The sequence below is a fragment of the Anticarsia gemmatalis genome, chromosome 2 (genome assembly GCF_050436995.1).
Source record: "Anticarsia gemmatalis isolate Benzon Research Colony breed Stoneville strain chromosome 2, ilAntGemm2 primary, whole genome shotgun sequence".
NCBI lineage: Eukaryota > Metazoa > Arthropoda > Insecta > Lepidoptera > Erebidae > Anticarsia > Anticarsia gemmatalis.
Genome location: NC_134746.1, coordinates 10,957,497 through 11,219,108, shown reverse-complemented (window position 1 = coordinate 11,219,108; position 261,612 = coordinate 10,957,497). Strand labels below are relative to the sequence as shown.

Here is a 261,612-nt window from a genome sequence, read left to right as displayed (position 1 = left end):
CGTGTGATAAATATGTTTATAACAAACTCCGTGTCTAAAACTACAGTGAATTTATGTTTGGGTATAAATTAAAAGTTGTGAACAGTATAAAAACCTGAACACTGTTCTGCTCTTAGGGCAACAAATAATGTTTTCAACACTGACCAAGATAAAGTCTAGTCACAAGAACAATAGACTTAATTCTAGAACTAGTTGTATACATGTAAACATGAGAGCTTTCTAGGGTTTACGCATCCTTGAATAAGAGCGTTTTAGCATTCTAGGTCGTGTTTCACCAACGCCTTAGTACACTCGATTTCACTAAGAGAAATTATGTCAAACATCAGATGCTAAACCCAGATGTAAGACTGAGGTTATTATCTCTTAAGATAGTATGAAAGGCGCGGAGGCAGTACATTCGTCTTTTATGACAAGATTCATAGATTGTATGTTGGTTACCGCTAGCCTGACCCTCAGCGCGCCAGTTTATCTGTTCATTCAATACGGCTTGTGTAAATGTGGAAGCTCTGTTAATTATTACAATATTGCACTTTCGCCACACCTGGAAAAGGTTGGTCGTTCCCGCTGTGTGGATATAATTAAGGGAACCTGTTGTACCTAGGCCGGTTTTTTAGAAATATATTTTTTATTGTGATTTGACGTGCAGCACACATATCATATTTGCATATTTTGAAATGTCAATTATTTGGGTACTCACCAAAAAAATATCAGAAATGTATATTTAATATTTACATATTTTTTTTAAATTTTGAAAAAAATGGGAAATGTGGCCAAGGTACAACATACCCTATGTACCTAGGCCAGTAGTACGTTGTACCTAGGACACATTGAAATTTGGGGGTAATTTAAGCAAATTATCAAGTCTTGTTAACTAAAATCATTTTATTTGATTTATTACAGTACACAGTATTATTACAGTATACAGTATTTAACAAAACATTTTAAAAATTCTCAAATGATTAACATTTAGAAATGATCAAAATTAAAATAATATTCATAGCTATTTTTATGCTTTTCAAACAAAATATTTAAACAAAAACAACTAACTTTTTGCCACCGTTTCGTTACATCACATCGCTGCGCTTGCCAAACTCCATATGTGTATTTTGATGTTAAAAAAAAAATGAATCTTGTGTCCCAAATAAAAGAAAAAGTTTTCCAAAATCTCACAAAAGACACATGTGGAACTTGGCAGGCGCAGCGACGATATCACATAATATAATATAGCAAATCAATATACCTACATATATAGCATAGCAAATGGAAAACAAAATATTGAAACAATTATCTTTACCTATATATAAATTACTAGCTGACCCGCGCAACTTCGCTTGCGTCACATAAGAGATTGGGTCAAAATTTCCCCGTTTTTGTTACATTTTTTATTGCTTCTCTGCTCCTATTGGTCGTACCGTGATGATATATAGCCTATAACCTTCCTCGATAAATGGTCTATGTAACACTGAAATAATTTTTCAAATCGGACCCGTAGTTCCTGAGATTAGCGCGTTCAAACAAACAAACTCTTCAGCTTTATAATATTAGTATAGATTATTTCTCTCTTAAATTTTAATCAGTCATTTGGACTAGCTATTATAAAAACACTATCAATAATGTAGATATATTATTCAGCCTTAAGCATTTAGTAGAAATCCCAGTACTTCTGTATCTCTGGAACATAATAAATTTCTCTGTTCTTGTTAACTTTTTGCGGGGTTTTAATTTTTTCGACAATGTCACTCATCGGGTACAGATTTAAATCCTCTTTTTCAGGCCATTTCCAGTTTTTAAGTGATTTTTGCATCGATTTCTGAAATAATAAAGATATTTAGTTAGGAATATTATTACGTAAATGTGAAATAATTTAATAAAATATTCTCCTGGCCAAAGTACAGCATCCAGGTTGTACCTTGGCCACTGGCCAAGGTACAGCTGATCGACAGTGACCGAGGTACAACACTACTCCAACTTCACTAAAACGGTGGATTTTATATAGTTTAGAGTTAAGTATCTCGTTAGTTTTTTATTGTGTTGAGACTTGTAAAATCAAAGAACCGATAGCATATAACAGTTAAGTGACTATTAGAAAACTTTTAAAACTATTAGACTTCAAAATATATTAGAAATACTTACTTTTTCACACAAAAAAGTTTCAGCGTCGATAACACCAAACACCGGCTTAATGGCGGTATGCGACTAACTACACATTGAATAGTCTGTAGTGACGTATCGAATACCATAAACAGTAGAATTTAGTATCGCGCGAATATATGAAAACGAGCCCAGTGGCCTAGGTACACATAGTGCCAAGGTACAACAGGTTCCCCTATGTAATTAATTCTATTGAGGATGAAGACAATTTCGATCAAGAACTTTCGTTAATATTAGGCTCTAAGTTAATCACTTATAATGTGTACAAACGACGGAAAATTATACAATGATAATAAAATTTTAATAAGGAAAATTGTTAGTGAGCCATAATATAAATATGTTGTAAGTATGAAAGCCTTCCTTGACATGACCTTATTAGCGAACTGCATTATGACTAAGCTAACTATTATTATAATATTTTAATTATGTAGGCACAACAAATAATCTAGACAGCCTTTAGATTACGTTTCCTCGATTCTGAGAACATCTGTGTACAGATTAGTCGAGTGATTATATATGTCAGAACAGAAAATTAAAACGCAGGTTCTTTTCCACCGATGTGCAATGACGTCAGTTGTATAATTTACGATGTTATTAAAAGAACCATCTAGTACGTGCTATTGTTTTCAGTTCTCACGGATTTTAATGCCAGTTTAGTTTTTGTCAATGTTTCAATCAAAACAGGTGATCTGGCCTTTTGGTGTCTAAATTCTGACTGCGAAATCGTTTCAATTGTAGTTTTAAGAAATACATTATATCTGTTGTACCCGAAGATTTAGGCAGAGGTGTATACATTCGCCGTTAACACTGTTAGTTCCATGTAATAGGGGACGAGCCTATTACCATATAGGTACCGGGCACGTCACCAAATTCCGAGCTACTTTATAGAAATAGTCTAATGTAAATTATAAAAAAGACCAAGAGCACTTTTCCCCACCTTGGAATCCTCATAATCGGCAGTCGAATACACTACGGACTTGGCCACTGAGGCAGTTTTAAGAAAAACTGTATAGTCTACGAAACCAGAAATAAGACATGTCGCAAATTATTACCTAGAAGTAGTCAGATACGAGATAGGGAAATGTAAGTTGAGATGATATCGGGACTTGTTCACACATTTTATGCGTATGTTGCGTGTGCCTATTTGTTATGTAACTACTTGTACTATTCGATTATATGTAAAGATACTCTTAGTGTAGAGTACGCAAGATTTTCTTTCGAAAGTAACTAGTACAATTTTAGCACGCTAGATTTTTTTTCGAAAGCTAACTACTAACTAATGTTATTAAAAAAATATAGGTTGAAGGCTTTTCTGAACTCTACCCCATTACTGTAGTGCACTATTCTTACTTTAAGGATAGGATATAGATTAGGTATATTTTTATGTTCAAAACTACTTCAGTATGTAAAAAACTAGTTTTTACTAGTTACTATGTTATTAAAGTACCAGTTTCATTAATATGCATGTATTTTTTGCTGATCAATCATTGCGGATTTATTTATACTAATGTAAAAACCGCAAAACTTAAAAAAGATTTATAATATGATCTGTATCTATATTTGTTGCTTTTTCAAACAAAAACTACTGAATGGCACATTTTACATTTTTCTAGCGAAAACCACAGATAAACATACAGGATACCATCAAACTTTTATGACCCGAGAAGTATTTCTACGTGGACTAAATCGTTGCAGAAGCTGGTACATACACAAACTCATGATCATGCCTTGAATAGGTAATTTTGTTTACTTTCCCAGTGCATAAAAGTGCAGTCGTGTACAGATGGTAAGTTTCATATAGGTACGCTAAAGTCCGGTTATAATACTTTACGTGACTGGAATATTTAAGACGTCTTTATCATTTGATCGTTTAGTGTTCGTCGAGATGTTTATAAATACATATGCATTGTGAACATCAGGTTAAAAGTGAAGTGACTTTTGACTCTTTTAACTTTCTTTTTAGAGTTTTTATTTTATTTATTTTATTTATTTATTTATTTTAAACTTCATATACATGTGTATATAGGCGGACTTAATGCCAAAGGCATTAAGTCCGCCTATATTTTAGTGTGTTATGAAATCTTATCTAATCTTAATGTAAAGTAAAATAAGTAAAGTGTAGTCTTTTTATAATTTAAACGTGTTTTTTAAGTTTTGTATAACGTAATCAGTGCCCCATCGCTTTGGATGATAAAAGTACTACACTTATCATTTTACATAATATGTCCATTGTCCATACATACATTAAATCACTCCTTCTTCCCATAGGATAGACAGAGACCTGATAACTTATAATTTTATACAGATTAAATAAATTGAATGTGATCTAATCTGTAAAAATAACTTTCATAAATTAGATTGTCCAGCTTACAATTTAGGTACCTTTCTTTAAAAGCAAATCCAAAGTCTAGCCTACACAGCACGTCTTATGAACAACAATACAATGTCAAAGCATAAGATAATCTTAAATGTGTCATTATAAATGCAATAAAGCGTTTTTGGCGATCCCGTCATAATTCAACCCGCGTTCGTCAAACTCGTACTATGGTGGCTTGAAGCACATGCGGCCACGGCCGAGGCACAGGTCATAAGATATACTTCCTACTTGAGTTAGGTGCTTATCATATACGAATACAACCTGTTTTAAATTATCTATGAATAGCATAAAGGCTGTTTATTTTTGTATGTGACAGAGATAGGTTCATAACTGGTATTTGTGGAGATATGGCACAAAAGATGACGGGTAGTTCTAGAACAGTAGTGTTTAGGGCTAGGTAGTACATATAAGTGCTTTATTGCTAGAGAATGCTATAGTCATTTGATTTTTTATACAAGCACTGATGAAGTAAAAACTCTTATTAAAATAATTTCCATTCGCAAGTAAATTCGAAAAGAAGACAGCAATTCCATAAATTTTCATCAACACACACAGTGTCATGCTTTGTCTATAATATACCTACATATGAAATGCATTTAGTAGGTACATAGAGGTTATATCATATTTATTGTTATTATATACATTTATTACATAGATGTAGGTACCAATTGCTCATCATTTTCTAGGATTTCGATGATGAATCTGTTTGCATAAAATTGAAAATATAAATGACATTTCAAGTGCATTATTGAAACACGTTTCAAAGCTATACAGATATTGATATTCATTTATTAAAAAAAAAGTAGAAACGACTAGTTTCTCTCGCTTATATTTGAATTCGTGAAATAAAGAGCAGAAAAACTAAATTCTGTGTCATTTTCATCGGAAAATTGTTATAGGGAAAAAGAAGTCGACAATCGTGAAGGAATTTGCATAGAAACGTTTATTTAACAATTATGGTATCAAATTAACACTTCCTCCGATAAATTACACGTTGAGTGCGACATGTAATTTAATTTATGTTGTCTTTACAATTGAAACATGGAAATTATTGTAATTGATTCCAACTATGTAATTTATAGACAACATTATCATTACTGAGATATTGTTCATAATTTATTGTGTTTTGAGTTAATCATAGTTCTTATTATTTCTAAATCTAAGTTTTAAACCTTAATTCCTATCTTTGATATTAGTTATAATAAGTACTCATTTTTATAATCTAAATTACGTATGAAAAATATTATTCAACACAATGGTATTTCATTTTAAATTTTAACCTTTTTTAAATAAGTGCTACGGTTGCTGGCCACTCGTGGTGGATATAACAAGATGACGCCATAAAGTTTTTATTTTTTATGACATTTTTTATTGTTAATGGCATCTCTACGATTTTTTTGCAGGTGTAGGCCAGTTATCGTTCTAATAACAGAATACAACCTCTATAGATATTTTATGAACGTGGAAAATAAAAAACTACCAAGTTTTTAAACAGTAATAATTTCTACGTTTTAAATTTATTTTGATTGAAAATTACTTAATTGTTTCCGTGATATCTTGATTTACTTTAGAATAATTACAATTTACTTAAATTTTAGGACATATTTGTTGCTATTGAAAAAAGCACCGGCGGAACTAATCAAAAATATACTCTTCCATACTCTTCAGTTTGCCCATTTTCCTTGTTCCTCCCAAATATTTGTATTAAAGGTCGCGACCTAAGACTCCCATCTTTATGCACGCCATATTGTTCCTTAAATTCTTTCCTTCTACTAATTATATTGTTATTGATTGTCACCAGTCGTGGCACGTACACTAATAAGGAATGCCACGATGAATACGCAGGGTATATTTAATTTGCACTTTACCGTTTCGCCTTCTATACGAGGATAATCTGTTTATTTTATGTGCGAATATTTTCTAACAATGGGTACTTGAGTAATGCGTTCTAATAAATAATTATACATCATCTATTTTTAATTATTATTTATGAAAAAAATTACACATGCAATAATTATAATTTTCTGTACAAAAGCTTTTTACAGCGACTATACATTAAAGATGCAACGGGTTACTCTGCTATAATTTTACTAGCTTTACCCTGCAGATTATCTTGCATGTATAGGAAAATAAACTCTCTACACACCACACCTATTTTTAGGCAATTTATTAGATAGCCTTCCTAAACTAATGTGACTAATAGGCCATAATCATAAAAAAAGAACAAATCTGTGTAGCAGTTCCAAATATTACTTAGAATATATACAAAACTCTTAGGCTATAACATCTGCTGTATAATATAAGTTTAGTGCCACGCGAAGGATAAAACGTCAGTTTCATATGATTGACATGTTACTATAACATTATGTAGATCTGATGGACAACAGCGTTGACCCAACATTACAGGGTGGTCACCTTTTAGGTCAATGTGTTGGACGTCTCTCGGTCAGCCGACTGACCTTTAACAGGTCAATTTTATATGATAGCATCTTATGACTAGTTGCCATCCATTTTGATGTGTGAATCAAATAATTTTACACATATTCAGATGGTATTAAACGTGAATTAATTAATGAAAATCCGCTGTGAGTTAGTAAATTTCGAGAAACGACTGCTCACAGGAAATTTATATTCGTTCATATGAATTTTGGATATTTTATGAATGTGTAAAATACGTTAAAATCACTTATAAAGTTCAATGACAAAAATCCCCGATACAACATTTTGTGTCAGTTGGATCGACCCCAACTTTATTTTTTTAAAATTTTGGATATAGTTTACATAGCAATAGTTTAAAGAAGATCATAATCTATAATAATATTATCTTTATAATAGATTTATAGCCTGTCCTTTTAAAATTTTAAACTAAAGTGTATTACTAACTACTCCATTTATTTTGCATTATCCATGCTACATGCTACTAACTAGGTATAATTTTATGGATTTTGAACTTTCTTGGATTGCACTTGTAGGTAAAAATTTCTTAGACCGAAATGCGATAGTATTAATAAAAGTGTAAACAAATTTCGTCAGTCGTATCAGCTAATCCCGCTGTCAGTTTAAAAAGAAACTTTCCGCAATTCTGAATACAAACAAAATCAAATATGGATTACGAAAATGATGATGTTTCGTGATAAGAGAAAATATTTACTACACCTCATCAGTTAAAAGTCTTATTCACACATCATTTGTGACGTAGATAGATCTTTTATTGAATTGTCATCTTGGATTACAGTTAAGAATAATCTTGTATGTAGCACGATACTCTAAATAGTCTAAATCTACCTTTGACTATCGTACTTTGGTCGCAAAGCATAATATACTGTCAGACCATCGTGCTTAATACGTACCTATAATATAGTTCGATGTTACGTTTATCCTATGGTGCGAAAATCAATGTAGTCACGTATGATTTCACAGAATTACAGCAGAGACTTGTGTTGCAACGATAACTAGAAAACCTTTAACGAGTAAAGCAAAGAGATGTTTAATCATGCGTCATATTTTAATTATTAAGAGATTGTAGAAGAAACATTGTGTATATAACTCTTCTGTTAAGGGACTATATAGGGAAGTGGATGTTTCTCAAATCAAATATATTATTTGTTCAAATAAGTTGACATTTACATACATATATATTTTGCCACACGTGCAATTATAATATATATTAATACCTCGTGTAGTATAGTTTCTTCATATTAAATAATTAGTATAATTAGTTGATAACATTGATAACTAAGTTATTTTCTGCTCTATATTTCTTCCTGTACAATCAGTTTAAATCAAACCGAACAATAAACAGCGGTGACATGATAATGATGTTTAATAAGTCTTGCTGTTATTGTCATCAGTTTTTCTTTGATTTCGTAAAGTAGTTCAAGTACTTCTAGGCTCCTACTAAGGTCTCTTACGGAGGTTAGTAAGAACAGTTATTAAAAGGGACGATAGTTGATAAGTCGCCTTCGAATCCTGTATGTGTCAATTTTTTTTCATGATGATCACGATAACTTCCGACTAACTGTCGAAAGCGGCTGGAAGTCGTACTGCTGAGAATAAATTATACCCACGAGATAACATTGAACTTGGACTTGGTAATGTCGCATTTTATGATAAAATCAAATTAATAGTAAGGTATTAGTCACTAAATGATAAGAATTAGTTCAGAAGTACTTTCTTTTCTCTAAAAACACTTATTAATCAATTGTGACCACTGCTATTTTTCTTGTATTGTTTTCCTTCCGTGAATTACGGTATTTTTAATGTTTAAAGTAGAATTTCAATACCATTATGTAGAGTGAATAAAGAATTTAAAAAAGTAACTTCGCTTGGCCGGCAGCAAACTCGCTCTTTCATTTATTCAAACTTCCACAACAATTATTTTAGCTGACACCTAATATAGCAGAGGACAGTAATTAAGGAAATTGTTATAAACCAATTATTCTATTTGCGTCAGTGTCACGTGTGGAAGGATGGTGCCCTCGAATTCCGCCCCACTTTGAACACCATACCACCATGGCACCATGGCTTACAGTCTACTGATAATTATACTTTACCTGTACGCCTTGTCCCGTTTGTTTCATTTATTATTAGCTTTTCCTGTAGTTTTGAAGTTATTTGTCGGGTTTTCTGAATTGCAATAGTAGTATTTTCAAGTAATGAATTAAGTTTACTTTGAAAATAATGACCAATCACATTCATTTTATTTTCTTTCGCAACAGGTAGAGATACTGTGAGATACATATTGACAAACTAGTGCGACTGGTGTTCCAATAATTTTTTAATGGATTTCCTGAAATTAGAATACTAAAAAAATATTTATAAATAATAAGTATACGTTAATTAGGTTCATAAAAACACACAATCTAAGACATTTTTTCTTAAAATACGTAACACTACATAACATCATTATCCACAGAAGCCGAAGAGCAAAAAGCATATAATTTGCAGATTCACAACGCAAAGTTCCACCTGATTATCTATTACCTCGCGAATTCCTTCCTCGACCTTGCGTTGGAAAAACATCAGTTACTCAAACACACAGATAAGAGACGGCCGCTATGTACACATGACGTCATCGCCTTGTTATCTCTTATCACAATGTTATCACTTTCACCCCGTATCGTAGCGCCAACTCCCGCCTCTGATTTTAACGATGATCTGATAAGGTTGCTTGATAACGCGAGATTTTCAAGGTCCGTTGTAGCTTGTAGCTAAGGAAAGGATGGTTTTTGGACCATCTTAGTTCAAGCCTGTAGATCTATATACCTACAATGAAACTAAAAAATTACCGGCCTAATGAGCAATCAGGGTACGATTTTTAACAACAACACTTTTTTTGCACAAATGTAACATCGTACATAAAGCATCGATGGAATTTAACACAGTTCACCGTACAATAGTCAACACTTCGTGTTCGATACAATAACAATCAAATCATCAACTTTTGAAATCAATTAGGGAATACATCTTAAACGCATGACTGACATAACGTAGATGTGGCGAATCTGTCAAAAAGATAAAAGTAATCATCCATATCGAGTTAAAATTTGTACCAGACATTTCTTCTCAGATGATGAAATATAAAGATTTGGAACTTAAAATTATTACAGTTTTGAGAAGTGGGAAAATTCAGTCAAAAGTATTTTATGCGGCGAATGGTAAGAACTCAAATTTGGCTCCGTGTTTTGATATATGTGGCGTTAGATATACAGCCATATCCCACCATAGAATCAAAACAATCTTATTTTTATTATCTACTTAGTATTCACAAGCGTATCGCAGAACACGTTGACGAATCAATGTAACAAAACAATTTGTAGTATAATTACTTGCATCCGTACACTACGGTACATGGCACAACACGATACAAAGCATACAGGGACCGTACTTTAACATAATAGTGTACCAAGTTCTACACAAGAAAGAGACAGAGCTATACAGTAGGTATATCGTTGTCTCTTTTTTTGAAAAAATTGCATCGCCTTTTGTAATAAAGATGCTAAGCAGTGACATGACAGGAGAATTCTCCCGTTGTTCATATTGCGATAGAATCGCAGTGAAACGTCGGAAAACGTCCACAATGCTGTATTATTCTATTAATGTTCAGGTTAAGTATTTCCATTGTGTTGTTCAGAGCTGGTTGATGTGATGACGATTTTTATCTGTAACGGGCGTCTTGATGGATCTGATGAACTGTGAGTTCAACTTTGTAGAATGTTAGAAAAGTAGAGACTATGTTTGTCAACATAGTTGCTCAGAAATTGCTTGATTTTTGTTAATTTTAAGACACATTGATTAAAAAAAACAGGTTGTATTTGTTTCTGAAGTGGCCTTTCAGCTAGGTGGCTTTGGAAAGTAACTTTACTACTACTTATTACTACCAACATTCCCAGACAACATACAATATGAATCGCCAATAAGTCTAAAGACCTCTAGAACAGTGCTCACTCAATCATTGTAGCCTTAGCTTTATATTTATTAAGTTACCCTAGCCCCGCTAGTAAGTATAAACCTTTTTTAGAAATAACGTCATATTTTATAATAATTACAAATTGTTTATTTCGTAAAAATATTCATATAATAAGATTGTGATTTGAGCCTTCTCTTTATCTGAAAATAGCCTGTAGTAGAGATAAATAAGCACTCAGGTAATTAAAAAAATAGATACCAATCTTTGAACGTAAACAAACAACAAAATTAAAATGAAATACATATAACACAGATTACAAGTTAATACAACTACTATGTACAATAAATATACGATCTCATGTGATAATGGAGCTTTAATAAGTACCGTCGTAATCGGAGTCAACTGGTAGCATAATAATGGCGTGAAACCTTTATTGTATAACACTGGTAATGGCGCCGGCGACGCTTTACATAAGACGACACGGTACCGACTGTACACAAATCAAATTGATTTAAACTCCGAGGATAATAAGCTAGGCACGTATTTTGGGTAACTGAATTTAAGTGGATGATTTTTTATAGTTTTAAACAATATAAATAGCTAAAAGACTGTTAATGTATTACCTAATGTTCCTTGTATAATTGTAAGACTGTGGTATTACAAACGTTGTAGGTAGGTAGTTACAATAAGATGAATGCCGTCTAGTGTTTTTGGGAGATTTTATCAAAATGAATTGAATTATTATTCTTAAATTATGCCTTCAATACATTTTCGTCGTTAGTCTGTGTATCTCCCTATTGGATAAAGGCCTTTTAATAAGTGGGGTGTAGCTAAGAATAAAATTATAAGATGTCGTATCGTTTCCGTGTCGAGTGAATTTAAACGCTTAAAGATGCAACGATCCCATTCTTACTTAACAATGCATATATTATTTTAATAGCTTCACTAGAAATCAATTTAAAAATGATTTACTGACTTAAGGAATGGAGGAAAACCATAATGCTAATACAAGTATGTTGTAGCAGCATTATTTATGGAGTAATTATATTTTTATAAAAAAAAAATAGATGCAATGCTCCGACATGTTTAGAGTTATTGAACTGCCCATTTGCACATCAGATGATGCGATTTCAGTACTACGCGACAATCGGTACTTTAGTATGGCCAGATTGACAGCTGAAAATATAAGAAAAAAATAAATAAATAACAATTTTTTTTCGAATTTAACGAATTCCTTAATTAATTATTATTACAGATAATATCTTATCAAATCTAGCTCATAATCAGGCTCAAACTAACTTTGCTTATGAAAACCGATAGAAAATTAGCCTATAATTTCTTAAAGTTTCCCCCGATTTTCGAAGGATGTCATAATCAAATCCTGAGCTCATGTTTATTTGACCATTCTTAACGGATACAACCACTTTTACACAACAAAAGATGATATTAAGCTTTATTTTATGCACAGAATGATATTTGAACAAAACCGAATTAGTGCATTGAAAAGTAGCATTTTTGGGGTTGCGTTTTGTAAATGCAATATTATTTATTAAATATCCCCTACATATTAAAAAAATCAATTGCGTCCTTTTAAATATAATCGGGTCAATAGAAGCTTAAGTTAAAAATCGTGCCATCGCCACCCTTGCCCCCCGACCGCCATCTTAGAAAAGCGGTCGGGGCAACGCAAGCTGGATGGATGGATTTACTGTATTTTAACGCAGAAAACGCGACATTGTAGCGGTAGAAGCTACTGGTATTTACTAGTACTCCAATCAATTCAATAAGTTAATTACAAGTATTATCGTATGCAAAGCGTTTACTTCAACGTACAGTATCGACCATTAGAATAACGATATACGCGGGAGGATTTACAATTTGCCATTAGTATTTATTTATTTAAATTACGTTAAAGCAATATATTTACTTTGTTATTTCGTTGTAAAAATAGTAGATACATGCTTTGTTCTATTACTGTGTCGAATGTAGATTTTTGTTACTTTACGTCTAATATACGATTATTTTTACATAACTTATTTATTAAATTTAATTTGTATCTAATATTCCACTGAACTATAAACTGACGGCACTGACTCTGACTCTTCAGTGAAGTTTACATGAACACCAAAACGAAACGTCAAGAAAACTAACGGGAAATGTATCATTCGCATTAATACTGAAAATACTAGTAATTGAGCAGAGCTAAGGCTTAAAAAAAAATATATATATATATATATAAGTTGAAAATCGTCAGTTATTCATTTGAATGTGTGAAAGTAACTCTGTCCGTATCTTCTTCATGTCCTATCACGGAACCGATCAGGACGAAAATTTTGTACTAAGATAGATTGAGACCAGGTAACGGACATATTATACTTTTTAACCTGGAAATCCCACGAGAACGGGAACTATGCGGGTTCGGCATGTAACTATATGTATCTAGTCTACACAGAGTTTCTTGTAAGATCTAGAAGAATCATATCTTTTGGCGTTTGGACTAGGGTAAAAGGAAACAGTTGTTTTGATTTTTATAAACAAAATGTATTGTTGTTTGTGTTTCATCCCACGTCATATGTTTTGGGAAATACCTGACTTCACATCACGTACACGAAAACAATACGCTTGATTTTGTTTTGTATTTCATCTTTAATGCTTTATACTGTGTTTCAAACTATTTGATTCATGCTCTGTATACCTATATTAAAACAATTTATGTGTGTAAATTAGGTATTGAATTTACTAACCATTAACGCAAGAATAACCGTAGGTAGGTATAAATATAGGTGTATAAGGTATCACATATTTTCCTCTACTTCGAAATGGTATAAATAATAATATTGTTCTGTAGATGTTATTGTATTGTTATTTTAAAAAAATTAGTTCAGTTTGTTGACTTCGTCCACGATTTTCTACGAAATACCTGCGATTTCAAATAACTATGAGTCGATTTCTTTCAATTTCAACAATTTCTCTGGATCACAAAAAAACGCTGTGGTTGAATAAGTAGCTTTCATTCGAAATAATCGATAATAGTCTGAATCGATTAGATGATTTTTACGATTACATAATATGTACTTTCTTTGTAAACGGTGCATAACGGTGTTTAATTCTAAATGAATATACTATTCAGATCACTATTGACTCTCGTAGTATTGATTCGTAATAAACAGTCTACATTAAAATTCTTATTCCAGACTCGTGTGAATTATCTAGAATCACAGTGCGATATATCCTTATTTAGTAAGATATCGTCATCAGACATTCATTAACACGACGAACATTACATAAAACATTCCTCGTGGATTCATTTGTAAAGCTAATCGTAGGAAAGGAAGCTGTAACAACTCCATCGTATTTACCCGAAGGATAACAAAGTATGCGGTCACGAGCCACGTAGTTCATCTACTATTATGATATATTTTTCTGTGAAAAATGTATTCTTGATGCAGCATATATTTATTCGGCTATGAACTAACTGAGTCAGTCAGGCGCGGCACATGTTATAATTTTTTAAATATTTTCCTAGCATCATTTAGTTTTTCTCCATCTTTGATTTAAATGCCTTTGTTATATTCTTCTGGAACATGTGGTTCTACAAGCACTGTGTCTATCCGAACCTATTGGCAACTACCTTTGTATGAAACAAATAACTGCTTAATGTCGGAATGAACACTATGGTACTAGGGGCTATGGTACCTTTAGCATAACAAACGTCTCTCATGTTATAAATTATACACATATTTTAATACTGGTATTTCCGTAAATCCCTCTGTCTTACGTAGTACTATTATATCCATAGAACAATAGACATTACTAATACCTATATTAGGACAGGTACCTAAATATTTAGTAGTACTAGTAGGTGTATGTGAGTGGTTCCAGGATATGACTACATTGACCACGTTACTCCATCGACTCCTACGATATTTACAGGGAACGTACAATTGAATAATGCTTTATAAAAACTAATTTTAATATTAGGTCAACGGTTGACCTAAGGATGTAATGAGATTAAACTATTGTAAATTCTTCCTGGTGTGTTTGAATACATGTGAAATGCAATTGAAAAGTAGTGACCAATACCGTCTGCTCATGGGACAATTTTCTTTTGAGAATGGGTCAAACATCTATACATAACCTAGATACACACAATTGTTTTAGATCTGGGGGGCTATCACATATCTCAGTTAACAGCTATTTGAAAGCCACCATGCTGTACATTGCTTTCTACCTTAGATTATAGTAATTAACACCTTACGTCAAAGGAGCAATGTATTCTATAGTGATCATCATTTTGACATAAAACACCTGTCAACTGAGATACGTGATAAGCCCACTGGGCATAATAAGTGTTCAAAATTGAAGCTACATTTAATCACACTGGTCGCTATGTGATGCCTAAAAGTTGATTTACCAAACACAATATACACAAATCAATATCAGACAAAAATATACGTTTTGTGTGATAAAAAATGAATAACGGGTGCGCCTGTGACGACTGGAATGCACTGCCCAGATAAAACAAAGTAATTATTATTAATTATCTCTAATTTTCGAGTCATAGATTATTTTTCGCCAAAATACATGGCTGATAAGTTGCAACGATTGATCCGCTCTGATTACAAAGTCGTGTTTGATAACAAACAATGAACTATAAATACCAAACACTTTGATACCTAGAGTTTTCAGATAACATTCTCAAAATGCTATGAACTTGGAGTAATTAGTTAGCTTAAAATTGATTTCCATTGTTTTATGAAGAGATTACTGATTGTTGATTAACGATTTCTAGTTAATTAGTCGTATATTGAACTGTTAATTGTACGATAACAGTATCGGTTAGTTGTAAGTCACAGTCCTATGAGTAGATCCGAAAAAATCATTTTTGAAATATTTCGAAAAGAGGTCCGTAGACACTTGGTTTTGGACTTAAGTACGGCATAGAGCCTTAAATTGATGCTGACAAATAAATAATAAATGATGAACCCTGAAAAGTCCATGCCATGATGACACTGTTACGTTAACCGGTGTTGTAGAAGTCAAAATACTATAAAACTTTACTTACATCTTAATAGCGGTCGCGATTGACACTCTCACATAGATCTTTAAGCCACGATCTTCCTTCCTCACAAATGTGACGCCACTTGAATCATCTGCAATAGATAAAAACAAACGAATGATGATGATGATTTGCTTACATCTTATTGTCGTTTGTGTAAACATCTTCTTCAGCAGAATAGTAACAGCTGACAGCTTGCTGTTTTCGTAAAAGTTTGTAAAACATAATATAATTTTAATTTTACAGGTTTTCCCATTCACTTCTTTTGTTTTTTTTTTATATTTGGGAAAATCCGCAGCTACTTACTGACGCACTAATTATTTCAAAGTATAATCAGCTGTTGTATTTTAGTAGTTTGTAATACGATAAAAACTTAATTTGTATTCGTACGTCGATGACATGACTAACAACTTAAAATTGTACATGGCGTATAATTACCGTTTCCGTCCTTTATTTTGTTCTTTCGATTTTTTTGCAATAAAATGTAGTAAAAAACTGCAATACAATTCTTTAGAATAAAACTATTGCGTGAGTCATTGTTCCGAAAATCCAGTGACATTTTGTTTCATGCGAGTTGACAAAAAAGTTGAAAGTGACTAATTTAAACCTAGTTTTAGATTATTGCTGCAGTTAAAGAACATGTTGCGACCTTATCAGGCCGATTCCTTATGGCTTTATAAAATGCTTAATTTATTGAAGAGTTCATTGTCTGTCTTAGAAACTCAGGATAAGAAGAAAGATTTTTGCAAATCCGATGCCAAGAGAGGGTCATGCTCGGACGTACTCATATTATAAAAAATATATGAGGTCCTCTTTTTCTTGTCTTAAAGTCAGCGAAAACTTCATAAAACTGTTTTTTATGATATTATTCTTTTAAGGGGACACACATTAAACCATAAAGCATTATTTATGTTTAGCAGGTCCTCATTATATTTCGGGTAGTTAACCTCAGAACAACAAAACAAACTTATCAACAAAACGCCAGAGGCTTGCATTCGATTAGATCGTAATCGAAAACACTATGTTTGGTATTTTTATATTTTGATCGGCGCATCAAAGATTTCAACTGATTATTATAGAAAATGAACTGCAATTACTCATTAATTTGTTCGTCTGTGTTGGTTTAAGACGTTTAATAGTGAAATATTTGTGAAAAACATGGAGATTGGGTCCTACAATCTACACAACAAGTTTGTACCAGTGATTGGTGTGTATCTAGCCTAAGTTTGTTTTCATTCTACTATTTTTATGTTCGTGTGACCTTGGGTTATTGAGTCTAGTTTTTTAAACGTCGATGTAATGGAACAATGTGACGTAAGGCTATTGTTAATTGAAACTTTTTTGCTTTTAATTGTTGATTTTGGTCGATGACATCTGTGTTATAAAGATTAGTTAAGGTTTACAGAATTGCGTTTTTCTTATAGCAAGTCCCGAGACTTTTTTAGTTGCTGTCAATATTTCAATTAATTAACGTGCATACATAAAAATCACGCCCTTTTCATAGGGTTAGAGTGAGCAAAGACGATGAATTTGTCTATGTTTTACTATGTCTGACTGTGATTTAGATATCTATTAAAAGAAAAACCTGTATGCTACCGTTGCTGTCCTTTTTTGCTGTGCCTGTTCAATTGCGCAGTTTATTTTTGGTGCGATTCAAAGAAACAAAATATGGCGAAATGTTCCACAAACATTTAAAAGAAGCATTTTTTTTAATATTTCCATTTCGACGACAAAAGGTGAAAAACAAAGGTGAAAAGTGCAATAAACATCTTTGAAAACAAAAGGAGAGATCAGAGTCATCTGATTACGTATATTTTTAAGTTTCAAGAAATAAGATACCAAAAGGTTTTTATTCAAAACATCATGTTGAGCGTATCAAAGTAGAATGTCCGAATTGAATGGGAAATCCGAATTTGCGGCGCAAAAACTAACAGATTTTTTACCCGTGAATAATTCAGTCATAATAGTCGTTTATTTTTTGTCGAATGTAAAATAAAGTTCTGGAAATTTCTTCAAACAAATATGTTGATTCAACCTTCGTGTCATTGTTTTGTTTGAAATCGTGGTTTTATTCGAAACTGAAACAAAATACCACTAAAATCTAAAGTTTTGATAATGACTGAAACGACAAACTCCTAACATAATATTATCAGCGAAGATTTGTTGCTTCGTAAAATAGGAGTGGTAGAAAGTAATACACATTTATAAAATAAGGTCCCCTTGTCGTGCCTTTCTTTCTATTTGTACGAGATAAGCTCAAAATAATCCCAATGAGATTTCGTGTGGTTTCATACAATAATTAGAGCGATTCTCGAGAAAGGATTAAGTGTAAAATTTATTAAGGTACATTATGTTGTAAACAAAATAAGTATTCGGATTGAGTAGAGACAATGACAATATTATTAATTTGAAGTATTTTGAAACAATATGCATTTAGTTACAATAGTTTTACCTGTTTGTGACTAATTGTGACTGACATTGATATGCCCTCTCTAATTAATTTTGCAACCGATTTTCATTTCTGTAACATGATTCATGTTCTATATAAGGATGAAAGTTATTAATGAAAATCATACATACCACACAATATGTTTTTGGGAAATCTTTCCTTAATAAATAAACCTAACTTTATGTGTACTACACAATCTATACTAATATTATAAAGCTGAATAGTTTGTTTGTTTGTTTGAACGCGCTAATCTCAGGAACTAATGCTTCGAATTGAAAAAAATTGTGTTGAATAGACCATTTATCGAAGAAGGCTTTAGGCTATATAACATCACGCTACGGCCATTATGAGCTGAGTAGCAATGAAAAATGTTACAAAAACGGGGAAAATTAGTATGATTTTCTCTCTTATGTGACGCGAGCGAAGTTGTGCAGGTCAGCTAGTTAAATTATAAGACGTAAGTAAAGCATTGAATTTCTATTTTTTTTTAATACATTGATCGATTGAAAGTACCTAAACGAAAAATCTTGGCTCGGTTGGATCTTTGCTATCCTTGTTATGTGACATGATACATAGGGTGTAGAGCGTTTTTAAATTCATATTTGAAAGTCTTAAAACGATACGATAGTAGAGAACGGTCAGCTATATTATAAAACAGCCATTTGAACGATATGGCCCCGCTAACTACCGTTGATAACCAAAGAAAAAGTTTCCATACTCTAATAAGGAGTTTGTATAGAATAATAGGCAATACATTATAATCACTATATAAGAATTACTAAGTATTATCTTAACACATACGTATATCCTTTAATGATGTAGTTACATGAGTATTTAATTGCACATTAGTTGTGATGGCTTATTTATTCTATCGCAATTAATGTACATATACATTGAACTAATGTCACAAGATGGTGGAATGAGATCACAATACTAGTTCTACATTCATAATGATTGTAAAGACATGTAAAGAACAATATATTTCAACCTTCTATATAAATATATTTTCTGGAGTACAGAAATTCTGCAGTAGGGGTGATTTTGGTATAGGTTGTGGTTTATCACAAACTTATTTAATTTTTATATAGTCTTAGAAATAATACTGCCATGTTGGAATTTGGAAAAAGACTTATCATATTAAATAGCAAGAGATTAACCTTTATACTACTAATCATCGTACCATTATTTCGATCGATTCGATATTTTTCTTCTTTTCCCCCAACCTTTGAGTTTATAGTATTTTGAAGAGTAAAATTGCATTGTTGTATATATTTTTGCTAATTATTAAACCTTTCTTTAAACTTGTAATCTGGATGACAACGCGAACATAATAATTACTATGTTAAGTACATAATCCGTCGGCTAAATTTCATAAGAGCTAGTATTAATCACTTGAGATAGACAAATAACTTCTTTAGATAAAGTCTTACGTACACAAACGTTGTGACGTTTCATCAATATTGACTTATTGAGGTACGTTTAACTGTAGTTTATCTATTCAATAGCGTCAAAAATTATATAAAAAAACGCTATTGAATAGATAAACTACCGCTAAATGTACTCAGAAACCGGGGGTTAAACGATAATTTTGAGAGTTGTTGTTCTATGTATGTAGTCTTTCGATGGGTATTGAATTTGAAAGACGAAATTCTATCTTTTGTATTTTAGACTGAAGTGTTAAAATAAATTCGTGAAAAATTATTGAGTGAAAAAGAAAACGATAACGTCAAAAATACCAAGAATTAAAAATAAATTACAACAAATACGACTGACTGACACATTAGCTTGTCAATTTTCCGCAGTGCAGAAGAGAATAATTAAAAGATATTGGAATAAACATTATAATCTTGGAATAACGTAGTCATAGAATTTTCTTATCAAACACACAATTTAAATTGCGAAATCGTAACGCACAACCTGCGTATTTTACGCGGAACTTACGCAACAATTTTTGTTAGTAAATAACATATTTTATACGCGCACGTAAATAAATCATAGTACAATTTGTTGTGTATTGCGTTTAGATAAGATAATCATGTGTTATTTTATTTACCATACAATCTTGTACGTAAGCAATTTCTAGTACACATAGGTACTAGAATCACTCACATATAGAAAGAAAACTACTGTATTGTCATATAAGGCGTACTAACAATACCTACGTACCTTAGGCAATTTGCTTATGACGATTGGTATGCGTTCCTGAAAACAACAGCTACCTCTACATAAGCAAGTAGGTGGGTGTGTGTATAAAGGCTTATAAGCGTCGGATATTCCAGGCGATGAACTAAACGTGTCAGCTTGATCCATCACCATAAACGCGACATTGTTTATTCTACAATTTGCCACTTTATCACGACGAACCCTGCCAACAAAAACTGTCGGGAGCAGTATCATTCAAAGTCGGTTCTTCGTGCGGTACACACGTGCAACAATAACACAATTAATAGTAGAGCAACTTTCAGTGCGGTTAATATAAATAATAATCGTATTATTATTAGCTGCGTGCGAGTTTCGTAGCAAGCGTAGCAGTTGTCTACGGGCCGTCGCGTGCGTCGTTCAGTGTGCATCGAAATTTTAATTGTGTCAATTTTCCTTTTTTGAATCACAATGGCCAGCAAGAACGCAAACAGTAAGTATTATTTATAATATTATTTATTTATAATATTAAACAATCACTTTTATTTAAAAAAATATTCAAATCCAATCTTTAGGAAATTAAAAAAAAAACCTTTTTTTTATTCACATTTTTTTGTGGTAAACCAGTATACACAAACTCGGTTCTTAGTAATTATTTAATCGAATCCAGTGATAAAATTGAATTGATTAATTAATCTGTAACATTAAACCGTTGTTGTAACCTAATCAATTAGAACGATTACAATATTGAACACGGAGTAAATAAGTAAATACACCTTTTATTCTCAATTTACTGATTTTCCTTTAGTTTCCAAATGCTACGGAATTTTCATACCAAGCTACGAGACCTTATAGCTAAACTTAACGAAAATCACTCATGCGGTTTTTTTCATCCAAAAAAAATATTGTTTAATTCGAATACCTATTTAAATGGATATGATTTTGAGTTTTTGACAGTCTGGGCTTGTTCAGTCTGTTAATTCTGTGCATAAAATAATAGACCAGTTTTCCATCATCTACATACTCTTTTGTAGTATATCTAAGAAAATAAATTCAAAAGTATTGTGGTACTATATTTTACATTTTATCTGCACTTCTGCATGTTGATTAGGAAAACTCTTTTTTAAATTGAATTAGTTCAATTAAGTAAGTGTGTGCACTACAATTAGCAATGTACCTTGTATGTATATTTTATTTGCCCGTAGCAATTACAACCCTGTTTGTATTTGTACGTATCATAAAGACCTTAATAGAGTAATGGGTTTTTAAAGACAATTAGGGTTTAACGTATATTTGAACTTTGAACCAAACATTCGGTGCTTTTCTAAATCGTAGATCGTGCGAATTGAATCTTTTTTGAGGCCTCTCGGATTCTTTTTTCCATAGAAAGACTTTAATAATCTATACTCTTTTATATAAAAGATATCAAGACAAATATTCCAATGATTGTACAAACACCACGAGTTAGAAAATTCGAAGTAAATATTTTATCGCAGTCAAGTCCTGCTATGATTTTTTTTTTGTACAAACAATTGTTAAAATTTTTTCTTCTTTTACAATGCAATAAATCATAAAAATTATTATCACGTAACAATTATCGTGCACGGATAGGCTAATCCTATTAGCCGTTTATCATTATCATCGTTAATTATACTATTACATTTTTCTAGAAGTTTTCTTTGCGATAAATTATAAAAAGTTAGATCCATCGGTCTTTTGATGCAATTTAGAGAAACTCTATCGACATACTGTTGATATTTTTAAGGTCTATGTAGCGGCTTATAGATAAGTATTGAATAGCTTAACTGACAGTCTATATAACAGAAAAAAAAAAACAAAGAAAAAAAATACTGTTTAAATCCTCCCGTTACCCTAATCAGTATTTATCTTTTTATCGTCAAAACTTAATATAATTTCGGATTACATCTAAACACAATACTAGTATCTATTTACACCCAAAGGCACTTTCAATAAAATGTTATAGTCATATTGACGATGCATTCGCAGTAATTAAACAACAAATACTATTACGTATTAGTAGATAACGCTCAACAAGTATATATACCGGTAAAACGTGTGCAATTTCGATCGCATTCCGAGGTCTGGTATCACCTGAATTTTGTTACGTTTTTTTTATGGTACTCGATAATTATGCACTAGAGCGTCGATATTGGATAAGTTATGCGAAATAGCTTTTCCAGAATTCAGTGGCATTAAAACATTTTCTGTGATCTTCTTAGCAATAATTTTCACGAATAAGCAAATGGAATTTCGTGACCGTTATCTCATTTTTTTAACCAATTGCTGTGCCATTGCTAAGCAAGGGTCTCCTCCCGACTGAGGGAGGGGGTATGGCCTTGAATCCACCACACTGGCCAATTGAGGGTTGTGGAATTTTCATGCCTTCAGGGAGAGATATATTAATTTGTATGCGTTAAAATAATTTTAATTGTGAAGTAGTGTACATATATTGATGTATATAACGGTATGCGAATATATAGCCTATAGCCCCAAGCTAAAAGTCGATGGATTAATAATAATTATTTCTCAGACATTGACAAAACGGCTTGTGTAAATCCCAAAAGGAACAATAGAAATAATTTCCTTAACGAGTATATATTTAATGATATATTTATTTACCGTACATTGTTTGGCAATTATTTATCTTTACTTCGAAAGGAACTGTAAAATTGTACCTAATTGTTTATTGTTTTCCTTGAACTGTACTAATTGAGTAATAAATTGAAACGCGTTCATCAAACAATTTGGGTTAATCCTCGTTATCTTTGACACTAAAATATACTTAACGTGAAAGTGATATGTGTTTATTATATACGGTATAATAATCTTGCTTCAAGGGAACTCATTTTTCATAGTTGATTATTTTGATAAAAGTTGCAAAGAAATATAAACATCTATTATTAACATTCTGTCTCTTATCTCACAAACAACGGTCTGTCAAAGTGCAAATGTTTTATTTTTGTTCTACAGAGGATTTTGTAAAACAAAAATTACAGTTGGTACATATATGTAGTTCCTTTCTACAAGTTTATCGCAAATCGAAAAACAGAAGCATTAATATATCAAGTGCTATTCACGCCATCCATATATTATAGATTTTCCGATAATTCGACAACATATAATACTACTTAAAGCTTTCTCTTATCGCGCATTCCAAGCCCTAGATTTGATGAAAACTTAGAACTAACCTGTCTCCTTGATCTCTCAATTTATATTTTCAGTTTTTCTACAAGCTATGGTTATATAACTATAGTGTTTAGTCTACAGCAATAATGTAGTTTTAATTCTATAGTAGAGTCGGTAACACGGTGCAATGAACGCTTGTAATTCGGCGCCAAATATGTTTGCCAGCTATCACTCTGTAACAGTTCAAGCACCTGACTAATTGAGACATAGACGTATTTATAAAGACTTACATATCTTTTACGTTATTTAGACGTTTGACTCTTTATTTCACGAAGGTAATAACGCTAATCCTAAACGTGCTACTATCGAGTATACATTTAAAATTATTGTCAACAATTAGTTCTATCTGAATCCGCTAGGGATGCTCAACAGATTTTTATACATTCTTGCTAACTGCTACTACTACTACTTTTGCTGCTCATACCCAATAAAGTTTCGAAAAGCTTACTTAAATAAAATCTGACGTTCCGTACTAATATAAAAGACAATTCAGGGCGAGTGAACTATTTGTCCTGGCTCTGAATATAATAAGTGACAAATAATTCACAAATAAAATATCCTCACAAATACAGGTTATACTTAGTATTATTACTATACTTTTCCTTAAGACCTGTGTCTCCAGGAAAATTATATAACAATATGGGTCTTTAATACTAAAATTTATATGTAAAATTTAATTCAATTAATTTCAGTATTGATTTACGTCCTTACACAAACATATTAGTTCCAACTATACAACAATTAATTAATTAATTATCTTGTATATCATTAGTCATTTGATGATGACATTTAGTATCGTGATCTGTGTGATCGGAGAGACAATTATATACTTGTGTGACTGTAATGAATGCTATGTGCACTGTGCAGGCGCAGGACAATGGCTGTGGAAAATATTCTCTAGAAATAAATAAACACCTTTGACAACTCATTCGTTGAGTAGCTTGGATTAAAAGATGCATGTATAAGAATAATACTAGGATTGTTCTCTACTTAAGGATTGGTTTAGTATTCCATGCTGGTAATTTTCTTGTAAATTTACGTAAATTTTGGCTGTGTACCATAATATTGTCAGTGCCTAGGATCAGTAAAATTGTAGATTGGATTTAATAAGCGACGATATGATTTTTCACTTTTCTTAAGTAATAATCAAAAGGTTTAAATTAGGACTACTTTAATCCGCAAAATAAGTGTCATATTCATTAAATTAGGAATATTGTCGGTAGTCTTTATAGTGTTATAACAGTCGCGTTTTCAATTAGACTAGAAGCCGCCTCATATTGGGGTCAGTCTAAGATTAGTGAGGAAGAAGTAGGTAGAATATTCCTTTAAATGTTACATAAAAATAAATTGGTCCGTCATCTTTCTAGATAACACTAAATAGTAAGTACACACGCGTCACGAGAGCCAATGTTTGGTCAAACATTTATATCTTGGACAAACATCTGGACAGTTTGCTTATTAAGTTATCTTAAACTGACACGGGACAAGAAGTGCTTAAGTATTTCAAATAACATTCCCATGATATTAGATAATTTTCTTTACTTTAATTATTTTATGTAGAACTACCTCTTATTCAAGACCACTAGATACAATTTGTAAGTGAAAATAGTTGTGTAGGTTTTTTTTCTCACTAAATAGTTTTCAGCAAGGTTTAAATAAAACTAGTATGATTAGGAACCAAAAACTGGACTCGAATATAATATATAGCCTAGAATTTTAGTGTGCATAATTCGTAAAAATACGGATCTATGTACCTCTTCTTTTTATCTCTCATACTCATTCATTCATTACAATCTTTTGATATGGTTTTTCCTGAAAAAATCGAAAACAATCAGAGACAAAAACAAAAACTAAAAACGTGAATGACAACAAACATTTGGCACTGCATTTAAATATTAAATTCAGTGAGGACGTGACCTATATGCGCGTAAATTTAGATTTTCTTGATAATTTTCTCAAGAACGAACACAAACAGACACACATTATAAATATTTTTAAGATAGCAAAAACAAAAACAAATTATGCTATTTTTTCATTTTTTTCATATAATTGCAATACAATACATAATTTATATTGGTGCGTTCACAAATAACTTCGAAATCTTCATTTATCTTCAATCTGTACTGTCGAATATTTCATACAAATTTTGTCGATAACTAGCCGGTTGTCAATAGACGATAGAAAACAAATCACTCTTTTACCATGTAGTTGCTACAGCTATTGAGTTTATCTACTAAATTATTCAACGTCTCTAGAAAATGTCAAAGGGAATATTTAAAAAAGAGTCGAAATGTCAAACGCTCTACACCAAAAAACATCTAGTATCAAAGTTCGAGGTTGGAAATATTTCTGTGTGTATGTTTTTCAAATTGCGAAGATACATGTTAACATTAAGCGATGTTTCAAAATTATTATCGGTCTGATTCTCAGGTAGAATTTAGGCAGTTGTTTTCATACATAACCTATTTCTTAAACTAATAACAGATTTATAGTCTCCAATCAGAAATGTTTTAAGAACAGCTAATTACAAAAAACATGTATAACGATGTCCCGATATCATTTAGATAAAAAAAACAGCTGTAAATAAATGGATAAGATAAGGTACTGGAAGCAATTTAATTTTATTGTCTTTGTAACTTTCTATTATCGCGATAATCATATTATCGGCAAGTTATTGCCCATTGTGCATTTATTTATGAGAATTCACGCCATTGCTTTTAATAGAAAAACGTATGAGATGACGGAAATGTATTGGAGCACTCAAAACAATGTGCTTTATAGAATTATCACTCAATTTGATATCAAGAAAAGAAATGTAACACGTATATTAAAACGTATATATTTATTACGAAACAAAAATGACGTAGAGTGAGTAACTCGGTAGGTATACAATACAAACTTATGTAGACCATTTTTATAAGTTATTGAGAAGTCTACTTTATCAAGACTTGAACGTCAAAAAAATATGCGGGCAAAAATATAGTCTAAGAAATGTATGAAAAAAATCTGTCAAAATTTCGCTTGTTATTCTAATTGATACTTATCTACACGTGTTAAAACCGGCCGTAGTTTCTTTTATAATAATAGCAAGATGGAATATATACCTACATAATTATATTTAATAATATACCAGCCTCCAAAATTAGCCACGCACTGTTATATCACATGACATTGACTTCTACAAGTGTAAATAATTGGACATGTTGGTAAAAAACCTTTTATCTTAGTTAAAACAGTTCCATACATTTTCATACAATGTATGGCAGTGTATTGATGTTACGGCCGCTTGCCTTCAATAACTGAATGATGAGTGATGGACTGTGGCTAATGCGCTCTTGTATAATCGAAGATCACGAGAATAATGTGGTAAACAAGTTTTGTGGGTATACTAACCCCTTATGTGACTAGTAATGTGTGAAGCGACCAGCGATGCGTTAAAAGTTAGAAATATAGACATCAGAACTGAACTGAAATGGAACATAAACTGTTTTATATCTGCTTCTTTTTGTTTCCTCCCTTGATGAATGAAAAAGATGGAAAATGTTAGTGAATCTTCCATAGCATTCTAACCTTATCGTTATTATTAATATTGCTTTTGTGCAAATTTATGAAAAAGAAAACCACATGAATAGATAAGTTCGATACTAGCAATAAAATTGTAGGAAACAATTTGAAATGTCTGCAGCCAAAATATCTGATTGAAATTGCATAAAATCGCTACTACTAAAGTAAAGCGTTAAAGTTGGTTGTTAAAATACTGTTGTTTAAAAGCAAACACGGTCTAGATTTCCTATGTATTCAGGCAGGCACACAGCATTATCTTGTAGTAAACTACGCTCAACAAATATTGAATTACAGTACTTAAGTGGGCAACAAATTGAGGCTTATTTACTAGATTGAACTAGTATATACATATAATGTTTATTGAAATATCATATTTATTACAAGTAAATTACTGTGATCATAAATTGCAGTTTTTATGAACATAAACGTTGGACATTTTGTCAATGAAAAGCCGATTTCAATAAATTGTTAGGCTTGAAACACATTGAGGTAGATACATAATATTTATATTTGAAAAAACTTATACAAATTGTTAGTTTACAGTAAATTAAAGACACGTAAAGGATTTTTTTGTTAGCGTGCCCAATATACACTAATTGTTACTATGAAATAAAATATATCTTGTAAAGATTTTGCTTTTTTTACATGGACTAAACAGTTATATCTAGCAGCGGCCTTATATTGATACCAAACGATCTTGAAGTGCAAATATATTGGGATACAAATTGATTGAATGTCTTTCGATAATCAAGACTACATAAATGTTTTTCATACAATTGATATCTATGAAGGTCGTGTGCCCATTTTATTAAAAAAACACTTAATAACATACGTTAATATATCTTAGGAACGATTCTCTACTACTATCGAATATCGACAAGCGGCTAGTTATCGAGAACTTTGTTATAAGAACGCCTAAAAAAGCGCCTCTAGCGGGTACCCTAGGAACTAATACATAAGCCAGTACATTTTAAAAATGTCAAAATCTCGACACTCGATAGTACCGAGTAGAAAACATCGTGCTACTTATCTATTAGGGAATAAACATCGTTATGAACGATACTTTAAAGAAAGTAAGATTGAAAGCTGTTGTTTATCATGGACTTTCCAAAGTGTTGACGATTGATAACTAAGTGTTTCTGATATCTAATTAACTATTATCATTGCGTGACGTATATGTATTACGTAGTACATATTTATTAATATACTATCGAATTTAAATCACATTTTTTATTTATAGATGTTTTTTTCTATTCGTATATATCATAATTAATAAATCACGTCTATATGATAAATGTAACTGATTAGTTGCAAAACTATAATCTATGTGATCCATTAAATTAATCATGTTTCGACCATCGATCATTTAAAAATATTTAATCTTAGCGAAAAGGGCTTTCAGTAATCGCTCTAATTAGTGTCATAAATTATAAGTCATTGTGATTTGTGTTTTTACGGTACAAAGGTAAATAGGCAAAAGCAAAATACATAATAATATGTCGATCTTTAGAAAGATACTATCTATTTTGTAGAGCGATATCTCTGTTGCACCATACAATTAGAGTTTTTTGTCAAATAGGTACCTGATGGCCTATATTTCTTTTTCTATTTCATCATCCGTTATCATTAATTGAAGAATGATTTTGACTTTTTTGACTCATAATGTTTTGAAAATCTGACTGTTTTGAAAAATAAGTCATACTTATCTCTTGAATATTTTTGCCGGTTTCATTACGCTATCCGATCATTAAAGTGGTTGTAAATATTCGTTATCCTTTTACTAAGCTAACCGATGCCTATCTGAAGCTAGTAAAACAAGCCGTAAAACTTATTTAATTTATAGTAGCAATATTTTAGTCGTTGTAGTTTGACACTGAACTTTTGGTTAGATATTTAAATAGATTTTATAACAACTCCTAATAATTACGACCTGTCATTTATAACACTGGTAGAAGCCAAAATCTATTTAAGCTTACAACGAGATTTTGAGATAGTCGCGCGAATTTGATGCGTGGGACGGAGATAATAAGATAAGCTGTATTATCAAACATGTACAAATGTACGAACTATAATTATATTAACAAACAATCGCAGGTTTATAGAACCCTTTTTTATCAACTGCTGATTTTCCAAGAATTTGAAGGCAAAAACCTAAAATTACGCTCAAAATAAGTGAGTTTAGTTCCTTCAAAGTGTGACTTCAGCTGTAATTACTACAAAAATAATATAATAAGCGATATAATGATGTGTTTACGGGATTGTTCTTGGTAATGTTGGCTAATTAATGTTTGTTGGGAATCCCAGTGCACCGTGATCAGTGCTCACTGACCGCTGTCGAGATAATATCTTTTATTTTAAGATGATAGGTGTTTTTTGTAATTGCTCGCGGATTAAGAAAGGATTAACTACTTAATTAGACAAACAAAAAGTGCTGAATTGCTGTTTATCTAGTTCTATTTCTAGAAACGTCTGAAGTTATATAATTTTAAAGCTTTTGGAACTAAAATCTGATCATTTTATGCGTAGTATTTCGATTTCGAATTTGAAATTAGCTCATTGAAATTCGAGAACCATGTTTTCCTTATTAAAGGTACAAATATAGAGTACAATTATCTGAAATTGATTTACATTACAGCTATTAATACCTTGACCAATTATTAGTTTATTTTAGTACTAAATAATCGCAAGGCCCTACATTAATGGCTTCGCATTAACAAATGTTATTTGAAGTGGTATTCAATGCATCCCTCTTCATAGATAAAATAAATGTAGCACCGACTGTTACAGTTTAAATTGAAATAACTCATTTGAATTAGTTCAGTGATGATTGAAAACATTAGCTGATATCTATAATGGTGTGTGGTTATTGTTGTAATAATGAACAATATCTTATTGAAAATATTGATATTGGTAATGTGTCGGAAAAATCTGAACCCGTATTGAGTCAGGTTTATCGCAGTGTTGAAGGTAATTTATTTTATGAATATGTCTCAAACTTCTCGAGAGATTAGAGTACAACACCTTTATAGAGACCCTTGTATTTAAGGTTTACGAAGGTGGAGAAATACAAAATTCAGAAATTAGAATATAGTTGACCCACAGCCTCATGCAGCTGAGGTGGCCTGTTTGATATAGATTTTTTTGCAAATACTCTCAAATTCTTTATTATCTAGATAACATGTGCATGCCAAGACTCTCTACTAAGTTGGCAGACCACAGATATCCGTCATTGTATTTTTTTTCTATACTTTATGTCCAATAGTTTTCTCTATCGCAAACAATGATCATCAATTACGTATCAAAAGAAAGTCCAAGTCTATCATTAGACAGATACAAAGTCTTAGTAAAGTCTAGAATTTATTTTGACATGTCTACTTTCTCCGACCACAAAACTCTATAATAATAATTTAATAATCCAATGAGCGCGTGATTTCCGTGATTACATCCTGAATTTTAAAAGTATTAAGCATTGCAATTTAGTATAATTTAAAACTGGCACGATTTTTATGAAGACTATTTATTACTTTACCTACTTATTATAGAAATTATCGCTAAGCAATCATAATATATCAAATCTTATAATTTTAATTTCAATAAAAATCTCTTACCTTAATATAGAGCCGAGTACAAAAATGTAGTGTATTTACAGATCTAGAAAGCGCTGTGGTCGTTCCTCCAGAGGGCGAAGCTCCTGCGGCGGCTGCGCCTCCTCGCGCCAAGGGCCTCTTGGGTAAGCGTCATGCATGGCATGAGGGGCTTACACTGAGCACTATAATTACTATGTATTTTTTTTTACTGTGACGTCTATGGTTTCACGATACACTTTTTTCTATTATGGATGCCAAATGACGACTTTTCGAATTTGAAATTGGAATATGTTTTTTTTTTATTAGGTAAATGGCATGACAAACCCATTTTAAGCAGCATGGGTTAAATCACATTGGTACCTTTCATTCACAATATTAATTTTTGGTAAAACAAGGCTTTTCATGTCATGTCTGTCGCTTGCACGTCACTATGTTTATTTTATTTGGTATATTTTATATGTTATATTGTTGGCACAGATGGTGTATCGCACATCGTATTTAGATAAAATGTTTCTTGTATTTTTTAAATATGGTTTTATCATCACGTTGAAGGTAAAGGGTATGTGTAGTTGTGTATGTGGGAATTTATAAAATATCTTCAATTGTTTTTTACTTGATATTATTCTTGAATAGTTGAATCTTCTGATTTTAATTCGTCCTTAACTAGCTGATGATTATTATCCTTGTTTACCAAGTACAAAGTTAATTAAGTTCTAATCAAACAACAACATTTTATGGCAAAATTACTTAGAAATCTTCATAACACGCGAATATTGCTTTAATAATATGCATCGGTAATTTCCTATTCTAGACGATTACTACGAGATATTAATGAAACCATTTTACGCACGATATGAATTTTGCACATACCTGCATTAAAATAATTCATTCTCTTGCAAAATCCATCAAAAACGGTCTATCATATTCGTTTTCATTTTCACATTAAGATACTATGTTCATTGTTAAGGCATGTCGTAACTTACCATGGGTCGTTTTAACAATATATTATTAAGTTTCACTCACATATACTGACGGCATTCATCCGGTAAATGCAGTAGTAAGAGTTCAATCCTTACTTGACATATCGTGAGAAATAGTCCAATACTCGGCCCTAGAGTACATTGACCCCGTAGATCGGTCGTTATATTGACTTTACAAAAAAAATCATTGGTCGATCGTTATTTTGGACTAGTACGATGTTTCGTGTGAGATACAGCCTTGGCCAAAAGTATTAGGCACCCTAAAAATTACTGCATATTTCAAGATTACAGAGAAATAAAACTAATTGTAATGATTAAAGTACTTTATTTCCATTAGAACATTATAAAAACACCAATACTTTGTTGAGTCATCCTTTGATTTTATGACAGCAGCATCTCTGTGGTCATACTACGTACAAGTTTCGTACAATCCCCTGTTGAAAAAGCATCCCATTTTTGCACTAACGCGTTTTTTGAAGCAGTTTTTGATGTTTTCGAGTGTTCTGTTATTTTTTCTTCTTAAAATACGTCACAAATGCTTAATAGGGCTTAAGTCCAGGGACTGGACAAGCCATTCCAACGGATCAATACAATTATCAGTAAACAAGCGCAATGTGGTGGCTGACTTGTGATACAAAGCTTTGCCTTGATGGAATTTCACCATTTAGGTTAGTGTCACAAAAAAACCCCAAAGCGAAGGTACGAGAGCAGTTTCCAGGACATTAATGTACTTTTCGCTTTTTATGCGAGTTTTGCAATTGAACATTTGGCCGACTCCATCAGCAGCCATTCAACCCCAAATCATTACACTGTCTGCGCCGTGTTTTATGCGTGGGACTACGCAATCTAGGTGATAATCTTCACCTCTGCGTCGCCTCACGAACGCCACACCTGGTGTTTAAAATACCTGTAAATTAGAAAAAAAATCACACATTACAAACCCTTATAACATTTAAGATTGCAGACTAGCATTACATTGATCGTTGTTATTGTGTTATAGACTGAATTAGTAAAACTAACCTCAAGTTGGAATTCATCACACCACAGCACATTAGACCAATCCTCCTCCGTGAAATGTTGGTGTCTCAGAGCCCACTCAAGTCGTTTTCTTTTGTCGCCTCCTGAAAGCCACGGCTGCTTCCTGGCTTTGCAACCTTTTAAGCCTTCTTCTACCAGCCTCTGTCTTGCAGTTCGAGTGCTTATCGGGTTTCCAATCTCTTCAGTTAAAGCGGCAGCGAGCTTCAAAGAAGTTTTTTTTCTGTATTTTACAGACCCACAGATAAGTTTCCTTTTCTGACGGCTAGTAGGCACTCGTTTTCTGCCTGTTCTTGGTTTATTTGTGTGAATGCTAGTCTCAGCGAATCGTTTAATAGCTGATGGCACTGAACACCACGAACATTTCACCAACTGTGCGATATCTTTCTGATTCTTACCTTGCTCATGGAAAAGTTGAAATTAACACGATTTTTAAAACTAATTTCGTTTGTTTTTGGCATTTTCAAATACATTTCTTCTCGCTTTAATCACAAAACCACAAATATTCTAGCTTTAAGCTTAGACTTTCAAATGCAGACTGACAAAACATCAAAAACAAAGTAGTAAGAAATTATGATATTTTGTCATTGTTGCACCAGTTGTTAATCGACCACTAAAATTTGCCACTCATTGTTTTTTATAGTGATTTAAGACACCAAGATCAATTTTCAATAGAATATTTATTAATTATTAAAATAGCACAAGTGTGTAGTAACTTTATTGGGGGTGCCTAATACTTCTGGCCAAGGCTGTATAATGCAATTTGAACTGCAGGAATTAAGATGACCCGAAACACGCTAGCGAAGTGTGCACGCAAGACATGTGGATACGTGCATAACATAAAAAAATTTACCTATACATAGACATATGTATACAGAATTTAAGTTTTATCCAATTTATTATTATTTATAATGTTGTATGAAGAGAGATACTGTCCGACCCACCCGTAAAATGTGTTAATACCTACTTCCACAACGTTCTCGAAAAGAAAAACTGTGAAATTATCTATAGGTAGTCCTGTTTCTTCTCATTCACGTTTGAGGAAATTATAAATGTCCGCCACATTGTGGAATAATTGTATAGCAAAACTTGTCTTTATAAATGTCTATTGGAGGTATCTGTTATGATTTATACAAATGGCATGTAAAGATCGCATGCGGCTGCGCATTTAAAACAATGATATCACTGGGAATACACGATAATAATCAGATATGTTATTAAAATAAAGACAAACAGACTACCATAACTAGATATTTTCACTGTATCTCTCAATTCTCTCACTCTAGGTTTGTTTAATTCAGGCGCGGCGATGTCGAGCGGTATTTTTCCCGAACATTAATTTACATATTATATCCGATTTCACCGCACTGCTGGACCTATTTATGCCCATCCGAAAAAATGGAAACATCATATGCAAATAAAAAGTAATACTAAAACAGAGATTTTCAGAGACTTATCAACAAAAAGATTTACGAATAATATCTCTTTAGTGTTTTAATAGTGAATATTATATGCAATGCATATTAAAACAGTTTTCTTTTTAAATGTCAACTTTGTTTACATAACATTTAGCATTAAATAACAATATTATTCATGTGTAATTCTATAACATATTCCTAATATATGCGGTGCAGGTGGCTGTATAATGCAGTGTCTGCGTATGATTTAAGAGCTGCGCAGTAGATTTACACGCGATTCTCTTTGGGTTCATGCTAAATTAATTATTTAGATAGCGGATTAATAATTGTTGTTTAACAGATTATCTATACTAATATTATAAAGCTGGAGAGTTTGTTTGTTTGTTTGAACGCGCTAATCTCAGGAACTACGGGTTCGAATTGAAAAAATCTTTTTGTGTTGAATAGACCATTTATCGAGGAAGGCTTTAGGCTATATAAAATCACGCTACGGCCATTAGGAGCGGAGTAGCAACTCTTTGTTGTTTTCTCTCTTATGTGACGCAAGCGAAGTTGCGCGAGTCAGCTAGTTGATAATATAAAGAAGCTAGATAACATTTATGAGACTGGCGATTCATTTGTATTGTAAGTTTTATTATGATTTACAAGTTAGAAGGGAAAGTCATTTGAATAGGCTCGCCCCTTATTACGTGGGACTTGTATTGTATGAGAGTGCATTTCGCTAAACCTCGGGTATAACAAGTGCGATATATACAGGTTTTTACTCATAAAAAGGAAGTTTGTATAAAAGATTTCTAGAAATTGTGGCGCTTGCTTGCTTTGGCTTACGAAACCTAAAGTCTTAAAGTAATAGATGAAAACAATATTTAAATAGATCATTATAACTTATCCTATATTTAACGTGAGTAAGAAGGTGTTTTCTTTTGAGTCAAAGGTATGTCGGTACTCAAAGGGCTCAAGCTCTCAATCAGTGCATTCGACGTACTACTACTAAGTACGTATAAAAAACCTCTTCATAATTTGTAGTGTCGTACTTTACAGTATCTTTACCACACTCGTACTCTAAGTTGATCAACTACTGTTCCACTTCAAGTGATATAATCCAGCCACTTAAAAAAGTAATAAACACTTATTAATTTCTTCAAAACTACCTACAGATTACAATCGATTAGATTGTATCTACAGTTCAAGCGTTTTGCGAACAATTAAACTTTTAACATTCCTTTTTACGGAAGTATTGATCATTAATTTTTTAATAAGTTTCACGGCAGTTTAATTTAAGCTTTAAAATGTTATGATTACAGTTCAATTTGCTTTGTTACTCTATTTTTTATTTATGGGTTGAGTGAAAGGATGCGTCTGCTATGTAAGGCTCCCTTTTACTTGAATTATTATGTTACCTATGCCTTGTGTAATATCTTACGTCATAAGATATGGTTCAATGAAAAGGAATGTAGATGCAGTTTGTTTTGAAAACTAGACCATTTGTTTTAGTATTGTTCATTGGTGATCGATATTCGAAGAATTCCTTTGATTTGACGTTGGCATTATAACCGTAAAAGCAAAACAATTGTTTGACTTATTTATCTCAACATAAACTCAACATTTTTGTAGATAAATTTTTAGTGTTTGTTCCTTAATCAAATAATTCAGGCAATTCAATTGTAATCTCATTACTCAGCGACTTTTTTTATATCAATATAAACATCTTAATCACCCTTATCTTTAATGTATACACATTCCTCTGTCGTTTTATCTTTTTAAAGATCAAATTCTCTATTCCAGCTGTGACATCAAAGCCTAATTCTTACGCCATGACATAAGAGGCATCATCCACTTAAATTCACCCAGGAACAGACCGTTTATCCAAAACTATTTTTATTCTAAGAACATAATCATTGAATCAAGGCAATTGTCCTGCGGGTCACTGTTTATAAATAGCGAAGGAAACAGTGGGATCATACGCCTCCCACGGTGACAAACCCAATTGTGTTATACTGGTACATGTTAACCGAATTTAGTCCAGTACATCCTTGTAGACCACCCACGTTTGTTTTGTTTTCGTTTGTGAGTGTATCCTAGGATAAAGAATCCAGATATTTATGTACAGAAGACGAATTAGTAGACATAGTTAACGGCGTTAAAAACAAACACAAATATTTGTGAAAAAGTTACAAATTATGAAAAAAGATTTTAAAAAGTTATAATAAAAATATCAAAGACAATTGATGACATGTGAAATTCGAACGTTTTTAAAAAAGAATCCTCTAAAAGTCCTCAAAAGTGGCCAGTAGTTACACCGCGTGGATTATCGTTTCGTCACAGTATTTGGCACAAGTCGATGTGACAGGCATCTCTAAAGGTTACTGATTGAAGTCGTCGTTATGGCCCACGGTTTTAGATCAGTTATATTTAGTTGAACACAGTTAGATAATGTGTTTATGTCACATAACTACGGTTGGATCTTCATCGTTTCCGTCGCTTTGTTCCGTAAACATATCAAATGACTTTGAAGATTATGCCGTGTCGATTCCTTGTTTATGGTTTCTTAGACTCTATATTTGTAAAATAAAAAAGTATGTTATTCGTTCGGAAGCGTGGGAAAGTTTAAAGAACACGAAATGTTATACATAAAGAAATTTAAATAAATTGGACTGCAATTTGAAAGATTTTGCGAAGAAACGATTTACGAGCTTGAGTTTAAATATGCCTGAAGGCGATGGGTTTACGTGTCAATAATGATGTCCGACACTTTAAAATAAGGTATAATCATTAGTTGTTTCAGATATAATATGAATTGATTTAAACCCGACAAAAGGGTCTCTATAAATCTAACTATTTCCAATTCTTTATGTAGTTTTCTTGATTGAAGCATTTCTTTTGTTTTCTAAAACATCATGAATCATAACTAGAAACCTACACGCGTGTCTAAAAACATTATTCTTATACTTTATCAATCCAAGACGACATTAACTTGACAGACGTCATAACGGTAAATACTCGAAACATTTAATTACGAGTATTGAGAGTTGAATATAGTGGCACAGAGCACAAAAAAAAACAGACACACTGTCTTATTCTACTAATATTATAAATGCGCAAGTCCTTCTGTTTATCTGTCCCAAATTTAGGCAAAACTAGTGAAGCATTTTTGATGAAATTTAGCATAGAGATAGCTAAAGACCTAGGATTAATCATAGGCTACTTATTAATGTAAACATCATGCCGTAGGCTGTTGCATTGGGAGATGAAACAGAACACAAGAGAAAACCCGCGGGTCAGCCTGTCATATAAGTAAAAACACTTGACTTGATGTACAACAGTTCACAAATGTAGGACGATGCCCCGCCGTACATCGCTGTATGCGTAGGAGTTGCTTAAAGAGGATTTTTCTTGATCCTTTATTAGATATTCGGAGCTTGACAGCTTGTATCCTTTATGATTCGATACCCTACTTAAAAAAAAAGTATATTTTCAAATATTTTTAAACCCATTCTTTGTTCACAAACATGGATGTAACACGCGTAAAGGCGTTTTTGTACTACTATTATAGTTTTTGTAATAGGAAGAGTTTTGTTTGCATACTTTTTGCTGAAATTCTATAACTTACGTTCAATGACATTGCTTGATTTTCAATCGTAATCGCCAAGTTTTATGCTGTAAAAAAGTATTTTTATGAATAATAAATCCTTTAATGACCTATCTGAAAAGTCTAATCTTTTTATCCATTTATCTACAGCTTCTAAAATTATCATAATGCTCTACATAGATTAATTAATATTAGGTAAAGTACCTATACCTACTAGGTATATAGCTATTTTCTATAATATAAGAATCGTTGTGTAGATTTTGCAATGACAAGCAAAATTACGTGTAAACAGTCACAGTTTTAATTGTACTTTTATAAAAGTATCATATGTATAATTGTACTAATCAACAACAAATATACAGTTGATATAAAATTGCGTTGTTATTATAAAACTAGTCATTTAAACATTTTCATTAAAAAATGCTGTAGAATACGTGATATTTTTCTGCTTTTAACTTTACGAGAATCAAAACATAGAATTTTCCTCAGGTTTTCCCATACAAATGTAGCTCTAGTTTATTTTCACACAGTAGTCACAATCGTTAGTTTTTTCTCAGGCTATCATTTACTTATACAACGCGTCAATACGTTATAAACTAATTATAGTTTTTTTAAGTCGTTTAGGTGACTAATGAGAGCATTAGTTAGGCTATGTTTACATGATAAAATGTTGTAAATATACAGTTATTGTTAGATGATGTTTTTTATATAAGTTTCGGAAGTAACCTATGCCTTCGAACACTTACATACATTTAATAATGGTGAAGAAGTGCAAGTTCGAGGTGATAAGATAATATTCGTCTTTTAACTGTCCGATTTCGAACCCCATATTTTTAATTGAATATATTCTGATAACGCTTTCCCTCGCGACTGGGTAGACGGATTTCGCCGCAAATAGGACACATTTTGGAAATAACGGGGAACTAGAATAGTTAAAGGAGCAAGAGAAACGCTCGCTTATTTTAAGCTAAACGAAGCCTTAGTAAAAGGCAATAAAATAACCAGTTTGAACTTCACATCTAGATGTTTATGATATCTATATCTGCCGGAAAAGAAAGTCGTTTTAATTTTGTATGAAAAAAATATAAACATTCACTTACTCAATTAGCTATGTTAGTTCTTTAAGATGTTGACATTATTATTGATTTTTATTGATTCACAAAAGATTTATAATGACTTGCTAATGAATTACGACCGCTAATTTATGCCACAGAAGTATTCTTAGTTATATGTTTTACAATAATAAAGTTTTGTATATTTGTATTCGATTAAAATCAGGAAAAACTTGAACAACCACATTTAGATTTCTAATTTAGTTGTAGATTGTATCGGGAGTTAATTTTTACGTGTTAGATCGATAATGAAGTTATTGATAGATTGTTATCGAACAAATATAAGCGCATGTGCAATAAAATACAAAGAGACTTGTTTACAAAATTTCGAAAAGGGCGTAAGTCTTATGTCTTGTCATATAAGATACGTCTTTTCGAAATTTCATAGAACTCACATTAACAATGATTTTGATATGTCTCTTGTAAAGTTTAGTGATAATGTTCTGGAAGATTCCTAAACAAATTGTAGATAATTTTCTTAGTATTTTGGCATAACGTCACCCGTTTGTTAGTAGTCTTGAGACAAATTGTCTTCAGCACGAAATATCTGAGTTCTTGATATGATCTATGTTTAAACTTTCTTGAAAATCATTATAGAGACGATTGTCACCGTTTAGTGGAAGCCCATGTGGGCCATTGTTTGACCTTGTGACTCAAACACGTGGAAAGTACAACTCTGCCGTCTGCCAAGACTAATCGGACACTACGATCGAAAGGAAACAGAAACAACATTATATTGTCACTTGTTAAATTACATGCCGTGCTATTTTGAACTTTACCTATATAGCATTAGGGTGTGGTGGCCTGTGGTGAATTGTAAAGTTATCTTTGTAAGGTTTCAAAAATTTTCAACAGTTTTTGTTTCGTTTTGTGCGGAATAAACCGAACGGGTCGCATTCTTAGAAGTTATTTATTAAAAATAGTATGACGAGCAAATGTATTTTTTTTGGGGAAAATAAATGTAATATCTTGTTTATTTACGTCTTTAAGGAAAAATATCTAAACATGCCTAGAGTCTAAGTGATTCTCTAGGAAACTGTTTATATGTTTGATGACCCTAATAAGGTGCAGGAGACATTTCAATAAAGCTTATCCTTAAAGTGTACCTAGATTTTAAATAAAAATTCGCGGCGGAATTTTAAATAAAAATTCAGTTATTTATATGCCATCTTAATTATCAAACTCATCTTATTTTGAAAGTAGAGTAGGTATCAAAAAGCTATACCCCTATTAGTCACTGGTGCACCTAATAATAGTCGGACAACTAAGCACATTAAGATTCTCCGTTAATTTATAAACCTCCTGTACCAAATGATGAACAAAAACAACTACGCATCTTATACAGGATGCTACACCACAGTCTCAATAATTTGTCATTGTTTTAGTTTTTTAGAGGCTCTTTGTTCGGCCGGTATCGACTTCTGAATCGTAATGGCATGGTAATGAGAGGGTCAACGCCTGTTATTTGCCTCTCAGATGTTGCATTGTGTTATATAAATGTTGTCTCAAAATCTGAACATTGTATCTCTCTAATTTAGTTCGTGTTCAACTAATCATACGTTTTAGTTGCACCCACGCGATTATGTAACTTATTGCTTTTCTATTTTAAAAGTTAATTACAGAAACTCTAGTCTTTTATTGTCTTTTCAAGCAATTATCGCAGTTTGTTCAAATTATACGTTACTTCTCTTGTTTCTAAATACTAAGATTCTCTGGTCACACATTTAGTGAAGCGTATTTTCCTGTACGAATTCGCCGAACGTGCATCGAATCGGTGCCATTGAGATTCGCCATACACAACTTCCACGCCAAGTGTCAGGTATTATTATAACGCGTGGTAATTCACGGCGCATCCTGTCATATAAACAATATTTATAACAAATAAGCGGTTGACATGTAGATAATAGCTCAATTTTCCCCGCTGGGTGTATGCATACGTGTAGCCGGTACAGTAGGAAATTATCGTGTTGTTATTCCGCGCGTGTCGCGTTGCCGTTGTATACAGATGTACGACGGACGCCGAATGTTTCATTACACCGGCTGGTTTGAGTTATAGACGGTAGCGAGGATGAAAGCGGGAGAGGTAGCGAGCTTATAAGCGGTAGCGGGAGTTGAGAAAAAATTAAAAGTTAGGTGCAGCGCAGACGGCACACTTTTTGTGCGATCGAGTCTGTGTACTAATGTGGTAAAGTCTATTAGAAACTTAAACTTACCGTATTTTGTTTTTTCTTTAGACTCATGATGTCCAAACAGGAGCGGAATAAACAATACAGCACACTTCATCCCACATTTTTCTTTTTAAATGTCTTTCTATTTTCACAGACTAAAAAGTGCGTCACGGATAGTCTGTCGTCTGCGCTGCACCCTAGAATCTTGTTTTCTCTGTTTTATAGAAATATTCAACTATAATTAACGACATTTGCTATGCGAAAATAGGACTGGCGTTTCACTTGTTTTATAAAATTTTACATTGAAAGTTGTTCATAGGATTTCGATTGAAATGGAATAAAGCATCGCTCGTGTACAATAATAGTAGCTTAGTAAGGTATTACAATAAAAGAAAGTACACTAATAAGCAGGTTCGCATAATCTATAGACTTATGAAAGTCATAGTTTCCCATAAAGTCCAACTTTCCTTATAAGATAGTAGTAGGAAATAATATGTATTATATCATAATTTTTTGATTAACCATATGAATAGAAAAGAAAGGGTGTTTATTTTTTAACGTACGTATCTTCAAAAGTATTAAAAGTTAAGTACCAAGTCCTCCTAAACAAAATTATAATAAAATACCCGCTTTGAATATCTCTGTCGCTATTAACTTGCGCCAGCCGTCATACCCAAGGCTACGCAGCTTCGTTCGACACGCGCTGCCACTGCCAACCGTGAAGGTTTAGGTTACCAACACAACCTGCGCCGGTACTGCTGCTTCAACGATACTGCTAACTACCGATACCGCATGATTTATTGATATAAAGATGTAAGGCAAATTAGGAATATTCACGATTTAATTTATATAAATAAATAATAAAAAAACCTGAAATAAGATAAACTATCCTATTTATAGGACGAAATAGGAGAACTTGTGTAATCCAATGCAAAATTATAACGATTAGAGAAAACGGGGGTAACTTATTACATTCCGGGATAACTTCTATTTGTTCCTGGGAAAATCGAAACATTTCATTTTTCTTTACAATACTTATCTGTGGTTTCCTACCACTTACTTAAGTTTAGTACTAGGACTGTACTGTAGGTGCATCAAAATAATTGTCCAAATGTTATGTGGGATCAGCATTGTACGTGAGGTCTCCTCACATTACGAACTATTGACGTAATTACACGAACAAAACAACATCCGTATAATTGGACATATATTTTTATATACAGTAGCAACTATATTATATAATAAAGTATGTAAGTATGTATGTGCAAATTCGAATGGTTAGCGCACCGGAGCGCGGGCGCGTGCGCCGTTCATTGTCATGGTCGAGATGCTTCGACTGCGCACGATCAACGTTTATTTGTTACAAACAACTTTGTACAAAAATAAATACCTTAAAAAACAATTATGTATTTCTTATAATGTCACGGTTATTAAAAATAAATTGACAGTAAAACGAGTTTCGGTGAAGAAAGTTTCACCCGTTGAACGAACGGTAATCCTACCAGATAAGTGATTATAATTGAGATAGGATGTCTGTAATTATGATATTAGAAGTAGATTCTAGAAGTTTCTATGTTTAACATACTTGGCGTGGTTAGGAAGGAATTGGAAAGCGTGTGTTTATCATACCTGACGGACTGATCACTTACGATATATAGATAGCTGAGAATAAACGAGTTGTATCCTTTAAAAAATTGGCACGTAGCCTATTCACAGCCGTATACTTGAGGTTATTCATTAATCAAATAACCTCAGAAATATGAATTTCCTTCCTCATATTCCTGTCTCCATAAGCATCGTTTTCCTTGATTGCACTTCCTCAGTTTTCAAGATTATCATCTTATCCCCTAGCTAATTTATTTATTCATAAAATTATTATAAAGGAAAATGTCGATGTTTTACGTCAATAAGATTTTTTTATTTTGAAATAAAGATGATTATGATTATGTTGTAGCATACCTCGGTAAATAATAATGATCAGTCTAATCTGTAACTAAAAGTTCGATCCCAATTATTGGTATTATACAAGTCACCAAGTGCCTTTAACACAAGGTTAGCCAGTAATAAAAAAAAACTTAAAAAAAATAAACTTGTTACTCCTTATCTGATCTGCCAAGTACGCATTGAACTCGTTTTAGGGCTTATGTGGTTAGTTACAATTCGCGTAACGAATTTGGACAATATGTACTTATATTATACAAAATACATACATAAATGAAATCACGTTTTGTTCCCATAGGAGTGGACAGAAGCCAAAAAACCGCCAATACGATCCTTTGAAAGTTTCAAACTATACAAAAAAACCTATTCCTAGTAAGTTTTTTTTACATAGTCCCGGAAGTATTTTTATATTACAAGTTAATTTAATGTTAAAATGACGATTTAACAAGTAGTTAATTCCATCGGTTACAATTCACAGGCGTCTGACATTTAATTTGTCAAGTTAGCGTGTTCCCGCCAGTGTCATTGTCACGGTCGGCCATGTTTTCCTCACATTTATTTACACAATAATTTACAGCACTTATTTCAGCAGTATGACCGAATAATTTGTAACTAACGTGGAATTTCAGACGACGATAATAAGAAAAGGTGACTCTATTTTACTAGTGCCAAAATAAACACATAATCGTGACTTTTCAGTGGAATTTTCATTCAGTTTGTTTACAGGTCGTTAATGCGTTTTACTCATTCTTATTTCAAGATAAAAATACGCAGCTTTAATTAAAACAAGACTTGTTTTTATCTCTCGTTGCAATTTCATTAAGAAGAGAGAATATTTTCTTTGCCAGATAACCTGAATAGTCTAATCTTGTATGCATAATACGGTAGACATTAAAAACATTAGCACTTATCTGTCCGCTATAAAAACACAGGCATGGCGACAAAGCGACAATAAATTTTCTGATTTAAATTACATTATTCATATGACTTTTACGACTGACCATAAATTGTTACAATGCTTGTTTCACTATGATAACTTGATAAGTATACTATTAAGTATAGTAAATCAAAGCAATAAAAATGAGTATGTGTAATCTATAATTTAACTATAACAAGTGTGTGAGAGTCATTCTTGAAGGATAAGGCAGTTACACAAATTTATTTTATGAGTACGAGTAAGCAAAGCCATGGCTTCCAGCTGCAACGTGGATGCTCAGTAGTCAAATTATACTTCCCAAGAAACTATATTTTAATTTATATAAAAGTACATAAACACCTCAATTATTACTGCCAATTCTCCTTTAAAGTTATGCTGTGACGTATCTATTCTTAGAACGAACTGCTGTCTCTATTTGCATGTCATCCGATTAAGACACTTGCACACTACATTATTTTTAATTCTCAGGGAACAAGGAACACAGTCGGTCTGTTTTTAAATGTACAACTTGTAGGAAGTTTCATTCTATTGTGTTTTTTCTCTCACGTTGTAATATGAGAATTATGTACCTCCATATAGCTCGGTGTAGTGTGGGTGTACCTTATCAGTGTGTCCATAAAACGATTGATAACGCCAACCCTAATTTAGTACCATAATCATTAGCGAAGTTTGCACTCACAGATTGCCTGAACACTCCATGAGAGTGTCAAGTTCGTGTCCCGAAAAAAGATATTTAAGTAAATATTTAAATATCACGTTAGGAACATTAAATGCTTCATTTCATAACGATTAATATTGATCGATTGATAATATTATTAGAGGAGAACCAAAAACAAAAGTGCCCTATTTTACACACTTAACTTAACGACTTTTTTTAGCGAAAAGCCTCACAGAAAATCAAAGCTTTTTAAAGGTGTAAACTTATTGGGCCAATAGTTGACTAAAATAATTTGAATCACTATAGAACGGAAACAACATTGTAATCTTTATCAATTAATAACCAAACTACGGCTTATGCGCAGTATATGTAAATGTATTCCAACAATCTGTCAAAATCGTTAGCTTCATTGTTTGTGAATCAACTTTAACCTAAACATCGAAACTACCTCTATATATAATATCCTAATACATCAAATAAAGTATTATATAAAAAAGAATCACGCCAAATAGTAATGAAGCCATTAAAATAGAAGCATTTATCATTAGATCTTAATTAGATAAACAATAACTTAATAGCTTTTAACAAAAAATGTGTTTAATAAACACTTGCTTTAATTTTAATTTGACACGAATATCATATTGAGAGGTCAAAGGTCTCTTTTTTGCTGCAATTATTTTTATTTTTATCACATGCAAGATTTCCGTAGAACAATTTATGCTTTGGGAAACACAATAACTTGTAATTAAACCTAAGGTTGGACAAAAACAAGCGAAAAAAATAACAGAAGTAACGTCCAGTGTTTATTTTAAAATACACTGATCGGTGTTTAATGTACTTTTTGTTATATTTTCTGTCTAATCTAAGTTTAATGGCAAAAACAGATATTAAAATTGAAATTATAGTGTATTTATAAAAATGGAATGATCGTGAGTAATGATTGCAGATAAATGATTAGTCAGAGGTTTCTAGTGAAGTGAGTATAAGTTTATTCATAGTGGAATATATCTTGATCAAATTTTCCACTGCATATATCCGTAGGTAAATCCTAGCTTTCACTACTCGTTGTGAAATTAATTTCGCAATTATTTCCTTGTGGCTTTAGATACAACAACAACTGGAATGTACGTGTCTAAGAGACGAACACGCGGACATTAAATATCGGAACCACCAAAGATACAAACATAAATAAAATTTTTTTACAGCCTGAGCTTCGAAGAGCTCTTCAGATACGTCGTCAAAGACGTTGATCGTCTACTTACTGGCACATGACCGGTGTAACAGTCCTTAATTTCTTTAATAAATAAGAGGATTACTGAAAGCAAAATTTTGCAAACTATTTGCCATATTCGTATAGCATGCCAATTTTGTTTGTTTACGCGAAATACGTTAGATAGATACGCATGGGAACATGTCAGATTAATAGTCTGTCGATAAAAATACTACGAGCACGGAAGAGAACCTTTGAACATTACCGACTTTGATAATAGATGCGTATTTATTCAACATTATCTTTATTTATAATAAAAACCAAATCAGAATTTTATTGACAGGTTTTTTGGTATAATATAGCCTTTTTGTAACGTTTTATGTTAATATACCAGTTTTTCTCGGTAATTCAAGCCTATTCAAGATATCTTCTATACCTTATATATATATATTTGAATGCAACGCTAATATTGTGACCTGAACTGACCTCTATTGCAATTGCAAACTTTCAATAGTTTAATTTTGCTTAAATTGAATATTTTTTCGACATAATATGGTTTGCCTAACCCTCCCTGGTTTGGGAAGAGACTTGCTCTGCAGTGGGACAGGCAGGGTTAAAAAGAACCAAAGAAAATGTGTAAGAGTATCTCTTTAACGTTTTATTTAAAGATTTGATAGCGAAAAGTCGCAATGCTATAAAGCAGTCGAAAATTGAAAAAAAATATGTATCATAAAACAAGAGGCTTGAATAAAGGTTTTGAACCTTTCAACTTCCACCTCTTTATGACGTAGAAATCTTTTATGTCCCTATGCTAGTCATAGGGACATAAAAGATTTCTTCATAGGGACATAAAAGAACTTCACTACATTAACTTGGCATTAACAGTCGATGCTGTATAAAATTATGTTAATAATCTAATTAATCAATACACCGGCAGTGGCGACGTGTCGGGTAATACCGGTCCTACTCAGAACTGGCTTAGGTACTGATAGGGAACTAGGAGAGTTCATTCCTATTATAAGCCTACCACAATATAATTATAACTTTTGAGTACGGGAGTATAAATGACTTTATAAAGCATTTTGTATACTTTTTTAAACCCGTAACGGGCTTTTTGAACTCGTTACTGTTAACTGCTGGGCAAGGGTCTCCTTCCAAACAAGAAAAGGCCTTGAATCTGTATTTTGTATGCAAGTAATGAAAAATATAGATACTTAAATAATGTTATCTATCTTAAGTTCATAGTAAATGTGAAAATGCGGAGGCAATTGTTTTCGCATAAGTATTATAAATAAAAAAAGCTATTCGTGCTATTAGCACAGAGGAACCTTTTAATTGTTCATTGCAATTAAAACAATACAGGCTACTTCCTAAGAGCTGTCATAACAACACATTTAAGTACCAAACAATTGCATAAAAAGCGATAGGTATTTATTATTTTTATTAAAGTGTTTGTGCTCACGAAGGTAGCCCAGTTAAATGTTAAATAACTCACTCATAACATGAAAGTAAGGCAATGTAGTAATAGTAGTGCGTAGCTAATATGATTCGATAAAGTTCTTAAATTCATGTAACTATAAGTACTTATAAACATTAATTAATCTATCTTATGTTACTTTCAATCAAGGTCTAAACTATCTGAGAGTGAAAAAGACAATACAATATGTAACTAAACTGATCTAAGGTTACGATAATAGTTAGGTTATTATTCTCTAGAAGGTTTGAAACTCTCCTGCCTACTTTTTACATATGATTCAGATAATTATAACGTGTTAGATGACGTCTTAAAATAAGGATAAAACTATTTCGAACGGCGCCAGTCGGACCCAATGTAACTGTCAAAATTAGATGTGTCATAGTTTTTATTTCTTTCGTCCAAGATACAGTTGATACTGCCTATACATCTAGTACCTCTACCTACAACTTCGTCCGCTTGGATAGATATACACATAGTCATATATATAAAATTATGCTTTTTTACCAGAAACTTCACAATGCCACTTGCTACGATCCTTACTTATACAGGACAGTTACAAGTATTCTATTCCAAAAACTGTATCCAGTCGATTTTGCCTGAAAGACTAATAAACATACATACTCACAATTCGGCTATTGTATTATCAGATAATATAAAGGTCCTCTTACGTCACTAAGGTATCAACGTCACTAAGGTATCAAATCTAAAAAGAGGATTCTAAAATATACCCTTTGAATTCCATTTTCCTTATCCAAATTGTAACCTTGCAATAAAGAATGCATTCAACGGGAATACCCTAACATAAAAAAGACTGGTTCATTTTGTTGTTCATCGCGCGTTGTCATTGGGACGCTGTTTGAACTTTTCTCTTTGGAATATTGATGTCATGACGTAGTCTCGACTACAGTTTAATCAGCTGAGTAGCTTAGCTTAGCTGCTAGCAATTAAAAAAACGAGAAAGTGTGAGTCAGACTAGCGCCCGAAGGGTTCCGTACCATCAAAATAAAAAAAATGTGAAAAGAAAAACAAGTTTATTGGGATACATCATTTGCAAAAATATCAGCTTCCTAGCTATTTCGGTTTATGAGATACAGCCTGATATCAGACAGACAGACAGCGGAGGCTTAGTAATAGGGTTCCGTTTCTACCTTTTACGTACGGAATCCTAAAAACGTCATATAAATTCTCATTTCTTTGTAGTATCAACTTTATCTAGAAAAACGGTGGTATGCAAACTGTGCATGTTTTCTTAAGTGGCAAGAGTACGCGCACTTATCTTCAACACACATTGCAACTACTGAATTTTTAATGCTCCGATAACGTTACTATAAACATTACGTTTTATATCGTATCCTTATAAAATAGAAATTGAAAAATTGATTATCGTAACTAACTCTATGAAACTTTGACTTGAATAAACCTTGGTATAAATATCTGACGTGATGGTTTATAAAATGCTAACAGTTGGTAAATTCTAAATAACGTATTAGTCCATACAATGTTTAAGTATCTAAATCTGTATCAACTAGTCAAAAACTTATACGAAAACTCATAACATTAACAGTTTAACAGAAATCAATATTAAACAGAATAAATTCTATTTGTAAAGAAAACTTGCCACAATTTTCATCAGATGACCTAACTAATAAAAAGTGATAAGAATAATGAATATTCTCGGCAGCCAGTCGTGCACATATCGTAGTATCAGTACGATGAGTTTGCCTTGTCAGAGCCCCTGAAAAACATGTGTAACGTGAACAATGAACACTTGTCACAAGACAAATAATATATGTACTTCATACCTATTAATTCTGAATTTGAAATCAACATAGTTAGTTAAAGTATGACAAAATGGTGGGTTAACCACAGATTCTTAACTTATTGTAATGTAAACAAAGTTGCGAAATATTTGAAGCTTGGGACGCAATTGTTTCTAATTAGATATGCCGTGGAAGCTAGTAGAATTTGATTTTATTTAATACACAGCCTATATCATATTGTTGGTTATAATAACATAGTAAGTACATTAAACTTTTTGCTATAAGTATAACATGTGTATAATTTAATCTATAGATTCAGAATGCATAGAAGCTTTGAGTCAGCAAAAGTTTTCCGTTCACGAAAACCCTATTAATAATAAAACCTTTTTTATAATAAAGCACGATGAATAAGCGAGCTAATGGTCATAATTTAACCGGTCTCCTTATTCCGCACTTTTTTTATTTTCCGCATGCGTGACGTCAAACGCAAGCGGCCAATTCTGCAGTTAATTTGCAAACATCTCAGCGATACACGGTGGAATAAAAAGTGAGGTGCAGCCGCGGCCGGTGTCTGTACTCTGTACCTGTCATCCCGAGCGAGATCGCGCCACACTCGTGTATGTAGCGACAACGAAAGGTAGTCTCACACGCTCGCCTGACGTACCAAAGCCTCCACCACTCAACACTGACGAAAGACGTCGTCTTCGGAATTTTTCAATTACAAATCAAATTACACTTTCACGGTGCTATTTAATTCCAATTTCAAAACTGTGCGGTCTCGGTGAAGTTATAAGGGAACTGAACTCGAAAGTGTTTGAAAAGTTATTTTAACCCACAATATGAAAACGGATTACGCGATGGATGAGATGCAGAAGAGTAAGTTGAATTTTCTGTTATCAAACTATTTACTGAAATAGTGTAAGAACATTGCGGTCCACTGTTATCGTCATTTTATCGTTACGCTGCGCATGCGCATAATATAATACAAACACTTTTACGACTCTACATTTTCGAAATAGAAGTTTTGTACTTAATAATATTTCTTTACTATAATTTAGATTATCTTTATTTCTAATTAAATAGACGGTTATCTCAAGATTAAATTTAATATATCCTGATAATATGAAATACTTAGTAAATATTATGCAGTATTATAATACAAGTGCCGGCAACATCCGCGATCTACATATAACTGTAATAATATATTTTACGAGTATTTCATGACGCTCTACTTTATCCAACTGAACAGTAAACATACTTAATTTTATTACAGTTAATGCGTATAAAATCATTTTCAGATATTCCGTGCGTAGTATGTTTAAAAACAAAATTCATTGAAATACAGTAAAATTTCTCTGACTTTCAGCGCCATAATAAGGAAATAAGTGTTCAAAGTATTTTTCTATTCTTCTCAAATTAGTATATCTACTATTATCTAATTTAACTACATGATTTTTTGATCAATGACGGTTTTATAGAGAAAATATAAGTATACAACTGCAAATTCTTTCACGGAAATTATAATCCGATAACGCTAATAAGTGTACGTTTCTTATACTTTAAATAATCCTTCATTTTACTCAAGATAATCGTTAATTATGTACAAGGCCTACTAACACATATAATGGCAAATAAATCGCGCCATATTAATAACCCACATGATCTGTAGCTGATATATAAAAAGCATTTACGGCGTCCGTTATCACGACTGAGCGAACGCCTATATCATATTCAATCGTAATAATATATTCTGCTTCGGTGATTATTATGCGAAAGAATAAAACATCTGCTTAAAACTGGTTTTATAATGATAATCTAAGTTTTAATAATTAATAATTTCCTTATTATGTAGTTTTATAAATAGATTTGTATTTAGAAAATTCTTGTAAACGTTTTTGGATAATAATGTGAACTTTGACAAATGTAGCGGTGTTTTTATTATTTTTGCAAAACTGTATGTTTTCGTAGCCTTGGAAATGCCTAAATATAGAAGTATAACTAGATTATTTGCAGTAAAAAATAGCGTGGCTGCCTAATTCTTGCGTGCATATAATTTTAGTTTCATATTTCAAACAATCAATAGTGTATTTTCGGCCTAGTTTTCATAATAATATTAGGCACCCACGAAATAATAGGTGGAAAGATCTAGAAAATGAGTAATTTATATATATTAATCAAAGTTTGATTAAATTAATTTAGTCGATAATGGATATTTCGTGTTTACTACAAAATGTTAAATTTAGCAATTCCTGTTTACCGTATTTCGTTGAGATGTTAATTTTTCAATCGAAACTAGGAAACAATACATACAGTTAACTGATTATAATTAATTTCATTAGGGCGTAGATGAACAAGGAAATATGAATAACATATTTTCCTTCCGTCAAAAAATATACAGCTTGAATAATTTTATAGTTTCATTCAAATGTTTGGTGGAGATTCATCACTAGTTAAAGTGTTGTGTGAACATTTGTTTGCAAATAAAGCGCTACTGACAGTAAACTTAACAGCAATTGACAGCAGAGTTAACCTTTACGACTTTTGTAAAATATTTCGATGTATTTTTTTCATAATAAAAATCACCAGTAGACAAGTACCTAAAGAAATACAGTAACGACTTGTTGTTAAGTCTCGAAAGAACACAGTTGCGACCGCAAATTTATCGACACCTGACATTGCTTGAATTCCCAAGTAGTTTTATATTTATACAGCTTTGTTTTTTGTACCTAATGTATGTAGCAAGTAGGCTGTGTCATACATTTATTCGTACGAAACATTTTTTCTACGCCTAATTAATGTCCATTCACTTAATCTTACAGTCGTTGCCAAATCACCGATTCATTTGATACCATTGAGGTTTTTAGCGCATTTTTTCTTAAAAGAATTCTGTAAAAAAATGTACTTAGGTACTTGATACTATTTTGGGTGTTGACAAAAAAAAAATACGACACAAAAGGTTTGGAATTACGTAAAATATGTCAGTTAAGTTTTTCTTGTGAACAGCGTTCATTAGATTCGCAAGACTAGGCTGTATCGGGATTTCCTTTGCCTACGTTTTACTAGTCGTTGAAGCGCAAAATTATATTGAAACGTCATTGATACAGAGTAATCGATTAACCTACGCGCGCGTGAAAGAATGATAGAAAGATCCCGTTATGATTACTTTCTACATTTAATTTTGTTATTATTTTTACATTCCATTGTAATTGAGCGTTGCGTATGAGGTCTCATTTGTTGACTGTGAAATGTTATTAAGGTCTTTTACTACAGCGTAGCTAATATGCGATCTTTTTACATTAGACATCATTTGTTTACTATAAATTACGCTATAGATTATCTGTCATATGAGCTATCCCTAAAAAACTAATCTTAGGATCTAATAACTTCCTTTACCAATAAGAAATAATTAAATTATTTCTTGTTTCCCAGCTACGAGCTTCTAAGCCCAAGTCGATAAATAACTTTCATGATGTTGCCATGTTTTAAAATTACCCAGGAATATTGCGTTACGAGGTAATAAAGGATCGGTTTACTATAATGATGTTACCTGTGTAACCGGTTTCCGTATCTGAGTCCCGACCAAGCTTAAGTGTGGGTAATTTTTCAGTGTAATTGAACTTGTAATTTTCCTGCATCATTAATATTCCTCCGGGAATACCGAGGGACTAAGCATTAATAAAAATAAATTACTTGATACTTAACCCGATACACGAGAGCTTTTAAGAATATAGTACGTGACGATCAGTAACTTCACGTAGTTTCGACGCACTTAGCAATAGAGTATACCTTTTTCAAACAGTCCTCAAACGTCACCGTCACTTATCCCAAATCGAACAAAATTATAAAATCAAAACTTTCTGACGTTTGTCTAATTTTCCTTTTTTTCTTCTGCAGGGACCAGCTCCATCATCGGTCTGTCCGACGTGACTGAGAACAAGCTGCTATGGCGGCAGCTGGTCGCGGAGCTGGCGGGCACCTTCCTGCTCACCTCCATCGGTGTGGCGGCCTGCATCACCATCCACACCACCAGCGCGCCCGAGACCACCAGCATTGCCCTCGCCTTCGGTCTACTTGTCGGCTCTATTGTACAGGTCAGTGTCATACAATGCAAAAATATTATTTTCTTTTTTAGATAAAGTTGCCCTTTTCTTCTCTTAAGGAGTTTTTTAGGATCTTACTCTTTTTTAAGATTGGCTACGAGGAAAAAAGTCGTCGTAACATTTAAAATTTTCTTCGTATTTTAAACTTGTTTGAGGTGTCACGTGCGGATGCCGTGTTAGTTTGAAAACGTTAATAAAAGCAAAAGTTTTCGAAAATATAATAATACAGCTTTTGAATACACAATATTTAAACATACATACATTTTTAATCAAATCTCTCGAAAATCCTGTACATGGTAACAAAGGCTAAAATAAAATGTATTATAATAATTGTTTATAGTAGGTATGTCAAAATTTGCGATATCTGAAGCCTTGTATTTATATTTAGAAATTGCTTGTAGATATAAAAGAACGCCTATACAGTTAATTGTCGTGATGAGTACAAGTAATTACTACATTGGTCTCGGATATAAAACTTTATTGGAATTAAATGTTTTTTCTGTAGGTGTAGCTGTAGATATTCAAGAAATATTGTTGCTTTACTACAACTATTTTGATGAAACCGAATAATATTTTATTACATAGATATCCTACCAATATTTTACATACGAAACTTTATGAGGATGGATGTAAATGTATTGGTTATGGTGGATTTTGATGTTTGTACACTTCATAACAAAATTATCGAATCAACCAAAAGGACACTTGCGCCCGGAAAATCATTTCTCGCGGGCATAGCCGTGGGCAAAAGCTAGTAGATATTAAATACATTTCAAAGCGCGTCATAAGAGCATATATTTTTTACAATTCAGCTGCTATATTTAAGCTGTTACTGTTAATTAAATAATTAAAGCGCTTATATTATCCGGCCATATTTTCAGACGTTTTATGAAATAATTAAAGCAGTTGTTTTATACGGTTGTTAATCGTAAGTCGCGCGGAATTAAGAGAGTGTATCACCATTTTGAACATAAAATACGCTTGAGTTACCAGCGCAAATAAGTGAATTAATTAGACGCGATTCTAAAATACCTAAAATATAGCATAATGTAGAATAAAAAAATGTTTTTTTTAGTGTTAGTTAGTAACTTGAAAATTGGTGATATGGAACGACTCTATTTATTACTTCATAGAAATATATCAAAACAAGAATATATATTTATAACATATATATTTCATTTCGTGGAAATTTAATGTTAATTGAGCCAAAGTTAAACTCGTAAAATTATTCCACTGACACTGTCAATGAAATAATTGGAAGATAACGAAGTGTTATTGAATGAAATTGTGCCGCAATTGAATTATTTGCTGAATTCATTAACACATTACACGATATGAATAATTTGTTGTTACCAACGCGACAGAGGATAGTAGCTTTATATCACGGTTGTATAAAGAAAGTAGTTTTTCTACCAGATTTACCTCTAGTTTTTGAGGTTAATTTAGCGGTAGGTACGTTATCTATTTAATATAAAACTTACAGATATATTATAACACGAGCTACAGGTTAAATATGAAATGAAAGCAATCTACATTAAACTTTATAGATACATCTAATGTTTTACGCCGCAAATAGAGTACAGTGAAGTAGTTAGAGCTCAAAACATGAATGGGCTCATCAATGAAATACAGGCGTATATCTTTAACAAAACACAAGTACCGTACAGTACTCAGACTACTTACTCAGTACAATTTACGTGTCATTGTGCGTGGCCCTTTATACAAGGCACAACACACCATTGTGTCCAAGCTTTTGTTGAACGTCCGATACATGTATTAAAGTTAAAATGTATGTGTTCAAACCTACGAGTAGGTTGCGACCTCGATACCAAACGGAAGTTTCGATTACAATTTCTAAGTTGTAAAAGCTTGTAATGTTTTCTCTTGTCAAGGAGTTCTTGTTTTAGCGGTTTATTTCTAATAAAGTTTTCTTATTGATAAAGTATTAGGGTACTGTTGGGTCTATAGTTTAGAAAATGTTAACAATATCGTCTTGGATCTATTAAATTATATTAGGGTAAGATCACTATTATGTGTCCTAAATTTGGTTGCGGTTGCCTTTAGAGCCACGAACGAAAGTGCACTAATTCTACCTGACGCCATCTTAATCATCTCCAATAAATGAATACAATGATGATGAGGAGATGAACGAAAATGAGGTCATACTTCTTGAAATATACTCGTCCTTAATAAAACTCCATGAACAATGTTATAAATAAAACTAAATTTTTACGTATAGCTCATAAAAGATAACCAAAGTAAATAAGTGATAAAATAATATAAAAATGTGTCACACACTGTTCTTAAGCTCCTTGTCTTACAATGTCAAGCATATTTATACACTGAATTACAAGAGTAGCTATCTTAAACTAACAGCCTTAACACTTAATCTGTTTGTTCAAACAAAACCGAGATAATAAGCGATCACTTTGCGATAACAATACTATATTGCAATAACATACTGTAGCTAACAATAACATGAAATCGGACTATCTAAAGAACGGCCAAACTTTCCCACGCGGTCACCGCGAGCAGTAAAATGTATCACGCGTTATATACTCACGTTCAATATCGTTAAAAGGCCAATATGCAAAGCAGAAAAATAAATTAACCTTGACATACGAACTGGTTACCGAATGAGCAGCGACTTTTCATATCACTTTATCTCCGTAGGTACTTGTATCAAAATAAATATGACTTTTATTTTGTGTATACTTGATTTGCATTTCATGATGCATTGTCATAAATTAGATAAATTCAATATTCTTGTAGTTTTTTGCATAAATGTGTTGTTTCTATTATAATCACATTAATAATTAATTCAAATAATAATACAAAATGCATTCAGTAAATATTAGTATTAATAATATTATATGAAAAAAAACGGGCACCGGTACCCATGACCCATATGCCGTTATTTTTCTACTGTCACCATATATAGGTAGTTTAAACAAATTGAACGAGAGTGTAATTGACACAGCTAAAGTGGTCACGAAAACGGCATCTCAGCGTCACGCATTTGTAGACCCTCGGGCGTTTTAACAACTTATTGAAATGACACTGTAACGGTAACGTAGAGTATTTTCGTACCAACATTTTAATTAGCCTTAAACTTTGAACGATCATGTGCATATAAGTGTTCTAAGTACACGATAAAATCTTGTACAAACATATTGCCTTACTAATATTATAATAATGTATGATATTATAATATGATGTATTGTTGACCATGAAATGTACAAGTATGTATGATGTACCTGCCCATGCGCTTGATATAAGTAACATAAGTGATATGCAAATCTCAGTTGATCTGTACCTTACTGATATTTTGTTTTCACTGTTACAATGGTGTTGTAATAGTAGGCGCGTCGTACATGATGTGTTCTGTTTAATGTCTCTTCAGTCGTGTCAAGGTAAATCAAATGGTTATGCTTAAACGATTATTTGATAGGTACTAAAATATTTGAATTTATATATCTTGAAACAAAATTTGAAATATTTTGATGCAGTAAATTCAATTTATAATGACATAAATTTCGAAATACTACTGATTTTCGATTGCTAATCACGCGAGGTCGAGAGATAGATCTATAAAGGTGCATTAAATTATTCCGATCAATCGAACAAAAATGATAAATTAAGATATGTCACGCAACTCTTAGAGATGTTGATAACATTCAATTTGTTAATGATTAATTGTAACACGGTCGAGTACACTTGGTAGTCGTTGATATGTCGATATTATTGTGACAAATATTAACGATATACGTGATTGTGTGTATTAGTTCAAGGTGAATGTTTCTGCTACGATTGGGGCCTGTTAACACGTCTGAAGAATCTATAAAGATGCCTCGTAATCGAATGAAATTCGTTTGAAGATGTTGGTTCAATGTTCAGTATGAAACAATTGATGTTTTTGTCGAAGTAGGAGCAGGAAGCGACGAGATCAATTGATGACTATGACCATACAATATTATTTCAATAGTCATTCAATAAAATTGTATATATTAACACCGCATATATTATATTACACATATGATTTGTCTCTGATACGTCTTCTACATCTCACATTAACACTTTGTCATCTTTGAACAGTATCTGTGATATCATATGTCTTTTAAATATAATTTGGGCTGTGACAATACTTATTGTCGGAAGAACAAATTGGATAATATAACATAAATAGATATTACATAAATAGAAGCATCTCGACGTTTCCTCAAAATGCTAATTTAAGACAGTTCGATAACTTAGATGACGACTAAAATAAATAAATGAATTAAGTTATGTTAAATTATTTATATGAAATTAAATTATACTTTAACAAATTACATAAGCATCGGTTGTAATCATTTAAGAAAAGTTATATTAGAAGTTAAATGTCTGTACTTAAAATATAAATACAAATTTTCTTACATAGCCAAAGAAAATAAATAATTCACGCCAGCATTTTCACAACACCGATTTTATCAGAATCTTGTGTGGTCTATATTTCACGGGAACTCATGCATACACATCAAAAGCTACTGTCACACTATCGTGTAGGCAGTAAGGCACGATATGATCTAATTCCAGTAGACACTACGCCTTATTAAACAAGCTTTAGGCATCGTTGACAAGTTCCCGTTTGACCTTTGCAACCGCTCCAGTAAGTTTAAAAACTGGTTCAATTTGTTGCGTCAATCTTTGCGCTTGTACAGATGACGATCTGTCAATCGAGGCACCGGATTAACATCACAATAGAACAATGAGACCTATGCTTATAGCCTACAGGCTCCATGTGTGAGTTTAATAAGACGGGACGGGAATGCTAAGTTATGTAAATTATTATCAATCAAAATACAAGAGCATTTCTTCTTAGAACTATTGAATAATGTTATTATACTGATTGCTATATTAAAAGGCAAGAAAGATGTCTTACCTGTACGTTTTAATATCACCTACATTATGATCACACAAATTATGCAACCTTACTTGTCTTACCTGACTTTATTCAAAATATTTTTTTTCTTAAAAGCTTGCTTGCTATTCTCCTACAACCAATTTGTCGTAAGCGCCGTTGTCACCCAAACAATATCGCTTTGTATTTTGACAAGTTTATTGTGACTTTGAACCTACCACCTACGACGTTTTCATTCTAACCGACTGATTAATTATACGAACAGTTAGGTTTTAATGGATCGTCTCACACCGTTCTAATTCAAGAAGTAATTTACTTTTCAATTTGAAGTTTGCAAAATAAAGATTTAGAACGGATAAAACCATTATAAGTATAATTAAACTCTTAAGTTGTTGATCGAGATTAATCATTTCTACATGTAACTAATCAAATTAGATTACTGCTTGCAATACAGTTTAAAGTTCAATTATAATAGGGTGCGTTGATAACTACCAGTTAGATAATTAAATAATTACTAGAATTAATGTAATATCAATCATGTAGTGTGCGAATTAAATCAAAATTGAATTACGGAAGGGAGTTCTAATGGCGGCTACTAGTATTGTGTAATTAGTGAATTAAAGTAAAAATATACGGAACTTTGTAAGGATCGTCTCTGCTGTCTATCGGTCTCTACCTACTCCTCTGGGAAAAAGGTGTGATATTATGTATGTACAAATGAAAGTTATTCTAAAGCTTCTTGATCAATGTTCTTCTAGTACAAAACTATTTACTGTACAGCAACTGTTTACAACTACTAAATACTGCCACATTACTTCATAATACCATCCAAACAAGTAAAGTTTTATCATTAGTAGTATTGGCATAACATCATCCTGTCTACTCGTGCTATGCCATTTTGACCCTTATTTCCTAAGGTTCAAGGTAGTATTGACATATAGGTGTCGAAGCGTGTATTTGACATGTTACAATGTTTAAAAGGCTTTGTTTTACGACGTTGTTTTAGCAATTAAGGGCTTTAAACCTTTATTTGGGGTATATCTACATTGGCAACATATTGTCTATTATAAGTTGCTTCTATTGCGCATTTCGAACAAGAGCTTTTTTATTGTAAAACTAGCGCCCGCGATTTTATCCGCGTGAAAAGGTTTCCTATGGTAAAAAGTATTATCCTATGTGTTTATATTCTAGGTAATAAACTATCTATAAATTAAATTACATTAAATTCTGTTCAATAGATTTTTTTATGAAACAGTAACAAACACAAATCCATGCTCAAAAACGTACGCATGATCAGCAAAAAAATTATTTCGAACTTCATTAAAATTTTTAATTTGTATACATACAATGTGAATAATTGGTATAAAAATGTTTCAAAATGGTCAATTATCACCTAATAAAATTAGCAATAAAAAATTGTATGTTTGCAGATTCCCAATTTGCACAAAACACAGTGTTAGAGTTGACGGACATAGTAATACAAGTATACGAGTGTTCTATCAAGTGTTTACTAAATAATTGTTTGTACGTATCTATGGATGGAATTCATGTTTGCTGTTTGTAAGCATACGAGTCTACCGTGAGAAGTAAATAATCAGATGTGATGAAAGTTTGTAAACATCGTTTGTTTAATTCAATTTTGAAATAAATATCGACTAGATGGTTGCATTAGTAAACAGCGTACTTCTAGTACTGCAATGTGAATACCCTACAGGAACGCATACAAAAAAATTGGATTTGAAATTGAAACATTTTGAAAAGGACCATTTTTACTGAAATTTATTTTGGCTGAAAATAAAGTTCAGTTTCGACAATAAGGATTCACACTTGCATATAACAAATAATGTATTGCCATAATACTTTTAGGCCGGTTCCGTTCTCAATATTGAGGTGCTAGACCCGAACTTGTCAATGTTCGATCTATAATTAGTTTGCTCATTCAATCAACTAGAGATTCAATACGGAATGATATCTATAACATGACAGTAATGAGCTAGATCTTCACTTGTCATTTCAAATCTTGACAGGTCTAAAAATAAAAAATTAAATTTGAAATCGGAATCTTTCTAGAACATACTACGAAACTTGAAGGTACAAAAAACCACGTACTTGAGTTCGTTCGTCGTTTAAACGCTAGTATGTCTACTTATATTCTTTAGAATACGCTAAGTAACGGTACTGGTAACTATCAGCGGATAAATTGCAATTATTTTTTACCACGCATGATTGGCAGCCAGAGGACAATGATCTTGTAATATGTTGTAAAATTTACTCAAGTTTAAGTGATGTGCTTATAAGTATTTTATTTATTACTAAAATGAAATGAAGTTTGTAATAGCTTTGCGATTAGAATTATATTTCCGCCAAGTTCAGCACCCTGTTACTGGAATTGCAGTGTAAAGAAAAACTTATGCTGCATTATCAAAAGTCGCCTAGAAAATATGAAGCGCATTATGAAATATAAAATGTGTTCCAAAAGTCAAACTAAAGATTTTCGAAAAATCTAAGCGCGGGATAAAATATTCCGACTACTCTTGTAAGTATTTGATTAAAAAAGGTTCTGTAATAATTTAAAACATACGAAAACGAAACAAGTGTAAAAAGTTGTAGCCAGTCCTATAATCAGTCTCTCGAAGTTTCATAAAGTCCGACGCAAAAGTTTCTAATAATATCTTTTGTTATTTTTTACCACGTTATATTACAGCCATAATTATCTAGTCTTCCTTATGATCGGAACAACTGATTACAGTTATTTAGTTCAGCAATAAAATAATAACGTTTGTGACCCACGCGCAGGTGATTTAGGAATATACAAAAACTAACAAAGCCGGGTCAATAAATAATACAACAGGAAATAATATTTAACTACAATAAACAAACAAACCGTGTCAGTTTTTGTACAGGCATAACGGAGCTTGTGACCTTTGCCTATATTAGTCTATGAGTTTAAAAAGATGTATCTTAATATAAACTTTTTGCGATTTATGAATAAAAAATGTCTTGTGAGTACTGCGATTGATAAATGATACCTATTTATTGGTCTACCACAAACTATTTTTTCAAATAGATTAGTCAGAATAGTCTAACTCTAATAGGTTTTCATTTTACAGATCGGTAGGTATGGTACGATAAGTAAGTAAAGAGGCTTGTCTTGTACAATTTGTCTAGATCATAATGAACAATTATGTGTATTTCCAAAAAAAAAGCTGTATTAGCCAACTTCAGCTGCATAAGCTTTCACTGATAAATGCTGATTTTTGGACACCTCCGGCAGCCGCGAACCTTGTTTCGTATACAAGTAGAGGCTCTCTACTAAGTTATTGGACTATACAGTAAACTTACTTCATTCGACTCGTCATGATCCTAACATAAGTTGTCATACTACAGTATTAAATTCTATAATAACGTTGCACAGTTATGGGAAATACAGTCATCATGGAAATACGTAAATCAATCGATTATCAACACGATTGAATATTCAAATAGATGCAACAGTCTCGGAAGATTTCTATGTGGTATTGTGGTTAATGAAATACGCGGAAATTTATTGCTTAAAAGACTACAGTCGTTTAAAAATTATGTACTAGGAAACAATAGACGTAGAGCTAATGAGAATAAAAAATGCAATCGTGATCATTGGCTGAGAGAACTGAAGATGGACTTATTATATGCATGCATATCAAAACAATTATTTTCTAGCATGAAATCATAATATTTGGTCAGTTCTCTGGTCTCTGCACACAGATATTGAAAAGAAGCGCGAGTTTATGTATGTATGTAATTTAATATCTTCCTATATGGCGCGCTAATGCGGGTCGAGCCTGAGAAAATATAATTACCGATATTTTTTGTTATAATCCCTTCATTATAATTAATTCTCGAATATCAAAGCAAATATAGAGTACTAATAATCCAAAAGCTTCAACAATACACAAAATAAAAAACACTAGACAATTTAAAAGTATCAATTTTCCACTTACTACCAAATGAAGTACGAAAGCCCATCGATTAGGCATTGACGTCGGCATATGACCGCGAGTAAACATAATTACCATACAAGTGATATGACAGTCGTACTTACATTACCAGTGTTGCGACATATCCGGCCCTGGGGAATTAAAAGGAGAGTTCAATGTTACACTGTATACGACTGTGTAGTGTGCGATGAAAAATATACGGAGTATGATCGTGATTGTACGGTGTGCACTTACATGAAGTCATCTTTGCACTGTTGATTGTCTTGTATGTTTTTTAAACCCATTTCTGTCCAACTGCTGGGTAAGTATATCCTCCCGAACTAGGCCCCTCTCTGAATTTGGGAGTGTGATGTGAATTAGACGTTTTTCATCTTCTTAAATAAAGCCTAAAGTTGAGCATTGAGCGTATTATATACAGTATTTTTATCAATGTGGTCTATACCTACAAAGCTTTTTACGCAGATAGACGCTACAGTAACTCAAGGATTGATATTATCAATGCCCCAAGCTGCAACTTAGTAACATGTATTGACTGAATGATTTTGTAAATTAACGAACGCAATATTCTCGTAAATTGTTTTGCGTGTTGTGAAATGGAAACGTTTGCAAAGCTCATCTTTACAGTACTTATCTATTGGTCAATACGAGTGATATGCGGCCATCGGTGGATACTTCGCAATCAGAAACCTAGCTATTGTTTCATCATTTCGAAAGTGCCTACAATTGCAAGATATTGCCATACCTACTGTTAAACTCCATAAAATTCTTACTTGAGCTTTTAATAGACTCCTAAAATCTAATGTTTATATTAAACTAGCTATACAGTCTAATATAATGTCTTCAAAATATTATTGTTCGTTGCACATCAATAGTGCGTATGGCTATTATAGATCATTGATCGATACGCACCCGTAGATCACGACGACCTTGACTCTGATTGGCGATAACCTGTTCGCAGTTGATCGGAACACTTCGTGACTGTTCGTAGGTCATGAGAGCGTTGCCGATCATAATATTACGACAAAAAATATACTTTAGCTATATTAATGACTTTAATGGTTGTATTTTAATATTGAGTTCGAAAATAAAATAATTAGTATCACCATTTAAATATATGAAGCGTGAACGTAGAATTAACCGATGTTAATTATAACGCGTCGAATTTTCTTGAAGTAGCCAATTGTACACGAGGTACTGTCACCTTCAAAGTTCTGGATATTTACGCCAATGTCGACACTTGTACACACAATTTACTCTTAACATATTGATATAAAAATGTGTATTATATGGAATAATAAGTAGATATTAATGAAACGTATAAAATTTTCCTTATAAAGCCTTGTGACAGACTGCTTGGAGCCATTCGCTGTACATTGTGCAACGCACAGTGGTCAGCCCTACGCCCATATAGAATTACATTACGTTTTAATTAAGCATTTCATTGGACTTATAATTTGCATTCTGCTCGTACAGATATTTTAACCCGTCTATCAATCATGCGTTAATGTCAATAAAAATTATTATACTAATATACCCTGTGTGTTTGTAAAGATCAAATCAACGGATACATTAATTTAAAATACACATGAAATGTTAATAAATTGGTACGTTCTAAAACGCGGAATATAAATAGTCGATTATACAATCTTTCATCAATATATCTGATTTATGATGGGTCGATAATTGGTACATATATATTTTTATTGAAGGGCTCGTCGTGTGCCAGAGAAAATGCACTTCACATAAAATCGACCGTGACATTTTCCTTAAACTTACGTAAGGCCCATTCAAAAACGTGTAAATATCAAAAACACGAATTATTATTTGGAGCTCCGATTTCGTCAGTTTTCTTAATGGTCACCATTTTACGTTACTTTATATGAAACTCGTTTAATTAACGTGTCCTTTTTCTGAATTATTTATGACCTTTGCTTTATTAGGCCATCCACAAAATTAGATAAATAATTTCGCAATAAGACAAAATAGTAAAGTACTCGTAGAAAGGGTATCGACTATCAACCTAAGATTGCTTCATTGTATAGAAATTCAAAGTGCCAATCGAGATCGTTCCCGATTCCAAAACGTGTGCACGCACAATACATTTGCGTACAATTCTCATGCAATGACGAAATGCATAATATTGCAACGAGAGACGATGGTGTCAAAGTTACGTTATCTTATATGTTGTACCAGTTCCGACAGCTTCCGTACATGTGATCTATCTGACCGAGATCACCATTAACTGCTTTGTTTTCGTTGTTCAATCAATTTCACATTATACAATACAGTATAAACATTTCCTCGTTGCTAACACGGTTTTTAAATATTCGTCTAGACCTGCGAATAATAGCATAAATTACATTTCTCGTGAGAAGGATGCAACCAATTTTGTTTTTGCGATTCACGATTTTAAAAACCCGTTACCGAGTAGAATATTTTAAACTTTCGATAGACGCAGACAAAATAAGCTTAAAAATAAACTGTACATACACTTAACTGTATGATGCAACTGACAAGTGCCTATAACAAAACAACTTCAATTCACAAAAGGATAAACAAAACGCAAACCGTGTCAAAGTTCTACAGAAACGACGTTTGGCATATCTTATAGTTTAAGTAAAAGTATCTACCCGAACATTGAACCTGGGACCTCGTGTGGCTGACCCGTGCATCTATCAATCAACAAATTTAACGCTTCGTCGGCTACAAAACGATCGTTTATTCTTTATTGTCGGTTCATTTGACTCCAAATACAGCCCTGACTTTCAAGTGATTTCTATTAGTCTCTTATTATTGTGTTGTAGGCTTTTGTCGGACACAAAGAAGTTATTTATTGCTTTATGTATTACAAGATCATCATTTATCGTAGCAGTCTGCTTGCTCTTGACTTTGGATTCTTGGTAATTGTTTTGTTTGAGCAAGTTGAATGCCTGTTCGTAGAAGAGGAAAAAGATCACACTATGAACTACAAAACTATAAGAATGTGTCTTAAAAGTTAAGAAGGACGTCTAGAAATTTCTACACAACCATTTCGTAATGAGTATCATGAAGGTAATTCATCATGAATTTGAAACCTATAAGATTACAGTTTTGAACGGCTGATTCACCAGCGATTTGCGGTTACTACGATATTACTTGAGACGATCCCACACGTTTAATCAAAAGAGAATCTATACCTTTTCACAACCTTGTTCTCTGAATTGAATTCGGTTTTGAACGCTCCAGGCGATGGCATTACCGAGAACTACAAGTGCAATTGGTATGATTAAATATGGTAATTTGTTCTTATTGAGTGAGATGAATGGAGTTCTGTGCAGGTGTGTGAATTACACGGTTTATTAAGTAGCTTACATGTGTACAGATTTTGGCAATAATCCTTGCAGATAGAGCTCTGAATGGCGAAGTATTTTAACAGAATTTCTTAGCACCGGAGATACTAGTCAACAAGACATACCTAGCTCAGGGTTCTATTTATTTTATTATCAATTCCCCGTTTTCGAATATGAAGAACTATACATGGCTTATGTAGGTTATGTAAATGCAGCATTTGTAATACTTACTTATATGTGTGGGACCGCTATAAAATAGTACTTACGATCATGTGTGGGCAGCCTTCACTCGTAAAGTTGTGAGATCGAAATATAGGTAATAGGTATAACGTTTGAACATGATTTGATATTCACACATGAGATGATAGTGAAGCTATCTATAATACTAAACCTGTTATTCTGATGTGCTTTGAATAAATATGTCACGTTTTAGTCGTGTGTATAATTTTTATATTACTATATTTTCATCACGTGCAGCAATTTTAGTATTTTATTGGGTCTATGAATTTATAATTAATGAAGTATTAAATTAGTAGAAAAACTATCTCATCGACAACTGATAAATATCTACAATACTCTAATGACATGTCATTGGATACTTCACGATGTATCTTAGAGAATTTTCCTTCCATTTCCATATTTGTACTAAAGCACAGAATACAGATCATGACGTTATAAATAGCCAGTGTCTTCAAGATGTGTTGCAGTGAGAAGGTTTTCTGAATTAATTATTCTATTAATACCGACGATTGTAGAGAGAGCGTGATGTAACACCGTGCACTTGACACACTTGGAGACCGGACCGACTGACTTCGACCGGCCGACCCCAGCGGACACATGGACAAACACTTCCTACCTTCACCGCACTTTTTCGTGGGTCACTTGTACTAAATTATCCTACTAATATTATAAATGCGAAAGTTTGTGAGAATGTATGTATGTATGCATGTATGGATGTTTGTTACTCTTTCACGCAAATACTACTGAAACGATTACGATGAAATTTGGTATATAGGTAGCTGAATACCTAGAATAATACATAGGCTAGTTTTTATCCCGGAATTTAGACGGGAAGGGTTTTCGCGGACGAAGTTGCAGACGGCCTCTAGTACAATAATATAATTGAATAGATAGTCGGTCAAAGTGTACTTTCGATACCGATTGCTAAACGATACAGATCATTTAAGATACTCTGGTGAAGGGTCTGTCAATATTTATTTGTATAACCTCATCAATCTGCACTTACGTCAACTAACACATAAATGTAGATACAACAAAAAAACCTACACATCAGTAAAAGGGAGAACATCGTACGACTTTCACACGGCGAGAGTCCGCCTATGGTCCGAGTAATGCGAGTACAATAATTACAATCGGACAACAAACTAGTCTTGATGGACGAAAGTTACTATTAAAAACCTCAACTTTTTTTTAAAGATAGTGAAAGTAAATGCTGAACTGCGACACTTTCTCCGCGTCCATTTTGTAAATATAATCGATCGATTTGCTAATGTTTATTTTATTTTTATCTGTCAATGGCGGTACTAATTGACAGTTCTCGTAAAAGTGCAAGAACATTTTGATTTCACTGTTCAATTCAATCTATGTAAGTGCGGTAATTGATTGATTTGTTTTCAATTACGTTTGTAGCTAATTACTGTCTCATTGTAAAGTACAATTGTACTTACTTTACACGTTCTTTTTAATGTGCTAAGACTGATTATTTTTTATTATTATAAGCCGTTTCCGCAATAGAATTTTGACTGCTTTTTAAACTTAAACATAAAAATTGCATCTAGCTTTATAACTAGAAAGCCTCAGTCTCATTAAAAACAAACATTGAATATTAGTTTGCTTTTACGATTGACAGAATGATTGATAGTGAATCAAATGAGATTGTAGTTAGCAAATGTATCATGACTATTGACTTCAATATTTGTACAATATGTACTTAGCTCAGTCACGATGCCATGTTATCTAGCATCAGATATAATCTCTAGTCTAGTTCGATTAAATTTCTTAATCGACTAAAAATTAATAACGCGCCCCTTAATCGCCTATTTGTGGAGTCCACTCAGTGTCAGTTTAGTCACGATCGTTCTATCCCATGATATGTTTGTAGTGACGTGCATGTGAACCGATACAATCGATCATTAATCGACTATCATACGAAATGAATTGTTATTCGACAAACTGCTTGCGAATACACAATTGCATTGTTGAATCACAAGTTAAGCAATTGTATACCTTATTTAACCGTAGCTTAAGACGTTTTTAAGTGTATGAACTATATTACGCGTAAGTTAGTCGAGTAGTAGAGGTGGCCTCAGCAATTCGAGTCGATCGATTAACATGTAAATGGATATTAATCGGTGCTATTGTTTTAGGTGTCCGCAAGTATTATATTTTTCTCGATGAGTGATGTTGATCATCAATATTGTATCTGGTGTCCATTCATTTCGTTGTATATGTGAAGGTCGTTTCATTAAGGTCATTAATACGCAGACTTGGATTATTAACCTGTTTCATAATGGTTGTGACATTCTAGATTACTTCGTCTGAATATGAGGTTATAAACGATAAACCCATATTAAAGAGAGCAATATCTCTTTGTAAAGAAGATAAAGTTATCAAACAGACAGAATTTTATAGAAAATTTTGCTACAGATTCGAAATATTTTCATGCTCTATATTATAAAAGTTTTGCAGACACTTTTATATTATCATTTTTTATATCCAGCCAGGAGAAACGATGATCGCATATCTTAAAATATATTAACGCATTCTACTTGAATACATATTTATGTATTTATATTAGGTAACTTAAACCTAGTACATTATGTAATATGTTGAGGAAATAAGGCGTTGAGTAAAATGTTACTGTTAAACAGACCACAAAAGAAGGTAACATGAATAAAATAGTTTAATTTCATTCATTATAGCCCTTAAATACAATACCATAGGCTTCCGTGATCATTATTGTTCTAATGTGTTGAAATTATGTTATAATTTACTTCATAATCAGTTTTTTTGGCTCATGACCGACGTGTTTTATCTGTTGAATTTCCTAGTAGAATCTTTGCTTATGAAATGAGATTGCATTATGGATCGTGATACAAACAATTTGAAGTCAACTTATCAAAATTTCCTAGTAGAATTTTTGCTTATGAAATGAAATTGCATTATGGATCGTATGATACAAGCAACTTTGCAGTCAACCATTGTTCATTAATTTAATCTATGAACACCATGTTTGAGCAAACAAATTATTTGATTTGTGAAGTATGTTATACTTCTAACAATCAATACTCTAATTTTAAAGCTCTTTCTGTCGCTAATGTAGATGATTGTTGTCACATCTCTATTCCAATTAGGAGGATATATGTTCTCAATAGACGTTTGCTTAAAAGCGCCAACTTAATGGACAACCAAAATTACAGCACCCATCGTGAATGGAACTAATTTATCGCTAAATAACAGTTTATTAAACTCAAGATCGTTAACCTGTCTTCTGACATTGAATGTACCGTCATCACGATAAATTACGTAATGTACGTAATACTGTTTAAATAAATGTGTATTTGCATGATTTATGTTTCCCGAGCTTTAGGAAAGGTGTAATTCAAGTCAATAATATTGGCGTTTGCGATCTGTTCGTGTATTAAATTAAAGGGCATTATCTACTTGTGTTGAATGCATGCAATATATTCTGTAATCTTTAAAATACCTATTACAACATACTATAGATAGCTTTATTGAAACCGGGAGGTTCTGAATCTTTTAACTTGACTTCTCTAACAAGACTACGGTAATTCAAACATATTTTATATCAAACAATTTTACTTACATGTATTAATATTATATTTAATTAATGATAATATTTACTCTTAGACAACCTTACCAGTCTGGTTTTCTATCTATAAATATAGAAAGAAACATCGCACTTTAACAACTCACCTTACTTGTATACAGAAGTTGCTGCTTTGATATATCTACAATCTAGTCATCATTACACAAAGGCAAAAGACAGGAGGCATTAGTAACTTGTACTTAAAAGCAAATATACATTTCCTCCCTGAATACTGAGAAAAATAAATTGGAAAAGCAATTCTCAAGACTTTCAACGTTTTCTGAACTTCGTGACCATTTATGTATCATTTCAATACAGATACGATACCTTTGCTCACTCATTAGCGTTTCTATGTAAATATATGTGTGAAGTATATTGACATGTTTGTATGTAATTCACACTTTATAGCCAATAATTTGGTTGGAGACTAGTCATTCGTTATAATTGTAGCTAATAAGACAATTTAAGATACATTTTCAAATGTTTATTGTAGCGTCAAGAAGCGTCATTTTCTTCAGTTGACATTAAAGTGTTTTTCAAAATGAGTTCTTACGAAATTCACTTGAGTTACTGAGGGAGGATTTCTTACTACTGTTGACTACGAATCGATAGCTAGCTGGTTGAACTGGCTATCGGAAAAATCTATGAAAATCTGATCAGCGCCGTAGGAACTTTTAAAATTCTCGATATTTTATAGTACCGATTGTAAAGAATCGCGCTACAGATCAGAATTTCATACAAAATTTGTCGATAGTCAGGCGTGCTACTGGCTAACGATAGAGAATTGCAAAAAAAAGGAAATTTTGTTCGATATTCAAAGCGCGTCTTAATTTACAAAGTAAAGCAAGTAATGTTATTTCATTCAAGTAAACCAGTTTATACAACTGTTTCCAAAATGAGGTAAAAACAACTAGTTTATAAAAACATTTATTTCTATTCAGCAACTCACGTAGCAACTAGAATATGTATAAATGTTTCCGCACCTTATGTAAATACTATCTTATGTAGAGTAAAGGATACGGAAGGTTGTTCTTTCCCATGTTACCTAACATAGTTCAATGAGAATGCTAAATAGAGTGTGAACTATCACATAGAATATGTTAGGACAACTCAATATGCGTTACACGATGATACCGCTACTGACGCTACTTAGTAGATCGCTTATCAAAGTAATCTGGACTATATACTTTAGTGAAACATTGCTTACTAAGTAGAAATTATCGGAACGTTTTTTTCAACTAAAATTGAGTATGCAGAGTACAATACACTTTATGAAATAAATGAAACCTAATCTATTCACCTCCTTCTTAGTCTTGTCCTTATCCTTATTATTGTAGTCGACACAGAAAGTTTTATTTCTCAAAAATGTACTGTCAAAGTATTTGGCTGATGTTTTTACAACCAGCTACATGACTGACGCCAACCCTTTTTGGGAACTTATGTTTCCAATATGTACCCGTCTTACAGCAGTCTAAAAATACCACTATTAACAAGCTTCACAAGCGTGCTTTATTCAATTATTCATACAAAGATGCTCTACATAAATTGAAATAACGTTTTATATTCCCGCCGTTGCGTATAACTTGTGCCATGAACAGAAAGCTCGTAGCACTTAGCGCTAATTTATTGGCGCCGTGCGTGCGCGCAGGTTTTATACAAACTTTGTAGCGACGCGACAGGCGACAACTGACGGATTTATTCGTACGGTACTGTTACTCGAGGCGATCTTATAAGTAGGCTGAATACGAGCAATTTGTGGGTATAATTATCTTGATGTATCGATTGACAAATGACCATTGACGATTGCTATTGATTCAAAGAGTAACGTGTGGCAAATAAGGAGTACAATATTAGGTGAAACTTTTAACTTGATAGTTTATATCAATTCCACTTTGAGCTTGTCTGAATGACTCTTTTGACATCTTTCATTATGACTTGTTCCCATAGCAATAATATTTTGACATTGACAAGCTAATTAAATGACATATAATTTACAAGACCTGTCAAGAGTCTACAATAAAGTTATTCAACGCTATTAACATTTTAAGTGCAATGAGATTGCCTTCTTCGGAACGATCGATTACATAGAGCAATAAAATTGAGATTGTTCTTGAAACGTATGCAAATACTTGGCAAATAGGTGGCAAACGATTTGTGAACGTGATAATTAGCATTCGTAGACTCAATTGCTTTTAATACGAATGTTAGGCGACTAGCCGACTGGTAAGATCGCAATCTTACTACGTCCAATTAGTTTAACTAGAATTTGGAATGAAATAATTACTCTACGTCGGTACTCAGTTATTATTTATGACTAAATACTAAATAATTAAAGATAGTAATCCCTGGGCGATGTCCTAGTAAAGTAATAAATTCTATGAAATCGTCATAAATTACCCGCAATTTAGGTGTGTTTTTTCATCAGGGAATAAGGTGACACGTTCTGTTATGACTTATTAAAAAGCCATCAGACTCTATTGGGACTACTATCAATTAAACATATTTAGTACGCTACAGTATTATTGTTACCTTACAAAATGTAACTAGAAGCATAACAAGATTACTTTCAAATGGTTTCTTCCATAATCCGTTCAACTATGGCTCATGCATCACACTTACATTTCCCTAAGACCCTAAATTATATTATAACGTGAAGGTATAACATGAGAAGGTCGTAAAAGAGACCATATCTCTACGCTTAGATGATGCCTGGTGAGATTACATGTAATTTACATTTGTTGGACGTAAATATGTGAAGGAATGCAGTACTCTCGCATCGGAGAAATGCATAACGATAATGGGGAATCGTAAACTTAAGATATATAGCTATTAAGTAAGCTCATGCATATTTATATCGTTAAGGATTAAATAACTTGGATGTCGCACGCAACATAGGAATTCATTAGACGCGTTCAGATACTGTAGTTTGTCGATAACAAATTGATTTATGAAAGGTAATTAAAACAAACACTTCATGTTTGTTTTAATTACCTTTCCACTTTTTAAAGAATTTTAAATACTTACAGTTAAGATGATGCTTAGTTTTACTAGTATTATGTTAGAAATGTGAAAAGACGGACTTTCATTTCACATACCTTGTTGAAATTATAATAATATATTGACGCAATTTATTGTTGTTAAGGATACATATTATATGGGTGGATGATAAGAGCTCGTAAAACATAAACTCAGCAACATAGAACTACACATATCTTAGTAGCAGCACCTTATACAAAATCGTTAAGCTCTAGGCTCGGCAGTAAACGTTCAAGCAATCAGATTTGATCAGTAGGTTTGTAGGAATTTCTACCTACGTGTAGTACCTCGAGTTATTTGAACTTTCCGTCCGTCTTTCCGCCTTGACGTCTCAAGTCTCACGATGCAGGTACAAATTGGAGCGCGATCATTAAACTTTTCAGTTTGGATACTGACCTACAGAAGTGAGTTGTTTACTCGCTTGGACAACATCCATCAAGTTATCCGCTTTTGGACTTGTTTGCGATCAATATTCAAGGTGTTCTAATATATTATCCTCATTATCGATGCCTACTTTGATGGTCCTTACTGGAGGTTGTGACTAATTAATTGCTATTCAACCGTCCTAGTTTTCAAATGTCCGTTTAAAAGATTCAGTTCAAGCAATATTAATCGGATGACAAACAACCGCAACCAATATTTTTACCTAATTAAGCGTTTATTTGTTCTTTTTCTTCTCCACATGCTTCCGAAGAGGCTTAACAACATTCACAAACACCTCTAGACGAGCAAATATTTGGTGTGACATCGATGCCAAGCTTCATTGAACTAAGTTTACAGTTAACAGAGTAAAAGGCACAATGTATGTACAAGTAACGGATCTGAATTCCTTATCAACGGGGCCGTTATGCAGATCGCAAAATGCACTTACATTAAAGGAGCCGAATCGACCCAATTTATAAACTTTCCAGGTCAACTTGATACTTTAGATGCTGCGGAGATGAACGGAAGTCTGACACTTGAGATATTGACCTCGTATTTCCTGCAATAGGTCAAAAAACAGACTCATGCACATTTAAAATATCTTTATTACCTAGTGTTTCAATAAGTATCTTCCTTTAAAATACCACAAAAGAGTTGAGTTGGGACAAACCAAAACCTCAAATTCTTGGAAAAATAATCAAAATTGTGTCCGATTAGAACATTCACTTTGCTCGATGTAGGCAGTTTGTGGTTAATATAATAAATGAATGTAATATGGCACATGTGCGCAGGTGTCCATAGGTATGTACGTGAGTCGTGCGACCGTGTGATAAATCAACAATCTCGCCGTGTTGCACTGATTTGGACGGCACGTAGGTTTGGCTAGCATTCAGTGAATTTATATGCGGTTTTCCACTAACTACTTTTCCATGAAAACTATTTATAATCAAATGAAAAATATTTTACTTAGCAATAAAATTCACCACATACTAATGAAGACAAGGTGCTATACTTAATGCCTCAAAAGATCTCTTGCATTAATCCTCACTATCTTATTTGCGTAGGCAGTTTAAAAATACATGTAAGAAATTAATTAACATAAATTTAACTGGATATTAAACGATGTTAGTATATTTAAAACGATAATGATTCAACGTGTCAGCAAAACTGACTAATGATGTTGATAGCAAACATTACTGATAACCGTAACCTAAAATGTATTTTCCAAGTAATCATTAATTTGATGTCGGTCCTTAACGGAAATCGTGAAGGATCGACGATAATTTCAAGGAAAGTACTGTAATAAAATTAAATAATTTAAATGTACGTAATGTTAAAAAAACAAAATAAAAGCGATACGGTAACCCAAATTAGATTTGGGTACGAAAGGATTGATTTGTTTGAAGCAATTAGTAAGTATTCGAATATAAATAAATCCGGTGTTTGTCGACACCAGTGGAGAACGGGTACGTGTGTGTATTATGCGCGTGTTACCGTTATTATTTGGTACAAGATATAAGCTTCAACATTTAAATTTTTATCATAGCAATAAGCAAACATTAACCACAAATAAACTCATACAACAACATACGTATGTTAATTACTTTTGTACAGCTTCACTTATAGCATTATAGTTAATTTAAGAAAGAATATTGTAAAGTAGATTTTTACGTCAATGTCTGGAGCTTTCTCGGAACTTATGTAAACAGTTCGTGTCTTGTTCCGCAGCCATGTTAGGGATTGTAGACGCCCTTGATCGTTCGGTGACCGCCGCGCACGCATGTCGCATGGTGGCCGGTGGTCAATGCACCGCGCATGCGCACCCGCGCCCGCCCTACAAACCTTACATCATACATGAGCACATGCCGATTCGGTTAGCGAATGTGCTCGAAGGGTGTTGAGTTATTATGTAGGCTTGTATTGTAATTAAGTTTTATGCGCATGTGCCTCTAATAGACACTCATGATTCTTATGTGTTGAAAGGTCGTGCAGTATTACTCTTATTATGGTGTAACATGCTTAGAGAATGGGAGGGAAACTAAGTTTTTGAGTTATGGTCAACACGATAAAATTAACATTGAATTTTGATTATCCGTTAAACACATTTATTTCAAATTGTAACTCATGACTTTATGTGTTTTATCCTAATTTACATATAAATACAGGAGGCGGTTATATAAACGATCGCCTTAAAATTAAAAAGACGTTTTTCAATTAATGGACGTCACATTAATTACATCAAAAAAGAAATATTGATATTTATACTATTAGGATCAAGGAAAATGTTTCAAGTGTTATTACATTTGTCTATGTCCTAGGTGCGGCATCCGGAGATAAATCACCTTTCGATACACATACATAAAATATTCTTTTTTATTTGATACTAGCCTAATATGGCGGCAATTAATCTAGAATTGCAATGTCCGATATTGTGTCAACTGACTGACACAATTAATTAATGGCATAATCAAGTTATGTTTCGGTAACTTCAATACAGTTACAGCAATTCGTACAGGTTACCGGTTCATTAATTTCTCTGACTTTTTCAATTTTTCGGCCACGACTTTCGACATCAATTAAAACAACAAATTGTCGTTCCACACTCTTAACATGTAAAATATTATTAAAAAAGCACACAGACACGCTTTTAGTGCTACCTACTTATAACAGTTAATTACACACACCACCACACTAAAAGCTGGGTCATGACACATTTAAGGATTAAATGCTCATAAGTATTATACCATAAGACTACATCGTTTTCTGTTTGTAAAGGTTTGAGTGTTTGAAAACGTGAAACTCATAATTGCTCTTAAAGAAAGCGATACTATAGTACAAAGAATACGTAGATTCTACGCTGTAAAGCCATCTTCAAGCACCTTAAGACCTTTAACTCAGCTCTCAATAGTTCAACGATGCAACTTTTAGAGTGCTAGAGCCGCACCCGCATGCATCATATGTGTCGAACAGGATCTAAGTTCATAGCAGATGACGGCTGATGTACCGTGAAGGACCGTGACACTCTTACCGACATCAACATTGAACTTTTATGTTTACGATTAACGTTGCTACAGAGTCGTTTGTAATGCACTCCCACTACTTGCAAGATTCATTTATCCAAATATGTGATGATGGTATAACATTTAAGTAACTGCGAATCACATAAAAGCCTATTATCGCTAGTTTCCGAGCTTCATTCCAGCATCATTTAAAAACAAACAGACATATAAGAGACTAGATCCGAGTACTCATGTGTTGTGTGTAGTATCAAACACTAGGCAGAATTTTCATAATTGGAGTTCATTCAAGAAAATACGCTCATTGAAATGGTCTGTGCATGTGTTAGGAATATTGCTATCTTAGTATGCATAGCTTTTTCTTCTATTTCTTTAGGAATTAGGTTACATCTATTTCTTTAGGAATGAGGTTGACGCGTACTAATCAAGTCATTAGCAATCGTTGAAGTTTATTCTACTCAGGGCTTTATAGATATTAAGCCTAGTTCAAAAATCATCAATTAACTTATTGTGATCCTAAGAAATCTATGCAAAAATTTAAAAGATTTTGTTACTATAGACGATAAATTTTCGGCAATTTATAAAATAGATCCATGATTTACAATTCCACACCTCATTATGTATTTATAGTAACCGATTAGCAGAAAACACCTGGCGAATCTAGTCAATTAACTATTAATTAATTTACAAAAAACTTCGATAGTTTGTTTAATAATATACATGGGAACCAGTTGATTGATATCTATAACCGGCTTTTGAACTAATAAATTAAATAGACCCTATATTCTCTTCCTGTCGATACTACGCAGAAACACATAAATTGTTACGTAACTATGTAAGTTCTTAATGAATGATGCAAAAACATGTTTTAAAATTCAAGCAAAGTCCTCTCATAGTTGTAATACAATTGAAAATGTTTCAACTATTTCAGTCATCACATAATTTGCTTCGTTCAAAAAGCACCATTACATCATAAAATTCTTATCTAAATTATTTCATTAATGTAACTACATTCTATTATTTTAATTATCCTTATCCTGTTTTGGTTCTCACATAATTATCACTTGACACGATACATTATATCTCACTTGAAATAGTAAGGACTTCGGGCCATTTAAAAACTATAACATTTAGGACGACTTGTGATTATTAATTGGTCGTTTCACCTCTTTAATTGGTTCTTGTTCAAGGTTTTTATGAATCATATTATAATCAAACGATTTAGTTTATATTTCTCAAAGTCAAGGTTGAAACACCGCTACTATTTGCCGCTCATCAATAAATTGTATAATTGAACGGAATGAACAAAATATTTGATGTAATAAATTCGCGTCGTTGTGCACGACAGCTCAATGTTGCTTACATCATAGTAATGATAATGTCAATGAAAATATTTGGTTTGTTTCCGATTCGCAGTATGTGAAAACATGCTGTTGTTATGTTTGAGAGATTCGGTATTCTGATTGCTGGATCGCAATTAGATGTTTATCTATGCGAAAAATACTTGGATATCAGTACATTCATATCTCTACAAAAATAGGTTTTTTTACAACATGAAAAGTAAGAAATAAAACAAATACACAATATAGCTCTTCGTTTACTCTGACAAAAGATGTAACGATTTCAAACAATACCTTGGTAAATATTACTCAAAAGTCATCAATCATATTACATTCAAAGGAAATAAACTGACGATATTAACAGAAGAATAATCTAGAGGATAATAGAACTGTAAGTTTATGACAATAAAGTGCTAGTCGTGGCCCTGAACGTGACCACCTCGCTATATCATCGGCGGCATCTAACATCATAGATTAACTAATTGTCAGTGTGACTGCCCATTGTCCTGCGTTAACCCGTCATCTGCGCGCCTGCTATATTATGTTCTTGTGTAGGAAGTGTATAATTGTACACTGAACGGAAATTGCAAGACCAACAATTTTATTACGGTCATTTTTTGAATAACTTAGCTATTAATAACTTTGAAACCGCCTCAGCGAGGACAGGATGTCAGCGTACTACACACGAGGCGGCATAACACAAAGCTCGCAATAAAAATAAGGACAAAGATGTAATCGCTTCCTAATTTCTAAATAATTCGACACAGGAAATTACAAAAAACCTTCGCGGATGATTTATTTTATAAAAATAAAGTTAATTGCACTAATTGATATTGCGAATTACCCTGACCTACATCACAAGTGCTCCGATGACATAACGTTAGTTAAAAATGTTAATTGCGAATAAATAGTGTTGACCCGTGACATAAGGCTTAGTGCACATGACTCACTGTTGTCGCGGCTCACGTGAGCACTACTCACGAATACCAATTAATTACCTTATATTAAAATATTAGCAGTTATTTAGCTCAGGTGCTCAATAAATTAATAATATTATTTATGAGACTCTTGAGAATTTAAGATGCAATGCACTCAATGTCAATTGATGGAACCTTTACCGAAAGTGGCAATTTTCGAGGTTTTGGGAATCTTAGTACTGTCATGTTTACGTTAAGTAACTTACTGTACTTGGCCTTTAATTACCAAATCAATTAATTAAGAGCTGACAAGGGGCTGTCATCAGAGGACTTGAAAAGTTTTATCTTACTTGATTTCACTTCAAGAAGTTAAGCAGACACTGCTTAACAACATTATTTGACGGTAGTACTTGACAAGTGCGCTCTAGCCTTTAATAGAAACACGCAATACTGTCTAGTGAACTACCACAAACACAACAGCAGTAAAATACGTACACAAAGCCTCAAATGCCTGGTAGTATTCTCATTAAACTGCATTGTAGAGGTCAGACAGTAGCCACTCCTTGTAAGCTTAATACATACGTGGGAAAAGCTACCAACATAACAATATTATGTTTTAGTCATGTAGTTGCGAGCTTAAGTGGCAGCTACACGACGCTCTTTGTAAAGGCTCTTTACATGTCATAGATCGCCTGATACCACCGAATAAATAATAAGAGAGGCATGCCGATACTGAAACATTCAATTACAATTAAAGTCGGTTGGTATAATTGAGATTTATTGTACGATAAAATCCATATTGACGGCAACAGACTCGATAATTGCGCAGATGGCCGCACTTTAACATTTGCGCACCGTTTTACTGTTATATCACAGATCGCAGCGTGCGTTGTAAATAATATTAGGTAATATAACTGTCGTAAGTGGCTAATATACGCGTTTTAAGGGTTCGATCGTGTGAGAAAATCTAATAATGCTCATTGTGGTACATATCTGATGGCTAGATACTTAATAAATACCATGTCGAATGGTATCAAGCATATTTTTCAAACAAGGTACCTATTCATCTTCATACTATCTACACCTTGCAGCTGCCTTGCCAACTCCTGATAAACTTAACTGCGTCAAACTGACTTCACTAAGAAACAGAAGATTCTTTGTATTCTTTTAACAGTGCAACTATATTAACGTATATTTTCTTTTGTCTACAGGCTATCGGGCACGTATCTGGTGGACACATAAACCCAGCGGTGACAGCCGGTCTGTTCGTCGCCGGCGACATCAAGCTGCTGAAGGCTGTCTGCTACATCATCGTACAATGTCTGGGAGCTGTTGCTGGAGCTGCTTTCATCAGGGTACGTATTGTTACTCTTCTTTCCGACCTCTTTAAGAAAAGGGGCTGTAGTTCGATTCTCTACTATACTATCGACTACCGGTAACCGGCCTGTCATCGAGAAATTTTGTATGAAAATCTGATCAGCACCTCTAATGGGCGAAAGATCTATTTGGGCAGTAGGTATGTACATTCTAAATATTAAACTTTCGATACTCGACAGTACCGACTGTACAGAATCGCGCTACTGATTTGATTAAAGAACATAATATGCTGATTGAGTGATGTTATGAGAGAACCTTCTGTTTTGTACTTAATTAGTCAATTTTTAAGGTTAGTGAATTAAAAATGTTATTAAGATTTATTTCTAGGAACTATGCTTCAAAAACATTTGCAATTCGAAGGTGCATCGCTAGTAATGAACAGTCAAACATTGAGCTGACATTAATAAGATTTGATTTATCGACATACAAACGGCCTCGTTACATAATTTATTTCATACGTAAATGAAGAGTTTGATTTAATATCGAAATAAATTGTAGCAAAGAGCACTTGAGCGTAATGACTTAATTAATATGTTTGATCGTGAACAACTTTTGCACTACACACCTTAATGAACATCTGCTTATTGAAATTTTGATTTCATTAAAATAAGTAGTGCCTTTTTAATATAATTATAACGTGAAATATAAATCAATATAAAGGTTTCTAATGAAGGCCTCGAGATGTTACATATAATTTGATATGATGAATTGTACTAAATTAAAAGATATAATAATATAGATATGGTTGAGTTTTCATTTTTTTATAAAAATAAAAGAAAATGCAAACAGCTTTTGGAGGTGCATCTGAAATGTGTAACTAAAAATTAGTAATCATAGCTTAGTATTTTACAGATAATAAATGTATTAATCCTTAAAACATAACAAAAAGTTCATAAATAAACAATTTCTCGATTACCCTTCAATAAAAGGCGCTGTCATCGTATCGACATTCTAACAGCCTTATGTATGTGATGTCGGAAAAAATGTCTCGTTCACCGTGACACTGATGATCTTAGAATAAAGAACCAAGTGGAGCGACCTTCGCTGTAATAGTGGAACTAATTGAACTAAACTCTGCTATAAAGCTTTGGGATACTCGAAAAGGTCACAACTTTGATATATGGTACTTATATGTAGTTATATGCTCCGTGAACTGTTAAGGACAAAACTAACTGCAATTAAACTCAAAAATGATTCAAGCGCGAGGTTCTCATCTTAATATAATTGATGGTGCGATTTAAAGACGCGATCAATAGAGCTTTTTAAAAAGACTGTGTATCACGAAATCTAAGGACCAAACTTAAGGTCATATTTCGCAACGTGACAGAAAATTTTGCAAGTGAAGACACTCAATTACTTATAAACGTTTATTACAAAAGAATTTCGATACAGCCTGTCTATCTCGGACGTGCAAAAAGCTTGAAGTCAAACACCGTTGTCAGTCATATAGTGATTATAGGCACGCAAAGTTTACGTGTAAATGAATTAGTGAGTAAAATGTTAGCACGTTTACGGCGTGGCTAATTAGCAAGTGGCGAGTGGTTTACAAGGCGCATGTTGATATGCGACCTTATGTGCGACATTTCACTGGCCCTCGACGCCTCTGTTAATGAGGGAAGACGAGCGCGCTCGATCACGACGCACGCTCCACCGCACGACTCTCAATAATAACTATATCATATGATGTATTGTTGCATAAATAATGTAATGCGTGCCTCTTCATGAATTACATGATTGATGTATCGACAGATATGAGAACGCCGTATTATGTATGTCTCCTCAACATTGTTCGTTTGTACTTTCATGTAAATGTTTAGAATCACGTGGGTGTTAAGAAACGTGGGAGCATCGTTCGTGATTACAATCAGGAATATAAATTTCTCTAATCAGGCATAACTATTAAAATTAACCGGTCATTAAGAAAACAGAATGTATACAAACTTCTAAAATCTTCGCTGTCAACAGAAATGTTTTGTTTTTAATGGCGTTAATATTTCAAACGGTTAACATAAAAGTCATGAACAGTTATCATAAATTAGAGTGTTGAAAGATGTGTTGGTATATATGTACATAAGAGTTAGAGAGGTAATTAAGTGGTTGTTGTTGCAGTTGGCCGTGCCGGAGGACCGAGTGGGCGGGTTCGGTATGACGCTGCCGCAGCATGGAGTCACTGAAGGACAGGTGAGAGATCTATGGCCTTTTGTCTACTATTATCGTCAAACATAGAGTGACGTAGACATAATTACAAAAAGTTGATCAAGCGCTTGATTTGATCTCTTTAAAATTTTGTTCTTACGCAGTAAGAACAATCAGTAGGGGAACCTGTTGTACCTTGGCACTATGTGTACCTAGGCCACTGGGCTCGTTTTCAAATATTCGCGCGATACTAAATTCTACTGTTTACGGTATTCGATACGCCACTACAGACTATTCAATGTGCATTTAGTCGCATACCGCCATTAAGCCGGTGTTTGGTGTTATCGACGCTGAAACTTTTTTGTGTGAAAAAGTAAGTATTTCTAATATATTTTGAAGTCCAATAGTTTTAAAAGTTTTCTAATAGTCACTTAACTGTTATATGCTATCGGTTCTTTGATTTTACAAGTCTCAACACAATAAAAAACTTACGAGATACTTAAATTCTAAACTATATAAAATCACCGTTTTAGTGAAGTTGGAGTAGTGTTGTACCTCGGTCACTGTCGATCAGCTGTACCTTGGCCACTGGCCAAGGTACAACCTGGATGTTGTACTTTGGCCAGGAGAATGTTTTATTAAATTATTTCACATTTACGTAATAATATTCCTAATTAAATATCTTTATTATTTCAGAAATCGATGCAAAAATCACTTAAAAACTGGAAATGGCCTGAAAAAGAGGAGATAAGATAAGATTAACAAGAACAGAGAAATTTATTATGTTCCAGAGATACAGAAGTACTGGGATTTCTACTAAATGCTTAAGGCTGAATAATATATCGACATTATTGATAGTGTTTTTATAATAGCTAGTCCAAATGACTGATTAAAATTTAAGAGAGAAATAATAATTTATATATAGGTAAAGATAATCTATACTAATATAATAAAGCTGAAGAGTTTGTTTGATTGTTTGTTTGTTTGTTTGTTTGAACGCGCTAATCTAAGGAACTACTGGTCCGATTTGAAAAAATCTTTCAGTGTTAGATAGCCCATTTATCGAGGAAGGCTATAGGCTATATAACATCACGCTAAGGTCATTAGGAGCGGAGTAGCAACGAAAAATGTTACAAAAACGGGGAAAATTTTGACCCATTCTCTTAGGTGACGCAAGCGAAGTTGCGCGGGTCAGCTAGTTGTTTCAATATTTTGTTTTCCGTTGCTATGCTATATAGGTATATTGATTTGTTATATTATATTATGTGATATCGTCGCTGCGCCTGCCAAGTTCCACATGTGTCTTTTGTGAGATTTTGGAAAACTTTTTTTTTTATTTGGGACACAATATTCATTTTTTTTAACATCAAAATACACATATGGAGTTTGGCAGGCGCAGCGAAGTGATGTTACGAAACGGTGGCCAAAGTTAGTTGTTTTTGTTTAAATATTAAATATTTTGTTTTAAAAGCATAAAAAAAGCTATGAATATTATTTAAATTTTTATCATTTTAAAATTTTGATCATTTGAGAATTTTTTAAATGTTTTGTTAAATACTGTATACTGTAATAATACTGTGTACTGTAATAAATCCAATAAAATGATTTTAGTTAACAAAACTTGATAATTTGCTTAAATTACCCCCAAATTTCAATGTGGCCTAGGTACAACGTACTACTGGCCTAGGTACATAGGGTATGTTGTACCTTGGCCACATTTCCCATTTTTTTTTAAATTTAAAAATATTATGTAATAATTAAATATACATTTCTGATATTTTTTTGGTGAGTACCCAAATAATTGACATTTCAAAATAGGCAAATATGATTTGTGTGCTGCACGTCAAATCACAATAAAAAATATATTTCTAAAAAACCGGCCTAGGTACAACAGGTTCCCTTATATTATAAACGTCGTTGAAATAATGTTGAGCATTCGAATTTAGTAAACCTGTTTTCTATCAAAATGTATATATGTTTGTAGGCTGTCCTGATCGAGGCTCTGATCACATTCGTACTCGTGTCGGTTGTGCACGGCGTGTGCGACGGCCGCCGCAACGACATCAAGGGATCAGCGCCCCTCGCCATCGGTCTTAGCATCACCGCTTGCCACGCTGCCTGTGTAAGTACAATACCTGATACATATCCCTGTCAAAAGTCTAGTAGAATTTTGTTAATAAGAGCCTGTCGTAAAAAAAAAGGTTGGGAACATAATGGAGATGAACAGCAAGTAATAAAATGTGGCATAATATTGAACATTGAAATGGTTATTTAATTGATTTTGTCGTCTACAGGTACCTTTCAGCGGCGCCAGCATGAACCCTGCTCGTTCCTTCGGACCCGCCCTCGTCATGGGCATCTGGACCTCTCACTGGGTAAGTAACTATATCCATAATATGAGAAAGTCTATCTTTATGTAGATCAGCTCCTAAACCGATAAAATAACAATTACGTTCACGAAGGATATTTCATCGAAAGTTCGAATCTTAAGTAGATATCGACAGTTAACCACTAGAAAGCTAGTCCATATTCTCATGAATAGGAACATAAAATAAAGCCTTTGACCTGAGAAAAGCTGTAGCGCAGCTATTTTGATGAGTAACCGCCACTTACACCTCATAACGCGTTCAGTTTAGAAATCAAGTATCCAAAGTTCACTTAGCCATTCCGTACGTCGTAATCTTTCAAATGCTATTGGAACCTCATTGTGTTCTAAAACTGATAATTTCTTACGCAGACTAACGCTCCCGGAGCTTATTACAGAATATTGTAGGTAATTGCGCATTTACTGTGAATGTACCAACTAATTATTGAGCACACTTTCGCCAATCGACGCCTAACAAACTGGTTTCATCTTCATAGGAAGTCATGTAACTTTCCGATCACTTTTGAACTCTGACTAGATATTACAGATTTACTAGAATAACAATCATTTCTTCCTTTCATTAGCTCTTTAGTATTCTAATTTGTTATTATAATTTCATGTTTTAATGTGTTCCGAGATAAAATGATTCACTTATATATGAACTTTAGAAAGTCACGAATAATAAACTGACTCATCAATACATTTTTTACATATTTGACTTCTCTAATTGTTGGAATTCTTGCATGTTTATTAATACTTATTAATGCAATAAGAAATTAAATACTGATCGATATTTAAACATGTTATTTTGTATGTAAATATTTTCGAAGGCTAGACTTGTTAACACGATACAGAGCAGATTGTTATTCAACGAATGCAAATATCGCCACAATGTAGACGAGAAATATTAACTGAACAAATATGCTTATTATTTAGAAAACGCTTTGTTATACATAAATACAATCCAGCTACAGTTTCGTAAACATCCTTTTATATTTGAATTTACTTTCCAATATTTATATACTTGTAGTATAACTAGTAGTTCTGCCCGTAGAAAAAAAGCAGCCTAAGCGTTCCCCTGGATATAATTTTTCACAACGTCGAATCTATTTTCACATAGACGAAAGTCAAACAAATACAATTTAATTAATTCAGTCAATAGTTCGGAATCTCTTATTTTCTTTTCCAATCAATTGGTCATAATTAAGCCTACTTTCGCATATTGGCAGGTTGTTGTTTAACTCATAGATAGGAAGTGAAGGTTCGTCTCACAAATGATTGATGTTTCGCCGTGTTATGACTAGAATGTCTAATTAACTAGCGTTTTATGGCGAACTCTCACTTTAAACACATAGGTTTAATGAATATCTCATTAAGTTTGCGATCTCGGGCTCGTAATAAATAGTTTAAAGCTTCTGCTTATTGTTTATTTATCGTGACGAATAAAGCTTTCATTAGAGGGAAAGCTTAATCTTTAAATTGTATAATTTACGACAAATTCAAAAAATATTTTCGTCTAAACTCTAAATTTTTTATAGTGTAGCTCAAACTTCTCAATTGCGCAAGAGTTTTATTAATTATTATATTATGATTGCGTGAAGTCTGTATGTTAAAAGTAATTGACGGCTATATACCGTGATAGATTTAAGCCCTTCCGACATTTATGTAACATCAATTAATACCATTTCACGCTGTAGTTACAATTAACGATAACTCGCGAGTGTCTAACTGGTGTGAATACGGAAATTGAGATAGGGGCTATCGATCTTCGGAGTTTTCAGATTTTATATAGCTTTTTTTTGTAGTTAAGTAGATTTTACTAAATGTACCGTAAAATGTTTCACCTTGTCAATGTCATAAATACCGTATTGTCTACCACTATCGATCAGCGCTTCTAGAGGGATGTACATTTAAAATGTCAAACTTTCGATACTCGACTGTAGGGAATCGCACTTCTGACCATTGGCGCCCGATTTATATTAAATATTTTTTAGTTTCAAAGTTTTTGTGCAGTAGGATCTATTAAAAACGAAAATTTCCTCGTTTATTTTCATAATAAATTTCCGTTAACAATATCTGAGCAATAAGTTTTGCATATTTCTAATGATTGTCGTAGTGAGACAACCCTGTTTGATAATTAAGAAGTTACTTAACAATGATTGGCGCCGGAGCGGAAATCGAACGTGTTATACAAATGCTATAAATATCACTCGATGAAAGTTTGACCCTGTCTGTCATTTATAAAGATTAGTTCGTCTCTTGCTCTTATTTTGTGTTTAACGATACATAACAGCATTATTTCGTGACTGGCAAATAAGAATACACTTGCTTCTTTTTCTTTGTGCCCTGTCATTTTGTAGGATGTACTAAGCAGATTTTGGGCGTATGCTTAGGGATTAACTTAATAAATGCACTTTGATTACCTAAGCGGTTCACAAAACGGTTTTGCTTTTTTACATTTTTAACCCCTTTTGGGTAATACAATACTCAACAAACCACAGAAATAAAAAAATGGCCTCATGAAATCAACAATAACAATATCTAATGGTTATAACTGACTAAGTAATTTTTTTTATTGTCCAGGTATACTGGGTTGGACCGATTGCCGGTGGTGCCGTCGCTGGACTCCTCTACAAATTCATCTTCCGCATCGGCAAGACCGGTGACAGCGGCTCCTACGACTTCTAGACGATTACGTGACGACTACGCGGCGACTGCGCGACGACATCGTCACGTACTCGTGTCATACACCGTGCCTATTAACTATATTGTACCCTTGCCTCGCGCATACTGTACTGAGATGTATCCTAAATTGTACATTTATCGCACATTTACATTTTGATACTAATGTCTACCTAGCCGATATTAACCGGGCAATGGTGCAGGACTTTGCTTGAAGTGTCCAATACACAAGTACACACTACCGACCTCGCCATAGAGGCAGTCGAATTTTGCAAAAGAAATTTGATATTACATTTTAATCAAAAAATAAAATATTTGGCAAGTTAGATGTGGAAGTATGCGCGAGGCGACAGTATTAGCTTGTATGTTATTCGAATATTGGACCAAATTGAAATACATAGTGCGTTGTCAATGAGGTTTGATTCGTCAACACATTCGACGAGTGATCCAAAGTTTATTCTCAATGTTAATGTTTTGTTCTCGAAGCTTTGTGAAAACCGATACCTTTCGAAGCCTATGTCGGAGTAAGATATAGACTATAGTTCGTTTAATTGAGGAAACAATGACGTCATAACTACACTGTAATAATGCGTTAACCATAAATTAGAAAGCATTCTAATTCTAAATAAAGGTCTTTCCATTAAACAGTAAATGACGGCATTATTTTCTTAACTAAATCGAAGTATAATTTAAGTAATAGATATACAAAGTATTAAGTTTATTTATATTATGTGAATTAAGTATTTTTAAGTGATGTTCTTTAACATGTTCATACTCGAGTGCCTGTGCTAGTTATGTGATTAATATTATTGTGAGGTTATATGTTTTTATCAAAACAAATCTCGCACAAAATGTTTATTTTAAAATAAATATTTTAATTATCATTTGGGACTTTTTATTTTTACTACAACCTACACTCCTACAGTGCCTATCCACATATATTAAAGATCACAAATAACTTAAGGACTGGAGTTAAGATCAGGAACATGAGAGACGTGCCCTGTCTAATGCTTAGGTGTAAGTAATATTCTTAGTAATCTCAGTAAATACTATGATACCATTGATGTACGCAGTATCTACGTTAGAAAGAGTGACTAATTGATTTGATTTAACAGAAATTAAACATCAGATCGGCAAAAGATCTTGTTCTACGTCTAAATAACGAAACGCCTACTCATTTTTGTTTAGCAATTCACAATGCATAATACCTACTTTATTAAAGCTACGTGACCTTTTTCATCTCCTAAATATTACAAACGGTTTAAATTAACACTCAAAGCCTAGACTAACAGTCATTCAAGACTTCATTTACAATCATAATTGCGAATATATCCACGAGCTACGAACATTACCATACAAAGAACTAATTAATGTAGCTATTAGTACGTCAAACGTAGTATTAGAACGTTTTATTAATGTTCCATATTGTCTTGTATTAGGAGGTCATTAAACATAATAGGGATTTTAGATCAATGAAGGAACAAAGCTACGCTGTTTTATGTATAGTATTGGTTTAAATGCCTACTTTATAGTACCTACTATTCAAAGCCTAATTTTGTAATAAGTACCGCGGAAGTCATTAGCGACTCACCGCGCTTGAATTAGAAATAAGCGTAGGCATAAATGTTCGTTAGTGTGATTTAAGGGATGAACTTACAGGTAGACGTAATACATAGGAGTCGTTATTTACTAGACAACTTTATCATCATCATCATCATCTCAGCCGGGAATCGTCCACTGCTGGACAAAGGCCTCCCCCATCGAGCGCTAATAGGACCGGTCCTGGGCCGCCCTCATCCATCGGACTCCGGCAACCCTTACCAGGTCGTCGGTCCATCTTGTGGGGGGCCTGCCAACACTACGTTTCCCGGTTCGTGGTCGCCACTCCAGAACCTTTCTGCCCCAACGGCCGTCGGTTCTGCGAGCTATGTGCCCTGCCCACTGCCACTTGACAACTTGTAAAGAGCTATTCTATGTGTTGAATTGTTTGATGACGAATGTCTAGAATTCTCTAACTGTAGAAGATACAGTCTACAATGACTCGAAGCTTTTACTGTTTCAGTCACGTGCGTCAGGTATGTAGGTCGGTGCACTAACACCTGTCACAAGCGTGACAAAGCTCATCGTCTGCCCTTGACACCGAGCCACATTTCTAAGAGTAGTGTACAAGTACAGCTGTACAGCCACGCGCATCACACGACGCCATCACCAGCCATCTACCGCCCGCGATTACACATCAGAAGTCACGACACTTGCGAAACACAAGATTAGCGCACATTGTCAAGTAATTGTGCTATAACGAAAATTCAGTTAACGTGAATAAAAAAACGGTCAAGTACATGTGACAATGGTAGTTAAAGTAAGATTGATTGACGCGATTATCTTGTTGATGCAGCTTGTTTCGGTTGATATATGTTTTTGTAACGATACTTGTATATGAGACGCAACGGTGCTTACTGTATTTTTTTCTGAATTTGTTCAGTAAGGTCAGATAGATACGGTTTAATGGAGTAGATCAATTGATACACGGTTATTTTGCCACTATCGAGTTCAAGATCGGTTTAAGTAATAATGGTTCTTGTCTACAATGACTGTAGCTATAAGCTTTATATAGTTACGTAAAGTATCTATGTACCTACCTCATTATAAATGATTTCTGCCTTTAAATTAAAGGCTCGTTGTTCTTGTCGGGCATGAAAATATTGATGAAGGTGAGAGATGATACAAATAATTGGTCTTTTAATAACCATAAAACTACCGAACTTTCCTAAAGCGGTCTCATGATTTATTGCCAATCGGAAACCCTTAAGAAAATAAATAAATCTTTAACAACCGTTGTTCTTTGTGGCCGGTAGTATTTCGTGAAGGTAAGACAGGATTGATGATGCGAGTTCATTAACCTGAACTTTTGTAAACAGTATTTTTTGCCGTTTTTGTTTTTTTTAAAGGCGGATGCAAATTTCGATTTTTATGAAGATGTTTCCGATTAATGTTATTTATGAGATGTAATATCGAAGCCGGGATTAGCCTTGGTCCTTTAATAAGCTGAAATTGCATTTCAGTCTTGTTTTATTTGCGGTTTAACTGCGGCTATGGTCAGTTCCTTTATCCTTTAACTTTAGAGGTTGAATCAATATCATTTTATAAATAGTTTTAGGTACATTTTGCTAGAGTGATGAAAGGTGTTTATATGAAAAAAACACGTATTTGAAGCAGAAGCTATTTTTATTGCAGAAACAAAAAACCGCGATTACAATATTTGAAGCACCGAAATCTTGTTAGTGGATACAGATAATAGAATAATTTATAATTTAACTCTACAAGCATTTATTTGTGTTAATAATAATCTCTAAATATGTTTGGAAGGGCCTCGAGCCGACAGTGAAGGGATGTGTTCGCGTCGCCTGCGAGTGACATGGCCTTGTTGTATGAACTATATCAGTGTTAATCGCGTCTCACGACACCATTATCTAAATCATCTTTTGGCAATACAAAGCGTTAAGATACTGAGCCATAACTACGCGAAGTGAGGAATGCTATATAATATGTGTAAATTTGAATATTAAAATTGCAAAACTTGTAAAATTCGACTAGTCAATGATTGAACAATTGCGCTGAATGTTGGCCGCAACAGCTGCAAACTGTTCAAAGAGTGACTGGTATCTGTGTGTGATCGTGTTACTGTAGATTTAGCAGGCCATGCACCCGTTGTAACTAAGGCAGTGCGGCACGAAAGGCCTGTCTCAAGGTTGTTCCTCAATGAGTGCTTGGAGGAAGTTGTCGGGCTCGGGGATGTCCTCTAGGAAGCCGGCGGCGTCGCAGAACTCCGCGAAGGAAGCACAGGGCAGTATCTCGTCGGTGAGGGTAGTGACTATGCGCTCGGCCGCTTTGCCGTTCGCTTCGTCGTTGTGTCGGATATACTCGGCGAGTTTTACCGGCCACTGGTCTACCGTTGTTGCAGTCACGTTCTATAAACAAAAATAATGTCAATACATTTCATCAAATGACAACGGAAAAGATTTTTTATTTGGTAGGAAAAGATCATAAGATCTTTCATTTTCCACGCAACCTTTTAGTATGTTACTGGAACCGTGTGGTTTGATAATATACGTAATTCATTTTACCTACTATTTAAATAAATTTTCAAACTTCGTTGCCATATAATGCGGGATGCACATAATAAAATTTACACCTAGAATCAAGAAAAAATACATTTTCATGAGCGCATACCTTAAACATGACAGTATAAAGCTGGTCGATGATAGTGACGAAGAACGCGTAAGGTTTGTAGTCGGCCCAGGTCTTGGGCGCCCGGTGCTCGGCCGGGATGGCGCGCATGGCGGGGCCGCCCGGCGCTATGGCTCGCACGTGACCGATCACTAGCAACCGTTTCAACATGTCCAGTTTCAGTGAACGCCACCTAGGTAGAAAATAGTAAGGTGTTAGAACATTGCTATGTACAACAATAGGTCCAAAAACGGCATTTTGGAACTCCTATGAGCAATGTACTACCACTATCTGTCTATCCATTTTCGAACACCTATCGACAAAAAAACGGGAAAAACAGATAACGCCTCTAGGGTATTTAGCAAGAAAAAAAAATTTTTTCCAGTTATTTTAAATGTCAAAAGTTAGTTGCTAGTAGTAAACAAATTGTGGGACGTCCTGAAATTGCCGGGTAAAATAGTTCAATGGAAAAAAGGTAAAATATCGATACACTTACTTAGCATGCGGGTACAGCATGAGCATGAGCGTGATGAAGTAGAGCGGTCCCTCGGCGTCGTGCGCAGACTCCAACAGTCGCGCCGGAGCCCATGCTAACGCAGCTTCCAGGGCCGATGCCTCTCGCGCAGACACACGGCTCCTGCATATGAAACACATAATAAGAATTTGCGAACGTGCACGTATACATGACATACCTGTTCATAAAATAAGTGCGTCAAAATAAGCTATAACTATGTCGGACTACAAAAGTGTTATAGTAAGCCTCAGTGTTAAGTTGGCTTCTTTATTTGTGGAAATTCTCAATCGTGATCTCGATCAAAAAGCTCAACTCTGGTCTCTGTAACATCAAATACGTTGGCAGAAACAGTAACTTTTCTTTATTAATAAGTACAGAATATTGGCAGCGTGTGATGTGTGTACGTACGTGTTGATGACGTAGAGCGCCATGTGCACGAGCGCGGGCACGAGCTGCATGTTGGACAGCGGGCCGCCGCCGCCCGTGTCGTCGTGGAACGTGCGGCCGCGCGCGAACCGCAGCAGCAGCAGCTTCAGGTCGTGCAGCGTGCACGTGTGCCCGATGTCGCGGTGACCCGTGCACTCCTACACCACACACGACCAAGAAACTTATTATAGATACTAACAATTGAAACTAAACACAGATCGACTTATGGAACAGTAGGGACCATCATTCTTAGTGGGTGAAAGTGGGCTGAACAAAGTTGAACAAAGATGGATAGCAAAAAATTTACTTCAAAATTATATCATCCAAAATTAGAGTTAGCACTCATGTCTGCAATAGTACATACCTGCAAGTACGTAGTATGTCTAGCGAGACAACTAGCGAAGGCAGATTCTGGCACGTGCGGGCCCCACAGCGGCAGCAGACCGTTGCAACGAGTCGACGCGTTCTGTAGCGCTGCGCTCTCCCACTCATCCCTACACGAACACATGCATAATTGTTATAGAAACATGGACTTCATTCTTTTGAATACTATAATGAAAAAATATAAAATACGATTTGTATGGTATGTTTTTCGACAAGTGACCTCTTTTTAGGAGGTCTTTAACTAGACAATTTTTTTTGCACTGTCACCTCTTTATAATATCTACAATGACAGAGATACACGGCTATACGTAAGTGAATATACGAATTTTCTGCAAATTATAACTTAATACTATTCAAAGAGCACTTACCTAGCACGGGCGAGTCGTACAGCAGCCATATGACACTCAACGTGCACTATGTTGTAGTGTGACACAGTCGTGTAGCCTAAAGTCTTGCGCGCGCGCACCTCGTACTCTTCTACCGGACAGCGCTTCGTGAACGTGTAGATACCGAGCACCTACACAATACACATACAAAATTAAAAATAATAAGTATATAACAAATATACTGCACCACTTTACAAAGTTTATAAATAATATATTGAAGCTTGGGTTGGAAACTGTGCCATTGGATTAAGTCAAAATTTTCCGTGATCTCACGTGTCAATACATTAAAAGCAACCGAATTCAAAACATTATAATAATACAAGTTCTACTGTTTACCTCTTTTACAGTTATTTAGCACTTAAGCTTCCTTGATATGCGCTACAATGACTTTTAATTTTCAATAGAACAATAACTATCTATTAATTTCCCACCTTGGTAGGCTGGTACTTGTATCCCTCGCGACAGATGCAGCACACGGCACCGTTCTCCTCGGCGAGGTCGGCCACCTGCTGCGTGAGCGAGCACTGCGCCGTCACCTGGCCGCGCTCGTTGCTCCTCATGCCCAGTGCGCCGAGTTGACGCTCACGGACTGCCATCGCCAAGCGTTTCTTTTCCTGTATCATAGTGAAACGTTCATTAATCTATTCATTTCTTTAAGATTAAAAGGAAGGTACGGGGGCATAATCAACCATAAGCTTTCATACGTATTGGACGTCTGACTTCTTAATTAGTGAGTAATGTTTTTAAAATGTAAATTTTTCACTTGCCTGCCTAGTGAAGTCCCTGACTTGCTGTACTTTAGCAGCACACTGCGGTTGAGAGCGCAGTGCTTCTAGCAGGTTTTCGGCAAGAGAGCCCACGTGCTCGCCAGACGATACTTGCTCCAAACGATGCACGATCGGAATCACTTTCTCACACACCAACATCTAAAACAAAAGAATATTTTAGTATTTAAATCAATATAACGTAGCTGTATAGACTGTAATCGCATAAGATGGACTTTGTAATTAATCTGAAATTCTATTACAGAAGACTAGTACGAGCACTAATAATGTAAAATGTCTTTTGAGCGTGTTTTATAATAAAATGATGTCACGTCTTTTGTCTTTGTCTTAATAATAAAGCGGTAGCGGTCGTCAGATGTGAAGTGTTCTGTAGCTATTAACTTAAAAAAACTATATAGAACTGGTACAAACCTGTGTCGGTTCATGATCAGCGGCGAGACCGGTAAGGAAGCGCAGGATGTACTTGAGTGCCGGGCGGCTGATGAACTCCTTCAGTTCGTCCGAATCCGTGCACACCAGCGTTGGCTTCACGCATGGAGCGTGTTCCTAAACAACGAGACATTTTGATAATTAGATAATTAGACAAGATTGACGTTAGTCTCAAATTATAGATAGTTTGTCAGCTCACATTCACTAAATTACATAGCATTATGCTTGAATCAGTTACTTTATGCTAGGTCAAACCGATATTGACAAATAGGCAGGCGTCAAAAGAAAAATCCGTGTGAACTATTGGATACAGCTTACGGTCCATATATTGAAATATGGGGTTTGAAAAAGACTAAAAGGAAGTAAGCTGCAAGTTATACATCTACGCTTACCACTATATAATCCAGCGCATCTCGCACGATACCGAGCGATATGAGATAATCTTTAAGCGTTCCTCCAATAGAGTTCCTTTCAATATTAGCGCAGAACACACAGAACAGTTCCATACGGAACTCTTCCTCGGTCCATTGTTCAGAGTCCAGTCGGTCGAAGTCCAGTACTGGCTTGAAGTGATCCACCAACATGGCCATCTTGAGATCGTTGCCGTAGACTAGAGCCGCTAGCACGCGGGTTAAGTGGCCTAGAGCCACAGAGTTGTTGCGAATACCTGTAGATATCAAAATAAATGTATAAAAGTGGCTGTAAATGGCACAAAACGCATATAGAATAAGAAAAATAGTGATAATTTTTACCTGGACATTCCGTGCAGTTGAGTAAAGCTTGTACATATTCCGGTCCACCGAATGTGAGAGAGAACTGTAGGAAGGATTCGAGGCTCTCACTAGCTGCTACGGAAAGAATGCGTTCCATAATCTGTAACAAATTGGACTCTAAGTTCTCTGGCGTATACTGTCTGTACATTCTGAGTCATTTTATATATATTATGTTTGAGTACTTCAGTGAGGTGGGATAATCTATACTAATATTATAAAGCTGAAGAGTTTGTTTGTTTGAACGCGCTAATCCCAGAAACTACTGGTCCGATTTGAAAAATTCTTTCAGTGTTAGATAGCCTATTAATCGAGGAAGGTTATAGGTTATATATCATCACGCTACGACCAGTAGGAGCAGAGTACCAGAAAAAATGTTACAAGAACGGGGAAAAATTTGACCCATTCTCTCTTATGTGACGCAAGCGAAGTTGCGCGGGTCAGCTAGTTCTGTATAAAATATGATGCTCACACATATACGTGTGTGTGTGAGTACATGCACACGAGAAAATACGTGCTTTCATTTGTGTATTTGTGTGTATAAGCATGAGTACCTCAAGCAGCTGGTAGACTAGTTGCGCGCGCGGCATATCCTTCTCATCAAGCGCGGCGAGGTGGAGCGCGTGCAGCAACACGGGCAGGGCGCGAGTGTTAGCACGCGTCAGTACTCGGACACAGCGCCGCACCCTCGTGCACAGAGACACTAGCCGCAGTAACGTGCCGCATAATGCACGTGCACATCCCACGCGTTGTATAGCTGCTAGTCGCTGCAGCATCACCTCGATACCACCTGAACGATACGAAAAATTCATTATACTATTATGTAACAACAACAATATCCTCAGTCCAAATTCTCACGTACGTACGTATAGTACGTGTCAGTTAACATTTGTATCTCAACATAGTAACAACGCGTAAAAATTACAATAAGAGACGTAGTCAATGAATCGTAATAGACTGAATGAAAGCTCACCGTCTTCTTTAGGACTGCGTCGCTTGTGCTCTTATGTATTTAATATACGTTCGAAAACAAATATTGCTGTAAAAGATAATATAGGCATTGTAAACTTACCACAGTCAGCGAGCACGTTAGCCATACGATACGTCTGTTCGTCGTCGACAGCTTCAGCGTTGGCTTGTGTGAGTCGTTCAACGAACTCCTCCGTCGCGTCGCCGAGTAGACCACGCATACGGTACACTACGCGCATTGCGTCTACACCTTCGCCGGAAGTGCACCAGACCTTTACAAAATACAAACTTATTACATACTTCGTTTATTCTATTTATAATTTTTAGTATTACACATTCTTTGACGTTATTTAAAATTGCTATGGTCTGTCTTAATCGCCAGATGTTTTTAATAAATTCTGTTTTCAAGCGTGCAAGTTCATACTTCCGCAAGCGTACACTTGCACGCTCTTACGCTAGCAAATAGAAGAAGATGATAATCACCAAATCACAAGGAATGTTTTTATTACATATTGGAGGGACACAGCTCTATTTCATCATAATAATACTCAAATATATGAATCTATTGGAAAGTAATCCATATAATACGAACCTTCTTATAAACTTCTTTAACAGGCAGGTCGAGCGACATGATCTTGTTGCACACGAGCAGCTCCATGCCGTTGTCGTCTTCCAGCAGCGCTACGAGCTCGCAGTCCGTACAGATCTTGTTCTTTACGTCACGCATTAGTGGACCCATACCCGGCTCTAAAGATGAGTATGGGTTACCTAACATTCGACCCTGTGGAAAAGATTTTTGATTTAAATAATCATTATTGTACTGAAACGTTATTTTTTGAGGATACGTATAAATCAACTGTGTTTTTCCTGTCATAGTAACTTTACAAAGATATCGTTGTAAACATGATTCATTTTATAATTATTCCGCTACTTCATCTTAATTTTGATGAACACAGATGCCTTATGAATACATCTACTAAATATTAAGTCAGAAAGAATTTTCTACATTTTAAGAAGAAGAAACTTAAGAAACATTAAGAAGAATTTTAAGAAACATTTTAAGTTTGAGTAGCCGCAGCCAACGGATTTGGAAATGGTGTAGGAATTTTATTATAGTACTGTTTACGGAAAAGATTGTATTGGAAATTTGACTTACTTGTAAAAAGTCCTCCTGTTGCGGATCTTTTTCCAGCGTGAGGAAGAACTCGCCAACGTCGTTCTCTTCAGGGTATATGATGGAGCAGAGTCGTTCGAAGATGAACACGGGTGTGCGGTAGTCGTGTAACGGGTACTTTTGCACCGTTTCAATGCAAACCGCCATGAACTCTGCCGTTTCTGCTTCCGTACCTATAATAAGATGAAAGAGATGTTGATATTTTTGTATGAACTTTTTGTGATCGTTACTTGGGAAATCCTTGGATAATATCCATCTTTTTTTTTTCTAGGATATCTGGTCATACTTCGCCACAATTAAGTAGCCTTTATATAAAAATTCGAGTTACTTTATAAGCCAAAATTTTGACTTATATTTATTTTTTACACGGCTGTTATGTTAATCGAACACCACACTAGAACCATATTCTAACGTGGCAAGGAAAGGCTCACCTCGAAAGTTATGTAGTAACAAAGACAGGTAAGATTTTCCGCACCATACGTAGCATATCAAACAGATTCTAACAGATATACCAAACGGTGTGCGGAACTGATAATAGACACCTGCATCAAATAGTTAACTAATGTATGTCCTTACCGGTGGTCATCTCCTCGAGCAGCTCCAGCAGTTTCTCCTGCGTGTCATCGGTGAGGCGCGTGCGCTGCACCACGAGGCGGCGCAGCGACAGGTAGCCGCCCAGCACGGCGCCCACCAGCCGCCCCTTGTACGTGCGCCGCGCGCCGCTCTCCTCCAGGAACATGGCCAGCAGCTCCGTCAGACGCTTCAGGGCGTAGCCTGGACATTCAAATTACAACTATAGCAACCGACATGTGATATATACGCCATATTACGTTTTACATCTTTACTAGATATCAAATTCTAGATCCTAGTTCACACTAAAACGTCACTTTAATTTATGTTCCTCAAAAATCTACTAATTTAGTTATCTAAGTTTTGGTACCTTAGATTACTATAATGATAATGTTACATACCTTGCGCAAGATCTGACGTTAATGTTGTTTCTTCCAGACGATGCAGTTGTTCGATCTCCTTGGTCATCAGGTCAGCTATCTGTTGTAAGACCCCGCGTAAAGCAAGGAATTGTTTCCATGGTGCTTCAGAAGCCAGAGCTATAAGTAAAAAATGGTTATAAGTTGTGGAATAACTAGCCTTGTCGTAATCACAGAGAAGATCAGCATAGATAACTTACTTTGATAAAGTTGTAGGAATTGCTCACTAGCCTCTCCGGCAGTACCGACTTCAGGCAAGAAGCTGGTCAGAAGAATCAGTACCTAATAAACAAACAAATATCCACGATAAAATAACACCATTACCATTTAAAATTCAATTTAAAGCTCATTTTCAAGGGCTACTTACAGCTTTAGTTCTTTCGTAGGAATCACAGAGAGACTTGACCATCTGGCAGGCAGTGTCGCGAGCGATGCGTGAACTAGGGTCGAACATTACTGGTCGTAGCCATCCGCCGTCTTCTAACGCTAATGGTCTCATACCGTGAGACAAGAGAGTCTGTGGACAAAAGTAATATGTCTAGGGAATAATATAAAATATAATACAATAGTTAACGGCTGCAATATTGAGTCCATCTAGCTTTGTATTTAAAAATTAGTGCTAGACGCGTAAATGTTGATGTGTACGTGCTCGCACAGCGTGCACGCATTTAACAAAGTATTATCTATACTAATATTATAAAGCTGAAGAGTTTGTTTGTTTGAACGCGCTAATCTCAGGAACTACTGGTCCGATTTGAAAAATTCTTTCAATGTTAGATAGCGCATTTGTCGAGGAAGGCTATATATTATCACGCTACGACTAATAGGAGCAGAGTACCAGTAAAAAATGCTACAAAAACGGGGAAAATTTTGACACATTCTCTCTTAACTGACGCAAGCGAAGTTGCGCGGGTCAGTTAGTTATTAATAAATATTGTTTGTTTATAGCAATATTTAAAGGGAAATCCTAAATATGTTATGGTAATTATAAAATTGTCAGGAAACATACCCTCTCCCTCCACTTGGCGAGGTACTTATGCGCGAGATGCGCATCCCTGTGCGAGGGCGGTGCGGCGGGAGCCTCACGCGGTGCCGCCAGTCGTCGCCACTTCTCATGCGGCACGCCACCTGACAGCCACGCCGCTAGGTCCACTACTACGTTACCAGCGGACGATACTGCTGCGGTGCTGACTATCACTGTTCCACTGCCACCACCCTCCTAAACGTAGAAAAATATAATATTATTTATTGTGTGGTATTAAATATCTATTTCTCATAGAAAGTCTTGGTTTTTGATAATAGTTTTGTAAATATGAATTTACAAAATTGTAACTGTAAAACCGATACAACCGATTTATTCTAAATGGGTATGGGTATTAGCCGAAACCACAATCAGAAATACAAGTTGAAGAGTGGTGGTTATCAGAAGGCTTCAATATCGCAGCTTTATTCTATGAAGCTGAAAAAAAATTACACATACTTTATGGAGTCGTTATTGGTTTCAAAGTTCACTAACCTTGGTATTATCTTTAGGTGGTTCAGTTTCGGCGGGCGGCGCGGTCGCTGCAGGCGTGGCGGGCGCCATGAGCTGCTGCATGTAGCGCAGGCACGGCAGCGCCACCTGCTGCAGCGCGAACTGATGCGCTGTGTGACACGACAGGACTGCGACTCGTGTTAGTATTCTAACTAATGCACGTTACAGTGCAATGCCAACATCACATTTGTATATTTAAGCCAATGGATTTTAAAGTTTAAAATCTATTGACACGCAGAATACAAAGCAAAAACAAACAATTTGTTACATCCTCTTTTCCTCTAAAAGAAAGAAGTTAGAGGTGTATCCACAAACAATGTGACTGACATTTTACATCCTCTTTTCCTCTAAGAAAGAAGTTAGAGGTGTATTCTCTTTACTTTTTAGTCAAGAGATAATCAATATAAGAATACGTATACGTATGTATACGCTAATGCGGAAAATTGCTGATAAACCTGAGTAGTTAAATATTGTGATGATAATCTGTCAAGATACTTACAATTCGGGGACGATGAGTTGATACCCGGAATACCAGCTAAAGCTTCTTCTTTGAGTATGGTATTAGCAGCGGGCGCGATGCCTGCTACTTCCGTCAGTTGAGGGCAACACCTAATAACATTACAATCAATGAGAATAACATTCCTTTGGGCAAGATTATTCTCGATCAATCGAGTAGTTGACTAGGTAAACGAAAAAATATTTAACTTACGAATTCGTAAAAGGTTCATATAAAATGCCCAGGCTATGTAATTTTGCTAGTAAATAATATTGAAATTGTTATTACTACAGACTGAAACATTTTATTAAGCACTCATTTGATACCAACAAAAATACGAAACTGTGACGTCACTATTTCGTATTCCTTTACTAAAATGTATTTTTGGCATTTCATAAAGAGACGTTGATTTGACTGATAGTCATCTACCCCATAACGTTGAGCTTAGAACTACAACACTACTTAAAACTGATAGTTCATGAATTGATACATGCTACTTACCAAACCCATAACTTCACAATACACCGGAGTCTTGCCTCCCAACATTCTACAGAATCTTGAACTTTCACTAATGAGCCGAGAAGCAACACCAGTGGCCGTACCTGTGACAAAGTAAAACGTTATATAAACACTCAAACCATTTTGAATATGAACCGTATGTCAATATAGACTAGACTTATTTTTCCTAGTAAATACTTACAGAGTTGTTATGATCCTGTGATGCGGCGTGTCCCATGAGCGAGAGGGTGATTCGTTGGGATAGCAGATTGCACAGTTGTTCAGTTGCTGGCAAGTTGTCGCGAGTAACCAAGCAGATGAGAGCGCGAACTTCCTCTTGACACTACAAACATTATTGTATTAAAAATCCACTCTGAAAATCTAAGGTAGTATCGAATTTAAGAGCAAATTTACTAATCTTTTAGTAGGTAAACTAACGCGGCTTGTATCATACTAAAATGCTATACGGGTCTTAAATGCGATGAGAATTTTAAAGGTTACGATACCTTATTTGTTACCCGACGTTTTGACCGACTTACATCGGCCTTGGTCGCGGGCGGACAATAAAAAAATTATCTTTATCGTTGATTTGCAAGTAATAATTTGTTTGAGAGTAGAATTATAAAAATTGCCATGTTAAGTAAACTATAAAATGCGGTGTATACAAAACGAATTAACAAAGTAGAAGGCGTGATAAACAATAATGATGCAAAAATTGGTTCAATCTACGCAAAACATAAATAACAAGATTTTAGTCAACACATTACTACACAAATAACATGTTTTTAGTATTAACATTAGTATTGAAACTACAAAGCAAAATACATAATATAAAATGTTATACACAAATTGTTTTGTTAGTCCACACAGGTTCCACTCAAAGATAATAAAGTATTGTTTCTTACAGTTACCTGTGGCGTACCACGGTGAAGGTTGTGCTGCACTAGCTCCTGGACGAGGCCGAAGCGGCACAGGCGCGTGCGATGTTCCGCTTGAGACGCTAGAGCTCGGAGCAGTGTTAGACAATGCTCGGCACACGCCAGCGCGCAGCCGTAACAACCACCGCCTGAATCTGTGCTCACTGTTCAAGGAAAATGAGAATTTAGATGCAAAAATGTCAACATCAGAAGACTTCACTTGAAAGTAGACGTATGATGAAATGAATATACGACAACTTATCGTAGTGTTTTGACCAGGCACATTAACTTTAAGAGACATATCTTTAATACGTAGTTAAATATTAATGAAATAGTCGTTATTACCTTTAGTAACTTCCCCATCGTAGTTCTGCAGCAGGCCAGCGTACACAGGCAAAGTGTCGCCCTTTGTTTGCTCGCTCTGTGATCGATCGAATGACACCAACTCTTTCCTGAATACAACATAAATGAACAAGTAGGTTATTAGGCTTAGGTTACAAACATGCTTTTTAAAATAATCTTGCTTGTGTATCTAAGGGCCCTCAATCTCTTATTCTTAACTATTCAAAAATAAATGCTGGCACTTTCTAGACTACGTACACGGACGCGCCCGTATACGTATCATAAAGTAAACATAAAAAAAAAAACATTTATGTGAAAAAAATTACAATTACCTGCAAGCGAGCACCTTCTGTATGATCTTGGAGAGGTCCTCGAAGTGTCCCTTGCTATCGACGCAGTACTTGTGAGCTAGCGTCTGAATGACGCGGTTGATCTGCGCGCCGCTGAATGACGTGTTGCTCGCGTTGCTGTTCTCGTCACCCGCGCGACCTTCTAGACGGTGTTCGCTTATCTTGTGAAGCAGAGACTGTTGAAACAAACTAAAGGTTAGTATGATGTAATATGCATTGAAACCGATTAAAGAATGAAGGTTTACATTTCTCGTTATTACAGAATCCACAGGTTTCAAGTATATGTATTAAGTACTTGAATAAAAGTGGAAACTTCCAATTAACCATAGTGTACTTTGCTTCTGGTGATGCATTGGTCGAGCTATAGTAAGTAGCGCTGTTGGAGTTAATCGCCAGGCTGTTACAGTGCTGCCAACTTCAAGGATATTACCTTAATTTACTGTTACATTAACAGTTATCATAGGTTACTCAATTATGTTTAACTTACCTCTAGCACAGGTTTGTTAGCAACAAGTTGGCGGTACACTCGGTCAGCCTTGTCCAACAACGCACCGATAGTCTGCACCATCTTCTTGCGTTCCTCATCGTTCTCAATAGTATCGACGGCGCAACACGGCCGCGCTGTCAACGTGTAGTCAAACTTCGCGTACTTGCAGAAACCGCAAGCGTGACACAGGAACGGATCTTTCTCGTCGTAGTTTATAGCACTGAAAAGCGAATTAATAATGATATAACAAGATACATAAATAGCGGCAAAACATTTTAGATCTTAAACTTAGATAATTATGTATAGTTAACTTAACGGTATGAATTTGAAAACGGTAGGTCAATTTATTATGAAAGAAATTTCCTAGACAAATAAGAGTTATATATTCTGAAGTTACACTTACCGACACTTGTGACATTGGAAGACGTTTTCGCCGCAGTTGGCGCAGACGCCAGGGTTTGCGGGCACAGACTGCGAGCAACGAGGACATTGCAAGGATTCACCTGCAATTTGGTATATGGATTAGTTACTGGGCCTTTTATATAACAGCTAGGTCGTTTGCATGACGATGAAATGAAATAATACCTGTGGCTTGTTGGTTCTCATAGAAGTCAGCGTACTCCATCATAAGGTTGCAAGCAACGATTGGCAGGGGGAAGTCTACGCGCACTTCAGATTGTCCTGACTGTAGCTGCACGCGTTTAGCTTTGTGCCACATTCCTATACAAACACACAAGAAAGAAATATGTCATGAATAATTATGTATTTACAGTATCGCTATAGTGCACATAAAATGTTAAAGTATTATGTAAAACCATAATGACATGAATATTGCTTATTAAAAATAATAACACCCTTGAGCGTACAGTATGTGAATTCCGGAAATTTCGAAAGGCCGATATTTTAAAGACCACAATGACATAAATTCAATACCTGCATTGTATTAAATCACAATGAGAAAATTAACATTAGCTTACCTGGTCTATTCTTAAGCTCCTGCACAGCCTGCACAGTTCTATTGTTATAATAGAAGTTGATAGTCCGCACCATCTTGCTTCGTTTGATGTCACTGATGCGCAGGTTGATACGACTGATCATGTGACTGTTGACCAGCTTCACGATCTGCGTGGTCGTCGTGAACTTCGAGTCGATCTGCGTGCGGGTAGTGTGTTTAGCTCTCATTTAGTAAGGTTAGAATGTATAAAGTGTTCACATAATAAAGATTTAAGGTAAAATGTCGCTAACTAATTCCTATTCTCGTTTTCAGTCAGTGCTAACTTTGCACTTGACAGTCTTTTAAGTTAAGGTGTGTGACGAAAAGACAAATCTTGTCATTGATAGTCATTATAGACGATAAATAAATAAATAAGACAATCATGAACTCTGGTAACTACTGAGTTTACGAGTACTACGAATGGATTCTAGTTTTCTCTTGACTAAAAATGTTTCTAGCCTAGATTAAAGATGTTGATGAAAATCACAGGCAAAAGACAGATAATTATTTTATAAATAGCTACAATACAGCTTTAAATGAACATCCTGGGGACAAAAGTATGCTTTTTCAACAAATTATTAATGTAGCCTACAAGTTAATACGTGATTAGTACAAACCAACCTTGATAGTGGGTAGTTTGATGGTCGCCATCGGCACTTCGGGGTTGTTGCACACGAGACAGGGCTCCGACTCGAGGTAGTACCCGTCTAGCTCCACGAAGGAACCAAGCGCCGCGTACAGCGCCGCGTTACCGTGCGATGAGAGTAACTGGTTCTGGTTGCGCAGGAGTTCCACTGCGCTGCCTACGTACTTCTGTATGGAGGAAAACTTTGTGTGTAATGTTGTTTTTGTTATTGTATTTTAAAGTATATGAGTCAACTAGGTGTTTTTCTCTCGGTTTTTTTTTTTCTATAAAACGCTGCATTCTCTTGAACTCTTCTTAAATATAATTTCGACTGGATCAACGTCAGTATAATCAGCGTTATTTTAACTACAAGGGTACGGAGTAACGTTGATTTGTCTGGATCACGTTATCGTGGCGTCTGCATTGCACATAGAACGCAGTCGAAACTCTAGTCTATAGCGAAGCTCAAGAAAAGTACATAAGACATAAAATATATTACCTCAGTATCGATGTTGGGTGTCTTAAGTGTGAAGTAACCGAGTAGATCAACGAACTGAGCCGCCTTGCGTCCGTACTGCGGCAACGTCGGCCAGATGGCCCACAACAAAGATACTAACGACGCTTGGTCAGGCTGGGCAGAGTTGCTAAAATTGAAAAAACAAACGCAATGTATCTAACAGAATAAGAAAATACTTGGTAACAAATAAGATATTGACTAATTTTGAGGACAGAATACGTACTTGTAAATAGCAAGTAGCAGGGCATGTGCTTGCCAGCGAACAGCCGTAGAGTTGGTCTCCAACAAGAACGCCTTCACGAACATTCTCAACTCGTCTTGTGACACCTGAAATTAAACCAAGTATTATAGCACTATCTATAACATCGTAAAATATTTTTTTCATAATTGGATTCGTATGTATGTATACCTGTTTCAAAATCTGTTGCACAAGCGGTCCCACTCTTTGTTCTTGGAACTTAGATCCATCAGACGCGAAGGCGTCATTTTCAGCGCTGCGTTCGCGTTCGGGCCAGTCAGCAGAATTCTAATAAAAAAGACAGCATAAGATTAACTTTAGTTCTACTCCTTTTAATCTCAGTATATACAAAAAAAAGCTATACGGTGATCACGCACTTATTTCAACTAACGTGCATGATCGTATTTTGCGGACGTGCAATGTATCTATTGGAATTATTATTTTTTGTTTTGTATGTATAGCGACTATAACGTGTACCTTGTTCTCAGCGCGCTGGTGGTTGGTGGGCGCGCAGAGCGCGGCCTGCAGCAGCTGCAGCACGGTGGGCGCCACGTGCGGGTGCACGCGGCGCGCCACGGTCACGAGCCACGCCAGCGCCTCGCGCCGCTCCGTGCTGCACGTGTGCTGCCAGTTGTATGTATAGCGACTATAACGTGTACCTTGTTCTCAGCGCGCTGGTGGTTGGTGGGCGCGCAGAGCGCGGCCTGCAGCAGCTGCAGCACGGTGGGCGCCACGTGCGGGTGCACGCGGCGCGCCACGGTCACGAGCCACGCCAGCGCCTCGCGCCGCTCCGTGCTGCACGTGTGCTGCCAGTTGTATGTATAGCGACTATAACGTGTACCTTGTTCTCAGCGCGCTGGTGGTTGGTGGGCGCGCAGAGCGCGGCCTGCAGCAGCTGCAGCACGGTGGGCGCCACGTGCGGGTGCACGCGGCGCGCCACGGTCACGAGCCACGCCAGCGCCTCGCGCCGCTCCGTGCTGCACGTGTGCTGCCAGTTGTATGTATAGCGACTATAACGTGTACCTTGTTCTCAGCGCGCTGGTGGTTGGTGGGCGCGCAGAGCGCGGCCTGCAGCAGCTGCAGCACGGTGGGCGCCACGTGCGGGTGCACGCGGCGCGCCACGGTCACGAGCCACGCCAGCGCCTCGCGCCGCTCCGTGCTGCACGTGTGCTGCCAGTTGTATGTATAGCGACTATAACGTGTACCTTGTTCTCAGCGCGCTGGTGGTTGGTGGGCGCGCAGAGCGCGGCCTGCAGCAGCTGCAGCACGGTGGGCGCCACGTGCGGGTGCACGCGGCGCGCCACGGTCACGAGCCACGCCAGCGCCTCGCGCCGCTCCGTGCTGCACGTGTGCTGCCAGTTGTATGTATAGCGACTATAACGTGTACCTTGTTCTCAGCGCGCTGGTGGTTGGTGGGCGCGCAGAGCGCGGCCTGCAGCAGCTGCAGCACGGTGGGCGCCACGTGCGGGTGCACGCGGCGCGCCACGGTCACGAGCCACGCCAGCGCCTCGCGCCGCTCCGTGCTGCACGTGTGCTGCCAGTTGTATGTATAGCGACTATAACGTGTACCTTGTTCTCAGCGCGCTGGTGGTTGGTGGGCGCGCAGAGCGCGGCCTGCAGCAGCTGCAGCACGGTGGGCGCCACGTGCGGGTGCACGCGGCGCGCCACGGTCACGAGCCACGCCAGCGCCTCGCGCCGCTCCGTGCTGCACGTGTGCTGCCAGTTGTATGTATAGCGACTATAACGTGTACCTTGTTCTCAGCGCGCTGGTGGTTGGTGGGCGCGCAGAGCGCGGCCTGCAGCAGCTGCAGCACGGTGGGCGCCACGTGCGGGTGCACGCGGCGCGCCACGGTCACGAGCCACGCCAGCGCCTCGCGCCGCTCCGTGCTGCACGTGTGCTGCCAGTTGTATGTATAGCGACTATAACGTGTACCTTGTTCTCAGCGCGCTGGTGGTTGGTGGGCGCGCAGAGCGCGGCCTGCAGCAGCTGCAGCACGGTGGGCGCCACGTGCGGGTGCACGCGGCGCGCCACGGTCACGAGCCACGCCAGCGCCTCGCGCCGCTCCGTGCTGCACGTGTGCTGCCAGTTGTATGTATAGCGACTATAACGTGTACCTTGTTCTCAGCGCGCTGGTGGTTGGTGGGCGCGCAGAGCGCGGCCTGCAGCAGCTGCAGCACGGTGGGCGCCACGTGCGGGTGCACGCGGCGCGCCACGGTCACGAGCCACGCCAGCGCCTCGCGCCGCTCCGTGCTGCACGTGTGCTGCCAGTTGTATGTATAGCGACTATAACGTGTACCTTGTTCTCAGCGCGCTGGTGGTTGGTGGGCGCGCAGAGCGCGGCCTGCAGCAGCTGCAGCACGGTGGGCGCCACGTGCGGGTGCACGCGGCGCGCCACGGTCACGAGCCACGCCAGCGCCTCGCGCCGCTCCGTGCTGCACGTGTGCTGCCAGTTGTATGTATAGCGACTATAACGTGTACCTTGTTCTCAGCGCGCTGGTGGTTGGTGGGCGCGCAGAGCGCGGCCTGCAGCAGCTGCAGCACGGTGGGCGCCACGTGCGGGTGCACGCGGCGCGCCACGGTCACGAGCCACGCCAGCGCCTCGCGCCGCTCCGTGCTGCACGTGTGCTGCCAGTTGTATGTATAGCGACTATAACGTGTACCTTGTTCTCAGCGCGCTGGTGGTTGGTGGGCGCGCAGAGCGCGGCCTGCAGCAGCTGCAGCACGGTGGGCGCCACGTGCGGGTGCACGCGGCGCGCCACGGTCACGAGCCACGCCAGCGCCTCGCGCCGCTCCGTGCTGCACGTGTGCTGCCAGTTGCCCGTGCGCGCGCTCACGATCTCCGCACACGCCTATAAACAACAAATTACTGTATTTTCACATCATTAAAACATCACTTATTCGTTACTGGCAAATACCACTACATTATAGCTTTCCTAATTACATTGAAAAATAGTTATGCGTACAATTTTGATCAGGAATTATTAACACTAGCCGCTGACAATGTTAGACAATTTAGCTTAACAGTTGAAATGCGTGATGTCTGATACGTTTCATGATAATAGAACATCTATCGAGTGTGAAATAGTCCCTTGTCTCCATTCAATATTACCTTGAGATGATCCATAAGCTGCACAAGCTTGTCGTACGCAGGGTCGGTAGCGAGAAGTGCTCGCGCCGCATTCAAGTGCGTGTCGAGAGCGTGCACGTCTCGCAGTTGACGGTAGCGCTCACGGGTACCACACAATAGAAGCAACAGCTTGCGGACTTGTTTTCTGTTTATAAAGAATATCCAAAATTATAAAAGTATAGAGGTAAAAATATAGAATATCGAAAGGACTTTAGGATACATTTTGTAATCATGAGCAGCAAGAACGGCGTCAAAATAAATACAGCATAAGTAATTTAATAATTAATTCAATATTAATTTGGCATTCTCTCTATAGTTGTATCTTTTTATATATTACCTGAGCGGCGTCTGTTGGTTCATCATGTATTCGCAGAGTAGCGTACGCCAGCGCGCGTCAAAGTGCGCCGGGTCGCAGTGCTTGTGGATCTGACAAGGGAGACGTAAGGCCATCTCCATCAGCAGCTGCGGGTAGTTGTCGAACACGTCCAACGCATGACCTGTGATATAAACACGTGATTAAATAACACCATTAAAAAAATATGTATGGTCTTTAACTCAGTAAATCTCAGAACTGTAATATTGATGGATAACTCTAAAAATGTAAGTACTCACTCTTCAGGTATTCCTTGACGAAGAACGGCTGCATGTCAGGCAATGGCTGCGGTGGCTGTGGTTTTAGTAGTTGCTGACCAGTAGTCGCACTTCCTGTATCTAAATAACAAAATAATCTATGAGAAAACCTATGATCAACCTAAGCGTTCAAGACACGCTCACAAACAATGCAGATATTTGGTGATCGACGTATTATGAAGCTCATACGAAGTAACTTTTTACAGATGTAATCAGTGACATGACCACAAACGTATACGCACGAAATATTCTAATAACAATCATGTCAGGTATACGTACTGCTAGCCTTCTCCTTCCAGTAGGGCAGCAGAGCAGCGAGCACGCGGTAGCAGTGTGCGGGAGCATGAGCACGTACAAGCGCGGCGGCGGCCAGGCGCGACACGTGCGCCGCGCATGCTCCACCCGTCACCTCGGCGCGTCCTGCCGCGCTGCCACTCGTCGCCGAGCTCTTCCAGCGAGCCATCAGCACACCTATGGGTAACATACGTATCAATACCTGCCTGTGTTTTGTAGTTTGGAAAAGTATTGTCTCCAACAAAATAATAGCCTATTCGACGAAAATCGCCAAGGAAAGCTGTAAACACGTATCCTACATACGTACGTAGAAACTATGTATTAAACAAGGAGGCGCCCATAGTAAGATGCGCTCACCGATCAACGATCTATGGGTTAAGCAAACCTTGGCGCGGTCATTCCAGAGATTGGTGACCACATAGTGGTATTGAAACCGGACGTTTTTGTGCTTTGGCGGGGCAGCCTGAACAACTTTAATACTAGGTTGAGCATTAACTTATACGATAAGAAGAAGAATAAACAATTTGATACTTACTAAGCAATCTCATAATAACGAGTTGCAGTTCCCTCCTATTAGTGCGCTCATGTATCGGAGGGTTGGTCTCCTCTCCTTGCATGTCCAGCTCAGACACCAACAGTTCTAGGCGCATGATAGCCATCTGTAACTCTTTCCTTTCAGTACGATCTTCAGTGTTCGTGTTCTCTTCAGTCTGGATGTCTAGCTCTGAGACTAGGAGCTCGAGGAGACGGTCCAGGACTGCACGGTCGCCTTCCACGCTGGAGTCTAAGTCACCAGCTAGCATTAACACCACCTGATAATGAAAAGAAAATTATAAACATTTTGATCGACTTGCATGTTAAACATATCACTTTAGGAGCGGATTCACATCGTGCGCGTTATTCGCACGTATACGTAGGGTACGTCCCTATGCCCGTTTATAATCCCGGTAAAATCTAATGGAAGTCACAGAAAAATGCTAGAAACATTATACCCATATTTAAATTAAAGAACATGTGTGTAGAGAGCCTTAAATAAAAAAAATTGATGCTTACCTGCACGAAAGGTATAGCTCTAACTCCAGGCAAGTATCTCAATGTAGGCAGAGCGTCGAGTGCCGCGGACAGTAGCGACAGTCTCAACGCGTGCAACTTGCGTGTTTCACTCTCTGCTTCAATCGTTCTTGATGTTGACGCCACGGGTTGAGATGACGATGTCGATGGGCCAGCTGAACATTAAAAATTAACACGAAGTTATAAATATTTTTTCTGAATATAACTGAGTTTTTCTTTTTGCGTCTAGATGTTTTTTTTAAACATGTTTAAGGAAACTAACCTGTAATAGGCACAGGTGCCACAATAGTAGTGGAAGCAGGGTTTGTTCCCGACGGGGCTGACACCATTTCACCTAGAGGAACAAAGCAAAACACCAAATCATTTAATCTGTACGTAATCTCATCTTAACAACAAGAAATATGTTTGGTTCAAAGAAAAACTAACATCAATCGGGGACCAATCACAAACTTGCAAGGAAACTTACTAGGTGTATAAAAAATCTTTACAAAACAAAATAGATAGCACAAAATAGAAAAGCCTCTTTGCAAATTATAAAATAGAAAGAAGTTTTAGTTAATAACTGACCATAAGCGCTGCTACGTCCGGAGACTCCTCCGATGCTATCAGCACCAGAGCCACCGCTGTCCGAGCCGGCCGAGCCGGGCGGGTCCGCGGGCGACGTGCGCAGAGTACTGCCGTCCGTCGCCGCGGTACTGCCCTCGTCGTCGGAGCTAGATAAATGTAGTCTAAGAATAAAGTGCCATACTTGCGATTAAAACAAAATGTAATTTGTAGAATAACACAATTTTGAGGCTATCACACAATACATAAAAGTTGCATAATATAAGCTCGCTTAACCACTGAAGTTTGAAAATAATCATACGATATTGATAGTAGTAATTATTATTTACAGCTATTTAACAAGACTTTGTCGTCGTGCGTTTTTAATGACAACGCAAAAGAAAGTAATCAATACTGGTCTCATGCTCTTGTTGGTTAGAAAAAAGTATTCAAAAGTAATAACAAGTTCAGTGTTTCGTAAGAAATTTAAATAGATCTGTGCTATTTCTTAATCATTACATACATAATATATTTGATTTAAACATTTTAAAGTTAAGTGTTACTTACGCAGGCGGTGACGCAGTAGCATCGCTGAAGCCAGGCGCGGGTGGTGGCGGCGCAGACGGTGCGGGCGGGGCACGTCGTGGCTGCTCTTGTAAAGAGAGGGCTATTGCCAGCTCTACCATCGTCTCGTCATCCGCGTCCGGTGGAATGTCTAGTAGGGCTTCTAGACCTGGTAACAATAGTTCAACAAACTGTAAACTACTACTAAGTCGACAAGCACGGGGAAACTCGGTGTCGCATGGGCACATCTAAATTATTTAAACTTACAATTTGTTTTACGAACAACAGACAACACTTAATAGGACTAGTATACGTCTATATTTAATCGCTAGTGCACGGGTTTGAGGCCAGAATAATTATTATAAATGACTGAAATATTAGTCATACCTCCATCTGGTGCAAGCAACACCATAGGCTCCAGAGAATCATCGACGTCCATAAACTGGTTCTCCTGTTGTTCATCGCGGTTCGCACTCAAGTCCGACTCGGACACGGCCGCTTCGGTGATCGAGCTTGTTGGCTGAGCCGTAGTTACGGACGATCCTGCACCTGAATAAAAATACTTGTTTACAGACTGTCCGTCCTAAGTACTGCTGTAACTATCTTATGTATCTTACTTACTATTCTTATGTTTTTTTTTTGTAAAATTGGACACAAATTGGACAAAAAAAAAATTGTCTGTCATGTTAGAATCTAGTATTCGTTTTTTATAGTATCGGTTTTGGTAAACTATTGTGTATAGCTCTTTGGCCAGCCCGCAACCCCAACCCGCAATTAGCCAGCGTAGTGGACTAACCCCTCTCTCATCACGGGAGAAGACCCTTGCAGTGGGACAGGGGTTAAATCCAAAATGGCGATCTAAAAGTTTTTGTCGGCTTTGGATGCTGACTGGAAATTCACATACTCATGAAAAGCACACTATTATATTATTAGTCCACTAACCATTATTTCCTCGCAACTGTTAGTAAATCCCTCCACCTTGAGCATAGATATAAAGGCTACATACTTTTCTTACCTGTCCCGGGCGTGTTGGGCGGGGACGGTATGTACACGCGGCGCCTCTTTACTCGAGGACGAAGGACTCTCATTAAGGCTGCTTTAGCACCGAAGCTTATGCTCTGGTCCTCGGCCAGTAGGAGTGAAAGGTAGATTTGGTTGCCGAAGTCAATCTAGGAGAAGATATTATGTGAAATGTTACAATTTCGAATAGAAACTATTACTAGTATTTAGAAATCTATCAGATTTTTTTTATGTATGTACTGAAATATTAAAACTATAACGCGTGTTTTGACAAATAAAACGCGTATTTTTGACGCGTTTACACTTACATGTAACCGTTTACTGAAGTAACTTAGTGTCACTTAAGTAACGTAAATGAACGAATATTACTGGACATTATTTTTAACGTTCAGTGAAAATAATTAGCGTTAAAGAATAAATAGAAAACAAAAACTTTTCCATTAACAAATAACACACAGTAAACGAAAAATACTTACACATTCCGGCTCGGCATGCAGTTGGAAAGCGTGCACCGTATCAGCGAGCGCATGCATCGTATGTTCGGGATGTCTCAGCCCGTAAGACAGGATGCCGGGCGGCTGCGCTGTAGACGAGCGACAAGCGGCGAGGCGCCAGAGCACGCTTGTGAGCAACGCGCATAAGTGTGGCTCCTTCTCTTTGTCTTCTTGGTTGTCGTTCTTCCAAAGTACTGACCAGTCGCCTAACAAATAATATTGGTGTTATGATCTTTTATTTTTATTTGCTATTTGTACAGTATATGCACAGGTACCGGTTGATGGCTATAACGGTGTGGTTACGTTTGAAACATATCAGTTTTGGATTTAATTTTATCGTTCGTGTACGTAATATTACGAATACCTTATTTTTCTGTGGACTCTTTAGGTAATAAAAATAATAATAGATCCATAGAATCTGATTTTGTTCTTACCATTGGCTGGTCTCGGTGGTGTCGGCGCGCTATACTTGACAAGATGGTGTGGTCTAGCAACAGCTACGCCGCGAGCCAACAGCACCAGTCGGAAGTATGCCTCTGGGTCGATGTTGTGCGGGTCAGCTGTATCACGGAGCTCTCGGAGTGACGTGCACACATACTTGAGGATGGCTTGATCCTTTCGGAGAAATACAAGGTTACAATATTATTAGTTCAATTGTTGGATACTTTTGTATAATTGTATTGCAAAAATAAAAAATGTTAATCCTGCGTATTTTTTTAACTATTTTACACAATAACGTTCCTTTGGCGCAAATACCTATTATATATGCAAAGAAAGATTGTAGCTTAAATTATTAAAAATTATACTGAATTACGTGTCATAAACATATGCTGTTAGTGCATAGTTGTTTACTAACCTTGTACTGATGGTAGTGTGTATGATGTAGTGCTCTAAGCAAGCACTGTGCCCGAGCATGCAGGTGCGGCGGCGCGGGGGCACACAGCAGGCGGCGCGCGGGCTCGGCGGCCGCGTGGGCCCCCGCGGCTGACGCGCCTGCTCCTAGCTCCAGAGCTTCGAGAGCTGCACACGCTAGACGTTCCAGTGGTGACGGCTTCCATCCTCCTACACCACCTTCACCCTCCTAGTAAATATACGGATTATATTACAATCTCTACAAACTTTTAATAACGTTTAAATAATATAGTTTAAATAATACAGTAGACGATTTCATTTATTTTCAAGTAACATCTATCAAAATATATGTTCACAAAGACACGCTCGGTATAGTTGTACGCACTAAAAACGTATCCGTTGTAAATACGTTCTTACAGCAATATTTGATGTTTCTTGCATAAAAATATTGTAATACTTATAATAACTAATAATTACCTGAGCAACCTTGCTTGATGAAGGACAAGCGGAAGGATCTTCGTTATCTTCAGGCCATCCGAACTGTTCTTTATTCTTACCGTACACCTAAAACACAAACATAACACATTTAAAATACACTCTAATAAAAAGTCTTGGTTCAAACAAATCGTCTTATATTATTTACCTTAACAGAATCAACCATGGTAACACCATCAGGATCCTGCGACGGTCCGAAAGTAATGACAAGCTTTTTGTCTGATTGAAGTGATTCTTCACGTGTCAACGGTATATCAAACCAGCGGTTGCGGACCACTAGAGTCTGAATAGACCTTCCGTAGACCTAAAAGAAAATTAAATACACTTAGAATATGGCAAAAATTTGCAATAGTACTAAATTTTAATAGAAAATGTAGCTATTTTTATACATCTTTTTAAATATCGTACTACTTACTTCAACATAGGTAGGTGTTCTGGCAACATCTTGGCTTCCGAGCAATACTCGAATACCACAGATGACCATGTTAGGATCTGAGTTTATTACTTCCATTCCAAATCCGCTCATCTTTGTTGATACCACGTATAAGCCTGAAACAAAAAATATTTTAATATAAAAGTAGAGACTAAAGAGACGAGTGTGAAAAATAATCTTGGTGCCGATCAACCGTCGCATTTGAATCAAATACATAATTATCTATTTATTTCGGGGAGCAAATAAAGCGTAGAAGGCAGCCAGTTGTAACATTCTCATGACTTGGCCAACTTTCCCGACGAAATAATGCCAAATAACAAAAGTTCTAAGTTAAGTGTGTACTGTTATTAAAAAAAAATTGCTACATATACAGGGTGTCCCAAAACTCAACGATAATCCGAGACAGGATGAAAGGCCAAGTCATACCGGCTATAGGAAAAATAAAATAAAAATTCCATATCACTTAGTTCAGCAATAATAGCCACTTTTCAAAAAAGTTGAAAATCCACACCCTTGGTCGCATTTTAAAGTCCTGTGATCACCAATGTCACAATTTCGCTGTGTTTTTTTGAATTTCGTGATCTTAATTAAATATGCTATTAATCGTATAACAAATTAATGCGCAAAACATTGTTAATTTAATAAAAAAGTTAAGTTTTTGTGAGTCATCTTTCTCAAAAATATCGTTAGTCAACTTTGACGCTTCATACTGAAAAAAAATGTACTACACTACCCTTGGCAAGTTATTTCAAAAGTTGGCGCATTTAATCAAGATTTCAAAATAGTATAACACTTGCCACTTTTCTTGCCATTAAAAATGTTATTTTTATTTGAACGAAGAGTATCCTCGCAAATGGATCGGACGCAGTGGTACAATTTTATGGCATCCTCGTTCCCCCGATCTAAATCTAGTAGATATTTTTTACTGGGAATGCATAAAAGAAAAACTCTATTCAAAATCAATACAAAATCTATCAGAACTTCGCCAGAAAATTGACACAGCGTCAGAGGAAATAAATGCAAGGAATTTTGATTGACCGGTGCAAAGGTCTTTTGTAAGGCGTTGCAGAGCCTGAATTCATGCTAGAGGAAAACAATTCGGAATTACTTTAGTTTAAGGAGAATAATTAAATAAGATCGATGGTTCGTTCATTGTTTTTTTTTTTAATTATTATAACCTATTATGTTTATTACATTAAATATTTGCTATGGACTGACTCAATTACATCTTTACTAAAAATAATTGCTTTCCTCTGGCACGAATACAGGCTCTGCAACGCCTTACAAAAGACCTTTGCACCAATCAATCAAAATTCCTTGCATTTATTTCTTCAGACGCTGTGTCAATTTTCTGGCGAAGTCCTGATAGATTTTGTATTAATTTTGAATAGAATTTTTCTTTTATGCATTCCCAGTAAAAAATATCTACTAGATTTAGATCGGGGGAACGAGGATGCCATAAAATTGTACCACTGCGTCCGATCCATTTGCGAGGATACTCTTCGTTCAAATAAAAATAACATTTTTAATGGCAAGAAAAGTGGCAAGTGTTATACTATTTTGAAATCTTGATTAAATGCGCCAACTTTTGAAATAACTTGCCAAGGGTAGTGTAGTACATTTTTTTTTCAGTATGAAGCGTCAAAGTTGACTAACGATATTTTTGAGAAAGATGACTCACTAAAACTTAACTTTTTTTATTAAATTAACAATGTTTTGTGCATTAATTTGTTATACAATTAATAGCATATTTAATTAAGATCACGAAATTCAAAAAAACACAGCGATATTGTGACATTGGTGACCACAGGACTTGAAAATGCGACCAAGGGTGTGGATTTTCAACTTTTTTGAAAAGTGTCTATTATTGCTGAACTAAGTGATATGGGATTTTTTTTTTATTTTTCCTATAGCCGGTATGACTTGGCCTTTCATCCTGTCTCGGATTATCGTTGAGTTTTGGGACACCCTGTATAAAATCAAGTGTAACTTACCAGTAGTATTGAGTCGATGTTTTATCTGTTGCGTGTTATAGACCTGCAATAGGTCGTTACCACCGAACTCGATGTCGTTCATCGCGACGCAGTGCTCGAAGAAGTCGATGGGGAACTGAGGTGCTCCGTTCGCATTCGATTTAGTCACCGCCTGTATAAATATCATGCATGTTTAAAAGTCTTTTGTGATACTAGAAATACTATTTTAATATGACTAGACATTTTGAGTATACTATGAACTCCTTTTCCACTTTCGAGAGAAGTAGTCTTTTCTTTCTAAATTTCTAAATAAAATGGTAATGCAAGAACGCTGAAGTAACTAATTTCCACTAAGATTAGTCGGGATTGGCAATACTCCCCACTGTTCACTTTTCTATTACTTGTTCAACTACTATTGCTGTCAGTACTAGTATTTACCCAGGTTAGTTTGTTTGAATTAAAGATTATTAACGACGTACCTGTTGTGCCTTGCCCTTGGAGTGCGGCATGAGTTTAGGTCGTCGCCTGGGCGCGTGCGTGGGTTGTATGGCGGGCGACAGCCAGTAGCCGGTGTGCTCGCTGCTGGCCGCGTACATGCGCAGAGAGCCGTCTTCACACAGCAGGATCAGAGTGCTCTTCTGCTCCCCGCCGCCGCCGCACCAGTGACGGACTGCTACCATGTCTGTGATCTTCGCCTTGGCTGGCACCACCTATGAAATAAGAAATAACGTTTTTATTGCACCATATTTCGTGTTATATTGAATTAGGACTGTCAAGGAAAATAATGTTCAATATTCACTGATAAATCAAATTGTTAACGATTTATTCTAAGCTTGCTTAACGTTGAAGATTAATAACGTTAATATATATTTTTAATTCTTTACTGTCCCACTGCTGAGATTGGTTTTAGAAATTACTGTCCAGTATTTATAATCTACACACTAGACAAATTCCAAATAAACTGATTAAATAACCGATTTGACCATATTCAACACTACAGTTACTATAGAATACTATCAAGGAAAAGGTTCAGCATCTCGCCTTAATCTCTTGCACGAATATATTAGTAGGCGTGAGCATGAGCACAACGGGGTTGTTGGAGGCCTGCATGACCGCGGTGACTAGACCGGGGTGTCCGGGCACCTCGGCCCACTGGCACAGCGACTGCGCGCCCGCCTGCTTGCCGCCGCCGCGACCACCGCCTTCCTTCTGACTCGATGACGTTGATAGAACTATCATTGCTGTTCCTAAACGGAAGAAGTAAGAATATTGTTAGCAAAATTCAGGTTAGACCTACATTTCCCTCATGTTAAGAACTGCACTTGTGTTACCTAATGTTTTTATGGTACTCACTTCAAAGTCAAAATTTAAATAATCTTGCCAAGCCATCAAACTCGAATCAGTGTTTCTGACTGACGAAGGATTACTAATATTTATTGTAAAAGTTTGCTTTAGCTGTAAAACGAAAAGTAGGTTAGCATACCTTTAACACTTTCTTCAACAGTGTTAAGCGGCGCGAGGAAACTCTTGCCTTGCGCGTATGAGAAGAACAACATCTTGAGTGTGTGGGAATAGTATATGGAGACACCACCGCCGCCGACCAATCCTGCTACGTCCTATAGCAAAAACAAAATAAAATTACTAACTGCTAGCTTATGTTTGCAACAAGTTATAGCGAAATTTTAGGTTCAACAAAGTAAAATGCATGATCGCTGTAATCCCGTGTAATATTATATTATAGACATATTTCTTACCTGTATTTCAGGGTGCAGTACTTCTAGCGTGTTGGTGACGTAGAAAGTGCCGAGAGTGGCGCGAGACTCCTCGCTCATTGGCTGCCAGTAAATGTGACCGGCCGAGCTCATGCACAGCATGTGCATCACACCGTCTTGGTTCACGAATGTTACGTCACGAACCTAGGTAAAGTAAATTGAAATTGAAGTCAATTAGTACCTGTTATTAATATTTAATAAAATTATTACGCCAACGTATACACTTTAATTTAGTCACATACGTGACAGCTAATAAGAAGCATAATAATGTCGACGTAAAGTCAAATACTATATTAGTACGTGCACCACGCAACTGAAGGTGCACGTTGAGGGACCCGTCGGATGACGTCATAAATGTACGTAAACAATAACTTAAATAAAAATTAATCAATTCTCTTTCTTACCTTTCCACTAGGTACGAGGAAGTGATGCATAGGATTGTTAAGATCCTTGCTCAGGTCGAAGATCTTGACAAAGTCGGATGTGACCAGCGCGAGCTGTGTCTGCGAACCCGGCAGCCATATTGCCTTGATGACGTAGTTGTTGCCTTCCAAACCTGTGTTCAGTACTAGGTGGTCTGCTACTGCACCTACAGACGGAAAATGAAATAATTGTTTTATTTAGAACTAGCGGACCCGACAGACGTTGTCCGGTCTACACGTCTTTAATTTGAAAATTTAAAACTATTTTTAATAATCTAAACCATTCTCAAATCCCGTTGAACACACACAAAAATTTTCATCAAAATTGATCCAGTCGTTTAAGAGAAGTTCAGTGACATACACACATACAGACAATAATACAAGCAAAAAAAATATCTGTCTTACTTACCACCGCTGTTGAAAGTAAGTACATGGCATTCCTTGAGGCCACATACAGCTAGCAGATCCTCGTTCCACGGGTTACCACTAAGACTCAGCACCATGAACGGAATGGGAGCCGATGATAGACGCGTCAATGTCAGCTTGTGTTTCGATGAGTCCGCTTGTTTCAGCAGCGCGGACAGTTGGAGGACTGTGATCTTGCCTATAAAAAAAGGTTTATTAGCATTTTTTCAGCTTAAACGTAGAAAGTACGGTTTCTGTTATTCAACATTAATTAGATATTTAATACCAAGTTTCAGGTTCGCAACACGTTATCTTTAAAACCTCCAATGTAGTTCAAAATAGTAGTTTTGTACTTGTTTTAGTTAAAACTATCAATATGAGTCAAATAACTTAGCTATAACTAATATCAAATAGAATAGTATCCCGGACAACCATAAAAACTTTTTAATATCAGACGTATTAAATACGGGAAAAAAAATGTAGCAATAGGTTTTTTTTATTGTTTATTTGACAAAGGGGCTGGTTCAAACATGAATATGTAATCCCTATAATAACAATCATATAAACAATACAACTTCTATAGTTATAACAGCGATAAGGCCGCCATTTGTACTATTATTTTAATTGTAGCAATAGATATATTAGTATGTTACCTTTCTCATGTGACACAGCGAGATGTTGCCTGCGTCCCTGCGGCGAGGCGAGGCAGCACATAGCGACGCGACGCAGCTTGTGAGCCGACATCAGCTGACGGATGGTCTGTCCCGTCTCGCCCGTGTACGACATGCGTACGTTCTCGAACGCGCCTTCTTGGGACCCTGGATAAAATAGTTTATATTGTAATTCTACTCTTTAGTTGTTAACCGGTTCCATAAATGTTAATATGAAAAGAGGGTTTGAGGTTAAGACACCATTAAGCTGGTTTACAGCTGCCCTGGAGACCTGTCCTAGCCTGGAGTTCCGCCACATGAGATGATAGAACACCGTCCCATAGCGACGTGGATTGTTGTGAAACCAGTCTAACGTTTCTTTGTCACTTGTCGATTTGACCCTCACATAGAACCAGTTTTAATGTTCATGTGTTCCACTGCAGCTGCTTTCTACACTTTTGTACATTTTGCCAAAATTTAATATTAATTATAAAATAAAAGATTCACATACCAAGTGTCGGCAGCATAAGATTGTCGGTATGAGTGAACTTCTTCTCCCCAAGGTGAAGTTGCGCGAGTGCACGCTGGGCACGTCCGTGTGCGCCGGTGGGAGCCGCACGTTCACACGCTAGACGAACTCCACCCGCTAATGCTTCGAGCAAACGACGAACGCGGGAGATGCATGATCCCCAGCCGGTGTACGTAGATAGGTATTGACGACATCCTGACCAATATCATTATTATATTAATTATGAAAAAATCAACTAAAATAAAATAATATTTCGTGACTATAGGCGTGCTAGCGAAAAAAAATTATTTGAGTTGACGATTTGAAGTCATTTTATAAATAATGCACGCCATTGCAGTTCTTTACACTTCTAATTTAAAGCGACCTTAGAATAAATAGCACACAGTTTTCTATACCTTGGATATTAGAAGCAAGCACAGGTCGTCGTGGTGGAGCGAGAATGGCCGGTGGGGCCGGGCTGGAAGGACGGCGACGTAGAGACGGTGCAGGAGCGGCTTCTTCAGTACCCGCGCCGCGAGCACCGCCCAAAGTCACTGAACGCTTCACTAACGCCTGACAGCTACGATACAAAAAAATAATACAGTCAAATACAAGAGATTGGAATCACCGTTATACTTTCTTTGAATCTACATACCCGCTTTTGTTCAAAATAATTTTATCATAACATAAAAAGCACAAAAAATCTTTAAATTATCTTTTTTCTTGTAATCATATTCATTCAAACACTACCTGTGCAGACCGTATCACACATGCCACTAAGGCAGTATTTATTACATTTCTTATCAAGACTTGTTTAGTTCATACAAATCATACATACTGTTCTTAGCAAAAGCAATAGAACATCCAAATTTTACCTAGAATCGGGCTTAGCGCCACAATCACAGAAGAAGTTGCCGAACTTGGCGTACGACACGTCGTGTCCGCGGTGACAGACGCGCGCGCACACCGTGCACACGCCCACGCCGTCCACCATCTTGCACGTGTGGCAGTGGTACCAGTGCTGGTTCATGAACTCGCGCTGCGTCACCGTGAATGTGCACAGCTTGTATTGGAGCATCGCGTCTTCGTCCTGATACAAAAAATAAGTGTTAATACCAAAACGACATAGATTACGTATCGTATATAAGAGCCAAAGAAGTTTTATAGACGTAAGATAGCTTGCGTGCACAGAATTTCAAATAATAATTCATCACAGATATCCAGGGATTTACGGGACCATGTGAATGTTTTGATAAGTTTGAATTGGCATACAAGTTTCTCTTGCCCAGGAATGAAGATAAGTAAAAATACCACTTGGTTTGTATAATTAAATGATAGATAATTCTAATACGTACCGAATCATCGGCACTTGTATCGTCATCATCTTGTTGTTCATCAGTGTAGTCAAAGTCGAATCCGAGGTCGGACGGGGACTCCCATGTTGGACTGACTGAGCGCCAAGCTAAGTAAAGAAAAAATATAATTTAGTTCACAATTAAAGATCAGGTTAGGTAGGTATGTAATTTAATAGCGACTTTCATTTTCTTAAGAAAAACACACTGAAATTTTATTATACTTACTATGAGGTTGCGTAGTGTTGATTGCGTGCAATGCGTCTGCAAGATATGACAGCAATACGCAAGCGGATTCAATTTGCGGCGCGAGTGTGCCGTCGACTTGACCTTCTTCCAACTTCTCTAGCACCTCGGGGCTGCTGAGATTGTCCACACTGGAAAGAGAAATTATGCATTATATTCAGTACTTCATGGTATTGAAAAAAAAATCAATATACATAATACTATTAACTGTACGTGTCCACAGTAGAATTCACGTGACATTACACGTTGGATTACATTATACGTGACACTCATCTAGACCTAGCTTTAGATGTTTTTACGAATTTCAGACGTAAGTATTAAATAAGGAATAATATACTCTAAAGTAATGTACCATGCGGAGAGCCACCCGACGGCGGCAGGAAACAGCAGCTGGTGGTCTCGTCCGGCGTGCGCGTCGGCCAGGCGGCACATCTCCCGCAGCAGCAGCGGCGAGCACGCGCTGTCGCCGCACACGCCGATCAGCGTCGTCAGCATGCGCGAGCTCACCTCGTCGCTGCTGTGGACATGCACATACATACAAGTCTCCAGAACGTAATACTATTCACTTTTCATCTCTCCTCATTCGAGCTGCGAATCCAACTTTCTTGGTCTTCAGATTCAAATTACTCGAATTTAAAAAAAAATTGAAGTATCCAATATGGTAGATTGGCACTGGATATATTCTGTATTTCAAAAATAGCTGTTTTTTTTAAGGTTTATAATATATGACAACATTGTGTAGATTTTCATCACGTGAACTTTTAAATCTAAAATTTAACAACAATTGATGTATGAATTTAAGTAATTTGTAAGAAGTATGTAAGATATAATTGGTTATACTGACCAATGCAATACAACATGTTTGCAGAGCGCAGTAAGTAACGCTGCGTTGTCATTGGCCGCATCGGTGAGCGGCGCCGGCGTGGCGGGCTCGGCGCTCGTCGCCACTGCATTGCTTGGAGCCGCACTCTCCTTACTACCGTCTGACCAACTGCAACTCTCTGTAGGACAGAAAATTACTACTTAAGCCTATAGTTTAGGTAAATAATGGGCACGGTTTGTAATACTGAAGAGAACCTAGTCCTAAATTCAAAAGCAAGCCATTATGTAAATTATTATTATACCTGAGTTACCCGATTGCTGCGCGGTATCTGATTGAGCTCGGGGTGCGGGTGATCTGCAAATAAAAATAATAGTTTCAATCTCTATTCTACTCATACGACATGTCAAAAATGATTTCAATCAAATCATTTCTAACGGTTCTTTTTTCATAAAATACTCACGGTGCATCAAACACAGGTAGATCAGCGTCATTCCGTTGACCATTGTTGTCATTGCGCGGTGGTGTTTCATTGCTGAACACGCTACGTAGCGCATTGCGTAGCGCTAGTGACGCAGGGTTGCTGGCTGCTTCAGGCGCCGATGATGTTGGCGTCGGGAGTTCTGTCTCGGTTGGCGTGCCGTTAGCTGTACCCGACGTACCGTTTGTTGCTACACAAAATATTAATGAGCAATGTGTAATTGCTTAAAAACACACAGTGTACTCACAAGTAGTTCAAAAAAATCTATTACATTAGTTGTTTGACTAATGTCTGAAATCTATATTAACAGACATTAAAAAACTACCACGGTTTGGATTCTAGCCAAATAAAATGCAGTAAACCATTGATATCGGTCGTTAGTGAATTTAAGCTTAAGTCAGCTCAATTACCTGGTGCTCCCAAGCAGATGTGAGCCAAAAGTGCCGAAAGCTTCTGCTGGTCGGCGACACCGATGAATTTGCATACAGAGATGCACAACGCACCGCTCAGTTCGTTCTCACACCCGTTGAATATCTTGATGAATAACCTACAAAGAAAACGTCAAGGGACATTCAAAGCATTTTCAATTAGATACATATCGGTTTAGGAATATGGCGGAAAATATGAACAAAAATATATCAGCTGAAAATGCGTCTGCACTGCTGCAAATGTACTCATAAAAAAATATTTTAAATAAGGAAACTTACTTGATGACTCTTTCAGCGTAGGGATTCCTAGCATTAGGTGCTGATAGTAGAATCTTGCCGAGAGAATAGCCAGAGTTTTCAGCGAACACTCTCTCGTACGCTACTCGGCCGGCGGCGCGGTCCAAAATCTTCTCCCAGTACTTTACCTATAAAACCACAATACATCGTCAGTATCAAGAGAAAAATAAAATCGCCAATAGCTAACTAAATAGTACATTCGTGAAGGACTAAATTTTAAATTGATGTTAAAGAGAAGCCCACCTTTAGTAGAGTTTTAAATAAAGCTTAGTAGTCGTTTACTTACCATATGCCTCAGCGTCTTCTCAGTGGACGGTTGTAGATGTTCGACAAGGACTCCATAGGTAGTCTTTATGATATGTTCGTGTATCAATTGTTCTGCCTTCAATACCAGCGGTACGAGAACGTTCAACGTAGCTGCTAGCGGTTCCGCCATGAACTCCAGACGACCGTCGGTCTGTACAAATAATATGATATCACTACTATAAGAAGCACTGAAAAAAGAGGCTCAAAAAAAAATCATGGTAATTTTAGAGAGATTTCATTGAAGAATTATGTAGAATATAACAGAGTATACATATTAACATCACATAAAAATATATATGCTTTAATAACTCATTTGTTTAGTTATATTTTATTACATAGCAAATACATACTAGACAGAACACAAAAAAAAACATCTAAATCTTTGAAAGATCACATAATTCAAAATCATTCTTACCATAGCCGGTATAACAAGGTCCAATGTCTTCTGCATCAGCTCAGGGTTGTCAGCGAGCTTACTAGCTCCGACTTCCAGTAGCTTGGCGGCGGAGTACGCGAGCATCATCAGGGATGATCCGAGCGAGTAGTTGTTGTTGGCTGTGATCAACTCGCAGTGAGACGACACTAGGTTCAGTACTGCGCTCTCTGATGGGATGATGTGAGCGGCGTAGAAAGCCTATTGAGAAACATGGAAACAATTACATAATTAGATTCGATATTTAACTTTAACTTAAATCAAGAGCCAATTTTTGAACACTGGAGACGATATTCGAAACGTCGAAATTCATATTTATAAAATTATTTGAATTGCAAGCTAAAAATGTATCGACCGCTTTGAATGGTGTGAATGTGCTTCAACTCACTGGATTAATACGCAAACATAACATATTTTTTTTGACATATAACCTGTGGAAAATATGTTAAATTCTACTTACCAAGTTGATGCAAGCAAGCGGAGGTGGAGACGACAGTCTGTCCAGCGCCGCAGCAGCATTAGGCGGTAGATGTGCCCGCAGCCAGGCGCCGATGGCGGGCGGCGGCGTGGAGCCGGCGGCGTTACCAACAGGCCCGTACGTGCCGCACACCTGCAGGCGAGCCGCGCTCACCGCCGCCTCCGACGGGTTGTTTGAGCTCTCCATTAGACTTTCCAATTCTAGTCCCGCACTTAGACTGAAATACAATAATATTAAGAAACGAATTCACACTTAACTCCTTTACGGGTTATGTCAATAACACCCTATAAGAAAACTAAAAAAATGGTGGCTGAACTTTTTTTGTATACTCACCGGCAACAGTCAAGAACTGTTTCAAGCAAATCCAAAAGGTCAGGCATGAACTGGTGAGCTTCGGAAGGTGTAGATGAATCAGCTAGGCACACTTTGAATCTAACCAGCGCGGAGTCGCACGATATCACGTCAATCAGCGATGGCAAACCATTGGCTGTAAACAATTAACACATTAATATACTATTATCTTCTTTATAAGATTAATAATAAAGACATAGAAGTAGGAACATACGAGTGATGTTTTGTTTCAAATGCTTGATTGTTTCAGACGCAAGCCACGCTGTGTATTTGATGTTGTCACATGATGCGCTCACGCCAGCTAATAGGTTCTCCGCATACTGCAAAAACAATATACATTTAAGTATCGTATTAATACATGCTTAAATATCAAACTTCAATATGGTTCTATTTTCAAGATCAATTATATTATTATTAGTGTACGCATTGAGCATGTATGTGTGTGTACGTACCTGCGTATACATGCCCTGCTTGACAAGCGCGTCTTTGAGCCAGGGGTTGAACACCTTTTTGTTGTCAGCACGCGGCGCCCACACAACCGCGTGAAGCGGCAGTGGTGATGGCAGATCCGCGCTAGTGCCTGCCTGCAGCTTGTCCATGTGCGGAGTCGCTGGTGGCATGCTTATTACCAACCTACATACAACAATATACATTTCAAATAATTAATAAAACCAATATGTTTTGACGGAAATAACAAGGTGCCTATGTTTGATCTGCGGCCTATGCTTTAAGCCAAAATCAAATGTAATATCATACAAATAAATAAACATGGCCTTACTGATCTTTTGGAGTAGAGTGAACATTTTTTTTTACAAACATGAATGTAGAAAACTCTGATGTGAAACTGAAGTCTGCTAATGGTATCTTTTTTAAAGAAGGTAAATACAGTGTTCTAAAATCAAAGACTTAATATAACATTATTCATTTGCAAGTAATCTTACCTCCAAGCAGTCTGGAAGCAATAGTGCGCGGACGACAGCGCGGCGGCAGAACCACTGTAGTTGGGGTTGTCACACACGCACGCCGAGTTCAACAGCGCGAGCAACGCATCCAGCAGTAACGGGTATTTCAACTTATGCGGCGTGCCCAGCACGAAGTTGCATGCCAAGCCGTCGAACTTGGGATTTTCCTAAACACAAATACATTCTAATTATAAAAAATCTTTCCTTGTGGAACATTGTTTTTGGAAGTTGTACATTGGTACATTTATTTCACAAATTTTAGAGTATTTTTGTGTAGGTTTCCTACATACCTCTCTAAATAGTATAAAATATCTAAGGGTCAGTGTCAATAAAAGTAAAGTGACTAAATGTATGAAAAAAAGACAACAATAAGCTATATGATCGATATCCACAAATGGTGAAACTAGGCCTAAGTAAATAAAAGTTCTAAACAAATTAAATCATCGTTGTACTCATCAAAACGGATTTGTTTACCTGATTGTTAATCTCAGCATTGGTCAGCGCGTAGAACTTAGGTCTCATAGAGGTCTCATCTTGAGACAGTCGTCTATACGCCTGTTCGATATGAGGTACTTCGCAGTAAATGCGAGCTTTCGGCTGACCGTTGGTGGTTGTTTTACTTCCATTGGAATTTTGCTCCGATGATGGCTGGGCTAAGCCTGGCGCAATCACCAGGTTCCATTCAATCTAGAAAGGTATTGATTTCTTTATTAAAACACAAGTTTAAAATATAAATAGTGTTTTTATAATTCAAATAAGCTTAATTTATATGCATAAAGAAAATATGCCGTTACCTGTTGCAGCAGTGTTTGTGGTGCATCATAAAGGTGTCTCATCAAGTACTCTAGCAGCAACATCAGTCTAGTTGTCAACATCAGCTGATGTGGCAACAAGTTGACGGCTTTCTTTCTATCGCTTATCGCAAGGGTCTCGACCACCTACAAACGAATAAGAATTTAAAATATATTCACAAAATTACACGTTGAAAACCTGTCTAATTCGTCGCCGGCTACTACAAATGTCTTTCTTTTCTAGGAGTACTTACTTTGATGATGGCATTAGATGTCATGAGCAGTACAGATTTCTTCTGCATAAGGGTCAATGAATGGAAGAGGTAGACCAATAGCTGTGCGTGTTCAACATTCAAATCTGAAACAAAAATATTCGGAGTCATTATCTCCTCAAACAAAGCCAATGAACCTTTGGACAAAAATATATTAAAAATTCTCAAAATACCTTCGTAATCATGATCGGTGGAGGGTGCCGTCTGCACGGCGCACTCCTGCAGCGTGTTGACGATCTTGTGCCACATCGCCAGGATGCTGTTCTCGCGCTCCGCCGCCGGCTTGCTCAGCACCATGCTGCCGAGCAACTTCACTACGCGGGGACCAACCTGACACAACAACAATAATATTACTAGAAGTTAAATCTACTAGTTAGTTAAATCTAACTAAACGTCCATGTAAGCTATACTGTTAAATAAGACAGACAATGTTGTTAATTATTCCCAATTATAACTATTTAGCATGAAGGAAGTTGCGAGTTTCAGACCCGATAAACCTCTCTGATAAGTTCAACACGGTAATAGAAGCTTAACTTACAGAGGGGAAGGTATAAATAACCAATATTTTGTAGAATGGTTATCTTTGCGTAAGTTTATCGCTGTAAAAAGTTTTAATAACGTATACTATCATGTACAAACCTGCAACGGAGTCATATTGGTACGTTCTGCGCCGGATATAAGTTGTTGGTGCAAGGCCGGCTGTAGACTGGCAAATGCGGGTGCGCCGCTCAAGTTGTGCAAGTATCGCACTAACGCTGAACTGAACGCCGCGTATAGTGCGCCTAAGCGGGCACCGAAACAGGAAGATATGGTTCCTATACACAAGTAAACACATCATGAGTTTTACCATTATTAGTTAGGGCTCCGAACTGAATACAAGCAAGACAACAGAAATTAAAGATCACAGTAAACTTTAGGGTAGGTAAAAGTTTTATTTATTTCTGATGGGCTTTCATCGCATTTATTAACCCCTAAAAATATTAAAAACAATCCCTCAATCTTTAGGATTATCTTACAGCATTTGACAGATATTTTAATTAATATCTTATACAAATATGCTAGCTCAAACTTCTTACCTGTATCAGTGCGGGCGGTTTCACGGTCCAAGTCTTTAGCCAACGCGGCGAGCAGCGCTTGGTGAGCGTCGTGCAACTGAAGCGAGTGTTGTCCCAAACGTTCAGAGCCGTCGCTGATTATCTCTTCAGTCAGTAGAGTGAATACTTCTGTTGCTAGAGTTATGTACTGTAACAAAATACATGTTAGGTTGATGTCTTTTTACTATCTAGATTTATTTTGATACTGATTTTGTCTGTCTTGTGTTGACGTTTAGGTTAGGCGCTGTCTCCACGGGCGAGAGAATCGCGACGAGTCCGCCCTTGTATCGTCGGAAAATCTCCACGAACGAGCGATAATTCCGCCGCGTATCGTCGCGAGTCGCCGCGGAAACTCTGCGATTCCGCGGCGACTCGTAACCCGCGTTTTCCTTGTTTAAAAAGCTTCTCAAAACAAAAGGCAACATTGAAAACAAATGACGCTGCATTTGACAGCGCGCTCGTCGCGATCGCGCGGCGGACTCGCTGCTTGTCGCGGCCGACTAGCGACGATGTATTGACGTTTCGCACGCTCGTTGACACTCGTCGTATCGCGGCGATATTATCGCCGTGTGGAGACGGTTCCATAGAGAGGGTATAGAAATACGTGGCACGACGATAATATCGCCGCGATTCTCTCGCTCGTGGAGACAGCGCCTTAGTGTTTAAATGGGACTTTAAGATATCAAGGCCTGAATCGCATTTATCATTTTTTTATTACGTAATTTACATTTGGGAACACAAAGCACTAATATTTGGGCAAAACCTTAACTTTGAGAATAGGAAAATAGAAGTAATTCAATATACGAATCACTTCTATTGTATCCTGCAAAATAAGGACGAACAAATGCTTCAAAAGTCCTAAGAGGAAAGAAAATCTATTTTAAACTTACAGAATAAGGTTCAGCCTTGTCCGGCACGATGCCCTGGTTGTTCCTGGCGGGCGTGTCGGTGTTGTTGTCGTTATCGTTGCCGGCCGTGGCCCGCATCAGGGCGCTGCTGTCGATAGCGTCCGGGGCGACGAGGGTCGACTCAAACCACAGTCCGAATAGAGGCTCGGAGTCTTCTGTACAACAAAACGGGTATTTTATTAACGTAATAAGATACGCCACCTAGTGGTGGTAACTCAAGTTTTGCGTTTTGACAGATGGGTTACTTGGCTATACTTTGCAAATCTTCTCAGAACCTATGCCGAGCATAGCTGATGGGAACATAAAGATTAAGATTTAAAAAAAAATGAAAATATTTCATTACCATCATCAGTCTCCGAGTCCTCTGAACACAGTATCATGTCCTGGAAGTAGACAGTGGAGTCGGAGCGGTCGGGGTCTGCGTCGTGGTGCTGCTTCTGCACTACCGCGCGCTTCAAGTTCGTCGCTTTACGATAGCACACTACACCCAGGGCTACGAGCAACTGTACAGAGATTTTGTCAAGTTAATATCAATATATATTTAACTGCACGTTTGGCGCAGTAGTTTAAGCGGTCACCTCGCCGCAACAACCGTAGCGCCGCGTGTGGTGGGTTCGAATCCCACCCGGGACAAATCTTTGTGTGATGAGCACGAGCATTTGTTCTGAGCCTGGATGTCAATTTATCTATATAAGTATGTATTTAGAAATATATAAGTATGTTTATCAGTTATTTGGTTACCATAGTACAAGCTCTGCTTAGTTTGGAATCAAATGACCGTGTGTGAGTTGTCCAATGATATTTATTATTTATGATATTTATTTATATACAATAAGAAGTGTCATGTAAGATTACACGACTTATGATTTATCTAAGTATATGTACAGCTAAAAGCTCCGAATAAGATTTCGTTGACATATTAAATGGTGTTGAAGATTTTTTATTCAGTGGTCCGTGATTGAGTCGAGAGTCAAAAGCTGTAAGGGTATGAGTATATTTTTTTAAGATTTGAATCGCTGATAGCGGTCCATTCGTGGCGCATCGTACCTGGTGTAGCGGCGCGGCGGAGGCGAGGCGCAGCTCACGCTGGTGCGCCGTGTGCTGCGCCAGCACGTGCAGCGGCGCGGGCGCGGCGGGCGCGGCGCCGCCGCAGCTCAGCGCCTCGAGGCGCGCGTCCGCCAGCAGCGCGCCCAGCCACGCCAGGCAGCGCCCGCCCAGCGCCACCCACACCACGCCCAGGCCCTGCTGCCTGCGCAGCGAACACAACATCACGTTTGTGTACACAATAAACATAACCCAATAATTATAAAAGCTATCAAATTACTCATTCGTATCAATAATCTAATAGCCGGATTCACAGGAACGATCGTGAATCCGCGATCCAGAAAACTGATAAAAATGGATCGTGCGTTTCCACCAATGTGGTGAGGTTGTTGGATAGTTCGGTGTAGATACCGTTTGATCAGACACATCAATTCGATGTCGCAAAAACTATTCATAACTAACTTTTGGTATTGTCAATCGGCGAAATAAGTTATTTAATATAAAAAAACGATCAATCAAACATTAGTCTTATATGTAAAAACCGAGCGAACATCAAAATACTTACATTTTAGTTAGGTTGTAGGGCCTAGAAGGTGTCTTAGCCGGGCTCTTGCCGGGCGCAGTGGTGGGGCACGGAGCGCCAGCCAGTGCGTGATGCAGACCGCACAGCAGTACCCAACCGCCAATCATTAGGTGGTTTTGGTATACCTAAAACAACACCCACAACATAAATAATAAATGTTTTCTGCAGAAACAGTCTTACATAATTCTATAAAAATACTAGTAAATATATAATAGTGCACAGTGTATTTATAAATTGACTTACATATCCACCAGCGCGTGTCGACTGTTTGAACGTCTCCCCAACAGTGTTGTACAAACTAAGTGCACTCTCAACGAGAGTGGCTGTCTGCTGCTCGTACTCTTCGTCTTTTGGGTGTAAAGATGCCTGTAGATATAAAACAACTTTATTATAACATTCTTATTAGATTCTACGAAACCCTCACATATGGCAGGTAAATCAACATTTTAAGTTCGTTACTTCGAGAAATGTGTAAGAAATTAAAATTACTTGTTATAATTTGTACTTTTGCCCCGTGTGGGAATCGAGCCCACGACCTCCCGAGGCAATGCTATCGGCGTGGTGACCTAAACCACTGCGCCACAGAGGCAGTCAAAGTAGGACATACATGTACATAAGTTACTAAAATTCGTATTAAAAGCAAAATTAAACGTAGTGTAAGTATGCGTGTCAAGGGTGCATTACCTGTGCAGTGGCGCAGAGCAGGCCAGCGATGCTGACGTCACTGAGCGTTACTATGCGTTCCGGCGTGAACGGCTCCAGGCACGGCAGAGATAGAGCCAAGCGGCACACGTGCACCTCATTCACGAGGAAATGAAGACTAAAACAATACACACATATTTCAATGTTCATAGTAATTTATTAGTTAAATATATTCCCTTTATGTAATATTTTTTTTACGATATCGGGCTCTAAGCGCCAGTTCCAACTTGTCGGGTGTCGGATCCGAATATTAAACGGAGGTTCTAGTAGCAGAACATTTTATATGAAGCTATTCACATTTATCGTAAACCATAATGTTCGGATTAACCGTAACCGATTAATTCTGATCCGACACCTGTCAAGTAGGAACCAGGCGTAACACAAATCCAATAAGAAACTGCTGTGACCGAAAGACTAGGCTCGAAGATTAAATACATCTGAATTCAAAATTTTATGAGAGTAAGACAGATATTACAAGTTTGAAGTGCTTAATTGACATTTAATATTTAGTTTAATTAGAATCAGATCACCAAACTATGTTAAGGTTATATAACTCACAGTGAGGCATCAGAGTTGAATTGCGGCGCTTGAGCTTGCTCCTTGGCCGTCTGCCACCGGTTGAGATACCGTTGTAGACACGGCAGCGAGGAGCAAACCTTCAGCACTACGGAGCCGGCTCGTAACTCCATCAGCAACGATGAGCAGGTTGATGCCACCCACTTCTGTTAGAGAAAAATAATATTTACAACTTATTACACATACACAATACGATTTAATAATAGAAACTGCAGCAATACATAGGCTATTTGTACAACAATTCTTTTCAAAAAGGTAATGATAGATTGTTCCAAAAAAATAATAAAAAGACAGCATATTCTTATTTCATAATTTGATCGTAAATATGAACTAGTTTACCTTCATATCAATAGAGGCCTGTTGAGAAGCGTTCCCATCTTTAGCGCTCTCCAAACTGTCCTTACTTCCGGGCGACAACACCGCGGTCGCGGGCTGTGCTTGAGACATCGACATCGACGTCACTGGGTTCCTCAGCGGCGCAGTCAGCTGTTCCAACAGCGCGTCAGAGCGCCGCTGAGCGTTCGACGGCGGCTGCTTCTCGGTAGATGTCGTTTGAGAAGACAGTGACGTAATCGAGCTCGGGATAACGGATGATTTTGTCGTTTGTGTTTCTGAGAGTAAACACAACAGTCTAATTAGAAATCAGATACAAAATAACATCAAATCGGGTTTCATAACATGTAGCAAAAATGTAAGTATAAAATACATACCTGGCACGTTGACATGTGCGGGTAGTTTTGCATTTTTCAGCAAAGATGTCAATATAACTAGGTCGGATTGAGGGTATCCCCCTCCGTCGATTCCACATAGTCCCACAATCGGTAACAGCAACTGTAGAAAAAAAACAAGTGAAAAGTTTTACAAAAAATATATTTTATGCTATTGTCAAAATCCTTATGACCTATTTGTCCCTGTGAGAATGGGGAAGAAATAATAGAGATAGCACGAAAATATTTTTTAGATTAGTTATTCAGTTTAATTTAATGTAGGACAGCCATTGTTTATTTAGATAACACATCACTTAAACACAATAGGCCTTCTGATAAAACAATGTATTCATAATCACTATTGTTTATTTACACTAGTGTAAGCAAAAGTAGTGGCATTTCAAATAAAAATGTATTAAAATTCTGTTGTATATTTAAGTTTAATACTAAACTCAATCAAATTTGAATATATTATGGGGTTACATAATATTGTGAAAGTCAATCCGCCTCTATCATGCAAAGGACCAATAACTAGAAATCAACTGCAGACTTTTATAACATATTACATATTTATAACAAATTGATTTCTAAGTATAAATATAATCCTAATATTGCATGTGAGATTACAGCATATAAGGTCTCTTAACAGAACAATGATCAATGTGGAAAAATAACTTTGGGAAACTAGTTTCATATAATACATCTAAGTACCTAGTTAATTGTAGCTATTGTAGTATTATATTAATATAGTTGGGCCATTACAAACATGCGAATTATGAGACATAAATAAAAGAATGACAGGAATAGGACAGTGTGTAAGTGCGAGCTGGGGACCCATTTGTATGGCATGACATAGTTCGCATGTTTGAAATGGTCCAACTATAGAAACACTTTACACTAGTTCACCATTCACTTGAAAATTTGAATTAGCAGACAAATTATCTGACACTTAAATATACTGAGATATTATAGTAGTAAATAATACAGACCTGCTTAACAGACACATTAGGTGCTGCAGTTGTAGCATTATCATCACAGCTCAATCCTGCTTCGGAGAGCTTCTTTAGTATTTGTCTGAGTATTACTCTGAATGCATCTCTTGCTGTACTTAGCTGGTCATTTGGTACTGAAATACAGAATATAGTATTACATACAAGTAAAAGATAAGTAAATGATAAAGGATTATGGATACTTAGGACATCTAGAAAGTTCTAGTTTAGCTTTAGTCATGCTATGACTCATTGATGACTGATTAATTTATTGAAACTTATTATTTGTATGTTTAGCATATTATTGTTAAAAGAATAATTCTTGCTTGATAAGTTGTGTTACAGGCTGAATAGGAAAATCAATATGCCTATTATAATATTATTGTATAAAGGCTATAATTCTATACTTTTGTTTATGGTTGCAAAATGTTGTGAAACTGCAGTATTTGAGTAACTCTTTGGGTAGTTATTCTTATCTTAACATTGTATATTATTATTTTCTATTTTGGGTAATTCCCCTATTGATATTCAAGTAGCTTCTTATTTTCAAAGGAGAAAAACTTAGAAAATACCAGGTTTTAAGCTTGTTTTCAATCATATGAAATGGCAAACTCTGACTCATAACATAAAAATAAATTGCAGTTAAAAGGTTTGCTAATATTTATTTTCAAGAGTATATGTTTATGAATATCTTATATACATTGGATTATACTTACAGTTATTAGCATTCATGCTAATAAAATGTGCAGAGAGACATGCAAAGCATGTGTAGAATAAATCGTAGATATCTTCATGGTTCTGGAACTCGCTTTCGCTACGAGAAAGAAAACCCATATATTCATTGTACATAAATTGTACTAAACATAAGGACATTATTTCAATGAGATTTATCAACAAATAAAACTCGAGCCGGAATAAGTACTGCAAGTAGTCAATGTAGCAGTAATTTATGCATATCTTTAAAACAAAGAAAAGGTCAGTGATAAAATATCTAATAAACTTTCTCTAAGTAGGGTAAGATACGAAAAAATAATATTGGCTGTTCCAAATAAAGTCAAACATTATCGTAGCTTTATAAGTCGATATAGCAAGCCACAAAGATTATAATAAATCTCTATATTGAATTTTATTGGAAATTAAGGTCTCCCCGCAGGCTCATGCTAAGTTTATAAATAAATAAATAAGTAACAAATGCAAGTTGACTAATCAGGTGAGCTATCAAAATAACTTTTGTTATAAACGTAAGTATAGTGATATGGACACAAACCTCTTGATGATAGCTTGTATGATCTCCACAGCATCATTTTTGTCAAAAAATGGGCCGTAGAGTGCTGTTAAAATTGGTTTTACGGTTGTAGACCATTCAATATTTCCTCCTGATGCGGCCATTTTCGGGAAGAAAATGACGATTCGAATCGATTTTGACTATGACAATGAGATTGTCAATGTCAGCTGTCAGAAGCTACCATAGACTTCATCTATGGAAAACGTTCCAACTTCTAGATAAAATATTAATTAGGTACCTACTTGTGGCAGTTAAGTGGAATTACACATTTTAGAAATTATCACCCACTTCTGCACTTATTTAACGCTATATTCAAGGGGCGACAGTTTAATATTTATACTGAAATCATATTTTTAAATCCCATTATGAGACTGGAACGCAGTTCTAAGGCTACCAGTATATTCTTTTTCCTTATAAATGGGGTAAAATCTGCCTGACCATTACATTTTACAATGTTTAGTTTCGTTTAGGATAGTGAAAGTCAATTTTGCAATAATTTATAAACTATTTCAAGTATTTGAAATCATATAGCGTCATAGTATTTGATCCTACCATTACGAGTTGAAGAGTCTTTAATGATTAGTACCTCACGCAATGTGTGTTGTGCTATTAAATAAAAGGTTTAATTTTCAATTGAAAACTTCTTCAGGCAAACTCCTTAAACTAATAAATAACTAATAACTGGACTGGTGAAATTTGGTATTATGCTGGTAACTTTTTGATGTCAGTCTAGGACTCTAGGTGTCAATGGTTGTCATCGGCTCTTTTCGTTGTCAAACAATTTGTATCGAAAATATTCGATTTGATTAGTGTTTACTAATTTCATCAACTTTGTTTGTTAACATAATCAAGCTTTAGAAATGTCCGTAGAACAGGCTAAAAAACGTAAATTCTCTGAAGGGAACGGCGTTGAACATTCGGGTATATCTATAACCTACAACTTGTCTAATATTTTGTGTTTGACTATTGCTACAAGAATATAATCATTTTTACAGAACCTGTGACGAAGACGATACACATCCAGTGTCCGTATTTAGACACTATCAATCGGCATGTCCTAGATTTTGATTTCGAAAAGTTGTGTTCGGTTTCTCTGACAAGAATCAATGTTTACGCTTGTCTTGTTTGTGGGAAATACTTTCAGGTGAGCTGTCTGTTTGTTACTTTATTAATGTAGTTAGATTATAAAAGAATCAGTTTTAATATAGAAAATCCTGATAGCTTACTGTCGGAGATATTTCAATATTAAAACAATCAAATAAGATGCCCAAGTTGGAGCCTTTCGCGTTTGTCTCCCTCCACGAGCTGCTAGAGCGTGATATGTATTTGTTTTTTGTTATTTCCCATGTATTGCAAATGTTACATAATTAAAACAATTAAAATAATCATCAACTTGCATACAAAATAAACTGAATAATTTTATTCTTTGTCATCAGGGCAGAGGTACCAACACTCATGCATACACCCATTCAGTGGCTGATGGACACCATGTGTTCCTGAACCTTCATACATTGAAGTTCTACTGTTTGCCTGACAACTATGAGGTCATTGGTAAGTTCTAGGCAGATACAGCCTTGGCAGACAGACAAGAAAAAAGTTCCTATAAAAATCATGTTAATTTCTTTTGAGTTATAGAACCCTCAAATTCATCTTAAAAACAAAGAAGTTTTAACAAGCTAATGTTCTCTAAAAGTAGGTTTATCAATTGTAACGACACTGCTTTCTTTAATGTTTTCTAATGGCAGACATAATAGTAAACAACAGCATTATGTTGTCAAAACAGTATTTAAAAATAAAACATTAAGTTTAAATGGTTCTCAAAACTAAACAAGTAAATATACAAAAGAATAAGACAAATCTCACAATGATGTCATATTATAATAATAATATTCAGGGACAAACCTATCAGAGACCTATTGCATGACTGTTCATGCAATAAGTCTCAGATAGGTTGCAGTGGCCATGCATGATCACCTTACAACCATGGTATGAGACTATAATTAATTTATAACAGTTGACTTAGTAATATTGTGAAATCTGCTTCAAATAGGGGTATTTGGAAAAAGAAAAAAGGGGTTCCTTAACTTGATTAATTTTTACAGACTCATCTTTGAATGACATCAAGTATGTCTTGAACCCGATCTTCACTCCAGAACAAATCAAGCAGTTGGACTACAACACTAAGATGTCCAGAGCTATTGATGGTACTATGTACATGCCTGGGATTGTAGGCCTCAATAACATCAAGGCTAATGATTACTGCAATGTTATACTGCAGGTGAGTTGATTCAATGCTGTGGAACTTGTTTGTATGTTTGTAAAAGTCCCCTTGCACAACAGTAAATAAAAGTGCAGGACTTCATTTCAAATCTGTATGTCAGTATAGTTATGCTTTTAAAGGTATTTTGCCTGACTGTTTATTCCAATAAGAGTAAGGTCACCTAATTCGACTATTCTGCATAGCTTGTAAAAGTATAAGTTCAGAAGAATTATTATGTTTTGCAACTTTTTGTTCAAAGAAACAAACAGAATACCTCTATTTCTTTCTTTCAACAAAACAATTGCTTTGAATGCTTATCAAATAGTGCACCACTGTACACATTTCAGATAGTTTTATATTTATATTTCAGTGTCTAACTCAAGTACGGCCCCTTCGTAACTACTTCTTGCGTGAAGAGAACTACGCCAATGTAAAACGACCGCCTGGTGATTCTTCGTTCCTCTTAGTTCAAAGATTCGGCGAGCTGTTAAGAAAGTTATGGAACCCTCGCGCTTTTAAGGCTCATGTATCACCTCATGAAATGTTACAGGCTGTAGTATTGTGGTCTAAGAAAAGGTTTCAGTTTATTAAACAAAGTGAGTACTCTTTCCTTTCTGTTATTTGCATACCATCTACTCGCCTTGGTCATTTAACTGGCGAAAGATTTTTAATCATACTATTTTACGAACTTCTATTTATGTAGTATTTTTCATTATTTGTTGAAATGACATCTCGTTTTGTACTATGCAAGTCTCGTCTTTTTGTTTCAGGTGACCCTATTGATTTTCTTTCTTGGTTTCTAAATTCACTCCACATGGCGCTTAACGGTACAAAGAAACCAAACAGTTCTATCATCTATAAATCATTCCTTGGACACATGAGGATATACACCAGGTAAAGATTTTAGTTAGCAGGTAGCGAGTATACTAATTTTCAGAGTAGAAATAATACTACAATAATAACACCTATCATTTATTTCTTTATTTATCATCCATTTATATATATCATTACATTACAAAAACTAATGCGATGGTGAAGTTACAAATGTATTGTGTAGTAGTGTAATAGTGATCGTAAATGACGTCAGCATAGTGTAGTTATACACAGCGCTAGAGTTATTGTAACAAGATCACGTTTACACTGTGACATCTATTTGTTATTGTAATCGTTAGTAAAATTGTATCATCATCATTGCAGGAAACTGCCGCCGCCAGACGGCGACGACATCGCCAAGGTAGATCTGAGCAGTGAGGAGTATACTGAGATGATAACAGAGTCGCCTTTCTTGTACCTGACCTGTGACTTGCCACCCACACCACTGTTTACCGACGAGTTCAGAGAAAATATTATTCCTCAGGTATTTAAAGTCTTATTAGAAAATTATGTATCTTTTTTAGTCCAATAATCTATCGAGTCTCCGAAAAGTGTAACGTTTGTCGATGTTTTATCATCTGCATTCACCCACTACCGGCTACATTTTGCGAATTATAGGTCCATTAAACATTCTACGCGATTGATACGTTATCATTTACGCATACTACTGTCAATTTTTCGTTTTAGGGCTATCATGACTCATTGTAGAATTTTAAATATAAAAAAATATAACTAATAAAAACTAGGACATGTAAATGTTTACAGCACCTTTGATTATGTTCGTTGTTACAGGTCAATTTGTATCAATTACTTTCTAAGTTCAATGGTCAAACTTCGAAGGAGTATAAAACATACAAAGAAAACTTCCTCAAAAGGTTTGAGATTACGCAGCTGCCGCCTTATTTGATACTGTACATCAAGAGATTTACTAAAAACACTTTCTTCGTTGAGAAAAATCCTACTGTTGTCAATTTCCCTGTCAAGTAAGTTTTAGATTTTATTTTCATACAATTCTTTTGTGTTCTGGTCAACCATTTACTAAAGTGGTTCATTGCACAGAAATGTGGACTTCGGTGATATTCTGACGCCGGAGGTAAAGGCGAAACATAACGGAAAGACGACATACGAGCTGGTGGGCAACATCGTGCATGACGGCACGCCAGAGAAGGGCACATACAGGGCACACGTGCTGCATAAACCTACACAACAATGGTAAGCGCTAATCAAAACGTATTAACCGATTCGTTGCGACTTGCGTTTTCGTAAACTTCTAGCTGTGGCGACAAACAATGTATTCAAAACAAATAAATCTTTAGTTTGAAAGCACCTCATGAAATCTCAATTTGAGCGAGTTATATGATATTTAAAAAAGACGCCTCTCGTGTCATACGCCATATATAAAAGAATTGAATGGCACGCCTGTCGTGCCATCCGCAACGAATCGGTTAATAACCCGAAAAACATTTCGTCTGAGTGTTTTTCTAGTTTTATGGTTGACGATCAGTGACTCAAGTGATTTCTGTTTTCAGGTATGAGATGCAAGATCTTCACGTAACCAGTATTCTTCCACAAATGATCACACTCACAGAAGCATACATTCAGATTTATGAATTAAAACAGGATGAGGACTGAATTTTAATCAATAAAACTAATTATAAGTACACTTGTGTACATTTATTTATTGAATATACAAATTCCTGATATTTCAGTATTCCCATTTAACAAACTGTGGCCCTGGAATGACCTTTACACTTAAAATCAATAATTACGAATGTTATTACATCATATTTTATAAATATGAGACAAAAATATATTAAAAATTCACATTTACTATTTGACACAGTTTGAGAAATGATACATTCATTTCATAGATAGAAGATAGTTCAGTTTTATCAATAGAATAGATATAGCTATAAAAAGGTATACTACTTGTCCTAATAGTTAATAAGGTCAGGGTCTTGGGAATGTTCTGGCTGCCATACATAGCTGGACAAAGCGATTCCCACATCAATAAGCCGCTTACTTTGGCTTTGAACACAGTGCAAAACTGAACTAAATTCTAGTGTGGTAATCTTGCTAGTGACTCTCTCCCTTCTTGCCAGCGACGCGTTTGAACTCGCCCATGTTTGTGGTGCAGATGGGAGATCCGTAAAATGCGAGGTGATCAATCTGTGTAACATCACCACCGGACTGGTTGTCTTTTATGAACAGTTGAATGTTCTGTACACTCTGGAACTTGACGAATTTCAGGGGCACTGGGTTGCCTTCCAGATCACTTGGTGTTAATCTGAAACAAAAATTAATATACAGTTAGAAAAAAATACAATGGCAAGTGGAAAGTAAATGTAACAAGTCATTTAGGACAACACAGCTTTAATTGAGACAAATTACTTTTCCCTGTAATTCATATGATATTATGCACACATTGTGCATAAAACATAAAAGGTAAACAAGATAGGTAAATTTTTGCAAGTCATTTGATAAATATAGTAAGGTAACACAATATTTTCTACCTATGACGAATTTAGGTGTTAGGCAAGTAACTTACTCGAGATCCTGTTTGGATGAGTTTCCAGAAGCCTGGTCAAAGTCAAGTGTTCTTGGCTGGTTGATAAAGATTTTGACTGACTTGGGTCCCTTGTCGGCAGGTCCTTTGATTTTTAAGGAGTGTAATTTGACCACCTAAAATTTGCAAAAACATTTTTATTATCATTTGAATTTAATTTACATGTTGAATTGAGGAAAAACTCAAATGAGCAAAACAGTAATTATGTTTTGGCACAATGACCTGGTTTAAATTAAGTAAACAATAGTTCAAAAATGGCAGCAGTAGTGAGAATTTTTAACTTTAAATACTTTAATTGAATCCTATACCTGGTTGAATGTAATGTTTATGATGAGTTGCTCATCACAGTCACTGGCAAGGTAGCCTCCTCCGCTGGACAGGCAGTTAATAAATGGATGGTTGTCAGCTTCATTCAGACACTCACACTCGTTCTTGGTTATGAATGTCGCCAAATCCATCTGTAAACAACCAACGACCTTAAGGACTTTGCTAATATAGTTACATTGAGGATCAGTCTTATACAGATCTGGCGAGTTAACTTTAAATACTGTAGACAATTTACTTTGAAGAGAATAACAATAGGAGAATGTGGATTGAAGGCCAGTGAAAGATGACAACTCTTGATTTTAGAGTATTTTTATGTAACAGATCTTAGATACTAATAAGGTAAGATTTCTAGTTGCTCGCCACAGCTTTGGTCTTGCTTTGCTTAAATTAATCCAAGTGTATTTGGTTTATTAGCTGAGTTAAAACAAACTGAAAATACTTACATGTCCTGCAACGGCACTATCTTCATCTCCGGCTTCCTCTGTGCCATAATATTGTCTAACTTTGCTTTCTAGTACAGCCGGGTCTGCTCCCTGTAGCCGGTCAATCCTTGTCTGCAATACAATGGTCACTTTTTATATTTACTACAAAACAATAAAATATTGTGCAGTTTTAAATAGTTATGGTTACAAAGAAATTGTGGAAAAGAGGTCATTGGGCTAGGTGATTGTGTAGAATTCAGTCTGTATTCTATAAGATTTACAATTTAAAGTTAAAGGCCACGTACCCGGTTCCTGTAGAAAATGAACGTCGGCATCGCACTGATGCCCTGGGCACTTGCGGTCTCTGCGCATCTGTCCACGTCCACCTTCAAGAAAACAGCCCTCGGGAACTTAGCCGGCAACTGCTCGAAAATCGGCGCGATCCGCTGGCAAGGGGGACACCTACACACCATAGTTAATTATTTACTCTCACACGATGACTTGAATATTTCAACACAATCAGGTTAAACTTACCAAGTTGCTGTAAAGTCAACTACAACGAGTTTTGTGCCAGCGTTCGCCATTTCCGACTGGAAATGGGTCTCGCTTTCGATTACGGTAGCTAAACCCATGGTTTCCTTTGAATTATCACAATTACAACAAGAAAGTGGAAACCAATATGAATGACAACAGTTCAGAATGATACTTCAAAATGGTTGATTTGATTGATTGGCAAAGTGTTGCCATTAATTGCCATACATTTTTAATGGTCGCGTTCATAAAATATTGTTCTTTGTGTTGTTGTTGACTCTAGCTCTAGAGCCCTTCGGGTTATTAATGTAGAGTCACATAAGGAAAAAAGAATGACACACATACTTTATACCTTTAAGATTAATTTAATCATCAAGATCTGAATCGGCTTACCTGAAATTCATTGAAAAAGATGGTTTAATTTATAGGTATCTATATTTTAGTTAAAAATTTAGATACATGATAAAACAAATTTCATTAAAATTCGTTACCACTATTAATGTACCTACCAATAAAGACTATGATTCCCGTGCGTAATTAAAAATAAAGAGACACGCAAAGTAAATAGGTAAAACTTAATCATTGAAGACTGACTTAACAAACAATAAATTTGAATAGGTATATCTACCCACCTTAGTGTATAAAAACTATTTTGCACCAAAATAATAATATATAAGTAAATAAAAGTCTCAATATATTTATGAGGATAGCATAGCATCGGTTAATTGGATCTACAAATGTACTTAAAACTTCATCTTTGTTATAAAACAGAATATAATTCATTCAATGTTTTCCACGTAATCGTTATTTATAGGTGGGTTGGAGTGAATCACTGAGAACTTGAAAGGTGGCCACTCGCCGCCGCAGGGTTTACTTAGGGCTTATCCCCGCAATAATTTACTCGAGAGCCGTACAAATCGCAGCAATATATTTTAATATAGTCGTGATGAGTTTCATTATTTTGATCTGTTACTTTCTATTTTAAATTCTCAGAATATCATTATTTATATTGTAGAGCGCCTGAAGGTTGTATTGTTGGTTATAGTAGCTGCTTTATGTATAATTATTAATTACGAGTTCTTAAATAACATTTTATGAATGTACTTACATATTTAAGTCTTTTTTTGTTCTAATTAGGTACTTAGGTAACCTTTACGAGCTGAAAAATATTAAAAGTAGTGGGAATTTAAAGAAACAAATTAAAAATGTATGTGGGATTCGATTGTTTTATTGTTCATGATATCTAATAAATATTTAAGTTCCTTAGAGTAGACGAGGCGTATCAGTTCTCATTTGAAAACGCACTGTTGAAAATGAACATTTTAAAATGCCAGGCGGGCATTTCTCAGAAATGAAGTGTTTTTGCATAATTTATCTGGCAAAATTTTAGATTCTTATTTTGGCGAAGATATCGCAGTAATATCATAGCGTTTTCAAAATGATACTCGATAATAGCGGAGGCCCTCCTGTAGTCGCATTAGTTAATGAAATACAATGTTTTAAAATTTTTGATTACCAGCGGAATGAGATGTAACCAGGTCGATGAGAAATAAGGCACAGGTAAATTAGAAAAATGTGAAATAAAAAACGCAAGCAGCCGTTTTTTTGGCTTATAATAAATAAATCACAGTCACAATTAGGAACACTTCCAGGTAAACTCTTAAGAACCTTAGTAAATCGGAAAAAAGTGTTGAGAAATGTAAAAATAGTTCACATCTTCAAAACTGTTATAAAGCTCGTATAAATATAATCAAGATAGACTGGAATAAGACAAGTACATGATCAGGATCATATAATTTACTTATTTATAATATTTTATAAGAGATTTGGAAGGATTTTGAACTTGTATTATCTATGCCATAATAATTATCAGTGGTCGATATAACAAAATCAGTTCGATTCTACTTTCATTTTTTTTTATATTATGTTTGTGTACAGGGGTTTTAACTATTATCTTTCTTTCAGTACTATTTACTTTTCTTTGACACAAACAATTACTATTTTAATTACTTTCAGGTTTTTTCTACACTTGTCGTAATGTTTTTTCAGATTGGATTTAATTTATGAATTACTCGACTCCTATTAGTCGTAGCGTGATGATATATAGACCTTAGCATTCCTCAATAAATAGGCTATCCAACAGTAAAAGAAATCATCAATTCGTACCAGTAGTTCCTGAGATTAGCGTGTTCAAACAAAGAAAAAAACAGACAAAATTTCGACTTTTATAATATTAGTATAGATTTTATTGTTTTTGTAAATCTTATGGGTATTTTCTTATTGGACAATTTTACAAAATTGATGAAGACAACGAAGTAACCAGCAGTATCTATCATTTATTTTCAGGATGAGTATAATATTTCAGAAAAATAGCGATTCTCTTTTGTTCTTTTTTCCTTAAATAATAAGACTTAAATTTCTTTCTACATCTTTTTTTTTACACTATCTGTTGTCTTGATGATATTTCTTCAATACTCAATAGTTTTTTCGCCTTTGTACCTGAGATATATGTCTATCCTTCTCTTCTTTATCTTTCAACAGCTGTATGTTACTTTTAACATATTCATACTGTTTTCTCTCTGCTCACCATTTTAACAAGTCTTTCTTCTGTAGTCTGTTTCTTTATTTTCCCCTATTCTTTGATCTAGAACTTAAATAAACAATAATTTAGTCATTAATAAGGGAAAATTTACTGAAAACATAATTTACCTGGGACATATCTCATTTATCTGGTGCAAATTCGCCAGAGAAACCCAGGTGAATTAGGGCCAGATTTATTAGTTTTTCTCATAAAAATCCATTTATCTTGTTATTTTAATACAGATATTGAATAAAAAAAAGAAAATAATGTTGTAAAACCCCAATGAAACAATCTGATGTGTTTTGTGAATAATATTCTGTCAATATTGGTAAAAAAAATACGACCATAAAAATTAGTTTACTTACCTTACAAAATCCAATTTCGAAGTCGATATCATGTATAATTTTGGCGAGGAGCAGCAAAGAAACGTGGTCATGGTATTAAAACACGGAGGAGACTAGCAGCGAGCGGGCCAGGAGCCTTCACCGGCTGTGCAAGCGACGGTTTTTGTAGGAAGTTAACGCAAAGATGGGCCAGATAAATTATGCTTATGCGTTCGGACATTCTTAAAACTTCCATAACTATTGTAGTTTATTATAAAACCAAAAATATAATACTGGAAATTATAGTTAAATAGTTAAAGTACCGATGTACATAAATAAATTCAGTATTTTTTTAAGAAATCAATATTTTTTTAAAGCATAATTAGATTAATTTCACGTTAGGACACGCCATATAAATTAGATTTCGACTGTATTCTATTTTTTATTATTTTTATAACAATATCAAATGATACATTAAACGTAGGCCTCGATAGATAATTAACGTTTACGTAGAAATAAAAATTATCGATAATAAAATCTATTCATTTATATACGTTCTCTGATGAAAAACCGCTAAAACTCACCCTTTTGAGAATTGCCCAGGCGCTTAAAAATACTGTTCGCACTACACCTTTTAATACACAACATCTTAATTGGGTGTATACAAGTTTGTAGGCTTAAAATCTCTGAAGTTTGTTCTACCAGAAAGATCTTAGTACTTACGACTGGAAACTATCACCTAACTACATAGTTACTAAGGTATTCGTTTGCATATTACGTTGGTTAGTCATCAACATGGGTTCGTACAAACTGTCGAAACTTTACTTACGAATTTAACGATGAGATATTCCATACTTAAACTTTAACGAAATTGTAGTAATATGTGACGCATGTTGGTATTGGTATAAGCAATAAAATATTTCGCATTCCTGTTTTCCATTAATAAATTCTAATGGCATGATCCTATGTATTGTTTATTATAAACAATAATTTCATGAATTACTACTTTACCTTCTGTCATAATTTTCTACGTTTGAAGTATTTAGGTGTACGGATGATTACCTGTTTGCCAATTAAGCAATGGTAGCAAAATCAGTTATTTAAGCATGGTAAGTTATGTTAGGAACTAGTAATCTTATTCTATTTTGGATCACTAAGTGCAAGAAAATAAAATGTACCTAATACTTACCTACTACATTTACAACTTTTCAGTATAAAAACGACTTTGGTGCAAATAGCACATTTGTTAATGACGCATTTTTTAAGATATGTTCTCTCTTAGACTTCATAAAACTATTTGTCAATGCTTACAACACTTTGGATTAAACGGTACCACACAGGTACCTAGCACCTTCGTTCAAAAAAATACAACAAGAAGTAATGAAGTAAATAACATAAAAACAGGCGAATTGAGAATCTCCTTCTTTTTGATCTGACTCTGACTCTAAACAGAAAACGAATCGATGATAAACAATCACATGAATTAAATTTCAGCTAAGAACTAAGTTGAATAAGTAAGAGCTAGTTTTGCTAGACAGATTTCTCTTAGTTACAAAACCCTTCAAACATTTTCGCAGGGGGGTTATAAAGAATTAGTTAGTATAAGTATATAAGTAGGTACCTATTTGCGTAATGGCGATTGCATTCAGTTATGATGAACGTAAATCGTTTGCATTTTTTTCATTTCACAATTATAATTTGTTGAAAATTTTGCCGTACAATTCCCACACGCGTCTTCCTGCAGTCATCTACGTTAGTATTTAGCCTAAACCCAACACATTTATCTATCTTTATAGTAAAATATTTTGTTTAAGTTGTGATGTCTCTACTTTAACAAAATTTTCAATGTGTACTTTCCATCAAATGAATATCCTAAAAGTTTAATCAATTTAACTCAAGCAATGACGACATTATTGAATTCAATGCACGAATGAGCAATCTTTTCAACTAAACACACATTTATTTAATAAATACGTATTATGTATCTATATTTGCCACAAAACAACATTTCATTATAAGCCCACGTGACGGATACCATCATTCAAAATGTATTTTAAACTTTATCATATTATTATGTAATACATCTATTGAAATTACAAATTAGTTCAAACAATGGAGAGATTTCCTTTTTGTTTTCCTTTAGATGCCTCTATGTAAATAAAGACAATAGCTTCGAAGGAAAGCCGGCCAGTTTTCATTTGAATTCAGACGTTGAAACGTCTTCGCGGAAAAGTTTCTAAGAAAATCTCACTGAATTCAAAAATGTATTTAAATATTAATAAAATGTTTCGACTGTGTATTAGAATTATGTTGTTATGTACTCTATCAGTATTTATTCCGGTGATATTTTGTGTAAAACCTAACGATATCCATACTTATAGAGAAATGGAGATAATTGACGATTTACCAGTAAAAATAGACATGGAGAAATATTTAAGTAAATTGGAAGATACTATTGCTTTCGTTAATAACAATAAAGTTTACGTGGATTTAAATTTATATTTCGGTCTATTTGTTGTTAAAGGTAAGAAGCTTAAAACGCATCTCTGAGAAGTGTTAATGTTTGTGATAAGATTACCAACGTAACATTAATGGTAATTTTTAAACGTAGAGCTAAAAATATTTATCAAAATTTATAATCATAGAGATTCGATCTCAGTGTAGAAGATTTTCCTGTCACAAACAATAAAAGTAGCTATTTGTGTTTTTTACATTTGTAGTTAATTTGAAAAGCTCTCTGAAAAGCAGAGGGAAGAACAGAGGGCTATTACCTGCATTTATACGAACTCGCTTGGAAAACTTGCTGAAGACCAACGATGCAGTAGTGGAATATTTTACGAAGATGACCAAAAAATTCATAGTGAAACTTGGTAGTGTAGAGCAACGATCCGTGGGACGTAAGTACTTTTTATAACTATTGATTATAGAATATTCTGGTTATGCATATAATATTTAAAATTACACCCTATGCGTGACGCTGGTTGTTGCTTACTTTTTGGTCAGAGAAAATGCTTTAACAAACAAAAAATCAGTATGTTAAAATTGATGATTGCTCTACTAAGTAATTATTCTTTTTGTAAAATTATTTCTTGCATTTTCCGGAAATATTAGCGTTTTTTTTATACGGGTACAAAAATAACATGGTCTTTTATTTTACAGTTTTGGATTTAATAAGTAACGAGGCGACGTGGATGAATAAACTTGCAAACTTTTCTTTAGACCTGTTCAAGAAAACAAAGTATTATTCTAGAAAAAAGTTAAAAGAAATATATTTTGATTGGGCTGATTACTTCGAGAAAGTTTTTGATGTCGATATTTTTTCACCAAGTCCTAATGAATCAGGTAAGTAACTACATAGTCAATAGATTTTTTTATTGTATTTTAAATTGGCTTTTATCTATTGTTTGAATTCATAAACGCGATTTGCTATACAAAGACACGAGAAATAAAGAGTCCTAATAAATTGTATAATTCTTTGTAGATACATGCTTAACGTCGCTGGCACAGAATCCTGTAAATCGTGAAGTAAATATGACACATTGTCATGTTCCCTACAAATGTGCCCACCTGGTCAACAACGGAACGCATTTTGGTTATGGAATAACACACAGGTAAGTAAGTTGTTATTGTAGGTACACAGTTTTCCCGTAGTTTTCAAATTTCATAATTATGTTAATGTCTTATTATTTTTTGGTCTAAGTACGTTATGAACAATTATTTATCTAAATGCTCCTTCCTTCCCCAATAAAATTGGCCACCGCATCTAGTTATAGGCTAGGAGAACATAAGCTTCTCATGTTTTACAAAAATATGTCTTGATGTGGGGTATGTTTTTGGTCTACGGATGGTATATTTGTAGAATATAGGAAATTAAAATCTAGTCTTATTTTCAGACTACTTTTCCTGCTATTGACTCGATTTTCGCGAAACTGCGCCATTTTCTCTGACGCCGACGATGCCATACTGATAAACCAACTGTGCGCGACGATTTACAACGAAGCGGAATACATTGCACACTTTGACTTTGAAATACCGGATTTAATTTTAGAACAGAGTAAGTATTTTTCTACTGAAAATTAACTCTCCTTAAATTTACTTCAGAACCATAACTTTAAACTTTCGCAAGGCCTTTTTATTATAAGATAATATAATGCGTGAACTAACTCGAATACGCATTTCACCTTAGTATGCCTGAAGTTTTGGCTTGTTATTATGTTATATCTTCAGAACACCAATAAATTATTTTATATTTTGTTTTCAGTCAGTCTTTGCACTCTCGTGGGCCACGCTCAGTTTCTACGGCGATCATGGATAGACGAGCTTTTAGATTTCCAAACTTCATATGGATGTTTCAATGTGACGAGGCCGCGTAAAAATTTCACTCTACCAAAATTCAAATCTGACGGAGTTTCATGGGAGTTTTTGTCGACGAATGAGGCAATCATGAACGGTGCATGTAACGGCCATATGACGGGAGTGGCGAGTGCAGCATTGGCGTCCGCTATAAGATTCATTATGGAAACATTTTACTAAAGAATATTGATTTATAGATAAACAAAGAATTGAAATCTTCAGCCAGGCAAGCATTTCACTTTTATATCCAGGATAATAGTGGATATGTTTTTTCTTTTAGATGAAATAGTAGAGTGTAGTGAAACTGGCAGTGTGTAAAGGGGTTAGTAGCGCGATTATCTAAAGCCGATACTGTCGAGTAAAGACATTAAAAATGTACTGCAAAAATAGTTCCTACGGCGCCCGCTAGCGGCGCTGATCCGATTTTCATAGAAAAATTCTCGTCGACGCGGTAGTGGTAGACAATCGCGCTGCTGGCAATTAATACTGTCCGTCAATTGTTTATGTCTTCGTAGTAAGGAGGAGTTCTTAGATTAATGTCTTCACTAGTCAATGCCATGTCATGTGGGTGTTCAGCATGAAGCGACCATGGGAATATGCGATACTAACATGATTGTATCATTATAATGTAGTTTTTAAGTCTTATATAGGTACTATATAAAAATAAATGTTATGACGCAATATATAATGTAATTTTAATCCGAGTACCTGAATATAATTTTATCAATTTCTAGTTATATTCAATAAAAAGTGTATTTACTGTACTTAACTCGATATGCAAAAGAATGAACGGTTTCTGCGTCTTTTTAGGCAATAGGCATCCATTGTCGTCTCAAAGATGTTTTCACAAAACAATAGTAAACAATTTGTTACAATCATTATGTTAATTAATCGTGATACTCTGTGATATCACCGAATTTGTTTGTCTTTGGCAACAATATGAGTTAAAATTTAATTGTATACAAACATACGTACGGACAGAAGTTTTCAATAAAGAATGATGCAATGATTACGACATACCTACTAGTACGTTACTTTCTTCTTATGATATCTACAAATACATATACAATACATAGCACGTGTAGTGTTAGCGGGAACATAGATAGTATAATACAGGTAGAATATATACAAATTTGTAAAATAAATTATTTTTACTATTTATTTATTTCAAAGCGTTCTAGTTCTATTACTATGAATTTACATCGACAACATTTCACGTCATTGTTATCATATAGTTTGACGATTTCAGGGGTTGTTACAAATAACGAACATTTCTGAAAACCGTTTTACCTCTGACAACGCAAAATCTTTAATCCATTACTTTTAGTTTGGAGAATTCCACATAAGATTTACTTAATGCGTTTTACTTTTAAGTACCTACCTACTATTTTCTGCATAATATATTTTGTAAAACGACTTGTCAACGATCTTTACAAATTTCCATTTACAGCCATGTTTTGATAGTGACTCGATAACAGCAAAACATTCGTGATTCTGTCTACATCCTCGCCGTGACTTAACCATCTAACATTCAATTAGACTACAAATTGGAGCTGTGATTACATTACACTTGGTATTGACACGAATAAGTCCCTTCCTCGTCGTTGAGGCCTCGTCTTGAAAGTGTCAAGTGTTGTCGGCCTTGCTACATATCGTAGAGTCAATGTCGACCGGATGTACTACCATGACTGTCGTCTCATTTCCGCTCAGGAAGCTAACTCGGAGCTTGTAAACTCTCTGTTTAATGAACTGTATTTTAAGTCATACATTTTGTACAGGTACAGGTATAGGTTGAATAATATATTTTTATAGCCAGTTGTCTGGGAATATCGATTAGAATTCTCTTATGCCAAAGTATAACTGCAGTCGTTTCATGGAAGTCTAACGCCTAATCTCTATACACCGTATAATAATGCCGACACCAAGATAGTTGGGAACGAGACTTTGGAAATGCTATATACCTACAACTACATCATCTATTAAGTGTACAAACGAAGGTTTAATTTAAAGGTAAAATTTAAGGTGTATCGCAACTAGAAATAATGTGTGTTTTGAACTTTCTGTATGTTCAGTTATATGTTTTATATCTAAAAAACAATATTTTAATTAATCATTACGTAAGTCATGTGTCAAAATAGAGGTTCAAAGAGACTGTCATTAAGACAAATGTTGATAATTAAAAAACTTTTAATAGTAAAGAATTAATTAACGTGGTACCTTCGTGATTGTTTAGCGGAAGTGTCATTGTAGCTGTCAAATTATCACTTCCGGTTATGAAGGGAACTGCCAATTGAATGGTGATACAACCTTTGTGAGAAGCACTCTATTGCATGCGGGCGTAGTCGAGGAAACTAATTAATTTTATAGATATGAAAGACAACGAAGGGAAAGTAATTTTTGAGTTAACTAAAAGATTTTATTTAGTACTAGATTTAGCCTGCTACTTCGTCTGTGCTAAAAGGTAAATTTATTCGGGGTAAATGTTGATGTAAATTCTATGTGTTAACCCAGGTTTTAAGCTATCAGTGTACCAAATTTCATTAAAGTCCGCCTGGGAGCTTTTCGGGAGAGAGTATCAAAGAATAAACATACATATGTACATATCTACATTTATGCATCTTCACAAACTTTCGCGTTTATAATGTTAGTAGGATAGTTAAGCGTTGGATGTGGTCAGTTCTTAAGCGAGTATCTTCTGTGTGACAATACTGACTAGGCTCATGATCACTTATCACGAAATATACTAAGTAGTTATTTATTGGTTTGACATAATATTTACCAGCCAAAGTAAAAGAACGTTCGAGGAAAAAATACCACAAAACAATTTACTGTAAAATCGGTGTGAAGTATTCCCTAAGCATGTATTTATATGCACAGATACACTCGGCTGGTTTTTGATCGAATTTCGATTACGTGTTGCTAATAATTCGGTGATCAGCAACATAATCACGACTCAACTCATTTGTATGTGTGAACAGTAGACATCGTTTAAGTTCACTCACTTTTTTTGAGAAAAAAACGTTTCTGTTTAAATAACTATTCTGTAATTTAGAATTACAATTAGACCTGTTTTAAATATAAAAAAAAGAACAACTTATTCTAATTTTATTGTCCATAAACGTGATCTATAAATACTTTATACAAGAAGACATCTAGTTGTTTCAGCATTGAATAAACTCAGCATAAAATGAATAGACCAGAATAACAACCGGTTTGCCCATTGTATGTCATAGTTTAGTGTCTAAGTTAGTTATTGAGTTTTGTTACAATAGAGCTCATACATTTTTGGCACACATCTGTGCTAAAATATAAAACTTAACAAATAATTATTGACTAAATTAGTAAGCCATTACGAGCCGTATAAAAAATGCTGAGTCAGAATGACACAAACGATTCGTCAAACTTTAGAATTTGAATTGCAATATAAAATTTAATAATTCATAGTAAGTTCCAGTCGAACCTGATTATGTGCGTAAAGTCGTGATCGAACGTGTTGAATTGTATCATAAATTAGCATTGTAGAATATCGCTACGGCCTAATTTGCTTGTCGAATTAAAATTCGGGGCGAGTTCCTGAGGGACCAACACACTCATTGTCAACGTATAACGGTACGCACGGTGTCATGCCAACGCATTCTAACACTCCACTTTACTGTAAATGACCCTAAGCTACCAATTTCGGTGAGTTTGAAAGGTTCCGAGTTTTTAATTAAGTTTGGTCACAATTTTTTGGCTGCAGGCTATTTACAACATTGGAGTATGTAATTGAAGGCTTTATTTTGATTTATAGGTCCATTTATAGGGCCTATAATTGAGGAACTCGCTTTATTGAGATTACAATTTGTTTTTCTTCGAAATAAATTATGTGGTTTATAGTATTGTAGTGCGATCAGTGCCAGTATTGCGTGCTACTGCCAACAGATGGCAGAACTATCGTGAAATAACACGTAACGTAACGAATGTTTAAAAGTTTTATGTGACTTTAAAATTGAATTCATATCGAAACCAAATCGAACTTAGAGCAAAATATACATTGAATTCCTCACAAAACAAGACATTCGTCTCTTTCTAAAAGGACATAGAGTTTATATTACCTTACTTACCACTTTAAAAATAGGAACATGATTATAAATTATTCCTTTACTAAGATACTTGATAGTATAGGGATGAAGTGCATACCTATTTAAATTAGATTCTCTTGATTGTCTACTATTTTTCTATTTGTATGGTTGGATTGATATTTTCTCCGAACTGTTCCCATATATCTTATACATTATCGCTGTAATATATTTCAACACAATGACATAAGGATTTTCTATTGCCTATTTCTAATATTGAAGTTAAACTGATATTTATGGAAATGATATTGTATATTTTAAATACGATTATCATAACTGTTTATGTAAATATTTATCCGGGATCAAAAGTTCGTGGGGTCGTAGGAAGTGTTATAGTAACAAACATACTTACGTGTCTATAATGATGTAGTGCTTATCTAAATAACATCATAATAAAATTTAAGTTAGATATAGTTGTGCAGTTCTGCTATTTAGGATAGAATATTTTATTAACCGATTTCAAAAGGAGGTTCTAAATTTTATTCGACCATACTTTTTTCTCACTAAGAAGATAAGCTGACTGTAGCAATTAGTAAGCATAATAATAGACCATACTTGAAATTAAAAGGTAGAGTTTTGATATACTTATTATACGTGCCTAAGTATAATAATTAAGTTTTAGGAATACAAGGATCTGTGGAAAAGCGTTAATGTTTCAAAAATTACTAGCAAGCCTGATTAAAGGTAAATCATCGATGTAGCACTAACACCTTATAGCATTACCGTCAGGTATGTACATGATTTCATTTGTAGTTTAAGTTGTGTGTCCAAATACAAGCTCTCTGGATATATTCTAAACTAAAACCGAAGTTAATGTTTGTTGCACTGACCCGGAACTGTTATTACGAGGCAGACGAATCTTCGCACAATAGCCTTTTGTTTTGTACACTACACTACTATTACGTCTCGTATATGTTCCTCTATCAAACATGGGTGGCTCACATTCAGTTATAAAATGAAGTTATAAGGATTCTAGCCTTATCCCAAGCGTTTACAACCGTCATATCACTAACCCCCGGTTTCTGAGTACATCTAGTGGTAGTTTATCTATTCAATAGCGTTTTCTTTGTATGAGTTTTAACGCTATTGAATAGATAAACTGCCGCTAAATGTACCTCAGAAACTTGGGGTAAGAAGTACTAACATTAATATAGCCACTGACGAGCTAGAACCTTTGCCACAGAGTTTGTGTCGCATTTTTGGGGACAAGTCTGCTTTGTCATGACTTAGAATGATGTTTATAGGATTAAGAATCACCAGCAAACATAAGCTTTTTAAATGAGTATCGTATAAATCCGCATTAACGCATAACGTATGTAGTTTCCATGACTAACAGTCACGATGGCAATGAAGTAGGAGGTTACACTCAAAACACTAGACAATAGACTTTAGAAAATCATCTCATCATGGTAAGTGTTAGTTTCTTCAAGGAGCTATCAACCGTAGGTTCGTCCGTAATCAAAAGGGTTAAGTGTACAGTTATTTTATAAACTCAGTCTCACGTATTGTGTATTTAAACAATTTAAAGATAGTATGTTAGGCGTAACGATAAGAAAGTAAGATGTATTTACCAATTACAGCACTCGAACACATCGTTGTCTATGGGAAACGGTTGGCATTTGCAGTTGTCGCCGAAGTATGCAGTAAGGTCATGGGACGTTTCTCTTCACTGCTGAGACCTAGCTCACGATACATATAGATTATATGCTATTACTTGACTATCGCAGATAATAATTGAATATGTAAGATATCTGTTACTGTAGAGACTAGGTACTAAAGATAACTAGGCAGTGGGGTGAATGTATGGAGGTAAGTGGTTTAAGTTCACGATTTTGTTTAAGTTTTCTACTAAACATTATACATATAGACATAACACACATACCGACAGTGTTTTCTATCTATCCTGATAGAATTTTCAGGGAAACCGTGTTTACCGTTAGGTAACAATTTATAGAAGTTACCTAGGCTACATACACTACTACAATATACTACTAGGCAAACCTTTTCATAACTGGTTACTTAAAGAAATTTCTGTAAGACACTGTTCATATAACCCAGTTTACGTTTAATTGTAAGAAATAATCAGACATTTAAATAATTGCAAGTGAGATTCGGGGTATAGACTAGTACCTTCTCGATGCATTAGTATTAACATATAACATTGTAATGATTACGTATTTGCAGTGCAAGGTTACAGCCATCTGATCTACATAACATCTTGACATTTGATGCAGTCGTCCTGTTTATTTTATTACCAAAATAATGACTGAATTTTAATCGATCGGTGTTTTAAGTAAACACTGAAAGTATATTAGTAAATAAATGCAACCTTGTTAGATTTTTGACTTGTTTTAGTAGGTATTATTTTATATGAAAAGTTGCTAATTTTAGTAAGGTATTTCTCCCTGTGAGTATCACCTGTCTTTCTAAGACTGGTGTCATGTTTCAGAAATCAGCATGTAAAAATCAAGTAATTTAAATTATCTCTTCGAAATTAATGTTGATATAGCCTATTTATTTTAATATTTTAGATTTAATATCTTAGCAAGGCTTTTAATCCGTTTTAGCAATCAAAACAAACATGTCCTGTCCTACACATGTAATCTATAATTACACAAAGTCACAGAGCAAATAAGTCCACAGCGAGACCTTAGAAAATAGCTACTACTTTATAATTAAACATCAATGAGTAGAACCAATTTAATATTAAAGCAAGGCAAATGTCACTATCAAAAGGCATTTGAAGGTTCTTCGACGGAATGCTGATCAGTTTTAAAACTATTATTTACGTAATTATTATTGCAATTACGTAAAGGATATCCTGATTTTATTTTTAATGGTACATATGGCGTAAGAAATAAGATTGAATGCGTGTGATTTGGGTTTATTGGTTTTTAATTGATTATAAAATCATTTATCTCACCTATTATCAATATTTAGGTGTACAATGTAATCTTTTAATTGAAGTTATTTACTTGGTGTACCTCTAAAAACTCCGATATATTTTCGATTATGTTACTATTTGAATAAAATAACCCCTGTGAAAACAAGACGCGATTCTATGTAGTTGAAGTAGCAAAAGTTGTACTAAATCACGTTTTTACGTTACTTATCTTTCAGACGGCAAGCAGACAATAGACATACGAGTATTTGTAAATTATTTAAATGATGAGTAACACTTTACAATAGCGTTAATGATCTGTCTGCTAACACAGCCTACATACGATCGTTTACTTTCTCACAATTCGCCTGTCAACGTTCCCATTGTTGACATGTGTTTCGTAACAAAACATAACAATTAACATAATAATAACAGAATGATCGAATGTAAATGTCATTGTATTTAATTAATCAAAGTGTGCCATCCACATCTGAATATTCACAATTCATTAATCTAGTTTTTGAAATACCGATCTTGATGAGGCATTTGACGGAATAAATTTCACACTTTTATCTGATCGATTTAAATTGAAATGTTAATGAAAGCTTATGAATATGTAGTTAATGAAATAAGTTTGGTCTTTCATCTTATGGAGATTTATAATATGCTTACGATGTTCAACAGGGAGGACTTTTCATCTTCAATTTGAGGGTACTCTGTACTTGGACCGTATTAATGCAGTCTTCCCATACTCGATTATGAGATTTTCAATAAGCATAGATGGTGTTAGAGTGTAAGCAGGGCTACGACTGTATATTTAATATGCATAACGTATGTATCGTGTATAAATAGTTGGCGCCACACAAAACATTATTTTTTATTCCATCGTTATAAGTTCTGCTAACTCATTGAACATAACACTAGTTAACACGAATAATGCATGATTAGATTACAATCAGACACAATTTCTTTGAAAAATAATTGTCACACATTAAATCAATGTTCATAAATTAAATACATTTTCTAGTCACGTGATTGAAACGTGCTGTTCATTATGAAAATATTAATCTGTCTTAACGCTCGATCGAAACGACGGGCAGCAAATAAGGTGTCGTAAATCTTAAAATTCTCATCGCGTTGAAAACCCGTTAGTAATTTTGTATTATGTGTACAAACCGTGATAGTTTAAAAACTGTAATATTAATCTGTTTTTCGATATTTGGACATTGTCGTAAATCTTGTGAAGTATTTAGTTTGAGTGCGGTACGCGCATGCGCAGTCGCTTCGCTACTCAATATTCAGCGTGTGCGCAGGAGCGTTGACATCGGCGTGACACAGATTTCTTTGCGATGTCTAGACGAGCATTACTTAGAGTTTCAGTAACAGTATTCTATTAAAATAACTGTAATTGATTTTTAATAGTTTTCGCTTTGTTGAACAATAGTATTTATGTTTAAAGATGTATGCAATATTGTTTTATGTGTAACAATTGTTATTTGTTCTTGGGTAATCGTAATAGGTGCTTAAACGGTTCGATTTTGCGGTTGATGATTTATCTTTGAAGATGTATAGTACTTTGTATAAATATTTGTATAATTTTTAGGTCACATAATAATATATTAGACGTTTAATTTACCCACATTGTTGGCAATCTTAAATTATAATGTGTCCACAATTATAAAAATGTCCTCTACAATTCTATAATGATACTCATTCATGATATCGGATCGGCAATCTTCTGAGCTCGTTCACTAAACCTAAGGCCTTCTTTGATAAATTAGTCAAACACCAAATCAAATAAATGCAGATATGTAAATAGGAAACACTGATAAGACCAATTACAGATATCTTTGCAGGAAGGGCTAAAAGTAAAAACAAAATGCCTTTACAAACTCGTGTATATTTGCCAACAGTTAACACCTACAAAAACAGCTATCGTATGACTAAGAGAATCCTTGAGTATAGGATGCAACTGCATACATTACGTTCACATTATCTGCGCTGTGGAGCCGCCATCGCGCTATTGTGCTCGAACAATACTGCGGACACCCACTGAAGATGTCTGTTACCTAATTATACCAAGGGCAGTTTGTTTATTTTATTTGAATATGTGTTGCATAACTTTCACTAGTTTACTATGTCAAATTAAACAGACGAAAAAAATGGTGATTGAATAAGTCTGTCTTAACTTTGAAATTTTTTCGAAGCTCTTTATTTCAGTGCATAAATATTTCTGAATAATATCAAGACGAACTTGAAGATGGTAAATAAATGAACGCTCATTTTTGGTAAAAACATGTAATTTTGATTAATTCTTAAAATACCTAATTAAGGGAGCATTGCGGCTCCATCCCCTAAACTACTGAAAAACAAGTTTGGTAAATCACAAGCACGAAAAGGTTTAATAAAAAGATTTGATAAATCAGTTCCTAACTAAGTCTTCAGATTGTGTTACTTTACATATAAAACGGAACCTTAAGGCTTTTATTACTCAAAGTCAGACCACAGTACCTACTTTTTATTATCCCACAAGTGAATATAGTTAATTATTGTAGAGTAGGTACAAAAAAACATCCGCAATCCTTGGTAAGTAACAAGAACTTACGTTATTGGCCTGTATTCATGTGCGTTTTTCTCAAAATACAAGTTGACTAAGTGCTCAATGACTCAATAAAAGTTGAACTTATACTGGTATATTGAATGACGAACGCAGTGGTAGTATTCGTTTAAAAATAATTAGATCAAAATGATTTTAAATATGAATCAGAGTCATGCGTCATCGGACAGGAAAATTATCGTGTTATACTTGCCACGAAAAAAGCTTAATTGTTGTTTGTTAACTGACTAAAAGTACCAAAGAAGAGATGTATTACATTTTCTACCAAACTTTCACTGTGATAATATATCTTTGATACAGATTCGTCAAAAAGTCTTCGTAACAGGAATTTCTTAGGTAAATGGGTTAAGGCGTACGTAAGTATCGTATCTGATTAAAGAACATTTTTTTCTTTAACTTAGATGTACATCGGAAGCACTTATAAGTTTTCTCCATGAGTGAAGTCTATTTCTGAATATCGATATGCCTAGCTTACCTGGTAAAATATCTTGATTAATTAAAATCCAAAGATTAAGAACCATTACGTAATTCGATATAAATTACAATTGAACACGACATCCAAGAATGCCTGTCACAATGCGGTTTAGTGTTATCACGTTGTGTCTAGTCACCGGTATGTGCAGTACGGTAGCACTGTAAAATTAATCTGCGAGCAATGTTGGCGGCCTTGGGTGACGTCATCAGGAAGCCGACTGACCAGCGCCTATCACGAGCTACAAGAATCTCGGTGCATGTACAGATTTGTTATAAAAGCTGCTTAAGTTCTGTTCAATGATTTTAACGTGCTCATATTACCCATCCTGTCAATAAAATAAAGGTAAACCAAAATGGTCTGCTAAATAAAGATAAGTATCAACGGATACAAGCTTTTACGGCAATTGTATTGTTTAGCTTGATGGATGATTGAAATTATCTATTATTGCAAGCTTAGTTCTCGTCGCGTAAATAGTTTCATCCCCTATTCAGCTGAATAGGGGATGAAACTATTTACGCGTATATGTCGGTCAAACTCAATATCTCAATCAACTTGAAAGTAGCTACTTTCAAGTTGATTGAGAGATTGAGTTTGACCGACATATACATAATTTATTAAAATATAAAAAAAATGTTCAGCGATTTAGTCCTGAAAGACAAACTGTCGTAATGACGATATTAAAAGTAATTCGATAAGTATCGCATGAATACGAATTATGAACTTATATAAAAAAGCCTATTGATATTATGCGAAACACACTTACATAATTTTATTACAATATTATCCTTGCACGTGACATCGTATGGAAATAGATCTAAAACAAATTAAGCTAGTTGTATGGCTGTTTGTTGCATGTTAGCATGAATCATCATGAATTTGATATCCTTGACACTCTTATGATAGGAAAAGGGCGTCTCCGTGCTTCGGAGGGCACGTTAAAAAGTCGGTCCCGGTTGTTGTCTACTAAGATAACAGTCGTTAAGCCACGTCAAAGGCCTCTCGGGCGGCTTGAACAACTTTGACACTAGGTTGACCACTAACCATACGACAAACAACATCAGGAACTTTGTCAATTTGAGTACCTATTTAAATATCTATGTAACATATTAATGTAAAATAACTTAAATCCTTGTAGAGAATGAAAGGTCTTTCTTTTCGCATAATTACAAAATTAGAAAATAGACGTGATCAGTGTTCCTTATTCTGTTATAATTTTTGTAAGAGTATGAATCTTACTATTGCAAAATTCTAGTGAACTTTCGTGAATGCAAATTGATTGAAAACTTTTACTTCTGACATTTCGTGTGTTCATATTTTAAAACAAATCAAATAGTACCAGTGTTGATGAACAAACACAATTTGTTAACAGTGCGGAAGACGGGTTAATTACGGCATCGCAAACTCCATTACAAATGTCATGCCGAACCTAAATACCACGAAACAGAATCATCATTCTGTTGCCAACTTGCTCAGGATTATTATCATAGATTAAAAATGTTAAAACCTCTTTTATTGAAAAAAAAAGAACAGAACTTATAATAAGTATTAATCCGCATAAATTAAATTAAAATATAATTTTGCTGTCAACGCGTAATTTCCATACAGATTCGATTTAAAATTCGAATGCCATTTTATGGAACATTGATTTGTTCCATCTAATTAAAATTAAATACAAACTTTTTGCTAGCGAAAAAAACTGGCTGCAGTAGGTATTGTGAAAAAGTTCTAAAGGAAAAAAAATAAAAACAATTGATGATCGTCATTTGTCTTTTTGATTACAACTTATTAATTGCATTGGCTGTAGCTAAACGTTTTTAACACTGATTATAAATGCTTATTGGCTTATTTCTTCACTTTTATAAAATTCAGTAAGTTTCTTACAGTCTTTGGATTGAATGTATTGTTTTATGTGCTTGATAAATAATCTTGGTAAATATTCCTCTTGAAATTATACTATTTTAAAGTACCATGTGTACCTACAAAAGGAAAGCATAAATTAAATGCATGTTGAATAATATTGCATTGTATTTACTGGCTTTTATTTAATTCCAGAATTGTTTTTTTTTTATAAGCGAAAAAGACGACAAACGTATGAAAATTCAGGACCTTACCTAAGAATTAAAACTACACTGCCGGCTTTGGAAAATAAGCAAATAAGGTAGGCGGTTAAAGAATTCTACAACTGCTCAAACTGTATAGTCGTAGTATTGATATTACATAACCAGCTACGAAATTATAATAATATTCTTGTAGTCAACGTGATCTCTCACGTTGTCTTCGAAAACATGTGATGTGATGTACCTCAAAACGAGGTGTCGCGTCTGGCCAGGTGACATTAATCTGCGATGCTCCCCTCCGCGCGTGACGCAACTCACGGCACGGGCACGCGTTGCGTAAAAGCCTTTTTAGCATGCCGTCTGCGAAGCTTTCTCGCCAAACATCGGGTTCGAAGAAGCACCCGAACGCTTTTGTTACACTCCACGTACACTTAAAACAAAATGTCGGCAGATGTCCCATAGAGGCCGTGAAATCGACACACAACCATTGTCATTTCGGGGAACGAATCGAGTGAACGACGTAACCGAGTTGCTTGGTGATACCGTTGCGGCTTCTAGTTCAGTTTTTAAAATAAAATCAATTTTTTCCGTCATGCAATTTAGGTTATTAGCGGTCGTGGCTACGAATTTAGCTCATCTCGAAAGTCTACATATGATTATGTCGAAACCGCTGAACAATAGGTTCAGTTTGCAACGTCTCTATAATATTGAGGTCTTTAACAGATATAGTTTACAACAGTACTCTTACTCACGTTTGCGGAATGTTTAAGCTGTTCATTTGATTATTTATATCTAGCAAACATTCAATATAAGCCAAGGTTCATTTATGTAATTAGGTGAGCTTTGTGCCCGAGGCATTTGTGAATAAATTAAATGTTACGAATTCTGCTCTGAAAGTGTCGATATTTTGATAGAAAACGAAATATACGATTTTTGTTACGTATTCAAAATGTTAATAAATGATTTATAAAATCTTTCAGCTATTTGCCTTCAAAAATTTTGTTAAATGTGATTGAAAACGGATATACCAAACGAACATTGTTTTTGAGTTGTATGATATCAATATTTCTAAAGACAGTTTGAGTAGTAGTAAGCGTAGATCTAAGTAATTCATTTAAGAATAAGTACGGTATCAGTTGAAGTACTTAATAGTGCGTAAGCAAGTTAACTATAATAATAACGACAGCGATAATGCACTATGATGACAGGTTAACAGCCCATCTCCGTTAAGCACCTAGCCATTTCTATGTTTAAATATTACATGACGGTATATAAGTGATTACGTGAGTCTACACATACTGTATACATAGTATAGAAGAATATCTTAAAAAAATAGAAAAATAATATTAGGTAAACGCTAAAATAGATATTTCATATAAAAAACATTGGTAGAGATTTTCAGTATTGTTCGGTGGTGTTGATTTAGTCAGAGGTTTTCTTTTAAATTCTTTCGTTATCGTTAAAGCAAGTGTATGACATCGCTATGCATCATAAAATGCGAAATATACTGTTCAATTTACGAAAGAGTTTTGTTTTGTTATATTTAGAAAGTAGTATAACGAAATATAGTTCTTGATGTTATCATCCTATTGATATCAGTCTATCTACAGATCTATCTACTTATTTTTAGCCATCAAACCGCAACCCATGAACAGTAAAGTGTAGTCCATATCGTTTGATCACTAATGTCGCCATGTCTGCGCCTAACATTGCACGTATTATGTAAAAGAAATGTCTTGCCTTACAATTCGAGTTCAGTTCAGTCAAACGGTCGGCGACCTTTTACTATTTGCGACTGTGAACTATTGTTTAGAAACCACGACTTTTCGGTCATACAATAAATTGCCGAATTACCGTAACGTTGGCCATTCTGTAAATAAAAAATGCATAATAAAAATAACGAGTTTTACCATAGTCTTATAGGTATGCTCGTAACCAGTTTGTCTATTTTAATCTTGTGTCTCAAAGGCGTTGAAAAGACAAATAATGTACGGAAATATAATTTGTAATGTTTAAGACCAATTCAGAAATGATACCATCGTTAGCGTACACACTTTAACGTTTACTTGTGATTTTAAGTTGTGAATTCTTATAAGGAGAATTCGTTATTTGTTTCATCCAAGGCCATAGGATTGTAAGCCAAAGATAATAGATTCGCAAGTTCGTGTCACAAAGCATACAAGAAATACTTTATGATCTTCACCATGTCTTTTGATATTATTGTAATTGCGACTGCTATATTTGAGTGAAATTCACATTAAGAATCCCCAAAATGTTGTAAATTTTACTTTATGCAATGTTCGTCTACTTGTGTCCGTTACTAGCGTATATTACAGGTCATTAACTCGTTACGTGTAAAAACCATACTTTCCTCTCCCAATACTTTCGGCGTGTTTCCGTGGGTGAGATACTATCGGTTTTCGTTGTATCACACAGAATACTAATGTTCATCTGTAGGTATGGAATCCCAATACAATGGGCCAACTCATTGCGTAATCAAACCTATCTGGTAACAGCTTGTTGGAATTTGAAATGACTCTCTGATTATTCAATTTGAAGGAAAATCACTGAATTTCCCGCTTTTGACAGGTCTGTTTGTCACTTTACCGCTGCTTTCGTAGAATTACGTGCTGGTTTCCGTTTAATGTAGTGCGGATATTTGCACCATGTGCGGTAATGCGAAAGCAGTTACTCGACTCCCATATGACATCATATGCCTTGATGTAGTACATGTCGGTTTGGAAATTACACCATAACTATCATCTCACTCAGTGAAGGCACTTATATTCTTGACTTATTTTCAAATATGTTTTTTTATGACGTTGGAATTAAATTATAACTGTCCAATATTCCTCCATATTGTGGCTCTACGAAAGTCTTAATCAATGCAACATTTATTTTTCTATGCGGCATGCGCATCGGCAGTGGTGGATATCCGTTAGTAAACTAGATCAATCGCCACGTACTGATGTTTTCTTTGAGAGTTCGAGGTAAGAAGTCGTCCTGATTTAAATAGTAATCGCACAATAAATTTATCACGCTCGCTCCTATTATTTAATGGAATCGTAGGATACATGAGCACAATAATAATATGTACCACATGAATATATTAATGAACATTAATACACCAAATATTCAAGGTTTTACCTTTGTAAATATGCAAAACATTAAAATAAGGATTTAAAACTTAAAAAATGCATCTTTCAATAACATAATCATTCAGACATTTAATAATTTAGTCGTCTTCTGCGTTATACACGATATGTTTCCGCAATATTAATTTAATGTTTCATTGTCACCAATATCAGCCGAAAACTAATTTGCAAGTGGGTCAAAATAGACTTTCGAGATTACTACAAAATAATACACGTGAAGTCAAATAAAGGCAAAGTAATAAAATGTGGTTTGACGAGCGAGCACACACGTGAGTGAATGATCGCCACCTGCGAACATCTGCAAGTTCCAAATCTCACGATTTGTGCAATACATCACAGTTGCAAAACTTTACGGACCACTTTCATAATCTAAGACGAGTGTTATTTATATTTTTATTTTCTTACTAATGTCAAAGTTCACATTTGTTGATATTAGCATAAAATATTAATTACTTTGATTTGCTAAGGGGATTGATGCGAGCTGACGTGCTTCTTTTGCGATTATTAATTAATGGTAATTTTGTATAAAATGTCGAATGCTTTAACCTTTGTAGTCCTCATCGTCTTGTAGTCATTCAATAAATCTTTGAACTGAACTTACTGTATGATATTATGCTTTCATACTTTAATATTAAAATAACTTATTGTTCAATGTATGTGCTTTAAAATTATTTATTCATCTAGGTGTAATATTATATACACGACCTTTTCTTTCACCGGAAACCTGCACCTTATTAGGAGTCGAACCTCCGACCTTATTTACCGGTCGACCGCCGATACCTTTGAATTATGGATTGAGTTAAGATTCTTGGTTTCTATACAATTTATAACCTGCTTGAGACTTGGTCCGGATAGAGAAGCATATATCGCACCTTTCTCTGGACGAGTTGAGTGACTTTTCGCACAATTGCTCGAGAATGATCGGTGCGAATCACAACATTAGTAGAATACTCACGAGTGCTTTATTCAAATTCGCAAGACACGAGAAAGTGATTTATCAACATACGCCGATGCATTTTACGTGAAATTATGTACATATCCTGTTTTTTATTTATCTTTGAATAGGCTTTTGTTTCGTCATCGGTGATATAACAACGGATACATAAGAACGCGCATGCACTTGCAAATTTCGTTTATTGGCACTGGCAGTCTGTTGTTAAGTAACAATAAATGTTTAGATTTAAATAATGCCTAGTAAATGTTATCGTACGTTACAACGAAATCTATAGAAGCGTGTTGGGTTGAATTTATATTTACTTGTACTTACGTGTTAAAATGTATGTAAAATCTTATTTGATTATTGTAATTGGTTAGTAGGTATAGTGCGACATTTTTTATTAGCTTGCCGCCTACCAATTTACGAGTAGGTAGGTACAGCAATAACTTTGAGCACATTTGATTATCCGCCAACGCCAAACGATTTAAGCGTTTGCTCAACTTTATCATGTTACTCAATATTATCGATTTTGAGTACGAATTACATCTACAGATTCCTTAGGAATGTTCTCCTTTAGTATTTGCCAACAGCCTTCTGGATAGATTCCAAGTTGACATAAGATTGATAGCTGGTTTAACACAAACAAAGACCGTAGCTACGAGCTTACTATTATTATGCTTATTGTTGCTATTTCATTCGAATTCAAAGTATCAACCAGTGATTTAAATTGAGTTAAAATGTATATGGGAAGAAAAGACTTGATTCCAGGTCGTGTAATGATTTTTAAATAGCCGATTTAGATTGTCAGATAAAATAGTTTATCATAGGGCTTTGTTTATATGGACTATTTTCTAACTTCCTTTGGTTTGGAAAACGGTCAGTATCTTAAACGATTTGTTGTATTTTACCGTACCTATATCGCAAGTACCTAGCAGTTGTTTGTGCTTCTGAGAGGCTCGCTAGAAAGTAGTTATTGAGAACTGAATGACCTGGTATTAGTAATACTTTGTTAATTATCATAATGTGATTATCATTGCGGATTGCGCAAAGTTGGTTCGAATTTCTGTTTATTATGAAACTCTTAATATTTCCTACTTGCTAAATAGTTGAAGGACGAATTTGTCAATTTGTTTATAGTACGTAACAGTTTCAGTACTTGAGACGGCATTCAAGAAATAGTAATTTATTGTCGATAATTTATTAACTGTATGTGGAAGAGCATAATAGTTTATCATCCTTAGCTGAATTTTTACAACAAATGTCAAGTTTGAACTATTCTAGTATATCTTTATTATACATTTGTTAAAACATGTTGTTACTTACTCAAAAAACATCGTAGCATCTCCTTTGAAACATTTTCTGCCGTGTATTGGTCGAAAGTGTCTGTATAAACAATTTTAATACTCATAGTGAAATATGACAATAAACCATTAACAAAATATACCGTTGTGTGGGGTCAAGTGCAAGTCGATTGTCAGGCTGCGCACACGCCGCTTCCGTTACACTAGTCTGATATAACTATGACATTTTGCCCAATGGGAGCCGCAAGTGGGCCAGGCTTTGTGACCGTAACACGGCCACGCTTCGTAAGGATAACGCACAATACTTGACACATATTACCGCTACACTTGTCGCTTGTCACACTTTGTAATTGGGTTTAGTAGGTTCTACTTGTGTGCGCTTTATATCTACTAAATGTTCAAATAGAAAAATATAAATATCCTGTTCTTTTTGCTTGAATTTAGTTCAGGTTTTTATTTTACAATGATTGTTAATAGCTTAGAACAACCTAAAAAACAACTGAAAGACCTTACACTTTTACAATACATAAACTTTAAGTTATATAATTATGTGTGTTTAAATTTCAAACCGCTTATACAAACTTCTCAAAAACACTGATTGATGTCCTTGCCTTCCAAAGGTAAAAACCAAAAGCAATCCTTTCTAAAATGACTTAAAGACGGTCCAAACCAAAACACGTGCAGTCCATTCATTAGCATCTTCTAACGGCACCGCTGTACGTAAATCGGGTGACATTATTGTCCACCATATTTTTCATATGTAAAGCAATTTATGGGACCTTGAACGTAACATAAATATTCAGAGAGACGCTCCGAATTTCACAAAGGTCCGACACTAAATTGATTCAATGCGTGTTACCAGACACCGTTAGCTAATCGAAATATTCGTATGGCATTTAATGAGTTGCGCGATTTTTGAATTAGTAAATGATGAATTTGAGTGTTTATAAAAATAACTAATCTGCTTTGTCTATGCATAAATAATTCTTCGAAGATTATATTTAGATTCATCTACGTTCATGCGAGCAAAAACTTAAGTCAGCTTTTTATGGTGCCTCCGTCTGGATAGATTTCTTTGAACTATCAATCCATCATCGTTTTGAACGGAAATAAAACATGACCGTATCTATATATTTTATAAGATGTTAATTTGAGGTGTTTAAAGACTAGGTACAGCGTTTCCGTCTTTCTGTTTTATTTCTTTAGTTACTATTTCGATACTTAGTTGCAAGTTGCAACTCAAGTGATGTGCTGCAATACATCAACGACAATTCAGTCGCCCTTAGACGGTTTAGCCTTCATAACAACGCATATAAACTGCCTACTTTAAATCATACAATGTGGACAACATTACCTCTGTAAAGAAATAAAAAATAAAACACCTATAAAAGATTACGCAGTTCAAAAGAATATGGCTCGCAACAAATAAACCAAATGTTTTATTTTCAGCCAGCAACTACCGCAACACTTCATAGATGTTCAATAACTAATATAAGTAACCATAAAAATAGTTTCAAAGTGATTCGCAACACTCCGTGAGGCGTTTGTTAAGTGGTGTTTGCCAATAAAATGCACATAGCGAACATTATTGTTACACAGTTGCACAGGTCTACTCTTTGAATAGAGATTGTTATGTGTGATGACATTGCAACTTTATGTACCTATTGATATTTGCCCGATTTTCTATTAATTCTTTATTCAGTAAACGAATTAAATGGTTATTGTTAACAGAATTGTCAATGTAAGGGAGTTTAGAAAAAGCGGAGTAAATACGCGATTTTTATGATCACGATGTCTTGATTTCGGTTTCCGGATATCTTTCGGTATTGGTATTCCGAATGTTTAAGGTTTAGTGCTTGAAAACTTTCATACAACCAACCAAGCTAGTCTCTCTTGCACTTACTAACGAGCTCGTGGAATACATTACTATAGCATCGAAATCTATCGAGGTTAATGATGGTTCATAACAAATGCAGTATCCTATTTAACTAATAAATGAATGTGTCCTCGAAAACGTGCTTGGTAATTATTACAAGGTTTTAAAGTAGTTTGCTGAAAATCTGCATACCTACTAGAAGATTTTCAGCAAACAACTTTAAAACCTTGTAATACTGCAATATGTGAAAAATGTTAATAAGGAGTCAGAATTTCAGATCTTCAAAATTTTTGTTTGTTTTCGAATCAGTCGACCATTAAATCGAAATTGGCAGACCAATGACAAAGCATCGAGAGGTCGTTTAGGGTTCATTTCACTTAACCTTATCATTATCCTACCCTTGGCACCACCACCATGTACTCGTTCCTAGCACTCTTAGAGCATAGTTCGATGGATTAATAGATTGCTAGGCTGGGTAATATTGTGTTACTTGTAATAGTAATCTCTTAAAATGAAAAAAATAAACCTCTTAAGTGTGCTGGGGCACCCGTTAGCGGTTACATTTAATTAAAATCAGTCTGTAAAAGATCGACTGATACAATTTATGAGTAGCATAACAACTTTAAATCTATGCCATTCATACTATTATAATGTTGTTAAAGAACAATAAATAAATGTTTATGTAACCGTACATCCGTGGACCAAAGCAGTAGTAATACCACCTCTCAAATCAATAGGCAATCAGCTTCCTATTTTTAACCAGTCACAATCTGAGACACGTGCATCAAACACAAACACGGTTTCTCTAACATTAATGTATGTAATTGAAAGTACTTTTAATTGTTACACGCATGATACCATCAAGTGAAATGCTTATGTACGATTATGACCTACGATTATGTAAGAGAGAAAGCCCATCAGTTCGGAGATGCACCGCTCAAGGCGGACCGCTGATTGAAGGTTAGCTGACACCTGATATATTGACGAGTATTAAAGTATTGTATTTAATGGGGAACGGGTTTATAGGCCACCTGGTCGCTAGTTTGTAGAAGGATAGCGGCTATTTGTAACGAAAAAGAAAAATGTTCTGGGTCTTCCTTTTATTTGTATCAGTGCGTCGAGTAACATGTTTAACATCCAAATTAGGATGTCATCAAAAGTTTTACATCTATTTGTTTTTTTTATTAGCATTTAGAAGTTTTTTTTATTGATACACGTTATACATATTTTGTTTTCCTCAAAAATAATTGTTAAAATTACAAGGAAATGTCAATTTAAATTGAGAGTCATTTTTTATACTTACGATAAGACAAGAGATTTAAACGTGTACAAGTGTCATCATAATCCAAGGCTTGGTGGTATAATTAAATTGCTGTTATAAACAATTCACACCAGAGGTTCAAAAGTTGAGGCTACACGATGACGAAACATTATTTTGGTATAAATATACTCTCAAACTTCCTGCTATGATGAGATTTAAATTGCTTGATAAAAGTGTGTACCTTAAATCAGTTTTCATTACGCAACCCATCTGTCAATTTAGATAAGGAAATTCCCGCTTAAAATAACTTTTAAACCATCAGATAAGGGTGATGACGACACAGTGACAATAACATTATGTTATGCATCTATCGGAGATTCTTTAAAAATTAGAAACCTTTCCCTAAGTGCTATACGGTTAGACTCGAGCCTTTTACAAAACCCTTAAATCAGCATGCAAAAATCTCACCTGAAAAAAAAACAAGCCGTTCTTGCAAACCTGAAACGATTTACGACTCGATTATTATATTCAAATTAAATGACCTATCGAAGTTGTTTAAATAATGATTAAGGTTTCTTTAGCTTGCTTACCTACTGACAGATGACCTTCCATCCTTGATGATTGCCGGCAAAAAACTCATCCGAGCACTGCCTCAGGATTAATAATGGCTTGGAGAGATATCCGACTCGATACAATGAACCTTGACCAAAATAAGCTGAACTTAAAACCTAAGGTTAAAGTGCGGTCAAAAGAAGTCTTATTTTTCGATCGAAATTTAATAAGTTCGTTATAAAAGGTACTTAAAATATAAATAAATTAAAGAAAAAGACATTATTCCACTTTTTACATTTACTTTGGTTAGTTATTATAGTATTATAATAAATGTTTTAATTTATTATAATACTATAATAACTAACCAAAGTAACCTTTACATTCTTAAATAAATATATTGGACTAGATCTGTTTTGGTTTCATTTATTTATTTACAGTAGCTTTATCTAACTTATGTTTGAACATGCTGGCATTATTGTTAGTAAATACGTATTTATATACACTAATATATTAGTGGAGAGGTGGGCAAGGGTTTTACAGTCAAACATTGCCAAGTAATCCATGCTTATCTTGTTAAATCAAGTCAAAAATATGTTGGATTTATTTCAACAACTGTTTGGTTTAGCCGAATTGCACAGTAATCAATAAAAAAAATGGCTAGTTTGTAAAAGGAATCTATGAATGATTCAATGTTGGTTATTTATACCCTTAAGCGTTAGTGATAAGTAAATTTATTTATATTAATTATATATATAAATCTACATATAAAAATCTCAGTTGGAAATAATCTATATTTAACTTCACGGAAGTGGCAATCTTTTACAGCACGTTTACAATAAAACAAATAGCCATAAAATAGTAATAGTTAAAATATGAATACCCATAACCGCGGTTCAAACCATCACGTTTTTGACTCGGATTATAGCGATCGGACACATAATATATGGTGATATATTCATAATATATTTGTTTTGTTAAGTTGTTTATTCCGGACTTGTGACTTATTTATTATATTTATGTCTGTATTCAATTTGTTTATATTCTTCCGGTATTAGTAAAGTTCAAATATTGGTACTACCTTTGGGATGTAAAGTCTAATTTAGTATTGGCACAACTTTTATCGCAGATCCTTAGTAACTATAATTAATAAATTCATATTTTGACTTTCTTAATTAACTGTTGTTAGAATATCGACTCCTCTGACCTATATACAAAAAAGTAACTTCTGACTATTGTATATTCTACACAAAGTTGTTAAATTACATGACATAAACGATTAATTAGCACTACCCAACTAGCACACAAGCTGCTTATACAGTCGTTATACAGCCTGATAGTTGCATAAGAGTCGTTCAAATGCTGTACAATTCTCTATAAGTTGTATACTAGCTATTTAAAAAACCCTTTAACAGCTAGGCGGGACAGTAGCCGTTTAGTAGGAAACTAATGACTTATAGTGATATATGAGCATGTAATTGCATCGCTAGACCGCCTAGGGAAGTATAACTGAGTTAATGGAATCTTCTATAACACCGTTAACTGTATAAGGGGACTTTAGGAGATAAAGGAGTTTAAACGGAGTTATGCGTTGCGCTTATAGCGCTCAAGAGCGTAAATAAGCTTTTTGTAATGCCTTAGGTTCTATAACAGATTTTTTTAGGGCTAGTGTATTACTCATCTATAAAAGAGTTGCGTAGGTCTTTAATAGCGCCTTGAGCGTTATATCAGATATTTATATGGCTTCTGTACGGCAAATAGATGTATAAGGTATCATTCGAAACATTTTTACAGCCATGGGGATTACAGAATTATGTTAAGCACCTAAAGCGCTATAACCGAGTAATATACCTTTATACTAAAGCTTAAAATTATTATCATAATATATTTACATAGGTGCAGTGGTGGTTCAGTCTGTCAACTGTCAAATAAATAAAATAAATAAAATAAATAAAATAAATAAAATAAATAAAATAAATAAAATAAATAAAATAAATAAAATAAATAAAATAAATAAAATAAATAAATTAAATAAAATAAATAAAATAAATAAAATAAATAAATTAAATAAAATAAATAAAATAAATAAAATAAATAAAATAAATAAAATAAATAAAATAAATAAAATAAATAAAATAAATAAAATAAATAAAATAAATAAAATAAATAAAATAAATAAAATAAATAAAATAAATAAAATAAATAAAATAAATAAAATAAATAAAATAAATAAAATAAATAAAATAAATAAAATAAATAAAATAAATAAAATAAATAAAATAAATAAAATAAATAAAATAAATAAAATAAATAAAATAAATAAAATAAATGAAATAAATGAAATAAATGAAATAAATGAAATAAATGAAATAAATAAAATAAATAAAATAAATAAAATAAAATAAATAAATAGAATAAATAAAAAAAAAATTTTCAAACTATTTTAATATTCAACGACTGACCCCTAAAAGTACGAGTAAAATGCTGGTGTGCGACCAAAACAGTTATATTGAAGCACTCCTATGCCACAACTGCAAAACCTTGAGGTCTACAACAGCAAACACTAGAGCCTTTCTACAGCTTAAGGCGCTAGAGCAGATGTAACCAACTCTGAGAGCTGCTTGATCGAGACGCCATTATAGCATTTGGTAAACATATTTTTTGAGGTTATTACGATCTTTTGAAGATCATATAAATCTATAGCCTGGTAACGTTAACATAATTAAAATCATTTTTTATTACCTATAACCCTAATTAAATTATCTGTAACCCTCAAAGTCTTATTTATGTTCAAAATACAATTTCCAAATCCACATATCTATATAATTTTTGCATTTAAAACTGAATATTTTGAGGGCGCATGAAAATATTGACGATAATATACATATATATTGACAGCAAACTGGAACTCGCACTTTCATATCACGTACACAAAGAAATAAAAGCGATAGACTACTTGTTATTTTAATAATCCAATCCGTAAAAACAAAATGTCTCCTCATTTGTCACTGATGATTCATTTTAAAAAAATATATTTAGTTTACACCATAATAAAACGACCATATTACTAATTTAGAGCGTTAGCATTTATAACCGTTACACAGTAGCGCTAAAAAAAGGTAAAGGTGGTATAATCGCGCTGCAAGAGCTTTTTCGAACGCTCGTGGCGCTAACCACCTCTGTACAACAGCTGGTAAGCGCCACGAAGCTGCGAAAAAGCTCTTGTAGCGCGATTATACCACCTTCATCTTATTTTAGCGCTCCTGTATTACTACTATACTACGTACTATTATAATTACTATTTACGACCACTGTAGATCCAATATCGAGCTATAAGCTGGACAGTATGGGCCTATTTGACGCTACAAGAGATCTGTAGCCGCTTATAGAACCACTATACTTCTTACTAAGGAGCCTAAGGCGTTATAAAAATCCTTTAACCGGCCATTGTGCAGCTTGTTATAGCGCTTGTGTGCTAGTTGGGTAGTTATCATCGAGAAAAAGAAACTAGAGAGCCTTTGTTGATCAACGTTTTATAAATTTGGCAAGTCGTATTGAAATAATCACTGAAATCATGCATCAGGAGTAGCTTACCCACACCCTTATTACTAAGCAAATCTATCGAAGCATCCACCAAGAAAACCGTAAAATACATAAAAAGCTAATCGTGTTACGTGCTAAATACAACAAAACTCTATTAAATTTATTAGTATTCAGTTTTAAATTGATTAAAATACTTCAGAATTTTTGAAAATACTAAATCAGGTGCCGTAAACCCCCATATGTGGTTATGATGACTCCAGTAGGATATGGGAACTATGTAATTTTCTACTAAATTAGGGAGCTTTGAGGCCAATTTAGCTACATCTCTCAGCTGAGATAAGCCGTCATTTTGGCCTGCTACAAGCACAATTGGAGATGATATTCGAGAAACATTGTATGGGGGCGGCGTCGGTGAACCATACCGTCGAAGATTATCTTTCTTACCTTCATCGTAACGTTGAAATTTCCCGTATTTGATGAGCTGAGCAAAATGAGCCAAATTTTTCAATGATCCACCACTAAGTAAGTGTCCAATAGCAACAGGTATAGTTGAAAGCGGTATAGTCCCTTGCTTGTAGCCCGTGGTGAGGGTGAATGCTAATTCACATAATCGAGGAGCCATCTGACACAAAAACTCAATAACGAAATGCTCAAGATGATCTCTAGCAAACAGTTCACTGAATCCTGCAGACTCTAAGGTCGTTTGGATGATCTCATAGTTACGAGCGGCTAGTACTGCTAAAGGGTTGTTTAGGTTTTTCAGCCAAGCTACTGGTGCTAACTGAACAGCTAACGTAACTTTATTACTGTAGTCGGGTCTCAAAGAACCCATAGTAAAATATGTTGTTGTACCTTGAGAGTGTCCGATGTAAAACAGTTTTAAAGAACGTGTCTTTTCCAGAATGTAATCTATGGTTGCAGGCACATCAAAATTTCCATTTTCATCAAAAGTGAAGTTCCAATATTCTGGGTCCTTGTTAGGGTCAAGCGTAACATGGCGTCGAGAGTAGTGATTGCCCCTGGAGTTCGCCGCCCACACGTCGTAGCAATTGTCAGCTAAGACATAGCCGAGCCCGATCTTTGTTCCAGCGAGTATCCACAGGTCTGCAGTGTCAAATAATCCATGCATTAACAACACTGGGTAAGATTTAGCCGGTTCACTGCACTTTGGTAAAATTCTAAATACGCTTAAAATGTATCCGTCTTCTGTGGTCACCGTGTGCACTTCAGTCGGGTATTTATACTTGGTGGCGAGTTCTGTGAAGTTCAAGTATGTATCCTCGTTGTATCCCAAGGCCTTTTTGAGCAACCGTTTCTCTGGTATGGAATACGATACGAGTTTATTCGGTCGAATCGAGGACCTTGATGTCACGATGTGGAGCGTATACAGTGTCAGTATAAAAAAAAATAGCACACGTTTGACTGAATATTGTTCCATCTTTTATTCTTATGTCACGGAATGTTTACCGGCGTATGTTTTCATTGTAAACCAGTATCCAGTTTTATAACATTCGATTGACCTTACTTGTTGAAGACCTTAAAGATAACTACTACAGGTATAAAAAATACAGCCTGTTTAAGAAGATGTTACTAATGTTTTATATCTATTGATTAAAGATAACGTCGTAGAAGCTTCCTGGTGTGAATTATAAGCGTTTTTGCGAATAAATAACATAAAAACACAATTACGTCGCTTTTTATAAACGTTTATGATAAAAACGACCTTAAAAAAACAACATTTTTACAGGAAATTAAAATTTTGGTTAAGTTGTTTCACTATTTTGTCATATTTCATGTCAAAGGATGTGGTTGAATTGCATAAAAAAGCGTATGAATGGATGCTTGTGTATAAAGGTTGGTTGAATTAACTTAATTGTGTTTATTTATAATAATACGTTTAATTGTTGCAGATGCTTATCTGCCAACGATCCATGACCCTCAGTTCATTCATGATTATACTCTGGAAATAATACAACTACGAACAGAAAAAAATATTTTGAAGTCGCAAGTCTTGAATAGCCTTTAAAAACTTCCGTTTATGCATTTATGAGTGCAGATGCGGAAGTATATTAATATTACATGAAATGAAAATAACAGAGGCCTATCCTTGTGGTCATTGATCGTGTTCAACTTGAGGATCCTGATTGAATTGAAGTATGTGTGTGAGTGATTTGTTTTCTCTGTTTTGAGAGAAAAGTTAACGGAAGGAACACAGTGACACAGTATTTTGACAATTAAGTATACTATGCCATCAAAAACATTCTGTAAAAACCTCAAGTCTCGCCGTAAAAAGTTGTGAGATCTATATAATACCAAGTCGATTAATCTATTTAGTCTCTACTTAAAGGACCTTCTGTCTTAAGTTATTACGTATGTTATTATCATGCCAATTTTAAAAAAATACCTTTAAAACAAATAGACCGACCTGGCCATCGCATGATTTGATTATAAATTATTAGTATGTATCACACTACACACTACACAGCACGACGAGAAGTTAATGCTCCTGAAATGTTAATGGCGAATTTGTGTTTTCTTGCGATGACCAAGTCGATCTATTAAGTAGCTCCCCTCGAACGTAGCAGAGTTAAGCTTTGAGTCCAATTTCAACGCAGGTTGAGCCATGGATCAAAATTCATACATTCATACAACCATTTCGTCGTCTAGACTAGTTTAGAACTTGGCCCCTTGGCCTTATACGAACTAAAATTATACGCGTCTAAAGTTTCTGAACGTGACCATGGCATTGCACGTTTTAGAGAAATAAAAACAATAAAACGTCGGTCAAGTACAGCTTGACTTTGGTGTTATATATCTGCGCCGGTGTCCGTACCATGATTTAACTCAATACCACTTTAATCTAAAAAATAACTGTATTCTATGGATTCTTCTATATTTCAGGCCACTCTGAGTATCATAACACATCACATGTCATATCAACGCGACTCGTATTTGAAGCTGACATTTTAGACTTTATAGTGGAAATTTAAGATTTTAAATATGTACAAGAGTGAAGCATAAGTCCAAGTATTGTTAGAAAAGCCTATGACTAAGACCTGAGTCTTTACTAATTTTAAATTTACATGGATATCCATGATGATTTTGAACGAGCCATAAAAATGACAAGCACAAAGCTAAAAGCCTTCCTCGTTCTATATTTTTATGGTTATAAAGTGACAAAAGTATAATAAATCTTCAACGATCAACAATGAGACTCTTGTCCGAGCTTGGGATATAAGTAGGCTATTTATGTGGCTACTTTGAGAATGGCGTTCACAGTTGATAACTTCGGCCTTGAAATTAATGTAGGGCCGTCCCGATCAGTCTATGAATAATGATTAATGTTATTCCAGTTTTGATCCGAAGGAATGTCTGACAAACTGGCGATTTATAATATATGTAGGTACCTTTATTAACTAAACGCTCCATCATTATTGTTACTTGATGTTCAAATCTAAGTTAATCTTTTAGCAACAACTAGTGTTTGATTTCAATCCATTCAGGAGTTGATATCGATTATTAATAAAATGTGTACACATGACATTTAACCCTTTAGTAATAAAAATCACTTACCAACTAGTAGTTATCTCTCAGCCCTATTTATATCATACAATAATCTGAAAAGCTTTTTACACTGTTCGTTTGAACATGCTTATCTCTGATATTGTCCTTCACTCTTGGTTTTCGTTTACTATAGCCCTATTATCGAAGAAGGCTTTTTTTAGTTAATTATTAAGCGTTAACCAGCGTACCCAGTCACAATAAAAACGCGAGTAAAACCAATAATGTATTTATAACAACTTAATTGATATACTACCTAATTCGTAAACTAAAACAATTTAAATCGTGATAGGTTATTCAAATTTTTTAAGAGGAGTCCAAAATTGTAAAGGTCGTTGTGATTACACCTGGAAACTCGTTTTATAAATGGGTCACGTTGAAAAGAGATTATATATATTCAAATTAGGATAAGCAATATTATTATCTAACATGTTCTTAATGTTATGTTCTCGCAAACAAGTCTTTTACTTGCATATTAATATCGATTATTCTCTACATCTCGTGAATAACTGTACGACAAGTATTTTTGTCTGTAATATAAATAAATTACAATATTTCTGATGACATCCTTGCAAATTTCATTATATGAAGATGTATGTTACCTTGTATACATTTATAATAAGTAAATAAATAGCAATCACATGTTTATTTTATGCAACTTGACAATGTCAAAGCAATCAACACACAATATAACATAATGTAAATATTGAATATGTATTTAGTTATTGATTAGTTCCTAGCGGTAGTGCATACGTCTGCTCAAATTAATGTCATTGTATCGACTTCCGGTCTTGGAATGTGTAAATAGTTTAATTTGGGACAGTATTTTGAAAATTACTTCATACCTGGATGCTTTTTCAAGACATAAGAAAACTCATGATTACTTTACTAGATTCTTGAATTGAAGTCAATGAAAAACGAAACTTTACAAATTCAATTAGTGAAATTGTTTGAATTTGTTTGTAAACTTTTCTAAATATAATAAATTCCAGATTTTTTATTCCGCACGTTTATCGCCGTCTTCAAAATGAATTCGCGATCGTTGAAACAAAATAATTTATGATGATATAACTTGCGGTGATAAAAATATTTTCAGGTGCATATGCTACGAGTGATTGTAGGTGGTGAGCAGGTATTTCGTATTGCATAACTATGACTTGCGCTTGGCCGGTTTCTTTTTTATAATCTTACGAAGTAAACACTGCCCTAAGCGATGACAAAACGAGGTGTTTATTCAGCTAAGTTACGACTGCGTAATGTATTAGTTTTAAGTTCGCAATAATGCGTAACTGGTGACGCATGAGCAGATTAAGTAATAAGATAGGTGTGCGAGTACCCAAATTGATATGTAACCAGTTTTTTAGACCACTCTTTTGCCTCTGGCCTTGAAAAATGCTATTTTATATAGCACATTTTCAACTGTTTTTATACGAGGTGCTTGCACATGATATCTGTTTCACATGCGATGTTCAACGCAATTGTTATATCAAATAATGAATGCAGATTAAAATCAGTCAAGTGTATTTTTTATACTATAATTATTATTACGTATAGAATCTATAAACATGATTATTTGTTCCTAACAATAAATATCGTATTTACGAATCCAATGAAAGTGTTTTTGCACCTATCAATTCTTGGAAAGTCGACTTACACGTTAGTCTTATATGAGTCACTGGAAAGTACACCACACACTAAGAGAAGAGAGCATAAAAATGCACTTTTTATCTTTGCTTCACGTTTAGATAGTAATCGAGCTAAATTTAGAGAATCTCATTAAAATGCACTTCATGTTTTCATGTAGAAAGTGCTTATTTTGGAGTTTTACTTTGCTTTCTGCCCGAGAAATAAAAAATCAAAATACATCAAGCTAAACAATAAATTTAAATTGTATGTAGCTTGTATCCTTACCTATCAAAATATAGTCACAAAAAATCACTTGATGAATTTTGTATCATTATATTAATTTCCATTATCAACTGCCCAATAAGTACCACTTAGTTTATTAATGCATATAAATATGGATAACATACCTAAATATACACTTTAAAATCTCAGTAAGACGCAATTGGCATCACATTTTATCAATTAAATGGTATAAAAACATACATACGAACATTAAATTATCGATCTTACAATCTAAATAATATCATCCGAGAATCATAAACCGAACATCATAGACGGAGACTTCCTGACAAAACCTAATATAAACCTAAACATTAGGTTATATTATATCCTCTCTTCAAAATTAGAAATCAAATAATATAAACAACGTAAACAGAATGCAGGCATTGAGAATTGCTCACCTTGCTTTATTACAGTTATTCGATTCAGTTCGTTTACCTTAGGTGAAGTTCAGTGCATCAAACGAGCTTCAACACGCCTTGTCACCTTTTGTGTGAAGTATTCTTTGACCCATATCATTGTCAAAATATTTGTTCAAGACCACACAACATAAACAGCGTGAAAATAAAATGCTTGAATTATAAATAAAGGATTCATTTTCCCGTTGCAATGCACGTTTCACTCACACGTACAATTTTCCTCATCTCAAGTTTGTTAAGATATCAAAACAAGTGTTTTTCTACTGATTTGTGTATGAGTATGAGCAACGAAATACGAAAAATGTACTGTCATTCCTTACTTCGTGTTGTTGTTGATTGTCTTACTGTCGTCATCTAGTAATCGTATTAAATTTGCAATCAATGTATGTTAACGTTGCAGAAAGCCCAAGCAAGCCCCATTGCCCATGAATCGAAAATAGGGTTGTTGACTACCAGTTAAATCAGCTACTCATTATGGAATATTAAAAACTCATTTTTGTATAGTAATACCATACAGTGACGACAAATTCATGTATGAAAGTTCCCGGTCAAAAAGAAAGAAGACATTTAAATAAAAAAAAAATAAAAAAAATGATTCCTTATCCTTTTCAAAATGCTAATGCATAAATCCGGACGTAACACTTGTGGGTCAGTAACCGACGACTAAGTACGAACCAACGACCTTTGCGCCGGCGCATCTTCAAATGTCAGCCGATTGAGTAATTACAAGCCGTGTCAGTGGAGCTTTGATGTAATAGTTTACGTATGTATGTATAAACGGAGATCATTACGTAGTTGCATGTGTGATACGTCGCGTTGACAATCACTATTTAGTATTTGGTTGGATCTTTCTACGTGAATATTTAAACAATAAGCTGCTGTTAAATGCTATTTTGGTTGTATTCTGTAGCTGTCTGTACCGCACATATGGGTCTTATTTTCAAAATCTTTGCTTTCAGGAGCTTGTAAATACGATAGTGCGTAAGATCACGTTAAGCAACTCTTACGATTAACGATGTGTTCGACATAAACCGAGCAACAACGATCACAAATATTTTCATATCTTTTCTTTAAGGCTTATTTGCAGAGTACGATCACGATGTACTTTGTCACCTAAATTAACTTTGAGCATATTGAATTAATGAACGAAATGAATAAAGCTAGGCATCACACTTATTTTTGCATTCGATAGAACCGTGAGAGTTTTATAAGCCTCTACGCTCGTAGTGCATATGAGTCAATCCTCATAAATAAATGTCAAAGGTAATGATTATAATGCAATATCATTTCTTAACTCGATTCTGACTATACTTAACACTTTGTCGTACTATTCTATTGCTTTAAATTACGCATCGAGCACGGGTAATCTAATTTGTTTATTTTAATTTCATGATACGGTAATTTAACAAGTAATAAAAATTCTAAATATTTAGGTAAATGACTGCTTACGGCACAGTTGTTACTCATATTATATGACCGCAATTACTCACAGTCGTCATTAAAATAAACTAATTCGTAAGTAAAACTCATTAATGAGTATTAATGATTCACTTTAGACGTTGTAAAAAATAGTTTTTAATTGAATATAGGCATATAAATCAATTTGAAAAATAGTGTGGTAACTAACTAAGTGAAATATGATTTATCAAAAGTATATTTGAATTACCTTTTATACCTCTCATATTAAATGTTTAGAAAATAGTCAAAGACAGTAGCATATAAATCAACTCTTGACCTATGATAAAACCGCAAATTATACGATGTTCTAATTTTAAGTAATTTTGTGATGTTACAACTTACTATTGCAATGTATTTCATTAATTTATTTTTTGCGTATGTGGTGCAACGGGTAATGTTGTTGCCACAACAATTTAGTTTGCTCCGGTCATCTGGAGTTAAAATTTCTTAAAATTTAATTTCAACATTCTTCAAAAATGCAGGTGTTTCTGCTATGTGATCTTCAATAGATTATTGCAGGATTTGTTGTTGATTACATTTTAAACTGAGTCTTATGGGAACAGAAAGAGTTATTACTCTTATTCATTATCACTGAGATTTTGTTGACAATAATTTCAACGTTTGCATTAGCTTCGCAGTGTAAGTACTCATTATACCTCTCATTATAGAACAAATTACTACAACATTCTGTTGCGTAAGGGTCAGCTAAGAAAAAAACCGTTTATTATGGTAATCAACTGCAAATCTGTACCACGGTCAATGCTTCAACCTGCAATTATACCCATGTTTGATATTATCTCGATAGCGCACTGTTAGCCACGATTCATAAACCTTTTACAATGAAATGATTAAATGCTTTACGAGCTCTGTTATTTTTGTCCCAAAGATTATGATTACATAGATGATACCTCAATTTACCCTGTGTAAAGCAAATTGCTTTCGTTTTTTATCAAGTCAAATATTTCGATATTTGCTTAAATCGTTTTTAACAAGAATTTTTCATCGCGAGTCCGGAGTGCTATTATATTTTGCGCGGTGAATATTTCGACTTTACTTTCTTTTAGGTAAAAATATAACATTAAGTGACATAATTACCCAAATTAAAAAAATCTTTGGCTGATGATTGTTTCACTCTTATTTTTACCAACAGCCAATTGCTTATCATTAATTTACTGCTCAAGAATTCCGTACAATTTCAAGTCATATATTTTCCTTAAGTCTTTCACTTTAATTATAGCTTCTAATATTATGGCGTTGTAGTTCATAGCGAGGTAAAAGGAAGTGCGTCGCGTCTGCGCACAATTTCGTGCGCGTGCGCAGCCCTCATGAATATTAAGTATCATGTACCGTTTTATACCAACTTATTGGGATCGCGCTGAGTTATTGCCGTGGGCTACAGTTCCTGGGAAGGACTGGACGTATGCTAAATTATGACGAATGATATACTTCATGGGTTATTGGACCCTAAGTAATAGGTGACGCACGTTTCGGTTTAGATGTGCTTTGTTTTGTTAAACTACGTCAATAATATTGGTCAAAGGTAACTTAGGTTACAAATAGTGCTAAAACATCGTTTGTTTTGTTTTTTACTGTTTTTATTACAACCTTAACTGCGTCGCCAATCTTACAAAATTATTTACTTCTCTGAGGTGGATTACAAATATAAAGGCGCGAAGAAATTGTTTTACAAAATATATTTATTCATCAACACTTAAACACTATAATTTTTAAGTGGTGACTGTAAGTTTAGGCGTTTATTTCGTCGCCACCGCGTCACCTTCCGCATACTGCACATAGCTGCGCAGGCGCAGTGAGGCAAACATCGCGGTGACAACCGCAAAGACTAATATTTATCTCGAACTTAAAAAGTATTATGCCTTATCATTTTATTAATTAAAATAATTGTAAGATTATAGGCTCTATCATGGCAAAAAATTGACGACTCATTGTCACATTGTATACTTAGACGTTATGGAACGTGAATAAAGATTTATCAAGGCTACGCTCATTGGTACGTTCTATTGTCGTAGTCCTCACATACTTAACTAACGATATCATGCATTTTAAAGAGCTTAATGTGTAGAATATAACCGACACCAATCGCTTATGAAGAATACTTACAACCAATATGTATTCAGTTAGCTTAAAGTTAAATGATTCTTGAAACTACACGGGTGAGTTCTCAACAATTGTTTACTGTTGAATTGAACTCACGACATGACCTATTGATTGGAGCTGTCTAGTCGTTGAGCTATTGTCATTTGTACCTCATTATTAATAGCAATAATTATAATCGTTTGTCTTTATTCATGGATCATTACAGTGAAAGCACTCATGCTCTTTACATATGATTAATTCCTGATGACTTTTAAAAATATTTATACTAAGAAATTTGACTCAATGAAATTGGTGCTTCATCTAAAAAACGACAATTGTGTTATCAGCAATATACCGAAAATTGTCGTAATTTATCTTCTTGATTTACTATTAGGCAGAAATAAAGTCCACTTAAATTATAAAATGAATTACAGTTCGTTTCTGTATATGCATATTATTTGGCATCGTACAATGAAAACCAGCAGGCCTTCGGTTCGGGCGCGAACGGTCGTCGACTCGCTGAATACTTCACATCCTTGTCCCAAATATAACCTACAAACAAGTGCAGCAAGCAGTCTACGATTTAAACCTTTATAGTATATACATAACGCTTTTAATAGGGGCTACACGTTTCTAAATTATCAGAGAATTTTGAGGGTCTATTAGACGTAATTCGGAAGAACTACGCAAGATTTTCGTCTTTTCTAATGCTCCTTCTCGCCAGTTATCTCTAATACTGCAATGCATTGAAATAAGTGAATATTTGATTATTAAAAAATACTGTAACATAAAGAAACAAATTGTATGTATGTACGTATGCTTACTATAGAAGTGTCATTACTTCTAAAGCTCTAACATTGTTTCATTATATGCTATTGCTTAATTTTAAATGAGCTAGTCCTATTTAGATTCAAATGTATGCGTCGGCTTTAAGACCCACGTATCAAAGACTTTAAAGATGAGCTCATAGGAATCGCATCTACTCATTGCTTAAGGATAATTTTGATGAAGCAATGATACATGCAATGTGAGCACTATTCGGCGTTTTGGTGTACCAAAATCGTCTTTTGACTAACACAATTAAGACTGCATTAACCCCCGGTTTCTGAGGTACATTTAGCGGTAGTTTATCTATTCAATAGCGTTAAAACTCAAATAAAAATCGCTATTGAATAGATAAACTACCGCTAAATATACTCATAGAGCCCCCGGCTAGTCTTATATTGTCATCAAACCTTTCGATTTGAAGGTTAAAATAATTCGGTACAATCATGACCATTTGTTTATTCATGGAGACCGGTTAAATATCATCGGTGAACAAGCAAATAACAATATTGAAATTCCATCAATAATTCCTACATATGAACATTATTTTAAGCTATGATCCAACAAACCAGAAAATTCTATATGTTCTATCTGATAATCAAAATAATAGTGATTTTTTCCTAAATTTTTGTTTGAATAGACTTGATGAGTAAAGTCACCCTGCCACCAACGTGACTTTATAAACACCGATAGCTATCTTCAAATAGTATGTCATCGTTCGCTGAATTACAATTGAAATAATTACGATCTTATCACTGCAACCATAATTCCAGCCACAACATCCGACTACTGAATAGATAAAGTTAAAATTTGGACATTTTACGTCCGTATCAATGAGAGATTTAGTATCTCTTACCTTGCGACCTAGCCTTTGTTATCAACCGAGTGTAAAACTATTGTTTTGCTATGAGAATATCAACTGCAACTTTACTACTCGATGTTAATTTTATAACCTCCCATTATAGCATAGACATTTCCTTTTCTGTTGATGGTTTTATTCAAGGTTGGTAGAAGTGATCGAACGCTTTACAATGTAGATAATATCGGAAAACACTTTCGCTGTCCGCCAGCTGGACCGTGCACCATCGTGCTGAAAAATTACATATTTATTGCTTGAGTGAGCTCGAGATGTTTCACCTTAATAGCTGGGCTGTCCTCAAATACGATCAAGATTGTAACGTGAAATAAGAGAGCAAGTTGTATGTATTTATATCTGCATTGCTCTTGAATGTATACCTTGTAGGGGAGCCTCCGACCTAGACACACCTAATATGAATAAATCCATATATTAATTACCTATGGTAACACAATATCTCTAGCCCTCTAAATAAAAGACTTATCAATTACCAAAACGAAGACTAATCAATTACCTATCTTCTTTTACTATGTTTAGGAAAATGGAATGCATACGTTTTTCAAACAAATTTCTCGATCAAGACATATAGCAAATTAATTTATATTTGGCAATATGTTACAGAAATCACGTCCTAATACGGTCAGAATATAAAATAAAACATAGAACTGACGATTACCTAACACACCTGATGATGTGTACAGTATTTCAATTGTAGCTTTTATACTTAAACATTATAAGTAACAATTACAATTATAATTAAAAAAAATCGTTTTTTATATCTTACTGCGCTATATAGAAACCACCTCAATTCAAATATTGTGTGTAGTAATGTCAAAGCAACAATTGAGAAAATGATTTTTCCTAACACCATGGGTGGAGTGAATGATGATGATGTTCTGAATGTTTACAGAGTCGCGGGGGTGCGCGGCCACCCCGCGGTAGGGAGCGCGGCGCGCGCGGGGCCTGCGCGGGCGGCGGCGTCGCTTTTCACCGTCCATGCGCCGCGTACGCCTACCCGATATAAAAGCCTCAACCGCCCATTCACCCGCTCGCAGTGTGTGCTTGAACGTTATAGTGACCACTACTCCCGTGTCAGGACTTACAGTTTAATCATGAATTCACGGTGTTTAATAGTGCTAGCAGCCGCCCTCGGCGTGGGTACGTAACATTTGAAATATTTAGGGTGCGGTCGACCTGCGTGACAGATAAGCCCGTGTCCAGTGACGACAGAACTATCTAGATGTGTGGAATGGCTCTCATATATCCATAAAAATGTAATTGAAGTAGCGACGCGAAAGCAGCCGAAGTGTGATCGATACAGTTTCCACACTTAGCGTTGCAACTTCGCGAGCGCAACAAGTGCAGAGAACAGCTAGATTGCGGCCGACGATTTTGTGGTGTAACGACTACTACTTGCCCCAGTGACACACGGACTGATCTTATCACTTATTACATTAAACTTTAATTTAAATAGTTATCATTTCAGCTTGAGTGTGCTATGCCTAAAGTTCCTTAAATGTTACTTATTGCTCCCATCTTTATAGAACAATAGAGCATGTTACATATTGATGTAATTAATCACATAATGCTTCACAAACGTGTGAACTAGGCTTCATTGCGTTGTCTATCAACCCCATTTCTAATACTGGCACCATTTTTTCATACAACATGTCAATGACCTCATAACGTCGCAGGTAGCAGCTATGAAAGCTAGTACTCTACATTATCATTTCCAGAGCTTGTACCTATTTGTATTCGAGAATGAAAACATTTCACTGTCCTCAACGCTAAAGCGTGAAAGCTGTTTCTCGTGTTTCCTTTATAATTATTTATTACAACAAAACTCTATTACTTGGCAGTTTCGAGTAAACTGCGTATTGAAAGTTTTGGTCTCCCAAGAGGAACGGTGCAGAAGCTTTCACTTAATTCATCGTTAACTGTTTATGTGCAATATCCACAAATTGCATTATTCCAATAATTTTGGATTGTGGACATTATCATTGAGATTACGTAACCATTTCTATTGGAAGAAATTCTATGACCTTAGAGACGTGTCGTAATCCATTTAACAGTTTATTTATTCTTTATGTAGTAGTGTTGCATAATCAAAAGTTGACTGATTTGCATTTTTCGTAACCATTGCTGGGGGCACTCCTCTGATTTATGCTAGATTATGACATACTTAAATATTTTAGTTGCAAGTAGGCTTTAAAATGAGATCAATACTTCCCACGTGTGAAAAGACCGTAAGTGGTGCATACAAAAAAATAACCACTATCATTCAGATGAGGAAAAAAATATACCCATCTACTGACTTTCAAATAAGCTATTCTTATAAAATCACGCGTCAAGCGTAATATTGTTATCGAAAGTCTTGATATTATAAACTTACATAAGAAAATAATTTACGGCGCCAATTACTTAAGGCATTTCGTTTAGTATATTATTTACTTTATTACCAATTTGTTTTGTAACAATTACACTATACAACTACTTTTAAAAAATAATTTAGTTCGCCAATTACTTATCGATCAGATAACAAAGTATCTATGCATCCTTTGATTTATAGACTTCCGTACCAACATCTATAGCTTTTACTTCCGTCCAGTTAATGCAGGAAGTTGACTTTGCGACAATATCATTTCACGGCGATATCAAGAATAATTTATTGATTAATTTATGCGAGCTATTTTGTTCGTTATATAGTTGAACAATTACTAAATGATAAAAAGGATAAAGGTATTTAACGCAATCTTCCGCAAAGTGAAGTGGTACCTAAACTAATAATCTTAACTATTTTAATCTAAAATTTATTCCCGCTCAAAGCTGCACAGAATTTCTACTCATAGGCGTGGTGGAACTTGTCCTAAGACCGGCTTCAAATGATATCATTAATATAAAAGTCGTGTTGTGAGGCAGGATGTTCAGTTTTCACTCGGAGGTTAGTTATGAGGCGATGAAGGAATTCACCATTGTTAGGATTTCTAACACGTACCTAGTTCTCACGGGCGCCACGTATCAATTGCGCAAGCTCCGATATTTTCTGTTGCCTTTTCTCTAGCAGAACGATCTTGATGCATCACGAATAGTCTACTTATCTAGTAACTCACATACAGATAATGCATTCTTTTTTTGCACTCGAAGACTTTTTCTTAGTTTCGCGTGCCAATGTTTTTGTTTTGTATCGATATAGTCCATGGTTAAATTCATTCAACTGAACATTCGCAATGTATTAATAGCACAGTTACATATTACGCTTCTCAACATTTAACGGCATTTAGCCACGCTATCAAATATTCATAGTGTATAGCAAGCGTGAAGGCATTCGATAATAGAGGCTTGCAGTGCGTGCGTGAATTTCACGAGAGCAATGAAAACACGGTGAAAATATATCAGTTGCTTGAGTGCGCATACTGAGACTGCGTTGAGATCGCTTCTATTAGATATTACGCGCTTGCAATGCGATCTCATCAAGATTTGTAATAGTTTTTAACTCTATAAGACTGCAAAAATATATTAAAGTGACTGAAGTAATATCAACAACTTTCGTTAGTAATCTTTTGTCAGAATTACCTTGGCGTTATTTAAATAATTATTCTGAAAAGATTGTTGAATAGGTGTTTGACATTGGTAGATTACCTAAAGTATTTTCGCAATTTTCGCATGACAAACAAAAAGTAACAATCTCGACAAATAAATTATTTGTAGTGAAAATAGTAATACACTCGTGACGATCGAAAGATGCGAAGTACCAATATTACCTTAAAAAAAATCTTGGTTATTCATTGCGTGTTAAATAAAAAGTCTATAGATGTCGACGATAATTGGATAATAAGGTTACTCTCTCTGATACAATGTAATAATTAGGGTGTAATTGTGTAATCCATTACGTTGCTCTCGAGTATTGATACGTGCAACAAATTGCTTAATGCCTTAATTGCTCGGCTATTGACTTCACTCGACTTGACTGAGAGGCATTTCAATCAGATATGTCGCGCAACTAATTTATTGTAAATAGCCTTTCAAAAAGTTTAAGCACCGTTTTGACAGATTAATATACTACTTAATAGAATTACCACACGTTGTAGTTTCTTTAAATCGACGTTTGATTATTGTGATAGATTCGTTCTTTAGAATTTTAAGGTACATGATAGACAAGTACAAATTTTGAGACGATAAATAACAGAAACAGTACATCACCATTTAAACGTGGTTAGTTACATAATAGTAAATAAAGTCATCGTACATCAAGAGGTCACTTTACCGGAAATACCAAATAATTAACTATCTGCACGTAAACAATGCAACGGAAATTGTATTCTTAGATAAAAATACATCGCCGACAATGATATCTCACGGTTGAACGTTTGATTCAACAATAAAGCATCCTGTCTGTTCCCATCCAAAGAGTTACACACAATGAGTACACAAGTCATGATAAAAAATGAGTTTCCTTCACTTTGTTATTAAAACTCCTTGACAGATATACGTATCAATTTTTAATAGGCTCTCAATGTATTTAAAATTGAGAAAAAGTTGCCTCTTCCGAACATAAGTCTAGGAGGCTGCATAGAATGTGACCTTGTTTGCAACTGAAACACTACAAGCTTGCGTTCGTTTTGTAATAAATTGTTTACGTGCATGATATTTACCTATGAACTCTAAAACGTTTGAAAGTTCTTATAGACTCGTGTTAGCTCTTTAGCTGGCACATCGGTTGTCTATAGTCAACGGATAACCTACAGAGTGCGGCGGGTGATTGTATGTCCTTCGAGCGACGATATAAATAACCTCTTGTTGGCCCTATGCATTGTGCTGTTGTTTTCATTTTTATGAGCCATCGATACTATGGGAGGTTTTATAGAGTTATTTGGACCAAATGACATGACATACTGCTTGTATTTATATGCCCGAATCAGAAATTTTACGATGATTTTGATTTCAATAGAATATCCAATTGAACTTTTAAAATGTACGAATACACTTCGAACTTGTGTTGTACAAAATCTTACCCATCACTTTTCAATGGATCTTTTCTTCCAAGTAATGGCTTAATTAGTAATACATAATGGTTCACGGTGCTCGTGCTCCAATGAGAGATAATTGAACCCTTTAGATGCGCAACTTATACCGTGTGGTCTAAAATTGAATTAGTTACGTAACGATTACGTGACGACACCTGCCTTGTAGATTGTATGACGTGAATTTGTATTGATACTTAAATGTCATAGCTTTGGAGACCAGTATAATATAAATTGTTACTTAAAATGCGGTACAATTAATCAAATATAAATAGAAAGTACTATTTTATCGTTGTAAAATTCTACATAGAGAAAATGTACGTCTTTGTTACAGTATATTTTTCATTTTCGAAAGTTTATTTATTCTACAGTCAAACTATAACAATAATCATTCATTAATTATTACGATATTTAATGTTTAAAATATAAAGTTCTCATAACAAAACGGGCCATTACCACCCATTACTCGGTGCTTAATAACAGTGAGCTTTACAAACTTTCACCGCTCAACAATGGTCGTTATCTAAGTCGGTTACGTCAGATTAGACCACTCATGTGCTAGTAATCATTTCTTTCGGTACATTCATGATTGAACGTGATCTCTGTGTACTTGTCTTGAGTAAAACGGCAGGTGTATTTTGGTTGCAGCAGATTTTAAGATTTAATTTGTCTTTTTATCAATAAGATTATAATTGAAATAAAAAACAGCTATAAAATGATGACAGCTTATTTTGTAATATTATCAGAATTAAACCAAAATATGAAAATGAGACATTTAATAGATGTCGATGAAATAGATGTCCCAAAACGATGAGCATCGTACTCCCACTTGATAAAAGGTCATTCGTGAGATTACTCAACGCTGCGCCGGCGCATCGTGTTAACGAAATCGAAAGTCCCACCCACTCGCTTGGTAGGTCAATTTTTGAGGCTTTCACTGTGTTACTTAATGTGTTACGACCTTTGTCATAATAATGTATAATGTTTATGTAATGAACACATGGGATTATTATACAATGGGTGCAATTTGTAGGCAGTCATTTCTACAATGTTGCTTTGTATTGTTATGGCTTATTGTAAAAAACCTGCACAAGCTCGCATGTGTTGAAAAAACTGATTGCAGAGAAAATTTACGATAAGATTACTCAAAAAAGAGACGTAAGAAGTAAAATATGTCTTCACTTTTCACAAAAAGCTTCAATAAAACTAGTAAAAACATTGGTTACAAAACAAACATACACGACTTATGTTACATAATACGTTATGACAGATAGGCATCGGGCAGATCGATAATTATGTCATGCGTACGCGCAGGGCTCCGGTGTCAGCCCCAAGCGTTGCGTAACACGCCCAGTTCACCGCGCTTGCGCCCTGGTTCACTTGCCTGACACTAATACGTCACACGAGAGAATTGCAAAGAATTTATCACATTGTGTATGTGTGACTAAAAACAACGTGTTCATTAGACTAAAAACAACGTGTTCATTAGACTAATAAATCTTAATGGTAATACTGCTTGAAACAGTTTTCATTTTGTAATAATAACCTTCATTTAAACCAGTGCTACATTAAACCTAGTTTTCGTGACGAATATAATAGTCACCTCCTTTCTTACATACTTACTCGATCTAGAAAGTTAATGAGTGATTTAATACCCAACTCATCCAGTAATTAATATCTAATTAGCGAAGTTGGTAATTGGCGTAAAGCAAGCATAACACGACCTAAAGAGCGGTGATCCGAATTTTCAATTATATTGAAATCGTTCTACATTTGAACCACATTGCTTATTAGCCTGCCCGCCGAGGAATGTGAGGCACGCGCCACCACTCTGGTTCACCTCGAGATCACCGTTTGATTTTAATAAGAAAAGTTGTTTGCACAGAGAACGCTTATGCAGATGCGTATAACCTACAGCTTTTTACTAAGAACTATTTAACTCAAGGTTATATATTATTATTGAAAGTAATAAAATCACAAGCGGAACATCGATGTATAGAATGACCGCTTTTACAAATGTACCGTTGCCAATCGATACAAATTGTAACTTTGGTAACATTCGATCTTTATCGATAACGACTTGATTGCTTCTGGTCAATAATAAGGAACTAAGTGTGGTCACTTTGCCACTCACTAGAGCAGGGCAACCTAAAAAAGCGATGCGTTCGTTCCTTTTGATTACATAAAGTAATTAGTGGCGTTTTCATCACAACGCTTGTTTAAATGTTTTGTAATGATGCGACTCACTCGATTGAGTAACCAAAGGTGTCGGGACACACTTCAGCAAAATTGATGAAGCAATTAGCGGATTCTTTGATACTTTGCGGTCCTTTTGAAACAGACTTAAATTTCAAAATACAGACATTAAATATTATTGAAAGCATTACCACCTATCTGAACTTTCACCTTTGTGCGGCTGGTTCCTTATAGATTTATCAGGTTAATGTTACCGTGAATCCGCGTGAAACGACAAACGCCTCGATAAGAGCAAAGTGTTACAAAACTGCACGGATGAGGGCTTTCTTCTCGCAAATGTCAACCCGTGCAGGTGACACACATGTTGTGACATCAATGACATAACTTCGGCATGGGGAAGTAGCCACGCAGTACGTAAACAAGGTGTTAACGTTGTAAAATGAATTACGTATTCACAATATATTTCCCGTCGATTTTATTTTCAATACCTCTGTAACATCTAACGGCATTAAGACATAACGTTACATAAATTAGTCATACATTTCATACTTTAATGCATATTTCCGCGTACTAAAATGCAAAATGTAATGTTTGTGCAACATCTTGTAATGTTAGTGTTTGCTAACCGAGATTAGCCAAAACCGGCTTGCTTATGACGTATCAATTGAAACAAAGGCACACGTGTTCAACTAAAATTATAGCAAGTCGCAGCAACTGCGTGGTTGCCTCATTAGGGACTATTGCGTTCCTCGGAGAAAGAGCGGCCCTGCCCGAGACCGGTGCGTTGTGAAACCGGCGGCGCACCATAACAGTAGTTTAGCAAACCCCTTGGCGCTATATTTTGTAACAGAAATTAAAATTCAAAGTTGTGATGTGTCGTTACACCACTGTCGTCACTATTGGCATTTTGTCAAACATTTGCCACAAATAGTATTCAAGATATTGCTACATTATGTAAAGTAGGCTATCTATTGGCACCAAATGATATCATACGGACACGGCTTATATAATACGAAATAAAATATTACTCAATGTCAATCGTATGTTCTTTGACCGTGTCTAACGATTTGTTTCTTTACAGCGGTCGGCCAAGAATCCTTCAAGTGCCCGGATGACTTCGGGTTCTACCCTCACCACATCTCTTGTGACAAGTACTGGAAGTGTGACAACGGTGTCGCTGAACTGAAGACTTGCGGCAATGGTCTCGCTTTCGACGCCACTGACACCAAATACCTGACCGAGAACTGTGACTACCTTCACAACGTTGAGTGCGGCGAGAGGACACAGCTTGGTAAGGATAACTTTTATATGTAGTGCATTCTATAAACAAAAACATTATCATCCAAAAATGTTTTCCTTAAACGTAAAATGCTGTCAATCCGGTATTATGCTTTAATGAAATCGAAAGGAACACAGGAACTCGGTAACATCAGTTCTTAGTAACAGTAATTTAAACGGTCAAGGCCATTTTTTGCATAATCACATATAATAAAGGATAATGTTATTCAAAATACCAACCGCAACCAGGATGTCATAAAGGCCACGAGCCAGTATTGACACCATAGAAACAGACATATGAATACCTAAACACATCTCGTGATGTTTAACATCGATTTTATGCAAATATTCAATTAGAATACCTAATACCCCAGCAAATCTGCTAGCCTTGAACTAGAACCGCTTTTTAAAAATAATTATTCAACTGTTATTCAGAGTTTGTAGCAGTTTTTATGATTTTAAAATGAAGATTGAGTTTTTGCTAAGAATAAATGCAGATTGATTGCCGAATTATTCTTTAAATGACATTTCTGAGAAGTACCTATCAATCAGGTGTGGCTATATTTTTTGTGTAAACGGTGTACGCCAAAGCAAACTAGTTTTATTAAGTCTGGTTTGATATGTTCTAGCCATTTTAATGTATTAAATCAACTAAACTTAAAATTCTTTTCCGATCTCTTCAATCACTATTTTGTTTCACAGAGCCCCCAATTTCTACCCCTCACTGCCAGCGGTTGTACGGTATCTTCGCTGATGAGGCCAAGTGCGACGTTTTCTGGAACTGCTGGAACGGCGAGGCTTCCCGCTACCAGTGCAGCCCCGGACTCGCATACGACAGGGAATCCCGTGTGTGCATGTGGGCTGACCAGGTCCCCGAGTGCAAGAACGAGGGTACGTTACATGTTTACTATGTTTCGTAATCTGATCTTTTAGCACCTCTTTTGATCTTCATGTAATCTGGATCGATTTGCGGTTTCTGCTAATGACAGGTTGTAACCGCAGATCTTCAATCCACGTAACTTGAACTCTAGTACTTACACAATCGTACACAGTATAATGATTATATTTCATCTGTTTATTTTTCAGTGGTAAGATGGTATGACAGTGTCTTGGAAAAACTTTATCTGAAACCATGACATCTTTGTGCACATCTATATGTATCTCTCCAACTAGATCACCGCTGTCGCTGCTGTATTTCGGTTTCGCCTTCCTCACCTATGCTCACGTAACCTTTTTTGGTGTTTCCCAGAAGTAGCGAACGGTTTCTCTTGCCCTGCTCCCGGTGAAGTGTCTAACGCTGGATCGTTCAGCCGTCACGCCCACCCTGAAGACTGCCGCAAATACTACATCTGCTTAGAGGGTGTTGCTCGTGAGTACGGATGCCCCATCGGTACCGTCTTCAAGATCGGTGATGCTGACGGCACTGGCAACTGCGAAGACCCCGAGGATGTTCCCGGATGGTGAGTTCTATTTTCAATTTTCGTGTATATAATCGTATACACATTGCAGAATACTCGCTTTCAACATCGTTCTATCACACACGCATTCATGATTGATGGAATTTTACTCTTGGAATGATAAACGATTGAATGCGGATGTCCTGTACACACCGTTCAAGTAAAGCAATTATGACAGCAGCTTGAACGCACTGTTAGGTCTCTTCTACTCACTGGTTCAACATACTGGTTCTGTGGCGTTTACCAGCGTCTTGTATGGTACATTAACTACTAGTACCTCGAACCTAAACATGTGACACCAAGAAATCATTACCATGAAACTAAATTTTTGCTAACTTTGACGGGAGTTCAATATTCAAGTCATCCAAATGTTCTTGGTGTCACAGTACCCTAAGACCCTGTAACCACTTCCACACAACCAAAATCGTCCTTGTGACTAACAATTCTTCTTGCACAAAATAATAAAGTATTATTTATATGAACACATCGTATGCACTCCGTGTGTTAGCTACATTGTACACAAATCAATTGCATTGTACAGATGTCATCGAGTAGGTAGACATAGGTGGATATGTAGTGAGCAATGCTCGCCCACCTAAATAGTTGGCCGCAGCTATGCGGTCCGGAGCCTTGCGCGCTTGCGACATTTAGGACACGCTGAGAAATTAACATGACTTAGAGCGAAATAGTTCGCTTACAGTAGTGTGTCATGCACAGACGACCGTGGTCAATGCCGACCGGTACCTAACGGACTGTATGGTAATGACCGTTGTTTCATACAAACATATCGTCGTATCGACCGTAACTGTTCACACAAAGGTTAAATTATCAATGCCTTTCATTAAAAAGAGGAAATGTTTTACAAAGAATGCAAGTGACTGGTGCAGACACGCATTAATTTATGAAATACTTAAGAAGTTTTTTCGATATCAAGTGCTCAACCGCATTTATCACTTACAATGTAAATCAATTCGACCAGTTTATTACATGGGGTAATACTAGAAAAGTCTAATTCTTTATTTTTCTTAATACTAATATTTTATTGAGACAATGAGAAAACTTTCAAAATGTTTATCCGGTTCATGGTCTGTATACGGTGAACAATCGTACAGATCGATACCGTGATGCGCCTGCGCCGGTCACGACATAACAACTTCAAGTGAAGGTCGTGCAGACCCGTTGTTTTGTCAAAAACTTTTTGCGAGAGCTCTGGACCACATAATTGTTTGGCGAGAAAAACAAATGTTAGATAACGCTAGTCGGAAAAGCGAGCGGATATCATTCTTGTAGCCGTTTCAAGGCGGTTCACTCTTTAACGCCAGCCAATAAACAAGTATACATTACACAATTCTCGCAGCCAGTTGCCACTCACGTAGTAAAAGTTGCTAGAAATTGAGATAGCCATTTATGTTTAAGTCACTCGTCGATGTGATGATAGGGCGATAAAATGTAGAGTTAAGGCTAGCTAGTAGACGAGGCAGGTAGTAAGGTGCGCGTACATTTTCAGCGAGGACTACTACGGTGATCTGGATCTGAAGACGATCCGCAAGAGCGAGCTGCTGGCCGGCCTCCAGCAAGACGGCCAGACCCGCACCAACCAGCCCAAGCAGCTCAAACCCCGCCCCCAAAAGGAGAACTAAATTAAATTCCCCACCCCTTAACCTTTTAATACTCACATAATTTACTTTAAACCAGTTATCTCCACGCTCTATGAACAACGAAATAAGTAAAATGCTGGCTGATTAAGTAAATTTTAAACATTTTCTAATAAAAATAAAGTTGCTCATAGAGTGCAGAGGTCGTGTTCCAGGTTCAAAAATATTCGAATGTTTAGTGAGTGAGCTACAGTTGATATGTATCATTTCTAGTTGCCAAATACTTTCTCGTTGTAGCTTCTTCGAACAGTTTCATGAGGCACGTTAGGAAATTAGTAAAACCATACAGCGATAGATATATTTATTTTATATTGTATCTTAGTATTTATAATGTCCTTTCTCCAATTTTATATCGAGACCGGTGATATCAGCCTGTATAAAGTTTTCACAAACAATTCCAAACGAAGAGAGTTGTTTTGCATTTATGACAACGTAGTTCTGTGTTATATCCAGTAGGACATGTATAATTGTATCCGTTAACACCATGACCTTGTAAATATATTATTGTACTGAATTATCTCGCTGCGACTGAGTGTTGTTGTTTGATAGAAACTGTAATACTTAAGTTTTATTTTTAGTGATAAAATAAACAAAAATTTATAAAAAATTAACATATGTTGTATTCATTTCCTCTGTGTGTAGTGATGCACTATAGCACTGTTTCCTAACATTCTCTCTCACAGTCACACTGTATCCTAATTTAATGCAATCACCTTTCTGAACTATATAACATTTAATACTTTCTTGGTTCTTTTAGTAACTATTCTGTCTAATTTTATAATACTGACTGTAACAGCCATCGTCACCCTCCCTGAGGTCCAGGTACGTTAATATTCACATTTAACGTCGAACTGTGTGTTAACAGGTGAGTTCGATTCTTATACAGACGTTATTCCATTATCATTATTTCTATATTACTTTTTCAATTTCTGATCATTTTTAATTCATGAAAACATTGCTTGACTCATAATCATAATCAGATGATCTTGCAATATACTTAGTAATCACAAAAATCTCTCTTGGTTAAAAGATTCTATAAAACATTTCTTTTGATATATTCTACTCAACATTTTACTTACTTAAAAAGCTTTTCAATTGAAATATTTGGTATCAAAGTGTAGAAAAAAAGTAATTTAAATGTATCGTAACATTACAGTGAGGATTACTACGGTGACGTCGACCTGAAAGCGTTGAAGAAGTTGGGATTCTGAATGATGAGGAGCGACTCCAAGGACAGACTGAAGCTTAACCCAATCTACTTGATATAAAACATGGCCCTTCGGCTCTCCCCAATAGGGTACAATAAATCGCCTCTTCAGAAATATATTGGACCAAAATCATTAAGGTATATGACTAGAGATTTTGTAAACTACTCTAGGGCTAGCTTACAAAATCACGCATGTATAAGTACCACGATGTATTTTGGTCTTACGCGTCCTTCATACTCAGGACAAGATGGGGTCTAACACATGAGTGAAGAAATGATCCCTGTCTTAATGCAGTGCCTGAGTGTGAACGCCGCTTTAGTGTTAGAGTTTGATTATAGTATGACTGATGAATGCTAGATATTTATTCTATTAAAACTTAGAATATCAAGCATTATTGAATAAGTACAGATAATTTTAAGTTCAGTCATTGGTAGGAAAGATTAAAAATAACATAGTCTTTCGACCATGTTATTAGTGTTTTGTGGGTCTGTCTGTCTGTCTGAAGAGGCGCTCGAGACTATCTCTAAGCCATAAACTTCTAAATGAAGCCAACATAAAATTTTGGACTGTGTTTTATCTAAAACAATTGTTGCCAAATTTTGAAAACTTCAGAAACCTTGACATGGCACCAGCTAGCGGCGCTGGTGCTCTGTCGAAATTGTTCTTAGTCATACAACTTATATAAGTTAAGTTTAGTAACGTTTATATTTTAATTATAATTTTGTAAATAAATAATATTTTATACGAACTTATTTAGTTTCATTTCGAACCACAGTTTACTTCCTTAAATGCCATGTTAAAAAATCATTATAGAGTTTGGCAAAGATAAGCAGAAATATTAAAACAGCAATAAAATATGTAGTGTCGATGCATATTTAAGTCTATCATAAACAGGAAATTACAATAAAGAACAATACACTTCACTAAGAAGAGTTTATTTAGTGACACACTTAATAAATACACAATAAATTCGTAGAAAACATAAGCAGACTAATTAAGACATTCACGTTAAAGTAGGCGGAACCAACTGAACTAGATTTACAACCAATTATTCTGAAATCATAGGCCGGAGTTGTTGGTGCAACTGACAAGAGCTCTTAGACAGGTATTTAAATAAATGCACAATGTACACACCCTGCAGATTTAGATTACTTTTGAGTATAAGTAACTAAAGTGAAAGACATTACTGAGCCTTTATTACTACAAGTAGGACATTTCGAATACATTTCTTAATACAAATAGGTTTATTGCGCTGATTCACACGCATCACTAAATTTCGAATCATTAGTTTGATAATGAGCTGTCAATTATTTTATAATTAGATATTACTAAACTGTTTTATTTATTCCTGTTGCAAAACATAAAATAGGCGTTCAAATTATTATAATTTTTCTACTGTTAATATTAAATTGTTAACGAATTTTTCAGTCACTATTTGGACTATACATATAGAATATATCAGCATTACAGTGTAATGTCAAGCTGTTTGTGTTATTTATTATAAGTAGAGGTAGCAGAAGCCTTATCTGAAGAAAGTATAATACTGTTGAACTTAAACGGTAGTTTTCGCCATGGCTCCTATTTGAAGCTGACGGATAGCATCTTGTAGAGAAGTCGCTATGTGGGTAGAGGTCCAGCCTGAAATAGGAAAAAAATATCGTATAAATAAAAAAGAAAGTATATGATTCCGAGACACAGATAAAAACTACTTGATAAAAAAAGTATAGTTTCTTAGTTCCATCTGAAATCTGCGTGTGTTAAATAAGCATATTTCATTGGACAAAAACATTGTTGCGGTCTTCTAACTAATCATAACTTTCATATTATTACGCGACTAAATATTTTTGACATCAAATTTTAATATGATATAATAATGATCATATAATATATTACTAAATACCAAGTTGTAACGACTCTAGAAAATTACTTTAAGAAATATGTAAGTAGTAAAAAACTATAAAGTTTCGTTTAGAGCAATGCTATTGAGAAATGTTGGTCGCGTACGTTTTAATTAGCTTATGAAATATAAATATTAAGACATCATTTTACTGTGCTGAGAACATACTACATTATATTAATCAAGTTACGAAGCGAATATGCTTCATAACTGACATCTGTTTATATGAATGTAGATTAAGTTATAAATATTCTTTGGGACATTCAGGTTATTTATAACTAAATGCATGTATTAAAAGATTACAAAGAACATAAATTTGGGTTTGCAGCTGTTTGGGTTTGAACCTACAATATGCTATGGAATTACATCAGTTAACAATTATATATGAACCAGTATATATTCTTTCAGACCATTGGGGAAACCAATTACCAAATTCATTCACAGATAATTTCAATAATTTCTAAAAAGCTATCAACTTACTTTGAGTATTAACAATAGAGTTCTCCGAGATGACAGTCTTGACGTCATCAGGCTTCATCGCTGATGGTAGTAGGGGCATGACAGGGGGGAAGAAAGACCCTGGAGAGAATATAGGTGAGGAGGGGGGAGATGCTGGTGGAATAATGGGGGCTGGTGGATTGATGGCGGCAGGAGGACTAATAGGTGCTGAAGGTACCATAGGAACTGACGGTGGGGTAGCGTCAACTGCAGGAGTAGTAATAGATGAGGAAGGAATAGCTGGTATTGTTGTAGATACGGCTGGGGTGGAAGGGGGGACGCTGAATATGTCAGTGTTGCTGGCTGTAGAAGCACAGTCTACGCGAGTTGGGTAGTCACAGACACCGAGAACCTGAAAGAAGAACGCAAAACGTGTGATTTAAAGAAAACTTACTTTACGTACCTATACTACGAGTATCTTTGATTTGACCAAGATTTTTTTTCAGTGGAATTACATATAGAAGTCTTCACACAAAGTCGCTGAATCCCGACACATGTAAACGAGTAGATATCGGCAACTCGTTATTTCAAAAGAATCATGTCGACGAATTGTCACCGTGTGGCGTGTTTACTATATAATATAATAAATTCAGTGTTTTGTGATCATTACACCAGTGACATCAAAAAACTTAAGTTCAAAACGAATTTAAATTCAATCACCACACAAATTGATTCGACCTGACTAAAAGGTAAGTCATTCGACAAACAGTCTATAAATAGCACAAACACCTCGTTTTTAAACGGTGTCTGCCTATAAAGTTTATACACAAATGTGCAGGCTATCGTAAAAGTGCTGTAAAAACTCGTTGAAACGGGTGGTATCGCAATAAGGATCTCCATTCAGAAGTGCTGATGTTATTACAATGAGTCATGTTCCAATTTATAGATTTTATTGTCGCCTACTTTTCGCAGAAGGTAAAATAACAAAATATGAATTAATATTATATCAAGATGAAAATTGGTAGTTTACTATTGTTTGACAAAAAACATAGCTTGAAGTATGAAGTTGCGTTATTTTATTGCATAAAGATGTAAGAAAAAAACTTCTATAACAAGGGATCAATAAACGCAACAGTTTGGCACACAGATTCAACGCTTAGTAATGAATGCCTTCCAATGCAATCATTACTAAGCGTCTCTTCCATCTCTTCGCATCTCTTCCACACCTATATCAATCCGATGAGAAAGTGTTCTCATTCTACAAATAAATGTTATCAATGTTACAAAAACTGACTCAATAAGTAAAGAAATGACAACGTTCACTTGCGTCTGTTATGCGGAAGACCGTACCTGGTTGTACGCGAGGTCGGCAGGACACTTGAATTTCACGGGCTGTCGGTTGACGCACACGAAGAACTCGTTACAGTCCAACTGGTTCCTGAACGTCTCGAAGTCCTTGTTGCATTGAGGCTTGGTTGGTGGCTGCTCTCCTAAGAACCGATCAGATAAACAATATTAAAGTGCTACAATGTTTTCTTTTGAAGATCTTTACTATTTGTCGAGTAAGATCATTTAAAATAACAAAAGCAATCGTAGCTCAGTAGTTTGTATATTCATACTAATGATATATGTATTTTACAGAATTTTGATAGTTACACTAGTGTAGCCAAACACAATATGATCATATCAAACCAAATCTTTATATTGTGTCTACCCCGTACCCATCGCCTCGCCGTACCCTCAGATTTTACGTATGCCTGTATCTACTACGAAATCCGATGAAAAAGGAGTCTCATTAATGATTATGCTCATTAGTGAAATTTATTGCTTCTCAAACACCCAATTAAGTCCTTGTTAGACATAACAGTTGCTTTAGCGACGTCTTGTAAAAATACTAGCTTAACATATTTACAACATAAAGCATTGTTATAAAGCAGGTTTCTAGGCGTTCAAAGTACCATGAAATGTAAATTAATTTGTGGTAAAAAGTAACACACATCGTGTGAAGTATCATAGCCGTTGTATTTATGTAAAATAGTTATATCGATACAATCTGTTACAATAGAGAAAACATATTAAAATATTTGGGTAGGCTCATTATAATACTCTGTTACCTAACTCAAGTAAATAAATTATGTAAGTGAACGTAATGTATCAAATATTTTAGTTTTAAATGTAGGTAATTCACTCATAAGAAATGAAACTTGTTACATACATAAATATATTGTGCGAATTTGTTTACCAACTGTTTTAATTGTAGTTTACTTGAAAAGCCTTTCATAGAAGAATAATTTGACGCATAACTGGCCCATTTCTGCATTGGTATCTCCACCCAAATGAGAGAGGGGTTTGGTTTAAGTATAATCATCACCGCAGTGCCTTGCATTCCTTCAAGAACTGTAGGAAAGCATGGCATGAAAAGTAATACATTAAGTTATAGAACGTTTAACTTTATTCCTTCTATGTAAACATAGATTTCTCTTCATATTGTACTTATAAATACAACAAAGAATAAAGGTCGGCGCCTATTACGTGACGGTGTCAAACGATCTATGCGCTTTTATGTAACCTACTTGACATTTTCACCTAACACTTCTTATATACTGATACTCATAATATAAAGGAATTTACATATTATTATTTACTTAAGGCTGTTTATTTACTTTTGTTTAGGAATGTTTTTGAATAATATGCAATGCAATTAAAAAATGCATCTCGGTTTTAATGTTAAATGTGAAAGGCTTTTCAGTGATGGGGAAAAAAGTTAAATAACATTTAATATTTTTAGTTTAATTTCTACAATTACTTTTAAATGTTTGAAATAGTAAATATATTATGTAATTAATTAACTAAATTACGTAAAGTTAAAGTTATTTCCTCATGTACTTTTAACCAAATAATAATAAAATGTTGCAAAATAAATTTCAAAAACGCTAAAGTTTGTCTAGATTAACATTTAGACACTTGAAAGCACTAAAAATAAAAGTAAAAGGTTGTAACAAGCGTTTAAGATTAAATATTATCATGGACACTAATTATGATAAATTGAATTCATCTTGCAACCTACAATTATATTGATTACACGTTTATATGCAACGATATAAAGTCAATAACGACATGCAGGTACCAATATAAATGACTAGATGCCGCCCGCGACTTAGTCCGCGTGGAAACCTTTCCCGTGTAAATTCCGATCCCTCGGGAACCCCGGGATAAGAATTAATTGGTTCAGTAGTTTTTGCGTGAAAGAGTAACAAACATCCATACATACATACATTCTCACAAACTTTCGCATTTATGATATTAGTAGGATTATAAGATGATTCATTTAATTCATCATTAGCATTCCCTTTCTTCTAACTATGTTGGAGTCGGCTACCAATCTCACCGGATGTCGCTGAATACCACTATTTTACATGGAGCGACGGCTTAAGTGTATTCATTAAATAAAAACTCTTTTTACACAAATGTACTATCATTCATTAAGTTGAAATATTGAATGCGGGACATTTCTACAGACAATTTTATCTAGATTCTCTCCGGTTGATAAGTATGCTATCGTTTAAGCTATTAATTTATAAAGTACATCATTAATATTTACTAGGTGTAATTTTTTAACCCCATTCATTCCTTTTAAGTCTCATTACCGATCAAGATATGGGGAAACCAAGAAAGTATGATTACGGACGAGTTATAAAACACTTATTTTTTATTAAAATTACTACTTATGGACATAATTATACTGTTTTAAAACACTTACTCAGTTTTCTGGTGTCACAGTTGACATTGTCCGAATAGTCGCAGTACCCTTGACTGGAGAATAATAATCCTCTTGGACATTCTTGTTCGACAGCCCATCCATCCCAGCAGTTCAAGTAGTTGTTGCACAAGTTCGGCGAAGGAATCTGCGCTCGTCTGCCTTCACATAAAGGGTTAGGTTCAATGACCGGCTCCTTGGTCGGAGCTACCATCAGCTGGTTGTGGTACATAGGGTCTTTCTTGATTTGCTGTATCACTTCGTTTGATACGGGGACTGTGAAGGCGAATATGCTGCCGAAATCCTGAAATATATTTTTTGTTGAAACCAAAAATATTCTGAATACATCATGCATGATGTTTGTTCAATAATTGCCGATTTTCCAGAGTAACAGAGGCATACTCTTGAGTACAGGTTGCTATCTTTGCTATTTGGGTGTATATTTGCACTAGACCACCAAAGTAGATATATTGTATATCAGTTGTCTAATGCACATATCAATTGTGAAAATTTTATTACAGTCAATAAAGATATCGTCTTTATTACATTAATTTTAATCTCGAATGTGTCATAATTATTGGAGACTTCTCATGTTTTAGTTGATTGCATTAAGAAATTAATTAATAGGTTTACAAGTGAATGTTGCCGGCCATCCTTTCGACATTCCATCGTTAATGCTTAATGCCTGAGGCGACTATAATTTTATTCATTGGTATTTCATAAAATCATCTCAGACCCATCTCGGTTAACAGAGTGAGGTGTCGATAATATCCTTTACGCGTACATTTATCAGTGTTAAGAGAATTATTAATACCTGTATTAAAATTAATGTTAGGAAATTTTATTAACATTTTACGTGTAATTCGTATAATATACATGTAAATATTAGTATTCATACCTGAGTAGATTGCTCAATGATGAAAAAAATACTTGATACTTATATTAACTGCAAATACAGGCAGTAATAGTTCTAATGATAGAGATGTGGTCACAACCTTTTTAAACTACTTGCGACGTTGTTAATGTAAACAGGGAACAGTATGCTTAGAGATTTTCCAACTTACTTTAATAAATCCAAATATAGGATTCAAGAAACTTCCATAGATCGGTAGACCCGCATTTAGTCTTAGATTCTGTAGGTAAGGGTTGGAGTACGTCTTCACCAAATTGCCATCTTCATCGTAAACTGTAAGAAATAATACATATTTACATAAAAAATAATTTCTTCATAATCGAACATACTTCGATAACAAAAAAATAAGGCATACTTTAGCTAGATTCGTCACTTCTTTGCTAGATGCAAATTAAATAACCTTTCGATCGGATTGAGTCTTATTTATAAGGATCCCGCAGCTACACCGATAAAAGAAGCTTAGTTCCATATTTATGAAATGGTATTGACTTGGAAGAACGATTTTAAGACCCTATTCTTGTATGTTAAATAGTTGAATAAGTTGAAAGTTGATACTAATATATTACTGAGATGTAAATATCACAGACTAACCTGCACATATTATTATAATGTTATCGCTGTATAACAGAACATAAACTAAGGTTAAACTCTTCAAACCAAACCACAAGAACATACAAACACATATTTACATAAAGGCTACTGTATCCTATCCTCATCTCTCAAGAGCCGTCGACACATGAATCGTCCCTTGCTCGTTCAGTTCACGACACAAAATAAAAGACCTGAACACAAGACGTATTGTATCTCTTCTCAGAGCGCTGTACAAAAACATCAAGCAATAAATCCTTTGTAATCACACACGCACTAATAAATAAACCTGTCTGTCATTCAATTGAAAACTTTTGTTTTGTGTGGGATATATTTTGTAGGTTTAAACTCATGTTTTACTAGTTAAAATTCTATGAAGGATTTAGAGGAAAAGTTATGCTTCATATGCTGATATTATTTTGTCATGATTCTATGTAAATGGCTCTTGGTTGTGGATTTGTTATTGAGCACCGTCTACATATTAAGTTAACATAATATAGGGTATAACATTTTTCTTATCGATTGATTTCATAATGATATAATTATTTTTGATAACAACATTAATGACAAAGCCTTACATCGTGCTTTAGCAGTTACATAATAAAAAGAGAGCGATTCCACGGATATTTCCTTGCATCTTATAATTGTCTCAGAGAAAAGATTTAACAATTTTTTTGCGTAGCTTGGAATAAACCACCGAATACGTATTAAATTCTAAGTAATAGTCTAGTAGAAATACAAACTAGCTACCGGATTTATAAGTAATAGTCTAGTACGTAGAGTTATAAAGTAAAAGGTTAGTGTTCGCTTGAGATCATTGACCGAGTATGACCAGCGCAATAACGTGAGATATCCTTACATGTCAACTCATAGCGAGATGAAGGGCCGATACCACACGTTGATTAATATGGAACTTAATAGTCAATAGAAATGTTTTTCATAGTTCTTTAAGATCTAGTGACAGGAATCATATAAGTGTATATGATTCCTATCACTTGTTATGCACAGGGATAGAAATTATCATAGGTTTTAAGATAAGTGATTACTTTGTGTATAGTCAAAGAACTGGCAAAATGATTAAGCTATCTCGCGAATATTAACGATTAACGCTTTATTTTTTACATGAAAGTTTAAAAGTTATCACCGAATCAGACGTCAAAATCACAAATAGAAAAGCTATACCAGAATAAACTCTTAACTTATCATTGCATAACTAGTACTAGACGAGTAGAGAGTGTTCAGATTATAAGTTTGATTTAATAAAACCAACAAAAGCTATTTCAATTTAAACTAAGTAACATACTTAACCGTACGTCTACATCAACAAGTGAATGTGTCGAAGTACCTAATCTTCAAGACGAATACCCCACACACGATCACTTAAGTAAAATTGTATGTAAAGAGTTAAACTACAAAACAAAGCTTAAAACACAGAATTCCCAGCAATCGTGGGCGGAGCCTGTGTTTAAATAGATTCTGCTAATACTGTTACTTCTATACGATATTTAGTTTGTACCTATTCTATTCCAATTCTCGTTGGCTATTTATAGCACGATTGCCTTAATCGAATTAGCATAAACAATGCACTTTGAGTTAGTTCCGATTCAGACTTGGGACCTATTGGGCGCAGTGGTAATCGTGGTCACTTTGCCGCAATAACCATAGCGCCTCGTGTGATGGGCTCGCATCACTGTACACCGAGGACAAATATTTGAGTGATGAGCTCGAGTATCAGTTCTGAGCCTGATTGTAAATATATCTATACTTGCATGTATTTAGAACGATATAGGTATGTTTATCAATTATCTGAATAGTTGGCCTTATATAAATTGCCCAAATAATATTTATTTGTTAGTTTTATTTGTGTTATTAATTTTGTTGATTTACGAATAACCTTTTGTAATTATCTATTTTATTAGTCAACGCATGATTGACTAAGCTGCACTTAATTTTGTAATTACTTTGACTTTTTAATTACTAGTTACAGTAGTATGTAAATGGAAGAACCTGCCACTTATTTCGGAAGGAGTCTCTTGCTAGTGGGATAGAAGGCAAATGTTAGCCATCAAAAACATTCTGTAAAAACCTCAAGACTCGCCGTAAAAAGTTGTGAGATCTATATAATACCAAGTCGATTAATCTATTTAGTCTCTACTTAAAGGACCTTCTGTCTTAAGTTATTACGTATGTTATTATCATGCCAATTTAAATAAAATACCTTTAAATCAAATAGACCGACCTGGCCATCGCATGATTTGATTATTAGTATGTATCACACTACACAGCACGACAAGAAGTTAATGCTCCTGAAATGTTAATGGCGAATTTGTGTTTTCTTGCGATGACCAAGTCGATCTATTTGTTTTAAAGGTATTTTTGTTAAATTGGCATGAAACTAAATAGATTAATCGACTTGGTATTATATAGATCTCACAACTTTTTACGGCGAGACTTGAGGTTTTTACAGAATGTTTTTGATGGCATCTCACTTCTTTTTGTAGAGCGAACATAAGTCCAATTCGTATGGACAGACGTTTTTTTTTTCATAATTCAACATATTTTCCTATGAGAATGTTGTTCAGTGTCATGGGCTAAACACCCTTACCCACCCTATACCCCCTCCCGTTATGCCTCATATAGTAGGTATCTATTTATTTTATTTTCTACACTCTACAGTAATAATAATTCATTAACTGCAAATGTAACCTTGTAATCTTATACATTTATATGGGATTACAAAGTTATTGTTGCAGTTGGTGTATTTAGAAAACTGGACCGTAACTAGAAAATATTTAATTTTTCCCATGATTAAGACACTAAACCCTATTTGTATTCTAAATTTTAAGCTTCTAAGTCTGCTAGAAGTACCTTAGACTTTTGATGATCGGTGAGTCAGTGAGTCAGTGAGTCAGTGAATCAGTGAGTGACAAAATTCCAAATTTTAACAAGTTGTCATTCTTAAACTACTGGTTCAAATTGACTGAAATTTTAAATATACCGTGTTTATACAATGACTGATTAGTTGCTGAAAATCCAGGCTTCTTGTTTTATCCACAACGAAATTATAGGGGTGTCATAAATAGCCCGAATGGCTTCGAGAAAAGGATGTTACGGCCGTGCCGCTTTTTTTTGCTCGACTTGCGGGGGCACTTCCGTGCCCCCAGATATGTAAAATAATATAATAAAGGTATGTGTAATTAGAATGTAAATCGAAGCCTTTCATCTTGTTATACGACAAGATTAATGATTAAATGAGTACAGAAAGCAATATAAGATAACATATCAAGTCAGGACAATTCGGTAAATAACAAAAAATGTTTGCTGTTACGGTCAAACGCACGGGCAGATTTGTCTGATTACACTATTTTTAATGTCAAACAGATGCTACCAAAATTATTGACAACCGTCACTATATCTGCTAAAAAAGAATCACAAGAATATATTTCACCGTATAAACTATTATAAATATAAATATTAGCTACAATTTACTGTGTATCGAAACTAGAAAAAATAATAAAAAACAAATAAACCTACTAAAATTCTTACGATTCGCATTTAGTGCTTTAAAGACGGAAATTATTATGCCCTCCTTAATTAGTGAAATCTAGTTAACTGTCATAACTTAAATTGCAGCTGGCTATTATTTTTTAGGCAATATCCTTAAAAATGCACCGATTGTCTGATTTATGGATTACGGATTTTGTTTGCCAGTTGGTACATTTACGTAATTGGAAAATACCGAACTTTGTAAAAGACTTCAAGGAGACTTTAGTCGTTTTTAAATAGAGTAACTCTCATGCATATCAATTTAAGGTACCTAGTAACTTATAAAAGGTTTAAGGAACTGTGAATGTTTACGTCAACATTTTAAATATAACTGCATTCACTTACGTCTTCTCACGTAACTTTAAATCTATTTCAGCTCGCATATACATAGGTCTTTAAAAATAACTTTTATTGACTGAAGCATAAGCTGCAACTTTCTACGTATGATAATGCTAAACTTTACGACATTATGAAAATCAAGTCTTTTAAAGAGTCAGTTGTAATCCGCGTAATATTCGCACGCGATATAATTGTCTTATCCGCGTACAATTTGTCATTGAATATAATCTGTTATAAATATCAATATAATAATTTATCTATTATTATTATTAACAGATAATCTATTATTATTACAATAAGTACGATTATTTTTTGTAAATTGCTATCCTGTTAAGAAAAAAACAGATCAATAGGGTATTTACAGCAATTGTTATTAATACAAAACCAGAGACCTAAAATTGTTTTCGTCTAGTAATAAAATTCCATATATCTGATGTTCGATGATTACACAAAAATTCCCATTAAATTGTCATCATCGATAAAAATATAGTAGGTAACTAAGTAATTTTCATGAGATCTGCATTGATATTTTGCAGTTTCATCAACATACATAATAATAGAAATTATGTTTTATAAACTGATGACAAAGTTATGTTCAGCTTTATTTGATTTAGGTACTTCCCGTAATTTGTGACTGATGAACGAGCAAGATGAATCAATAATGGACAGATCATTGCATGTATTTGTTAGATATTTGAATTTATTACAAATAATTCATTATATTATATACTCATGTGTTATTAAATTCGCATTTGATTTATTATAGATTATGTTTGTATTGTCACAATTGTGTTCACGGTCATGGTTATAGTTTTGAATAAGAACAAATATTAAAAGTTTCACGCGATAATACTAATTGCAGTATAACAACTACATCAACCTTTATAATTCGACATATATTTCCCTAAAAATGAAAACGAGCTTTTGGAAAACAATCATTAGACAGGATTAGCTAACTAATTAAGTGTCTAAGTCTAACTATCAATTATCTAAACAACGTGTCAACTTAAAGGTACTCACACAACAATCTCGGCTTAGGCTTGCCCGTCTCGGCGCAACACACCGCGATCATAAACGCAAAGGATATAATTTTAATCATCGCGGTCCTTGTAGGCGGCAAACTGGCAGGACAATGTCAGGGCTAAAAGCAAAACCTAGCTTATATACGCTCCGAGATCGAAAACAAGTACTACGTGGGATCTAGTTTAAGCCAGGATGCCAAAGGAAAACCTAAAAGGGCGGGTGTGTTCTATAATGTCGCTGTTTTTATTGCACGGTTTAATGATTGAGTCATATAAGGCTTTTATTTTTTCTTGTGCTCTTTGTGGATAGGCATCGAGTATGATTTTCATGTGTTTGTGACATATGAATTGCATTTAGTGAAGTAGGAAATATTATTACGTTTTTTATACGTGTCACCAGTTGGAGCGACAGTAATAAGATTTCTGATTGATTTATAGGATTATAAATAGCTCCTGACATTTAGTAGAAAATAAAGAATGCTTTTGGATAAACGCACTAAATATGAGCAATTATAGAGCTATGGTACTGTAGTAGCGTATTGGATGTTTAAGCAGAGTCTTCCACCTTATATAAAAGAATTTTAAGAGAATTTAGGTTTCAATACTATAATGCAACGGGTCTTTAACGCGATTGAAAATTAAAGGTTAGGATACCTTATTTGTTTAATCGACGTTTCAGGCTGTGACCACGGTCGATTCAATTTGATCGAAATTTCGGGTAAACAGAACTTTACTATAAAATTACTTGATTATGTAGTTGCACAATACTAGAATTCTTTTCTAAATTTCAACTTTGTAATCTTATTTAATCCTGCATATGACCGCAATAAATTACCGACAGCTCTTCTTCCTGGCCAGTACTTTGTGTGCGCATTTCACTAGCCGCAATCTATTCCCAAGCCATTAAATCATAGTCTAAGATACGTGTACGAGCGAACCCTCTCATTAATCATACCTGTCGAGCGCATCTTCTGTGTGTGCCTTTATTATATCTTCTCATATCTAAGTATCAATATTACAGGATATGTTTGAGAGCTATGGATATTAGATGAGTATTAGTTTAAGTAAAGGCCTCAATCAAAATAGTTCGCCGCATAAAATTATTTAACGTATGCCACGTTAGATACTTCTCTATACACTAAACCTGGAATTAAATTTACACATCTCGTATTTAGCAAGTAAGTCAAAGAAATTATGGACGCATGTATAACATTTTAAATTCAAGCCTGGGTTAAACAGTTTTGTAAGTCAACTGTTGATGAAAATCAAATTAATCAGTACCTTTTTATATCTGTCACTTTATTGCTTTTAAATTGTTATAGAAGAAAGGTAGAATTGAGTGTCCTCCTACAGTATTTACTTAAAAATTCCAATTATGGGTCCAATTATATCGATAATGCTAAAGTCCATTGTAGCGAGCTCTGCGTAGGAATTCCGCATGTTTTACTTCTATTTAGTTAACTTAATTACGAGGTAACACGCGCCAACGCCTTCCGCCGCCTGCTTAATTGAACCACACTTACTAACTTTACATTTTTGTTCATCATTGTGGGAAGTGGTCACCGAGCTATTACCGCTGCTTCACGTGAGAAGGGTTCGAGTCAGATTTACCTAGTAGGCTAGTAATCATATTTGTGTAAACCACAGGTAGGGTTGTAACTTGTAATTGTATCTTATGTTCATGATTTATAAAGTTAAGCCACTTCTGATGGTTTCACGTTCAAAGCCAGTTACAGTGTCAAGGGCTAAGTGACAGTATATGTATGAAGGAATCGAAAAAACATATATTTTATAACCTGTCTCATACTTATCCCGGAGAAATGTAACCAGGCCTAAATTTCAGGTAGTTTAGCAGGTGGAATTCGGCAAACGTTTCCAAACATTTACCGTCACTTTTTCTATTATACCGATCATCAGACAGTTGTCTATAATCTGTGAATCTTGCCCACAAAGCGTTATAATGTATCCTGGTACACAATATTCAATGCTATAGGTAGGATTTGTATTCACACACGAAAAATAGAAAACAGATTAAAATCCTTGGAATGGTTCATTAGTCGGATACTAGTATTGCTAATGCATTTGTGTTGCTACAAAAAGTATAAAACTCTTTACAAGCGCCAATTACGCTCACTTAGAGTCATTACACACTATCAAGAATGGTCAAGTGAGCCGTGATTCACGTAAATTTTGCTAAAAAATAGCCAAAATAATCTTTAATTGTATGTCTTTGTTACAAAAACGCGTAAATAATGCCATAGTTTGATTATAAAAACCAAGTCCTACTCGAGAACTTAATATAATGGGAAATTATCTAATTAGGGAAGAGCTGAAGTCGGGTAAATACCCATAGCATATCTATGTATTTCGTAGTGTAAATAAGTTAAACTACTAGGAGCAAAGCACCTATTAAAAGGCATCAATGGTGTCTCGTCGAGTCTGTTGAGGCTCTTATTATTGTTTACCTAAATTAAAATAAATTTCTACAGAATAGAAAGATTTGTAAATGTAACCGACTTTTTAAAATGCAGTTATTATAATCCGATTTAACATTCACTTTCGTTTGTCATATTGTTGCTTGCAATTTCAATTACAAACTGAAGAGACTTAATTATTTTTCAGACATCTAATTCAGTCTTTAAAAAGAGTTATATTTCTACTGTATATTAATTAAGAAGAAACTAATTAATGTGCTAAACAGTTAATTTCTAAAGTATCTTTTTCCTCAAAATTACACTTTTTTATTACGTGTCACGTAATTAGTTTAATCATAATTTTAATCTGCTTGCATCGTCGAATAGAACATACTCACAGATAATTCTAAATTGTTTAATTTTAATTCTAGAATTTACAATCTGTTAACCTGAGAGCTTTTTCTTGTTAGATGTAGAGTACATGTACCTTTTAACTCTATTTGATATTGTACTAACCAATGGGATTGGAGTACCTCCTGGGTAAAATAAATAAAAATGATTTAATGGATTGGTTTTTAAACTAACATATTTGATTCCATGAATATTATTCTATATCCATATAAAATTTCAACAAAAACGCGTGAAAGCGTAACAAACAGACAGCAATACGATATTATGAGTATTTGTATAGATTTAATTTGGCGACTAATAAAAAACCATTGTCTACTTAACTTTAAACTAAAAGAAAAAAGCAAACGTAATCTTCGTTTAGTTTTTGACAACCTTTCTAAATGTTAATTAAGATTGTTGAAGATATTTATTGTTTAACACTTTTACATTTTAGAGTTCCGCTCAACTGCATCATGTTCTATTTAGATAGACTAAAAAATCTTACAAACAGATCGTGATTTGTACCACAGTTTGATGATATTGTGTATTCGACTCTCAACTAAACTTATCTATCATGAATTAATGCTTCGATCACGCTGTGTCGAAAGTCACGTAACTTTAGAGCAAAAAGTACATATTTTTTCCGAGTTTATGTCAAGTTTAATCTTACTACAGACATTCAAAAAAACCTCTTAACAACAGAAAACTATGGCACTTCAAACGCTTTATTAGATACAATTCTTCTTATTATCACAGAACCACTCAATCGAGACGCACCTGCCTAAAATCAACTTCCATTGAGATCAAATTAAAAGTTGATCGCAAAACATAAATCATCTCAAATTAAACCATTGCAAAACACGTTCTATTGTCACTACTCTAAAGTGTAATTTCATTTGATCTTATTTCAACAATGTCATAAAACTTGTGATAAAGTGAAACTCGAGAGATCACTTTCTCGGCGCATGCGCTGAAGCATTATGCGCACGCGACTAATTTCAACAATTACCTACTACACTTACACTCATTATGCGTAAATTTGTAGAGAGTGGATTTATTAACTATATGTTAATACGTTCTAGCTAATACATAGCTACATAGCTTCGTAATTATCTTTTGTTCAACAAGATAGTATACATTTTTACCGACTACAAGAAGAAGACTACATACGATTGTTTCGTTTTTATGTATGTTCGCCGATTACTCCGCCATCTGTGGACAGATTTTCAAAATTAAAATTTAAACTGTATACACCCGAAATAGTCCCATACCAATTTCATTTGCATTTCATGCTTCATTTCGGAGATACACCAAAATAAGCGATTTTGTAGTGTTTTGACTGAAGATATAATTATATCCTTAAGGTATTCCCATTGAGCTAGAATAAGATCCAAGGACGGGTTTTTATTTATTTTACGATCAGTTTCTAAAAAGCGAAGGTTACCTCACTATAGTAACCTCCACATAGGGAATTCGTCACATTAATTCGTATAGATATTGAGAATATCCTCACTCAGTTATCAAAGTATGAAAACTTATAAATATGAACATGTTATTACAATCTAATACTTTCTCTCAAATGCTTTCAAGGATAACTCCTTGAAAGCATTTTAGAGAAAGTATTAGAAAATGAAATGAAACTTAAAAATGTTACAACGTGTACGAAATTTATCGCTTTATCAGAATAACAAAGATTAATATAGAACCGTAGGTATTGCAACTTTTTATTCTAAACACTTTTATACGGTTGTCAATCTATTAATCTCAACTAAATGCCATCAAAAACATCCTGTAAAAAACCTCAAGTCTCGCAGCGTAAAAAGTGGTGAGATCTATGTAATACCAAGTCGATTAATCTGTTTAGTCTCTACTGAAAGGACCTTCTGTCTTAAGTTATTACATAAGTTATTATCATGCCAATATTAAAAATATTTCACGTTTAAAACAAATAAATCGACCTGGCCATCGCATAATTTGATTATTAGTATGTACCACACTGCACAGCACGACGGGCCAGCAACCGAAATCCTCACTAGGGTCCTTCCGAATATAATAATTGAGATGAGTATCTTAAAGAAATTAATGCTCCTGAAATTTTGATGGCGAATTTGTGTTTTCATGCGATGACCAAGTCGATTTATTTGTTTTAAACGTGAAATATTTTTAATATTGGCATGATAATAACTTATGTAATAACTTAAGACAGAAGGTCCTTTCAGTAGAGACTAAACAGATTAATCGACTTGGTATTACATAGATCTCACCACTTTTTACGCTGCGAGACTTGAGGTTTTTTACAGGATGTTTTTGATGGCATCTCACTTCTTTTTGTAAAGCGAACATAAGTCCAATTTGTATGGAAAGACGGTTATTTTTTTCATAATTCAACATATTTTCCTATTGAAATGTTGTTCAGTTTCATGGGCTAAACACCTTTAAGATATGCCTCATACAGTAGGTACTTATGTACACCTATTATTTTCTATTATACTACAGTAATAATTAATTCATTAACTGCAAATGTAACCTTGTAATCCTATATAAATGTATAAGATTACAAAGTTATTCTTGCAGTTAATGTATTTAGAAAACTGGACTGAAATTAGAAAATATTGAAATTTTCCCATGATTAAGATACTAAATTCTATTTGTATTCTAAATTTGAAGCTTCTAAGTCTGCTAGAAATGCCTTAGACTTTTGATGATCGGTGAGTCAGTGAGTCAGTGAATCAGTGAGTGACAAAATTCAAAACTTTAACAAGTTGTCATTCTTAAAGTACTGGTTCAAATTGACTGAAATTTTCAATATACCGTGTTCATACAATGACTGATAAGTCGCTAAAAATTCAGGCTTCTTGTTTTATCCACAACGAAATTATAGGGGGTCGAAAATGGCCTGAATTGCTTCGAGAAAAGATGGTACGGCCGTGCCGCTTTTTTTTGCTCGACTTGCGGGGGCACTGCCGTGCCCCCAGATATAAGTGTCGCTTGAATGATTTTAAATATGATTTGAGAGCTCAAAATAAAATTATACTGAGTTTAAAAAAACGTTTTGTTTTACTTAGCAAATAACTAAAAGTAATATATAATTAATTTCGTTATGTTACCGCCTAGAACGACGTAGGAGTTAGTTTTTTTTAAATACACCAAGGTGCTCACATTTCTAAAGGTACCTAGTTAGTTATAACTCACGGTCTAAAATTACCATTTTTACCTTTGTCAATCTTGTTCCAAAAATGATGTTTCTGGAACTGAGATTTATGTTCCGCATTGTAACAAGACATACGTAATTATAGCGGAATGTATATACAATTATATGGGAAATCATATTGTTTACACATTATAGAAATAAAATAAAGATAAAAATAAAATACAAGGTTTCGAATGAAAGTAAAAAACAACTAGTCATTGTTTATTATCAACCTTTTATTAGAGTGTTGCCACTGTTACTGCGTCATTGATTGAAGGATCACGAGGTCACCGGTTTGATTCCAGCCCAAAAAGTATTGCGAAAGAATATAAAGATTTTCCTTAACGCCTGGACTTCAACATTAATGCTATTCGAGATTGCAATTTTTCGACAAAAAATATATATAATACCTTAATTGAACTTTAAACTTCGACTAAAAATTCACAAGATACATGAAATGTTAGTCAGATAAAAATGTCGTTAAAAAACTTACGTATTAACAATCAAAACCTTTTCATATTTCATCATTCAGTTTCCGTATAGCGTGTCATTTGCGAGCACTTACTTCATACACACGCCGTCATATATCAGTGACATGTTATCACAAACAAAAAGTCACATTTAAAGGCTCGGTTACATACAAGAATACTGTATCAATTTGACGTACTGTACTAAATTGACCGGGAAGTGTCTGACTAAGATGCAAACGGAGTAAACTATACGAGACGTTACCTTTTTCGATTGGTTGATTTCGTCTCATTGGCTATACGATTCCTATAACTTTATGAGTATTTTTTATGAGAAGGTTTAAACTTGACGTCGCTTAAAAATGTATAGTTAAATGTCATAAAGTGCGTATTTTATTTTATCAAACCACCGTAATACCATACCGATGATAGTGTTTTAGTTAGGCTAAAGGTTAGGCTGTGAATGACTGATGTCGGTCGTCCAGAATACCAGCGTATGACAGCACTCTCTACGTTCTTTGATTAACTACCTAAAGAAAACCATTTTAGATCTAATCAACTTATTGCGTACGATATGTATCGTTGTGCACGTGCCTCAATAGGCCTTTATCATACACCGCTAAGGATCAAGCACTTAGCGTGTCTTTCATCTTATTGTAAAGTATCGCTCACACTATTGTGCGGTGTCGATCAGCTTATTTTTGATCCGTTGTCGATAAGTAAATGTAACACTCGTCTAGATTGAAGATAAGATATAAAGTTCGTGTTGTTTGTGTCTCGTACCGATTAATTAATGAAAATAATTATACACGATTGTATTCACCTTACCTGATTGTTTTTCTTAATTATTCAACTAGTGTTTTGTAGGTTCTCAAAGAAAACAAGAAAACATATGCACGTCTGTGGCATTCTCTGCCTTTAACTAAAAGCACGTTAAAAAGCCAGGTCTGACATAGTTAAAGTTCAAATAGAGAATGCAGTAAGAAATTATAACTCGCTAAAAAATAACTGCCGGGCAACTATCACACTAATTGTCACAAACAAAACACGCTTTTTAAATAAGAAGCCATTTTCAGGTCATCGAAACTTAAAAATACTTGTTGCTAATTCAATATATACTTAAATCTCTATAAACTTTCTCATAAAATTAACAATTCTTATACAAGCATTGTAATAGTGTCATACTTAAGCTTTTTAACGATATCAAAGCAACAAGGCCTAAGCAGGGTCATAAAGTAGTTTTACAAGCATTAAACATTGCAACTTTGTAAGTACGTGGGTGACTCCAGCCTATGGTTTAGATAGAGAATGAATAATACTTTCTTCGAATTTCGTATAAAATATTACACAAGAAAATATGATTGAAATTTATGATTGCGGTACATGTTTCATTTGTACGATATCGTATATCTATACTAATATTATAAAGCTGAAGAGTTTGTTTGTTTGATTGTTTGAATGCGCTAATCTCAGGAACTACTGGTCAGATTTGAAAAATTCTTTCAGTGTTAGATAGCCCATTTATCGAGGAAGGCTATAGGCTATATAACATAACGCTACGGTCATTAGGAGCGGAGTACCAACGAAAAATGTTACAAAAACGGGGAAAATTTTGACCCATTCTCTTAGGTGACGCAAGCGAAGTTGCGCGGGTCAGCTAGTTTTTTATATAAATGAGTAACGTAGAACGAAACAACAATCGCGCTTTCATGTACATTAATGTACAATAATATCATATTTTAGAAAAGCAACTCATGTCACTAAATTGAACTTGTCTGGATAAAAAGGTCCCGTTTTTTTCAAGCAAAATCAAATTGCATGAGATTCTATTCAGTAGGAACAGATTCTGATGCAATTTGTAGTAGGTACTATTGTTTATGCATACAGATAATGCACAGGCTATAAGTATAATTTATTGAGAATGCATTAAGCAGTCTAGGTCAGCAAGTTTCATACATTTTTGAGCGATCGACTATAATTATAAAAATTGGTACGATGCCATCAATTTTTGTGCCGGAAATATTTATTTTGAAGACAGCAAAATTACTCGCCTTTCAGAGTAGGTGTCAAAAGATAAACCATTATATGTGCTTAAGAATACTTTACTGAGTTCAACGCCATTTAAGAACAAAAGCAGAATCATACGCTTTAAGATTTATAATGTAACTAGTTAACCAGCGCGGCTCCACTCGCTTTTAAACCGATCCTTTTTTGTATAAATGTAGACTTTGCCTGACTCAATCAAACGCTATTTTTAAACCATCTAGCATTTTTGAGTTATCTTCGAGATCTTCATATATACATTTTCTCTCAACTCAGCGGTTTAGTCGTGTGGAGAAACAGACAGACAGAAATGCGTTTGCATTTATAATAATTAAATATGGAGTTACGAATAAGAATATTTAACTTAAATGACTTACTCCGGTCAAAAACAAAATCATTAACTATAAGATTTATAAATAACAATTATAACAATGCATAAATTCCCAGCATGTCCGGGACAGTTTATCACGGAGCTGATGCGAAAGAATATATCGTTGTTCATTATTTCAATCATACGGCCATCTTGGAAAAGGTGAAGGTTTACCGTCCACTGTGCTTCATCAACAATAAGTGATCGGTAAAAGATAATGACAGTACAGAGACCTAGCACGGGGTTAAGACACGACTATTATCGCGATTTAACACGAATTACCTACGTTCGACGCTAGGTCTGTGACTTAGTTGTCAAATTGAAATTCTATTTTTGTTTTATTCGACAGTTAATTATAGGTTTGTGTATCTTTACAATAAAGTGCTAGTAAATATGTAATTGTACATAATTAGGGCCAATAAAAATCCTAAAAGAATTTAAATGTAAAAAAACACAATAAAAATTAAAATACAGAATACGACAGCTTTTTCTATGAACAGGCTTTTCATAGCGAGTTCAATAGACAGGAAAAGTTACTGAAAACGTACTTGAAACCCTGTGAACACTTTACTATGTAAATAGTGACAAACATATCTCATATTTTATCACATTCGCCTTTGCTAGGTCCAAGACAACAAATTTTAAAATAATTGAGACATAGCAATTACACCTTTCTCATAATTTAAACCAATAATTATATGGCAAGGATTCATATTTTATCGATTTTATCAGACCAGATATTATAAACAACGATCAAAAGAACAATAAAGCGAACTCCATGATATTGTTATTTAATTTATGAACAGTAAAGATATCGTGATATCCTTTACGGGCAATTTTCTTCGAGTGACATGTCGCTTATAGTATTTTAATCGAAAATTCACTTTGAAATCTTAAGGTTCTGGATAAATAATTACTCTGGCCTTCGTTGAACTATTTTATAAAATACAAATTATTTATTGATGTTAATAACGTAACAGGTTTGTTAAAATAGTTAGTATAACGAATTTAATTTCATTTCATCCTGTTTTATCAGCACTTTATTAAGTCCTGAACCTTTACTTGGCCAGCTTGGTGGGCTCAGGGCTCATCTGTACTCCCATTCCGGGAGAAGACTCTTATCCGGCAGTGGGATTGTATTACATTTATTACTTTAACTTTATAATAATATAGAATAAATGTATGTATGTAGGTATGTTGTTGTATTTAAATATTTAATAAATTATTACTAAACCAATGATGTAAAATTAAATTTTGATTAATTATCCAACAATTTGAATTTGTAAACGTATATTATTACTATTATTGTACATGTGTATATTTAATACACGTGTCATAAAATAGACTGTTTTAGATTCTTTAAAAGATAAAATAATAATCGTAGAGTATTTAAGCGCCTACATTTTTACACATCGTGTGTTGAACACACGCATTTCAAGCACACATTGCTGACTTTCTTACGTGCTAACTGTTTATACTACATACTGGCCCACACTAAATGAGAAGGCTTCTATTATAAGAAACACCTTTATTTACCTCAGAAGTAACAATAATTTATCATCATGGAGATTTGACACTGTAAATTATGCTAATATACTATTACAAAAGCTTTGTGAGGATTTATGAGTGTTTGTGACGCCTACAAGAAAAAAATCTTCTCAGTAGTTTGAGTTAGTACATATTGTTTCGTTTTGTTTAACGAAGTGTAGCTTAAAATTATCCGGTATACCATTTAGTAGAACTAGTCATTCCTATTTTGACGAACACAACATCTTTATTATTAATTATATTTAAATAACAATATTGTCGAAGAATTGTCAACTCTACTATTACTTACAGTTGATATTGGACCTATTTTGATGATCCTGAATTAACTATATACCAAACCCATAACAAGTCCCTGCAACTTAAACAACATTTATACAAACCTAAGCAAAGCATAAATTCATAAGAGAAATGGCATCTGACATTTCTCCTATACATCATATTCTTAGAAGCGAGATATCAACGCATCTGCGTGTCGCCCCCACACAGCCTCTCGTAAATGTCCAAAACATATAAAGAGGTCCCTCTCACGGCTATAAATAGCCATTCTTTAACATCATACAACACTCTTTACTATATGTTTGAATCGTAAACCATTATGTGGTCTTGAAGGTAAAAGTAAGTGGGTTTAAATTGAATATTTTATATCGCAAAGCAAATAAAATCCGTGTGACGCAGACGCAAATAGGCCGCGGTTTTTTATATAAAAAAACAGAACTCTTTTGCGGTGATGTGATGATAAATTAAGATTGTATGTGAGGAAAGACGTTCTAATTTCAATTGCAGTTTTTTTATTTGTTTCAATTTGGATGGATACTGTAGTACAGTAGGATGTTGGTATTTGAAATGCTGCTTACAGTAAGGTTCGGAAAAGGCAGGAGTTTAAAATTTTGTAACCGAATATTTAAAAAATTGTTCTGAGTAGATCATAATTATCATCATCAAAAGTTGTTTTTGAGTTTGACTAGGAAAAAATCTGACAATAACTTTCTTCTTCCCAAATGAATGTCGATTGTCGGGACCCGTTAAAAGGGCTAGTTATTTTTTAACTAAGGATTATGATTAAAAAAATATATAGTCCAGGGATCCAGTACGAATAAAAAACATTGACCATATAAGGTACTTTTTAAAGTCAACAACAATCTGCAGATCGTTGTACAACAAACCATCTGCATTGAAATGTTTGCAAAATTACGAAAGTTACCAATCACCTCTTTACAAAGGGCTGATCTAGGACATTACAGTCTATTCAAACAATGCATGACTACAACTTTAGGTACACGATATTCGCGCTGCTTTCACACAATTGCAACATTTTCGCAACACATTCCATTCAATGTGTAACAGACCTAATGATCTAATTATCACTAATCACTATAAATAATACTTAACTCAATGAACCATCATTTAATACCGGATAACTGCATTTAGGAATTTGTTAATTTTCTTGCAGAACACGTAGAACAATAACAGGATCCGAAGAGCGGGTGGTAGAGACAGATATATAAATTTGTACGAGTGTGAGAGAGATAGAGGATTAGCGTAACCTTTCGCTGAGCTGTAACAGAGCTAAGAATGGATGACAAAAAGTGAATAAGTCAGTGCGGCATAGTACGGTGCGGGCGTCAGTCAGACATTATAATAAAGTCACATATAAGTGACATTTAAGTTGAACTTAGTGATAGATTAGTGTTATCACGCAACATGGCGTTCCGGTCGTGCGTAGGAATCGTATTTTTGGGCTGTCTAGTCGGTAAGTTAATTTAAAAAGTTTAAAAAAAAAATCGAAATTTAAAATGTATTTTCAGTAGTTCAATGTTACTGTTTATTTTTTATTGTCGTGACCTTATTCAACGGCCAGTGTTTATACATTCAAATCGCGAACTTTCATTATAATGCGCGAGTAATTTCGGTAACCTTTGATAGATTATTATTCAGTGCGAGTAAGTATTACAATTCCACCAAAAACATTCTGTAAAAACCTCAAGTCTCGCAGCTCAGTCTTTCTGGCGTAAAAAGGGGTGAGATCTATATAATACCAAGTCGATTAATCTATTTCGTCACTACTTAAAGGACCTTCTGTCTTAAGTTATTACATAAGTTATTATCATGCCAATATTAAAAATATTTTACGTTTAAAACAAATAGACCGACCTGGCCATCGCATGATTTGTATGTATTACACTACACAGCACGACGAGAAGTTAATGCTCCTGAAATTTTAATGGCGAATTTGTGTTTTCATGCGATGACCAAGTCGATCTATTTGTTTTAAACGTAAAATATTTTTAATATTGGCATGATAATAACTTATGTAATAACTTAAGACAGAAGGTCCTTTAAGTAGTGACGAAATAGATTAATCGACTTGGTATTATATAGATCTCACCCCTTTTTACGCCAGAAAGACTGAGCTGCGAGACTTGAGGTTTTTACAGAATGTTTTTGGTGGAATCTCACTTCTTTTTGTAGAACGAACATAAGTCCAATTTGTATGGAAAGACGTTTTTTCTTATAATTCAACATATTTTCCTATGGGAATGTTTTTTAGTTTCATGGGCTAAACACTCTTACCCACCTTATATCTCCTCCCGTTATGCCTCATATAGTATGTACCTATCTACACCTATTATTTATTATTTTCTACAGTAATAATGATTCTTAACTGCAAATGTAATCTTGTAATCTTATACATTTATATGGGATTACAAAGTTAATGTTGCAGTTAGTATATTTAGAAATCTGGACCGAAATTAGAAAATATTGAATTTTTCCCATGATTAAGACACTAAACCCTATTTGTATTCTAAATTTTAAGCTTCTAAGTCTGCTAGAAGTACCTTAGACTTTTGATGATCGGTGAGTCAGTGAGTCAGTGAATCAGTGAGTGACAAAATTCAAAATTTTAACAAGTTGTCATTTTTAAACTACTGGTTCAAATTGACTGAAATTTTAAATATACCGTGTTTATACAATGAAGAATTAGTTGCTGAAAATTCAGGCTTCTTGTTTTATCCACAACGACATTATAGGGGGGTCGAAAATAGCCCGAATTGCTTCGAGAAAAGGATGGTACGGCCGTGCCGCTTTTTTTTGCTCGACTTGCGGGGGCACTTCCGTGCCCCCAGATATGTCAGGGCACCAGTTAGCCTTGACTACTATTCCTGTCTAATTTGAATGTTAGCCTTACTAGTTTATAATAATTATATAAGTCAAAGGCAAATACCTACAACGAAACATGTGGAAAGCAACTATAACATAAAATATTAGCAAAAAAACAGATTTATGAGCCAATCTCGAGGGAAGAGCGATCTGCTCATGTATAGCTCTACTTATCACTCCAACGGCTACAAGCGTGATGATATTCCTACACCATTTACTTAAAAACCAGTTCTTAGTATGTCATAACTCTAAGAGCTTTTAAATATTTATTTTATTTGTTATTTAAATGGTTTTACATCACGACAGCTACCGAACGTTACGTCTATAAGGAAGACATCAACGCGCTCGCGTCTTCAAAAAGAGAAAGTGTTACTTAGACATATTGAAAAAACTATTCTACTAATGGACTATTGAACTATTTAATTACGGAAGTACATCCTAAATAATAAAGACTGCGGTATAAATTACATTATTTTGATATAAAAAGGATGTAATTTTATAAAATTATTGCTTAAACCCGTTAATGTCTTTGCAAAATAAATTGTATTTCATTTTAGAAAGAGTTTTTAAACTTACGGTAAGAACCTCCCTTGTACTTGTAACATATTCCCTTTTTCCTCGATCCAAAATTACAAATATGACGTCATCATAAACTTTCAGTTCAGAAACAATACTGTGACCTTGCCCAGGAATTGCCTTGAAAAAATAAATATAAAGTATATCCTGAAATCTCGAGTCTATCGTAAAAAAATCATGCCAAGTTGATGATACGCTCTCAATAAAAGGAAGCATAGAAAGAAATCGATTAAGATACAGTAACAATCCATCATCTGATCGCGAATCTCTAGACAGTAAATAAACAAGTCAGCTACGCGTAACTAACGGAGAAATGTTTACATTCTGCGCTCGAAAGCGCCGCGGGATTCCAAAGTTCAAACAAGTGCACCCATTACCCATACTTGTATGGAAGAAACGTATGGTGTTACTGGAACTGTACTGACCCACTCGCTTCCACTTGTGAAGAGAGTTTCACCCCCTATATAAGCCATTTAAGGGATGAATTTTGACAAAATAAATAGCTTGTATTTCATCACGGGTCTTCAAATATCTCCTAGCCAAATTTTATTTAAATTGGATCAGTAGTTAAGCTGTAAAAGCGTAACAGACAAACAGACAGACAAACTTTCGTATTTGTAATATAAGTATGCCAGTATCGATGGTGTGGAAGTATGGGTGAACTACTTGGGGAGTCAATGAAGCCCTGTCACGTGCGAAGTAGGTCGCCCATTCATTGTATCGTAAACAATGAGTAAACATATTGATGCCTTCCCATCGAATCATTTTTTTAAAGACGAGTAACGTTGACTGTGAAAGGTCAACGTTGTTCTAGTAAAAACTGTTGATTCATTACAAATCTACATATAAGAACTGTCTTAAAATACAGGATAGCTGCCAGAAAAGTGAAAATTATTTTACGAACTACATAGATTAGGAATCAAGAATACAAGATAAGACATAATCATATGTATGATACTATTAAAATTAAAATAATGACAGGTAAAAAGTCTCGATCGGGAATCGAACTTGATCACTCGCTACCTTTATCTATACAATAGCGATGTAACTTAATTGATGCACTATAAATCAACACATACAGTTATAGATTGAATTGCAATTCAGTGCAATAATTCCTCACAGTTTCGCCGGCGCCAGTCTAAGTTACTGCATAGTTTAGCTTATAGTTAACATACATTACTATTCAGAAGTAGGCTTTAATACCACCCGATATCGAGGTTATCTCTACGTGGGAAGATAATAGCATGGTTTAACACCAACTGCACAGTTGATGTTAAAATAGATCGGAATTTGATGCAGATGTTTTACAATTTTTCGGACTAGCCTCCATTGGATTCATTATTAAAATAGGATTAAAAGAGGACGTTTTGAAGCATTGGCATAGCAATAAAAAATAATGCCCGGTTTCTGAGGCATGTTTTCAAACTGTCATTTTTAAATGAGTTTAAACGCTATTGAAGATATAAACTACCGCTAAATGTACCCCAGAAACCGGGTGTTAATCGAACCAGTGATATCTTAAGTTAAGCTAGAGTACATACTATATAACCCACTAAAACTAGCACAACGGAGGCACTTTGCACGCTGTGACTGATTGCAGTTACACAAAGAATTTGTCGTCTGTCGCAGGTCTTAATCTCATTATCACAGGCTTGGAATGCGTAACACTTAGTTAATTGTCGCACTAACTATAACGTGCCGCTTGTTACATTAATTACCTAGATGACTATCATTAAACATTCAGTCGCACTAGTTACTTTTTGAGCTGTACTTCATGTCATATGCGGCGTGAAGCAGTCTGTTATACGACATTTATTTATGATCTCTTAAGTTTAATATTTTTCTCCCAACAATTTTCGTATTATGCACATGGACCTTTATTTGGGCAAAAAAGTTCGTTCAGTCTTATATTGTATTGATTCTATTGTAACCTATCAATCACAATTAAACAGGAAAACTGCTACAGAGTTAACAGAAAGGCACCTTTGACAAATATTCAACCATAGATGAATGTGGTACTAAGACCACTTTAATAACTAAGTTACTACAGTTTCATCAAAAACGTATTTGGTCTACGACTCTCAAAATACTTATATAAAGTTGTATAACAAATTTTGGTAATAAGTTTTGGATATAGTTTACATGTAACGAGTAACAGTGAAGGTCATATCGGCCGCGTCTATCGTAACATGGCATTAATTGCGTTTTGACACAGCCCCGACGACCGCGCGTCGTTAGGTAACGGTGAAATCGTGAAGCAAGCACTCCTTATCATTTATCTGCTACATAAATAAAAAATGTTGCAAAAATTAAGCTTACTTTTGGATTCGTAATCATTGACTGTGATATCAACTTAGAAACACGGGCTTATTAACCTATTTTTGTACGTCAAAAGGGTTGTTTTGAACCTCTCTTATGACCTCTTAAACCGGTTTTTATGGACTCTTCTGACTATGATTCCAAGTTAATACTATTCTACTAATACATACTAAATACTACAGAAAAAGTAGACAAGCAAAATATCCGTTAAGCTCATATTAATAACGTCTTAAACGAGCTTTCGCAAATGACTACCTCTCAGCACGATAACGATTAGAAACTTACTAAAGTAACCGGTTGATCAGTTCTACAGAACACTATGTATTGTCTAAGGCATTGTTTTATTAAAACTTTTAGATTTGCTTTACTTTACAATACAATGCAACTGTTTCATTTAAAAACATGATACAATTACTTGTTCTGGAATGCTATCATTGCATGAATACTTACAAACAAGTTGGAACCATGCCCAATAGACAACTATAGACTACTATGATTATAGTGAAGTATAGTATAGAATACTACGGACTATAGACAAAGAATTTTAAACACATAGTTCTGGTAAGTATGTATTTAAAATTATTTGTCTATATGACCATAGTATTCAATTTCGATGTTTTATAATGTTTCCAAAAATGTTGTTTCTTCGTGAATTTTAAATTCAAGGCTGTTACAACACGATTAGTTTTCATTTTAATTTTATATTTCAATCTTGTTATTCCAAGTTGCTCGATTATGTATAAATACGCTCAAATATTCCGACACAAGGACACCTGTCTCGTAACTGTTAGTACAATTAAGTCATTATGAAATGGATTATTTACTGAAATCGTAAAATTGTAGCTAACAACAATTTATTTTGTTAATAATATATTCGATTGTTAGATATAAATGTAATGGAAAATATGTTTCAGTATTTAATTTTTTTAACAATATTTCGTGAATTTATAAATCGGTCAATGTCTTATGATTTCCTGCAAATCGTTGAGTATTGCAATTTATTTTCAGTAAAAATAATTAAAGACCTAGACTCCATATCGGGTAAAGTAGGCTAAATAAACAGGTAGAAAAAAAGATACGAAGAAATCAAACCTCAAAATTACCTCTTAGCATAATTTTTCATAATCTGAACATGAAATATACATTATAATTAAAGACAGTCATCAAAATACTGCTCAAAAAACAATGATATAAAACTTTTAGAAAGTGCATTAGCCAGTCTAGGCTAGTTTATCGTTAATTGCAGCATTGAACTTAAGGAAGTGACCGGGTCCAATGTGAACTACTTTTGTCAATGTGCCACTCAGGAAACGTGCGACTTTACATCTGTGGTAAATGTGCCATTGAACACTGCCTATTGTGATTGACATGTGTATTAAAAGGTCACTTTTTGCCTAACAGAATTTATATTGCTCAGAATTTAGAGCAGGCTTGAGCAAGCCAGTTTCTAGCCCAGTTGTCGAGCAGGCTTTATGTATTAAATGTAGATTAAAAAAAATATATACTTAACTATACAAACAGAAATATATACATAAGTCCATCCAAAAAATATTATTTTAATTCCATGAGTACTTGAGTTTGCAAAACCATTTATCAATTAAACACGCGATACATGATCAATTTCAATACTTATTACTGCCGTAGATAGTCCGAGCCTTCAACAAGGTAGCATAAGAAAATTACGATATTTAATAATATCCACATTAACGTGTATTTCCTTATATTTCAGTACTAGCATCGTCTGCCGGGCCAGGCAAAGGTAAAGGCAGGAAGCCCGTGAACCAGCCTGCTCGTACCATTGCTGACTCAGAGCGCGATGCTGAGATCACAAACGAGTGCCCCGAAGATGGCTTCTTCGCTGATGCAGAGCAGTGCGACAAGTATTATGAGTGCAGGTAAATCTATATCTATACTAATCTATACTAATATTATAAAGCTGAAGAGTTTGTTTGTTTGATTGTTTGTTTGAACGCGCTAATCTCAGGAACTACTGGTCCGATTTCAAAAATTATTTCAGTGTTGGATAGTCCATTTATCGAGGAAGGCTTTCTATATATCATCACGCTACGATCAATAGGAGTAGAGTACCAGTGAAAAATGTTACAAAAACGGGGAAAATTTTCACCCATTCTCTCTTATGTGACGCAAGCGAAATTGCGCGGGTCAGCTAGTATACCATACATCTAGGTTTATCAAGTACACGCCATTTTACGAAAATTGTAGACGAAACATCTCTGTACGTAATATAGGTATATCAGCAATCGCGTATTTTTTCACAATTTAAGGACATAAATGCTAATAAAAGTATGGCTAGTGGCCAGATATAACTGTCATCGTGTGGCTCTTTCGATAGTTCTTTATGTATCTTATCAATAAAAGTACATTGCATGAGACAGCATCCCAAATTTGTATGCTAACTTTAAAATCACAGCAAGGGGTAAACCATACACAAAACACAACGAAAGTCTACATTTGAATTTATAAAGCTTCAAAATATATCAAAAACATAAAGTATGTATGCTTATAAATCATTTCCAATCCCTCGCATATTGATCGATAATTTAAATGCACAAAGGCCGTCACCCAAAAATCGCTTACGAAAATAAAAGAATATCTTAAAATACATGCAAAATCACGGAGGACTTTCGTGTTTAAATAAATCACTGAAGAGTATTTATGGTACCCAAAACTGTTGTTTGATTATCCTCGTGAGTTCAACGACCTTGTGCAGTATCGAGAATTTTAAACTAAGTTTACTCAACATTTTGCTTGTTTTTTGTTCGGTGAAAGGTTATTTGTCTGTCTGAAGTGTGTTTGACAATACTAATGGGCTTGAAGTTTGAATAAAGTGAATAAATTGTTCGAATCTTCCTCTTTGAAGCATGGCATTATTTAGTGGAATTGCTTAAACGGTACATCGAATAAATATACGGCATTGCCATTAAGATGGCATTTAAAGCTAGTATTTTGGAAAAGGTACAAAAGGTTATACCTACATCTATTTTGAAGTGCCTTATTATAATTGTTTACAAAGTACATAAGTACTTATTATAGTGAGCTTTGTTTGGGCACAAGTTTAAAGAATTTTATGACAACATTCTCGATTAAATGCAAGGTAAACTTGCTGATGTGTAATGCACGTACTAGTGGCTTCCACGTAGTAATTACTTACGCATGATCTGTATGCAAACTATCTCTGTGATGGAAGTACTATAAGTACAAGCTTACGAAAATATGGTTAAAGGTTACTTGTCAGACTCTTGGTCCTTTATCTTGCTATTAGGTTAGGCAGTAGATATAGTTTAGTTGAAGAAAATATCGTTTTCGATGGATGTAGGAAATTTTATTAGCTTGTAACTAACGCTTGTAACAATGTTACGATTAAACCACTGCGCCGAACTGGATGAATCATAACGATAGCTCAAATTCCCAAAATGTTTTTTTACAAAATATTGTACCTAGATCTACACAAGTAAATCTAGTTACAATATTGATTGATTATATTGTAACAATATTGTATTGTTACAATATTGCATTGTTACAATATAATCATCATATTGGCGTTATCATCCTTCTTATACATAATTATCTTCCTCACGACTTGCAGAAACGGCGCTATTATCGAGAAGCTCTGCCCCGACGGTATGGTGTTCAACGACTACAGCTCACAGGAAGAGAAGTGCGATCTGCCCTTCAACCTTGACTGCTCAGCGAGACCCAAGCTCCGTGAGTACAATTTATTTTTATATATGCATCTATGAGTTGAGAAATCGAGACCATATTAACTCATCAACAAAGACTATTTTATCGGAAATACATATTTTTTAAAATTGCCTATTATAAACACAATAACCTGCTTATCTTTGTAATACAGAGTAAGGAAACTATGCTTGATTTTCCAACTCACTCTCGACCAGTGATTTGAATTATATTCCTTACTCCTCTATCAACCTGGAAGGAGATCCCGGCCTGGTTGATCATTACATTATTTATCACCGAATGATGTAGTCCTGCCAACAAACGAGACGAGACCAGAATTACGTAACTAGAGTAAGGTTCTAAACGAACAAAAAGCCGTTGCGCAGGCTCTATTCAGTGAACATTTGCTCGTCTTCCGCACACATCTTTTGTGGTACAACTTACTTAACATACATTCCAACAGAACCTGAGAATTATTTAAAAGGTTGCTCAAGTACGATCCTATTCTTGTGAATATGTTAAGAAGCTCATTCTTCCGAGTAGAATCATATAAGATCGGGGAAAAAGTCTTTTCGCATTATAGTATGTACATATGAACTTGTAATAAAATCTTTTCTCTACACAAAAAAGCTCGATATTTGGGTACCTCACGAGCTCACTAAAAGAAACCTAATGGACCGTGTACTCATTTGTGATTCTTGAAGCTAAAGAGATTTTATTACAAGTTCATACATACTATAATGCGAAAAGACTTTTTCCCCGACCTAATATTTAACGAAAAAGTTCCGGCTTCATGTTTTGATTTTCCGTTATAAATATTTGTGGTAGTTACTACTTAAAACAATGACTTGAGATTTTTCCTATAAAATCAAATATAAATATTAATCAGGTACTATTCCTAAAGTATTTGTGCCACGTGTAATGTCACGTGTTTGTTCGTTATATAATAGATTAGGGCTGCCACTCTACTTATCTATTAAATTATAATTTTATTGTAATGTTTGTTTAATGTTTGTATTTAGGTATTGATGATGAATTGACATGATCGTTATTATTTCTAATAAAATTATTTGATCAACATTGATGATTAATATAGTTAATAGTAAAATATATTTCGCATTACATGTCGTTGAATAGAATAATTTACTTTTTGAAAATTAGATTTTTATTATTTTATTAATATAGTATATGGATAAAATAAATAATATCGGTGTAATGATGTATGACAATAATATGCAGTGAGTCACGGCTTATTTAAAAATACCTGGTTGAAAACGTACGCATGAGTAATTTGTGGGTCATTAATTACATAGAGCACATTATTTTTTCCAAACACATTTTTATAAATAGCTACCGACAAAAAATAATATCAGTTCAATGTACAACAACAATTACAATAACCACAATGAAACTAAATTATTATAAAAAATATATCTTTGCAAACATCACTATTTATAACTAATCACTAACAATCAACGCATACATTTATTTTAACATTAAGTAGTGCGATTTCATATTTTTATCGACTATAGACAACGGGCTAACGTTCACCCAATTTTGTATGAATATCTAATCAGCGCTCTTAGCGGATGCCCTAGGAACTAATTTTAAATACATTTCAATTCAAATGTCAAACTGTACCGTCTTTAGAAAATCAACATGACATTTGCAAACAAGATCCTAATGTAACCTTTAACAAGAATGTGTTCGCCAACCCTACGGTAAGACTGTAAAGTGACATCATTAGAATACAGATTACACATAAATATCGTAGGTCAGACGTTGAAACAACTTTCCAATTCCAAGGGAACAGTGGCCTTGTGTCGCTGGACTGATGTCCGACACGACGCGCACGTTTATTGTCATTATGTGTAAAGTCAAAAGAAATATATGAAAACACTGTCACATTTTTAACAGAATTTTCATCAATGAAAATGGTAAAATTATTGTATTATTTATTACATTTAAAATAATTTTACATTCATTGTGTTACGTGTTGGTAAATAGCAATAATTGAATTGCAATAGCAATAATATTTTCATGCCAAAAAGTATGTATAGGATCGCCGTCATTACATGAGAGATCTTTATACGTAGCGAAACGTGGATGTATTCATACACCTCTGCCTACATTTTCGAGTGAAGCTGGCATGATATTATGCATGTAAATACGATTGAAAATATTACAGTGTATTGTATACTGTATACTTAATTTTGCTCGTAAATGAACATTGAATATGTAGTTAAGTATTTGCGGATGCATTATGATTGAGAGATAGGTTCATTTCGCTTAATAATTGCAATACGGATGATGGGTATCTGAGGTCAGGGAAAGGGCATATTAATGTCAATATAAATAACTCTTTAGAATTACAAGGACATAAAGAATAAATCGTTTGTTTCCTGTTATTTGGAAAGGCACAAGTTCATGGCGTTACATTTGTAGTAAGTAATATATAGATTTATAATTAGATCATTTTACGCTGTTATTTGAAAACATTGTTGTCTCTAAATTTTAGAATTTTATCATTTGAGAATTAAATTACTCATTCCGGTAACACATGAAGTTCCTTCATACATACTTGATTATTCTGCCAAGTCATCAGAAGTTTTAATTTTACGAAACTGGATACAACGAATAACGTATTTCGATGACATTCAAATTATTATGTTTACAAGTAATTTGTTTTGAAGATATTAAACAAGTAATAATTTGGACCTATTTAGCTACCCAAATACATATATTATAATAACTACGGAAATAAATAAACGAGGACTTATAATTTGTATACTTTTACTGATATTTCGAGGCGATTACAGAAACCTCTCGGTACAGGGGGTACTGACCTTTCATACATTATTGGTAACGACGATAAAAACTGTCAATAAACTCCGCGTCAAGCCAAGGTTGGTTTGTCAACATCGTTGGAAAGTAGCCCCGAATTATAACAATAGTTAATACTTTTTAAAAGAATTGGTAATATTTTCAATGAACCTACTTATTTATGAAGTCATTTGCTCAATGCAATTTGAGTTCGGTTGACTATGGAAAGATATCGCAAATAGAGAATAGTACGGTCGTACCTCATTACTTTTGTGCGATATATTGGGTGCCATTAAAATATTATTTATATTTATTTAATTAGATATTTTATCAACAATTCGTGTGAAAATGAATGGGCATATTAAACTGTAAGAATTAAGCTCTTATAATGACTTAGAAAATAACTTTATCATACTCGACTCCTACTGAAATTTCACTTTCGGTATGACTTTCAGTCCAAAAATATGTTCTACCAAATACTATTTTAAATAAACTCTAATCAATTTCTTCTTTCCCCAGAAACTCCCATCCCGGCTCTGCACTGTCCCCGTCAGAACGGTTACTTCTCCCACGAGGACCCCAAGGAGTGCGGCAAGTTCTACTACTGCGTGGACGGCAAGTTCAACATGATCACGTGCCCCGACGGTCTCGTGTACAATGACAAGACTGGCATCTGCACCTGGCCTGATGAAGCTAAGAAGAAGGGCTGCGGCGCTGCTGGTGGGTACCCGTTTTATAACCACAACGTTAAAGATATAGTACTGATTTCAGGGGCAGTTTTTATAGAGAAAAGGATAGCATCTTGATCTTGATAGCAAATTGAGGTTTGCAATATGCTACTGATAGTCAGCTACTAAGTTAGTGGTTGTAATTGGTGTCAGTGAAGTGGTCCGTTGACCACTTTAAGAGATATTTGAACAAACACTGTACACTTAATTCTAATTATTCAATTATGGTCGCGATAAGTCCTAATTGTCGCATTCAGAAGTCTTTAATTTAAGAATACCTTTAGCCGAATTAAATATAACAAGGTCTTCATTTACTAAATTACATTTTTACTGCTCTAGCAGCTGCTATCTGATGTCTCTGAAAATCTACGTATCAGTGAATTATACTAATAAATATCTTTTCACAGAGGTTTTCGCCTTCGACTGTCCCGCCGTCAACGAGACATTCGGTCTGACCCACCCTCGTTACGCCGACCCTGAAGACTGCCAGTTCTTCTACGTGTGCATCAACGGTAACACTCCCCGTCGCTCTGGCTGCAAGCTCGGACAGGCCTTCGATGACGTGCAAAAGCGCTGCGAATGGGCTAGGAAGGTGCCTGAGTGGTAAGTACCGTAAAAACTTTTACTGTTATAGGAAATGCATTGCTAGCAAGATTCACAAACACTTTTTAGAATTACTAGTATCATAATCAGTACCGGGGTACATGTGTAATCTTACTTTTCTTCGACTAAATGAAAGTAAATTCTGCTGATATTTAATTGAAAAATTAGGGGAAAAAAATTATCCATCTATCTAAATAGGTGTCGCTTAAATCAATAGTCATTGCTGCCTAAGACAACTTTTACGTACATTACTAGTTCATGGGTATTCAAGGCCCAAGTAACTGTTATAATAATATTAGTTGTAGGACAGTTTTAACCACTATTTCTTTTCCAGCGCCGACTGGTACAAGGGTCAGCTGACTGATGCTGAGCTGGACGCTCTAGAGAACCCCCCCACTCCCAAGCCCAAGCCCGCCGGCAGCTCGCCCTCTCGCCGCAAGCCGCAGAGGCCTAGCAAGGGCAAGTCCGTGGAGCCAGAAGAAGAGTGAAGCATTTACTATAGAATAGATTAATAAATGTTATTTTGTAAGATACGACGTGGTTTTATTCTTCACTGATTCTTTATGGCTAATACTACTCTGGAGAGACGATAATAGCCTGATTTGGCTAAGGGACCGAGTAATTGAGTTTGTTTGCATATTAACATAGTAGCAGAACTGAAACACGAGAGTGGTTATTCATGTGAGCCGACCTAAAGCTAATCTTTACATCGTGTTTATCAGCATTCCTCCCTAAATGACCAAACTTTTAATCGATAATAGATATTACTGCAAGTTAGGGTTAATAGTTTTTCATAAAAAGTACATAAGTTTATGTGAGATATAAAATGGCTATTTGCCCTTGTGGCGACCTGCCTAACTACATTTACTAACTTTATATTAACAAGTACTAATAATTATAATACATTTTACAAACACACGTAAATAATTATAGTGATAGTTCTAAATAGATTCCTAGTCCCTATCACTAAACCCTCATATAGATCTATATTCTCTGTATCTATATTATACGAATGAACGCGGATTGTTTGTCGTCGCTTTTCTGAAACAAATTGCTTTACCTTTATCCTCAGGCGCTTGTTTATATCACATTACGAGACTGATAAAATCCGAACAAAAGCTGTTAGCTGTTTCACAAAATGAAATAATCAATACACAGGAATTACAAATTACATGTCGTTGCTTATGTTAATCAAATACATTGACTACTAAACACCGTTTATGTCATTTATCTATACGACTGATAAGCTGGCAGTATGTGTCTGTTATTAAGTTATAAAGTAATAGTAAAACTTTATTTGTTAAGATCCCCTTATAGTTTCGCCAAAGAAATAAAAAAACCAAAACTGTAATTAATTAAATATATTAATCATCTCGCATAACTTTCTATTTACATTTCCACTATTTCAGCGTTTATATTTACAGAAAAAATCTATATGAAGAGATACATATTTCATTTCTACAGGTTATACATATTTCTATGGTAACTAATATCACGCACGAATCAACTGTATTTGGCAGTTTGTAAAGAATAAGAATCTCAGGTTACAGGTATTATTAGAAATAAATAGGACTCGGTGGAAACATATTCCAATCATTCAGTGAAATTAAATTAATATAAAATATCGTATCACAAGACGAAAACGTAATAGTATCAATTGCGTTAGTATACGTTAAAGAATAATTATAATTTTGCAAAATAATTCAAAGATGACGACGATCTTTAAAATAATATAAACAATTATGTACAATATACATACAAACATGAATTGCTATGACACTTTAGTACTAAAGTTCTATAGAATTAAAGGGTGATTCTAAAGAATTAAAGGAGTATTTTGGATTCGTTCTACATCAATATCGTTTTCGTCTTATGATACCGCCGTCTTCTCAAATCACGCGTGTCTTCCACCGCAGGAGGCAACGACCTCGGGATCTTCGCAAGTCAGTGAGTGGTCATCAAAGACCTTGTCTTCTCCGCAAGCGATGAGCCTCGGGTGTCCTTCGACGCAGGTGATCAGGTGGTGGCAGTCTCCGGGCACGGGGAACCTAGGGAACGGCCAGAATTTGGCCGCCTGGGTGTTTGATGGGACTTTGGTTGGGCATTTGAAACCGACGACGGCTGTGAACAAAGTATAGTTGTTAGAAATCTTAAAAAGTAGGTAAATGTTTAATAATATCTTTTGATTGACATCTCGATTCAATGCAGCCCCTTATCTACAGCTTTAGTATATTCTTTTCTTTCTCCTCTAACTCTTTGGGAGTTCATAATTAAATATTATTACAATCAAATTCTATTCGATTTTGTAATAAAATAATTGTGTTAGCTTAGTTCAGTTTTAAATACAGATCATGTCTTCCCCAATTTTTTACATCATGTTTTGATGACTTTGAATAATTAAATTTAAATATTTTAAAATATCATCTACATTGATCACGTCATGTAACTTTAAGCATTATGTAGCTTACCTTCAGGGTTGCAGAAAGGCTGGAGGAGATCAGGCCAGTTGCATCCGTGGATGCGTTCGTCGTAAACCAGACCGGGGGTGCAAGGCTCTTGTTCGGGGATACCGTAGGCACACTTGACGTAGCTGGTAGAGCACTCGTCTGAGTCTGGGTAGATGCCGAACTGGTACTCGCAGCCAGGAGTTGACAGGGGAACCACTGGAAATATAAAGACAATATTAAGATTCTGTCTTTGTTCATAGAAAATGTGAACTATTTTTTGTCAACTATTTATTAAATTCTTTACAGATGGCTCAGATAAAGTTCTCATCACAGGCTCTTATAATTTAAAAGCCCCGTCAAAAACCTTGAGAGAGTAAGCACACTTATCAGAAAATCATTTTATCACCTTTCAGATTAAAACAATTGTAGTTGTTTAGGATTTTTAACTGGATGGAATATCTAAAGAAAAAATGTGGATTGACACTCTTATTTTTCCAAGAGTCAGAAGAAAGTTAGTTTCTTCTTTTAACCAAAATGTGATCCTAATTGCTGTCTTTATGAAGGAGAATCATAATAAACCATTGGTCCAAAATGTTTAGTTCTCTGGAAAATAGCGTTGTCTTATAGGTATGTAAGATATATTTACAATCAGCCTTCCTGGTGCCACAGTCGACGGCCCAGTGGTAGTTACAGTGATTGTGCACGGCGCCCTTGCCGTCGAACAGCAGTCCGTTCTCACACGTCTCCACGGTCAGGGTGCCGTTGGTGCACAGGAAGAACTGGTCGCACAGCTCTGGGTGAGCGTAAGCCTGGAAACGTGAGGAAAGATTTTGATTAGACACACATATTATGTCGTAATAAAAATAATGAAAACTGCATGTTTCTCTTTTTCATGTTAGAAAACAAGTTTACCACAAATGAATAAATCCCCTTATCGGCTCTGTTAAAGAGGAATTCAGTTCATTTTTCTATAGCTTACTTTTTTATATGGTCGGTTGAAGTTGAAGTCTTAATTTTACGAACTCACTCTCTACATACTCATGAGATAAATAACTGTAAATTGTTATTGAATTATTACCTGAACTCCATGTTGTTCAGGACACGCTGGCGCATGTTCTAGAAGGATGCCTGCACTGGCTGAAAAAAAAACAAAGCATAAGTATTTTTGCACAATATGAAAACGGACGCACATACATTTATTATTACTGACTTTCTTAACACGCAAAAGTTAACTCTTCATCAAAAACTAGCTTTGTTGATAAAAATCAAGTAATATTCCATCCATCAAGGATGTTACTAAAATTAACTTCTTACGAACTTGTTTTAGAAATCGTACATCTACTAATTTTAATTGCTTAGATTAGGTGATTACATTCGACTTGTTGCAGCCATTTTTTCCGATACATGGTCAACCACGGTTCATTAGGTTGTAACAATGTTACAGTCAGAAACTACCTAGTATATAATCATATTACTACATCGGCACAGCTAACAACAAAAACAAAAAAGTCCAAAAGCGAATTAATTTCTAGAGCATTTTTTTTTGAATCAAATTATGAATAAAAAACGGTAATTTTTGAACCTTAGAAGAAATACACATAATATATTAAAGTCGAAAAGTTATCGGTGCGGCGTCTTAAGTTGCCACGAATACCAGATGTTGGTATAGTGCATATAAATATGCCTACTAGCTGAATCTGATGCACGCAACTTTTTTCTCCTATACTTTAGCAATAGGAAACCTTATTATATTTTATTACTAGCTGACCCGGCAAACGTTGTTTTGCCATCAAATTAAAAAAAAAAAGTGTCATTAAGGGGCATAGAAAAGATGTTGGCCGATTCTCAGTCCTACTCACACAAAATTTCATGAGAATCGGTCAAGCCGTTTACGGTAACGAAAACTGTGACGCGAGAATTTAATATATTAGATACATTGTTACGATATATCGCAAAAAAATCACTTACGCCTAGGAAGGACTTTATAAGCTATTTAATTGGTTAAACGCAACTTCATGTAAATACCACACACGTGTCTTTCACAACGAAATCAATCAACGATAATGTTCGTGTTTAACAATATATAATAGCCTAAGTGATTAGGAAACTTAAAATTAACGTCTAGATTCAGGTCATGGACAAAATATTAATTAAGGATTGAAAAAAAAAGTTAGTACTTAGTTGTTAATAGCTAAAATAGTTTTCGGAAAAGTATGCTTCAGAGAAAATATAGAGTTGACGTTATTATATTGCACTTACAAAACTAGTCTTTAAGTGTAGCTAGCACTTGCTAATATAATATTGTTCCAACATTTTCATATTTGTTACCCCATGCTTACATCATATTGTCATCAAATGATACTAGGTTTAAATTCGGTATTTTATCATACATATCTGGCAAAAACACCCTACTTGTAGTTGCCGCTCTGATGGCAAGAACAGTCTTGACCACATCGCAAGTTTATCGACTATTGACATATCTCAAGCTACAAAACTGTCACTCTCGTAAAACTGAAAGCCGTTTTCCGTTAAATACATGTTTGTAAGCCATTTGTAAAGTCCATTGACCATTGATCAACTTTGCCGCGTCAACAAACAAGGGTTGGCAAGCGTTAATTCGAGGTTGCACTTTCAACGTAATGCGTGTGCTACAACCGGTGGAGCGTATCGTGTTGCAACCCTATGTGAGGTCGACTGTACCTAATTGGAGCGATCGAATAATTTCTTTGACGCGGTACCTACGAAGTACAGTCTGAAGGAATTACTCTTGATTGGATACATCAACAGAATTCTAATTTGGCGTTTGAAATATCCTGTTAATTGTTTAAGTACTTTTAGTGTAGTATAATAACATAATTTACTGGAAGTATGTGCGTTTGATATTAAATTTAATTACGATCTTTAAGTCTGAAGATAGTAAAACGACTCATCTTATATAAATGACGGAAGAAAAATAGGTTAGTAATAAAACACTACTTTACCTATACTGATTTAAAAACGGTCACTTTTTACTCCTTTATAATACTTATAGCTACTCGCTTTATAAAATATGTACCATAAATAATTACAAAAAAAAACCTGTTACTATGTATAAAATTCTAAATCAATTATACGTTTATATAATTGTTGAGACTGACATAACAAATTATAGTACAACACTGCTAAATAATGCGTTAAATCGATTACACCGTTACAGTTGTCATTTAATCGATTATGAAAGTTATTTGCTTGTCACTTTGGAGGCTTTTGTCGATACTATGTAATACGTTTTATTTGCAAACGGCAATTAATATTCAACAACCTAATCTTTGGTATATTAAGATAGCATTATACATAATTAGGGTGCATGAAACTGCTTGATTCCTGATACGTAGAAAATATAAAATATTATTATGGTTTTAGTTATAAGCGTAATCTGAATCAGCCTTGGCAAGGTTACGAATTTTGAGGTTATAAATATTCCCAAACATCCTAAAAAGTCACAATGATTAATATATAATTAGTAACACATTTGTCATTATTTTAGTGTGGCGAATGCAATCGCATATCAAATCGAATCGAATCAAAATATTTTATTTCTGAACGCAACTATTTCGAAACGAATTTGAGGGTAGAAGTAAATGCTGTAAATGACAACTGAGAGTACGGATAGACAGGGCGAGCACCCTTATTTGTAGCCACGACCCGAACGGACAGCGATTTTCAACCTGGTGAGTTATTTTACTAAATTTACTTATGAATCGATATCTGTAATGTATTTATCTGCATTTATTGCGTAATTTGTTTTCTTCTTGTAACATTGTTTAAATCACTGTCGATATATAGTGCTTAAATAAGACTACCATTTGAGCCATTATGTTAATCACCAAATGAGTATATGTGTAAGGGAACCTGTTGTACCTAGGCCGGTTTTTTAGAAATATATTTTTTATTGTGATTTGACGTGCAGCACACAAATCATATTTGCATAGTTTGAAATGTCAATTATTTGGGTACTCACCAAAAAAATATCAGAAATGTATATTTAATATTTACATAATATTTTTAAATTTAAAAAAAAATGGGAAATGTGGCCTAGGTACAACATACCCTATGTACCTAGGCCAGTAGTACGTTGTACCTAGGCCACATTGAAATTTGGGGGTAATTTAAGCAAATTATCAAGTTTTGTTAACTAAAATCATTTTATTTGATTTATTACAGTACACAGTATTATTACAGTATACAGTATTTAACAAAACATTTAAAAAATTCTCAAATGATCAAAATTTAGAAATGATAAAAATTAATAATATTCATAGCTTTTTTTATGCTTTTCAAACAAAATATTTAAACAAAAACAACTAACTTTGGCCACCGTTTCGTTACATCACATCGCTGCGCCTGCAAAACTCCATATGTGTATTTTGATGTTAAAAAAAATGAATATTGTGTCCCAAATAAACAAAAAAGTTTTCCAAAATCTCACAAAAGACACATGTGGAACTTGGCAGGCGCAGCGACGATATCACATAATATAATATAACAAATCAATATACCTATATAGCATAGCAAAGGAAAACAAAATATTGAAACAACTAGCTGACCCGCGCAACTTCCCTTGCGTCACATAAGAAAGAATGGGTCATAATTTTCCCCGTTTTTGTAACATTTTTTACTGGTACTCTGCTCCTATTGGTCATAGCGTGATGATATATAGCCTATAGCCTTCCTCGATAAATGGGCTATCTAAAACTGAAAGAATTTTTCAAATCGGACCAGTAGTTCCTGAGATTAGCGCGTTCAAACATACAAACAAACTCTTCAGCTTTATAATATTATATAACACTAGCTGACCCGCGCAACTTCGCTTGCGTCACATAAGAGAGAATGGGTCAAATTTTCCCCGTTTTTGTAACATTTTTCACTGGTACTCTGCTCCTATTGGCAGTAGCGTGATGATATATAGCCTATAACCTTCCTCGATAAATGGACTATCTAACACTGAAAGAATTTTTCAAATCGGACCAGTAGTTCCTGAGATTAGCGCGTTCAAACAAACAAACAAACAAACAATCAAACAAACAAACAAACTCTTCAGCTTTATAATATTAGTATAGATATATATAATATTATATATAGTATAGATTAGTATAGATTATCTTTACCTATATATAAATTATTATTTCTCTCTTTTTTAATCAGTCATATGGACTAGCTATTATAAAAACACTATCAATAATGTAGATATATTATTCAGCCTTAAGCATTTAGTAGAAATCCCAGTACTTCTGTATCTCTGGAACATAATAAATTTCTCTGTTCTTGTTAACTTTTTGCGGGGTTTTAATCTCCTCTTTTTCAGGCCATTTCCAGTTTTTAAGAGATTTTTGCATCGATTTCTGAAATAATAAAGATATTTAATTAGGAATATTATTACGTAAATGTGAAATAATTTAATAAAACATTCTCCTGGCCAAAGTATAACATCCAGGTTGTACCTTGGCCAGTGGCCAAGGTACAGCTGATCGACAGTGACCGAGGTACAACACTACTCCAACTTCACTAAAACGGTGATTTTATATTGTTTAGAATTTAAGAATCTCGTAAGTTTTTTATTGTGTTGAGACTTGTAAAATCAAAGAACCGATAGCATATAACAGTTAAGTGACTATTAGAAAACTTTTAAAACTATTAGACTTCAAAATATATTAGAAATACTTACTTTTTCACACAAAAAAGTTTCAGCGTCGATAACACCAAACACCGGCTTAATGGCGGAATGCGACTAACTTTACATTAAATAGTCTGTAGTGACGTATCGAATACCGTAAACAGTAGAATTTAGTATCGCGCGAATATATGAAAACGAGCCCAGTGGCCTAGGTACACATAGTGCCAAGGTACAACAGGTTCCCCTACATATATGGTTTATTTCTCTCATAAAGGTAATACTGTTATTGTATGGTAACACATTAACATTTACAGCCTTAAGTATAGCCTCTCATTCAAATCATTAGCAACAACAACAAACTTATTGCCTAAATCTCTCTTCTTATTTTTTCTTTCTTAACCATTTTGTAAATCAAATCATACGGCGACACATGTGTACCTAAGGTATGCACTTTACAAAACCTATTCGCAACCTTGAACATTGAGTTCGCGACAGTTGGAGCACATTTTAAAAATGTATAATACATTGTGTAAAACCTAGACACACAGTGGCGTGCTATATTGTTTGTGTTATAAATAATGGTACTGAACTCTTCTTGCGCGAGTCCAACTTGCACTTAGTGCTTTATTCAGCTAACGCCTAACATATAATATCTAAGACTACGACCAAACATACATGGTTTAATCAATTACATAACATTACGAGTCTTTCTCGTTCTTCGCTGCTATTATTAAGGCAATTATGTTAAATCCTTCCATTACTTGTTGATTTCTACACGTACAGTTGTGCAAACTTGAACGCAACGCTTAATACTCGACTCCTGCGCTGACGTCTAGACAACTTGATTATATTAGTGCAGCTTTGTTATTTAGTAATGCTTTTTGTGTGCTACATGAATATCGGATCTTTATGGGTTAGATGCTATAATAGAAATGTGTTAGTTGAACCACGTGGCCCCAGTCGCAGGGAGGTGTTTTATTTAGGTTAAAAAACAGGTAGCCGGGTCTTCTGATTCAGCCGTCAATGTGGCAGAGACCGACAGACTTTCGCATTTGTAACATATTGTTTGTTTTGATGAAACAAAAATAGTAACAGTTCATACCAAAGAAATTTAATTTTTATTATTTTAAAAAAATAGGTTAAATTAAGAAAGGGTATAAGCGACAAGCACATAGAAAAAAAATTGCGGAATTAGGACTTACTTAAAATTACGATCACACTTTGTAAACAAATAAAATAATGTATAATTATAAACCTTCTCTTCCTTACTAAACTTGATAAACCAAGTTCCCACATAGTCCTACAATACAGGTTCTTATCGTGATAGGTCAAATTGCTCGCACTCTCCTACCGCTTTCCCTCGTGTTATAATAAGTACTCCTGAATATTTCACTCACGCTATTATTTCCTATATCAGTTCCGATGAGGAAATGCAGTATAACTTATAATTAGCTAGTATGCATAATTCCGTGGTACTTTGTAAGTTCAGTGCACGAGAATAACGTAATATCGAGAAATAATACATATTGTGTTCACAAGCGGCTTGATGAATTATTACAAGAAGGGACACTTTGAGAGTCCCAACGGTTGGGACTGCAATAGACTAAACCAGTGGAAACTAGTTGTCTTAGTTGCAGGATCGATTGATTTTCTGGTACGCGACAACGGTATCGCAATTTTCAACAGTCGGTACATGTCGAGTTTCGAGAGTTAGACAATTAAAATGTAATGCCGAAATTGTTCTGACGGAGCTCGGTAGAGGTGCTAAATAGATGTTCATGTAAAATTTCTCGATAGCTAACCGGCTGTCGGTAGTGGATAGTAGTAGTGAATCGAGCCATTGTTACTGTACTGTACTGTACAGTTTATTACGGCCCCAGTAGATAAAACCCTCGAAATCTTTAAAAAATCATAATCTTAATAAGAGCTCTTTTTAGCATTAGTTTCGTATTTATATTGTTTCAGTTAAATATGCGTGGCTGGTAGCAGTATCGAACATAACATTGATATTATCGTCAATCCGAATGCCAACATGCTCGGTATAGCTGAGCATTTTGGGAATTCGGATGAATGATTTATTAGCGTGTAATAGAGTACAATCGTTTAGTTATATTGCACGGTATACTTGGTTAATAATAATTTGGTAATCATTGATTTATGATATTACCGTTCTTTGATAACATGGTCGACTTATACATCAATATTTTAATATATCTCTAGTGGTTAGTGTTACCACTTTTGAATAAGTATCGGTTAGGTAACCAGGTGGAATTTCGACAGTCATTTTCTTACATTAGCCGTCACTTTATCCCTAGGATAGGTTATCTGCAAGTAATCTTTCCAATGCTTGGTATTTGTTTGACATTACAAAAAAGATTCTGCATACGAGTTAAACAACATCATCTATGTTAAGTAAAGAGCGTGCATCTAAGCCTTGACATCAAATCACGTTAAATATGTAAACAAAAATACCAATTCTGTTGCAACTTACATTTGCATCGGGACAAAGTCGCTTTGAGATTTTTATAGTTAATATGAGTTCACACTCACATCCTCTTCAATAGATACTATCGAAAATCATGAGTTGTACCTTTTAAATGTACGGCAACAAAATTTCTCGATAGGAAACCGGCTGTCGATATTCCGTAGTAGTAGAGAATTGTGCTGCGTATCAGTGATTATGACAGCACTACCGGCAATCGGCTAGGTGTATACCAATTTTGTATAAAATTCTGGTAAGCGCCTCTAGTGGGTGCCATAAGGACTATTTTTGCAGCATATTTTAACTGTCAATCTATGAATACTCGATTGTTACAGAGACCGACTGTTATAGAGAATCGCGCTACAGTAGTAGCTAGTGTGATAGCACGTGTACAGTCGTACACGGTACTGTTCGTATGTCGTGAGTAAGTCGCTCGTGAGCTAACGACACCAGATGTCGGCCACGGTAGCAACAACCTCGGACACTTTTACTTTTACACGAGGAGTATCTTCTTTGCATTGATTTGCTTGTAAACAACTCGTAATGTCTATTAGTTTGTCGCAAAAAACTAAAGGTGACCAGTAGCTCGATTCTCCATTGCTATCGACTACCGACTACCGGCTATATATCGAGAATTTTTACACGAAAATCTGTCTAGCGCCTCTACTGGGCTCGGTGAGAACTATTTTGGCAGTACATTTTAAATGTCAATCTCTTGATACTCGACAGTACCGATTGTAGAGAATTGCGCTACAAGTCTAGTTTTATCAAGATTCCGTCACATATTACACCTAACTATACATCTCAATTTGGTGTAACATGTTCAGATGCTGATAAAGACTTATTATTTTATCTCCTTCCTCAGACATTTATAATCAAAGCAGTTAAGTGAAAAAAACTTTTGTGTGACATGGTTTCCTAAATTCTTTTCAAAGGGATTAGCAGTTACTATGATTAAATCAGATCACAGGCTTAGTAACCTATTACTTAGCATTTATTATACTACTATAAGCATTACGACTTGATGAAGGATGGTAAATAGGACATTTAACATCCTGCATCCAGTTAACCTTTAATAATGGTTAGTTCTACAGTAGTTACTTATACTTCGCATTAAAAATTCATCAACAATCGAAAGCAGATATTGTATAATACTAATTACGTTTATTATGTTTTTGATTAAGGGTGTAAAACATTAATTTTGATTGCAAGAAAGTTTTATTATAGCCGATAGAGAATAACAAACGATGAGGCTCACTCCCCATTAAAAGATTTGTTGTAGTATCTGGGGGCACGGAAGTGCCCCCGCAAGTCGAGCAAAAAAAAAGCGGCACGGCCGTAACATCCTTTTCTCGAAGCAATTCGGGCTATTTTTGACACCCCTATAATTTCGTAGTGGATAAAACAAGAAGCCTGGATTTTCAGCAACTAATCAGTCATTGTATAAACACGATATATTTAAAATTTCAGTCAATTTGAACCAGTAGTTTAAGAATGACAACTTGTTAAAATTTTGAATTTTGTCACTCACTGATTCACTGACTCACTGACTCACCGATCATCAAAAGTCTAAGGTACTTCTAGCAGACTTAGAAGCTTAAAATTTAGAATACAAATAGGGTTTAGTGTCTTAATCATGGGAAAAATTCAATATTTTCTAATTTCGGTCAAGTTTTCTAAATACACTAACTGCAACAATAACTTTGTAATCCCATATAAATGTATAAGATTACAAGGTTACATTTGCAGTTAATGAATTAAATTATTATTTCTGTAGAAAATAAAAAAAATAGGTGTAAATATGTATCTACTATATGAGACATAACGGGAGGGGGTATAGGGTGGCTAAGGGTGTTTAGCCCATGAAACTGAACAACATTCCCATAGGAAAATATGTTGAATTATGAAAAAAATACGGCTTTCCATACAAATTGGACTTATGTTTGCTCTATTCGCTCTACAAAAAGAAGTGAGATGCCATCAAAAACATTCTGTAAAAACCTCAAGTCTCGCCGTAAAAAGTTGTGAGATCTATATAATACCAAGTCGATTAATCTATTTAGTCTCTACTTAAAGGACCTTCTGTCTTAAGTTATTACGTATGTTATTATCATGCCAATTTAAAAAAAATACCTTTAAAACAAATAGATCGACTTGGTCATCGCAAGAAAACACAAATTCGCCATTAACATTTCAGGAGCATTAACTTCTCGTCGTGCTGTGTAGTGTGATACATACTAATAATCAAATCATGCGATGGCCAGGTCGGTCTATTTGTTTTAGAGGTATTTTTTTTAAATTGGCATGATAATAACATACGTAATAACTTAAGACAGAAGGTCCTTTAAGTAGAGACTAAATAGATTAATCGACTTGGTATTATATAGATCTCACAACTTTTTACGGCGAGACTTGAGGTTTTTACAGAATGTTTTTGATGGCATAAAGTTTTATTTGTAAGGTCAGGTTCTAAAACAATCTGTGTACCAGTTTCATCAAAATACATTGAGTAGTTTGAATGTAAAATCAACAAGGGTAGTTAGATCTATTATCAAATGTTTAATTTTTCGACAATGTTAGTACGATATTTGTTTTCTAACAATACTGTTTTGAACAAAAGTCTCATTTCATAACACGTGTAAGAGCTATTAAACGTGCTAATTATAATAAGCGCTGTATAAAAGAACTTATAATTGGCGTGTTATACTTTCGTGACCTTGCGGTGCAAATGGTATTACCTAGTGATAATGTGTGTTGGGCCACTAAAATGACACACATATCTTTTTTAGACTGCAACTTTGGCGTATTTTAACGTGCTCGGTCAAAATGGAAGTAATTGGAGTTTTAGATTCAGATTATTTATGTTTTGAACTATTCGATTACGTCCTAGTTTCATTCAATTTGAATTTCCATTGGTTTATATCAAGCTTTATTGATTTAGATTTTGGTAATATTGGCTGGTTCATTTTTGAGTACCTGACTGTAGAATAATCTAGTTTCGTGATAATTCATGTAATATTAATTGTCTGATAATCGTAGTACCTACAAGCCTTCCAAACAAAAGCAGTATTATTTAAAGAGTTCTTTTGTCAACAAATATTCCTCTATCTGACCCCACCTGAATCATCTGCAATAGATGACACAGGCCAATGATGATGATGATGATCTTTTGTAAAGATAAATTCGTATGAAAAGAATAATACCCTGTTTTATAATTTAGACTTAGCTTCAAAACTTAGCATGTAATAATGTAAGACTTTCTAGGACTAAAGAACTATACATAATATATTTTATAAATGCGTACAAAAAGATTTCCGTCACTTCGTTCTCATAGCGTTTTCCCACGGCAGCTATTATTTGACCCGATTTGTTACACAATACATCGCGTAACTGCTATTGACACGAAAATAACGAAATAACGTTATTAGATATTTTTCTAGTCATTATTAATTATTAGTTATTAATTTTTAACCCTCCCCCGTTTTGGAGGAGACCCTTGCCCAGCAGTGAGACAGTAATGGGCTAAAAAATGTTTTTAAGAGTTGTACCAAGTGGCGTTCTTTGGTCTGTGTACCCCTATGGGAAAAGTGGGATATTATTTATGTATTAATTATAAATTATTATTGTTATAACGTTATCGTTTCTAGTATATGATAGTTATATGCTTAATAATATTAAAGCAGTTTTTTATTCGAAATTGGTCGAAATAGGAAGTATATTATACGTTTTCTCAATGATTATGTGTGTGTTATTATAATCAAATCGTGCAATTTGCGATAAACATTTATTAAGCATAATATCACGAAAGAAAAAAAAAATCTAATTGTATACTACACGAGCCAAAAAGGCAATATGTAATATTTTTACATAACTCTATATGTGAATAAGCAGTTTTTGTAAATGTATTATATTTCTTTAAATTACAAAGACTAGTTATGTAAACTTTAGAAAGTTCTTTGTTTCAAACTAATTAATGGAAAAACAATAAAAACTGTGTTGATCTAATTGCTCATGGATCTCGAAAGCGAAATTACTTTTACTATCATTCGACAGTACAGTGAGGAAGAAAAGTAAACAACTATAAATTTATGTAATCGAAGGGGCAAATATCTTAATTTAAGACTGAAAATACAGTTTATTAAAACATATTGGTGCGTGTTCATCGCGTATTTTCATAAGCACTACAATTTTTTTTTTAAATCCGAATGGGATTTTTAGACAATTTTGGCATGAGTTGCTTTCTGTTGTTAAAAAAAATCTTGCATTAAGAAATAAGCAAGCTGTGTCGAAAATAAAATCAAACCCGAATCAACAATTTGCGCCACCCACGAGCTACGATACTTTACTTACTTTTACTTACATATCGATAAGCTTTCATTTGAACAAAAAGTCTACTAGACTAGAAAACTTAAAATTCTATCTTTTATATAGTAGATACAAATAAACCAAACATTACCAATACACGAATCTATAAACAGTATCAATTTTAATTAGATTCAACGAGTGAAATATCGTGACAGTACAGACGACTTCTATCGGCGTAAAACACGGTTGATTGTAGTATCGCAATTGATTTATTAACAGTACGTTATGTAATCCATATAAAGACAGATAAATTACTGTTGTTCCGCAATTATTGGTCCTTAAAAGACAGTGAACGGTTTCCTTAAAGCGGTCGAGATTGGGCAAGTTTCGGCTCGCTTTCAAAGTAACGTGTATTTGTAACAGATCTAGGCCTCGTTTTGTAAGGGTTTTGTACAGACTCGTCTCGCTGTTAACTAGATTAATGAAGCTTGGATGGAAGCCAGTAGTTTATTGGTATCTATACTAATATTATAAAGCTGAAGAGTTTGTTTGTTTGATTGTTTCTTTGTTTGTTTGAACGCGCTAATCTCAGTAACTACTGGTCCGATTTGAAAAATTATTTCAGTGTTATATAGTCCATTTATCGAGGAAGGCTATAGGCTATATATCATCACGCTAAGACCAATAGGAGTAGAGTACCAGTAAAAAATGTTACAAAAACGGGGAAAATTTTGATCCATTCTCTCTTATGTGACGCTAGCGAAGTTGCGTGGGTCAGCTAGTTAGATATAAAAGTGGTACTCTTAAGTTGTAGTGGTATGTTTATTGCTAAGTACTGGCTGTGGTATTGACTAATAAAATTAATGTAGGATTAGATTTATCGCAAACGAGTGAAACATTAAACAGGACAAGTAATGCTAATTCAAACCGGCACCCGGAACAAATTGGAATGCCTATTTCGTCACAAAACCTTTGACAAGTAATTAAACGTTTCCTAATATTAGGCCATATCCTGCGTCGACTAAAACATACTGTAAAATAAATGGAGTGTTTTACTGATCTTATTGCTTCATGCCTTTAGAGTAAAATACATGTGCAACATTTTAGCGGCCCGGGCGGTTAAAAGGCGAAAGTAGTTACGAGCCGCTAGCCTTGGTTCGCAAGCGCAAAGTCGCCGTCTCTACCAACTGCTTCAGATTAGATCGCTACATAGAGCCGACAAGCAAATAACGTTCTTGATGTCTTAATGATTATAATTTGATTGTCTATCACTATTTAGTTAACTCTCTGTGATTTTATCTTATTTATTGTGCTTATTAAAATTGTATCTACTATGTAATGAGAATTTTCTGTGTTGAGTTGTAAAAGTAGTCATAAAGGTAGTTATGGATGTAGAGTTATAAAAATAATTATAAAAGAGTTTATGGTTGGTAGAGCTGAAAGAATGTTTGTCTATGATTGTGATCGAGTTTCGAGTAATTGTAATGACTGACCTTGGTTATGTAATTACGAATTATCAAATCAAAAGTAGTGTTCCGCGGCTGTTCTCCAGGTTTTTTTTAGTAAGAAGAGACCGAAAGAGCTTGAGAAAAGAAAAAAAATGCTGCTGAGAACTAAAAAGATAAAATATTATTACAGAACAAACAGTTCTATAATAAAAACATTGACTACGAAATATCATTAAAAACAAGTTCTCTAGAAATCTAAGTCTGGCAAAAAATAAAAAACTTTGTTAGCAAAATTTAATTTTGAAAAGAAGACGTCTTAACTTACTTTGAATTAAGAACTCAGACTTAAAAATTTCCATGTTTTACTTTTTTATTTAAAAAGGTATTGTTGACAGCTAAATACTAATATATTTTTTTATTTAAGGCCAGTTGTATCGGTTTATTTTTCTTTTGAATTAAAGTTCAGTCAAATTATAAGCGACATTTATCTCATGACGACCTTGATTATCATTCAAATAAGTGTCGTCGTTCTTGAACGTTAATTCATTGTCAATATCACTGTCTGTGTGTTCCTTGTGGCAAATTATATTCAATTCACATACTTATAATTACGTGATTATTATGTGTAAGTCACTGACTAACCACTTGCCTTTAGCATCTTGGGAATAACTTTTGAATTGGTAAGTAGACTTTACTCCGAATTTTTCAGCATCTCTATGTTTAATATCATCACAATCGATTTATCAGGTCATACACACAAAAAAAAACCCGTATCGTGACCCTAAGGTATAGGCGTAATAAATATACAAGCATTTCACCTTTTATAATGTTTGTCTTATGTAACAGGAAACAAACCTATTTCCATATATCAGGCACATGACAAAAACCGGACCACTATTAAAATAATGCAACATAAATTAGGAAAAGACCTGCTTGAATATGGGAATCAAATCCCGGACGTTACAATCAACAGTCGTGTACGCCACCTCCCTGATCGCAGAGACAGTCCTAGTTTATATATTCGCATTTTAATATGTGTATGGATTAAGATTTCCCTTTTAAACCCATCGTTACAGGTAATGACAAGCTTGTTCATACATTATAACATTATTTATTAAACAACTTGTAGTCCTGGAACTAGTTTTTGTGATTAATTCACTGTGATGTCACTGTTGCATAGTAATTACCCCATATCGTACATCCTCTATGACACTCTATTGATACTCTTATGATATTTGACACAAACCTGAGTAACTGTGTTAAGTATTGACGTAGAATAACGTCAATTTACACAATAGAAGTATGTCTATACATACTCAAAGTTTGAAATTAAAAACTTTAATCTTTACTTCGAAAATAGTCGAAATATCGTTATTCATTTTACAAGCATAGAACTAGTTTTTAAATGTAAAGTAAAGTGATGTATCAAAAACAGTATTTTTTTTGGTCGTAGAGTAGAATTTCTTGATACTTTGTTTTGTAATTTATTGCTTTTCAATACATTAACTAGTCGTTGACCCATGGGCCATAAGACCAAAAGATTAGTCCAAATATTATAAATCACTGATAATTTTGCTTTCTACACACTTGTAACTTATTAAGTTGTCAACTAAACATAAATTCATTTAGACGAGCCGCAACGAATTTCGTAAACAATAAAATGTCATGTTTAAAACAAAATGCAGAGAATATGTCAAACGTTTCCTCGAAGGTTACGTAATATTGGAGATGGTACAGAGCCGGTTTCACCGCGCCTTCCGCGGTTTTGCAATCCTATTATCGAATGAATAGGAAATCGAAGCCTTATCAGACATGCAGAGCCTTCGACTCCTTCACGACTTGTTCTTTACAAATGTCATTTTCTCCGCGACTAGAAAGTGTTGCAACTTTCGTTTGCCAAATTTCTTGTTTTGGAAGAAATATCTAGAAATATATGTGAATTTTAATTGATTACTTAACTGTTTATTAGTTGATTGATAGAGATTATTATAAAAATTAAGTATAAGTCGTATAATAAAGCATAAAGTTAAATAAATCCCCACGTTTGTCTTTAAATATAATGATTCATCATGATAAGATAACGTATTAGTATCATTGTGTATATAACGTAATGAAAATACATCTTTCAACGTTTTCATCACACAAGTATTTTCTCGTATCAGCCAAAATGTTAAAGAGTGCTAGCAATTAATGAGGTAAAACCAATTTTATAGAGACACGTTTTTGTATCGCCTCCACTCCATTCATAATACCCTTGTCCAATATAACAAGTTATACAAATTCTGCTTTGGAGAGAAAATGCGTTACGTTACTAAAGGTCAAAGTTCATAAATTATGATATCCTTTACAAATATGTTTGAGAAAGTTAGTTAATTCTATAAATAACTAACTTTTATAATTAATAACTTACGTATGCCCACTATGTACGTTGCGGTTTTCCGTCATATTTCTTATTTCCCGTAGAAAACTTGAGTTTCTAGAATGCTGTTTGTATGAACATGACATGACTTAAACACGAATATTTTACATAAATAGAGAAATTCTCTTCCCTTTCTTCATTCTTAGGTATTTAAGACTGATTACAGTACTGTTCAATTCATTGTCTTTTGACAAGACGTTACTTATTAACCATAACTTCGGCGGTAAGAATATGTATGTATTTTACGGATTGACTGTACTTCTTGCTAAGTACATATATTGGCAAACTTTGGTTGGTGCTTGAGAATCTGATAAGGAAAACTCGATACATCATTGTTTAACCAAAAACCAAACAGAACCTCGTAATCCTTTGTTGCGTGCAAAGCTGTATGGAAATCAAGATGAAATCCGAATAATCCATACTAATATTATAAATGCGAAAGTAACTCTGTCTGTCTGTCTGTCTGTCTATTTATTACTCAATCACGCCTACACTACTGAACCAATTTGCATGAAATTTGGTATGGAGATATTTTGATACCCGAGAAAGGACATAGGCTACTTTTTACCCCGGGAAAATGACGCACTCTCATGGGAAAATTCAGGTGGCGGACAAAGTCGCGGGTAAAAGCTAGTTTACTATAATACATAATGATGATTGAAATGTGTAGTTCGTAGTATATAAATACTCAGTTTCAGTACATAATAATAGTATATTATAGGCGCCTCAAACCGTCACATGCGTCTCAATGATATAACAACTATAATTTGCTATAATGAAGTATGCACTAGCACATCGTGTCGTATTCGTGATTATGAGTACTACGACATCACATTAAATTAAATTATTATGACGCTCAATAAAAGTGAAAATTTCTATACGATTGTTTTCCTTATGATGATTTTTTATTACATAATAAAACTCACTGTTATTACACATTTTGGTAGTTAAAAAATATTTTATACTATTCTTTAGTTTATTAATAATAGGAAAAAAATCTTAAAGAAAAAGATAGTTATTTTTCACATTTATCTCTTTTTTCCTATTATTAGTTTATAGGAACAGAAGAAGAAATAGAAGCTACAAACATACATATCATCTCGCCTATTTTACATTAAGGTGACGGCAAAGGCGTTTATAATATTACCGTGTTTTGCTGTATACATATACTCAGTACTTTCGTGATTTATTAAAAAATTGTATCTATAATTTCAGAGATAAAAGTTTATAACATTCTGTGAAACTAGCAGCCTTGTAAATCAATTGAACCTTTACAAAATGGACGTTAATGTGAGGAAACAATTTATCTATGTAGGTCACGATAATTTTATCAGGAGGTTATTATAGTCTTGTTACTATTAAATGAAGTATCGGAAGCTTGCCACTTATGTTAACATAGTATGAACGTTTATGTTTCAATTAAGAGGCAGTGTTCTATGATTGAGCTGTCAGGTGATTTCAGGATAAATGATTAAAAAAAATTACTTCCAGAAATGTAAGCTTTTAAACACAATCAACAATCAATTAACCTTTAGTAAAACAGCCTATAGTTTTCAAATAACCTAAGAAAAATTTAAAAATCCGATTTTTATCTGATGAAAAAATAGTAATGGACTGAAATATTATATCCTTCTTCTGACTTATACGAGCAGTATAATAAAAATACTACCAGGAACAGAAGTCATTAAACAATCTGATCAAAATCCTAAAAACCAAACAATTGCATGTAAAGTACTACTATACGATCATGAATGGAATACTATACATTCTACACCGTATGACGTGCAAAAGAAAGCTCATTATTGTTACGATATCGACGTAATACATGCTAATATATCGACGATATCGAGATGAGAACGTACTGTTGCGTAAGCGCATCCGATCGATAACTGCTAGGAGTGAAAACTATTCGCAAGGTTTTGTGTGTACTATTGGTATGTAGCTGTGCGTAAAATGTGAGTATTAGTTCTATTTTGTTCTAGTTCAGTGTATTAAATATACAAAATTTAATGAATTTGACTATTAAAATAAAAGCTGTTAAGTGATTTTATTGTAAGCTAGTATAAACATAACCCTTTATTTTTTGTAATATTTAATGTTACTATAATTAAGTCTAGAATTGGGAAAAAATATTTAAAATTATACAAAAAAAATGTTGTGACTCAGCCGATCTAGAAACATCTGTGACACCAAAGTTTTTACGAACTTGTAGTGTTTACCGATCTTTGTTATTGACGTGTAATAACTGCCTCTGTGGCGCGGTCGGTAGTATATGCGACTGCGGTGCGAGAGGTCTCGGGTTCGAATCCTGGGTCGGGCCAAAAAGTCTTTTCTGAGATTTTCTGTTAAGAATTTCTTAGAGATTGCCCGGAGTTGGGGAGGGGGAAGTTGAGGTCGAAGACTTCCGTGCCTCGGAGAGCACGTAAAGCCGTCGGTCCTGCGCCTGACCTCTCACTGGTCGTGTCGGTTATCCGTCCCACCAAGCTATGAGAGTGATGGAATAGAGAGTGTACCTGTGTATTGTGCACACACTTGGACACTATAAACAAAGTCCTGCACAGATGGCCAGTTTCAATGAAACTGACCGCCGGAGTCGTATATCGGCTAGGAGGACATTATTATTATTATTGACGTGTGAATACCATATTATTAAATATGTAAGAATCTGTATCTGGCTAATGAATACCAAACATTTTTGTGGTCAGATTAAGACGCAAAATTTACTCATGTCATTTTATTTGATTACATATTTGTGGTTTTTATAATGTACTCGTATCAAAATATTACTTTCACGTCTTCAAAAGTATGGTGTTTTGTAATTCTTAAGATACGGGCGCATTTTATGTTACGAAATAAAGGGTTAAATCATACGATAAAAAGAATTCACTACAGTTTTTCATGAGGCGTTGCAATCACATATCTTTACGGATACATTACGATACGTTTCCTCAGTACATAGGGCCACCATTAAAGTTTATTCATGGTTACAACTGAAGCTGCCCGACTGTTGTAGTCGGGAACTTGTATATATAGTCAGTTGCCGTGCAAACTTCGATAGCGCGATCTAGGACTTGTGACGTCAGTCACACTGCGCGTGGTGGTTGGTTGCGCGCTAGTCCCAGTAGATGTCGCTGTATGTAGCGAGCCGCTACAAACGCAATATACCTACAAAAATGTTCTGTAATTCACACTGAAGCGAACATAGGAAACAATAGCGAGCATTGAGAAATAGGCACATGAACATAACGTAACACGACACACACTTGACCGCGTAATTGTTAATTAGCCGAAATAAAAGTTGGCGCAAGGCTGACCTCGTTGTGTGAGGCTTAAACTGAACTCTACAATGACAGGCACTGGAACTAAAATTAAATGAACTAATTAGTTTTTAATTAGGTATAGATATAACTACAAATATTACGACCCGTATCACGTCATAGTCTGGGATCGCTCGTGGAACACTGTCAAAAATAAATAAATGCAAGCACTCTATATATTTGGTTAAGGATTAGAATAGATTTTTTGATTATGTTTATTAGAGATCGCTCTAGATGAGGCCAAAAATCTGGGCTAGTTTCTACGAAAACTTCAAAGGTACTGAAAACAAAATTCTTCTACAGACCCTAACCACTATACTTATTTCAATCCAGATGGACTATTTGCAGATACTGGATTTAACTTCACCCAAAACTATTTAGACGAAGTTATCGATGTAAAAAAACAAGAATAGAATCTTGGCTTTTACTACTACTCTTACTTGCAACAATGCACCAAGACAATATTTCTACGTTAAATTCTTTCTATTTATACATTCAGTATTTGATTGAACCATAACAAGGTCACAGTTATTTTTTATTCTACTTACTCACTTTTCCGACTGTACGTTACACTTTTATCTAATCCTTGTCGGTTGACTGACTGCAAACAGACGACCTTGTACTGTCTGCGGATATGCGTGCGTTTCTTTAAATAAAAACTGAGTATTGTTAAATATTTCTACCTATATCAATCAGTTGTAACGCAAAAAAACAATTTGACAATGCAATAAAAGTATTTTTTCCTTAACATTGTTTAGGTATTTCAATATTTAAGTCACGTATTCTCAATGCAGCAAACATTCCTCAAATACGTTATTCGTAATACAGAATATTAAATAAAACGTTTTATTGTAAACGAATGCAGTCTACGCCAGATAAGTATCAACGCGTCGTATTGTGCAAGCGGCGCGCGTTGAACTCTTTTGTACGAGCAATGTTTTTAGCTCGCTTGTTATACAATTTTACTCGGTTATTACGGATTATAACCGTGCGATTATTTAATGTTTATCTCACGATTAAGATTGCAATTTTCCTTTCAACACTTACTATGTGTAGAGTAAGATACAATTGTTTCACTTGTTTCGTTGTATAGTTGCAACACTCTCGTTTCCTTAAAAGGTGATAGAGATTATTGCACTCAGATTTCGTGTATACCATTAACATACTGTATATAGACGTATACAAAAAAAACTACTCTACATTTTACCTAAAACTATAATTAATGCAATTTGATCCATTTTTTTCAGAAATTTTTTAATTATAAACACTCGCAAAAGTCACTAAAACACACAAAAAAATCCAATTAAAACTCCAACACATTAACGTTTCAAGTTTCATACAACACCAGACATTTTCAATAACCATTAAGCTGTTTCACAACATCATAAATCATTCAAAGCTCGGCCCAAAATGTATGATATATATAATTTTTTAAATGTCGTTCAGTAGCAGGTGTGGGCCTTGAGTGTTTGGTCTCGATTCCGGCTCCCTTTCCAATCGGTTGGGCAACTGTATGTAGGAAACTGTTCTATTTCATACAATTATGTACTGGCTAATTGTTATTTTGTTTCGTGTGCCGCTAATTGGATTTAATATTAAATGTTAATTTTTTTTTTGTTTTTGTTAGTGTAGGCCACGATTTTATTTTATATCGAGTACGTTTACTAATATTGTTAGAGCTTTTAGTCTTTTCGAACCGCGCATAGATACAGGTATATTATTTGCCCCCGGAGCTCTAACATTTAACTAAGCTATATAAGATTGGTTGCAGGTAGTTTCTCTAGAAATCACTGTGCTGAATACGAAAAGTTCTTCTTATGAAATTGTCATAAGGATTTGTTACACATAATTTAGGTTGTGGACAAAAGTTAGCCTAGTCTACCAATATTGATAAGGTATAATTATTGTATTTCTTTATAGCATTACTTTACTCGTAATAAAATTTAAATATTTACGTTTTAGTCAGTCATTATATACTTTGTCCCAGTTCCTCAATTCTTGAATAAGTATTAGTTAATTTATCATGTAGAATTATAACAATTACATTTGCACATTACATTATCATTATCACTAGTAAAAACCGTAAAATAATTTTCAAGCATTATGCAGTTATTTGTGTCAAGAATTTGAAACAAAAACGTTATGCCAACAACATGTTGTTGGACCGTTTGCGTAACACTGCCACTAAACGTTCCGGCTTTGTTTAATCCTCCGACTGGACGAGATATAGAGCCAGTTATTAGGAAGGTAGAGCGACTAGATTGTAGAGCAGCTAGACCGAAACAAAAGAACTATTTTGTATGATTATTTCATTTGGAATGACTAAGTTTTTGTAACGTAACTTCTAAATGTTTCGGCTTTGTTTAATCCTCCGACTGGACGAGATATAGAGCCAGTTATTAGGGAGGTAGAGTAACTAGATTGTAGAGTAGCTAGACCGAAACAAAAGAACTAATTTGTATGATTATTTCATTTGGAATGACTAAGTTTTTGTAACGTAACTTCTAAACGTTTCGGCTTTGTTTAATCCTCCGACTGGACGAGATATAGAGCCAGTTATTAGGGAGGTAGAGCGACTAGATTGTAGAGTAGCTAGACCGAAACAAAAGAACTAATTTGTATGATTATTTTATTTTAACAGAGTACGTTATTGGTTCGTTTTTTTGTTTTAGATAGAGTTTTTGTTAGAAAAGTTTATGTAGGTAATTGAAAGTTTTGTTCTGTTGTTCTTTATTTTTGGATGAATTGATATTCTTGATAGAAACGTACTTTATCACAATGATAAGACATTATAAAAAAATATCAGGCTTTCAGTTCTATCATCATGTAGAGCTATGTATAGATGTAGAGTCGCAGTAGTCGTATATAGGCTTCATGGGTCATAATCAGCACATATGTATGGCTATCTATGTCTTAGTAGATTTTAAATAGGATTATTTGGAAAAAGAAACTCAAATAAATTATATCTCAAATGACTTAATTATTAAAAAACCTTCGTAACATTCAATCACTTCCTTACTGAACCAAACTACATACATATGTAAAACCAGCATTAAAAACGAATGTAGTAGCGATAAAGGTGGTGCTATATGTCACCTTATTGACATTTAAGTGTCAGCAGTTGTTTATCTTGTTACATAGCATAGGTATGTACGAACATGTGTGTTACGACCCCAAACTAGTCCGACCAGTCTAAATGAGACCATTCGTGAAAAACTAATGAACTGAGACTGGATTTACGTGTATTATTGATTTTTTATATGTAGAGTCGAATATATTTGTGTTACATTCTCAAAGTCGTGTGGTCATAGAATGTGTGCTGTATATACGTAAAGTATGTACCTATTATGATGCCTTGTTTTCATGGGATAAGCAGAGAGTAAAGATCACGACTAGATGTTGATTTTGTAAATTCACCTTCAATGGTTATTTATGTCATCGCTTCAATATTTGTTACTATGAGTGAGTTGAAAATAATATCTTTTTCTATGCTTATGTTTAGGTTTTATCGTCTTTCAATAGTAAGCATTATTGGTATCGGACTTAGAATCAAATATGTTATCGTTAACATCTTGCTAGCTTGTATCATAGAAATTAATTTTGACTAGACAAACGACCTTAATCTCCACATATGGATAACTAATTCTTATCTAAAATTAACGTCCAATTTTCTTTCAAATCCTTAGATTTTTCTTTGTTTTATTTTAACGTTAAATTTCCACAAAAAATAAAAGTAAAATGTTCTCACCGTAAGCGAGGCAGGCGGATAAAATCACGAACTGTACACTACTCGTCATGTTTGTTGGTTTGTCGCGACGTGTGGACGTCGAACTGGGCCCGGTAGCACTGGCGGCGCGCGCGCAGACAACGTAGCGCCCGCGCCGGCCATACTCCCGACCGTATTTATAGTGAAGACATGGACAGATGTAAATTTGATATACGAAGGGTTGATGATTGGTGTAGGAAGCTTTAAATAAGTTCCAAATTAAATGTAAGAGGTGATGAGACTATTATTTGACAGTTAATTTGCATATCATTTAGTCAACCCTGGAGAATATGGTAGAGGTTAAAAACAGCATTTTGACTATGACCAAACAAGATTGTGAGCAGATGATCATTATATTGATTGTAGTGTTCTAGTACAGTGATACTAATATTATCTATACTATCTATACTAATATTATAAAGCTGAAGAGTTTGTTTGTTTGTTTGAACGCGCTAATCTCAGGAACTACTGGTCCGATTTGAAAAATTCTTTCAGTGTTAGATAGCCCATGTATCGAGGAAGGTTATAGGCTATATCATCACGCTACGACCAAGAGGAGCAGAGTTCCAGTAAAAAATGTTACAAAAACGGGGAAAATTTTGACCCATTCTATCTTATGTTACGCAAGCGAAGTTGCGCGGGTCAGCTAGTAGTCAATAAAGATTTAAAATTAGGATTTTTTTGTTTTTTGGAAATCATCCCTTGTTTCATATTCAGCACATTTATTTGATGATACAAAATAAGATACCCGATTATGCAGACATAATAATAAATATAGAACAATCTATTAATTAGTGCAATCTCATTCACGTCCACTTCAAAATATAGCTCTATCATATATAGAGTCAACTAACAACTTATTTAGCCACACTATGAATACGGTCACTGTCGGTATCGCGCTCACTCGGCTCTTACGAA

The 261,612-nt window shown here is 34.8% G+C and overlaps 10 protein-coding genes across 14 annotated transcripts; 5 read left to right on the top strand and 5 right to left on the bottom strand.

Moving 5' to 3' along the window:
* The first annotated feature begins 20,773 nt into the window (after positions 1 to 20,773).
* On the top strand, positions 20,774 to 87,560 carry Drip (aquaporin homolog protein drip). Of its 3 annotated transcripts, XM_076132349.1 has the most exons (8): positions 20,774 to 21,077; positions 31,005 to 31,085; positions 53,122 to 53,318; positions 79,328 to 79,471; positions 81,603 to 81,674; positions 83,614 to 83,751; positions 83,924 to 84,004; positions 86,578 to 87,560. In XM_076132349.1, exons 1-8 carry the CDS (start codon positions 21,056 to 21,058, stop codon positions 86,680 to 86,682), a joined length of 840 nt encoding a protein of 279 aa, XP_075988464.1. In that variant the 5' UTR covers positions 20,774 to 21,055; the 3' UTR covers positions 86,683 to 87,560. The 3 variants fall into 3 exon arrangements, with proteins under 3 accessions (XP_075988464.1, XP_075988481.1, XP_075988473.1); XM_076132366.1 differs by lacking the exon at positions 31,005 to 31,085 and having other exon boundaries at positions 20,778 to 21,077; XM_076132358.1 differs by lacking the exons at positions 20,774 to 21,077; positions 31,005 to 31,085 and adding an exon at positions 49,850 to 50,103.
* A 2,322-nt stretch (positions 87,561 to 89,882) lies between these two features.
* On the bottom strand, positions 89,883 to 135,210 carry poe (E3 ubiquitin-protein ligase-like protein poe). Its single transcript, XM_076132338.1, has 97 exons — positions 135,069 to 135,210; positions 134,518 to 134,615; positions 133,802 to 133,938; positions 132,816 to 132,936; positions 132,445 to 132,716; positions 132,088 to 132,251; positions 131,512 to 131,647; positions 131,071 to 131,193; positions 130,810 to 130,952; positions 130,248 to 130,449; positions 129,544 to 129,703; positions 129,183 to 129,355; positions 128,275 to 128,440; positions 127,838 to 128,013; positions 127,372 to 127,528; positions 127,181 to 127,284; positions 126,930 to 127,073; positions 126,610 to 126,822; positions 126,115 to 126,302; positions 125,626 to 125,806; positions 125,388 to 125,493; positions 125,156 to 125,309; positions 124,805 to 125,039; positions 124,327 to 124,545; positions 123,892 to 124,062; positions 123,588 to 123,733; positions 123,291 to 123,427; positions 122,863 to 123,070; positions 122,704 to 122,756; positions 122,424 to 122,580; positions 121,932 to 122,096; positions 121,562 to 121,710; positions 121,337 to 121,443; positions 120,857 to 121,071; positions 120,398 to 120,561; positions 119,985 to 120,197; positions 119,477 to 119,641; positions 118,828 to 119,022; positions 118,401 to 118,585; positions 117,979 to 118,140; positions 117,708 to 117,840; positions 117,266 to 117,471; positions 116,704 to 116,934; positions 116,246 to 116,396; positions 114,234 to 114,367; positions 113,967 to 114,122; positions 113,801 to 113,887; positions 113,328 to 113,552; positions 112,906 to 113,086; positions 112,454 to 112,677; positions 111,964 to 112,126; positions 111,345 to 111,506; positions 110,961 to 111,126; positions 110,418 to 110,563; positions 110,113 to 110,184; positions 109,833 to 110,005; positions 109,315 to 109,591; positions 108,765 to 108,956; positions 108,468 to 108,566; positions 108,193 to 108,352; positions 107,838 to 108,000; positions 107,383 to 107,577; positions 104,899 to 105,015; positions 104,713 to 104,816; positions 104,472 to 104,616; positions 103,969 to 104,160; positions 103,331 to 103,505; positions 102,939 to 103,073; positions 102,757 to 102,856; positions 102,354 to 102,573; positions 101,849 to 102,042; positions 101,520 to 101,626; positions 101,169 to 101,338; positions 100,460 to 100,600; positions 100,261 to 100,361; positions 99,763 to 99,872; positions 99,246 to 99,373; positions 98,739 to 98,948; positions 98,097 to 98,246; positions 97,930 to 98,011; positions 97,712 to 97,849; positions 97,317 to 97,514; positions 96,723 to 96,913; positions 96,159 to 96,347; positions 95,670 to 95,838; positions 95,152 to 95,387; positions 94,580 to 94,700; positions 94,220 to 94,494; positions 93,810 to 93,944; positions 93,381 to 93,539; positions 93,045 to 93,227; positions 92,596 to 92,744; positions 92,208 to 92,337; positions 91,826 to 92,001; positions 91,400 to 91,540; positions 90,907 to 91,096; positions 89,883 to 90,644 (listed from the first exon to the last, which is right to left on the bottom strand). The coding sequence occupies exons 1-97, from the start codon at positions 135,188 to 135,190 to the stop codon at positions 90,420 to 90,422; spliced, it is 15,768 nt and encodes a 5,255-aa protein (XP_075988453.1). The 5' UTR covers positions 135,191 to 135,210; the 3' UTR covers positions 89,883 to 90,419.
* A 614-nt stretch (positions 135,211 to 135,824) lies between these two features.
* Usp39 (ubiquitin specific protease 39) lies at positions 135,825 to 139,880 on the top strand. Its single transcript, XM_076132313.1, has 10 exons — positions 135,825 to 136,007; positions 136,082 to 136,230; positions 136,523 to 136,637; positions 137,189 to 137,364; positions 137,717 to 137,942; positions 138,117 to 138,240; positions 138,544 to 138,703; positions 139,012 to 139,202; positions 139,279 to 139,431; positions 139,749 to 139,880. The coding sequence occupies exons 1-10, from the start codon at positions 135,947 to 135,949 to the stop codon at positions 139,849 to 139,851; spliced, it is 1,458 nt and encodes a 485-aa protein (XP_075988428.1). The 5' UTR covers positions 135,825 to 135,946; the 3' UTR covers positions 139,852 to 139,880.
* Txl (Thioredoxin-like) lies at positions 139,879 to 142,257 on the bottom strand. The gene is made up of 6 exons (XM_076132327.1): positions 142,069 to 142,257; positions 141,840 to 141,996; positions 141,556 to 141,666; positions 141,094 to 141,243; positions 140,768 to 140,901; positions 139,879 to 140,506 (listed from the first exon to the last, which is right to left on the bottom strand). The coding sequence occupies exons 1-6, from the start codon at positions 142,164 to 142,166 to the stop codon at positions 140,296 to 140,298; spliced, it is 861 nt and encodes a 286-aa protein (XP_075988442.1). The 5' UTR covers positions 142,167 to 142,257; the 3' UTR covers positions 139,879 to 140,295.
* Positions 142,258 to 147,165: 4,908 nt separating this feature from the next.
* LOC142978587 (uncharacterized) lies at positions 147,166 to 149,985 on the top strand. The gene is made up of 6 exons (XM_076123091.1): positions 147,166 to 147,493; positions 147,690 to 147,866; positions 148,129 to 148,311; positions 148,451 to 148,580; positions 148,863 to 149,023; positions 149,231 to 149,985. Exons 1-6 carry the CDS (start codon positions 147,232 to 147,234, stop codon positions 149,500 to 149,502), a joined length of 1,185 nt encoding a protein of 394 aa, XP_075979206.1. The 5' UTR covers positions 147,166 to 147,231; the 3' UTR covers positions 149,503 to 149,985.
* Positions 149,986 to 174,255: 24,270 nt separating this feature from the next.
* On the bottom strand, positions 174,256 to 175,530 carry LOC142986378 (gastric triacylglycerol lipase-like). The gene has a single exon (XM_076134854.1). It carries the CDS (start codon positions 175,528 to 175,530, stop codon positions 174,256 to 174,258), a length of 1,275 nt encoding a protein of 424 aa, XP_075990969.1.
* A 10,681-nt stretch (positions 175,531 to 186,211) lies between these two features.
* Gasp (Chitin binding Peritrophin-A domain-containing protein Gasp) lies at positions 186,212 to 198,776 on the top strand. 3 transcript variants are annotated; one of them, XM_076132300.1, is made up of 5 exons: positions 186,212 to 186,371; positions 193,512 to 193,721; positions 194,411 to 194,599; positions 194,958 to 195,168; positions 197,977 to 198,776. In XM_076132300.1, exons 1-5 carry the CDS (start codon positions 186,326 to 186,328, stop codon positions 198,029 to 198,031), a joined length of 711 nt encoding a protein of 236 aa, XP_075988415.1. In that variant the 5' UTR covers positions 186,212 to 186,325; the 3' UTR covers positions 198,032 to 198,776. The 3 variants fall into 3 exon arrangements, with proteins under 3 accessions (XP_075988415.1, XP_075988404.1, XP_075988395.1); XM_076132289.1 differs by lacking the exon at positions 197,977 to 198,776 and adding an exon at positions 196,673 to 197,431 and having other exon boundaries at positions 194,961 to 195,168; XM_076132280.1 differs by lacking the exon at positions 197,977 to 198,776 and adding an exon at positions 196,673 to 197,431.
* Positions 198,777 to 199,284: 508 nt separating this feature from the next.
* Positions 199,285 to 210,602, bottom strand: LOC142978578 (uncharacterized). Its single transcript, XM_076123078.1, has 6 exons — positions 210,527 to 210,602; positions 205,185 to 205,306; positions 204,124 to 204,424; positions 201,714 to 201,853; positions 200,406 to 200,775; positions 199,285 to 199,666 (listed from the first exon to the last, which is right to left on the bottom strand). Exons 1-6 carry the CDS (start codon positions 210,576 to 210,578, stop codon positions 199,581 to 199,583), a joined length of 1,071 nt encoding a protein of 356 aa, XP_075979193.1. The 5' UTR covers positions 210,579 to 210,602; the 3' UTR covers positions 199,285 to 199,580.
* An 11,931-nt stretch (positions 210,603 to 222,533) lies between these two features.
* Positions 222,534 to 235,390, top strand: obst-B (obstructor-B). The gene is made up of 6 exons (XM_076132269.1): positions 222,534 to 222,700; positions 228,734 to 228,899; positions 230,612 to 230,730; positions 234,046 to 234,246; positions 234,662 to 234,857; positions 235,192 to 235,390. The coding sequence occupies exons 1-6, from the start codon at positions 222,652 to 222,654 to the stop codon at positions 235,343 to 235,345; spliced, it is 885 nt and encodes a 294-aa protein (XP_075988384.1). The 5' UTR covers positions 222,534 to 222,651; the 3' UTR covers positions 235,346 to 235,390.
* An 813-nt stretch (positions 235,391 to 236,203) lies between these two features.
* Positions 236,204 to 260,820, bottom strand: Peritrophin-A (Peritrophin A). The gene is made up of 5 exons (XM_076132256.1): positions 260,677 to 260,820; positions 238,383 to 238,441; positions 237,951 to 238,113; positions 237,326 to 237,520; positions 236,204 to 236,978 (listed from the first exon to the last, which is right to left on the bottom strand). Exons 1-5 carry the CDS (start codon positions 260,723 to 260,725, stop codon positions 236,752 to 236,754), a joined length of 693 nt encoding a protein of 230 aa, XP_075988371.1. The 5' UTR covers positions 260,726 to 260,820; the 3' UTR covers positions 236,204 to 236,751.
* Between the last annotated feature and the right edge of the window lie 792 nt (positions 260,821 to 261,612).

What these genes read in the sequence shown, in the direction of transcription:
- Usp39 (XM_076132313.1), top strand. Translation starts at nt 135,947, where the DNA reads ATGTCCGTAGAACAGGCTAAAAAACGTAAATTCTCTGAAGGGAACGGC. An exon ending in GAACGGCGTTGAACATTCGG is followed by an intron (nt 136,008 to 136,081) that starts GTATATCTATAA and finishes TCATTTTTACAG; the next exon opens with AACCTGTGACGAAGACGATA. An exon ending in TTTGTGGGAAATACTTTCAG is followed by an intron (nt 136,231 to 136,522) that starts GTGAGCTGTCTG and finishes CTTTGTCATCAG; the next exon opens with GGCAGAGGTACCAACACTCA.
- poe (XM_076132338.1), bottom strand. Translation starts at nt 135,190, where the DNA reads ATGGCCGCATCAGGAGGAAATATTGAATGGTCTACAACCGTAAAACCA. An exon ending in CTACCTGTGTTTGATGCACC is followed by an intron (nt 122,757 to 122,862) that starts GTGAGTATTTTA and finishes TTTTATTTGCAG; the next exon opens with ATCACCCGCACCCCGAGCTC. An exon ending in ATGCTGTACCCGCATGCTAA is followed by an intron (nt 91,097 to 91,399) that starts GTAAGTGTATCG and finishes TTTTCTACCTAG; the next exon opens with GTGGCGTTCACTGAAACTGG.
- Gasp (XM_076132280.1), top strand. Translation starts at nt 186,326, where the DNA reads ATGAATTCACGGTGTTTAATAGTGCTAGCAGCCGCCCTCGGCGTGG. An exon ending in AGCAGCCGCCCTCGGCGTGG is followed by an intron (nt 186,372 to 193,511) that starts GTACGTAACATT and finishes GTTTCTTTACAG; the next exon opens with CGGTCGGCCAAGAATCCTTC. An exon ending in CCCCGAGTGCAAGAACGAGG is followed by an intron (nt 194,600 to 194,957) that starts GTACGTTACATG and finishes GGTGTTTCCCAG; the next exon opens with AAGTAGCGAACGGTTTCTCT.
- Drip (XM_076132349.1), top strand. Translation starts at nt 21,056, where the DNA reads ATGGCCAGCAAGAACGCAAACA. An exon ending in CTGGAGCTGCTTTCATCAGG is followed by an intron (nt 79,472 to 81,602) that starts GTACGTATTGTT and finishes TTGTTGTTGCAG; the next exon opens with TTGGCCGTGCCGGAGGACCG. An exon ending in ATGGAGTCACTGAAGGACAG is followed by an intron (nt 81,675 to 83,613) that starts GTGAGAGATCTA and finishes ATATGTTTGTAG; the next exon opens with GCTGTCCTGATCGAGGCTCT.
- LOC142986378 (XM_076134854.1), bottom strand. Translation starts at nt 175,530, where the DNA reads ATGGAACAATATTCAGTCAAACGTGTGCTATTTTTTTTTATACTGACA.
- Peritrophin-A (XM_076132256.1), bottom strand. Translation starts at nt 260,725, where the DNA reads ATGACGAGTAGTGTACAGTTCGTGATTTTATCCGCCTGCCTCGCTTAC. An exon ending in TGGCACCAGGAAGGCTGATT is followed by an intron (nt 237,521 to 237,950) that starts GTAAATATATCT and finishes TTATATTTCCAG; the next exon opens with TGGTTCCCCTGTCAACTCCT. An exon ending in GCCTTTCTGCAACCCTGAAG is followed by an intron (nt 236,979 to 237,325) that starts GTAAGCTACATA and finishes CTTTGTTCACAG; the next exon opens with CCGTCGTCGGTTTCAAATGC.
- LOC142978587 (XM_076123091.1), top strand. Translation starts at nt 147,232, where the DNA reads ATGTATTTAAATATTAATAAAATGTTTCGACTGTGTATTAGAATTATG. An exon ending in ACCAAGTCCTAATGAATCAG is followed by an intron (nt 148,312 to 148,450) that starts GTAAGTAACTAC and finishes AATTCTTTGTAG; the next exon opens with ATACATGCTTAACGTCGCTG. An exon ending in GGATTTAATTTTAGAACAGA is followed by an intron (nt 149,024 to 149,230) that starts GTAAGTATTTTT and finishes TTTTGTTTTCAG; the next exon opens with TCAGTCTTTGCACTCTCGTG.
- Txl (XM_076132327.1), bottom strand. Translation starts at nt 142,166, where the DNA reads ATGGGTTTAGCTACCGTAATCGAAAGCGAGACCCATTTCCAGTCGGAA. An exon ending in TCATTTTCTACAGGAACCGG is followed by an intron (nt 141,667 to 141,839) that starts GTACGTGGCCTT and finishes ATTGTATTGCAG; the next exon opens with ACAAGGATTGACCGGCTACA. An exon ending in TAAACATTACATTCAACCAG is followed by an intron (nt 140,902 to 141,093) that starts GTATAGGATTCA and finishes TGCAAATTTTAG; the next exon opens with GTGGTCAAATTACACTCCTT.
- LOC142978578 (XM_076123078.1), bottom strand. Translation starts at nt 210,578, where the DNA reads ATGATCGCGGTGTGTTGCGCCGAGACGGGCAAGCCTAAGCCGAGATTG. An exon ending in GCCTAAGCCGAGATTGTTGT is followed by an intron (nt 205,307 to 210,526) that starts GTGAGTACCTTT and finishes TATTTCTTACAG; the next exon opens with TTTACGATGAAGATGGCAAT. An exon ending in CTATATTTGGATTTATTAAA is followed by an intron (nt 204,425 to 205,184) that starts GTAAGTTGGAAA and finishes AATATATTTCAG; the next exon opens with GATTTCGGCAGCATATTCGC.
- obst-B (XM_076132269.1), top strand. Translation starts at nt 222,652, where the DNA reads ATGGCGTTCCGGTCGTGCGTAGGAATCGTATTTTTGGGCTGTCTAGTC. An exon ending in GAAGGGCTGCGGCGCTGCTG is followed by an intron (nt 234,247 to 234,661) that starts GTGGGTACCCGT and finishes ATCTTTTCACAG; the next exon opens with AGGTTTTCGCCTTCGACTGT. An exon ending in GCTAGGAAGGTGCCTGAGTG is followed by an intron (nt 234,858 to 235,191) that starts GTAAGTACCGTA and finishes TTTCTTTTCCAG; the next exon opens with CGCCGACTGGTACAAGGGTC.